We start from the raw sequence: 243321 nt of genomic DNA, 5'->3' as shown, positions 1-243321 counted from the left end.
AGGATGGAGGGGTTTCAGCTCCTCAGCTGCCTTCAGGGCACTGGGGATGGTGACACCTCCTCTGGGAAGGCAGCAGAGGGGCACGGAGGAGGCGGGAAGCACCATTTCCCAACCAGCATCAGGATCATGGGTGCTGCACCCCATCAGCCTGGCTTACACAGCAAGCAGAGGACAGTACCGCGCATATGGAGACACCGGTCGGGACCCACGGGGCACCGGGATGGAGGCAGAAGTCCGCGGGTCTGCCCCACATTATAAGGATGAAGCCTGAGGTTGTGAGATAGCGGTGAAGGGATTAGCGATGTGTGGTCCTCGCAGCAGGCTGAGCGGGGTGATCGGCTGGTGATGGGCTATCAGGGGGAGGCCTGATGGTCCTTTGTGCTGCCTTAGCTTATGCAAACGATTAAGGGCTCTGTTCCGCCCTTGCAGGAGAGCCCTAGAGCAGCCTGACAGAAGGTGATCGAAATTCATTACCCTGCATTTACATATAAAACACTCTGAAGTGGCCCCTGCGCTGGGACTCACTCAATGGGGTGGGTTTGGAAGGGGTTTCCAGCAGCAAAAGCTGAGCTGAGTCTGTGCTGCCACATATACCTAAGACTCAGGATAGGTTAATTCATGGATTTCCGTGCGGTTCCCAGTGTGGGGATGGCTGCAGGACTCTGTCACCTCTGGTCTGTTCCCCATCAGCTGTCCCTGATATCCGTGTGCCCGGGGCTCGTCCAGGCCAGCCTGCAGCTGCCTCCCACCCATACAGCCTGCACTGAGATGCTCTCAAAGTCTTTAAACCCTTTTGGTTCCTCCTCCCAGCTGGGTCAGAGGTGGGTTCACCTCTGCAGGGTCTTCACATGGCATATGAATGACTTGGTGTTGAACTGGGTTGGTTCATTCTCCCCCACTGGAAACCCTTCAAGGTGTTCTGCATGGCTCTGGTCCCACATGGGAGCTTGCTTTTTCCCCTCTAGGATGCTCTAAGGTTGTTTCTCCTTTTCCACTGGGATCCACTTGATGCTGATGAGGAGGAGGACCCCAAGAAGGATGAGGAGCCAACCTCTGCTGCTGCCAGCACCACTGAGCCACAGACCTGGGGTAGTCCCAAGAGTTTCTGCAGGAGCCCCGAGGACCAGGGTGGAAGGTCCAATGGTCCAGGGTGCAGCATCCAATGGGACTCATGGCTGCGGTGGTGGCCACCATGTCCCTGGAGCTCAAAGGCCTCTGCTGTGCTAGCAGGGAGGTCCCTCTCTTGCAGAGGTCACCTTGTTCCTCCCAGCTGGGTCTCTTGGCTTGGGTCCACTCTCCCCATGCCACAGAGCACCCAAAGCTGGCTGTGATACAGGTGATGAAAGCATCAGAAGCGCCTTCCTCCCAGTGGGACATCCTCAAGGAGCTCTGCACAGGAGGGGCTGTCCCAGGAGGTTGATTAGAGCCGCGTGGTTTTCTCTCCTGGGTGCTTTGGCTCCAGGTCCCACCAGAGCAGAGGGCAAGAGCATCCCCTTTACCTGCCAGAGCAGAGCGGGGCTCGTGTCCTCCAGCCTGCAGAAGGGCAGCTCAGCTGCAGGGTGGGATGGAGAAGAGGAGCCCTCTCTGTTTACTCACATAGCTTCAAGGTGAATAACGCGCTCACAGCCTTTGGCTCGACCGCCCTCCCCAGCCCTTGGGTTGCCAGGATGGGCAGAAGCAGCTCTTCAATGGGAACCCATGGGGTTTTCAGCCCCCTTCTGCCCCATGCCAGCTGGGGCTGGTGGCCACAGCCCCCTCCTCGCTGGCACACAGCTCTTTGTTCTCTTCTCCTCTGCCTCCCCCTTTGTTCTGGCACAAAGGAGCTGCGCTGATGCCCTCCCGAGACATATTTTCCACCGATAACTGATCCTTGTGGTTGCTCCTGTGACCGCCTCCTACTGAGTCATTCTTCCTGTGGGGAGAAATTCCAGCAGCTCCAGCTCCCTTTGGCCACCTTGGGAATGGGGATCTCTCCTTTCCTTCATCTCCACCAGCAGCAAATACCCCTCCCTTGCTCCTGACCCTGCTCAAGGCTGCGAGCCCTGACCCAGGGCTTAGCCCATCCTTGGCCAATGTGTCCCCACGTGCCACTCTGTGCCTTGGGTCAGGGTTTCACCAGGAGTGAGCAGAGGTGCCACCCACCAGTGGGTATTTCTCCTTTCCAACCATAGAATCATGGAATGGTTTGGGTTGGAAAGGACCTTAAAATCATCCGGTTCCAACCCGCTGCCATGGGCAGGAATGCCTCACCCAGGACCATGCCACCCAAGGCTCTGTTCAACCTGGCCTCGAGCAGACGACCAAGGGAAAACATGAGACCTCAGCACACACAGGTTACCTGTAAACCCCTTGTAGCACCCAGCAGAGCGAGCTGGTGATGGTCCTTGCGTCCTGAGTGGCTTGCCCTTCCAGGAGCTGCTGTTTTGAAACAACCCTCAGCCTTCTGCATCACACTGCCTTGCGACAAAGGGCTTAATCCTTTGGAGAAGCATCTCCTTTGGGCTGCTTGGAACCTGCCAGCTGCTGCCCTACAGCAAGGGGCAGGGATTTATCACCCCTTCACTGATCTTCTCTGGAGTCATGGCTATACCTCCATGACACACAGACCTTGGTCATGGTTGCTCCAGTGTCTCTGTGCCAGCCTGTTTCATCACCCTTTGCACTAGAGGAAGGCAGGGGACCAGGGCTCTCTGAGGCTGTTTGCCGCAGGAAGGATGCTCATGGGATTTGGGAATCCTCCCTTGTCTGCAGGGTGTGGGGAGGGTTGTCTGGGAACATCTTGTGCTCTGCAGCCTCTGCTGGCAGCGGGAGGTGGGAATGGCTCCTGGTGGTTGTTGCCATAGTGGTGAGGTAAACTGGATTAGCCCGTTGGGCAATGGTCCGGACCCTCTTGCCCAGGCTGGAACCATGTTGCAGCAGCACCAGAGCCCCGGGGCCACGGGCAGGCAATCACCACCCCGTCTGCTGGAACATCTCGTTGCCCTCATAAACCCTTGTTTCACTCATCAGGATAATGTGGGATTTAACCGGAGCAATTACAGTCTCATAAAGGGACCCACCACAACCTCCCCCAAGCCTTCTGCCCTCACCAGGGCCTTTGGTGGGGCTTGGCTGTGAGAAGAAAAGCCAGCTTTTCCCTTCCCCTCCCCAAGGCAGCTTTGAGACCATTCACTCTGCAGCAGGAGTGAAGAGCCCCCCTCCCACACCCCACAAAAAGGCCATTCCCCCCCCCCTTTTTGTCTTGCACCCAGCCCGCGGGCTCAGGGAGCTGTCGGAGCAGGAGCACTCCAGGTTTTGGCATGGAAGCTCCTGGTTCATCCCATTTATAGTGGGGGGGTGTGAGAGGATCCAGCCCCAAGGAGCCTGCCAAGCTGCCGGCGAGCTGGAGATGAACCTGAAGCATTCCTTGCCTTGGGAGCCGGCCAAGCTCTATTGGCCAAGTGTCTTCTTTATTCCCTTCCAGGCTTTTTCCGTGCCTGGGTGTATTTCCACAGTGTGGAAAATTACTGGTGACGCTGCGGTGCCAGGCCTCTGCCCCGGCAGAGCTGAGCTAAGGCTGTGCATTCATAGAATCATGGAACCATGGGATCGACTCCGTTGGAAAAGACCTTTAAGATCACCAAGTCCAAGCGTTCAGCTGGGGAACTCCTTGGCACAGGAGGCTGAAAACACCTTTGTCAATTAGGTCATTTAAGAAGAGAAAGAGAAAGCTGTTAAACCCAAATACCTCCAGTTTTGCTTAGAAATGCTCCTCTGCAGGGATCTCTACATGGCATCCCATGGAGAGGGGTTTTAGCAGCTTCTTGCTCCTCAGAAGTACCACGAGAAGCCACAACTACATCGCAGATGGCACAAAGAAGCAGATAAACTGAGATAAATGATGGGCACCAACATCAACAGCCCCAAAACCAACCAAGGAGCTTGTAAAGAAACACTCGGAAGCTGAGGAGCAAACAAGCTGTCAGGTTTCAACCTGCGACTGCAGGGTTTGCAAGAGGCTTTCCAAGAGAGCACGTGGTGGTGGTGCTGCAGGGAAGGAAGGGGGATATACACTGGGAAACAACCACAGACTCCCTTGGTACCCTTGGGGTGACAGGGAGCAAAAGGTTTAGTGCAACGGTGCAGGGATGGATGGGTGCGTGGATGGATGGATGGATGGATGGATGGATGGATGGATGGATGGATGGATGGATGGATGGGTGGATGGATGGATGGGTGGATGGATGGATGGATGGATGGATGGATGGGTGGATGGATGGATGGATGGATGGATGGATGGATGGATGGATGAGTGGATGGGTGGATGGATGGGTGGATGGATGGATGGATGGATGGATGGATGGATGGATGGATGGATGGGTGGATGGATGGATGGATGGATGGATGGATGGATGGATGGATGGATGGATGGATGGGTGGATGGATGGGTGGATGGATGGATGGATGGATGGATGGATGGATGGATGGATGGGTGGATGGATGGATGGGTGGATGGATGGATGGATGGATGGATGGATGGATGGATGGATGGATGGGTGGATGGATGAATGGGTGGGTGGATGGATGGATGGATGGATGGATGGATGGATGGATGGATGGATGGATGATGGATGGATGGGTGGATGGATGGATGAATGGTTGGGTGGGTGGGTGGGTGGATGGATAGATGGATGGATGGATGGATGGATGGATGGATGGATGGATGGATGGACAGATGGGTGCATGGGCGGATGGGTGGATGGATGGTGGATGGATGAGGAGCAGGGAGCGAGTCCTGAGGATCTCTGTTCTGCTAACTAAGGCATTATTCACAGACCACAAGGCCGGCCAGCCAAGACACTGCTCCTCCTAGGACACAGAGGGGAACATCGCAATCCTCCTGCTCTGGGAAACCCCTGATTTCAACACATAAACCAAGGGGCTAAGCCTTGGCACCATCCCCAACCAGATCCCTGTGGGACTTTTACCCCTGCTCTTTGATGTCTCCCAATGCCTCTCTGTGGGCATGCTCCTCATTAGAGGGTGCAGCAGGGAAGGTGTGAGACCCCTTGGGCTCTTTGCAAAGGCTGAGTGGATGCCTCCAGGCTCAGGGATGCTTTCCCGACCCAATTCCCTTGCTGCGGGGCTGAGCCCGGACCAGCAGGAGGGATGCAGCGTGCCCTGCTTATATCCAGGTCACTGGAAAATCCCCTTGGCTGGGACAGAAGCAGCACATGGACATCCAACACATCAGAGGACCGAGGCTGGTGTCTCTGCTCCCGCGGCTCTGCAGCTCCAGCCTGCCTAGTTTTCTTCTGAAGCTACCAATTTTCCTAGTGTTAGTGTTGGGAAGTTGGCTTTTCCAGCCAGGAAGGGCAAGCCCAGGTGTTGGGATGCCCATAGACAGAAACCATCTGCTTGGCGAGCTCGGCACAGCCATTCATCCCCTCCAAATCCTCCTCTTCCCACGCAGCAATTTTCAGTGCCTGGAAAGGGAAAAACATGTAAATAAAAACGAGTGGATCATTGCAGTGTGCCGGGATGCAGTGATCAAAGCTGGGTCCCACCAGCCAAAAGCTCTGATGCGCAGGCTCCCTCCTTTTCCATCCCTCTGTTATTGAGATGGGGACTTTAGGAGTTGGTCCTCAGGTTCCCCTCAGGGCAGATGGGTCCAAGGGAGATGGTGTGGGATGAGCCATGCTCCTGGGTGGCTTTAGCACTCTGTGTAGCAGAGAGGGATGGCTCAGGCTGCCCCACATCCCCCCTCCCGGTACCCACATCCCCATCCCCTCACAGCTCAAGGAAACCTGTTCCAAGCAGGCTGAGCCCTCCCCTGGGGATGCTGCTCTCCGGCAGCAGGATCAGCCCTTCCCACCCGGTGCCTGCAGGGAACCACAGATGGAACCGGCTCAGCATCACCGGGCTGGGGGATCCCCTGGTCCCAGCTGATGCCACCAAAGTCCCCAGGGACTTCCCCGGGTCTGGGCTGGGCAGGAGCAGCCTTTGAGGGCTCGCATTCCGTGGGCCAGCCCTGGAGAAGCTGCCCCAGGGACACCCAGGGGTCTCCTCCTCCTCCTCTTGCTTCCTTGGGAGCTTTTCCTGCTTTGCCCGCTCTCCTTTAGCCCTGTTGGGCAGCCAGGAACACAGAGACCATCCCAAAGCTTTGTCCTTGTCCTCCATGGTGCAGGCAAGCCAGGCCTGACCAGGGCAAGCGAAATGTAAGAGCTGGAACCTCTGCGATGCTAACACCATCCAGGTGAGATCCACACATTGAAGGCACTCAGGATCCCTCATCACCTCCCCTTATCTCTTCTCTCTTTGCCATTGCGCATCACCTCCTTTTACACACGTCCTTTGGTTTTCACTGCAGCACAACCCCACTTACCAAGCACTCTCTTGGCTGAGTACTTCACACCATCCCAACGGACACTGGTATTGAGAAGCTGCTGGAGAGAGGTGCAGGAGATGCAGCTCCATTTCCTGGCACACTTTTTCCCCAGCACCCTTTCCCCATCGCCTTTGGCCCTCCGATCCCATCCCAGGGCAGCACCACCTCGGAGACTTCCTGGATGTCCAATCTGGCCTCCTCACTGCTCCAAACACCTCCACACGTGCCAAGAGAACTGGGTCAGTGGTGGCCCAGGGCTGGATCACTGTGCGCTGCTGGCTTTGCCTCCGAGGGATTGGGGACAGGCTGGGAAGGCAGCACAGGGTGTCCCATAGTCAACCTCATGGACCAAAGCTGGGAGACACCATTGCGAACTCCATGCTGAGCACGGGATGCTCATAAGACGATGCCATCCCCAATATTCCCATCGTCTTCCCCTCTGCCAAAAAAGCGTGGGTAGCAACTGGGGTCATCCTCCTCTGTGTTATCTGGAACCACGTCTTGGTGCCACCAGTGAGAAGGAGCTCAGAAGTCCAGAAGGAAAGAGAAATCCCAGAGGATAAATCAATGAGCTGCACCCAAACAGGGGTTTAATTGTCATCGTTAAAGCAGACTTCGGTGGGAGGAAGGAGAGCAGAGGTGAGGCTGGAGGAGCCGAGGCAGCCCTGATTTACCCCATTGAACAACGCGTGCCCCTCTCCACTTTGCAGGGAGCAGCAATTGAGCAATGGCCCGCTTGCACAAACCAGCCATGGACACGTTTGTCACCCCAGAACCAGGAAAGAAAACCCCAACCAACCCCATTCCTGCAGTGACACCATCATCCATGACATGGAGCGGCCTGCTCTAGTGGAAGGTGTCCCTGCCCTTGGCACGGGGTTGGAACTGGGTGAGCTTTAAGGTCCCTCCAGCCCAAACCAGGCTGTGGTTCTATGCTCAGCTCCTCCCAGGCTGCCTGCCACAGTGCAATGAGCAGGGCAGGAGCTGGCAGAGGAGCCCCATCGGCTGCGGGAGGGGTTTTGGAGCCAACCTGCCCTCCTTGGGAACACCCGCCTTGGCTTCCTCCATTCAGGGGGGTCTTGCCAAGCCCAGCTCATGCTGGATGTGATCCCCCCTCTTTATCCACGGCTTCCCCATAACCCCCGAGGCTGCTCCTTCCAAGCTCCCCTCACTGATCCAGCCGGGTGCTGCTCCTTGCTGGGAGCATCGCTTCCCTCCTCCCCTCCAGGGAGACTTGCGGAGCCGAGATAAGGATCCACTGGCTCCAATACTGGGATGGGGAGGGAAAAGCGGCCCCCCTGAACCATGCAAGTGTCCCCCAAGGACGAGGTGGAGGAAACCATCTGCCATCAGATCCCGCTCTGCCAAAGAGCCCGAGGGCTCCTCGCACTGCAGCCTCCCTCCTACGCTGTCGGCTTCCCTTGGCCTGGGCATGCTTGGGAAGGCAAAAATGAGCACGAGATGAGATAAACCCAAGCAAAGAGGAGAAGGGGAAGTGCTGCGCTTCCCTGCCTGCTTCCAGAGCAATCCCCTTCCGAGCTGCAGTGAGGAACGCTGCTTTTCATCCATAGCGTTGGGATTGAGGCCGGCCAAGACCCGAGACCACACTGGGGGAAAGCAAAGGCAGCACCATACAGTTCATATCCCCCCTTCTGCTGGGCCTGGAAGGATGCTCGGGACCCTGGGCTGGAGGGACCCTGCTCCTGTTTCCCACTAGGGAAGGGGGGATGTTGGGATCCTCATCGGGACCATCCCACCCGCACACCTGCAGGCTCCGGGGGTTTGGTGATGCTGGGAAGGGAAGGACCAGGCTGAGGTGAGGAGCTGGAGCTGAAGGAGCCTCCCCGGCACCCTGGCTGGGGTGGGATGCTCAGGAGCAGGGTGAGCAGAGCAAACATCAGCAAAGGGCTCTGGAGCCGGGTGAGGACACGAGCAATTGAAGATGAAACATGTCCAGGTCCCGCTGCTGAGCTCCACAGTTGGGATTCAGGGAATGGCTTTAACTTATCTGCCATACCCCCTCCCAGTGACATTATTCCTTGTTTCTTGTGTTGGTTCAATCCAGAGGGAAAGCCTCCGGCCCTTTTCTTTTCCTCCTGCATTCCCCTGTCACTGCCTCCCTCTCTTGTCCCGCTTCCTCCGCCTCTGGAATAGGATTGACCTGATAATTATGGAATTTAAAGCTGGTGTATAGGAAGTGAAGGGGCCAAATGAGCTCAGCACTAACAGAGCATGGAGGAGTGGGAAAGTAGGGTTGGAAATGGAGAGCAGCTGTCCCCAGGGAAAGGCTTTGCAGGGACGAGGATGCTCCCTCCCCAGCAGGTCAGGTCCCGGGTGTTTTGAAGTCAGGAATGCTGAAGCAGGCTGAAACTGATGGGTACATGTGGGAGGATGCTGGTTATTGTTTTGTCCCGAGCCCTGTGTCTGGGGAATGCTTATCTTGGCCTTCAAGATTCCAGGGGGTTTGGCCTTCACTCCTTACAGCAGCAGGACAAAGCGAGCCAGGAGCTGTTGTGTAAACCAGGAGCCAGGGAAAACCCTGAGGGAAAGCAATGTGGGGCTTTTTTAACACATCAGTACCATGCCAGAACCTCTCCATCCTCAGGTCTTGGCCATCCCTCACCTCTTCGTACTGTGGGTGAAAGGAAACCACTTGCTCTACACCCTGGAAGCTCTTTCAACCCTTAGTGATGAGTGTTTCACACCAACAGCTTTTACTGAGGTTCTTGATGTGCCAAAGCCCTCCCACTCTGCCCACTACCAGGCCTCCAGTCCTGCATGGACCCATGGCAGGGACCCATGGGAGATGCACTCTGTTTAAAGATTCACATAGTTCCATATTCAGAGGCCAAGCACGCAGATGCAGCCCATGCACCAGGGACCAGCAGCAGGGCTGGCAGCCTCTGCAGAGGGGATGGAGAGGGGTGATGCAGCTTGGACATGTCTGCAGCCTCGGCAGGGAAGGGATACCCTCCAAACCCCACCGTGCAGGGATGCTCAGTGGTACCCCTAAATCCCACCATGGCAGGGATGCTCACTGGTACCCCCAAACCCCACTGTTCAGGGATGCTCAGTGGTACCACCAAATCCCACCATGGCAGGGATGCTCATTGGTACCCCCAAACTCCAGGAATTTATGATCAGAAACAGGGGAGGGGATAAAAAAGAGACAGAAGCCAGGAAAACCTGCCCTGACAGGGAAGTGAAAGCCCCAAAGATAGCGCTCCCACTCTCTCACATGGGGGCTTTCAGTAATCACAGCTGCTTTCACTTCTCCTTCACCGCCTGCCCTGCTCCTCACTGGTGGGTTTTGGTTCCTCTCTGCTCCTCCACCAGCTTCCCCCTCCTGAGGCCAAGCCTTCGAACCACTTCAGCTCCTACTGCCAGTCTGGAAGCCTGTTCCCATGTCCTGTGATGCGCTCTGCCCCACTCCTGAGCCACGGTGCCCTATGAGGAACTGGGGACACGGTGGGGATGGGGATGATGCTCCCACTGTGGTGGTCCAGCTTGGATGGATGCTCGGGGGGAGGATGATGCTGTGTGAGGGGTGGAAGAGAGAGGTAAGAAATAAGCAGCAGAGCAGGTTTTCCATGGCTTTTCCCACATCTTTGACTTCCAATAAAGCCCAAATCAATAAAACTATTTTACTATAATTGTTTTTTATAGAGAATCAGCAAATTAAGCTGGTGTTGGAGGGAAGCTCGAGGCTTTGTGCTGCCGTTGGTAACTTCAGTGCCCAAGGGTCGATAGTGACTTTCTGTCCAAGCAAGTGGCAGGGTTCAGTGACCGGAGGCATCCATGCGCTCTGCCTGTTCCCTGCCTTTAACCCGCCTGCGCCCTACCTGTATCCTGCCCGGACACAGCAGCTTTAGCCCTGCCTGTGCAATTCCCCCCAGCTAAAGAGCCATTTCCTACCAGTGCAAACCGGGGGCCGAGAGCAACGTCCCCGCCGCACATCCATCCATCCCAGCGCCAGCCCTGCCGGGGTGCGGATGCTGCAGGGCAGCACCTCCTGCCCTGGGGCATCGCTGCGGTCCTTGCCTTGCTCCCGGCTCCGCTGCCAGCCGCAGGCTGCGCCCGGCACCGCCCGCATTCCTCTGCGCTGACGCGGCTCTCGCTTCCCCCGTCCTTATCGCGCTCGGGTTCGTGGATCGCGCTTCTCCCCAGCTAAGAACCGCCCCCGCGGCCGTGCGAACCGAACGGGAAACGGGGCAGCGCCGGGCTCGGCTCTCCTGGGAAAGGCTCTTCCAGACACGCAAACAGAAACCCCGTTTATAAGGCTTGGTCCTGCCCCAAGGCCAGGAACCCTGCTTCCCCTTGGAGGGAAGGGATGCTGCCTGCCCCAGCGCTGCGGGGAGGATGGAGGGGATTTCCTGGCTACCTAAAGGGCTGGTGCCAGAGGGATGAGCGGGTCCTGGGGTGCTCCCGGGCTGGCACTGGCCGTGGATAACTTAACAGATGCTTCAGGGCATCGGTCCAGGGGCTATGAGCACTTTCAGGCTGAGGTGTCTGCCATCAGCATCGATGGAGCCTGATTACATCAGCCCCCAGGGCACAGCCCACCCCCGCGTATTGCCCAGGAGCCTGAGGTCAGAAACAGGTTGATTTTATCTTAAGTGCCCCGATTACAGCCTTAGGTTCTTTTAAATCCACCTTTATTCCTCATCTCCCTGGCCAGCACCGAGGCTTTCTGCTTGTGCTGTCCCCTTCATCCTCTGCTCTCTGCCCAGAGAGCTGGAAAAGTGAGGTGCAACAAAACCAGGACTGCCAGAGACACAAATCCCAGTCTCCATGTGAAGAACAACACGACATCCCACCAGGAAACCCCAAACAGGGTGAGCCCCCGCAGGGAGCTGCCCCCATCCCATTCTTTCTCTGCATCTCTGAGCATCTTCATTCCTCTGCATCCCAACAAGCACAGGAACTCTCAGCAGGCTTCCTGCTGGAATTCAAGCTCCTAATGAAGCTCAATTACTCCTGGAAACAAACTGCAGCGAGGCTGCTGGCCAGGGCCAGAGCAGTGCACCTGCAAGCTCTAACGGCAAGGCTGTCAGCACTGAAGCCAAGCTATCGCTGTAGTGGGTGCCAAGGAGTCTGTGCCGGGTCCTTTGGCACTGGCCTTATCGTGGTAACCTCTCCCAAGGGATGAAATGGATGCAAATGGCAGCAAAGCACATCCATTGGTTTTACAGTGACTTCTCCTCTGTCCCATGCTCAACCTTAGCCCCCTGGCCTGGCCACAGGGTGATGGGGTGGCTTTGGATGGAGCCTGAGATCGAGGGACCACTTCCTGCACCCACGGAAGCACCGCTGAGCCGCAGCACTTGCCAATAAACCCATCTGCTGGCTCTGGTACCTGAAGTACAGAAACACATGGGGCAGGGCTCACAGGTATCCACTGACTTGGGACTGGCTCTGGTAACCGCATCCCTGGCAGTGTTCAAGGCCAGGTTGGACACAGGGGCTTGGAGCAAGCTGCTCTAGTGAAAGGTGTCCCTGCCTGTGGCAGGGGGTGGAGCTGCATGGGATTTCAGGTCCCTTCAACCCAAAGCAGGCCGGGATTCTACACAAACCGGCTGGTTTTGGTCACAGCAATAACTGCCCATTGCTGGACCCACACCTTGGTTGAGAGCAAAGAGCCCTCAGGCTGTATTTGTGCCTCCAGATCAGATTTGGCTGGGGTACAAATGACAAGGGCTCTCCCCTTGGGTTGGGCCTCCTTGAGGTTGAGAGCTCGCCTGGTGAGTGAAACCCATTCAATTCCCTTTCAAACCCGGAGTCAGTCCCGTAGTGTTGGATTCCTCCTGGCCCCTACAACCTGCAGTAGATTCTTGTTGCCATTCAATGACTTTTGATGAGAATAAACTCCTTCGGGGGCTTGTCATCTACCAAAGGCGATTCTGTGGCCTCTGTGACAGTGACTAGTACGCTCAGCCCTGAAATCCTGCCCAATGTATGCCAAAGGATTGGTTGGCATGTGTATCTGCTCCTTCAGACACGAACCATTGAGCAAGTCCGGGATTAGGAGTGGATCCAGCTGCATCTAAACACCCCTTTGAGGAATTTCGGAAGCAAGGGGTCCTCCCTGAACCCTGTGACTGAATGGGTCTGTCCAACCCCATCCCCTACACAGCAATCAACCAAGTGAACCTTGCCATGGGATTGTGTTAGATCACTGTCCCATTTACCATGGAATTTCACCAATGGATTGATGCTTCCTACACCTGCTCCAGAGCCCTTTCCCGACCTGCCCATCGCTCCATGGGGGCTCAGGAGCACCCGGTGCTCTCATGTGCCACCACCGCCTCGTCACCCCCGGGCCCTGGCACTGCTAAGCACAAACCCGCTTCCTGCCACCCGGCACCTTGGCAGCGCAGCCCAGCGGGAGGTGTGAACCCAGCTGCTGCTGCTGCTGGGTGTCAGATCCAGAGCCCCTGCAGAGCTGCAGCACCAAGCAGGGCTGGGCACTGGGGATGGTGAAGCCCAGCGTGACCATGCCTCAGTGTGGGCTTGAGCCCAGAACCCCCCCGTGTGCTGGGCTGCACCCCCAGAGTGAGCAGCAGCTCAGGGAGGGGATCCTGCCCCTCTGCTGCGCTCTGGGGAGACCCCCCTGCAGCGCTGACCCATCTCTGGGGCAGCAGCACAAGAGGGACGTGGAGCTGTTGGAGAGAGGCCAGAGGAGGCCATGGAGATGCTCAAGGGCTGGAGCAGCTCTGCTCTGGAGCCAGGCTGAGAGAGCTGGGCTGGGGCAGCCTGGACAAGAGAAGGCTCCTGAAGGGGAGACCTGAGAGCAGCTCCAGTGCCTGAAGGGGCTGCAGGAAACCTGGAGAGGGGCTTGGGACAAGGGATGTAGGGACAGGCCAAGGGCAATGGCTTGAACCTGCCAGAGGGGAGACTGAGATGAGCTCTTAGGCAGAAGCTCTTTCCTGTGAGGGTGCTGAGGCGCTGGCACAGGGTGCCCAGAGAAGCTGTGGCTGCCCCATCCCTGGCAGTGTTCAAGGCCAGGTTGGACACAGGGGCTTGGAGCAAGCTGCTCTAGTGGAAGGGGTCCCTGCCTGTGGCAGGGATTGGAACTGGATGAGCTTTAACGTCCCTTCCAACCCAAACCAGTCTGGGATTCTATGGTCTGTTCATGGACCTTTGCTCTTGCTGCAGGACAAAGGCACAGGCTGATGCACCTCCTGTCACAACTGACAGCGGAGGGATTTGACACCTGGGGAGCCAACTCTTAAGCAAAGCACCACATTCAGAGCCATCCAGATGCAAACCAGCCCCACAGCATCCCATCAAGTTTGGTATGAGAAACGGATGCTCCAAGTCACGCCGGAGCCCGGATCTAAGCGCAGGGAGGAGGAAGGCTGCTGCCTGAGCTCAGCTTTGCTCCCAGCCCTTTATCACTCCTTAGCTAGTGCTGAAAGTAAGTTTTGAGCAGCATGAATGCAATTGCAAGGCAGCCTCATGGGGATGCTGCCTTGCTCTTTAGAGAGCTTCATGGGAAAGCAAAACGAAGGATCAGTGCGTGCGTGGCTTAGAAAGAGCTGAAGGAAAAGCAAAAGCACCAAGGCAGCATCTTCTGCCCCCCCCTCATGAACCTGAAACACACAAAGGTGAGAGGGATGGAGGTGTCAGCAGGTCTGCCTCAAGGAACTCGTCACCCAGCACCTCTTGGTGACCTGGCTGCCCTGGTTTGGTGGCACTGAGGCATTTCCCAAGCCCTGGTTTTGAATCGGGTCTTTCCCCCATTGCCCCAGCCTTCATCCTGAAAGGCCTCATCCCAAAGCCAAACAAGTGGGACAGGGCTTTCCTGGCTTCTCTTTCTGCTGCTTTCCTGCAGGCAGCAGTGTCCTGGGTGCAGGGATGTGCTCTGGTTGAAGCTGCCCTTGCTTTAGCCCTTCCAAAAAGGATCTAACAGCTGCTTCTATTTGCCCTGAAGGAAAGGTGCTTCAGGGATGGGTTTATCCCAGTGTTATCCCGACCTTCCTCCAATGCATATCACAGCAGTTATGCAAAGGATCACTCAGCAGCACAATTAGCATCTGCTTCTGCAGGACAAAGAATCAGCTTCCTCTATTCACAGACCTGAGAGTGCTTTGCAAGTCTTAATTTCAGCCTCTCAACAAGCTTGAGAGGCAACTTTATAGCCTTAGCAGTGGCTTTCTGCCTGACAGATCAGCCTGGTGTCAGCTCTGTGGGGGACCAGGCAACCCAGCCCTGGATCTAAACCCACAATGTTCCCCTTTCCTGCTGAGTTATCAGAGCTCAAACAGTGCAGGGCACGTCGGGCACCTTCTTGGCCACCCTCCAGCTGACACCTGCCAACGTCTGCTGGCTCCAGCCAGCGACCCAGACTTGCAGGAGATAAAGACTCTTACCAAGGACAGGGTGTTTTGGGTCGGTCTGAGGAACAGGACTGCTGGATCCTGGGCACAGACTAGGAGGAAGGATAAGCAACTCCAACCACGAGGCAGCCCCAGCAGAGCCTAGCCCCAAGGCCAAGTTAGGGCTGCAACTGCCAGAACATGCATATCTCCGAGTAGGAGAAACAAAGTTCACTACAAACCCCATGGAAACCAAGCAGCATGTCTCCCACTACCTTCAATAAGCCGAAAGTAAGCTGCTCTGACAGGGAGGAGAGCTCTCACAGTGCTAAGGACATCAGCACACGATGCAGGTCACACCACAAAGGCAACGTTCACAGCCGTGCTACCACCATGGCCCTTTGTGAGAGCCACAACCTCTGCTCTTTGGAGGCTGGAAGAACCAACAAAGATCCCTCTGTCTCAATCCCCAGAAGCTCTGGATCCCTGGATCTATCAGTAGAGGAGCCAGAGTGCTATTTGTGTGGTGTGGGATAGATAAGAAAAGCAAACATACCCCGAGAACCTCCTCCCTGGTGCGCAGCAGGCTGAAGGTTGCCCCCACAGGCAGGATGCACGTTCTGTACCAAAGGCCTTAAATTTGCCTGGGACTGGTTAAAAATAAACTCTCTGGGGCAGTGCTCTGCTACAGCAACGTGCTCCACAGCCCCAGTCTGCTCCCGTTCCTTCCCATTGCCAAGGGAAAGCTGGATGGGGCAGCCCTGGCTGCTCTGGCCCCAATCGCTTTTATGCCAGTCAGTTAATTTTCAAGCTGAAACAGACCATCATAGGCAACGTTTGACTTCATTCCCTTGGGATACACCCAGCCTGGCTTTCCACAAGGGCTCAGGCTGTTCATTTCCTGACTAGAGCACTCAGATGGGCATTTTGGTACACAGTTGATGTCTGCAGCCCCATCCAGACAACAGATACAATAGAGTAAAAGCTGATTTGAGGACTAAAAAGCTGCTTTCTGCCCGTTTTTCCCAAGTCTGACAGGAACCACATGCAGACACAACAGCTTAGCAATGACGTGAGGTGCAAACATCCCCCAGGGCAGCTACAAGAGGCAATTCTCCAGGGGCAGAATGAAAAGCTCTCATTTATTAAGTCCCAAAAAGGGGTTGGAGCGGGATGATTTTAAGGTCCTTTCCAAACCAAACCATTCTGTGATTCTACGAGCCTATGAAATGCCTTTTGGACAGTGACTCCTGCTGGAAAGGTGAAGCCAACACAACTACAACCCAAGCTTTGGAGAGCAGTGATATCCCCATGCAGGGGCCAGCACTATCCCCATGGCCAGGGCTTGCACTGCACTTTCTCTCCAGCAGCTCTTGGGGGAAACCACTGAAATACATCAGCAATTCCTTCTGCAGCCTCCTCAGGAAGGAAAAACGTGAGACACGAGGTGAGTGGCCGGGCAGAACGTTGCTCCATCTCTGTGAGATACCACAGGGCTTTCCCACACTAAAGCAGCATGTCCTTGGCTTTGGTTTCTGAGAGTCTGCAGCACTGAACCACATTTGAGGCTGGCACCAGCTGGAAGCAACTGTTTCAGTTCTTTGGTTGCAGAGCATTTGGTTTTATCTTCAAATCATTAGGGAGGCACCAAACACAATGAATGTGCCAAACATCAGCTCTGTGCTGGCAAGCCCCGCTCCTCCAGGATCCTCTTCACGCTCTCCACAATGGTCCACACCTCTGCCATGGCACCGCGACCTGCAGGGGAACAGCAAACCACACACAGTGAAATCCCAACACAAGAGGGATGTGGAGCTGCTGGGGTGAGACCAGAAGAGGCCACGGCGATGCTGCGAGGGCTGGAGCAGCTCTGCTCTGGAGCCAGGCTGAGAGAGCTGGGCTGGGGCAGCCTGGACAAGAGAAGGCTCCTGAAGGGGAGACCTGAGAGCAGCTCCAGTGCCTGAAGGGGCTGCAGGAAAGCTGGAGAGGGGCTTGGGACAAGGGATGTAGGGACAGGCCAAGGGGAATGGCTTTAACCTGCCAGAGGGGAGACTGAGATGAGCTCTTAGGCAGAAGCTGTTCCCTGTGAGGGTGCTGAGGCGCTGGCACAGGGTGCCCAGAGAAGCTGTGGCTGCCCCATCCCTGGCAGTGTTCAAGGCCAGGTTGGACACAGGGGCTTGGAGCAAGCTGCTCTAGGGGAAGGTGTCCCTGCCTGTGGCAGGGGGCTGGAACTGGATGAGCTTTAAGCTTCCTTCAACCCAAACCATTCTGGGATACTGTGAAATCCAGATCCCACAGAGACATGAGGCATGTGCTTCCCCTGTCCCACCCCCTCTCTGTTCCACACACTGCATGACTGCAGAAGATGAGCTGCACAGCAGTGGCACAGGTCAGCAGAGATCACCAGGCATCCCCACGTTGTTTCCTTATGACCCAAGAGAAGGAACCCCCGGTTCTGCAGGGGTTCTATGGCACAGGGGGACATCAGCAACGGAGGAGAGTGAGAAGAGTCTTACAAGTTTGGTTCGTAACTCAGAAGTCCAGGCAGAAGCACAAGCTCTGCAGTCAATGGAGAGAGGCAGGAAACCTCAACAGGCAACTCAGATGACCTTCTGAAGCACCTCATGTTCCCAATCATCCCCAGAGGAGCCTGCATCTAACCCTTGACTGCACACGGAGTTACAATCTCAGCTCACACCACCCCGGGGGCAAACGTGCAAAAGCACCCCAAAAATAGCAAATCCTCTGTTCCACCTCCTTTCTCCACAACAAACTGCGTGTGCATGCTCAGGAGCTTTCTGAAACGGCCTTTGCCTAGGAAGAGCAGACTTTCAGATGCTCATCTGGCACCAACCCAGTCCAGAAGGAAAAAAGCTTTTACATTTTGTTCTGTGCAGCACTCGGTCATCTCCAAGCATTACTCCCAGGATTCAAGCTGGTGCAGATCCAGGACAGCTTTCTCTAATGTGGGGGGAAATGGACTGGCTTGGTGCCAGATGAACATCTGAAAGTCTTTTTAAACTTAGGTTTAGAAGTTTAAGGCCAGAGAGCATTAAATCATGGTGTCCAAGCCTCTGTACTGAACTCCATGCTCAGGCCATTCACTCCTGCAGTTCCCCTGGGGCTGAGGAAGGATACTTCTCCCACTAGCATCTGTCTCCATTGGAAGATTGAAGAGATGGATCTCTATTGATCTTCTGTCCTGCTGGCTCTAAACACTGGAAATATGTGCTTTACTGGGCAGCAGCAATCAGTTTCTCACCCGAGACTTGTCTGGGACCAAAGGTGTAGCTGGACACAGAACCCAGACTGGTTTGGGTTGGAAGGGGCCTTAAAGCTCATCCAGCTCCAACCCCTGCCATGGGCAGGGACACCTTCCACTAGAGCAGCTTGCTCCAAGCCCCTGGGTCCATCCTGGCCTTGAGCACTGCCAGGGATGGGGCAGCCACAGCTTCTCTGGGCACCCTGTGCCAGCGCCTCAGCACCCTCACAGGGAAGAGCTTCTGCCTTAGATCTAACCTGAACTTCCCCTATTTCAGTTTGAACCCATCACCCCTTGTCCTGAGGATTTGTGGTGAAGAATGGTATTTTGGAAGGAGAAGAAAATTGGGTTTCCCTGCAGTGTAAGCCTGTGAATGCCTTTCAGACCTGCCCATCCCAGGAGGTCTGGAGCATCCTGTGGACAAGCTGCAGGCAGATGTGGGTCCTCCTGATCTCCTCACCTCAAGGAGAGGAGCTGCAGTTGCCAGGTCCTGCTAAACACCAGACATTCCCTGCCTGCCTCTGCAGAGCTGAGAACATCCCCAAGACCTGCCTTTGTCCTCTACCACCCACTTGCTCAACAATTGGGCAATTCCCAGCTGGATTCTTAGGTTGAGCAGAGCCTGTCTTGCAGCACAGCTCATGCCTACAGGTCAAAACCTTCCAGTGTGTCTGGCTCTAGAAATGCAGCCAAGAGTGAGGAAGATCCCGGCAGTCTGGCAATGCTTTTGCCAAGGGGAATCCCTGCAGGCCCATGGGTGGGATGGCACCTCCCAGAGCTCCCTTTCTATTGTGATATAAAGATAGCATTTAACTACCCAGCCAAGGAAACAGTTTAGTTGTCAACTCAATTTAACTGATGATTTGAACTCTTTTAGGATCTGGCCCACTTCAGGTGAGACCAGCCACATGAGTGAGGACCTAATCCTCTTCTGCAGCAAGCCAAACCACAGCGTCAACAGACAGAACTGGGGCAAACTGAATCTCTTTCCTTCTGCAGCAGCTGTGTGAACTTTGTTACCTGCTGCTCGGGTGAAGCTTTGTGGATGAAACCCACATTCAATTACTGGAGAGGAAGAGGCTTTGGGGTGAACGGCCTGAAACAGAGGGGATGAGAGGAAAAAGGCAGTGGTGGAGAGTGTCTTGGGTCTTAAAGAGACCTGGAGTCCATCACTGCTGTGCTGGATGGAGTTCATTTACTTCGGATTAGCTCCAATGGGGCTGTTGGTTGGATTTGGGCTGGAAATAGCGTTAGGAACACTGGGATGTTTTCCTTCTTGCTGAGCAGCACTTACACAGTCGCCTTTGCTGGTCCTCACCCCACCCCACCAGGGAGGGGGCACAAGGACTTGGGAGGGGACAGGGCCGGACAGCTGACCCAAGGGCTATTCTATATGCCATATGACATCACTTGTAAGTGATTTCATTTGCATCACTTGGCTTTCTGGGGTTTATTTCTCTCTTACTTTCCTTTTCATCACAGTTTATTCTTTTATTTCCATTATTAAACTGGTTTTCTCTCAAGTTTTCTCCCTTTTACCCTTCTGAATCTCTCTCTCCATCCCACTGAGGGGAAGGAAGTGAGTGGCTGCATGGGGCTGAGCTGCTGGCTGGGCTTAAAGCAGGACAACAACTGCTTCACCAGCATTTTCCTACAGGAAAATCCTGCCTACAGGAAAATCTTGTTGGGAATTGACTCACAAACACAAGTGGAGGCTCAGGGATGCAAAACTGCACCCATTTCATCTGTGGAGTAGGGATGTAACACCACAGCTCTGCCTCAGGTGCATGAACCTGCAAGCAGCAGCACAGTACCAATGAGGAGGCACTCAGCTGCTTGCTACGGGGATGGAGATCCTACATGTGTACTGAAAAGGATGAAGGGAAGAAAGAAAGGACAAAGAAGTGATGCCAGATGCTCTTCCTGCTTCTGCCAAAACATCTGCACAGGATAACCTCTTTTGGGCAGCTTCCCTTAACATCATTACAAGTGTGTCAGGAATTTGATGTCATCAGGGCTAAAACCCCAACAGAAGCATAAATGTCCAGGGTATTTCAATGGTTCCTGAGTTACTTGACTATACTCACCCCAGTGTAACTATTTCTTAGTGTCTTGCTCCAAAACCACCCCCTAGAAGCATTGCAACCACTTAAGAGTTCAGGAACTAAAGCCAGCCCTAGGGTTGAACTGTGAAGAGCATTTTAACACCCTGTCTCTGCTACAGCCTGTTTATTGAACAGAGCTGTTAAAATCCTGCATGAGTTGGGGTTGCTAACCAAAAGTATGAGTCCATTACTACACAGGTAAGTGCATATTTGCTGTTATGGGCTAGAACTGGGTGATATTTGCCAATCTGGCCAAATTGCTTGCATGAAAAACCCTCCTCAACCCCCCCCAAAGTCAAAATACCTCCAGTTAAAGCAGCTTCTAAAACACAGATGAGATCATTTCAGTGGTATTTCTTAGCACTGCAAGTGAAGCCTTTTGAAAGCGGGTGTGACAACACTCCCTCCCCACCCTCTTTCACTTCACAGACAAATCTGATGTCAAAACCCCAAATCAAAACTCATTTGGGAAGCTGAAGAGTAACCCAGGCAACAAACACCAACAGATGTGACATGCACATCCAGCTACACCCTCGGCCAGGACTGCAAAGTGCTTGTTGTAGTCACATTAGAGGTCAGGATACCCAAATCCCAGGCTGACAACACTCACCACAAAGCATTCCTTCTACTTCCATCTCCTCTCTACTTGAATGAGTGTTTCTTTGGAATCTCAGGCCTATCTCACAGCTCATTTGAAAGCCTGGCTTGGATGACCTCTTAAGACTACTTAAAAATTAATGGATGAGGATAACAGATACCAGCCAGCACAGGGGAAAGCTTCAGTTTGTTTGTGTCAACCCCAGCAGTGAGCATCTGCTCCTTGCAGCTCAACATGGGGAGCACCACATGACAAAAGAATGCACTTGTGCAGGGAAGAAAGAGCCAGAAGGCTGGCAAAGGGACTGACCTTCATCTCCACACACTAGTTTCTTCACCACACAGGGGATCTCCGTGTAGCCAAAGCCTTTCAGCTGCTCCACGTGCCGTGCTGTGATGGGATGCTCCCACATGGCTGTGTTCATTGCTGGGCAGAAGAGCAGAGGTTTGCTCAGATCCCAGGCACGGATCACACAGGTCTGCAAGAGAAGCCGAGAGGGTCAGCTCTGGATGGGTTGGCTTTCCCCATTCCCCCCCCATCACTCGGCAGCACAGAAGTGCTTTCCCAGCCTGGGTGTCATGACAGGGCCAAAAGCCTCAACCTGTCAGTGCAGAGGTAGTAACCCACAAGCAGATGCAGGGAGCTGATGCTCATTTGTACCACATTCCAGCAGAGCTCAGCTCTGACAGGCAGGAAAGATAAGGGAGACTTCAAAGAGGATAGATCCCATCCTGCAAACAGCCCAATGGCTGGAGCAAAGCAAGCTGGCACACAATGTGCCAGCCCATTTGGAGGACTGAGGGGAGCTGAAGGGTGGCCACAGGCCATACCAGCTACAGGAAGATCCCCAGGCAACACTTGAGCTGTGGAGCCAAACACAGCATGTTGGCAAAGCTATGCCAGCTGGATGTGTAACTCCTCCCAAGGGAAGCACTGCTGCTTCCAGGGTACAGAGGATACCAGAATACACATGGGCTGCGGCAGCAGCTGCTGGCAGCTCCTGGGTGCTACAGGGAGTCATAGCTGACTCCTCTGTAATACAGAGCTCCCAGATAACCAAGCATCACCTTGAAAAGATGAATGCTGGTTGCCATACTGCAATGTCCATCAGCTTCTCTAGGCCCAGAGGCATTTAAATCCTGCAAAAGGAGCTTCCCAGGTAGCAACAGCCCCGGTGCAGGGTCTCTGTTCAGATCACAGAGTACTTGGAGAACTCTGCCCATCCTTTCTTGTGTCCTGTGATATGAACCTTTCCCAGCACAGGGAATCCTGCCAGCATCTGTTCTAACTTGCCAACCAGCACCTGCAGGAGCTTCCTCTTCCCTCCACAAGGCTCTCTGAAAACACTGGCAGGAGTTTGGGAAGCCATGCATCCCTAATACCCTTCCTGAGCTCTTCCCTCTGCTACCACCATGGCATCTATAGTACCAAGGGGACCCAGAAGGACAAGATATTGCTTGTCCCTCCCACAGCTCCTCCTGGCTTCTCTCAGACCCTCTACTCATACAAATCAGGGCTGCTGCTCTGCATTTACATGCGCTTCCTCTTACCCGAAGAGCTAAGTTGGTCACACAGGGCTCTCTGGATGTGATGCACTGCCCTCCATTCCTAGTTCTAATGCATCTTCCTCCATGCATTACCGCTGGGTGATGTACCACAGCAACATCTGCAGCTTCTTGGCACATCTTAATGGTGGTTAATGCTTATGACCTCTCCTAACGAAGACCTAATGCCTGGACACAGAGCATTCAGCCCTGGTGAAGGTCCCTATCAGCCATGAGAGGCCCACAGTCTCTTTTAATGCACTTTCTGATCAGCCTTTAAGCACTTTTGATACCAAAAAAACAAGCCTGAACAAGCAAAATGCCCTCTAGCTGCGAGTGGAAGGTGAGTGAGTGTGTGTGTGTTTGACTTGGTGTGCTCTGCAGTTAGGTGAGGGAGGAGGCGAGGGAGGAGGAAGTCAATAGTTTTATCAGATCTCACAGGTGTCTTTTCAGATCACATCTAAGAAATGCAGAGAGGAACTCAAAAGTAAGCGCGAGTGCATGTGTGCACGAGTGTGCGTGCACAGGCATGGCAGAGAGAGGGTGGGGGTAGGAAGAGCAATAAATGAAAGCGAAAGCAGGAAAGGCACAAAGCAGGGACTGGGAACTGACGGAAGAGAGATTGAGGTGAGGATTGGAAAGGGATGCAGAGAAGGGAAGGGAGGAATGACTGTTTGAGAAGGAGCCACAGTGCAGGAAGAGCGAGACAAGCAGATGAAGTGGGAGCAGAACATGCAAATGTGGCTGATCTCGCTGCTGCAGAAGCACAAGTTTCCATGAAAAGAAAGGTCAGGCAGTCTAACACTGGGAGGTGAGAGAACTCGCTGTTACTCACCAGCAGGTTGTCACAGATGCCATTGGCAAGCTTTGCCAGCGTGTTTGCATCCAGAGGTGCCACGAGCATCAGGTCAGCCCAGCGCCTGAGCTCAATGTGCAGCACTGGGTCCGAGCGCCCCTTCCACAGCTGGGGAGCAGACAAGGTGCAGGTTACTGAGCCCTCACTTGAGCAATCCCATAGTAACCACCATGGAAACCTACTTTCACACTGAGACCTGAGAGTGTGCAGAACCAGGGACCCAGTGCCCACTTGTTTGAAGGCCATGTTGCCCATTCAGGGATCACAGCTAAGGGACAGCACTGCTGTGCTTGGAGCTCTACAAACAGATGTCCTTCCCCTACAGGGACAATTCACACGTCAGACAACCCCAGATTTCAACTCACAGGAAAGAGCTTTCCCCATTCACTTCCCACCCACATCATCCCTTGTTTGCAAAAGCCCCCTCAACTTGCAGCATATCTGAGTGGAAGGAAGAGCTCCATCCTGTCAGCAACTGAAGCCAGGCAAGCCCAAACTGGGGGCGCATTCCTTGAGGAAGCCTTGTGGTTTATAAGCTCCATGATTCTTTCAAGAGAAGCTGTCCACTGGCTTTTACGAGGTCTAGATCCCTAATTCCACAAGTCCCTTCCAGTTAGGATGCATACTCACAGCAGCATCCTCATAAGTACAGCAGCAAACAGTCCTGTTGGCTTTCTTCAGGACGGATGAGGTTTGGCCAACAGGGCACTTCCCTCCTCAACTGGCTCTAAACTCTAAAGCTGAGCTGCTCAAAAGAGTCCTGGTCTCTTTGTAAGAGCACAGTTAACTGGGAACTTATGTGGGAAAGCACCAACAGAAGCAGCAACAGGTGCTTAATCCCCAGAGGACACACACAACCACAGGCCAGAAGAGGTGCATCAGGGCCACAAGCTGTTCCTTCTCTAAGTCACTGGAAACCATAACAAAAAGCCAGCCTCCAGAAAGCTGGTGCTTCCTGACACCGTTTCCAGCTCCTCCTTGTACTTGGATCAGGACTGCCACATATATATATATAATACATATATAAACAAATGCTGATGTTTATACAATGAGCCTCCACACACACAGGAACTCTCAAAGCATGTCAGCAAAGCTGTAGTGAAGAGAAAAAGCCATTTTACAGGGTCTAGAGATGTCCACAGCCCTGGCAACTGAGCCATCCTTTGCTGGAATGGCTCTTCTATGTATGCACATGAGCACAGAGCATAGACTTCCAAGGCAAACAGTGCTTCCAGCAGGAAGGAGAACCTCTCTAACCTCCAGCCACTTATCCCATCAGAGCATGGCACCTCCAGGAGCTGGTCTGCTCCTCCCTGCCAGCAGGCAGCTTCCCAGCCCCACACCAGATGTTTCAAAGCAGTGTGGGCAGCTGGGGAACGCCACTGATGTGCTAAAAAGAATTAAGCTCTTGCTTTTGGGACAAGTGTGACTCATGACAAGCCCCAAACACCCTCACCACGACTCTGCAGTGGCTTTCTTGACACTTCCTGAGACTCCTCTTAGACCTGTGGCTGAGCCCAGGGTGGTGAGCGACCACTGCCACCCTCACCACCTGCTGCAGCCCTTCCTCATTTACAGTGTGGTTGGAACCATGTTCTTGGAAAGCCAGATTCCAAAGCATACATGACTAGAACCATAGAATGGTTTGGGTTGGAAGGGACCTTAATGTTCATCCAGTTCCAACCCCTGCCACGGGCAGGGACATCTTCCACTAGAGCAGCTTGCTCCAAGCCCCTGTGTCCAACCTGGCCTTGAACACTGCCAGGGATGGGGCAGCCACAGCTTTTCTGGGCGCCCTGTGCCAGCACCTCAGCACCCTCACAGGGAAGAACTTCTGCCTTATCTCCAATCTGAACTTCCCCTGTTTCAGTTTGAACCCATCACCCCTTGTCCTATCGCTACAGTCCCTGATGAAGAGTCCCTCTCCAGAATACTTGTAGCCCCCTTCAAGCACTGGAAGCTGCTCTGAGGTCTCCACACAGCTTCCCTTCTCCAGGCTGAACAGCCCCAGTATTCTCAGCCTGGCTCCATACAGGAGGTGCTCCAGCCCCTGAGCATCCTCGTGGCCTCCTCTGGACTTGCTCCAATGGCTCCATGTCCTTCTTATGCGGAGGACACCAGAACTGCACACAATGCTCCAAAGAAACAAGTCTTGGCCCAGGACTAAAGCACAAACAGATGTGGTCTCTTGCAATGAAGCACTTCTATTTGCTGTTCAGCACTTGAACAAGTGAATCTCCCAGGAGCCTGCTTTTTTCCTGAAGCATGACCCCACTGGCCCTCTGGAAGCAGAAGGCATGACAAAGCTACCTGAATTACAAAACCTGTGGCTGCTGGGGATGGGACGGAAGCCTTTGCAGTCTCCCATGGAAGCACAACTCACCTTCCATTCATCTTCATCGCTGTAGAGGGTGACAGGAATCTCCTGGACGTTGTAGAAATGCTTTGCTCTCTCAGTGGTGACCACCTTCACTTCGAGCTGATCAGAAAAGAGAGACAGACCAGTGGTTAGACTTCAGGACAACCCTGTCAAGCTGGGCTCGAGCCACAAAGCAGTTTCTCAGGGGAGCTTCCCCTGTTCACAGCTGAAAGGCCACTACAGGTATTTATGGGAGCCAAAGACTCATTTTAAAGCCCCCTAAAATGCTCAGGCCAGCTCATGTTGAGCCAGTTTATGTGTTCACATGGCCAGTTCCCAGCAGGGACAGCAGAGAGGCCAGAGCAGGTCTGAATGAGGTGCACTCTGCACAGAACTTCAAAGAGGCAGCAAGAAGGAGCAAACCAAAGCTCAGGGAAAAAATGCCCTTTAATCTCTCCAACATGCCTGCCAAAGGGAGTAGGAGAGCATCTCACCTCAGTGGGATCCATAACCACAGCGTACAGGACTGCCAAGGGGTGGCATTGCCTACAGGGCACTTGCATCTTTCCACACTTGGAGCCAAGAGCAAGCACAGTGCTGAGTGATCAAAAGAACTGCTGAGGGACAAGAAGGTGAGTGGGGCTCAGCACCAGCACCAAAAACAAACCCACTGGTGCCATGCAAGGCTTCGCAAGGAAGAGGGGCTTTGGGAGACAGAGGAGCACTTCTTGGTCGCATGGACCACACTGCGAACCTCTTTCTGTCCCTCTCATGATGATCTCCTGGTGCCAGACATGGAGATAACTACAGACCACTGGATCCTGCCTTTTAAAACCAAGTTAGTTAGACTTGCTCCAGCCAGGGATAAAAATACCACAAATAAGTCAGAGCGGTGTCTTCCAGCCTTCCTATCCCCCCTTATCAAGGTAAGATGCTGGAAAGAGGAGAAACTCTAGGTATGTTCACAGCACATGGTTTCTGTGCAGCCAAACCAGTAAAGCAGTGGTTTCCACCAAGAAAAGGGTGAAAATGTATGAAGGTTTTCTCTGAAACCCTGGATAAACCTGCCTGCCTCTGCTGAAAGCCAGTGGAACCTTCAGTTATACGGTATATCCTGGGGATGTTGGTCAATGAGAAGCCCAACATGAAGCTGCTGGAACGAGTCCAGATTAGACCAGAGAGATGCTGCGAGGGCTGGAGCAGCTCTGCTCTGGAGCCAGGCTGAGAGAGCTGGGCTGGGGCAGCCTGGACAAGAGAAGGCTCCTGAAGGGGAGACCTGAGAGCAGCTCCAGTGCCTAAAGGGGCTGCAGGAAACCTGGAGGGGGGCTTGGGACAAGGGCCTGTAGGGACAGGCCAAGGGGAATGGCTTGAACCTGCCAGAGGGGAGACTGAGATGAGCTCTTAGGCAGAAGCTCTTCCCTGGGAGGGTGCCAAGGCGCTGGCACAGGGTGCCCAGAGAAGCTGTGGCTGCCCCATCCCTGGCAGTGTTCAAGGCCAGGTTGGACACAGGGGCTTGGAGCAAGCTGCTCCAGTGGAAGGTGTCCCTGCCCGTGGCAGGGGTTGGGACTGGGTGAGCTTTAAGCTTCCTTCAACCCAAACCATTCTGGGAAACCCTATCACATCCCTTGGAGTTTATTTGACATACACTTAGGAGGTGCCAAGTTGCCCTATGACATGAGATCCTTTCATTTCCTCCTGTAGAAATCTCAACAAGAGGAAAAAGGAGGGTTTCCCCAATTTCTATGTGTCCCATGACCTGCTCAAAGCTGTCACCCTGGCAAATGTCACAGTCAAATGCCACAGCCAGCTGCCTGCCCCATGCAGCCCACTGGAGCTGCCCTGCACACAGCAGGTCAGTGTTAGGGTGGTTCTGCTTGTGCTGGTCATCCATGGTGCAGGACATGCAACTGTACACCCACCTGCAATTTCTCCAGGGTACCCCTTCAAAAAGAGACAGGCCAACACATGGAGGGAGAGCTCTGAAAAGACTGGTAATGTGGGAGATGCCACAGATAACAGTGAGAAAGAACACTTTTCCTTATTATTAGCCAGTTTTAACCACTGCCTGCTCCTTCAAGCCGTTCACAGTGCAACGTGGTTCTACTGGCCCAGCAGAGAGATGGGGAGAAACCAGCCTCACCAGAACTCCTTCCCACTAAAACCCTGTGGCCTGAGGAAAACAACTGATAAAGCACTGCCTGCTCACTTGTCCTAAAACCCAGTGCCAGACCCCTCCAACCAGCTATCTTCAGCAGCAATGGTTGAAGTAATGACACATGTTAACCTATCTCCCCGACACCATCTATTTGACTAGGAATGAAGCAGGGTTGGTTATCTGCACCCTATGTGACTAGAACAGCAGCTGGAAGCAGCTGGAAAATCCCAGCCTTAGCATATCACGGGCTTCAGTAATTTTCCCCACTTCCTGAAGAGAAAAGGATGGGAAAACACAGCTGCACACAGTGCTATATGTGGTTCTTTGCCTCTTTTAAATGTCTGCTCTTCTTCAAGTGAGCCTAACTTGGAACCACAGCTGCACTTCTAGTGCTTCTGAGCGTGAAGATCACATTCACAGCAAGCAAGTGTATGGTTTCCATGTTAACCTCAGCTCACAGGAAGCTCACTCTTTGGAGCCAAGCACTGACACCCACAGAGGTGCTAACGCTGCTCTCTGCTGCGCTGCAGGCCTAGCTAGGTGTTAACCTCACAGCCTGCGAGATGCTAGTTCTCTAGTGATTTTAAAGGGCAATGTGCAGCTTTAAGGGGCATGTCAGCTCTCTGAAATGGCAGCAGGAGGCCGGGTTTGGGCAACAGAACAATAGAAGTTGTCAGGAGGAATGTTTGGTAGTGGTAGTCTTGTTTTGCAGTGAGACAGAAGGAGTTTCAGGTGATACAACTCCACCTACCACATATTTTATCACTTCAGTTGTGTCATTAGACAAAATCTAGACCAGAAATGCCCCTCTCAGGGTAAAGGACAGAAAAATACCCCAAAGACACTTTGCTTTTCTTAAAAACATCATTTCAGAACCATCTCCAGTCTTCAAAGCATAAGTTCAGGAACAGGGAATTGGGCTATGGAGTTCAGCATCCAACCCACAAGCCAGAGCATACCAGAGTGATGCTCAAGGACCTCACGTGGTGGCAATTCCACCACTCTCCCAAGAAAGTTGCTCTCCAAGTTAAATATTCTCCCGAATGAAGGTTTTCTGCTGGGGTGGGCTCCTGGTTCCCTTGTTCTGAGAAAGAACTTCAAGTCCCTCCAGCTACGCTGGGAAGAGATCAGTGTTCTCAAGCTCACTTAAGCCTCCACAGCTTTTTCCTTCTATTTACCTGGCACACCCTCTGTTTGCCCGTGGATATATCTCTGCTTAAACAGTAAAGCCAGTCTAGCCATGCTCCAACTCCTTTACTGGAGAGAGTTCAGACTGGTCAGAGTTCATTTGCTTGGAGCACTTAAGCTGGTTCTCCAGAACAAACCCGATGGCAAAAGCATTCTCCTGTGCTCACCCAGTTTTGCTGGTGGCTGGTAGAGGATCCTCCTGTCACAGATGTTTCTGTGTGGGGTAAAGGGCTGTGCACGGTTTTTCCTCCATAGACTTCTCAGTTTTGACAACAAAATCTTTACAGGCTGAGCTTCAGGAACAACTGCTGAAGAGAATGAGGAGCTCCTCTGGTAAATGGCACTTACAAGCTGGTGTAGAGGTTACCTGGCAGGAGCACCACAAAATGGTTTAAACCTCAAGGTCCACATGAGAGCCTGTAGCTCCAATAGCAACACATTTCCCCCACCGTTGCCTTTCTTTACGACTAACCAACATCATTTTTGCAACTGTATTCCTGCTAGGCTGCTCAGAAATTCCAGGCACCAGCCTGAGATCATCAGCATGTGAGTGTAGGACAACCATGAGAGTTACCCACAGCATCCTGAGGAGACCCTTTGGGCTGTGTCCCCACAACACCAGGTGTAAGGGGAATAACCTGAAAGGTGGAAGCTGCTGCTGTCTGAATTTCCTCCATCTTCAGAGAGGTTAAACAGAAGGCAGTCAGATGGAGTCACCTCCACTATCACCCTCAAGGAGCTGTGAAAGTTTAATGAGTGCAGAACCATGCTGCCAAGTTGTTCACCAAGGATCACTCCAGCCAAAACAGCAACTTAAAGTAACCCCTCCAGTTTCAAGCCTTCGGCCACATCTCCTTCAGTATCAAAGCCTTCCCCTGCTTCCTTTCAGAGTTCTGTTCCATCAGTAAAGAAATTGACTTGTACAAGACAGACCAAACTGCATGGAAAAGTCACAGTGGTTCAGCAGGCCTTGGGTCAGGCCTGGAAATCACAGCACAAGTGAGTAAATATATCATTTAAATTAATAAATGAACTGCCAGGAGTTCCCTGGGAGCAGCTGTCTGTGGCACTCTTCCTTTAGGCTATAACCTTTGGCCTCACTAATCACTTCAGGTCAAGTAATAAATTAACTGAGGCCCCTCTCTCCAACCCACCATGCGAGCCCAAAAGCTCCCTGCATCCTCAGTACCCTTAAAGCTTGGACACCAACAGCTCTCCAAGCCAACACCAACCAGATGCATCAGTTACTCAAGGATCACAACTCTTCTGACTCTGATAGTGTATCTACAAGACAAAGCTGCCCATATCATTCTAAAGGAGATTCACTGAGCAATCTAACCAATATCTGCATATTTAAGTGCACCGTTGTGTTTCTGCCACTCTTCTACTGCTCCAAAATCATTTGCTCCTCTTCTTAAAAGCCAAAGGTTTTCCAAGTTTTTCTCTGACTTTAATCTACAGCGAAAAGTTCACACGTTTCCCTCCCTGATTGCAGTCACTACTGGCCTCTGCTGGACACCTCTGTTACTCCAGACAATAAACCTTTAGTAAAAACCAAGTGCATGGGCACATACAGCACATTGTTACTTCTGCCTTTACAAGATGCAGTTGCCCTTTGCTGCTCAGCACCTTTGCAAAGTCCACACCTCACCTACAGAGAATTGCAGTATCCTAACCAGAGATTTCCCATTCCAGAAACTATCACCTGTGGCTGTGGCCAGAGCTGATAATTTGGCTGACAAAGACATATTCCACCAAAAAACCCCACCAAAGCAAGGACCTATTCAATCACTTCAGAGAGTTAGGCTGAGCTGAACAATAACACTTTCACAGTCCAGAATCCAAATGTTTGCCTACGGAAATACCCTGGAATAGGCGCTTTAAGCCTAATGTGAAGCTAAGTGTAGAAGTATGAAATGAGAGGAAATTGATTGATTTTTAAACCCAGGAGGAATCCTCCCACAACACAATTTCAGAGGGCTCAAAGCCAGAAGGAGCCTTCCATTCCATCAGAAGCCACACAATCCCTCCCTCAAGAACAGCAACAGGACAACACCAACTTTAAAATGCTCTGCCAACAGCTTTACTCACCTCAGTGATCTTCAGCAACTCAGCAATGAGAAGGGGCAGCTTGAGGGCAGCCACACTCCCAGTCACACCCACCAGGACGCGGTAGTTTCTCTGTGGCACAGAGGAGCTCCTCCCTGCAGGAATCCCTGGGTCTGGTGGGGAAGAAGGCTCCATGTTCCCATCAAACTCTGCAAGCACAGGAGAACCAAGACACTGACTAACGAAGCACAACAGGGCTCCGTTGGCAAGCACTTGTGTGGACTAAGCAGGACCTGGAGTAACTCAGCCTGAAGATGAACACTCAGACCCTCATCCACAAAGCTTCCAAGCACCAGCAGAGCTTTAAGCATAGCTGAAGCCTCCTCCTCCTGTTTAAGTCTCTCAGATACTGGTAAACACAAGGCTAAACCCCACACAAGACAGACCTCAAAAGCATTCTGAAAACTCCCAGAACAAAAGATACACTTTCATGTGTTGAACGTGGTTCAGAATTCCCAATACATGCAGCTTTGCTGGGATGAAGACAGCTCCTATTAGAGGCAGCCTCCCTTCACAATCTCTGGTGAGCAACAACTGCAGGGAAGCTTTTTAATAATGCAGAATCTGGGGCTGCCACACTGACAAATCCCCAGTGAGTGCTCAGGTGAGGAGGAGTGCTCCTGAGCAGAACTGATGCAAAAGGTTCTGCCTCACTAGCCATTAGCAGAGAGGAAATTCAGTCCTTGAAGCAGCTGAAAGCGCTTTCCTGGCAAAGACTGGGATTCAGTAACCCTTGGTCCATTTGAGTGCTCTTCAAAGCATTTTGGGTTGGAATAAAGAGACATTGGTGCTGCCCTTGTTTTCATCACCGAACTGAGCGACACAAACCAACCCTCCCATCCCCTCCCGGGTTCAATTCAGGACCCAAACCTCTGCCCCTGACATCAAGGCAAGCACAAACACCCTTCCGGCACCCACCCGCCCAGCGCGGCAGCACTGACACGTGCTCCTTTTCCATGCTCCGCTTGGAATTAATGAGTTTAAACGTTCCTCAGCGTGGTTATAGAAGGAATTACCAGGGTAAGAGCAGGCCTTCAGCTGGAGCTCCCAGGCACTGATTAGCAACAGCAATTAGAGGCGAGGAACCGCAGCGAGTGCATCGGCAGGGCGACTCCAGAGCTGCTCCGTGTGGTCATCTACGGCTGATTAAAACCAAGTTAACACAGTCCCAGTAAGGAAAACACCCGCTTCCCGTGGGATTACTGACGGACAATTATGCACCCACACTTTAAAGCCTGGGGAATAAGATGTAATTTATTAATAGGCAGCTTTCAATAAGGGCTATTAGTGGTAAAACCAGAGCGGGCCGGGCCGGGCCGGGCCTGCCTCCCGCCTGAGCACAGCGCCGGGCTATCGGTAAGGAGCCATCAGAGGTACGCTATGTGCCGTTTAACGCCGCGGTGATGCTGCAAACGGCGGCTGAGGCACAGGGCAGACCCGAGGGACCCCGGTGGGTTCCAAACACCGGTTATATACCGGCAACGGTGCTCAGGCCCTGGAGCCCGCCGCGGCCTACCCCGCGCCTCCGCCGCACCGCCCGCCGTTGCCCGGCAACGCGGGCCGGCCCCGGAAGCCGAAGGGCACGCTGGGAAACCCTGATTGGTTGTGGAGGGAAGGGGGCGGGCCTGAGGCGGTGTCATGGCGGCGGCGGCGCCCGGTACCGTCCCGTCGCGGTAGGGGCCTTTGGGCCTTGCACCGCGGTGCTGGTGCCCCATAGCAGCCCGGTACCGCCCGCTCCGCAGCGCAGGGACAGGCTGCAAGGGCCGGCGGTTGGCAGCCCCTCAAAGGCTGTGTGAGGAGGAGCGTAGCCCGCGGAGGGGGTTAGAGGTGGCGGAGGACAGCAGGAAGGTCACTGCGTGTGAGAGGACGGAGCGAGGGGCACCGCGCCATGAGCGGCTCCCGGTCCCCGCAAGCAGCAGCGGGCAGCACCCGGCGATGGGAGCCCTTCCCTGCGGGAGGCACACACACGGGGGGGGAAGCACGTTAAAGGGCTGCCCATTCCTTGTCAAGCAGGGGCAGGCACATCTGCGGTGGTCCCCAACCCTTCCGCACACAGCTTAAAAGCCGCATTTGTCAGGTGCAAATAAGCACCAGGAAGAAGGCAAAGAGGCAGAGAGAGATCTGCAAAAAGCAATGGGGAGACCTCAGTGAAACCCTGCATCTGCCGAAGCACCCGCACATCAGCTCTCCCACCCGCGGTGCTGGGATCCCAACCCAGGTGAAGAATAAGGGTGCGGGGGTCTGGTGTCCAGCCCAGGCCCATGGCAGGGCAGGGGGCTGGAGCGCCGGTGGCCGCAGGTTGAGGAGACAGAGCGGAGAGGAGGGTTAGGTGCTGAAGCAATGTCTGTTAGTTACAGCTCGGTACAGTTATCATCAATGCAAAAGGTGAAGTCACTTTCATTGCATCACTTCTCAGACATGGATGACAGAGCACATGGTTTGGCATAGTCAGTTTTCGGCTAGCTAGAAATGAATTGCACAATATTTAAACCTGATTAAGTACATAATAGGCTCAGCAAAGGATTACTTTTCTCCTTAAGTTTTACACGTATATACACACGCACACACACGGACAGGCAATTTATTGTTAGCTGCAGTTTAGTCTTATCAGGAGACCACTGTCCACTGCAGAGTGACTGAAGTGACATCCTTAAGAGGGGAGCTCGGCTTGTGATTCAGTTTGGGCTGCTTTCCTAGGACTTGGAGAGAAATTTGGCATATTTAAAGTGCATTTAGAGTCTGAAAAGCATCTCTGAGAAGGAGCTTTCCCTGCTCCTGGTCCAGCAGCATCCGTTAGCTCCCCTTGACAGCCCAGGAGGTGTTGGTCTGAGCTCAGCTGCCTCTGCTGAGGTGCCACATCATTATTTAAAGCGCAAACTAACCCCTACCTGGGCATGGATTGGGGGCTGAGAGGAGCAGGGATTTCCACACCAGAAGCTCAAGTGAGCAGGAATCCTTCTCCAGCAGCTTGGAGGTTTCCGTACGCTCCTGCACACCTCAACAGCTAAGAGGGACAAATCCTGGCCTCGCTATTTACACAGTACACAGGTGGTATGTGCTTGATGTGACCCAGAGCAGTCCCCAAGAACAGCTCCTCTGAGAAACACTGCCTGTTCTATAGCTGCTTTTCAAGAAGCCTTTACAAACCAGCCTCAGGAGGCAGAATCTGGAATGGAAAGGTTGTATCCCACAAGGAAAAACCTGTCCTCACTCCCCAGTACATGCACACACACGCAGCACACCGGGGCTCCTGCCCACGGACACACACAAATACTGGATGGAAGCTACTCATTTACATCACCACACACGGAGAGAAGTTGTAGATCCTGAGCCAGGGTGTAGGGTAGGAATCTCTCGACTTCCAGCATATCAACAGCAGGATGGAGGGGTTCTTTTCTGCCTTATCCCCTCTTTTTCTTGGTTAATACTAACCCAGCCAGCCACCTCCTGGTTAAAAATCAAGGGAAAAAGGTGAATTCCCGGGATGGCTTGTCCTTGCTGAGACAGTGGTGAGTGGCTGGGTGCTACCAACTCAAAGAGAAAACTCACACACATCAGAAACCTGTGGCTCAGGGCTTATTCCAAGAGGGAAAATGGGTGCTGGTTGCTATTTGTATCTTTCCCTTTCAGGAGTGGGGGCTTTTGGCTGATGGAGTTCTAATGTACACCTATCACCACAGGAATTAAAAACCACCACCATACACTAGTTCACAGGGAAAAGGAAGACACGTGAACGTACATGTAACTACCACACACACACACACACACACCCCCCAAGAGCCCTGCGGGTCAGCTCACAGCCTCTTCAAAATGAAAGGGAAAGGAGAGGAGAAACAAAAGCTCCAGACAGTAACGGGGAGGAAAAAGAAGAAGAAAACAAATCCCAAATGATCTCGTTACAAAGAATAGGAAAAGAACCGTTATGGTACACTCCAGCTTTCTGGAATAGCTGCAGAAATCCAGCTCAGCCTTCCTCCTCCTCCTCCTCCCTTTCTCCCCAAGATCTGGTGCCTGAGGACAGAGTCCTGCTGCTCACATCTCGTTGGAGTAGGTGTAGTTGGGGGTGGCCGAGTACTGCGTCTCGTGCTGCATCATGGCCCCCTGCGCTGCGCCCATGGCCGCGTTCTGCGCTGCCTGCTGCACGTGGGGGTTCTTCCATGCCCCAGTGGTCCACTCCTCCTGGGCTTTGCTGAAGCTCCCGCCGCTCCCCCGGTAGAACTTATGCACCTGGGAAGAGAGAATCCACAGGGATTGAGGGACTGCAGCTCCCCCCAGCCTGCCAGGGGAGCAGCAAGGGAGCCCTGATGTGCTGCAGCGCCTCCGTACCATAGTGAGGGCGATGAAGGAGAAGACAGCCATCCCCGTGAACAGCACAGTGGGAATGAGCATCACCACAGCTGAGCCCACGTTGGTCCCAAAGAAGGAAATCGCTGCAATCCAGCCACTGCAAGGAGAGCAAAACAACTGGAATGCTCAGCAGTGTGGGCCTCCCCGGCTGCCAGCATCCCCCTGCTGCTCCTCACAGCACCCACCCGAGAAGCCACTTGGGCACCAAGGGTGCTAAAAACACACCAGGAGGACACAGCACCTGTGCAATGGTGATTTATAGAGTCCCAGATTGGTTTGGGTTAGAAGGGACCTTAAAGCTCATCCAGCTCCAACCCCTGCCACGGCAGGGACACCTTCCACTAGAGCAGCTTGCTCCAAGCCCCTGTGTCCAACCTGGCCTTGAACACTGCCAGCGATGGGGCAGCCACAGCTTCTCTGGGCACCCTGTGCCAGCGCCTCAGCACCCTCACAGGGAAGAGCTTCTGCCTAAGAGCTCATCTCAGTCCTCTCTGGCAGGTTAAAGCCATTCCCCTTGGCCTGTCCCTACAGGCCCTTGTCCAAAGCCCCTCTCCAGGTTTCTTGTAGCCCCCTTTAGGTACTGAAAGAGTGTTATAAGGTCTCCCCTCCTTGCATCCAATGCAAGAGCAGCACCTTCCTTACCAGACACCCCAGCCAGGAATTCCCACCGCCTGGATAATGCTGATCACCAGCTGGGCCATGAAAGTGAAGAAGAAGGCCATGAAGCTGAAGGAGCTGTCTGTCCTGCAAGAGAAGGCTCAGTCACTCCCTACACATCCATCCCTGCTGCACCACAAGGGGAGGGAGATGCTCCCACGTCTCAGACCCTTTAGGGGCAGAAGGTGCTGTGGTTTAGTGAGAGGGTGGTGAGAAGCAGAGCACCAGAGCACAACTAAAGACAAGGGAGAAACTGAGAGAGGCTGAAGGAACACTTGGGAAAGCCAGAGGGCATCCAACCCTCCCCATGGCTCAGCCAGCTCTGCACATCAGGCCGCTGGGCATCCGTGTTTGGACACAGCTCTCTACTCACATCAGCTTCACTCATCCCATATGGGGAATAAATACACCCCCAGCTCCTAGATCTGGGAATACTGCACTGAGGATCAATCTCAGTAGTGGGATAATGATTACAAGCACCTTGAGGACTTGTGGAAAGCTATAAAAGAAGCCTCAAGGATGGGAGGGGAGGGCAAGCTGGCATCCAACTGCCTCCTCACCACTCCCCTAGCACTTGGTGGAGGCACACAAAGGATGTCTTTATACTGTATGGCCTCAGGGCATCCCAAACACCCTCCCTTTGAAGGTTAGAAAGTAAAGCTAAAGGGCTGGACAGAAAGAGCAGAAATATCCCCAGATCTTCAGGCAGTGCCCCAAGCGAAGCACTAACCAGTTGGGAAGGGAAACAAACCCAAAAGCCCATGAGAAGCCAGGCTGAGGAGTGACCACTTACTTGAAAGCTTTGTAAATAGGTCTAAACCAGCAGACATAGGAGCAGGGCGTAAAGAGAATGAGCCAGAGAATTGCCAGTCCAAAATTAACAGCTCCACCGCCTCCAATGAGCCATGCGAGGCAGCCAACGAGATTCACTGCCAAGGTGATGCTGTTCACTGCAAACACACACACACACACACAGAGGGAGCAGAGGAGCACGGACACAAGGATGTCAGTGAGATACGAAAGACCCCAGGGATGTCCCTGTAGGGCTGACCTCCAATCCTGGATGGATTACCCTTAAATTAAGATGCCTGAGTGCAGGAGGGGTCCCCAGGCTGGCTCAGCTTCAGCTGAGGAGCAGGGGAAAACATATATTGCTTAGAACTGCAACGTGTTAAGCAGGCCCAGGGCTCATGGGGCTCTTTGGGAACAGCCACAGCCTCCTGCTGCCTGCAATCTGGGGCACATTTCCCCCACCAAGAGGAAGCAGGAGGAACCCAAGCGCAGCTCCTTCCCTGCCTCCAGCTACAGCTTTGCTTGTGGAGGAGCTGCCTGTGCCCGCCTCGGCAGGTCAGGGGGGCAGCCTTGCCCGGGGTGAAGGCGGCACAAGGGCAGGCACTGTGCAGCCCAGCCGGGGCGGACACAGCACAAAGCAGAGGAGCCTCAGCTGCATCCTGACGCCTCGGGCTCTTGAGAATGATTCATTATTTGGAGGAGCACGAAACCCCTCCCACTGCTGCCCACAAGAGAGCTGCAGCTGCAGGAGAGGCAGCGGGGCACTCGCTGCTCCCTGAGCACCCCCAGGGACCTTTCAGCCTCTGCTGGGTGCTTGTGGGCGCGTTACAGAGCAAGAACAGGCAGATCAGGCTGGGGAGGGAGCTGGACACCCCCAAGACAGCTTCCCCAGGGAGGCACAACTTCTTTTGCCTCCCTTTGCATGGAAAGGCTGCACAAAGTGATAGGGGCGTTATCCCAGGGACATGTTGCTGATGGGATGGGGCCCCCAAAAGCTGGAGCAAGGTATGGCCCTGGGGGTGCTGTACCAGAAGCAGAAAAGCCCAACCTCTCCAGTGCTAGCTCAGCTCCCCATAACCTGCCTCCAAAGCACGTGGCACTCCCTGGGCATCCCAGCTTCCAAAGTTCAGGGGAAACGCCTGCTTAAGGAACCAAGTTCTTCTAAAAAGGAATAGAGCGATGGTGCCAGCTTGCCCTGAGCAGCACACACACATTTCCACACATGGTGGGGTGTGATCTGTCCCTCCATGGCTCTTCTCCCCACTCAGGATTGATAAGGATGAGAGGCCCAGGGTAGTTTCAGGAGTTGGAAGACAGTGAGAGCTCTGTTAGCACAGCACGGCACACAGAGGCATGCAAGAGGAGCAGGCAAGAACTGGCGTGGGGGAAGCCGCAGGCTCCCATGGTTTGGATGTCAAGGTCACCCCAACGGCCCTTGGGCACTGAGCCAGCTCCACACCTCCACCCTGGAGGCTGGAAGGGCTGAGCACAGGGGATGCTGCAGCCCACACAGAATCAACCAGGCTGGAAAAGCCCTTTAAGCTCCTCCAGTCCAACCGTTCCCCAGCACTGCCAAGGCCACCACTAACCCATGGCACTGAGGCCTCGTCTCCACGCTGTGTGAACACTTGCGGGGACGGTGACTGCAGCCCTGCCCTGGGCAGCCTGTTCCAATGCCTGAGCACCCTCTGGGGAAGGAATTGTTCCTCAGCTCCACCTAAACCTGCCCTGGTGCAGCTTGAGGCCGTTTCCTCTTGTCCCATCCCTTGTTCCTTGGGAGCAGAGCCCAGCCCCTCCTGGCTCCATCCTCCTGTCAGGCAGTTGCAGGGAGCGATCAGGTCCCCCCTGAGCCTTCTGTTCTCCAGACTGAACCCCCCAGGTCCCTCAGCCGTTCCCCATCATGTTTGTGCTCTAGGCCCTGCACCAGCTCTGGTGCCCTTCTCTGGCCTCGCTCCAGCCCCTCAATGTCTCTTGTAGTGAGGGGCCCAGAACTGAACACAGGATTTGAGGTGCAGCCTCACCAGTGCCCAGGGCAGGGGCACAATCACTGCCACTGGTGGTGATATAAGCCAGGATGCTGGGGGCTTCTTGGCTGCCTGGGCACAAGCTTCTCATGTTCAGCTCCATCAATCAGCACCCCCTACTCCTTTCCCATGAGCAACTTCCCACCCCCCAACGGGTTTTAATGGGAGACCCCAAGGCCTGGAGGGGCAGAAGGGCTTCCCCCAACCTTGCTCTGCTCTTCCAGCCAGGAGCTGCCTTTGGAGAGGAATGGAAACCACAGACCCTCCCGAGCCCTTCTCGGCCACTCACGCATCCAGAGGTAGTAAAGCCGCTTGGCCATGGTGCGGTGCTGCGGCGGGATCTCCGCATCGAAGTCCTGGTAGAAACATGGCTTCAAGGGGATGAACTTTGGCAGGGGAGGGAAGTTGTTCACTTTCTCTGCAATAGAGTTTCACCGCCATTGGGCACTGCACAGAGCTGAACTAAATCAAGGTTTCCCACCAAGTCTCATTCAGCCCCAGGAATTGACGTGTTTCATGCAGGAATTAAGGATTTCCCCTCATAATCACCACCCCCAAGCATCGAACAGATTTAACCTTCACTGGCCACGTGGATCCTGCAAGCATGGACACCTACAACGCTACCAGGGACTAGTGAGGGGATGCGATGTCCAGCAACACCTCTCTTCAGAGGTGAGGGGCAGCCACACCAGAGCCCCCCCGTACCTGCCATGCTGGCACACGCTCAGCCTCTCCTTTCCACAGGAAAAGCAGGGGGGAAGAAAACCCAGGAGCTTTCCCAGAGCTGCAGGAAAACGAGAGAAAACGAATGATGTGAAGAGCTTCCACCTTCCCCCTGCTCCAGAACAGCTCAGGAAGGCGCTTCGCTTTGGCAACAGAGACGTGCTATTCCTGCATCCAGGCTGTCTGCTGGCACCTGGCTGGCAGCAGAATAAATCCTGGCTCTGGCCTGAGGCTTCACACCGGTTAAGGCAGGAGATTAAGAGAAGATCCAGTGACGTGGGGCAGGGCGCAGGCTTCGCCTCCCACTCCCGACTGACCTACATCCAGCCCCTGGGAGAGGAGCCAGGCTGGATGGCAGCAAAACGAAGAGCCCCACGAGGCAGCCTGAAACCCTCAATTTCATGACCTAGCCCCCAAACCAACTGATTTATTTATAAATTCCCATGTTTACAAAGCATTCCAGCACAAGGAACTACCTGGCTCCATGGCAGCACCCATCTCTGCAAGCCCAATTCCAGAAACCAGGCCAGAAGGGAGCAGGGAAAGCAGCTGAAAATACCAGCTGGAAAAACCCCACAAATGAGTGGTGATTGTCACTAATGAGTCACTTGAGCGCTGGTTTAAGGATTACTCACGGCATTCGGAACCTGGTGCTGTGTCTTGCAGGTGGAGCTCAGAAAATGGAGCCAAATTAAAGCAAGAATGAAGAGGTTTTCAATCCGAGCCGCTCTGCCCATCCCACCTTGCCCTCTCCCAGCCGGACAGACAGCAGCAGGGAACACATTTCTCAATGCACGGTGCTTGAGGATCGGATTTGGGGGGGGGGTCCACATCTAACTCCGAGCCCTCCAACCATCACAAGGCAAAGCACTCCCGCCACGTGCCATCGCCCGACACCCGACGGCAGCCCACGGATGGCTCCGGGAATACGAGTGACGTCTCCCGGGCACGTGTGCCGGGAGCAGGGACACGCGGCTGGGATGCCCCCGACCCGGCTCCGCTGCTCCACAGCCTGGCAAGGACAAGGGGCATCCGCACAATTTAGGGGGAAAAGTGCGATTTGGGGGAGCGGCTGTTGCAATATGGGGCTTGCAAAGCTAAAAGGGATGGATTCTGCAATGGAGCAAGCAGGAGAAGCCCCGACACCTGCTCCGGGTGCCAGCACTGCAAGGGCGGCCCGGGGCGCTACGGGTTTGGGCTCGGTGCCTGTGGGCTACCCACGGGGGTCGCACGGACCCCCCCACCCCAAAACCGGACGTGGCCCCCCCTCAGCGGCCTGGCTATGGGAGAACGGCGGCCGCGCTCCCGCTCGGTTCCCGGCCCGCGGGTGCCCCCACGCCACGCACATTCCCCCCCCCCAGCGGTGGGCTGCAGGCGGGGGATGGGAGCAGGGGGCGGTCGGTCCCGCAGGGGGTCACAGCCGAGCGCTGCCCCAGAGGCCGCTGCCCACGGCCCCGGCACTCACCCGGTGTGCTCTGACCGTGCCCGTCCCCTCCGGTCCGGTGCCGCGGCGGGTGGCGGCCGCCCGCCCGCCTGGCGCTGCTCCTGCCGCAGCGGCAGCGGTATCGCGAGAGTACAGCGCCGCCGCTGGCCGGGCTATGGGGGCAGCGCAGAGATCTCGCGAGAGCAGCCGCAGCTGCCGCTGTCCAGGGTCCTGCTGCCGCCGTCGGGAGGGGCGGGGCTGACAAAGGGGCGGGGCCATATGGGGTCGGGGTCTATGGGGTGCCTATGGGGCTGGGGTGTAGCAATCCCTACCTGGGGCACAGCAGAGCCACTATGGAGCACGGGTTCGGTGACCTCCACAAGGGCAGCGGTCCTGCTTGGGTGTGTGCTGGGCTGCACCTCCAGAGTGTGAGCAGCAGCTCAGGGAGGGGATCCTGCCCCTCTGCTGCGCTCTGGGGAGACCCCCCCTGCAGCCCTGATCCAGCTCTGGGGCAGCAGCACAAGAGGGACGTGGAGCTGTTGGAGTGAGGCCAGAGGAGGCCATGGAGATGCTGCGAGGGCTGGAGCAGCTCTGCTCTGGAGCCAGGCTGAGAGAGCTGGGCTGGGTCAGCCTGGACAAGAGAAGGCTCCTGAAAGGGAGACCTGAGAGCAGCTCCAGTGCCTGAAGGGGCTGCAGGAAACCTGGAGAGGGGCTTGGGACAAGGGATGTAGGGACAGGCCAAGGGGTGATGGGCTTAAACAGGGGAGATTCAGGCTGGATAGAAGGGAGACATTCTTTGCTGTGAGAGTGGTGATGCACTGGCACAGGTTGCCCAATCCTATAACCAAGCACAAGGGAACTGCAGCAGCAAGGCGAAGCACCCACATGTTGCTCAGGTATGTGCACAGGGAAGTAGGTATCCTAATGGGAAAACACTCTAAGAAAAGCTAGGCACTTTTCCCGAGAGCAGGGAAAAGGATTCCACTGTCCCAGGCAGGTCAGAAGCCACCATCCCCATCACCCTGTGTTCCCTCCTGGTCTGCCTCCCACCAGGAGCTGCTCCACATGGTCATTAATTAGAATCATAAAGTGGTCTGGGTTGGGAAGGACCTTAAAATCTAGTTCTAACTCCCTAATTAATGGCTTGCACGACAGGCAGGGGAGATGCTGATTTCTTTTGCCATCGATGCTAAGGTTGGGATGAAGAGGAAGGGACTGACTGACCCATACATGGGTTGGGGAGGGAGAAAACACCCCTAAAGGGGCCATAAATCCCAAATCAGCCTGAGAACTGTAAGCAACACGAGGAGGATTCCATGTCCCTTGTCCTCAGTGTCACTGCTAGAAACCCTGCAGGGACCCCTCAGACCTCCTGTGCTGATGCTTGGGACCGTGTCGGTGCGGTGTCATGAAACTGGTTTCATTTGACAACTAAATCCTCCTCCCTTCCCACGATCCAGTTTTGAGCAACAGCACAGAGGTCAGTGAGGATAGCATCCCACCATGTGAAGGTGGGAAGCGCAGGAAAGCAGCTCCATCTCCTCATACCAGCGAGTCCTGGTCACCAAACCCCTTTGGCAGAGGAGTGGCGTCGCTCCATAGGGATGTAATGAAGGAAACCTGGCAGAAACAGGGAAAACGCCTGTTTCACAGATGGCAGAATAGAGGGAAGCAGGGAAATCAGCATGCCACAATGGCCCCATACCTGAGGGCCCAGCTGCTCACTCCAAATACCTTCTGGGTCCTCGGCCCCATGCACCCAGCTCCGTGCACGGCAGCAGGAGGAACAGGAGCAGCAGCAGGAGGAGGTTGGTTGTGGCTCCCCACTGTCACCAAGCGCCACTGCTCAGCCATGTGTGAGACCTCACGGGGGTGCTCTGGGACTTGAAGAGCTGCGCTGGCCCTGCCTGCAGGCACCCAGCACCCTGGGCACCCAGTGCTGGCACCAACCCCAGTCTTGCTCCTTGCTCAGTGCCAGCTATGGGGTGCCTCCTTCACAGCCAGGACAACAGAACTGCTTTATGCTCCTTATTCCTTGACTCTCGAGCAACTGGATTTGCTCCCTACAAGCCTCAGGTCCACCTTCCCCACTCATTCGTTTGGGGATGGCCAGTGACAGAGCTCTTCTTGCCCACATCTCCATCTGCCCGCAGGCTTTACAGGAAGAGCTGTGTCCTCCCTTGGGTCCTGGGGGATATCTGGAGAACCAAGGGGACATCCCAGTGCCTACCTCACACTACCTGAGCAGCTGCTCAGGTTCAACTGAGAGTCCAGGTCAGCCAGAATCCAGGCAGGTTCAAAGCCAAGCCATGAGATCAATCTGCAGGTGAGGTCTACAGAGCCCAACCCAGACACAAAGATTACTGCATCTCACTTAGAGACCCTGTAACATAGCTCAGACCAGAACTAAAGGCCCTGGGCTGAGCTTAAATAGTGTTCCTGGGCCATGGGCAGGATGGGAAGGGTGTTCCAGGTGTGGCTGTTCAGGACCATTAGGGTTTATTAACACCCTCAGGGCCCTTATAGTGTTATCCTGCCTATTGGGCTATAGCTTTGCAAAGGGATTTATCCTGTGAAAGGTTGGTTTTCTCCTTTTTAAACTGTCTGCTTACTCAGAATGAGGATTATCTTGAGCTCTACTGCTTTTCCCTTTAGGAATAAGGGAGGATATCCCACTGCCTTAACTTGCAAGGAGCTAAAGCCACCTGAAGGTGCTCCTGGCACCCCAAGGCAGCCCCTGCCCCCTGGGGTCACATCCTCAGGGTTCTAGTGCTGGGGAGCAGTAGGTCCCAGCCCCTGGTTCAGATGGAGCACCCCAGGGCTGCACCAGCTCAGGCGCCAGCCTGCCGCTGGATGCAATGTGATGAGCAGCAGAGACCTGAGCCGGGCCGATGTGACGCAGAGATGGCCGGCGGCACCCAGACTTTCCTTGTATCGGATGCTCCCACTTTCCGACCCGCTCCCATGCAGGCAGCCTCGGGTGAAAGAAAATATAGAGAGGGCAGGTGAAGGACAAGGGCTTGGGTTACTGCTCCTCTCCAGCTGCCCTGCTCGCCATTAGGAACATGTTTCTGGGTGCTTTTCCCCCCTTGCACAGGCTTGGTTTGGGCTGGTGTCAGCTCTGGCTCCATGCAGCCCTCTCTATCCCATCCCTGTCAGCCTCCATCTCTGGCTCCTCTGCTAGATGGCCCTTCCAAGCTCACATCTCTTGTGGCAAGAGGGTCCTGCAGGGAAGGGGACTCTCAGCCCTATAGGATGCTCAGAGAGACACTCAATGGGAAAAGGGAGGAAGAAACCAGTCCCTGGCTCCCGCTGTGACCAGCGTGGATGCTCAGGGAGGACAGACAGGGTGTAATTGCTTTATTCCCATCTTTCCTTCATTCCTCTTTACCATTTGCCTCATCTCCATTTTAAATTACTCTGCACCCTGTTTCCCAGTGTTTCTTTCCTGGTTCTCCCCATGGCTGGAGCTGTCTGTGCCTTTATCCCCCCTGTCCCTGCTCTCCCCCCTTTCCCACCCCGCTGTTTGCTGCTGCTGAGCTCATTTCAGCTATTCCTTTGCTTGGAACAGCCCATCCACTCTGTTGTCCTCCACCAAACAAGCTGACAGGCTAATGAATGGCTTCAGATGGTAATTAGCAATGGAGTTGCTAATAATGAATTGCATTTACATGTTAGGCGCTGCAGAGGAAAAGCAAGACCCTGCCATCAGTGCCCCTTTGGGGGCTGCAGAAAGCCTTTGCTGTGATTTCACCTCCTCCGCCTCCATTTCCAAGGCTCCACTGAGCAGAGTTTGTGAAGCAGCAATTAGATGCAAGGGGGGAAGGTGCCCAACACCATGGAAAATGGGGCACGGGAGGCAGGAGCTGGGCCTGGGCCAGGAAAGAAGGGCTGGTTTCATCCAGCACTGGGATCTATCCAGGTCGCCTGGTGCTCTTGGTGGCCACAACCCCCTCCTGTGCAAATCCTGCAGGATTTCTCAGCTCCCTGACTTCACACACGCTCTGTGGATGTTGCTGAAATCTTCCTTGGTTGTTTTCCCTGCATCTTTTGAAGGCAGCAATTTTCCCAGTATGCTTAATCCATTCCTGCCTGCCCAAGGAAGGAGCCAAGTGCCTGCTGCAGCGATGCCATAAAGAGCCATGAAGCGGAAAAGGGGAGAAGTGATGTTGTTTTGTCTGCTAGGAGAAAGGGATTCGTGGTGGAAGCACAGCAACTAAGCATGCATCAGGGGGGACAACGACTTGGGGGATGCTCCAAGCTGGAATCTGGTGCTGGGGTGTCCTGCCTCAGTTTCCCCCTCTGTGTTAGCTGGGTCAGGAAGAGATGCTTGGGTTTTCCTCAAGCATCCCATCCCAGGTGGATGACACACCAGTGCTGTCCCCCATTGCCCACTGGACCCCCATGTAGGGCAGCAGTACCCCAGAAAGATGCTTTGGGGACTACAGGGATGGCTGCATCCTGCCCTGCCACAGCCCTCGCTGCACTGCCATGGATAGATTGATTTATTTATGTATTTTTCAAGCCCTGCTCAGAGTGAAAACAATCCAGAGGCTGGTAAGATTTGACTGCAAGGCAATACTCAGCGTGTCTTTCCACTGTGCAATGATCCCCCGGGCCATGGGGCATGCAGGGGACAGGCCGGTGACAGGGGCAGGCAGAGGGGAGCCGGGGCAGGGGCAGCCTCTCTGCCTGGGGAAGGGATTGGGAGCAGAAAGGGGAGATCTCCTGGCCTGTGATGGATACCTCTGGGACATAACCAGTCAATGTGATGCTGACTCCTAGCTGGGGACATGGAGGTGAGAAAGGACAGGGGAAGGAGGAGGGAGAGAAATGCCATCCACCAGGATTTCTCCCATGATGGCTAATAAGGGTTGAGCTCAGGCTCCAAAGTACTTCCCGAAGTACCTGCTGCATTTCCGTGCCATCCCTGGGCACAGTGTGGCCGGGACTTCCCATACCTCTCGGAATGCTGCCGGAGAGAGGGCAGGCAGACAGGCCGGCTGCCCGCAGCGTGCTGACACTTGCAGTTAGTTAGCAGCCAGCCCGTCCTTGAGAGGAAGCGTGGAGAGAAGGGACCAGGTTCTCTTTAAGGGGGCAGGACTCCGGGAGCATCATGAAAGCAAAGACTGAGCTTCTCCCTCTGCCCTTCCTCCTTCTCTGCCTGCTGTTTCCCTGCCTGCATGCTCCCGGGGAGGAACTGGGCTCCCCTTCGCCTTCCCGGGCTCTCGGTGCAGGACAGGGATGAAGGCAGGAGCTGGGTGCTGGGATGGGAGGCTGAGCGAGGGGAGGAGGAGGCAGAGGAGGGGAGGGCTAGGGGGAGGATCTGCTAATTACACAGAACAGCTCTGGGGGCTCTGCTGAAGTCCAGAATGAAGCAAAGAGCAGCAGAAGCAAGTGCTGCAGTGGGAGCGGAGCAGCGTCACCAAGAGCCGGGGCTGGCTGGGAGCAAACGGGGGCACCCAGGGAACCCTGCAGCCCCGTATCCCCAGGGAACAGCCTCCAGCACAGCCACCAGCTCCTCGGCAGCCAGCCCCGGGCCAGAAGAGGGGAAGGGGCTGGTGGTCCCGGGGGTGCAGGGTTAAACTCAGCCCTGCTGCAGGCTAGGCTGGAGGGCAGCGGAGCCCTGCCATGGTCCCGGGGCGCTAGGAACCTGAGCGGATCCACCGGGAAGGGGTAACGGATGGCTGCTGAAGGAGGGAGAGCCAAGCCCGGCACCCAGTCCAGGATGGAGAACTTCCGAAAGGTGAGGACGTCGGAGGAGGAGAGCCCATTGCCCTTCCCCGACCTGCCACCGGACGTGGTGGAGATGAAAGTGAAGGAGGGCAGCAAGATCAGGAACCTGATGAACTTCGCCATGGCCCAGATGGAGCTGAAGGGCAGGCGGCAGATTGTCTTCAGCGGCTGCGGCAGGGCCGTCACCAAGACCATCACCTGCGTGGAGATCATGAAGCGGAAGCTGGGAGGGCTGCACCAGGTCACCAAGGTGCGCTACAAAACCCTGCTGGAAGTCTGGGAGAACCAGGACCCGCTGCCCAGCGGCGGGGCACAGAACCTGACTGTCCACAAGAACGTCCCCTCCATCAGCATCCTGCTCTCCCGGGACCCCCTGGATCCCAACCAGACCGGCTACCAGCCTCCAGAGCCCCGGCACGGGCTGGAGCCACAGCTCGGCCAGGAGGGAGAAGACACGTCCAGCTCCTCCAGCAAGGGGGTGAAGCGGCCCCTGCCACCTCCCTGTGAGGAGCTGCTCACCAAGAAGCTGCAGGTACAGGTACCCGATGGCCCGAGGGGCTCGGGGAGCACCGACCACCCAGCAGACCATCACCACTGAGCGCCACCTCCTGCCCCGACCAGCCGCACGCTGGGCAGAGGTTGTGCTGGAGGAGTTTTAGCTGCTTTGTGGTGGACAAAGGCAGTGTGAAGCCTTGCTTTGGGGACATTAGTGTGCTGCAGGCTCCCTGCAAGGTGTCCCCACATCTGGGGTGAGGGTTAAAGGGTTAAATGCACTCGCTTTCTGTTATGGACTGAGGGTGTATTGGTGACCCCATAGGGATAATGCTACCCACCTCCAGCCACGTTCCTGCAGTGACTCCCATGGGTGCCCTGGCTGGGGAAGGCGGCTGCACATCTTCGCTCCCCGTTGCTACGTCTCAGCCATCAGGAAGATGCTTTGGTCCCAGGCTCGCTGGAGTAACACCTTCATCATCAAAACTGCTGCAATTACACCCGCTGAGGAGCTGTCAGGGTTATTGATGCTGGACTCAGCACCCTGCGGTGCCGCGATTTATCCTGAATGAAGCACACAGACGAAGAGTCGGGACAGCACAGGAAAACAAACCAGCCCTCCTCCTCCTGCCTCTTCTTCCCACATCGGATGTTCAGGTCTTTGCTTTCCCAGAGGTGTCCGTAGGGTCTGGAGCTGGCGTGAAGCACCCATCGGGAGCTGCAGGCAATGGGAGCGTTCAGTGGGTGCTTGTGGCTGGATGCAGTGGCCAGGACTGGGAGGTGTTGGGGCTGTGGGAAAGCCTTTTGGAGCAACGTTCCTGCTGCTTCCAGGGGTAAAGGGAGGCTTATGGAAAATAAAAGCTTTTTGGAAATAGCTGGAATATGTCTATGGGAAAACATAGGGGATCACCTTGTCTGCCGGCCACGGCACGGATCAGCACAAGCGAGGGCTGCTGCCGATCCAGGACAAGAGGATCCCAGCTGAGCCATGGTGGAATGGGATAGGGGCCTCCTGTGTGCTCCGGGAGCAGCCTGGCGCTGCGGGGAGGGCAGGGATGGGATGGGGTGAATTACATTGGCATTACGAGCACATCCTTCCGAAACGCCAGCCGGGAGCGATGCTGCTGAGCATCCCCTTTTGTCCAGGGCTTGCTTGGCTGGGAACGGGAATGAAAGGAGATGAGGGGAGTGAGGAGGAGAAGGAAGCAGGGGTCTGTTTTGTTTGGCAATGACCTTGTTATCTCCCTCCGCAGGCTCCCGCTTATCTCCCCTGCTGCAGAGCGATTCCCTTCACCTCTCTGCCGCTGGGCTGCTGAATGTTGATTTCTATTGTAATTCGTTATAATGGGTTTCGGTGGGGTCGGGGATGCTTCGGGCTCCGAGCTCCTCTCCTTGGCGCAGACACCGTTCAGGTTCAGCGCTCTGCCCCGCACGCGAGCTGCAGCACCCGGGCACAGGCTCCTACCCCGAATGTACTGAACAACCCGGATGATGAATAACACCACCGGGAAAGGGAGCCTAAACCCTGCGGGACCCCCTCACCTCCCCAGCCCTGCCCCGCTGCGGCTCGCACTGCCCCAGCCAGGGCAGGGAACAGCAGCGCTCACTCGCTCCTCTCCGTTGTTTCTTAACGCTTGGACTTGGCTCAGATGGATTTTACACGCAGGCAGTTCCAGCCTCGGAGGGGATCCTGTCCTCTCCGGACCGAGGCGTTTCCTGCATGAGCGGTTAACAGGGCTCGTAACCCGAAAGGAGCAGCATTCAAACAGCGCGGTGCCAGCTGGCGCCACGGCTCCCGAGGGGGCACGGCGAGGATCGGCGCCGCAGAGCCAGGCTCAGCCCCACGAGCCTCATGAACCGCCTCTGGGGCGATGCTGAGCGCAGCAGTGACGGGAACACGGGGCAATAGAGACTAAAGGCGGTCAGGGGCTAGGTTTGGGGACAACGAGGTGACAGGACAACCCCTGGGGAGCGGACGGGGCCACCCAGAGCCGCGCTGCGCCCCATCTTCCCCTCACAGCGAGCCGACCCCCGCTGTGAGGGCTGGCAGCACGGCGACCACGGCACCTCGCCCTGCCCTGTGCCCACCACCGTCACGGGCCGGGTGAACGGGGCCGGTGTTACCACACAAACAGCCCCGAGCACCGCCCGCTGCCGATGGGGCCACAAAGCCGCTGCTCTCCCCTCCCGGCCCGTCCCCACACGCCACAAAATGGCGGCAGGCACCGCCCTCAGCCCCGCCCCTGCGGCTTCCCGCCGTCACGCGTGCGGCGCGGCGTGTCCCCGCCGAGCCACCATAGCCGCCGCCTCCGTCCTGCCCGCCCGCCGTCCCTCCCTCCCCGCCCGCGGTCCGGTGCCCGGTGCAGGAGCGAGCGGCGCCCGGTGCTGCCTCCCCGCCGCCATGCAGGCTGCCGCCGCGCTCCTCCGCCGCTGCGCCGTCTCCGGCCTCCGCGCTGCCGTCCGCAGGCCCGTCGGCCCCGCAGGTGAGCGGCCGCCCGCTTGCTTCACACCTTCCCCCCTCAGCACCCCGCCCGCCCGGCGGCCCCGGCCCCGCACCCCGCCGCGGTTCCCTTCCCGGTCCCCGGGTGGCGCCGTGTCCTTGCGGTGACCCGCCGCTGTCACCCGAGGGCAGGCCGCGCCTGCGGCCTAGTGCTCGCCGCGCCGCCGGGCCCGGCGCTGCCCCGCTGCCGCCGGCCCCGGTAACCACCCGCCGTCGGTACCGGCCTCACCGCCAAGGGGCGGGCGCCGGGCCCCGGCCCGGGAGCTGTAGCGAGGGCGGCGGCGCTTTCCCGGGCCTCTCCTGAAGGTGACATTGACGGAGGTCGGCGGTGACCTCCGCATCCGGGGCCGGCACCGAGCTCCTCACGGCCCCCGGGACCGGCGCTGGGCCGGGCCTGCCGCGACTTCCTCCCGCTGCCCTCATCAACACCTCGATTAATCGGAAGGGGAGGAAGAGAAGCAGCGCGGCCTCGGTGCTGATGGGGAAAGCGGAGCTGAACACCCGGGCTGCGGGGAGACGGTGCCCGTGCCCCGCAATTAACAGCTGATTAACGGGCACGGATCGCGGTTTCAGCGCTCGGGGTGTGTGGGAGCTAAGCACTTGCCGCAGGGGCCGTATTGCTGGTGCAAAGGGTTAAGTGGCGGTTGTGGTGTTCGTGTGCTGGGGTTTCTTTGACACGTCTTTAAACCCCTGTTTTAATTCAAACCCCATTAAATCCCCGTGCCCGCCGCCCCTCTGTGCTCCTGCAGGACCCCGGCTGCTCGTGCCCTACCTTCTCTGCGCCTTTGCTAACACGGAGCAGGGTCCGAGCTCTTCTTTCCCAAGGTCTTGTATTACAAATGCCTCACTTGACACGGCTGCCTTTTCCCAGGGAATTAATGTAAACGAATGCTCCTCTGGATGAGTGCTTTAATTCCGTGCTCATTGCCAGGGAAAGCGGCCGAATTCTGGTGCTGGGGGAAGCTTTAAAGTGTGGTTTCAGGCGATTTTAGCACCAGAGTGCTCTCAAAACCAGTGGAGTTCTCTTGCAAGCACACCTCTGGAGACACAGCTTGCCCTTGGCTTCCTCCCCGAGCTGGGAATCTCCGTGTGGATGGGTTGGCACGGTGTGACTTCCACCTGTGTGTGACCGTGACCTTGAGGGACCCCAAGGAAGTGCCAGGCTCCAGCTGGCTCCTGCCTCAGCTTTGCCAGGGTGGATCGCAGGGTCCGGCCTCCCGGATGTAGATGTGAGTGTTAGCATGGGAGATAAACCAGGGAAAGGTTGGAAAACACATGCTGGCAATCCATAATCCATGTTCTTGTAGCCTGTTGCGTTTTCCTTCAGCGCCCTTTTAGCCTAACCGAGTTGTTCCTTGGTTTAAGACTAAAGGGAATGGTTTTGTTGAGCTCCATGGAAGGAGACTTTAGGGGTTTGACTTCAAGATGGCATTTGGGAATGTGGCTCTGGGCTCTTCTCAAACTAGATGTGCTATTTCCCTGCAGGCTTTGCTTTTGTGATTAGGAAAGAAAGTGTTTCCCCTCAAACAGCACTTGAGCATGTACATAGAATCATAGACTAGTTAGGGTTGGAAAGGACCTTAAGATCATCCAGTTCCAACCCCCTGCCATGGGCAGGGACACCTCACACTAAACCATCTCACCCAAGGCTTCATTGAACCTGGCCTTGAACACTGCCAGGGATGGAGCATTCACAACCTCCCTGGGCAACCCATTCCAGTGCCTCAGCACCCTAACAGGAAAGAACTTCCTCTTTATATCCAATCTAAACTTCCCCTGTTTAAGTTTGAACCCGTTACCCCTTGTCCTGTCACTACAGTCCCTAATGAAGAGTCCCTCCACAGTATCCCTATAGGCTCCCTTCAGATACTGGAAGGCTGCTATGAGGTCTCCACGCAGCCTTCTCTTCTCTCTTGCTCTGAGCTCTGCTGGGCATGTGCTTTATTGGAGAAAGCAGGGTCAAGGAGCTGCTTTGGAGCTGGGCAGAGATGGGGAATCTCCTCCTGGAACACAAAAAGTGTGTTACAATTCTGGCTTGGCCTGAATTTGCCTTTGCCTTACCTAGTGATGGAGAGAAACCAGATGCAGGGTGGTTTATCTTCCCATTTCCCTGGCTTAGGAAGCACTGCAGAAACCAGAACCACGGCTGACACATTGAACCTCATGGAAATCTGGGTTGTGTGCTGGCTGCGCCATCACTTCAGGAGACTAAAGATACTCCTTGAGGTTCCTTCCATTGTACTTTACCCAGAACCAGGCTGCTGGTTCGCAGTGTGGCTGTTCCCTGCACTCCTCAAAGCAGAACAGTGTATCTGGGAAGGCTGCAAACCAGCAGCTCGGTTTAGGGGCTTCTTGCTGTGAATACAGCTTTGTAGCTAGGCAGCATGAGGGGTTCGGGCAAGGATGAGAAAGGAGGAGTGCCCGCTCAGCTCTGCCTTCCTCTGAAGCAGAGCTCCACGCTGGCAAGGTCATATCTAGTGTGTGACCTCTCTGCAAACATTGGTGGGGTGGAATTACCAGGAGGGAAGGAAGCGTCTCCAGCCAGGAGCTTGCAGGGAATGGCTGTGCTGCAGGTGGAGCTGCCCGTGCCCCGTGTTTAGTTCCAACCTCTGTAGGTTAAAAAAAGGCAAAACTCCCCCCAAAAAGGGATATTTTGGTAAAGAGCAGTGTTGAGGGAGGAAATGAGTTCAGAATCGTGTCAATGGCATTTGTCCATTGCAGTATGATCCCCTTCTGTGCTTTGTGAATGATCAAATACAAATGCAGTTACAGCCGTGGGAGTTTTATCTTGCATAGGCGCAGACAGCAATGGCTTTTGTCCTCCTTCAACCCCTCAGTAGCCTGTTGGAAGGAATAGCTCTGGTCCCTTTGCTTGAGAGCTGTTACATTTGGGCCCATGTCATTTTGTGCTAAAACCTCTTTAAAACAAGCGCTCATCAGCTGGAATCAAAAGCTGCAGAGGTACATTGCTATTGAGTCATCCCTCAAAACCAGCCTGGTTGGGAAACCCATCAGTTGGTTGGGAAATCTGCTTTTCTTGGATTACTGCACAGACTCAGTTGTGGAGCAGTCTCAGGAGCAGGAGGAATAAGGCAGTGTGTTTGTCTGAAGTGAGCAGTGGTGTAACTAATGGAGTGTAAGGGTTTAGTTCTGGAGGAATGCCACTGACAAGCTGACTGTGGACATGTCCTGATGCTTTGAGAGGGGTCAGAGCAGGGAGCGGAACAATTTTGCTGATGGAGTAGCTGTGTGGGATGTTTCTTTGGCTTCCTTGGTTCTGGAAAGAGGGAAGATTCCTGTGTCCTGCAGAAACAGGGCTCCCAGGAAACTTCTCTGAAGCACTGGTTATACTGAAAGGGTTTTCTCTGATGTTTCCCCTCATTAAACAATCCTGCTCTAACCAAAGGGTTTGGGAGCACTTTGGGAGCCTGATGTAGATCAGAAAACACACACTTTGCTACCAGTCAAACCACCAGTATTAAATAAGCTGTATCCATCCAGTGCATATCCCAGCTGAGGACTGATCCAGACTGACTGTAGTGAGTGAAACACCTCTTTCTATGGCTTTTGATGTGCTGGTCAGGGCTAAAGTGCAGTTCCTTCCTGTTTGCTCCACATCTCTTCCTCTCTGCCTCCAGCTGTGCTGCACGCCCGCTGCTACTCCCATGGGTCACAAGAGTCAGATGAAGAGTTTGATGCTCGCTGGGTGACCTATTTCAACAAGCCAGATATTGATGCCTGGGAGCTCAGGAAAGGTGAGTTGAGTGGAAAGGGGAGAGTGACCACGGAGTAAATAGAACGGTTCAGTGGCCAGGAATAACAGATGGATTTGACTTTGCTGTTGGGGAGCAGGAAGAGGGAAAACTGGGGTTAGATGCAGGAGAGCAGTCCTGTATGTACCCTGCTGGGGCTGCTCTGTGCTTATGCTGTTTGCTCTGAGCCTATTGTATCGGGCAATGGCACCTTACCTGCTCACACAAGCAGGTTGCAAGGATGCAGAATGAGGGCTATGACACGGTGGGAGTCAGGCTTTGTAAGCTTTAGTGCCCCAGAACACACATTTCAGCACCTGGGTGGGAGGGAGAGAAACGTTTGCTCTGAGGAAAATGCATCTGAGCTCAGTTGTTGCCTAGAGCATAACCACACACGTTTGAATTTGGCCTTTGAGCTAATGGCTTGGCCATAACTCATGCAGACTGGTGTCTCCATTGTTGTTTGCCAGCTCCTATTAAACTGCCCCAGTTAGGGCTTGAAAATGTGTTTGCGTAACAGCCAGAGGGATCATTCCAGCATCACCTGCGTGAGGTATGGGCTGTAGTCCCCTGGAGGGGAAGAGCCAGCAGCTTGACTTCTAGTTTTCATTACACTTGTAGGAATGAAGTTATTTGGTATTCCTTAACAATTCCATAACTGCTGTGGTGCAGACACTGACTCCTGTGGGGAGCATGGATGGAACTGGCTCACCGGGATTTCATGAAGTCAACTTAAAATCTACAGTAGTAGAGTAGGGAGAAAAGCAAAAGAAAACCCTGGGCTGTTTGTGTGTCCCCTGAATAGCAGTGAAAAGTCTCATCAGCTCCTAATGGTGGTGAGACTTAATCCCTTCATAAAGCGGAGCACAGTAACGCTCAGTGGGTTCCTTCTGATAGCACGAGGAGCTGCTACCAAGGCCCTCTTGGTGTTTCACAGGCATCAACACACTTGTGGGGTATGACCTGGTTCCGGAACCAAAGATCATCGACGCAGCTCTGAGGGCATGCAGACGGTTAAATGACTTTGCCACCGCTGTCCGCATCTTAGAAGTGGTAAAGGTGAGTGGAACAGCAGCTCCGGGCTCACTGCTGAGCCCTCCGTGCCCAGAGCACAGCGTCTGCCTGGGCTTGCTCTCAGTGGTGCCAAGGAAAGGCACTGTTTCCCATTGGCAGAGTCCATAGCTTCCATGTGAGTGTGTGCTTGGTGCCTTGGATAAGTTTTGAGAGCACTCAGCAGCACAGCTTCAGGGGATGTTCTTAAGTTGGTATTTTCCTTTCCTGCCACTGCCTCTGGTGGGAAAGGTGAAGGATTTTTCTTCCTTTTAGTTTTAAAACAAGCATTAGCAGGAATCCCTCAGGCAGAGGCAGTTTACCAGCTTCCTAAAGGGCTGAACGCTGAGCTGCACAGCCTTGAAACCCAGCAGAAACCAGCACCTTGAAACCTGAGTCCAGCCTTCACTTAGCAGGGAGTTAAAGTGGGTGAGCATGGAGGCAGGAGTCCTGTTTCAGTCCTGGAAGCCAGCAGCTCTGCTCTTCCAGCTGCCTTTTTGTCCCAAGGACTTACATACACCTGCTGCAGACTGTGCTCCACAGTCATTTGCCTCTGTGGTTGCTATTGCTGCTCTGTGCATTCTGTAGAACTGAAACTCTCTTGGTGTTTTTAGAGGCTGATGGAAGAAACTTCCTGTGTTTCCCTTATCTCTTTTTTGTTTGCCCCCTTTGTCCCCACCATCTAAGGGATAACTCAATTGATCAGAACTTGGGGACAGTAACATGCTCTTACCCAAGGAGTGCTGGTTTTTCCCTGATTTCCAAGCAAGTTGTGTTGTTTTTCCTAGGCAGAGCGGGGCTGTGATCTGCCCTCATGAGTCCACACATCTGGATTGCAAACCTGACCGCTGTACAGCCCCTTGCTGTGGAAATAACACCATTCCTTTTCCTTTAGGACAAGGCAGGACCTCACAAGGAAATCTACCCTTACGTTATCCAGGAGCTTAGACCAACTTTGAGTGAATTGGGAATCTCCACTCCAGAGGAACTGGGCCTGGACAAAGCATAAATGTTATTGGTAAGGGATGCTGGTGCTTCTGCGAGTCATGGCATGGGAAACGGGTACCCCAAAACTCTCCTGGCAAGGACAGAGTGCCCTTCCTTGCCTTTACAGGGCTGTGTGTAGTGTGAGTCTCCAAATATCTGTACCTACATGCCTCCTGGAAAAGATGCTAACACTTGTAAAACTAAGTGTTACCCCATCCTTGGGAAGGGATGGTTGCCACCATCCCCAGCAGTGTCTAGGTAGTTGCTAAGACAATGGGTATTGCAACATGTTGACTGCTCAGCAGCTTGGCCCCAGAAGTGTGTTTTAGTAAATGGCAGGCTTGTTTCCATTGGGAATGCACAAACGTGCACATTGTTGTTGCAGTCTTGCCCATTTAGAAAACTGGGGGACCCTCCTTATAGCTTATGCTGGAAAATGAGCCTCACTGATGGTGGTCACCCAGTATGTGAAGGGGGCTACAAGCATGCTGTGGAGGGACTCTTCATCAGGGACTGTAGAAATAGGACAAGGGGTGATGGGTTCAAACTGAAACAGGGGAAGTTCAGGTTAGATCTAAGGCAGAAGCTCTTCCCTATGAGGGTGCTGAGGTGCTGGCACAGGGTGCCCAGAGAAGCTGTGGCTGCCCCATCCCTGGCAGTGTTCAAGGTCAGGTTGGACACAGGGGCTTGGAGCAAGCTGCTCTAGTGGAAGGTGTCCCTGCCCATGGCAGGGGTTTGAACTGGAGGAGCTTCTAAGGTCCCTTCCAACCCAAATCATTTCATGATTCTATCAGTTTCTTCACATTACACTTAAAATAGCATCTTTTCTGTAATTAAACACTACTTTGGAGCACTCCTTGCTTACTGAATAAGCAGATCAGCTGGAGCATGGCCAGAGCTTCACTGAATACCCTTTATTTCAGGAGTGGTGCTTGATGGAACAGCCTTGAGTCCTGGGAAACCACTTACTTTACTGTCTTTTTAGAGCTTCCGAGTACTTGCTAAACTTGAGAACAGCCATAGAAGACATTTAGCTCCCCAGCCTCTTAGATGAGCTCACATGAGCCCCCTGTGACACATGGTGGAGGTCCGGGCTGCTGCTTTGATGCCTTTTGTGTTCTTTTCCATTGCAGGTGCATTACCCCAGCATTTCACTGGTGCCACCTGATTGTACACAGCCGCCTGCAGGCACAAGTGTTAAAATCCTCTTAACTTCAGCTAACTTCCTTTATTGAGTCACAATGTACGTGAGGCGGAGTTGGACCTAATAAAGGAAAACCTGGTTTGACTGACGCGGTGGCAGTGGCTCCTGTGGTTGTTCTGGGGGCTGGGGTCATGGGGAAAAGGAGGAAATAAAGGGCAAAACACCCTCCCAGGGGTGAATAAACCCTTGTTTGCTTGCAGTGCCCACGGCCCTTCCTCCATGGGGAAGGGAAGGGCGCAGGGACCCTGCTGCACCCCCGGCTTTATGGAGGAGGAGCAGAACAAGGGCTCACAGAGCCCCCTGCCCCTGGGGAAGCCGTGTCCCTGCGGGAGGCTCTTGGCGCGGTGGGAGACTCCCGTTCGCAGCCCTGTGCCCTCTGCAGGGCTGGGGATCGCTCCACGGTGGATGTTGCTTTGCAGAGCCCGTTTCCCACCGCGGTTCCCGTGCAGGCGGGGGGGAAAAGGGAATTTTGTGGGTTTTTTCCACCAGAAAAAGGGACTTTTCCAGGAAAACGGGAGCTCCTGCAGGGAAGCGCATCGCGGTCTGCAGCCCCATGACGGCTCTCTGCGCATGCGCGGCAAGCCGAGGGGGCGCACCACCTCCTCTCCTCCCATTGGCTGGGTCTCCCCGCCACCGCCCTCTGCCATTGGCGGGCGGGGGGAAAGGGGCGGGGCGAAAGGGAGGCCATGGCGACAGACGGCGGAGGAGCCGGTGCCGGTGCGGGCAGAGCCGGCGGGCGGCGGGGCCCGGGGGTACGTGGGGGGCCGGGGGGCTGTGGGGTGTCGGGGGTGTGCATGGGGGTGTGGGGCTGGGGTACAGGGAGCAGTACCGGGTATGGGCATAGGTGGTACAGGGCTGGGGTGTACGCATAGGACAGTATGGCGTGTGTTCATCATGGGTGTAGGGCTAGGGTACACGTATGGGGCAGCGTAGGGCATGTGCATTGATACTGTAGGGCTGGGGCATGTGGGGGGGGCAGCATAGGGTATGTGCATAGATACTATAGGGCTATATGTGTGGGGGGCAGCATAGGGTATGTGCATAGATACTATAGGGCTATATGTGTGTGGGGCAGCATAGCATATGTGCATAGATACTGTAGGGCTGGGGTATGTGTGTGGGGCAGCATAGCATATGTGCATTGATACTGTAGGGCTGGGATGTGTGTGTGGGGCAGCATAGGGCATGTGCATTGATACTGTAGGGCTGGGGTATGTGTGTGGGGCAGCATAGCATATGTGCATTGATACTGTAGGGCTGGGGTATGTGTGTGGGGCAGCATAGAGCATGTGCATAGATGTTACAGGGCTGGTGTATGTGTGTGAGGCAACATAGGGTATGTGCATAGATACTATAGGGCTAGGATGTGTGTGCATAGATACTGTAGTGTTAGGATACGTGTGTGGGGCAGCATAGGGTATGTGCATGGGTAATATAGAGCTTGTATATGTGTGTGGGGCAGCATAGGGTATGTGCATAGATACTATAGGGCTAGGATATGTGTGTGGGGCAGTATAGGGCATATACAGGAGGGTACAAGGCACATACAAGAGGGTATAGGGCTGGGATATGTGTGTGAGGAAGTATAGGGTATGTGCATGGGTGATATGGGGCAGCACAGGGGAGCACAAGGTGCAGGCAGGGGTTTGCTGCCATCGCGGTTAATCCCGCAGCTCCCTGTGTGCGGGGTTATTCCTGCGGGTAAGGCTCTGCCCTGCTAGTTCCAGCTTCAGACCCCGCTAATCCCGGCTGTGCTCTCCCATCAGTGCCCCAAGCCCTCTGCCTTGTTGCTTCATTAACTGCTCCCTCTAATTCCTGCACAAGGGAAGCTTGGAAGGCTCAAAACCTGCGGAGGAATTAAACCCAATGATCCCTGTGTTTTAGTTGATGAACCTGCTCATTAAATCCCCTCCATCCCTGCTTCTCCGGGGTATTACTGGAGTGAGGCTTACAACGGAACTGCTGGCCCCTGCGTGTGCTTTTAATTTAGCATTGCTGCTCCCGAAGAATCCCTTCCTCCCCTAATAGATCGGCTTATTCCTTTTCCTCCCTCTCCTCCGGGCATGGTGCAGGGCTGGGGAGCTGGAGGTTCCCAGGGATGACCAGATGCTTTGGGATGCCTCCAGGTTACTTCATCCCCGTAGAGAGATGCTACTAAACCCGTGTCTGTCCCTGTGTTGTAGCTGATGTGGGCTGAAAACCAGAGGCTGAGCAAGGCGGCGGACGCGGTGGAGAAGAAGGGACCGTACATCGTGAGCAAGGCCCCCTCCCTCCACGCCAAGCTCAGTAAGTGCTGCCCCGGGGGCTGTGCCGGGATGCGGGCAGGGACCTGCACCTCCCAAAGCCCTGTCTGCCCCATGGCGGGCTCAGGCCGGCCCCCCCAGGGCTGTGTCAGCCCTGCCCTGTGTTGCAGAGCGGCAGCGGGAGCTGGCGAAGGCGGCGCTGCGGAGGCAGGGGCTGCTGGGGGCACCCGCGCCAAACCCGAAACCAGCACCAAAGAGGTTTGAGCCCGTTTCTGCTTTGCCATGTTCCTTTGGGACACCGGGAAGCTCCACAAGGAGCTTGAGGAGCTGCCCTGCGGGCTCCGTTGTGGCCAGCAGGCACCCGGTGTAATAACAGGGATTGCTCTAGCTCCTTCTTCTCCTTGCTCTGGAGGTGGTTTGGGGGTGAGGATCTCCCCATGAGGGTGGCCTAGGGCTCAGCCGGGGTTAGCTTAGGGTGGGAAGGGAGGTTCAGGACCGGGATCCCTGCCCTGGCTCCTCAGTCCGCGGGCTGGATTCCCATACCAAAATGCCTGTCACGGGCTGGTTCTTTGCTTCCCCACAGGTCGGTCAGGTTTAACAAGGGCTACACGGCGCTGAGCCAGACGGCTGATGAGAACCTGCTCTCCCTCGATTCGGACAGGTGGGAGTGGGGGAATATCCCGGGATTTGGGGATCTGGCTCAGAACTGCACCCCCGAGATTCCCTTCTCTGCATCCCGCACAAAGATGCTGCTTCCCTTCTGGCTCTGACTGTTTCCTTCTTCCCTTAGCGACGAGGAGCCAGGATCCAGATGTTCCTCAGGCTACTCCTCTGCTGAGGCAAGTGCAGGGCTCTGACTGATAGGGCTCCCTCACTCCCAGCCACCTCGAGGCTCCATGCAGGGATGTGTGTTGGGGTGCTGCACCCCATGCAGAGGCACTGGAGGAGGAGGCGATGCCCTTCTTGCTCACAGCCCTTCCCTTTGCAAGCCCTAAACTTGAACTAAAGCAGGACCAATCTGCATCTCCTCTGTGTCCCTCCCAGCAGGTGAACCAGGACCTGAGCCGGCAGCTGCTGCAGGATGGGTACCACCTCGACGAGGTCCCTGATGATGAGGATCTGGATCTCATCCCCCCAAAACCCATCACCTCCTCTTCTTGTCCCTGTTGTTTCGGAGACAGCCTCTCCTGTGTGATCCAGTAGACGCTGCTCATCCAGGGCCCTGCAAGAACAGGGCACAAACCAGCACTTTCCTTGTTCATGGGATGGCTGTTGCTGTCCGTGTCGACGCTGGGACAGTGACACAAAGACCAAATGATGCTGCGATGCCTCTCATGGTGAGCAGCAGCAACCAACCCACCCCAAAGGACTTTTCCTCATGCTCAGCAATAGCAGGGAGAGGTGGCACAGTGACGTTCAGGTGGTTTGGATGGGACCAGTCACCTGGTTGGGGCTCAGGCATCTCCAAGGGGGCGTGAAAGGGACTGGGAGGTGCAGCAGCAAATGCTCCCTGCTTTGCCTGACCTCCTGTTTTCCTCCTTTAATTGGCCTTGCTGAGGTGCAGGACCTGGCCCCACACATGGGTTGTGCTGCTCTAATGATGGTGGGGTCGATGATCGCTGCTGGGTTCCCTCCTAATGCCTGGGCTGAGCTGAACCAAAGCTGGCAGCTCCAACGGGGGGACCCCAATGGAGTGGATTGAGCTTTAGGTGTCCGCATTGCTACATCCACCTGCAGCCATTGTGCATGCTGGGACCTCCCTGTCTGCTTTCTGCCCCTCGAGGACCTGTTAAGTTCTGGGTTTGGAGCTGGTGGCATGTTCCAGTTGTCCCCAGAGCTGCTTTGATGGAGGCGAGGGGCAGCCTGGACCCCCCTTTTGGGTGCAGGTTTGGGGGGGCTGCAGGCTCTACTTGCTGTGAACCTTAAAAGCTGCCTTAAATCATGGTCCTGTTACTCCATAGAGGACAATCAGCTGCTTAGAAACCTTATTTAATAGTTCATATCTAGAGTCCTGAACTGTTGCTTTTGGTTTTTTTTTTGTATTCTATTCATTCAAGGGAGCACTCAATAAACTGCATCTTGTTACTCTGAGGATGTGTTGGTGCTGTGGTGGGGGCTGAGCCCCACAGCCCTGCTGGGGGGGGCTCCTCCCCATACCCCAGTGCAGTTCCAGACTGATGGCTTTTCCCTTGTCACCCTGGTGGCACATTCCCTGTGGAGCTGCTGATGCCAGGGGGGTACCAGGGCCACCCCAGCCTCCTGGTCCCCAAGCCCTGCAGTGCTCTCCCCATCCTCCTTCCCCACACCAGGCTGCCCTGCACCGAGGACAAAGTCACCTCTTTATTCACAGCACCAGAGGCTCTCCAGCTCTGTCACCCCACCAAGCCGCCCCTTTTACAGCTGGGGAAGGGGTGACACGGCTCAGAGGACTCCCTGCCATCGACCAGGCTTGGGAAGAGCCCACCAGGAGCAGCAGGAGGCCTCAGCATCACAGTGGCAGCAGCTCCTAGAAGCCAGGCAGGGATGCTCAAGAGCTGGGGTGCAGAGCTCCGGGCTCCCTGCTGCTGCTCAGCAAAGGATGAGGAGGGGAAACAGAACCACCAGAGTCACTGTGGCATTGGCAGCACCCTGCGGGATCGATGCTACGGGGACATGGCTCGTGAGGAGGGGAGATGCCCTTCCTCTGCCCTCTCTGCTCCACACCATGTCCAAGGAGCTCATTCATGGAACTGCTCTTTCTCTACATCAGCGGGGGCTGGTCTGGGGGTTTAACAGGTTAAACTTCCAAGCAAGATGCCTTTGCCCAGGTCAGTTTCTATCTACTCCAATGCGGCCGGGGGGAAGCGCTCCAGGCCGGCTCAGAGCAGGCAGCAGGCTCGGAAGAGCAGCATCCCATCGGGAGAGGAGAGCTGGAGCGAGACGCTCTCGTTGGCAGAGATGAAGAGGACGGAGCCCCGGCACAGGGGGATCTTGGAGGCCGCGGCTGTGGAGGTGCCCACAGCTGCCCCTTGGATCACCAGCAGGATGCTGGCCGAGTCCACGGCAGAGACGAGGTACAGCTTGATGGAGGATGGGATCTGCAAGGGAAAGGGTCACCGCGGCTTGAGCCTCCCCATTCCCGCCCAGGGATTGAACACGGGGACACCCAAACCCTCCTCCCGGTCCTCCCTCCGCCCAGAGCTGCTGCAGAAGGTGATGGAGCTCTAGGCAGGGGGAACCCAAGCACTTCCAAGCATCCCTCCTTCCTCACTGGTGCACCGGCTTCTAGAGCACAGCCGAGATGGGATAAAGCTGGGGTGTCCACCTCCGTGTCCCCAACACCGCTCACCTCTATCCTCATGATGGCAAAGTCTGGCACAGGCGGGTCATAGAGGTAGACGTTGGGATCGAGCTGGCTCTGTGCCGCTGGGAAGATCTTGGAGCTGCTGGGTGCTGGTGTGTAGTTGAGCATCTCGCACAGGGTGAGGACGTCGATGAACTTGGGGGTGAGCCCGGCGCGCACCGTGTTGTCCGAGCACGCCATGCACTCCACGCAGTCTGCGGGGATGGAGCAGCACCCTCAGCCCACCTCCATGGCCCAACAGGTGCAGGAGCCCATGGGCACCCTGGGGAGGGCACTGGGGAAGGCCACCGCGGTGCTCACCTCCGTGCAGGTAGGCATGGGGCTCGTTGGCTCCCAGGAACATGGCCTCTCCCGGCTCCAGCCTCACCAGGTTGAGGAAGTAAATGGTGAAGCAGCCGATGTCCCCGGGGTACTGCGAGTGCAGCCGCAGCAGCAGGTCCCCGTTGCTCCCCGACGTGTCCTTCCCTTCCGCCACTGCAATGCACCAGGCACCACAGTGGGGATGGAGCTTTGAAGTGCCCCATCCCTTCTCCTTGAACAGAGCCCCCCAAGCCCCATAGGAAGGGACCCACCTTCCTGCGAGATCCTCTTCACCAGCATGTTGAGCTGGTCCACGAAGAGCTTCTTCTCGCTCTTCATGAGGCGGGTGAAGCAGATGCGGAGCGCAGCCGACACGCCACGGGGGTCATCGCTCCCGCTGCGCTCCAGCTGCTCCGCTGCCACCTCCCCGATGAGTGCCCGCAGCTCGGGGACGCCTCACAGGGTGACAGCATGCGTCATTCCTGAAGCCTGGCAATCCTATCCCACCCCACCAGCATCCCCATCCCACCGGCATCCCCATCCAACCCCACCGACATTTCCATCCCACCAGTATCCCCATCCTGCCCCACCAGCATCCCTATCCCACCAGGATCCCTACCCACTGGCATCCCCATCCCACCGACATCTCCATCCCGCCCTACAGGCATCCCCGCCCCACCGGCATCCCCATCCCACTGGCATCCCCATCCCATCCCATGGGCATCCCCATCCCACGGGCATCCCCATCCAGCCCCACCAGCATCCCCATCCAGCCCCACCAGCATCCCCAATCCACCCCACCGGCATCCCCATCCCACACCACCAGCATCCCCATCCCACCAGCATCCCCATCCTTACTCTGGAGGAAGGAGACGATCTCAGCCACTGGCCGGAAGCCGCACAAGCCCTCAAAGGGGGTGAGAGCGATGGCCATCTCTGGCTTGTGGTTGGCATCAGGGTAGTGCTCCGGGAATTGGGCATGCAGCTTCGCTGCCAGCTCCTGGAGAGGGGACAAAGGGGCTGGGTGAGCTCCACAGGGACCAACAAGGGCTGCCAGCACAACCCAGGGTCTCCCTACCTTGTTGGGGTGCGCCTGGATGGAGAGGGCGGTGTTGACGGACAGCACCTTGAAGAGGAAGGGGAGGTGGCCCTGGAAGGTGTCCTTCACCTTCGCCCCCAGGCACGCAGGGTTGTCGGCGATCCACTGCCCCAGCGTCCGCTGCGGGATGCGGTTATCCCTGATGATGGCATCACCACGGGGGTGTGTACCCATCCAGAGCTGCGGGACACACACAGACGGATGGGCACATGGATGATGGGCCAGAGCCGGGCAGCCAGCAGGGATGACTTGGGCTTTTCTGGAGGCTGCTTGGCAATGGATGCAGCCAAAAACTCCCCTGGGGGCTGAGTCACGCCGGGCTTCTCCTCTTCTCCTTCCCAGGCTATAGGGGATCCACATCCCTCCTGGGTTATAGGGGATCCACATCCCTTCCAGGCTATAGGAGATCCACATCCCTCCTGGGTTATAGGGGATCCACATCCCTTCCAGGCTATAGGAGATCCACATCCCTCCTGGGTTATAGGGGATCCATATCCTTTCCAGGCTATAGGAGATCCACATCCCTCCTGGGTTATAGGGGATCCATATCCCTTCCAGGCTATAGGAGATCTACATCCCTCCCTGGCTATAGGGGGTCCACATCCCTCCCTGGCTATAGGGGATCCCTGTCCCTCCTGGGCTATAAGGGATCCCCATCCCTCCCAGGCTATGAGATCCTCATCCCTCCCTGGCTATAGGGGATCCACATCCCTCCCAGGCTATAGGAGGTCCACATCCCTCCCTGGCTATAGGGGATCCCCATCCCTCCTGGGCTATAAGGGATCCCCATCCCTCCCTGGCTATAGGGGATCCACATCCCTCCCCGAACCGGCCGGACCCGGGATGGTAAGGACCGCAGCTGGTTGCAATGCCCACACGGGTTGAAGGGACTCTTTCTTACCCAGGCCGGCCATGGGGCCGGGCACTCACCTCGGCATAGGGCCGGTCGGGCTGGATCTGGACCAGGGGGTCGCTGCTGGCCAGCAGCTTGGCCACCTCGCTGGCCAGCCCCAGCTTCCCCCAGGAGTAGTTCTGCACGGTGCAGGACAGCGGGAACACTGCGGGGGGACACCGGGCGTTGGGGGGGTGGCAGAAACGACCCTCTTGACCCCAGCACCCTCCCGGGGATCGAGGGGGACCGGGGGCTATTGATGGGGAGGGTACATCGGGGGTCCCCTGCCCGCCCCATGGTCCCGTCCCCACGTGTGCCCCCGGCCCGGCTCACCGCGGATCTCCGCCATGGCTGGGGCAGGCCGGGAGTCCCGGCGGCGGCTCCGGGGACGGCTCCGGCTCCGGCTCCGCCTCCCCCCCCGGCCGTGCTGGGAGGGGCTGGGCAGCGCCTTACGCGCACCCTATAGCGGCCATAGGAAGCGCGGCTGGCACTGCCTTGTGCGGGGCTCACTGGAGGACATGGGGGTGTTCCATAGGGGTTATCGTACAGGGGGCTATGGGCCCGCTAGTGACCTCCCTGCGGAGGTCGACCCCCTATAGGCGCCCCTATAGAGCGCGGCAGCACCTATAGGGTTAACCCCCCCCCCTTTTTCCCGCGCTATAGGTGGTGGCCGCCGCTGTGACGTCACGAAGCCTCGCTCCACGGAGCCGCTCGCCCGCCGGAGTAGGCGGGGCGGGCGGGTCACGTGACGGCGCGGCGCACGCGCCCCGGCTGACCCGGAAGTGGCTGTGTAGCAGCAGCAGAGGCGGCGGCGGCGGGAGCGGGGCAGCGGGACCGCGCTCATGTCGGGCTTCGACACGAACCCGTTCGCCGACCCGGTGGACATCAACCCCTTCCAGGTGCGTGCGGCGGCACCGGCACCGGCCCCGGCCCGGGCCTCCCTCCCCTCCCTGCGCGCCGCTCCCCTGTCCGGCGCCACCAACCACCACCGGGACGTGGCACTGAGTGAGGCGTCTCTGGCCAATAGCAGCGCCGCTTCTCCCCGCTACAGCCAATCAGGGCTCGGGGGCGGGACTAGGGGGGTGGGTGTGCAGAGGCCGGTACCGGGACCCTCTGGGGCCGCTGTGTTGCGCCGCGCCCCCCCCCCCGGCGCACCGGGAGCGGTGTCACCGGGCTCTGCCCGCCTCTGGCTCGGGGACAACGTTTCCTCCCGTTTTCCTCCCGTTTTCCTCCCGTTTTCCTCCCGTTTTCCTCCCGTTCTCCCCGCTGGAGGAGGCTGCCCCCGACCTCCCCGGGCTTTGGGGGTTCAGCCCTAACCCTTAGAACCGGGCCCGTGATGCAAAACGTGTCCTCCAGCCGCGAAAATAGGGGCGGGGGGCAAAGGGTGGGATTTCTGCTGGGAATCCTCGGGCTGCTTTCCCGGGATTGCCCTCCATGGGTTTAACCTGCTGGCTCTCCGGCAGGGAGCTGGGTGGGAATGGAGAAAAGGGACGATTTCCTGAGCAAAGGAAGTGTTTGGTGATGAGGCTGAGGGGTTTGAGGGATCCAAGTGGGAGCAGGAGGGAAAACAAAGTCCTTTCCCTCTCCTTCGCTTTAGCACAGCCTTCGGATGGCCCTGTTCCTGTAATATTCCTTCTGTGGGGTGGCTTTTGTGTAGGGATTTATGGCTTTGGCACTGAGGAAGTGAATGTGAAAGCTGTTGTGGTGTCTAAGCAGGCAGGGCCGGGCTCGAGCTTTACTCACTGTTCAAACAGAGGTTGGACGTAATCTCCAGCAGGGAACGTGATTGCAACAGGTAACTCCTGGTTTCTAATGAGGACAAGTGAAAGCAGCGCCGTGGACGTCCCTGTGGTTGTCTGATGGCTCTCTGTGGATGGGCTTTGTAGCAGGTTTCACATCCTCCTTTCGGGAATGGGAGGTTGTGTTCATCGTTGTCCCTTAATGAAAGACGTTCCCTGGTCACAGAATCCCAGCCTGGTTTGGGCTGAAGGGCCCTTAAAGCTCATCCAGCTCCAACCCCTGCCACAGGCAGGGACGCCTTCCACTAGAGCAGCTTGCTCCAAGCCCCTGTGTCCAACCTGGCCTTGAACACTGCCAGGGATGGGGCAGCCACAGCTTCTCTGGGCACCCTGTGCCAGTGCCTCAGCACCCTCACAGGGAAGAGCTTCTGCCTAAGAGCTCATCTCAGTCTCCCCTCTGGCAGGTTCAAGCCATTCCCCTTGGCCTGTCCCTACATCCCTTGTCCCAAGCCCCTCTCCAGGTTTCCTGCAGCCCCTTCAGGCACTGGAGCTGCTCTCAGGTCTCCCCTTCAGGAGCCTTCTCTTGTCCAGGCTGCCCCAGCCCAGCTCTCTCAGCCTGGCTCCAGAGCAGAGCTGCTCCAGCCCTCGCAGCATCTCCATGGCCTCCTCTGGCCTCGCTCCAACAGCTCCACGTCCCTCTTGTGCTGCTGCCCCAGAGCTGGATCAGGGCTGCAGGGGGGGTCTCCCCAGAGCGCAGCAGAGGGGCAGGATCCCCTCCCTGAGCTGCTGCTCACACTCTGGGGGTGCAGCCCAGCACACGGGGGGGGTTCTGGGCTCAAGTGCACACTGAAGTCAGGTCATGGGGAGCTGCTCCTTACGCAACACCCCCAAGTCCTTTACAGGCTGCTCCCTCCAGTCTCCCCCAGGCTCTGTGCTGGGATTGCTCTGCCCCAGTGGCATGACCTTCCCCTTGGCCTTGTTGAACTCCATGGTCCCACCTCTCCAGCCTGTCCAGATCTCTCTGGATCATGTCTCTTCCCTCCAGCTCATGAACTGGCAGGTGCTGCCATCCCCTTCCCCGTGCTCCAGAGCTTGCTGAAGGCCTGGGTGTGTCTTCATGCTCCCAGCCTTGTCACGCTGAGGACCATCCGTGAGGCAGAGCAGCAGAGTTCTCTTTTCTCCTTGTGGATCCCAAGCTAGTGTTTCATACAACATTATCCCAACAAATCCCCTACAGAGCCTGACACAACTGGGAATCTTTGCCTTCTAAGGGGCCTTTGTTGGTGATGGTCAATAAGCTTGGTGTCAAATAAGCTGGTTTGGTCCTGTGAGAAGTATCTCTGGATCTTCTCTCTGTTACTCTTAACCTCTAAGAGATGATAACTGCCTTTGTTCATTCAGTGTCAGTGCTGCTGCGAGTGGCGGCTACCTCCAGAACTTTGTTACAAGCTTCCAACAGGGCTGAAAGCTTCCATCCTCTTTAGAGAGCTCCATAATAAACCCCTTGAGGTGTCTCTTAATGCTTCTTCCGGGCAGTGGCAGCGCTCTGAGGCCCCATGCTGGTGGCTGGCTGCAGGACTAGTGATGTTTGGGGCTGTCACTGTGGGTTTAGACAACATGATGAGTTCCTAGTGATTGTCGTTTGAGTTCTCTTGCCCTGATCTCACCTAGAGGAGCATCTTTCTTCTGCTCGAGTTGAACTAGGGGTGCTAACAACTAAACCCTTCCAAAGGAAAGGTACCTACAGCACTCTCCTATGCTCCAATGCTTCCTCCAAGGAGTGACAGCCCCATGTAGCGTGGCTTCAGGTAGTTAATTCAGAGGTTGAATTAGATCCCTCTTTCCATGTTTCAAGCATAAAGGATCAGGTCAGCTTCCTTTTGCCCTGCAGCTGGCAGAAAGGAACTGCAGAATGTGGAGTTTGGGGCAACTTCTCGTTCATCTCCCCTGCGTTACCCAGCCCTCAGCTGTGCGGTCCTGGCGTGCGGAAGCGGGTGCCTTTATACCACCCCATCTCCCAGCTGCTGGTTTCCTTCCTGCCCGCTCCAGAGCACAGGGACATGGGGGCAAGCACACTTCAGCTTTGTTGCACGTTCCCTGCTCTTTGTATAGCCATTATAGGCACACTTGCACAATAGGAAGCTGAGCTGAGCTGCCTTGGCCACACTGCTGAAGTAAGTGATTTTTAAGCCATGCACCAAGACGAGAGATATTCTCCCTTTGCAGTCAAGCTGCTGTGCAGCTGGAAGCAGTGGGACAGTGGTGCTGCTCTCCCTGCCCTTTCCAACAGCAGTGCTGTGCTGGTGAGCCTCCAGTTACCTTAGGAGCTTTCTTTTGAATGGACATGAGCAAAGGGAAGAAAAGCACGTCTTGCATTGCCATTCCAAGTGTTCCTCCTTATTTCCAAGCTCTTTGGATGGTTGGTTTCCCACTCCCATTCCATTAATTGAGTTTCTCATCCTAGTGCAGTCATCTGCTGGACTCTAGTCAGGCTGGGACCTCATCCAGGCTGGATTAAAGGGTGTCTGTGCCACCATGCAGTAGCTATTGTGGATTAACTGACTTGTAACCTCGTGTTGCCAGCCCTTGTGTCTGCAGCCCGAGGTGAAAGCCTCCAGAGGAGCGAGCAGTGAACTAAACCCTGTGTCTTGAGTCCTTACATCCTCTGTGGTGCTTCTCACAGCCCTGCCTGGCTGGGGACTCGAACCTCACAGAGCAGCATCCGAAGGCTCCTGGTCTGGCATCCCTCAGCACAGGGTGATTCAGAAACTAGTGCGACCTGTTGCAGAGGGAGTGCTTGCTATGGAGGAGAGGGGAAGTTACTCATTAACTGCTCCTCAGGCATCTGAAGGCTCTGCTGGGACCTCAGGGGATGGCTCTGGCAGGGCTCACACAAGCCCAAAGGCTTCTCTGCAGCACATGGGCTCGGGCAGCACCCCCTTCCCTTGTCACAGCCTCAGCTGCTGCTCACCCCATTAAGTATAAAATCACTGATCTCAAGACATGGGGTGCTGAGGGAGGGAGAAAAAGCCACGTGTTGATGTTTTCCCCATACCAGCTATGGGGTAGCCAGGCTGTGCTTGCAGGAGCATTCCCCTTGTACCTCGTTTCTCTAATAACTGGGGAGAGAAGCACCGCAGAGGTCAAACCCTGGCTATCAAGGAGGGATCTCTGTATGGAAAGGAGTGTGTACAGAAGAGAAAGTGAAATCAGCTCAGTGCAGTGCAGGTGAGGGATGAATGGTGCTCTTCCAGCAGAGGAGCAGAGAACCTATTTTAAACCATCAGGTTGTTTGACAGAGGTGAGCGGGAGATGCCATGAACACAGCTCTTATGTAGCACCATTAAACACCACCCTCCTCCTCCCCCCCCCCCCCAAAGTAATGGGTGTCCCACCGCTGGGTCCATTTCCCTGGGTGTTTTAACCATTTTGGAGCAGCCATTGGCACCTTCGCTGCTCCAAGTGCTCTGGGTGGCAGCCAGGCCCACTGTACCTGGATACTCGTTTTGGGAGGCTCTGCTCTGCTTGGTGGCTCCTCACTCGCTCTGTGGTGCCAGGGAGGTTTAGGAGGTATCAGCAATGTTGTGACTGTGGGTGAATGAATCCAGTTCCCACTCCAAGGCCTTGGAAATGAGGGATAACTCACTGTGGGTAAGTGGTGGTCATCTGCAGCAAGGGCTTCTGTGCCACCAGCGTGTTGGAGCTCTTCACTAGTACCCCTTGGCTGGACAGGAGGTGGTTCCTGCCTGCACATCCTTGCTGACAGTCACCTCCTGGGTTAGTTCAGTCCCTTGCCAGCCCCCTCTGGTTCCCAGCTAACAAGGGGATGCCAGCCTGGCAGCATGGATAATGGGTAATGTCTAAGCTAATGATGAGCTTTGCTCAGCGCTGATTTCTCTTTGCTTTCTCTCCTGGCAGGACCCCTCAGTGACCCAGCTCACAAACACCAGCCAAAGTGGCTTGGATGAATTCAACCCCTTTTCTGAGAGCTCCCAGCTGGTACGTGCCATGTGTCTCTGCACTTGGGTGCCTTGGTGGTGGTTATGGTGGTATGTAAGGTTCCTTGATAGGCACAGCTTCAAAACAGTGAGGTATTCCCAGCAGATTTCCCCATGGACTGTGCAGCTCGTTGCGTGCATGGCGAGCTGTGAGCAGCTGCTCCTGCACTGGAGCACTAACAGGTTCCCAGCTGGAGCTCTCCACTCGCACGGAACAGCTTCTCCTACTGGCTGCTGGCTCACAGTGGAGCTACATGAAGTGTGAAGGGGAAGATGCTGTGTGGCAGGAGGCATCAATATTTATTGGGTCTTGGGGTTGGGAGCTGAGCTGCTGCAGTGATACCAGTGATGGGTCTCTGCAAGAACTTCATGCTTATCTCCTGGCTGCTGCTGTGTGTGAGGTGAGAGGAGAACAGAACAGCAGGGTGAAGTGAGATTTGAAGTTGAAACAGTTGAGCACATTCCCTTTTTGCTTTGTCTTTGCCTAATAGCTGTAACCCTCAGATGCTGCTCGCCCAGTGCATTAAGGAGCTAACAAGCTTTGGAAGAGCAGAGTTGCTCTGTGCTTTGGTAATGCCACAGCTAAAGTATACTTTGCCAAATGAAGCACTCTGTAATGGGTTCTCTTTGTTGCCTGTGATTTATCCCCAGACCAATGCAGCCCGGACAACACCGGCCACGCAGCCCTCGGGCCACTCGCAGCCTGCGGTTCTGCAGACGTCCGTGGAGCCCACTCCGCAGGTACAGCAGCATGGGCTGGGCAGGGGAGGGAGCAGACCTGGGGCTCTGGGGCACATGGGAATAGGAGCAGAACAGAATTCCCAGGGGTTGGGAAGCTACAGGTCATCTCTTCATCATTCTCTTCATCAGGGACTGCAGTGACAGGCCAAGGGGAATGGCTTGAACCTGCCAGAGGGGAGACTGAGATGAGCTCTTAGGCAGAAGCTCTTCCCTATGAGGGTGCTGAGGCGCTGGCACAGGGTGCCCAGAGAAGCTGTGGCTGCCCCATCCCTGGCAGTGTTCAAGGCCAGGTTGGACCCAGGGGCTTGGAGCAAGCTGCTCCAGTGGAAGGTGTCCCTGCCCGTGGCAGGGGTTGGAGCTGGGTGACCTCTAAGGTCCCTTCCAACCCAAACCAGTCTGAGTCTATGATCTCTTAAACTCACGTTTGTGCCCATCTGGTGAAGTGGATCTCTATAGGGAATACGCACGGTTCTTTTTATGCCTTTTCCCCTGTGCCTCTGATGTCGGAGCTTGCTTTGCCTTGTAGCCTGTTTGCTCTGGCTTCCCTCTGCTGACACAGGAATGTGTCCTGCTGATGCTTTTAGCTCTGGTTCCTTAGTTTTGGTCAGACGTGCTCAATTCCAGGCATGTAAATGCAGTCCAGCTCTTTGGAGCCACTGCTTAGACCGGCTGACGAGTACCTGACTGCCAGGACCACCTCATCCCAGATGCAGAGAAGGCTGCTGGGAGAAGGGGTCAGTTCTTAGAGTAACAGACAGGGAGAAGGGATGCTGAAAGGTGCTGTAGACAGCTCCTGCCTTTCCTTTAGACCTCCTCTCCTACCCGGGAAGAGATTGTTGTGGTAAACGCCAGAGTCCTGCTCGCTGCTCTGTTGCGAGGAGCAATGAGCTGGGAAGGAGGAGAAGCTGTGGGAAGTGAATAGCTTTGCTGAAAGTGAAGGGCTTAGAGGATGGGTGACAGACTGCATAGCTTCCTTAGGGCTCTTCCAGCCCTCTTTTCCCATGGGATAAGAGGAACATCTGGATGGAGCTCTGCATTGAGCTTGATTTCAGCCTCCAGCTAAGGCAGAAAGCCTCAGGACATTTCAGATCAGCAGTGGGTGTTCAGCTTCCAACTCGTCCTCAGTCCTTGCTATTGGATCGCCTTTGTTCCGTTCCAGCTTGGCATCTGGTGTGTTTGCTGGTGGTGTTCCTGCTGCCTCAGCTAGGGAATGGCTTAACCTTCCTCTCCCCCTGCTGTAGGCCGTGGCGGCAGCAGCACAGGCTGGGCTCCTCCAGCAGCAGGCAGAATTAGAGAGGAAGGCAGCTGAGCTGGAGAAGAAGGAAAGGGAATTGCAGAGTCACGCAGCCAGCATTGATCGTGAGTACAGCTTCCTGCAACACCCCATCCAGCGGGATGCCGGGGGAGCCCGGGCTGCTTGGCTTGCCAGGGTTTGATGATGGCTCAGCCTGTCTGCGTGGCTTTCCTTGAGTCCTTCACAGCTGGGACAATCCTCCTGGCATTGTACCTGTCGTCCCATAGCATCCCAGATGGGAACTGAGCTCAGAGATGAGGGGCTGGAGACCAGCTCTGGTGGGTCTCTGCCTTCCAGCATGGTCTCAGCACCTGCATTTGGCCACGTTAAGCTCTTCCAACACTTTTGAGGCTCTCGGAACCACAGCACAGCTGTATCTCCCCTAATCTTGGTTTTAAATGGCTGAAAGCAAGTGAAGAACTGCTCCTTTCTCCTTCCTGCAGCGAGGCAGAACAACTGGCCACCTCTTCCCAAGAAGTGTCCCATCAAGCCGTGCTTTTACCAGGATTTTTCTGCAGACATCCCTGCTGACTACCAGCGGATATGCAAGATGCTCTATTACTTGTGGATGTGTAAGTACTAGCTTGAGCTGCAAAAAAGCTTCTTCCTAAGGAGGTTCTGTGTCTAATGCTGAGCTTTGCCCTCCAGTCAGTTCTGCACGTGTTGTCTGCAGGGTAAGATAATGTCTCCCTTGTTTAGGAAGGACAGCACAGGTCAGAGATTGAGTCCACAATGGTCTTAACCTTATTTGTGACTTCTGGTGCCCTGATAAAGATTTAAGATGTGGTTGGAAGCAGCAGGATCAGATGAGGCTCAGTTTAAGCTGTTCCCTTTCAAGGGAGGCAGGGGACTCTTCATCAGGGACTGTAGCGATAGGACAAGGGGTGATGGGTTCAAACTGAAAAAGGGGAAGTTCAGGTTAGATATAAGGCAGAAGCTCTTCCCTGTGAGGGTGCTGAGGCGCTGGCACAGGGTGCCCAGAGAAGCTGTGGCTGCCCCATCCCTGGCAGTGTTCAAGGCCAGGCTGGACACAGGGGGTTGGAGCAAGCTGCTCTAGTGGAAGGTGTCCCTGCCCATGGCAAAGGGTTGGAGCTGGATGAGCTTTAAGGCCCCTTCCAACCCAAACCATTCCATGATTCTATAAATGAGAGGGCCCGAAGCTTTCTCATGTTTTGCAGAGCTCCATGTGTTCCATGAGGGATTTGGGATGCTTCAGAGTTTTCCAGGAACTTCCTGATAGGTTTTTTCTCTCTCTTTCCCATCCTGAACAGTGCATTCGATAACTCTGCTTCTCAACCTGCTCGCTTGCCTGGCGTGGTTCACAGTACAGACGGACAGAGGAGTAGACTTCGGTCTCTCCATCCTGTGGTTTATTATATTCACCCCTTGTGCCTTTCTCTGTTGGTACCGACCGATTTACAAGGCTTTCAGGCAAGTTCTCTTTTCTTCTGGAACAGGGAGATAGCTTTTAGTGGGAGGAACTTTGGGTTTATCTGCTCCCATCATGTGTTGCCTGCAGGATTCTTCCAGCTCTTTGCATCATTAAATAGATCAAACCCACTTGTTCCTAAACATGCCAGAAGGGTCTATAAAGGAGTTTGCTGAAGCTGTTTACCCCCCTCATGGCAAAGGGGGTCTGTGCAGGCCTCGTGTCGCTGGGTCTCACTCCTGCTCCGTCTCTCCCGCAGGTCTGACAGCTCCTTCAGCTTCTTCGTCTTCTTTTTCGTCTTCTTCTGCCAAATAGCAATCTACGTCATCCAGGCTGTCGGCATTCCAGGCTGGGGAGACAGGTAAGCTAGGCTATACACTCACTGCCTGACAGCCCTGCCTGGGTGCTGCTTCTCACCAGGGCTGTGACTGGCAGAGCTGTGCGGTCCGTTTCTGACAGCTGCCTGTTCCTTCTCCCATGGTTTTCCACTCTCGCCCCGGCAGATCCCAGCTGGGCTCTTCCCATCCTAGTCCCAGCAAAGGCACAAAGCTTGTCGGTTGCTGCTGCCTTCCCCCTCGCTTAACACATCTAATACTTATGGCTTCTTGATGCTGAGCCTCTAGTGCTGACCACGTCTGCCTTGTGTTAAAGTGGAGCCTTCATCAATATAGGCTGTAGTGTGGGGGTGAGGCATCCCTCGTCCAGGATCTGGGGACAGCTTCACTCCATATAGCCTGATCATAGAATCATGGAATCAACCAGGTTGGAAAAGACCTTTAAGCTCATCAAGTCCAACCTTTACCCCAGCACTGCCAAGGCCACCACTAACCTATGGCACTAAATGGTGACACTAAATCACTGATGATGGTCCTGGATTTCTCTTGTGTTGATGATGGGTTGTGCTTCAAGCAACACCCAGAGAGCGTTTTGCCCTCACCCTTTCTTGATGGCACTGTACAGAAGGCTGCAGCTGAGCTTGTGCAGTGCCCCTGCAGTTAGAGCACAGCCTCTCTTTTCGCCTTGCTGCTCAGCTTGCAGCCTCACTGAACACAGCAAAGGTCAGCAGGCAGGGGCCCCTCTCCCGAGGGGCAGCCTTCAGGACGTGATCACAGTGAATCTCTGCCTATTTTGGCCCGCTGCCTGCAGAAGAGCTCGTGGGCAAAGCTGTCCTCGTGCTCCCTCCCCTGCTCCTGGTGCTGCCGTAGCGGTGGGGACGGGGAGGGAGCTCTCCCCTTTCAGTGTGACTCGCAGAGCGTGCCTCGAGCCTGCTGCTGCCTCTTCCGCAGCCAGGCAGCGCATTTATTTTTGGCTGCAGTTCGTGGTGTGCCTCTCCCTGTGACGAGGCTGGAGTGGTGAGCACGGCTCATGGGACGCTTTGGCTCACTTGATTTCCCCCTCTCCTGGTGGCACACGGCTTGCTTGGTTTAGCAGTTGGAAAGATTCCTTTCTCCAGCACCCAGGAGGGTATTTTTGCCCACAGCCAGGCACTGATAACTCCAAGCATCCCCCCTGCCCCTTCCACAAGTGCCAGTTTCCTCCTATCTGTAGCTCTAACTTCATCCCTTCCTTCCTCTTCCTCTGCCTCCCCCTCCTAACACTTAAGTCCCTGGCCATGCAGAGCTGTCATGGGGATATGTAGGTCTGGGCTCCAGATCTTCCAATTTAGGTGTCCCACCTTATCTTCACAAGCCTTGGCTGAATTTTGACAAGGTGCTTATGGAGGTGATTTGATTTACAGCAGCACCAAGGGTCCTGATTTTGCAGGTTAAGGGGGTGCAGCAGGGGCCAGGGCTGGAACACAGGTGGAGTGAGAATGGTTCTCTTGTGTGGAGGTGGATTGCTTCCAAGAAGTGATAATGGAAACTGTCCCCAAAATCCTAGAATCCCAGACTGGTTTGGGTTGGAAGGGACCTTCAAGCTCATCCAGTTCCAACCCCTGCCACAGGCAGGGACGCCTTCCACTAGAGCAGCTTGCTCCAAGCCCCTGTGTCCAACCTGGCCTTGAACACTGCCAGGAATGGGGCAGCCACAGCTTCTCTGGGCACCCTGTGCCAGCGCCTCAGCACCCTCCCAGGGAAGAGCTTCTGCCTAAGAGCTCATCTCAGTCTCCCCTCGGGCAGGTTAAAGCCATTCCCCTTGTCCTGTCCCTACATCCCTTGTCCCAAGCCCCTCTCCAGGATTCCTGCAGCCCCTTCAGGCACTGGAGCTGCTCTCAGGTCTCCCCTTCAGGAGCCTTCTCTTGTCCAGGCTGCCCCAGCCCAGCTCTCTCAGCCTGGCTCCAGAGCAGAGCTGCTCCAGCCCTCGCAGCATCTCCATGTCCTCCTCTGGCCTCGCTCCAGCAGCTCCACATCCTCCATATAAAATGATGCTGGATGAACTCTGGGTCCATTTCCACAGCTGTTGTGTTTGGGTTTGCACCTTGCTGTAACAAAAGGCTTTTGTGTAGCTGTGGGTGCTGTGAGTGGTGCTCTCTGTGCTCACGCTGCTCTCCTGTCCCGCAGTGGGTGGATCGCGGCGCTGTCGGAGCTGCACGGGAACCTGGCCGTGGCCATCATCATGATGGTGGTGGCAGGATTCTTCACTCTCTGCGCGGCTCTCTCCCTCTTCCTCCTCAAGCAGGTGAGTGGCTCAGGGGCAGGGCGAGTTCTCATCTCAATTGCAGGTGCACAGCTCAGGCTGCCAGGGATGGGGCAGCCACAGCTTCTCTGGGCACCCTGTGCCAGCGCCTTAGCACCCTCACAGGGAAGAGCTTCTGCCTAAGAGCTCATCTCAGTCTCCCCTCTGGCAGGTTCAAGCCATTCCCCTTGGCCTGGCCCTACAGGCCCTTGTCCCAAGCCCCTCTCCGGGTTTCCTGCAGCCCCTTTAGGCACTGGAGCTGCTCAGAACCTTCTCCAGGCTGTAGGTGTAATCGGGGTGGTCAGGCCAAGAGCTTTAATCAATGTATTTGTGCTTGTGCTTCCTGCTTTGATGCCAAATGTCTTGAACACTTGCAGGCGGGACAGCAGCCTTTGGGGAAGGGATGAGAGCACAGATGCTTCAGCAAGGCACACCATTAACTGTGCAAGGTCTCAGATGTCATCCTCATCTCACATGGACCTTAGATTTCTTGTGCCTCCCTTTAGCTTGAGTGTGGCCAGAGCTGGCTGAGCAGAGGCCATTGCTTTGTTCACATATCCAGGGGTTACAGTCACTGCTGCCACAGTGTTCTGGGGCTTCCCAAAGCCTGGTGGCAACCACACAAGTGCCTTCCTGGGGGTTCCTAAGCACAAGCCCTCCTTGTGATCAACCACGTGAGGGTTGTGTTTCCCCAGTTAACAGCAGCAACGTGGCTCTGGGGGAGGCGAGGACAGGCTGAACTGGTCCTGTTGCCATTGCTTCCTGCTCCTTTTCTCCCTGTCTTGAAGGAAACACCTGATGCACCCTGCTCTGCAAGTGTCTGTAAGCGTGGGTTCAGTGTCCTTGCCAGCGGAGTGCAGGAAGTTTTGCTCTGACACCCACTATTTTGCTCAAAACTCCCTATTTTACAAGAAAACGAGGGTCTCCTGCAATGTGCAGCCTCCCCTCCCGGGTGGGATGCATGCAGTGGCTCCAGCCCATCCTCTCCAGCTGCATGAGCGCACGATGTGCACCGCAAACCCACGATTCATGCTCATCTGTGGTTGTTTTCCCCCTCTGCCCCTGTTCCCAGGTGCACTCCCTGTACCGACGCACGGGAGCCAGCTTCCAAAGGGCGCAGGAAGAGTTCTCCCAGGGCATCCTCACCAACAGGAGCTTCCAGACGGCCGCTGCTGGGGCAGCCTCCTCAGCAGCACACAGCGCGTTCCAAGGAAACTAGCCCTTCCCTTGGCTCCCGCTGCCCTCCTCACCCCAACCTCCACTTCTGTTTGGGAAACATGCACTTTTTGGGGGTACCACGTTGTGACGCCGACTCCAGGGGGGAGGAGGCCTGGGTTTTAGCTGCAACCAGCCTGCGTTTGAGGGTGATCGGTTTTCCCTGTCTTGTTTTAGGGTGCGGGGAGATAGGGGAGACATTCTCTGAAGCAAATATATTTCTCTACCCAGGACCTACCATGTGCTTGTGTCTCTTCCTCCCCTGGCCCTGTGTGTAGCAGGGAGGTGAGGGGAAGCAGGACTTTTGTGTTATTCTCTCTTCTCTTGGTCTTTGCTATGGAGAACTTGGTTATCTGCTGTTTAGGGGGTGGTGGTGTAACGTGCATGTAGTTTATGTCGTTAATTTGGAGAGCAGAAACTGTCCTTTTGGTTTACTACACTTAAACGATGCTGTATTTCGGCCTCTTCCCTACTCGGCTGCCTGACAGGCAGGGAACCACGGCACAAAGGAAAACCTGGGAGCAGGGAGGGGTTAGACAGGAGGGGAAGCATCCTCCTGCTTTCCCCGCTGTGGCAGATCCCCTCTGTACTTCCACCAGGATCCTGCAGGCGCTCCTGCACCCCGGGCAACGCAGGGGGAGAGAAGGGAGCAGCAGGGCTGGGGCTGCGTCTTCACTGCGGCCTTAAACGAGGGGAGGGAGGGCAACAGGGACTTCTTGCCGGGCCAGCTCTGTTGTCTGGGAGCTCGGACACCCCCGGTGCCTGCGCCGCCGGTCTCCCCCCAACCCTGAGAGCCTGCCAGGCGGAAGAGTGCATGGAATTTTCTCCCGGGACAGCCCCTCCCTGCTTCCTCCTCCCACGTGTGAGTTTTCAGCTGGGAACGAACGGCTTTGACGTGGTTTAGTATTATTTGGGGGTTATTTTCCAGCTGGGAACGAGCGGGTTTGATGTGCCCTGAGCTCCCAAGGCCGTGTCCCGAACGGGACATCCCTTTGGGTGGGGATAAGGCGCCCGTTGTGGCTCTCCATCCCCGGAGCGAGGGTTTTAACACAGGTTTGACTTTGTGCCGTGTCTGTCCCTTCCTGTTTAGGGGGGAAAGTTGCATTTTCTCCCCCCCCCCCCCCCTTCCCTAAGCGTGTGCCCGGTGCCCTCCTCACCCGGGCACCGGCACTTCCCTCCCTCCTCCCGTATCGTTATTGTCGGGTTTTGTTCCTCATCTTTTCATGTCCAGAATAAAGGTTAATAATAAAATGCCCATGTGCGCACCTGCAATCCCTGCTGCGGCCTGCGGGGGGGGGGGCGTGGCCACCACCAAAGGGGCGTGGTCACCACCAAAGGGGCGGGGCTACCACCAAAGGGGCGTGGCCAGCGCCAGCCCTGAGTGCGGGCAGCCTCGGGGGCGTGGCTATGGGCAAGGGGGCGTGGCCAGCACCGGAAGGCGGAAGCGGCACCGGGGGCCGGGCACCGGGTCCGGTTGGGGCATGGCGGGGTCCGGTTGGGCCCCGCCGCGCCTGGACGGGTTCATCCTCACCGAGCGGCTCGGCACCGGCACGTACGCCACCGTCTACAAGGCCTACAGGAAGGTAGGGCCGGGCCGGGCCCGCTGTGCCCTGCGAGCCCCGTTTCGCAGCCCTCCACGTGGGTGTCAGCCCCATAGCCCCTCTATGGGGGCCTGTCCCGTGTCCCCCCCCGTTACCACCCCCTTGGAGTGTAGACCCCGGCCCGCAAGGGTGGCCGTGAGCGGGGGGGTGCTCCCGTTGGCAGAGGGACACGCGTGAGGTGGTGGCCATCAAGTGCGTGAGCAAGAGGAGCCTCAACCGGGCCTCGGTGGAGAACCTGCTGACCGAGATCGAGATCCTCAAGACCATCCGGCACCCGCACATCGTGGAGCTCAAGGACTTCCAGGTGGGGCCGGGGGTACCCATGGCTCTGGGGTGCCGCAGGCAGGGCACGCCGGTGTGAGCCGGTTTTCCCCTTGCCTCGCAGTGGGACAGCGACCACATCTACCTGATCATGGAGTTCTGCGCGGGGGGGGACCTCTCCCGCTTCATCCGGATGCGCAGGATCCTCCCGGAGAAGGTGGCGCGCGTGTTCCTGCAGCAGCTGGGTAAGGGCTCCCTGCCCGGGGGCTGGGGTTGGGGAATGGGGGGGTCAGGGATGCGGTGGTGCCCCCCCCCCATCCCCACTGTCACACCCCCCCTCTGCCCCCCCCAGCCTGCGCCCTCAAGTTCCTGCACGACCACAACATCTCCCACCTGGACCTGAAGCCGCAGAACATCCTCCTGAGCGCCCCGGAGCACCCGCAGCTGAAGCTGGCAGGTCAGGGCAGCCCCATGGAGGGGTCCAGAGGTGGTGGTGGTGGGGGGATTCTTTCTCCCTGCTCCCCCCCCCTCCCCAAAGCTCTCCTGACCCTCTCCCGCTGCAGACTTTGGGTTTGCCCAGTACATGTCCCCATGGGATGAGAAGCACGTCCTGCGCGGCTCCCCGCTCTACATGGCCCCCGAGATGGTGTGCCGGCAGCAGTACGACGCCCGGGTAGACCTGTGGTCGGTGGGGGTCATCCTTTACGGTGGGTGTTTGCTCTTATTCCCCCCCCACCCTCCCAGGGCTCGGTGTGGGGCTGGTTTCCCCCTCTCCATCCCCACATCTCTCCCTTTTCCCCCCATAGAAGCACTCTTTGGGAGGCCGCCCTTCGCCTCCCGCTCCTTCGCTGAGCTGGAGGAGAAGATCCGCAGCGATCGGGCTGTGGAGGTAACATGGGGTGGGACGGAGCTGGGGCGTCTCACCCATCGCAGGGCCTGTGCTCTCAGCCCCATTCCCTCCCCAGCTGCCCAGCCGGCCCCTGCTCTCCCCGGAATGCCGGGATCTCTTGGGACAGCTCTTGGAAAGGGACCCTTTGAAGCGCATCTCCTTCGAGCGCTTCTTTGCGCACCCCTTTGTGGATATGGACCATGTCCCCGGCCCCGAGAGCCTCTGCAAGGCGGTGAGCGGGGTGCTGCGGGGGTGCTGGTCCCTGGGGATGTGGGGGACCAAGCCCTGAATCCCCCCTCATCTCCCCCAGACCGACCTGGTGGTGGAAGCAGTGAAGAAGGATCAGGAGGGAGATGCCTCTGCTGCCCTGTCCCTCTACTGTAAAGCCCTGGAGTACTTTGTGCCTGCTCTGCACTGTGAGTCCCCCCTGAGGGGGTCCTGGGTGTGTTTGGGGGGGGCACAGCACCCCAGGGGTTGCTGGTTTGCACCCCAACCACCCTGACGTTCAGTCGCTCTTCCCCACCAGATGAAAGTGATGCTCGCCGGAAGGAAGCCATCCGGGCCAAGGTGAGATAAGAATCCCTTGTGATGTGGGGACAGCATCCCACCCAGAGGCTGTCCCCATGCCGGGCTCCCCTCACATGCTGTGGGCAGGTGGGGCAGTACATCTCCCGAGCAGAGGAGCTGAAGGCATTGGTCACCTCCAGCAGCAAGACCCTCCTGCAGAGAGAGAACCCGGCCAGAGAGCTCCTTAGAGGTACCGGGGGTTTGAGGGTGTGGGAGCAGGAGGGGGGCACCCAGTGGGGTTTGGGGCTGAAGGGTGCTCCCCCTTGCAGAGATGGCCAAGGACAAGCCCCGGCTCTGCACTGCGCTGGAGATGGCTTCTGCTGCCATCGCTAAGGTGAGGGGTGGGCTTGGGGTGCCCTCGAGTGGAAGGGGCAGGAGCAGCCCTGTGTGGGGTGGAAGCTGCTGCATCCCCTGGTGCCTGGCAAGGGCTGTCTGGCAGGAGGAGGAGGGCAAGGACGATGCTGACACCCTGGAGCTGTACCAGCAGAGCCTGGGGGAGCTGCTGCTGCTGCTGGCTGGTGAGTTGTGGCCATGGTGGGTGCTGCAGGGGCCGGTCCTGTGCCGGGCACTGGGCTGATGCTGCATCCCTCTTCCTTCTGCAGCGGAGCCTGCGGGGAGGCGCCGGGAGCTGCTGCATGCAGAGGTGAGGAACAGCCTGGGCACGGCCCCGTGTCCCCTTGGGGTGGCTGTGAAGAGACTCGTGCAGACGCTTCCCTCTCTTCCTGTGCCAGATCCAGACCCTGATGTCTCGAGCCGAGTACCTGAAGGAGCAGATGAAGGTATTGCTGCTTGTGGGGGGCTCTGGAGCGTGCTGGAGGGGGTTCAGGCTGGAAGCCTCTCCTCTCCCCTGACAGATGCGGGAGGCACAATCCATGGGCAAGGAAGCGCTGGCAGAGCCCGTGCGGAGCAGTGAGTGTCCATCCCCATCCCATCGGAGCCTGCGGTCCTGTGGTGGGGAATGCCCCTACATGGGGATATTCCTGCCCACGGGTGATCCCGACCCCGCACACCTTTATGCATGCATGGGCGCTGGGAGACAATGGCTTGTGCAGCCCAATGAGTGTCCCCTGTCCCCCGCACAGCCTGTACCTTGCAGTGATGCCCGGAGCCGGCCGCCGGGATGCTGCTCACCCAGGGAGGATGGAGGGGGTGACGAGGCTTTCATCCTGCCTGCACTGGGGTGACCGCCTTGGGGAGCTCCCCTGCTCGGGTGGGTCCGCAGGGCCATGTGCCTGCTTCCCTTCCCGACAGGCGGGATCCCCTCCAGCCCTGGTGTGCCGTTATTCCACCCTAATTCCTTCTGCTGGCTGCCACGGGTGGGTGTTGTTATCCTGGCACCGCCTCCGGCAGGATAACCCCACATCCTGCCCATGCGGCTCCTGTCTCTTCTTCCACCTCCCGCATCCTCCTGGGGTGGCCCTGAGCACCGCACAGCCCCACTGGTGGGGCAGGCAGCAGGGCTCGGCACGCTGTGCCTTTCTCACCCAGCAACTACCTCTCTGCGCCCATCACCGCGCCTCCGGCCTCCATGGCCCGGCCGGCCCTCCCTCCTGCTGCTCCTCAACCTGTGCTGGGGGCTGGTGGGTACCGACTGCGCTTTCATCTGTGCCGTGAGGGGTCAGTGCTCAGTGGGCAGGGTGAGAGCTCTTGGGGCTCTCACAACCCCAGCAGCCCACTTATGTCCCCAGACCACCCCCAAGTCCTGCTGAATCACTTTGGGTGCTGAGGTCGCCTTGTCCTGCAGAGCAGGGGCCCTCCTCCCTGTCTGCTGCACTGCAAAGGGAACGTAATTTATTGTCTCAAATAAACACTTGGTTTGGGTTTCTCCATCTCCTCCTGTCTCAGGTTTGTGCTTTAACCCCAAAGGGAGCTCCAAGACCATGACCCAGCCCGGGGTGCCTGGAGCCAGACCCCTCGTCTCTGTGCCTCTGGCCAAGAGCGGAGCTGGGGCATCCCCTTCCCTCCTCTCCTCCCAGCTCCCGTCCTCCCTGGGGACATGAGGCAGCCAAAGCCAGCCTTGACCTTGTTTTCACTTCAGATCCTTTGGGTTCTGTCAAACACGGAGCAGAACAACACGAAAGGTTACGTAAAATCACGTTTTCTCCACTCGGTAGTTGTGGCGGGTGAGGGACAGGGGGGTGTGGGGACGGATCGGGGTCACTTTGGGGTGTCCCAGGGCTGGTCTGAGCCAGGATCCCAGCAAAGCTCCTCCTGAGGCTGCCTTCACCCCAGATGCTACCCCATAACGTGGCTTCTTCCTCCCTCCATCCCCAGCCTTTAGTCCTTATCCATCTGCTCCGTGCCGGGCAGCTGGGGGAAGGCATTTCCACGTCTTTATTATTGTTATTATTGTGAGCACAGATTATTCCCTGAGGCTTTAAAGCGCTTCCAAAGCCCCTGCCCTCCCCGGCCTGTGGCGAGCGCAGAGCCGCTGGGGACGGCGGCACCGCAGCCGGGGCGGATAATCGCATCTGCCTTTCCGCTCTGCCGAAGACACGGATGAATCCGGAGCTCTGGAAGCAGGAAGAGGCTCCGGGGGTGCCGGAGCTTGGGGGGGGGGGGGGGATGCCCCGGCTTTGTGTTGGGTGGATGGATCCCGATTAACCCTGGTACCTGGAGCAGCAGCGCCGTGACGCTGCAGCGGGATGGGAAAGGGTTCAGTGGAGATCCCGCATCATGCCGTGCTGGTTTGTTTGGTTCAGTGCTTAATGACTGCTCATTTGGGGAAAGCACTTGCTCACCAGTGGAAAAGAGGCCTGATCCTGCTCTGTAGGATGAGGGCCTGTTCCACAGCTGGTGCTGGAAAGCAGGAGCTCTGTCCACAGTGATCCTCTAGCATCCAGCTTGAGGAATCACACCAAACCTGGCCTCATAGGTGAGGGAATTCTAGAGAGGTTTATAGCGTAGCAAAGGAAAATCTGGATCTTTCCTGCTTTAATCCACACTCATTCTTTGCTTTGAGTTTTCCAGGCTGCGTGTTGATGCCCGGAGCAGTCGTATGGCGTGCAGGCAGCCGGGATGCTCGGCTGCAGGGAATGACAGCAGACAGGATGCGCGTCGCGCTGGGCAGGAGGCGCTGCTCCCCCCCCATCCCAAACTGTCCTCCCTGGCACAGCACCGGGCTCGGAGCATCCCCGGAGCTCCCGCCAGGAATGGGGAGGAGCGAGGGCTGCACTGCTGCTTTGCTTTCACATGCCTGGGGGTCATGGAGCCTCCTAAAATAAACCCGGGCAGCTTCACGCGGCCTTTGCGTGGCAGCACGTGGGCTGGGAGCGGGAAGGGGGGCACATGCACCAGCCGCGGGCTGCGCTGCTCACCTGGACCCAAGGGCTGCATCCCGCATCCCTCCCGCATCCCTCCCGCATCCCTCCCGCTGCTCCAGAGGGGTGTTTTATTGATCAGGGCCTCGCCGTCAGCCTGGGGTTTAAAAGCCAAGCCATGCCGGAGGGCTCGGCTTGGTCCTGCTATCGCTTTCCTGGGGGGGGATTAGATGAGCTTGGGCTCATCCTCATCAGGTATGATCCCTTTCTGGAGCTAAAGCTGCTGCTGCCCATATTCCCCCCTTCTTTTCTCTGTGTGGGGCTGGGTTGGAGCAGATGTCCTCAAGGCGGTGGTGGGCCCCTGTGGGGCTGTGATGATGTGAGTCCCCATGGGTAGAGCACCCTTCCTGGGCTGCCTCTGTCCATCCTGGCAGCCAAAGCAGTGCCTGATGTCCTCTGAGAGGTGACTGCCCCATCCCTGGCAGTGTTCGAGGCCAGGCTGGACACAGGGGCTTGGAGCAAGCGGCTCTACTGGAAGGTGTCCCTGCCCGTGGCAGGGGTTCGAACTGGATGAGCTTTAAGGTCCCTTCAACCCAAACCAGGCTGGGATTCTGTGGAAACCTCTGGTTTTGGAGGGTTTCAGGCCCCAGCATGGCAGTACCAGGGATCTGTGGGCAGGAAGCAATCTCCTGGCTGTACCAGGGAGCTTTGCTCAGCCCCACATGGCCTGATCCAGCATCCTTGACTGCAGTAAGAACAAGTAACCACCATCCCCAGCTTCCCGCAGCCTCCCTGTGTTCTCCTGCCTGACCCAACTCCCCTGCCAAAGCAAATCACGGTTAATCCATCCCCGCCTCTGGGATGTGGAGCAAGACATTCCCAGCCGGTGCCAAGTGTTTCCCAGGGAGGCTGCTGCAGGCGCCCACCTCCCCTGCCGGGATGCAGCCAGGCTGGAGCTGCTCCGGCTTGGACGTGTATTGGGCAAAGCTGTGTCCTTGCTCGGAGCAGTGCCATGGACACCCCTTGAGGCTGAGGCCGTGCATGAGCTGAAGGCTTTTTACTCAAATAGCCCCAAATCTGTGGGATTTGGGGGTATTGTTGGCTTTTAAACCCATCTGCTGACAAGAAACCTCTTGTAGCATCCCTTTGGTGCAAACCATTGCAAAGCACCCACCCAGAGCCCAGCGAGCTGCTCCCTGCTGGATGATGCTGCTGGAGGTCTCCCCTTTGAGCCGCCAGCCCCGCTCCCCCTGCTCTGCAAAGGGGATGCCCTTGATCTCTCTGCACCCGAGGCGAGCACTGCTCAAGGACGGGCAGAAGTGCATAGACATCTCCTGGTATTTATTCCACCGGTTACAACTGTACCATGGCACGGGGACAGCAGAGGAGGTGGAGAGACACTCGATGAGCACAGCGCACAAGTACAGCACGACAGGGGAGGAGGAGGAGGAGGAGAGATTCCCTTTCCACTTTGTTCTCCTGGAAGGAACAAGGACACGAGCGGCTCCCACCCCGGGGAAGGGCTGGTGTGGGCTCCCATGGGCACCGGGGAGCGGGGTTTATTCCTCTCTGGCATCAATTCAGGCTCCATCCCTCCGGTCCTCAACACCCCCTTCCCGCTGGGCTGACTGGGATCATATAGCAGGTCCTTCCCAGCTGACTCCTTGCGGAGGGGCCCTCAAGGGCAGTGCTTGGTGTCTCTTGCCCATATGGAAGGTTAACTCGCATCTCCCACCATGCAGAGCAAACCGGAGCCTCCCCATCATTCCAGGAGGCAGGAACCCGGCGCCTGGGCACCGCTCTGCGGGAAAGCCTTTGCCTTCCCATGCTGATGTGCTTCAATGACACCCCAAGGTCACTCCGGGCTTTCCTTCCCCACTCTCCCTAGGGACACCCGCTGCCGGGCACAGGGGTGGGATGGGGCACAGGGGAACATGCTGCCTCTCGGCTCTAACCTCGGATCGGAGAACAGGACAACAGCCACACACCAGGGACACCTGGGGCAGGGGTTGAGGCAGGAGGAGGACCCGGCTCTGCGGGACGAGGGGGGCAGCATCAGTGGGGTCCCCGCTGCAGGCGGCACCGCTCGGCTGCCCCCCTCCCTTCCCATCCTGCCGGCGGGGAGCGGGGCTGCTGCCACCTCACATCATGGAGCACTTCTCAGCCGACTGCTTCAGGTCCTCGAGCGTGGCCGAGGCTTTGTCCTTCAAGGAGTCGAGGTCCAGGTTCTGGATGTTGCTGAGCTGGCCGATAACCGAGTTCTTCTCCTCCTCCTCCTCGTTGTCCTGCTCGATCATCTTGGCCAGCTCCTTGGGCAGCTCCACGTCACCTCCCACCAGCTGGATCTGGTTGTCATCCGTTTCGTTCTGCAATGGGCAAGGCGGAGGTCAGGGGGTGGCACGGGGGGGCTCTGCAGGCGCTGAGGGCACGTGAAGGGCTCACAGTGCTCCAGAGCGTGGGCTTTGAGCTGTCTCCCTGCACTCAGGTCCATGTGGGATGGTCCCTGCGGGGTGCCAGCCGCGCTCGTGCTGTGGGTAGGATGCTGACCCCGAGGGGATGCGGGTGAGCAGAGCCTGGGCGCACACCAAGGGACCCCAGGGTGCAAGCATTGGTGTAAACTGGTGCTGGGGATGTTTAGCACCCGGTTAAGTTCCACGTACACTCAACGGCTGTGCCCACGGAGAGCAGGGCTACAGAGCCACAGGAAGGCACGGCAAGAGGCAGCCGGGCTGCCAAGCAGCATCAGTGATGAGCAAAAGAAACTTGTCAGAAGATGAGAAGGGACATCTCCAGCATGGAAAGGATAAGGATCGGGGGCCAGAGCTGAGCTAATCCCGCTTTCCCCCAGAGAGCAAAGGGAATCTCGGTCCCGTTCTGCCTTTTCTCGCTTTTGGCAGGGGAAAGATTCCTTTTCCAGCTGTTTATTCCATGGCAATACAAGGGGTGTTTGGAGCAGGGGGTGCTGAGCACTAACAAATAGTCTGAACAATGCCACTTGGCTGGGCAGACCTTTCCCAACTAATATTAGCCTGGCTCCAATTTAGAGTATTCACCACTGAGGCTCCTGCTGAATGAATGGGGGGTTTGGGGGGAGAAGAGCTTGTAGCAGGTCCAAGAATAGCTGAATTCTGCCTTGATTGGATTGTTCCTGGTGAATCGTTCATCACCAGAATGGAAACTCCAAAACAGGGCTTTAGGTAGGAAGTGTTTCCCAAATAATCCGGGCAGAGGAGAGGGCTAATCCAGCCGGGAAGGTGTAATTCCAGCTCCGCTCCCAGCTACAGGGCTGAGAGCCCGGGGTGACGGCTGCTTCCCCTCATCCAGCTGGGTTTAGGGAGCAAAAGAGAGGAAAATGGGGATGAAGCACGGCTGAGGGGGTGCTGGGGGTCCCTCTGTGCGGGTTGCGGTGCTCAGGGGTGACTGGAAGGGGCCAGGGTTCACATGGGAGGGTGCTTTGGGGGGAAACTGGTTTGCATTTGGGCTTTGTAGTTCGGAGCCCCCCCCAGCCAAGAGCTGTGGTGCCTCTTCCCCATGCACAGAGCCCCCCGGTGGCTGCTCTGGGGTGCCCCCCCCCCAATGCCCAGCAGGGCAGTACCTTGGGGAGCCTGTACTTGTCTCGGAAGTGGGACCTGACCGTGGCTCTCTCCGCCTTGCGCTGGGCAAACTGGGCATCTCTTTCCATCCTGTGAACCACAGGGGGCAGTTACCGGGGTCTGAACATCCCCCCCCCCACAGCCCGGGTACCCCCCATCCCCTCCGCAAAGCCCCATTTCCCCACCACTTCCTCCCCTCCCAGTGCATCCCGAAAGGAGGAAACAATCCCATCTCCCGGGCGAGGAAGCGGATTAAGGGATTAGGGGGTTCATTAGAGTCCCTCATAGCCCTGCTGTCCCCAGCGCTGTCCGTCCCCCCCCCCCCAGGCTCCAATGCGTGGGGCTGCAGAGGGGGCACCCCACACCCCGGTGCCCGCCGCAGGGCTCACTTACTTCTCCTCCACCAGCTGCCGCTGATATTCCTCATACTCCTCCCGGGTCATTCCCTGCGCCTCGGCCGGGGACTTCTCGCCCTCGCTCTTCTCCTCGCCGCCCAGGCCGCCCGTCAGGTTCTTCAGCTGCCCCCCCACCATGCTCTTCACCATGAACGCCATGGTCGCGGTCCCGGGGGGAGCAGGGGTGCCGGGGAGATGGGGTGCTGGGAGACCCGGGGTCAACGGGGAGATGGGGTGCAGGGGTCAGGGTGGGGATGCACAGTCAGGAGGAGCCGAGGTGTACTCGGTGCTGGGGTAGCGGGAGTTACCGGAAAGCCGGGGAGATGTGGTGCGGATTCCCGGGGATCAGGAGTACGGGGTTATTGAGGAGCCAGGCTCAGCGGAGCCGAGTCCCGGAGCGCCGGAGCACGGGGATACCCGGGAGCCGGGATGCTGTGGAAGTGAGTTCCCGGAGCACCGGATTAGCGGGGAGCCGGGGTGCAGCGGCGCCGAGCTCCTGGGATGCTGGAGTACGGGGTGATTGAGGAGGCGGGGCGCAGCGGAGCTGAGTTCAAGGGATGCCGGAGCACGGGGTTACCCGGGATGCTGCGGGGGTGAGCTCCCGGCGTTACTGCGGAGCCGGGATGGAGCAGAGCCGAGTTCCTGGGATGCGGGGCACGGGGTGATTGAGGAGCCGGGGTGCAGCGGCGCCGAGCTCCCTCTCTGCCGGGTCCCCGCTCCGGTGCTCAGCGTGTCCCCATGGCGGGGCCGGGGCCGGGGCCGGGGCCGGGCGGGCTCTGCAGCACCGTGCCGCGGACAGCTCCGGTGTGTGCGGGGCGGCAGCACCGCCCCGGCCCCGGCCCCGCCGCCCCCCGCCAGGCAGAGGCGGAGCCGCCGCCGCCGCCCCCCCGGCCCCAGCCCCGGGGGATGCCGTGAGCTCCGCCCGACCCCCGCGCCCCGAGCCCGGCGTCCCCCTGCGCCCGTGGCCGGCAGCGGGCACAAGGAGCGAGGCGCTTCTCCCGTCTGTCCCCATCGGCCTGGTGCGGCGGGGGAAAAGCCGGATTTAACACCCTGTGAAAGCCATATGTGCCGTGCACAGGGAGCAACTGTTGTTTGCTTGTAGAGCTAAGGGCTGCCGTGCCCAAATCCTTCTTCCTCTCGTTCCTACTAATGGTATTAATTGCCATTAAAGCTCACACCCGCTGATGTGCAACCCAGGGACCCACGCGTCCATCAGTCGCCTAAATCAATAGGCTGAGGTCAGAGCAGGCATTGATTTCGTTGTGTAATTCCCTCGGCCCCTCCAGCTTTCCTGGCTCCCATCCTGCCCCCACTCCCACTTCCCACTCCTGCGGTCTCCCTTGACTGCAGCCATACCAGGGGCCTTAGGGAGTGAGCAATTAATGGCATCAGAAACGCACCTCCCTTCCAGATGGCCAGCCTGGCTTTCACGGGCATTTCTCCCTTTTCCCCTTCTCTGCTCATGAGAAAACCAGCGCAGCTTCAAACCCCAATCCCGGCTCTGGGAAATCATCGCATTGCCCAAATTTAAGAGAACCTCTGCAGATTAAAAATGCTGGAACAGCTGTGAGGCGATGAAGTGAAGGAGGGAGGGGGAATGGGGCCATCTTTTCCCTTCCCCCCTCGCCCAAGGTGGCACCAGGCAGAAACGTGGCTTAAAGGGAAACTAAATCGGGAATAAATCCCATATTTGTCTTGGCTATTTTCCTTGGCGTCCCATTGGAAACAGCGTGTCCAAGTTCTGGCTGTCCATCAGCCAAGGACTGGGGGAAAGAGGGGCAGAGGGCAGGAAAAGCACCCCAGCTCGTGTCCCATGCCCAGGGCAGGCTTGAGCCCCGGGCTGGTTCAGAGCAGGCTCTGGATGCGGCTGGTCCTGGGAGCGTTGCTCAGGCCGGATTTCTGTCTAAGCACTCACTAACAGCAAGAGACTTGAAGTCAGGACCGATTTTTTCCAGCTGGGTTGGATAGGTCAGCTCCCCTGTAGCCTCCCTGTCTGAGAGACAGAGAGGAAGCAGCTCGTGATGAGCAGCAGTGCTCGGCCAAGGCAGCTAGGTGAAAATGAGCATGTGAATACCTGCACGGGGTATGGAGCTGCTTCTATAGGGATGCAGCAAAGGGCAAAAGGAGCTCTTGCAGCTGATGGAAGCTCTCCAATCCCTCTGGCTCCTTGGCCCAGGCTCTTTCCAGAGGGCCAGTGTCCCATCTGGAGGCAGATAGAGGAGAAAGGGCCTTCGGAGGGTTGGGAATGCTTCAAGGTAGTTGATTTCCCCATCTGCTCTTCTTCGGGCAGCTGAACTGTTCCTTATCCCCTCAATATATTCAAGTCAGAGTGAGTCATCCTCCCTGCCAGGACTCTAACCTGCAGTAATGAGATGTAAATCCTTGCATGACCTATTATATTAGCTTATGCTATATCACACATCTGCCTGGATTAGACGGGAGGGAGATGAAACGTCCCCCGGTAGCAGCCAGCCTCAGACAAGCCGGTGGAAGTTAAGAGGATCCTCTCTCAGCGTTGACACCTGATTTGAATAGGATGCAAGCAGTTTGGTTTCCTCTGCCACGGTGAGAGGGATCATTTCAGCTCTCCTTGCCAGGTAATAGGAGAACTGGCTCCAAAGCAGCAGCTGGATGCTCTCCCCTCATGCAGGGCTTTATGTGATGCTCCAGAGATCCCTGCAGGGGACCAGAACTGACCAGGATTCCTCCCATCACTGCCACATCAGGGCAGCCGCCTGCTCCGGGCACAGGGATAAGGCACAGTGACATCCATCCGTGATGGTGGCAGCTGGGGTGGAGCTGGGAGCTCAGCATCCACCAGGCAGGAGCTCTGGCCAGTGGTAGAGTGGCCTTGGGGACAGTGGGGAACACCTGACCCCTTTCTTGGAGGTCCCCAGCAGCAAAAGAGCAATAGAACAGGCTCTGATTACACTTTAATACTAATACTGATACTGATACTAATACTAATGCTAATGCTAATACTCTGAGCTGAAACAGAGAGAGGTGGTGTAGGTGTGTTGTGTGCCCTTATTGGTTCAATCAGCTCCTCTCTGTAAACTCCTTTAGCTGTAAGAAGGCAACTATCACTCCGTGACAGCTATGAAGAAGCTGTTAAGAAGATACTGAGGTGCTGAAGTGCTGAGGTCAAATGCAGTGGGATCTTGTGAGGGAGAGCTTGGCCAGAGGGTCCTGGAGCTGTCTGGAACCATCATGAGCTTCAGCTGCCAAGAGCTCAAGAGAAAATATCATAGAATATAGCTAGAACATAATAGAAGCATGGAATGGTTTGTATTGCAAGGACCTCAAAGCTCATCTAGCCCCAACCCCTGCCATGGCAGGGACCCCTTCCACTAGAGCAGCTTGCTCCAAGCCCCTGTGTCCAACCCGATCTGAGCTCTTGACGTAACATCCCTTCAAAGGGCAGCGGGTTCCCTTCTGCCCAGCACTCGCAGGGGTAAAAGTGCTGCTGTGTCACCAATACAGGGAATAGAGCAGGGTAGGGAGAGGGTGGTGTAAATGATCAAATGAATGACTTCCTTTCGTTGTACTCAGATGTAATTCAATGAAGTGAAATGCATCTGGAGTTTGCCTTGGCTGCGGAAGGTGCAATGCAACACAGCATGGTGTGGAAATGAAATCAGAGCTGCCTTGTCATGACCTAGGGAAGCCATTTCCATGTGAAACATTCCAACTCCTATAGAACCAAGCCTCTGAGGGCCAAAAATCTGTTGTCATCGCCTAAGACGAGGTCCCAAAGGGGGGAGGGTCATTTCTCTTCTTATTTGATGCTAAGCCTTCGTTTTATTCAAGGAGAGTGGTTTACCACGTAGGCTCTGTCACACATCATGAACACTTACTCCTTTTCAAACCCCCTCGTGTTTAATTGCATCCCGAGCTGTGGGGTGGCAGCAGAGCTGCCCTCAGCGTGGACATCACTGTCTGTGCTCAGGAGGGAGAAGTCACAAGGTCCTTCACAGGGTCATGCCCATCTCCTCTCTAGAAATACAAAATACTTTTACATTATTACAGTATTTTTACTTTATTACAGTCTTTTTACATTTCTAGCATTTTTTTGATAATGAATGATAGACATAGCTTGATAATGGCCCTGGGCTGGCCTAGCAGAGCATCCCCTCTGTGGGACCTGGGAAGGGAAGCTGGGATGCTGCTGAGATCTCCCCAAATTCCCTCTGATCCCCTTTATATCATCATGGGGCTGAGCATGGGCTGCCCAGACTCAGTGTTTGAGGGCAGGATTTCTTTGTGTAGGATGGGAACGGCCCTGACGGGGCTGTGCGAAGGGACAGGCAGCCTCTGCCCAAGGGATGCAGGCTTTGGGATGCTGTGGGCGCATCCCCAGAAGAGGAGGGTGATGAGGCACGGGAGGAGGTCACAGCACAGGCCAGGGGGGTTGTGACCCCTGCCCGAGGAGCCATGCTGTTTGGGGGGGTGAGGAGGAAGAAGAGGGAGGTGATTGGGGTGCGGGTTGGCAGAGCCTGCACCCAAGCAGTGACACAAATCCAGCCGGACAGACACACGGAGCATGTAAACAGGCACATGGGGACACCATGTGCTGCCTCGCTGCCGGTGGTGCGGAGCCAGCCCGGAGCAAAGGCACACGCCAGCCGGAACACACACACACACACACGCACAGCTTTCCCACGGGGGATCTTTCCAGCCTTGCCTTCATTTCCTGGAGCGCTCCGAAGGAAAAGGCAGAGCGGGATGAGGTGAACGGCGCGGAGCCGTGCTGGGAACGGCTTTGTGCTATAAATAGTGCTGGTGATAAAGGCAGGCGTGCGGGGGGGGGGACACGGACGTGCGGGCAGGGCACAGATGCCAGGGCTCTGGAAGCCCGTGCATCAGGGATGGAGCAGAAGGAGCCTTGTCCGGCCATCATGGGAGCGGGTAGCTTGCTCCCAGCAGCACTGGGTTAGGCATTAGGGCAGCTTGGGAGGGGGCACCGTGCACCCCCTTCTCTTGGGATGGATGCTTTGCAGCCCTGGGAAATGGGAAGCAGCGAGGAATTGCAGCTGGAATTGCGCTGGGAACAGATGGGCGCTTCGGTTCCCTTTGAAGTTTGTTGAGGGAGGGGAAGGCTCCCTGCACCCCTGGGGTAAGGGGGGAAGGCAGGGCTGGGATGTAGGGAAGGGTCAGAGCTAAAGGTCAGAGCATCTCTGCTGGGAGCAGGGATGGGACAGGCTGCTCCAAGAGGCAGCAGGAGGAAGCAGGTGAAGGAGCCGGGATAGGGAAGGAAAAGCAAAGCTCCTTCTGCCCCAGAGCCAGGGGCTGGTTCGCAGGAGCTGTTCCTCCTGGCAAGCCGTGCGGCAAAGGCAGAGGGAGAGGCAAAGCAAGTCCCTTTGTGCCGTGTCACGGGCACCCCGGCGCTCAGCAGCCATCACTCCCTGCCTGCTGCTATGATTCACACTGAGAACTTGAGGCAGGATGGGAGCTGACACAACTGGGCCCAGTGCCCATCTCCCTGTCGCTGATGGGAAGAGGAGGAGGAGGAGGAAGAGGGGACATGTTGTGAGCCAGCACCCGAGGGACACAGCAGCCCCCGGGCGTCACGCAGGAGCCGGCAGCCTGGATCCCCCCGAGGCTGCTGATGCGTTCAGAGATGAAGGGAACAGACCCCAGTCCCTAAGGAGAAAGCACCTTGTGGGATACAGGCTGTCCTTGGCTGGGCATCAATGGGCAGCAGCCCGGAGTGGGGGAGACCCAGCGACAGGAGTCAGGAGCAAACAGCCCTGCATGGGGGAACCGAGGTACAGGGGCTGGCATCAGGAGAGGCTTGGCAGGGCTCAGCCTCCTTCCTGCAGTGAGAAGGATTTCTTACAGCAGCCCCTGAGGATGCCATCATGGCACCAAACCCCTCCAAAGCTCCCCTCTGCCCATGGGGCTGATGAGCACAGACCTGGCAGTCGATGCCATTTAGAGGAAAACCCACGGTCTGGCTGAGTTTTGGGTTAGGGTTTCGCCACCATCACAAGAAGGTGCTGAGTATAGCTCACCATTTCAACAGCATCTTCCTTGCAGGCTTTGCCTGTAAATGACTTTAATCTTCATAAGCCCCAAAAGTAAAGCTGCTTATATGGCTGGGGCCTGCTGGAGCACTAGGAGGAATGGGGGATGCAGGGGTTAGTCCAGGGGAAATAAAACCTGTGGTGGATCAAGCCGCAGCACATCCCTGTCCTGTCTCAGGGGCAGGAGCACTGGACTGCCACAGGTACCACTGCTGTGTCACTCCATCCTCCTTCCCACCCCGACCTCAGCCATACCTGCTCTCCCAGTGCTTCCTATTTTTCCCTCGATCATTCCTGCCAAGAGGAATCTCAGTCTCCATCCTCACCCAAAGCAGACCCAGAGCTCCTGACTCCAGTTTGTGCAGCCGGTAAAGCTGATGCCCTGCGCATCGTTTAACACTGAATAATTCTCTGTGGATGAAGGGAACTGTTAGAATCCTGCCAGACACCACCTCCATCCTTCAAGGCAGCAGGGACTCCATAGGGACACCTCCTTCAGGGTGCAGGATCTGGGGAGTCCCATTGCACAGATGGCTTCAGCTCCTTGGCTGAGACAAGCAGGAGAGGGAACAAGCCCCAGAAGGTATCCCCAGATCTTCCACCACTTTGTCCAAGCAGAGAAACCAGCCTGGTTTGTGCCAAAGGGACCTTTAAGCTCCTCCAGCTCCAACCGCTGCCACGGGCAGGGACACCTTCCCCTAGAGCAGCTTGCTCCAAGCCCCTGTGTCCAACCTGGCCTTGAACACTGCCAGGGATGGGGCAGCCAAAGGTGGAAGATGAAGCCTGGCTTAAAGGGAAGCTTTAGCAGCACCATCCTCACCTGCTCTCATGGGCAGGATGGAGCCAAGCTGCTCACCCCAGCTCTGCAGTGCCTGCCGGGGAGCAGCGAGCAGGATGCGCCGCGTGCGTCGGGCAGGGGTTTGGTTGTCGTGTTCTGTTTTTTATTACAGGTTGAATCTCACAGTCGGTAGCATTACATGAGAATAAAGCACTGGACAGGACTGGAAAAAAAGGCCTCTGGAGACAGCATGCAAACATTGCGACGAGTTTAAAGCAAAACAACCCAAAAGGAAAGCGGCTCGCGGGGCCGCGGCTCGGCGGCGGCTCCCCTGTAACCATCACTTCTGTCGCTGGGGTTTCCTTGCCGTGTGTCCGGTTCATTGGCTGAGTTTATTATTATTCTTCTTCTATCCTCCTCCTCCTCCTCCTCCTTCTTCTTCTCTCTTTTTTTTTTTTTGTGTTTTCTTTTAATTACATTAAAAAATAAGATTCGTACTTTAGGAAAACGCCAGCGCGGGGCTGGGCCCTGCTGCAAATCATAAAAAACAGTGAAAAAAACCCCAACAACAACAACGAAAAAAACCCCCACATTTTGAAAACAAAAATCCCACCCCCCTCAAAAAACAAACAAACAAACAAAAAAAAGAACGTGGGAGACCCCCAAAAAACCCCAAAACCTGGGAAAAAAATAAAAAGTAATAATAAAAACAGATTGATTTGGAAGTTTGGAAGCAACCGGGAGAATTGGGGGGGGGGGGGGGGGGGGTTGAAGCACCCCCAGGGCTCCCTCCTGGCCGCTCCCGGTGCCCCCCCTCACAGGTAGAGCTCCTTCTCTTTGATATGCACTAGCTGTTCACGGAGCTGGTGGAAGGACGGCCGGTGGCCGGGGTCCAGCGTCCAGCACTTCTTCATCACCTCGTAGACGACAGCGGGGCAGCCGTCGGGAGCATCCATCTTATAGCCCTTCTCCACGCGGGGTACCACGTCCTTCAGGGGCTGGGGGGACAGGGGAGGGAGTCAGGATGGGGACGGGGTGGGGTGCCCCCTCCGCACACCCAGCCCTGAGCGGATGGGGATGGTCCTCACTCACAATTCTTGGATAAGGCACTCGCCCGAAGGAGTAGATTTCCCAGAGGAGGATCCCGAAGCTCCACACGTCTGACTTGGTGGAGAATTTCTGGAGGGAGAGAAGCCTCGTGAGAGGGGTCAGGTAGGGATGGGGGTGACAGATCTTCAGGGCCGCTGGTCTTAGGGGTCAGACGGCAGGGACTGGGGCTCAAGCACCATCTCTGAATGGAAAAGTTGGGGGGAGCGCAGGGTGCAGCCCTCTCCATGAGCCTCCATCACATCCTCATCCTGAGGGGATCATAGAGTTCCAGGATGGTTTGCATTGGAAACGACCTTAAAGCTCTTCCAGCTCCAACCCCTGCCACGGGCAGGGACCCCTTCCACTAGAGCAGCTTGCTCCAAGCCCCTCTGTCCAACCTGGCCTTGAACACTGCCAGGGATGGGGCAGCCACAGCTTCTCTGGGCACCCTGCGCCAGCGCCTCAGCACCCTCACAGGGAAGAGCTTCTGCCTTTTATCAATCCATTCCCCGCTCACCCACCTTTTCTCTAAGTGCTTCTGGTGCTGTCCACTTCACAGGCAGCTTCCCCGTGTCCTGCGTGGAGGAGGCTTCCTTGGTCAGCCCAAAATCGCTGACCTTCGCGATGTTGTCCTCCGAGACCAGCACGTTCCTCGCCGCCAGGTCCCGGTGGACAAAGTTGTTGGCTTCCAGGTACTCCATGGCTTCACAGACATCTCTGGTTGGGGTGGGGAGGGAAGGGGGTCAGCGAGGAGGCCCCAGAAGGCTGCTGGGTGCGGGTCAGGGTGGTGGGCACGGCCAACCCTTGGTGCTTGGGCCTGTACTTACAAGGAGAACTTGAGCAGGCAGTCTGCACCGAGGACCGACCGCCCGCGCGACCGCAGGTAGTCTACTAGGCTGCCCTGGAGGGATGGAGATCATAGAATCATGGAAGGGGTTGGGTTGGAAGGGACCTTAAAGCTCATCCAGTTCCAACCCCTGCCACAGGCAGGGACACCTTCCACTAGAGCAGCTTGCTCCAAGCCCCTGTGTCCAACCTGGCCTTGAACACTGCCAGGGATGGGGCAGCCACAGCTTCTCTGGGCACCCTGTGCCAGCGCCTCAGCACCCTCACAGGGAAGAGCTTCTGCCTTAGATCTAACCTGAACTTCCCCTGTTTCAGTTTGAACCCATCACCCCTTGTCCTATCACTACAGTCCCTGATGAAGAGTCCCTCTCCAGCATCCTTGTAGCCCCCTTCAGACACTGAAAGCTGCTCTGAGGTCTCCACGCAGCTTCTCTTCTCCAGGTTGAACAGCCCCAGTGTTCTGAGCCTGGCTCCATACGGGAGCTGCTCCAGCCCCTGATCATGACCCTCCTCTGGCCTTGCTCCAACAGCTCCATGCCCTTGTATTGAAGACACCAGAACCACACACAGTGCTGCAAGCGGGGTCTCACGATGCCATCAGGGTCAGCATCCCACCTACTGCCCCTCCTGCGTGGGACGACATCCCTCCCTCGGAGCCAGCAATGGGACACACAAACTCCAACCACCAGGGTGGCCCAAGGGCAATGCCACCCAAGTTGGGTCTGTGGGGTGAACCCTGGTGGGGACACAGAGGGGACAGGGCGTGGGGGTCTCACCTTGGCCATGTACTCAGTGACGATGTAAAGGCCGCTCTTCTCCTCCACGATCACCCCCAGGAGCTGCACCAGGTTGCTGTGTCGGAGCTGCCTGCGAGGCACGGGAGGGCTCAGGGTAAGGGGCTGGGGTGAAGAAGGGGTCCCACAGTCCCCATAGGACGCTGGGGACCACCCACCCCTACGTATACGGACAGAAGAGCCCGCTCCCCTGCGCTGTGCCCCCCGGTAACACTCACGTCATGACGGATGCCTCCGCCAGAAAGGCTTGAGCTGTGGCATCATTTTTAATGCACTTCACGGCGACTTTGTTCCCCCGGTAATCCCCCAGCATCACGTCTGCAGGCCGGGAGAGACGGGCACAGGAGACACTGGGAAGCATCCCGGCCTCCCAGGGCCCCACCATCACCCTGGGGGGGCTGCAGAGCCTCCTCCCCCCCACAAGTCAGGGCCACCACAGCGCTGGGGCTTACCTCCGAATTCCCCTTTGCCAATGATCTGCAGCAATTTGAGGTCCTTCATGTTGAGGGCCCAGCCGCCTGCGAGAGGGAGGAGGAGGGTGAGGGGGTGCTGGTGGGGGGTCCCCAGGAGCCGGGGAAGGGGCACGGCCACTCACTGCGGGAGAACTCGTCCTGCGCTGCCACCGTCCCCTCCATCACCTTGGGTTTGATGAGGCGGGTGCAGAGCCCATCTGCGTCCGTGGTGTAATGCTGGGGAGGGGACACGGGGACATCGCAGTGGGGTGGGGGGGATCCCCACCAAGGCGATGCCAGGCTCTGGGATCCCACCAGGTGGCAGCACAAGGCCATGGATGGAGCATAGAGGGAGCGTGGGGGGTCCCAATGCCTCCTCCTGCCCATCCAGCCACCGCCTTTATCCTGTCCCCGTCCTCCACTTTGCCCCATGGGGTGGGCAGAGAAGGCCCCACCATCTCTGGGTGGGAGCTCAGACCCATATGCCCCATCTCCCCCAGTCTCACGCCTATGGTCCCCATGCTGGCCGAGGGGGACAGGAGCAGTGGGCCCTCACCTCCACCAGTTGCATGAGGTTTTCGAAGTAGACCTCCTCGTCGATGCTCAGCTTGCTGGAGGAGTAGATGATGCGGTAGTGCTCCACCTTCCCCTCGCAGCTGACACACAGCGTGTAGTCCCCGGGGTAGTTGGTGCTCTCCCGCACCAGGAACAGCCCCGTCTCGGGGGGGTACAGCAGCCTCTCCGCCTGCTCCCGAGTGATCTTCCCATGAAACCACCTGCAAGGGGCACACAGGGCAGGGTGAGCATTGGGACGTGTTTGGGATGGGGACGTGGAGCAGCCTTCAGCCCTTGCCTGCATGGAGCCAGCTTGCTCATGCTCCTCCTTGCTACCCCCATGCACCCCATCACACAGCTCCTTCCATGGCGTCCTGCTCCCCTCCCCACAGCAGCCTTGGCTCCTCCCGACTGGGTCACTGGTGGCTCTGGGATGCAGCAGGGATATCAAACCCATCCATCCACCCATCTGCCTATCTCCCACCCCTCCCATACAGACCCCACTCCGACCCCTTTCTTCCTCCCAGAAGCCTTCACAACCATAACTGTGGGGAAAGGACCTATTTTGGCATCCAACCCAACCATCCACCACCTCCCCAGCTCTGCAGGCAGCTCCAAAGGTGCTCAGAGCTTTCCCCAGCAGCACTGGATCCCAAATCCACTTGGGAAAGCCCAGGCCCCTGCTCCTTCTGCCTTCCCACCTCGCTAAACCCTGTGAGGGATTCTGTTTGGACACGGGGTCAGCTGGATCTCTGGTCTGACGCAGTGGGGATGCTCCCCCCCAGTATTCCCCATGGCTGAATCCCCAGTGGATACTCACGGCATGAGGCTGAGCTTGATCCCAGCTTTCACCCCTTCCCGCTTCTGCACGTAGTTAGCAGGGATGATGCCCTCCCGGCCCACCTTGTTCTTTGCCTTGTACCAGTTGGGATCCTGCAGGGACAGCAGAGACGTCACGAGGAGCCCACGGCCTCTGGAGACAGCAGCATCGCGCCCGAGCTCTGCATGACCCCAAGCCGCAGGCAGGACGGGGTGTGCAGGGACAGCCACAGAGCTCAAGGTGGGTGCTGGGGCAGCAAACCCCATGGGGGCCACCACGACCCCCTTCCCAGGCTGTTGGGTACCCCAGAACCCCCTGACCCACGGCCGCTGTCCTTTCCCACCCCGGCACCAAGCATCGCTCCAATGTGAGCCTCTCCCCAATCTCCTCCACTTCCCAGGAGGCACTCCAGAGGCTTCCAATCTGGAGAAACCTTAACTAAGGAGGCCATGAGTTAATTAACCAAACGCGTGGCCCCATTCCGGCCCTGCGGGACGTCCATGGGGACCAGGAGATGGCACTGCCACAGCGTGTGGCGGGATGCAGGGATGCTCCCCGTGTGGCGCTGGCAGCAGGGCGCTGCCACAGGGAGGTGATGGCCTTACCTTGGTGACAGCCACAATGGTCAGGACGTCTCCTTTGCTGAAGGGCAGGTCCTGCTCGGCGGTACCGTGGAAGTTGTACTTGGCGATACATTCTGTACCGGACGGCCAAACGGCCTGGCCAGGGACAGCAGGATGGTGTCAGAGCCTGGCTGAGCACCCCCGCCCCCCAAGCACATCCTGGTGCAAACCCAATGGGATTCACTTAAACCTGCAGCACTCGGGGGGATCTGGGGCAGCCCAGAGGGGGTTTTCAGCTGGGATGGGGAGGGAAGGACACAGACACGCTCAAACACAGGTCCCCACAGTGCTGGGCTTCTGCAGTGCACAGGGGGATGGGGACAAGTCCCTCCTGAGCCCTGGGGCTACCGCTGCACGGGTGAAGAGCCCGCTCCATCCCTGCCCGGTGCTCACCTGCATCCCTGACATCTTCTCAGGAGGCTGGAGCACGACTCTCACAGGGGGGACACGTCACTGGGTACCATGAGACCTGCAGCAGGGGCGAAGGACAACTTAGAATCCGAGACTGGTGTGGGTTGAAGGGACCCTAAAGCTTATCCAGCTCCAACCCCTACCACGGGCAGGGAACCCTTCCACTAGAGCAGCTTGCTCCAAGCCCCTGTGTCCAACCTGGCCTTGAACACTGCCAGGGATGGGGCAGCCACAACCAGGCATGGTGGGCTGTGTAAGGACGATGCACAAGGAACCCTGCTGCAAAGGATGCTGCCAGAGCCACATCAGCAGCTCTTAACCACCAAGAAGGGAACAGATCAAGGTGCTGCTTCCAACACGTCCCCAGAGCAATGCGGAAGCGAGAGCTCTGGGTCCACTCAGCTGAGAGTGGGACCAGCGCAGAACTGCTCACCCGGATTATAAGGTATTTGCATGGATCCAGCTTCTTAAGAGCGGAGGTTTACGTGCTGCGTGACCACTGCAGCATCAGCAGCAAGGATGCAAGGGATGAAACGGGACGGTACAGAGGGATGGAGGTGCCTGGGGATGGGATGGGAGCAGAGACGACCTCCAAGAGCCACTGAAGCCCATTTCCCAGCCCAGGGCGGCTGCTGCATCGTGGTGGAACCAGCAGTGAGAAGCTCCAAACCCTCTGCCTTGGAAACCCCCCAGGCCAGCCTCATCCTGCAGAGCCTCCTCATCCCGAAGCAGTTCGGAGGGTTTTGGGCAGCCCTGGGAGCTCAGCCGGTGTTTTTCAGCTGGGATGGGGATGGAGGCGCACACACACACACACACACACACAGGGGCTGCCGGTGAGGTGGTTCATGGTCCCTGCAGCACCAACGGGGAAACTGAGGCGTGAGGGATGCAGCCAGCAAGACGCAGCTTCCCCAAGCCCCACGCTCATATCCAGACGTATCCTGATCCCTCCTTTGCAGCACTGGGGACGACGCAGCCAGAGCCCTGCTCTCCCGCAGCGCCTGGTGCCCCCCACGTGGAAACATCCAGCCCCGGGAGCTTCCCAGGCCCGGGATCCAAAGGAAATAAACCACATCCATTCCCTGCAGGACCACCCCCCCGGCAGCACCCCGAGGCCCTAGGCTGGGTCGCATCCTGCCCCGGCATGTGGGAGGGGAACAAACCCGCCTTTATGCTCGCTGCTTGGACCCCGGGGAAGGGATGAAGTCACCGTCCCCAGCATCAAACCAGGCTTTCTTGGGCTGGGGCACGGGGTCGTGCCAGGCGGGGGGCACCGAGCGGGATGTGCGGGATGCAGGAAGCGCATCCCTGCCCCAAAACCCACCCAGGTGCTAATGAATCCATCGCATGGGTCTGGGGCTGACAGCGGCTCAAAATAGCTTGGGAAAGAGGAACTGAAACAAGAGGCAAGGCTGGAGGAGGAAGAAGATAAGGGGTAGAACCACAGGGAGGAAGAGAGCGGGCACGGACACGGCCCCGGCTCCACCGCAGCCATGCCCAGAACTATCCGGAACAGGCATCACGCTCCCACCACCTCCTTCACCGTCCCCCAGGCCACAGGGCCCTTTAGCAGAGGGAAGTCAAGGCTCAGACACTCACCCCAAGGGCAGAGTTTGAGGACCGGAAGGTGAGCACTGGGGTTTCCAGTGAAGCCCATCACCACAGCGTCTGGGCCCCACGCACTGGGTTTTCTTCCCAGCCAGCCACGGGGCTGTTGATGAAGAACAGCATCTCGAGACGGCACCCAAACCCTACTTGATGGCACCCATGAGGTGGGAACAGAGCCATGGAGGTGGCCAGGAGCTGAGGGAGCACAGCGCTGGGTGATGCTGGGCTGGGGAGCAGCAGCTGGGAACGCAGCCCCCCAAAACTGCCCCATCTGCAACTCGTTTCCAAGCTGATTTTTGGTTAAATTCAGAATTTACACCTGGTGTGGAGCAAAGGGTCCGGACAGCACCAGCCTGAAACGCAGCCCAAGGAAAACTGGGAACAAACTACACCCCTCCATCAGTCCATGGAGGGACTCGGCTAGCGCCTGGAAGGAATTGGTTGAAGAAGAGGTGCCTCTGCATCCCTGCAGAGGGAACTGCCCATTGCCAGGGCTTTCGGCCCCTGTTCCCCACCGAGCACGCTGTGGGGCACCGAGCAGGAGCAAGCCCCGGGTGTTGCTCAAGGACCAGCTCATCCCCAAAGTGCTGAGTCAGTGCTTCCCACCGCCCGGGCGCTCCGACGTCGTGATTCTAACCCTAAACTACCCAAAGGAGAGCAAGCAGCAGGAGGAGGCTTCACCCTGGATCCGACCGCAGCTGGAAAACCCGCACGAGCTCGGTTGGGATGCCAGGGAACATCACCTGGAAGAGACGCCCAAAGACCCATCCCAGGACCACCAGGCTGGAAAAGCCACTTCCACCCTGCACCAGAGCAGGATCTTTCCACTCCCGAAGGATGGTTGTTTGGGCTTTCAGCTCACGAATGTCACCAGCACTCAGAGCTTACAAATGCAGAGGGGCTCCAAAATGTACAGCCCGCCTTTGGGCTCTCAGGCCTTCGTTAAGAGCACTTTCTTTCTCCTTTAAAGAGGAAACTGCCGCAGCAAACCCTGTCACAAGGAACCTGCTGCATGGCAGTTTGCACCTTCCTGGATCACGGACATCGCGCGGTGGCACTGGCATAAAGAGAGCACAAGGGGAGGTGGTTAACAGCACCAGGGCTGCCCTGATGTCCCCCTGTCTCTTGTCACCGACCTCCCGCAGGTGACTTTTAGGCAGCGGCCTGGTTATTCATCACCTCGCTTTAATCGCTACCTTATTTCTGCCTCGAAGGAGGAGGAACCCCTGTACCCCTGAGAGCAGCGAGGCCGCTGCCACCCGGCCCCCCAAGGCGCTGTGCCTGCGGTGGCCTCATGTGACAGCCAGCGGTTCCTGCTGAGCACGTCACCCGCTGTCACCCAGCACGGCCCCAGCCTCGTGCCCCCACTCGCTTCCGCCATCCCACCTTATCCCCATGGATGGGAGCCGGCGCAGGGACAAGGACGCGGCGATGGATCCCGAGGCTCAAGGGAGCATCGCTCCCTGCTTTTCCAGCACGGGAACACGGGCATGGCCTCTTCTCAAAGCAGAGGTGCTCCCCACAAGGAGGATGCGCAGGAGCAGAAGCCAGCTTGAAGCAAATAAATGATCATTAAGAAAATAGCCAGGGAGCCGCCCAGCAGATTCAGCAGAGCCGAGCGTCAGGTTTGGCTCTTCAGCTCTGCCAGGAGACGGCTTCACTCCCCCTGGAAACATCCCATCCCCATTGCCATCGGGAAGCAGCCAGAGTGCCCTTCCTCTGCCCGAGCACCTCTGCTCTGGCCAGGCAAGGGACCTCAGCCCCACGTTGTGCACCGGGAAGGGCCAAGATTCACTCCCGCTGCCTCCCCGCTCCCAGCTTTCCCTCTGGGAAGCCCGGTTCATAGGGAAGAGCTGGGGAAGGCGGGCAGGGCAGGAATGGTGAATACCACAGGTACCCTGATAATCCGAAGAACACCAGGGAAACCGTTCCTCTTGTCAATCACCAGCCAAAATCATGCTGCGCCAGACCCATGGGCAGGCTGGGACCGGCACCCAGCGGAATTTGGGACCCCTGGACCAAATCCCACTGGCACCAAGGGATGGGTTGAAGGAAAGATGCCACATTTCCACCTCAAACCCACTTAGCTGGAGGGAAACAGGGAGCAGCCCCTGCCCAGCCCCAGCTAAATCAAGCTGAGTTGTAGATGGTAGCAAAGCTTCACTCCCATGGAATTCAGGGTGCAGGCACCATCCACATGCACCTCACTGCAACATCTCCAATCCGCAACAACTCGAGTTTCTTTAAACTTCACCAAAAATAACCCAACCCAACCCCAACCCAGACAACATCCTCACACTCTCCAAAAGATCTTATCTCCTGTTATTACAAGTAACACCTACGATTACTCTGATCGAAAGACAAACGTTCTTCCTTTATCTCATCAGCAAGCTGGCTGCGCTCGCAGGGCTCCGCTGCTGCTCCCCCGGCCCAGCGTGGCTGGAAAGGCAGGGGGGGGCTTTCCTTTTCTTGCTTTCATTTCTTTATGCTTCTCTTCAAGGGAAGATATTGCCCTTCAGGCCTAAGAAGGTGCCGAGGGGAGGCAGGTGGAGGGCTGGAGAGATGCTGCGCCCGGCCTCCCCATGGCAAAGGGCTGTTCCTTGTCATCTTTCCTACACAAACCAACCCATCAGGGTGATTTTCCGCCCTCCTTATCCCACACATCACCCCAGCATCCCTTCCCAGGGAGACCTTACATGTCCTGGGGGGTGTCAGGGCATCCTTGGGGAGCAGCACATGGTGAAGCCGCTTGGGACACGGTTCAAAGGGTTTCCATTGCAAACACCCGCCCCAAACTGAAAAGATGAGGGGGGGAGAAAGCAGAGTGAGGAGCACCCCAAACCTCCCCGTGCTCCCAGGGGGATTGTTCCAGTGCTGCTCCCCTTGATGAGGCTTTGCTTCATCACCACCATCGCGCCGATGAAGGGTGAGGAACTGGTACCCAAGGGATGCTCCCTGCATCCCTCCGCTGTGCTCCCACGGTCCTCTCCGGCCACTCTCTGCCTTGGCAGGGATCGGGATGGGCTCTTCCAGAGGGAAGCCGGGTTGAGCTCCCCTCTGCTGGGAAGGGAAGCAGCCATACCCCTCCTCGCGCTGCCCAGCCCTTGCACCTCAGGTTGGAGTTATTGTGTGTGACTTTTCTCCCCGCGCATCGGCACAGCCCCTTTCACTCTCGATCAACCGACGGGCAACAGCCGCTGCTATAAATAACCCATCCCCGCCTCGGGGACCAGAAACATGAACATCAATACATAAAATTAGGGGAAAAAAAACTAAAAACCTGCTGCCAGCCCCTTCCGACGCCCGGCCCCAGCTCCCTCCTTCCGCCCCAAACGCTCTCAAAAACCCCGCCAGCAGCAACCCAAACGGGCCCGGCCTTTGTATGGGATGAGGATGGGGACGGGGCGGGAGGACGAGCGTGGGGATGGAGACGGGGATGGGGCGGGAGGAGGGAAGAGAAGCGGTGCCAGCCCCTGGCCGGGCGGCGGGTCCCCCCCCCGGGGGCAGGGGATGCTGCGGGGGTCCCTGGCTCCCTGCGTGGCCGGGGCCGGAGGTGCCGGTGTCCCTGGGGGCCGGGGTCACCCGTGCCGGGTCAGGCAGCACGGCCGTGCCCCCCCGCAGGCCCCATTGTCTGTGCTGGGCGGACGGGCCGGGCCCGGCCCCGCTGCCCCCGCCGTGGGGACGCGACCCCCGGCCCGGTGTGTGTGTGTGCGTGTGGGGGGGGTGTGCGGGCACCCCGGTACGTGCGTGCGCGTCCCCCCCCCCGCCCCCCGGCGCGGCACTCACCTCCCTCGGGCAGGGGGCTCAGCCCGCCGCCGGCTGCTCCATGCGGCGCTGCCGGGGGCCTCCGGGCTCGGCTGGGCCGGCGGGGGGGGCGCGGGGGGGGGCGGAAGGGGCGGAGGAAGCCGGAGCCGGAGCCGCCGCCGCCCGGCGGGGCCGAGCCCGTTGCGGCGGGAGGGGAGCGGGGAAGGGGTGGGGGGGGCGGGTGCTGGGAGCTGGGGAAGGGGGGGGGCGGGCAGCGGAGCGTCCGCAGCCCGGGTCGGGCCGGGCTGGGCCGGGAGGGGGGAGCGGGGTCCGCCCGGGGCGGCGGGGCCTGCTGGGAGGAAGCGGCGCCCGGAATGGGAGCGCGCCTGCGCCGGCACGGCTCGGAGCGGAGCGGCGCGGAACGGAGCGGAGCGGGGCGGAGCGGGGCCGCCACCTGCCGGGGGCCGGCGCACCCGCACCGGGACCGGCACCGGGACCCGCATCGAGCCCCTCCGCTGTGCTCCTGCCTCCCCCCCCCGCGGGTGCCTGCTCGGTGGGCGCGGAACTGCGCTGAGGCGGTACCGAAAGAGCGTTGAAATACACGTGAAGAGCGGCTGCTGCTGCGGAGCCAGCGAGAAATAGCAGGGAAATGTGCAAGTAGCGAAACGCCATCAAAATACTGTACTATTACTGTACTATATTGTGTGTAGTCTGTAGTATATCGTGTATACTATGTACTATATATAGCATATACACTATATATGCTATATATGTATGTAGTATATAGGCTACGTATACAACATACTACATACTATATCCTATAACAATAATAATATAATAACAATGCAATATAATACAATATACTAATGATATATGATATAATAAATTATGTGATATTGTATCATAGAATGGTTAGGGTTGGAAAGGACCTTAAGATCATCTGGTTCCAACCCCTCTGCCATGGGATATCCTTTCCTATCCTCTTATGTATAACCTGATATAATGTAGCATAATTTAATTAAGATATGGTATGACATAGTAATTTATATAACATATAAATAATATAATGTTACATGCAATTATACAATATAATTTACTCATAATGTATGATCCGTGCTATGCTATGATGTGATATAATGTGAAATGATCTTTAAGGTCCCTTCCAACCCAAACCAATCTACAGTTCTATGTTTCTATGGTATAACATCCACAGCAACAGTAACAGCAATCGTGATGATAATGACAGCGATGCTGCTGATGGGGTGAGGGTGTCAGGGCACAGCTGCAGTGGGGTGGGAAGCTGTGGGTACCTTGCACTGCAGGCACTGTGTGGCCAGGCCTGAGAACCTGCCTGAGGTGTCGGGGTTGTTCCAGCAAGGGAGCAGCGTGGAAGGAGGGATGGGAGAGAGGAAACAGTGCTTGGGCATCCTGCAGTGTTTCCTTATCCACCACCGCGTGGGTCCCTTGGGATGGTCGGGGTTTGCTCCATCCCTGGGGAAAGGCACAGGCCCATGGGTGCTGGGCAGGACTCGGAGCCCCCCCTTCTCACTGGGAGGCCTCGCTGGAACACCAAGGTACAAAGGTGCCTCAGCACCCACACCGAGGTGGCTGCTGGTTGTCACTTCCTCGCCCCCTTAGGGCAGAGCAGGAAGCCCAGGCACCGGCCTCCCTCCACTTTTTGGCTACCCCTCACTTCACCCCATGCTTTAGCATCCCGCTGCTGAACCATAGGTGCCCCAAACCCATCCAGTTGGGGAGGAGGACAATGCCAGCAGCTCCGCTGGCCAGGGAGGCTCTGGAGAGCATCATTGCATGGGAAGAGATCACACATTGAGTGTGGTACCTTCAAGGAGGTTGGGGAGGGAACGGGCAGGAACTCTTCCCACCGTCTCTGCTCCTCTCCTGCTGGATAAGGGATGAAAGCTCACAAAGACACTCCAGAGTACCAGCCCTGTGTGGCTATGAGGGGAGGATGCTCTCCCTGGGATGAGGGGACCACGAAGAGGTGATGGAGATGTCTGTGATGGGAACAAAGGGACTGCAGAGGCCAGTGGGGTGGGTTGCAAAGCCCAGCCTCTCTTTAGGGAACACATCCTTGTTCCTGTAGAAAAGAAAGAGCCAAGGACCTGCTGGTGGAGCTGGGCAGCCCAGAGCCTTTGCTGCCCCAAGCTGCCCCTGGGACCTGGTGGGTTCATGGGGCACCGGGGTGGGGGGGAAGGGGCTCATCCTCACACGGTCCCTGAGCAGAGCCGACCTGGGAGGAAATGAAACCAGCTCATGCATCTGTGTGCACCAGAAACGCAGCCACGGAAGAAAGCCCCAGCCTGCCCACACACCCCAGTGCACTCACCCGCACTTGCACGCTCACAGGGGGTTGAAGTGGGGTGCCACAGGAGGCCAGAGACAAGGAAGAGGGGCAGAGGCAGGTTTTTCCATCCAGGTGTTTCCATCAGAGGGTGGGGATTTCTGTGTGATAGGAACTGAAATCACAGGATCCCAGCCTGGTTTGGGTTGAAGGGACCTTAAAGCTCCTCCAGCTCCACCCCCTGCCACAGGCAGGGACACCTTCCACTAGAGCAGCTTGCTCCAAGCCCCTGTGTCCAACCTGCCCTTGAACACTGCCAGGGATGGGGCAGCCACAGCTTCTCTGGGCACCCTGTGCCAGCGCCTCAGCACCCTCCCAGGGAAGAGCTTCTGCCTAAGAGCTCATCTCAGTCTCCCCTCTGGCACGTTCAAGCCATTCCCCTTGGCCTGGCCCTACAGGCCCTTGGCCAAAGTCAAATATCCCCCCTCAGATCAACACTGGGTCTGCGATTCCACCTTCCCTGGGTCTGTGAAGCAGCACAGGGCTAGGAGGGTCCCAGCTCTCAGATGAAAACAGCAGGCATCAACCCAGCTTGCTGGGGAGTCCTGCCCCATCCCAGGTTTTCCCAGTCCATCAGACCTAGGAACAGGGAAACACCCCAACGAATGCACAGCTACGAGTGCTCAGAGCTGCTGTCAGGGCCTTTCTCCCCTCTGAAGGTCCATTCCTGCAGCCCCAAGACCATCAGCATCCCTGATAACCTGGGAAGGGTCTTTGCTTGAGAGTGGGTGATCTGACTGGAAGGGAAGGATGGATTTGGCAGCACCAGGAGACAAGGATAGCCATCTCCTTGCCGTGCACCAGGAGAGGGGGCCCTTCAGCTGCCGGCAATCACCAGGAATAGAGAAAACCATAGAAAGGGGGGGGGAAAGCAACAGAGGAGCTGGGAGTAAACTCCCGACTGGAGTTGAGGGAGGGAAAAGGGAAAGGGGAAAGGGAAGGGTTGCTGCATTGGATATACTAGGCAGCAGAGAATCCACAGGCGGTGCTGGGAACATAAGAGGGAGGCTGGCCTGGAAGCTCCCGGCTCATTCCACCCTGGAGAATCCCCTTTCCAGCTCCAAACGCCCCGAAGGGAGCCAGGTTCGGCTGGTTCCGCGGCTCCCAGAGCTACGGGGGTAGCGGGGACATGGGATGCTCTGAAGGGGCGATCAGTTCCCTCTAGACCCCCCTTCCCAAACGCGCATCCCCAAACCCGCCGTTCAGGGATGCCCCTCGCTCCTCTGGCTCCGCAGCACTGCGGAGCTGCTGTGACCGGTGCCACGGGAGGGCGTCCACGTCCCAGAGCCAGCGGGAAGGGAGAAACCGCGTCCGTGAATGCGGATCCAGCCTTGGCTCTCGGGGAGGCTTCTCCCATCCAAAGCCTTCTCGGATGGGGAGAGCTCATTCCAAGGCGCGGGATCCTCGTTTCCAGGCTGGTTTTAATGAAAGCAGAAGAGGAGCAGGCTTGGGGATGGTGCCTCTTGGGGGTGGCTTCCCCCCTCCTGCATGGGAGCTGGAGACCCCCTGCACTGCCTGCCCCCCCCCCGGCATCCCCTGCTTTACCCACCCTGATGGGGCACAGCGAGCTGATTTTAGGGTCATGAGAGCAGTGGAATGCTCAGCTGGGACCCCTTATTGTGGGGACAGTTAGTGGGGGGTCTATGGGGAGAGATGAGAACACATCCCCTTGTGTCATCCCCCTCAGAGCTTCTTTTCTGCCACCCGATGCCAGCTTCGGGGCCATGCAGGTGACTGCCAGCCCATAATACACCCTGGCTGTCCAGTCCCCATCCCGCTTCCAAGGCCGGGTTTGAGGAGCATCTGAAATCCCAAAGGCTTTTGGCTCACACTGCCAGTGCTTTGGGACCTGGTGGCCCTGGCTCCATGGGGACACGTCTTTGTGGCTGCTTGTTCTTGGCCCCACGTGAAATCATGCCCGTACCCATGCTGGGGTGGGCGACAGCCAAACCTGAGCCTATTCCAGGAGCCTGGAGCTTTGCGTGCGGGGAGTGGTTATCTCTGCATCTCCGTTGTTCCCTTCTCAACCCGGGGACAAACTCCGTCCTTATCCGCTTTCATGTCTCTGATTAACAGGTACCTTGTACCTCTAATGAACCCAGGGCAATCGATCTGCCCAGACACTGTCTGCTTTCCAGAGGGAAGAGGGAGGTGAGGGATGGGAGGAGGAAGAAGGGTTCATACTGATCTGGGAGCACTCACGGCACAGGGGCAGAGCCATGGTTTACATGTCCAGCACTCTTGGCTCAAGATTCCCTCCATCCACAGGTCCAGCAGAGGACCAGCATCTCCTCCAACCCACCGCAGAGGGAAACTTCACCAGGGGAAGGTCCCATCAGCTCCAGCACCCCAGAAGGTGAGGGCTGCGGAGAGATTTTCACCCCCAAAAGGCAGAAACCAGACGTTATCCCCACTGTGAAGCAGCTGGTCCTGGGGAGAGCCCCACGCTGTCCTGATGGAGTTGCAAAGAGAGAGATGGTGTTTGGGGGGTTCCTTCTCTGCGGGAAGGAGCTCCCAAAGCCTGCTGGTGCAGCAGGCAAGCAGGACACTGGCACAAAGCCCACCACACTTAGAGGATGTGTTGTCACCAGCTCAGAGGGAGGTGTCCCCAAAGCCAGTGGCAGAAGGAAAGCACCTACTGCTCAGAAATAGAGCTTAAGGTGTGATTCAGAGCTTTATTTTAAGCTCTAGGGCATCAAGGCATGCTATTTTTGGTGTCATGGGACTGCCACCAGTGTTGGGGACAAGCAGCAAGAAGGAGACACCCAAGAGTTAATCCCTGTGGGGAGATGGTTCCTGATAACACATCTCACAAACAGGCAAAGGAAAGAAGTTGGAAACACAGGATGTGCTTTTAATGAGGAGGGTCATTACGGGCTGGAGCAACTCCCCTCTGCCTTCCATTGGGGAGGAAGAGCTGCAAGGGAGCTTGTCTGGGGTCTCTCATGGCAAGGAGGTGCCACCACCCCCGATGCTGGCACCAGGAAGGAGTCGGCTTGAGGGACCTTGCCCAGTGGGAATGAGGGAGCTCTGGAAGAGGAGCTGGAGCCCAGTGGCCAGGGCTGCTCTGCTGACTCAGGTTGCACTGACAATCAATGTAATTGGCCATGGAGTGATAACAGCTCCTCTGGCTTATCACCACCCCGGTGCCAGTAAGGAAATCACCCAGCACTTGCAGACTAGGCAGGGAGTAATTAAAGGCCCTAATTGAGGAAGATCATTAGGGAAAAGCAAAGGGATGGGAGCTGGAGCCCCTTTCCCACTGTGAGCAACTGCGGCTTTCACAGCCGTCATCAATGGGTTTGTTTATCAGGAGGAAATGAGGAAGAGGAGGCGGTGAAGAGCAGAGTTCCTGCACCTCAAAGGGAGCGGGGGGTTCAAGTCTTGGCTTGGGGTTGGGGTGGCTGGGATCAAAGGGACACTTTGACTGCATCATCCCCAGCTGGGGCCTCACCTGGGATCACTGCTGGAGGGACCAGGATGTCCAAGGAGATGTGTGAGTGCAGGGACATCACACCAAGGTCTCAGGGCACCCTCCTGCCTGTGCAAGCTGCCCAGCAAGGTCTCCTGCAGCTGCATGGCATGTCTCCATTGGCATCAAGTGGAGGGAGAGGTGCCAAATGAAGATGGGGCTTTGTAAAGCAGGGTCTTTTGCTTCCAACACCATGAAGAGAAGGGCTGTATGGGGAAGAACAATCGCCTGCCCATTTGTTTCCCCTCCAGCCTCTTCCCTTCTCCATCCTCACACTGGGGTGGCTTCTCCTGGGTCTCTGGTCTTGGGGGACCAGCCTGGCAGCAGTGTCCCCAGTGGAGGCAATCAGCCCTTGATGAATGTGTCTTGGGGAGACCTTCCACCACCAAGGGGCTGTTTCACCTCAGTAATGTTAATATTAATTTGCTTATCTGCCCTGGGGCTATAAAACACTCATTTCCAAAGGGAAAAGAAATAATCCCCCTGCTCTTTCTTTGTATCTGTACTCACTTATTGCGGATCTTATCAGCAGGTAGAGCAGAAAGTCACACAATGGCCCCAGCTCTGGTCCTACAGCAGCACCAGCGCTGCATGTTCCCACTGTGGCTGATATGGATATGATATGGAGCCTCTCCACCCCATGGGGATGGTGACGCACACTGCTGTTGAGTCCCTGATGATCCCAGGGCTCTTCTGAATCACCAGGTTAGGGTCTGAGAGACCCAGATCCACGTCCAGGGTGATCCCAACCATTCCCCTGTGGTAGGTGAATGCCAGCTTTGGGGTGTCTCTTGTGGAAAGGTGTTCGTGACTCTCTTGCCTGGACCTGTGGCCCTTATCAGAGGCAGTGGAGATGTTATTTGCCTGATGGATGTCATAGGTTGTCCTAAACCATCCTTCTCCTTTTCCTCCAAGACCTGGGGCTCAAGCCACACTTTGGACCTCCTGGTCCCTCGCTTTTCCTGCAGTATTGGGGTTATGCCATTAAGTGATGAATCCAAAGCCAGTCTGACACAGAGTGAAGCTTCTCGGGCTGGTTCAATGCGTTCAGGTAGGTCTGAGGCTGTATCTGCTCAGGGTTGCATCACACGCTGGTGACCAGGCAGGGCCTGGACACACAAAGACAGAGTTACTCCTTTTCTCTCAGGCTTGTTTAGCGGGTCTGAACACCTCCCTGCTCGCACTGGAATCTCCCTCACCTCTTGGGCAATCGGCTTCCCCATTTTCGTCCCCAACACGCTCTTCCCTTTCTGTCTGTTCTTGGAAGGTTTTGTGCAATGTATGGTGAGTGACTGGCAGTTGGGGCTGGCAGGAACTCCTATTGGTCAGGGTTTGGGGCTCTGCAGAGCAGATACCACCCATGGGAATGGTGTCAAGAGCAGTGCGTGTTGCACTGGATGGTTTGACTTGTTCCTGCAGCGCTGCTTGCGTGCAAGTAGAAGCAAAGGAGGCATCTGGCTCTACTGGCATGGGCTGACTGGCAGCCAATGTAAACTCTTGGGTTGGAGTTGGAGGAAGTCCTGTTCTCCTCTGCCCCGCTGTGATAACATCCCTTGCTCTGCTCCAGAACACCGACAGCTTGACTTGCTCAATAGCAACGGTTAAAGGTGTCCTTCCTCCCGTCCTGCAGGGCCAGCAGTGACTGTGGTCAATGAAGCCTCAATGCACTGGTCCCTGCAGAGAGGCTTTGCCCCAGCCCAGTTTGTTTGGAGGATCCCTCTCATTCTGCTGAAGAAAGGAAACTGGAGAGCCCCGGGTGCAAGGCTGATTGCTCCTCAAAGAGTTCCTCTATGGCATAGATCAACCTTTCCTGGAATGGGGTCCTAGAGACATGGCAGGTCAGCTAGGCAATGAAAACCAGTGGAGAAGCAAGGGAACAGGCTGTGCTCGGAGGACCTGGAGACGTGCTTGTATTTTTCCAGGGGGTTTCATTTTCCCTGCAGACACATCTACAGTGAAGGTGAAAATGAGCCCAGAAATAGTGGTACTGGACCTCAATAATAGTTGATAGTCAATAATAGTTAATCCTAATAATAATGATAGTTGGCTGGACCTCAGTAACGACACCCTCCTCTCCACCCAAACTTTGGGCATCAGTTCATCCAAGATCTTAAACACTGATGGAGGCCATGGGATTATGGCATGGGTTGGGTGTCCTTCAGCTACCAAAGGATACAGCCCAGTGGTATTCAGATAGTTTGGTTTGGGGTACATTCCCTTTCCTTCTAGCAAAAGACCATTCTCACACCCCATAAATGTGCTTTTGCGGTACCAGGACTAGATGTGATGGTATATCCAACACTAGAAATGCTGGAAAAATGAAGAAGCAAGAAATGCTACAAAGTGAACAAGACAAGGCAAGGAGTTCCGACAGCTTCAGTTTATTTCATCATCCCATATAGCTGTACCAGACCCCGTTTTGCTCCAAGGACACGCAGGTCTTTGCCCTTCCGGTGATATCCAGGCAATGGATAGGCTCTGCTCAATTCATGCTCTTCATAGGGAAGCGCTGCTTCACCTGGAAGTGCTCACACCGGTGGTGCTTCACGGTCAACCCATAGAGTGGTGTCATGTCCACCTGCTTGCCCTCCCGCACACTGAACTCCAGCTGCTGCAGCAAGGTGGTCAGGAAGAGGAAGACCTCCCACCTAGCGATGGTCTCCCCGGTGCAATTCCTCTTCCCCAGGCCGAAAATCAGCACCTTCATCCCTTCCGCCTTATTCACTTCGGTGCCATCAGCACTGAGGAAACGCTCTGGCTTGAAGGTCCGTGGATCCTTCCAAAGCTTCCTGGAAGGGAATACATCAGGTGGTGAGATGCTGCATCCTGGCCATGAGTGTGGAAGGTGGGACCTGCCAGTAAGAATATCCCTATGTTTAGCAGATGCCTCTCCCTTTTAAAGCAGGTTGACCCCACCTCCACCCAGGAAGATAACAGTGCAGGAAGGGTCCTGTTTGTCACTGTTGGAGGCTTTCTGCCTCAGGAGGTACTTACTCATCATGGTTTACTTGCCACTGGTTGATGAACACGCAGCGGTCCTTTGGGATGTAGTAACCATTCAGCACCGTGTCCCTGGTCGTGCTGGAGAGAGAAAAGACTCCCAGAGTTTGGGAAGAGGAAAGGTCCTTCTGCATCCTCAGGAGACTATTAATGTGCTCCTGGTGCTGGTGAAGTAAGGATGAAGCCCAAAGGGATGGCTTCATGAGGGACATTCGCATTGTCAGTGAGCAGGATTGGACAACCCCTACCTAAGCTGGGTGGTGTATTTGCAGTGAAGTCAGCAGAATGGCTCTTTGGGAGCTCCTACATGGAGCTGTGAGCTCCCCATGGCCACGAGCATCCTACCGGTCAATAATGATCTCCCTGCCTCTCCCTGCACCACTGACGAGATGCTTTGAGCCCACCTTGTCCCTCCACCTCCTTTGCAGCCCCAGAAGCCCTTACCTGTGCGGGATGGTGAAGGGCATGAAGGAGGAGTGCCTGAACACCTCCAGGATAAAGGCTTCTGTGTAGGGCAGCGCGCCTCGGTCCGACAGCCTCGGTCTGCGCTCCTGGCCGATGGTCTGGTCTGTGGGAGGTTGAGAGAAGGGAGAGGTTGGGGTCAGCCTTGGACAGGGAGGTTTTGGCTCCAGGGGTAGCAGGTTCCTGGACTCACCCAGCTCTTCCTGAATCCTCTTCTGGATGTGGGGGTACACCACGAGGTACATGAGGCTCCAGGACAGGGCAGTGGTCACAGTGTCAAAGCCTGTTCAAAGAGGAAAGCGTGTGGATGAAGTCTGCACAACACGCAGGGCACCTGCCCTGCTCTCTAACCCTGCCATGGAGCGGTCTGGGGTGGCTAAGGAGGCATACAGTGAGACTCGGGTTCTATCCTGTCAGAGAAAGCCTTGCCTGCACAGTCTGCTCTCATTCATCCTGATTCACCCCTGCGTTATGTTGGGTTCGCAGGAATTCTCTGGAATCAGGGGAGTTTCCCCAAGTAGCTCAAAGATGAATCAATGAACAGACATCTCCCTCAACCAGGAGAAGCCACCCTGGCTTGTGAGACTTGGCTGAGCCCTTCTCTTTTCCCTAAAGCCTCTTCCCAGAGCTGATGCTCCATGCTGCTTCCCAGGGGTGTCCCTAAAAGGTCAAGGAAGACCAGTGAGCTGCAGAGTGAGTGCTTAGACCCAAACTGGCTGCCTGGTGTTGGACAAAGCTGGGTCAGACAGGGCTATAACACGAGGAGCCTGAGGAAACCTGCAGTAGTGAAGGAGCCAGTGGGGAAAGGTACCTGCTCCAAAGAGGTCATTCACAAGGTTGACAATCTTCTTCTCGGGGACCTGCGCCGCAAGGTTTGTCGCCGCTTTTTTCTCCAGGCACTCCTCAATGAGGGAGTCAGTGATGTCTCGGATGTAGTCCTGAGAGGGAGAGAAGACAAGCCATGGCAGCAGAACCAGCGAGGAATGGGTGTTACTGAGCAAGCACCCCGTGCTGGAGGAGCCGAAGGCTGTATGAGCTCTGGAAAACATCACCTTTCAGCCCCCACGCTCCCTACTGCTTTTGCAACCTATGAAACCAAAGAGATGGTTCTCCAGGGCACAGATCAGATGGTCAGCCTACAAACCAACTCTACCACACACGGCTGTGGAGGAGGAGGACTGCAGTGCTAGACTGCACGTGGAGAGACTGCAGGTGGACTTGACCATGCAGTGATAACTGCAAGAAGGTAGATGTCCACTGATGCTTGGCTGCAAGGAAGCCAACAACGCGCTACCAGAGAGGGGCAGAGAGCGTGGATGCACGTGGTGCAGGTGAGGGTCCTGCAAGCTCTTACCTTGTCGTAGGTCTGGTAGTGCTCTTTGACAAATTTCTGCATGAAACGGAGGAAGGATTTGTTGAAATCGATGAATAAGCGCATGGAGCGGCTGGGAAGATACCGGAGCAGGGGGATGAAGTCTGCAGGGTTGCCAGAAGCAGCCACAGCAGCAAACCGGTCACTGGTGTTCACTATATTGAGCAGCTCCTGGTCGTTGTGGTCGTGGCGCTTGCCAAAGCACATGGCGCAGATGACGTTGGCCACGGACACCACCAGGTACCGGTAGGGGTCGAAGCTCTTCTCCTCCTCCATGAGCTGCAGGAACTTGGTGACCAGGTACTCGGCCTCCTTGGACACGTGCTCCTCCAGGAGGCAGCAGGATGAGACTCTGGGGCTGGGGGTGGCAGAGAAGGTCTTGAGGGCGTTCTGGGCCAGCTTCCTGCGGGCTTTCCACACCTCCTCAGAGTCAGAGCTGAAGGTCATGCTCTGCCCATCCGCAACGTAGCGGAAGCTGTGGAGGTCGGGGCGGCCCAGGAAGTCTTCTGCTTGCTTCACCAGGGCTTGCTTGATGGTGTCCAGCCCGCTCAGCACCAGCACGGGCCGGGTGCCGATCCTCACCTCCATCACGTCCCCGTAGCGCCGGCTCAGGCGGGTCAGCGCCAAGTGCGGGTCCTTCCTGAGCTCCAGCACGTTGCCGAGGATGGGGAAGCCCCTGGGGCCGGGGGGGCTCTTCAGCCCCTTGGGCACGCGCTGCTGGAGGGACTGGATGAGCAGGAACACCAGGCAGAACACGGCACCAGCCAGGAGGAGCTCGGTGGCCGAGACAACGCCTTGGCTTCCCACCAGAGACATCGCTGCCTTCATTGCCGCTTGCCTGCAGGAACTCTAAAGGAGTGAAGTGTTGTAAAGAGCCACGATCAGCGAGAGGTTGAGTCCTGCAGATGCTGAGAAAGGGCATCAAGTGGCCCCAAACAGTTCAGGGTGATGGAGCTGGACTTAGGGGTTTTCAAGGGGTAAAAACTGGAGACCTCTAAAGACTCCAAACCCATTGCTTAAGGGGGACCCCAGCCCCCAAATCCTGTAATGGCACTCCTTTCCCTGCAGAAGATGGGCACTCAAAGCCACACACATGCACACATTGTCTCTCACCTTGTGATAGACAAGGCTGGTTTTGCTGCCTGTAGCTCCCAGCAAAGAGGCAGAGGGTATCTGCTTGTCCTGGGAAGCAGAGGAGATCCTCTCCTGCTGCCTGGACCTTCTCCTGCTATCTGGAATGCCATGGCTTTATATGCGCTCCTTTAACTTCTTATCTCTGTGGGGTTACCGGTGAATAGCTACCCATTAACGAACTGGAACAAGCCCATCTGGGGCCAGCCCAAGAACCAGGGAAGACCCTTCCTCAGCTCCACTGGGGTCTGGGGGATGAATGATGACTTTTCCTCCTGCCCAGGGCACGTGTCTGCCCTGGAGCTCAGAATGAGAGGCAGAAGTGGGGTTCCTGAGGACAGGGAGGCAGAAAGGGGGGGTCCCTAAGCCCTGCCGTGGGGATGATGAAGGATCCTCTCCCACCATCACTGCCTGGTGGGATGTGCGTGCCAAAGCCCTTTCCCAGGCTGACCAGGCTGGTCCCAGCACACAGAGAGCGCTGTCAGCTCCGTGGCCACTCTGGGGATGCTGGGAGCAGTGAGGGGATGTGTTTGCAGCAGGGCACCCGCAGCCACAGCCCTCTGCATCCCTGGGGTACCAGCAGGTGGTCGCGGCGCCCTGGCACCGGTGGTGGCAGGACCTGGTGGCCGGCGGCAGAGCCAGGCTCAGGTTAACCATTGCCCAGGTTCGCGTGAGAAGGCGGCTGGCTCGCTTCCCCCGGCTCCTCCGTGGCAAACAGCAGAGGAGTGGCGGGGCAGAGGGGAGGAGGTGAGCCCCACAGATAGGAGAGGTGGATGGGGCAGCGCGGGGCAAGGCTGGGGCAGCTCATCCTTCCCCAAACCCAGCCGGAGAGCTGGGAGCCGCTGGGGCTGCTGCTGGAGCTGGGGAGGAATGCAGGGCTTTGGGAAGCGCAGCCGGGATGAGCAGGAGGGAGCTGAGCTTTGGGGTTCAGCTCATCCAGTTTCATTCCATCTTTGGATGTGGGAATTTGGCGCAGGTAAAAGCTGAGCTAATATTTAATAAAGGCTTTCAACATCTGCTCTAATCAGGCTCATTAACAGCAGTGACGCCGTTCATTAGTGTTTGGCAAGAACAGTTACAAAACCCTGGCTGCTAAGATCCACTCTGCTCAGTGCCAGGCACCTCGCACCAGCGTGTGTGTGCGTGCAAGGACATACCCGGGAGCAAGAGGATCCTGGTGTACACCCTGTGTGCATGCGTGGCAGAGCAGGGGCTGTGTGTGAACACGGGCAAATCCACCCATGCAAGAGCATCAACAAGCTGTGTGCTTGTACGTGGGCTATGTGCGTGTGTATAGCGTCTGCGTGCATGTCTAGTGTGACCGTGTGCATGGATAGAGTGCTTGTGTGCATGGATAGCATGTCTGTGTGCATGTATAATGTGCCCGTGTGCATGTATAGCATGTCTAGTGTGTCCGTGTACATGGATAGGGTGTCCATGTGTATGCCTAGTGTGTCTGTGTGTATGAATAGAGTGCTTGTGTGCATGTATAATGTGTCTGTGTGCATGTATAGCATGTCTGCCTGTCTGCATGTCTACTGTCTGTGTGCATGTATAGGGTGTTTGCATGTCTAGTATGTCTGTGTGTGTGACTAGTGTGTCTGTGTGTATGTATAGAGTGCTTGTATGCATGTCTAGTGTGTCTGTGTGCATGTATAGGTTGTCCATGTGCATGTACAGTGTCTGTGTGCATGGATAGTGTATCTGTGTGCATGGATAGGGTGTCTGTGTGTCTAGTGTGTCTGTGTGCATGTACAGAGTGCTTGTGTGCATGTATATGTGTCAGTGTGCATGTATAGGGCATCTGTGTGCATGTATAGAGTGTCTGTGTGCATGTATAGAGTGCTTGTGTGCATGTATATGTGTCAGTGTGCATGTATAGGGCATCTGTGTGCATGTATAGAGTGTCTGTGTGCATGTATAGAGTGTCTGTGTGCATGTATAGAGTGCTTGTGTGCATGTATATGTGTCGGTGTGCATGTATAGGGCATCTGTGTGCATGTATAGGGTGTCTGTGTGCATGTATAGAGTGTTGGTGTATATGTATAATGTGTCTGTGTTCATGTATAGGGCATCTATGTGCACGCATAGGGTGTCTGTGTGCATGTATAGGTTGTCCGTATGCATGTATAGTCTGTGTGCATAAGGGAGTGTTAAAATGTGCATGAGTGCACTGGTGTAAATGCCCCATGCACATGGCATGTACACATGGTGCTGTATGTGTATGTGTAGTCTGCACATATAGATGCACCTATAGATGTGTAGGGTGAATGCACACACAGCCGGAGGTAGGTGGCTTCACTGGGAGCTGCAGGTGTGGGTGCCGCAGTGAGGGCACGGGGACATCTCTGCCTGGGGTTTATGGACACAGCCACGTGTCCTGCCCGGTCCATGTGTCCCAAGCAGCCCTTCTCCAGAGACATGGGTAAAGGCAGTGCAGTGTGTCCCCTGGGGAGGGACAGCTCTGCCTGGGACACATCAGAGCGGGCTGGGGCACCGCTCAGTGTCCCCTGGACCCCAAAGGGGACATTTGTGGTGGCACGACTGAGACCCTCAGCTTTGCATAGTGGGAAACTGCCTTCTCGAGGGATGTCCCTGCGCCATCAAGGGGGACAGAAGTGGCGCAGGGGGCTGCCGCCACCAGCATGGGGATGGCAGAGGGGATGCAGCCCAGTGTGCCCAGTGCCCCCAGTTCTGGGGACCCCCCACCCCAGCCAGCGGGGGGGGGGCTGATCTCGAGCTGCTCCGGCGCCGCTTTGACCCCGGGCCAGGCTCCTGGACGTGAGGCCACCGCCCTGGTCCTTTAAAAGCCATTTCCCCCCCCACCCGCCCATAGCGTGACTGCGAGTGACCCTCCCGGGTCAGTCCGGAGCCCCTTCGCACGCGATGTCCCCAGTGCCACCCCCCGGACCCCCCCCTTCCCTCCGGCGGGGCGGGACCCCACGGCCCCTCTCCCATCCCACTGTGGCTGGGCTGGGGATAGGGGGGATGAGGGTGGAAGGGGTGAGATTCGGGCTACGTCTGGTCCCGCTTGCCCTCCTTGAAGGACACGTCTTGACCTGTCGTCCAACAGGGACTGGGGATTGGGGCGGGACCCGCTGTGGTCCCCGAGCATCCCCCCGACGTGATCCCCCTGCCCCATCCCGGCTGCCCTGTGCCCCGGGCACAGGTGACAGAGGGCACGGCCGCTTCGCACGCGAACTTGGACAATCTTTAACTGGGCCAGGGCAGCGAGGGCCGTGACCCCCGGGGCTGCCCCACCGCCCCCCTTGCCCTACAGCACCAGGGCTGTGGGCCAACAGAGTGGCCCCGCACCGGCGAGGGGACCCGGTGATGCCCCGTACCCCGGGCTCTTCCCCCTCTGCTCCCACGGGGAGCACCGTCGGAGGCACCGGCAGCCCCCGCCGACGTGAAGGACAGCTAAAGCACTGCGGGGGGGGGGAGCGTGGTCCGCGCTCATCCCTGCGTGTTCCCGGGGCTCCTTTGGGATGGCACCGGGGGGGATCCCCTGCTCCTGCCCCGCACTGCGGACACCGGCGGTGCTTTCCCACGCTCCCGGCTCCGGATACCGGAGACATCCCGGGGCTGCGGGCACCGGCGGCGAGGAGGGGGAACGGAGCCGGGGCTGCGGGAAAGGGGAAAGCGGGGCTCGGTGGACCCGGGGCGCTGCCCGGGGTTGAGGGAGGGGGGAACCGGGGCTCGGAACCGGCGCCTTTAAGATCCTGCCGGTAGCGTGACTGGAGTGACCGGGGCGGCGCGGGTTGCCCAAACATCCCGCCCGCTTCGCACGCGATGCCCGCCCCGGTCTGGAACCCACGGGCGGCACCGGCACCCCCCCCCGTCCCGACGGGTCCCCCCCTTCCTCCTCCTGCAGCCCTGCAGCCTCCCCACGGTGACAGGCAGGGAACGGGGCTCCCGCACCCCAACCCGTGTGTGAGCGGGTGCGGGGCTTGCGGGATCTCCGCTGGGGGGGGGGGGGGTCCGGGTTAGGTGTTTGGAGTTGGGACGCACGTCAGCTTTGATTAGGCTTTGGCCACGTGACGGGAGGTGTCCGGGCCAATCAGGGCAAGCGGCGATGCATATAAAGCAGGAGCGAAGAGGAGTTAGGGGGTACCTGCCGGGCGGATCGGGCCCCAAAGCGCTCCACAGGTGAGTACCCCCGGGATGAACGGGTGCGGGGGGCGCTTCCAGGGCACCCCCGAGGGATGGGCAGCCGGGGGTGCTCTGCTTTGGGTGTCCCCACACTCTGGATCCCCTGATCTCCTGTGGCATCCTTCCTGCAGCTGCTGGAGGGTGATTCCTTGGGGATTCTGAGGGTAATCCTTGCCCCAAAGTCCCTCTCACCATGGGGCAGCCACGGTCTGCAGCCATGGGCTGGGGTCCCAGCAGCCCCCACGTTCCTCACACTGTGGGACCTTGGTGTCCCTTAGGGTCTGTACCAGCCTGCCCAACCCAAGGGGAGGGGGGATTTCAGTTCCAACCTCTTCCTACCCCTGGCTCGGCATTTCCTGAGGGATTTCTGATGGAGGAGGGAGCTGGGTGCTCACAGCCTCCAGCCCCACTCTGCAGCCATGGCTGGCTTTCATGGCCATCCACATTTGAGGGAGATTCATGGCAATGCTGTGTTTTGGTGGTGAGCAGAGGCTTGGAATGAGCAACCAGGAGGATTCAGCTTTCCCACACTCAAGTATGGGAAAGCACTCAAGTGTTCTGGAGCAGGCTCGGCAGTAGAAAGGAGGTGCTGTAGTTGAGAGAGCACCTTTCCTTCCCTTCACACACAGTAAAAGCTGTGGGACCCATTCCTTCCACTCCTGGCTAGCAAAATACGGCTTCTAAGTGCAAGCAGCTTCCTAAAGTGCACAAAACTGATGCAGCTCTGGATCAGAAGTTAAACCAGACTTAAGTGCTGCGTAGGTGCCTCAGACTGGAGGTTCTCCGTAGTCTTCCTAATGCCTCTTTGATTCATTACCAAGGTTCCTGCACACTGGCAGCGATGTCTCTGGTGGGAAGCCAAGGCGTTGTCTCGGCCACCGAGCTCCTCCTGGCTGGTGCCGTGTTCTGCCTGGTGTTCCTGCTCATCCAGTCCCTCCAGCAGCGCGTGCCCAAGGGGCTGAAGAGCCCCCCCGGCCCCAGGGGCTTCCCCATCCTCGGCAATGTGCTGGAGCTCAGGAAGGACCCACACTTGGCGCTGACCCGGCTGAGCCGGCGCTACGGGGACGTGATGGAGGTGAGGATCGGCACCCGGCCCGTGCTGGTGCTGAGCGGGCTGGACACCATCAAGCAAGCCCTGGTGAAGCAAGCAGAAGACTTCCTGGGCCGCCCCGACCTCCACAGCTTCCGCTACATTGCGGATGGGCAGAGCATGACCTTCAGCCCCGACGCCGGGGATGTGTGGAGAGCCCTCAGGAAGCTGGCCCAGAACGCCCTCAAGACCTTCTCTGCCACCCCCAGCCCCACGGCCTCGTCCATCTGCCTCCTGGAGGAGCACGTGTCCAAGGAGGCCGAGTACCTGGTCACCAAATTCCTGCAGCTCATGGAGGAGGAGAAGAGCTTCGACCCCTACCGGTACCTGGTGGTGTCCGTGGCCAACGTCATCTGCGCCATGTGCTTTGGCAAGCGCCACGAGCACAACGACCAGGAGCTGCTCAATATAGTGAACCTCAACAATGAGTTTGGAGATGTGGCTGCTTCTGGCAACCCTGCAGACTTCATCCCCCTGCTCCGGTATCTTCCCAGCCACAGCATGAAGCTCTTCAAGGACATCAACAGGCATTTCAACTCCTTTGTGCATAAGCTTGTCCAGGAGCATTACACCAGCTTTGATAAGGTAAGAGCTCGGATACTCTGGGATGCAGGTAGAGGTGCCTACAAACGTCAGAGCTCCTTGGGGCTCTCCTATCTGAGTTAATCCCCCAGGGCCTGGCCCTTGCCAGCCCTCGGTGTCCATGGTGTCCCTGACTCAGCTTCTCTCCCCCAGGAGCACATTCGGGACATCACGGACTCACTGATTGAGCACTGCCAGGAGAACAGTGTAGGGGAGGATGCCCACGTCCCGCTCTCCAATAAGAAGATCATTGGCATCATCTATGACCTCTTTGGGGCAGGTGAGAACATCTCGGAGGGTAAAGCCTTGCCCCTGGGATGCTGGGTGTGGGAGCTGGAGCTCTTGGAGTGAGACCTTGGCCATGCTTGGGTATTTGGAGCTGTTCCTGGGCTTTCATGTGCCCCTTGAACAGTGACCAGAGCAGATGCTGCTGGGGAACCTGCTCCAAGGCAAACATCTGGAGCACTGGGATCTGTAAATACCCACTGCCTGCCCTCTTTTGGTAGCTCAGTGACTTCTCCATGTCCATCCAGGCTTTGACACTGTGACAACTGCCTTATCCTGGAGCCTCATGTATGTCGCCTTGTACCCCCGCATCCAGAAGAGGATCCAGGAAGAGCTGGGTGAGTCCAGGAACCTGCTTCCCCTGGAGCCAAAACCTCCCTGTCCAAGGCTGACCCCAACCTGCTCCCTTCTCTCAACCTCCCGCAGACCAGACCATCGGCCGGGAGCGCAGACCGAGGCTGTCGGACCGGGGCGCGCTGCCCTACACAGAAGCCTTTATCCTGGAGGTGTTCAGGCACTCCTCCTTTGTGCCCTTCACCATCCCGCACAGGTAAGGGCTGCAGTGCCTGGCATCCTATTTGGGGTTTTCTGTGGAGCGGTTTTCTGGGAGGTGCTCTTGAGGCAGATGATTGCCTGGGAATCCATCCCTGCTATGAGGAAATATTCCAGTGCACAGATTGAATGACTCCTGTCAAAGCTCTCCATGGCTTTCACACCTGGTAGTGCCGGTGCCTGGGGCTGCATCCACCACAAAGCCCTTTGGAGGGATGTCAAACACCCCTGGGTTTGTATTTCCCCCAGCCTCCCCATTGGGAGAAACCCCATCAGAACTCATCCAGCTTCCCAAAACTGGCATCCTTCTGCTCAAGGAGAAGTGTTAACCTATTTAGTCTCCCAGATGCAACGTGGGGTATTTCCTCATCAGTTATAGGAGTACAAACAGGGTATAGAGACTGAAACCCTTGAACCTGCCAAGCTTTGTTTCACCTCGAAGCTGCAGGTCTCCTCTTAACTTCTCTTTCCCCTCTGCCCTGTATCTCTTTCAGTACAACAAGAGCAACAACGTTGAATGGCTACTACATCCCCAAGGATACCTGTGTGTTTGTCAACCAGTGGCAAGTGAACCACGATGAGTGAGTATTCCAAGGCAGGAAAAGGTAGATTGGGTCAAAAACTCCTGGGCATGGAGCTGCTGTGGGGTGACTTGGTCACTGGCTCAGCAACTCCCCATCACGTGGTGATGTCCTCAGTGCACCGGACATCCCGTGTACGTGCAAGGGCTGGCAGCTTGGGCTGCTGAATAATCAGGAATCAGTAGATCCTCCTGCCAAGCAGCCCCTGTGATCCGGGGCTATGGCTTTGGATGTGCTCAGTGGGAACGTCCCGGTTCCCTCTTCCAGAGAGAAACATGTCCTGACGTGACTCCCGTTAAACTCCATCAGCTCCTGTTGTTAGTGCTGGTAATCAGCTTGGGTGGATGGAAGGGGTCTGGACAGCAAAGCCCCATGCTACCCTTCCGCTGCTCTCCAGTAGAGACCCTCCTGGGCAGGGGAGCAAGCCTTGACACAAAAGGTAGTTCCCGGATCAGAAGCTTGTACCCAAGTATCCCAGCAGCAGAAACATCACAGTATTCCTCCTGAGCACCGCAATGGGAACGCTGTCTTTGGGGGCAGTGAGGATTCCCTGTGTCCAAGCAGAAAGTCTCAGCTAAGAACTGGAAAATCCCACCTAGCACCTCCCAGGAGCCAGGCTGGGATGGGTTGGGAAGGCTTCAAGGTCGGAAAACTCTCAGGTCTCCATCCTTGCTTTTTGTAAGAGCTGCTGACCGATTTCCATGCTCCCCTTTTGGCTGAGGCTGCAGGATGCCCAGCTATTGCACGCTGAATTAAATCCACCTCCGGGATCTGCACAGGCAAACACAGGCTGAGTTTGGAATAGAGATTTCAATAGCCTGAGCTGATGGGCTCTGTCATCTCGTTGGCATTTCAGACCAGGGACAGAGGTTGCCAAAGGGGTTTTGGGTGGCGAAGTGCGGAAGCACTGCGGTGCGTCTCTCCGGGTGAATCCAGCTCCTCAGCTGGGTCTCCTTTATGCCGCAGGAAGCTTTGGAAGGAGCCCTCAGCCTTCAAGCCTGAGCGGTTCCTCAACGCCGCAGGGACGGAGCTCAACAGGACGGAGGGTGACAAAGTGATGACTTTCGGCTTGGGCAAGCGGCGCTGCCTCGGCGAGTCCATCGGCCGCTGGGAAGTCTTCCTCTTCTTGGCCACGCTGCTGCAGCAGCTGGAGTTCAGCCTGCGGCCCGGCGTGGAGGTGGACATCACCCCTCAGTACGGGCTGACAATGAAGTACAAGAAGTGCAGCTGCTTCCAGATCAAGCAGCGCTTCCCCACGAAGAGCTCTGCATGAGCCGCGGGAGGAAGCATCGCGCCGCGCGAGAGCCGGCCCTGGGAGCTGCACACTCAGCCTGCTTTTGCTAATGCTCTCTAGAAGCCAGCACAGCTCCTCACTGTGTTGCTTCACTGGGGGCTTGTTCATCTCATGTAAATGATGGTGGGGAGGGATAAAGCCTGCTTTGTCAGGCTCCCCATGCCCCCCCCAAGCAGGTTCCATTGCTGTTGCCTGCATAAAAGCTCACCATGGGGAGATCTGTGGGGATCACAGCCCTGGGGTGGGGAGGGAGGGAGGGAGGAGGATGCTTTGGGCTGGGAGAGGCAGTGTGGGGTAGCGGTAGGGGTGTTCTCACCCTGCCTCCTGCAACACTCCCTTCATCCACCAAATAGGAATCAAGCTGTGGGATCCTCCCTGGGAAACCTGGCTTTTCCCACAGGGAGAAGCCTCTCAAGCTCTGGCAGAGCTCTTTGTGAAGCATTTAGCTCCTTCTGCCAATGGGAACGGGCTCTTCCTGCAGCTCCAGCTGCCTTCTGAAGGGGTCTTGGGGTGATGCAGGGGCCAGACCTGCACCAGCACCCACCTGCCCTCAGTGTAAATGCATTAAATGAACCCCCAAGTGTTTTACCCATCCTCGGAGACAGCCTGAGAGGTGAATGAATGTATATCCATCAGCAGTGCTGTTCACACACTGAGATGGCTAAATTCCTCCCAGGAAACCCCCTGGAAAATATCCAAGGTCTGACAGTAAGGGGCAAGAAGCAATAAGAGGCACATTCTGGCTTCCAGAGAATGTATTTGCTGCTTTTAATCAACTAATAGTTTGTGGGTCCTTTAGCAAGCAATAGAGTCCCATATTCAGCCTAGTAAAGGTTTGAGGGCTGCAGGAGATGGTGAATTCCCATGGCAAATTGAGCACTGGTTCCTGCTGCTTCCTACCTGTGTGGAACACATCCAGACACTGGGATATGAACTGCAGTGATTCTAACCCAATAAATACTTATACTGAAGTGCTGAAAGTTTCTTGTTTGGTTCTTTCTGGTCTTATTCCTCTGAGAAAAGATTTTTTTTGAGGAAAAACCCAAGATGATCTCTCTGTCATCCTTAAAAACTGACTTGGATGTGTTGGATCAGGGTTTTCCTGCAGGGACATGAGCTGGATGTTCCTTTACCATCGGGGCTGTGACACCAGTGCTATTAGGGGGAGCGTTTAGTCCTCACGGGAGCTGGCTCTGGTCCTCTCCCTGTGTGTATAGAGAAGCTAAAGCCTTAACAGAGAGGTGATGCTGAGTTTTGATGGGTTCAGGATTTCACCCAAAATCAAGCATGGCCCTTTTATTCCTCCAAATAAATGAATCAGGAGCTTGCAAACAGCATTTCAGGACCCTCAGGGAAGTGATCCACAGAGGGATGCTTCAGACCATCGCCTGCTCTGTGCTTCCCCAGCTCAGAGCATGGTTATTTCTGAAGGCTTTTCATAGCACCCCTTGAAAAAGGTGATAAACACTAAATTACCATGTAATTAATAGGGGAATATATGGAAAACTGGGGTCTGGGCACACCTGAAGGGCATCTCTCCAGGGTTTCCAGCTTGCTGGGGTAGGAAGCTCTTGCCCCACAGGTATGTTTCCTTGAGGCACAAATGCTTGGAGCTGGGGTCTAATATAAGGAATCGTGGCAAACTTGTGCTGAAAAGTGTGTCCCTCCCCAGATCCCTGCCCTGGGATGCTCTGTGGTGGGAGCTGCTCTTGCCTCATCCAGGCAGCTATCAAAGTAAGAGCAGAAAGGTGACTATTTGACTCCATCTCTCACCTGGATGGGATGGACAACCACAGGGGTAGTTTGGATGAGGTGGCTGTGCCCTGGAAAGGCTGCTCTGGAGAAGAGGAGCCTTCCTCCCACCCTAACCTGCCTCACCTTCACAGTGCTGTTACTGACTGTGTTCCCAATGACTGTGTGTTCCATTAGCCTCCGTGCATAACAGCTCAGGAAGGGATTCCACACCCAGCCTGCTCCTTCCTCCCAGTAATGAGCAAAACAGGCTCAGGATTCCGGGGGGGGAAGCTGGGGGTAGCAGAGCTGAGGAGAAAGCAGGAGGTGAATGTACCTGTGCCTTGGGTGGGGAGTCTGGGAGAGGGGATGGAGGGGTGATGGAGATGATGGAGGTGGTGGAGGCATGATGGAGGAGTGATGGAGGTATGTGACAGAGGTGGTGGAGGGGTGATGGAAGTGTGATGGAGTGGTGTGGAGGCGACAGGGGGTGATGGAGGTGATTGAGGTGATGGAGGTGATGGAGGTGAGGGGTGATGGAGGTGTGGCGGAGGTGATGGAAATATGATGGGGAGGTGATGGAGGTGACAGTGATGGGGGTGTGACAGAGGCGATGAAGGTGCGATGGAAGTATGATGAAGGGGTGATGGAGGTGATGGAGAGGTGGCAGATGTGTGGCAGAGGTGAAGGGGGTGATGGAGGGTTGAGGAAGGTGTGACAGGCAATGGAGGTGTGGTGGAAGTGTGGTATGATGGAGGTGACAGAGGGGTGATGAAGGTGATGGACGTATGATGGAGGTGGGGTGGGGGTGATGGAGAGGTGATGGAAGTGATGGAGAGGTGATGGATGATGAAGGGATAATGGAGGGGTGATGAAAGGATGATGAAGTGGTGATGGAGGGGCAACTGAGGTGTGGGAGGGGTGATGGTGATGGAGGAGTGATGGAGGTGAGGGAGAGGTGATGGATGATGGAAGAGGTGATGGAGGGGCGATGGAGGTGACAGGGGTGATGGAGGTGATGGGGTTGACGTGTGAATGAGGTGGTGGAGGTGTGAGGACACTGGCAGTGACACGGGGCAGATATGGCAGAGAGCGTGCGGCAGCAGTGAGAGAGATGTGATGGAGGTGAGGGTGGGATGGGTGTGATGGACGAAGTGTGCCAGTGGCGACAGGTGACGGAGGGGTCACAGCGGCGATGGGTGACGGAGGGGTCACAGCGGCGATGGGTGACAGAGGGGTCACATCGGCGATAGGTGACGCAGGGTCACATCGGCGATAGGTGATGCAGGGGTCACATCGGCGATAGGTGATGCAGGGGTCACATCGGCGATAGGTGATGCAGGGGTCACATCGGCGATAGGTGATGCAGGGGTCACATCGGCTGTGCCCGCAGCGACGGGGAGGAAGTGACGGAAGCCCGGAGCGGCGGTGAGAGAGGAGGCCGCGCTGAGGCGGGAGCGGGCGGCGGCGCCAGGTGAGGCGGGGCCGGGACCGGGACCCCCCGCTCCGCGCCCGGAGCCCGCCGGGGGCAGGCGGCACTCGCGGTGCGGCGCTGAGCACGCCCGGGCACCCCGGGAGGCGCGGCCGCGGCGCCAGGCCCTGCGCGGGGCCGTGCTGGGAGCGGGTGGGGAGGCCTGGCCCTGGCCCGGGGCCGCGCGGGTTGGGGGGGGCCCTCATGCTGCCCCCAAGGGTGAGGGGATCTCCTTGTGCTTCTCCCCCGGCGGAGGGGTGTCCCTTGTGCCCCCCCTCAGGGGCTCCCTGTGCTGTTCGCCCCGGGGACTGCGTTTCCCTGTGCTGGTGAGGCGGACTGGGCCGGGGGATGAGCCCTGCTGGGAGTGGGTGCGCTCTGCCTGCCCGTGTCCCGGCGGCAGAGCTGGGAGGTCTCTGTGGCTGCTTTCCTCGTAACTGAGCCAAGCCAGTTCGCTGTGAACTCATCTTTCAGCTGGGGGAGCATGTATTGTGGCTCCTTGTCAAGCAGCAGTGCTCGCTGTGCCGCTATTGAATGGTTTATGTTGGAAGGGACCTTAAAGCTCATCCAGTCCTAACCCTGCCATGGGCAGGGACCCCTTCCACTAGAGCAGCTTGCTCCAAGCCCCTGTGTCCAACCTGGCCTTGAACAGGGATGGGAGAAGGTGCTGAGTTATTGTTTACAAACTCTGTGTATTAAAGAGCTGTCTGCATGGCTGAGTAAGCCTTGACTTTCTTTTACAAGTGGCAGTGATGTCAGGCGTATCAGTAATACCCACCCAAAGGGATGTTGGGGAGAAGATCTCTGTGAGTTGTATGGCAAAACCTGTAATATGTGACAGACTATTAGACAGGAGGTTTGACTTTCCAGGTGTGTGTAACCACACAGATGTGCTGCTGTTCTCATGTGTGATGTTGTAAATAATTCACTGCATGTGTTGCTCAGTCCCTCTTCTAAGTGACTTCTGCACAAAGCAGTAGAAGTCTCCCTCGAGATGAGGAGGTTCCCTTGGTTTAGTTCGTGTTTGAATGCAAACATAGATCACCTTTTGCCTGGTAGAAGGAGTCTCTTGTTTTTGAATAGTATCCTTGGAAGGTGGTGATGTGTGCAGAGCCCTTCCCCTCATTTCCAGAAGGAGATAATAAAAGTGGGAAAGGGAGTGAAGTTTTAGGTGTACTGTAGGTGCTTGGTGATATGTTTTCTTTTGAAACTGCCTTTTATCAGTCTCACCTTGGCATCCAGGCATTGTTATCATGGCTTAATATGGATCCAGAGAAGCAGGAAAGAGAGGAGGCTGGTGCTGATGGATTTCCACCTTAGTGACCAAATTTAGCTTCCTTTTGAAGCATCCCCTGTTTTCAGTCCCCTGGAAGCAGGGGGAAGTGAGGAGTTTTCCTGTTAACATGCATCCTAGTTATTTCCAGGGTTATTTTTCACTTCTTTTTCCAAGAAGCTCAGGATAGGAAGGGCTTGAAGAGAATTAAAACAGCACTCAGAAACAGGGTTTATATATTGCTGTTAATCTCTTCTTGGATTATTTCCTGGGCTCTTTGTGCTCCTTACAGTAAATATCTGTTGATTACAGCATGAAAGGCAAATATATCCAGTGGTCATTTCCCTTTAGGAACTTGTCAGCTCTCTTTTGCTGCTGTGCCACTGGTGAGCCTGTCATCTTCTGGGGCCTGTGTCTGGAGGAAGAGATCTCAGCTCAAAAGATGTGCTTAGGCTGCTTCAAAGTGTGTTGACACAAGTTCAGTCAAGCATCAGGGCTGAGGGAATTGCGTGGGACTGAACAAAGTGGGTTTTCTCCCCCTTGTTCTGGTGGAACTCAGTGCTAGGAAGAAATGCAGCTTCCTGATTGCAGCAGGAATACTGATATTCCTGGCTCTGGAGAGCGGGAAGGCTTTTATCCTGGACTCCAGCACTGGGTTTTCCTCCCCTCCTTCTGTATCTGCTCCCTTAAAGGTGTTGGTTTTCATTTGTATGTTCAGAGCTGAATCTTCTCCTTGCTGATTATTCACAAAAGTTCTTCTGCCCCACTGTTCCTGTGCCAAAACTCTACAAACTCCCTGAAATTCCAGGGATAATGGCCACAGACAGAATTAAATACCAAATATTTCTGTTGGGAGCTTGAAAATGATTTGTTTCATGAAGCAAACAGTGATCTGTGTCACAATGGTATAGCAAAGCCCCATCCAGGGATTTACACACTCGCTGGGATGTTATTTCCACCCCACAAAGAAGGGAGAAGCTGACAAAGCCGGAGCCTGGGTGGGTGCCAGGCTTTGGGCCGGGGAATACAGTTGATGCTGATTCAGGTTGTCACTTTCTGCATCTTGTTACAGCCAGGCCTGTGTCTCTTTACAGTGGTTGTGTGCCAGAAAGATGGCTACAGACTGGCTTGGGAGCATTGTGTCTATTAACTGTGGAGAAAGCTTGGGAGTCTACCAAGGACGAGTGTCTGCTGTGGATCAGGTCAGCCAGACCATCTCCCTGACACGGCCCTTCCACAATGGGGTCAAGTGCCTCGTGCCAGAAGTCACCTTCAGGTTAGTGGCTGTCTTTTCCCCTCCTACCTTTTCCCACGTCGGTGGTGGTTGGCATGGTTTTGGGGTTGGTTTTCCTCAGAAACAAGCTCTTTGCTTTAATCTCCCTATTGCTGCTGAGCATTATTATTGCCCCTAGGCAGTGAACTGCAGTTATCAAATCCAACTCCATCTCTTCTGCTCTTGCAGTGTGCTTTGCGCTGCAGAGACAGGAGGGAGTTTCGAACCAAGAAGCTGAATTGATGCTGCAGTGGTGTTACTCTCAGGAGCTCTTTGCCACCAGCTCCTGGTAACACTGTGTGTAAAAAGAAGACTTAAGAGTCGCTCATCACTGCCATTTTCCTGTTACCTGGCATCTTATAACAACTAAGACGCCGAGTCATTGACTTGTAAATAAGATTGATTCCCTGATACTCTTAATCTTTCTTTCTCCCTGGATTTTAAAGAGACTGGGGTAAGATGATGATGACTATATTCTTCTAGGAGATACGTGGAAGTCAGTAACAAGCTCTTATTATATCCCAGTTGAACAAATACTTAAGTTTTGAGTAGAAGCCCCTAATTTCTAATGTATTTCTTGCCATCAGGGCAAATGGAATTCTTTGTAACTGCTGCTTTGTTTGGTTTTGGCTTGTACCCAGTGCTCCTTTGGTTTTCTTTATCCCTTTTCTGAGGAAACGGGAAGCACTGTCCTTGTCTGAGCATGAATTGCCCTCATCTGAGGGTAGATTACTGGAGAAAGGGATTAAATGTAATAGTAGCCTCAAGGCTGAGATGAATTAAGTGTCTGGAAACTGGTAAACCAGTGCAGATCTCTGCAAAGGTCAGTTGCTTCCATTTTCTGCTTGAGTGCTGACTGTTCCAGCTTGGAATAGAGCCTTTCACACAAAACCCAGGTGCAGTGTAGAATTACTCATTGGTGTTTTGAGGATTCAGGCCATTTCAGTTTGATGTGTGTGTGATATTTCAAAGAAATATCCAAAGACAAATGTGTGATTTTGTGCTTCACTTTCTAATTTCCATTTTCAGATCAGTTAATCTCCTTCCATTTCTATTGATCTGCCGAAACGAGCTCGACCAAGAAGAGAGTGCCCTTCCGGGTAACTCCCTGTTACCTCCTTAAAGTCCATTTTTCCTCATTTCTATTGATCAGACAAACCACACTCTACAATGTAACACATTTTTCTTTAGGGGTTTCTTGCAGAGGTACCTCAAATGCTAAATTCCTCATGTCTGCTTTTCTTTCCCTGTTTTTAGGGCAGGTGACATTACTGAGCTGAAAATCCTGGAGATCCCAGGGCCAGGGGACAACAGACAATGTGGGGATCTGCCCCAGACAGAGATGGGCATCCCTGGTGTTGGGTGCCAAGTGGGTCCCAGTCAGAATGGCACTGGGAAAGCGTTAAAGAAACCCATGTCCAGCAGTGCCCCACAGAACATCCCGAAGAGAACAGACACCAAGAACCAGGATATTATCATCTCTCCACAGCAGCAGTGCTCCAAGAGCTACATGGATCGGCATGTGGAAACGCTCACTCAGTCCAAAGGCTTCCGCCGTAGACACAATTCCTGTGAGTATCCATGTTATTCCACAACTTTCCTTTTCACCACTGAGTTATGGCTGCAGTATCTTCTCTTCTTCCTCAAGAATGTTTCAAATGGGTCTGGAAACTTTCGCCTTTATACTTGTCTTACCTCCTGAAGGTCTGGAGAAGAGGAAGTTAAATAGTGAGGAGAAAGACTTCATAGAATTCCAGACTGGCTTGTTGAAGGGACTTTAAAGCTCATCCAGTTCCAACCTCTGCCATGGGCAGGGACACCTTCCACTAGAGCAGGTTGCTGCAAGCCCCTGTGACCAACCTGGCCTTGAGCCCTGCCAGGGATGGGGCAGCCACAGCTTCTCTGGGCACCCTGTGCCAGCGCCTCAGCACCCTCCCAGGGAAGAGCTTCTTCCTAAGAGCTCATCTCAGTCTCCCCTCTGGCAGGTTAAAGCCATTCCCCTTGGCCTGTCCCTCCAGGCCCTTGTCCCAAGCCCCTCTCCAGGTTTCCTGCAGCCCCTTTAGGCACTGGAGCTGCTCTCAGGTCTCCCCTTCAGGAGCCTTCTCTTGTCCAGGCTGCCCCAGCCCAGCTCTCTCAGCCTGGCTCCAGAGCAGAGCTGCTCCAGCCCTCGCAGCATCTTAGTGGCCTCCTCTGCAGTCGCTCCAACAGCTCCACATCCCTCCTGTGCTGCTGCCTCAGAGCTGGGTCAGGACTGCAGGGGGGGAGTCTCCCCAGAGCACAGCAGAGGGGCAGGATTCCCTCCCTTCACAAGCTGTGCCTCCAAGTATTACAAGTATAGGTCTTCCAAACGTTTGGCACTTGCCTTTGCATCATCCTACCATCCTCACAGTTATAATCCCATCCCTGATCTGGAGTATGCAAAGTGTTTTCTCTGTCTCAGCATTTCTGAGAGAAGTGTGGTTGATGCCTATTTATGTAAAAAGCAAATAGTTCTTTAACACTTTAGAATATTAAAGGGAATATTCAAGTTTAATTAGTGGAGATATTCCCTATATGGATTATTCTACTCTGTTGGCATCCAGTGTTAGAAAATGGAGAGCTGAATAACGCTGGGTAGAATGATTTCCTCATTCTTGCTGCTTGAAGATTGCCCATTTGTCAGCCTCCAGTTTTCCTCTAAAAGGAACTGGAAGCATAGAGCAAGCTTTTCTATTTAAAGCCTACCTCTTGCAACATCACCCTACAAGTAACTACTGGTGTTACTTGCTGTGTTGTTAAAAACGCACATTAACAGCTCTAATGAGGCTGGTGTAAAGATACAATCAGCACATCTCCTAAGTCAAGCATCCCTCATCTTTATTCTGTTCATTAACTCTTCAAACTCTTCTTTTTGTGCCAAAATTGGCTATGTTCTCTTTTTCTTCCTCAAAGTCCCCTTAGGCTATGCGCCTTTCCAGAGCTTCCTCATGCAATTATTTAACCATCAGTGGATATCCAGCCTATTTCCATTACTTCATTGCTGAAGCATCCTTATGTATCCAGCATATTCCCATGACTTCATCTTTCCCCCCTGCCTTGCTTTTGTGTTTAGCAAAGAAACAAAACCCAGGTGGGAAAGGCCAGTTAAACAGGGAGCTCAAGGGCTATATTTTGTGGAGGAATCCCAAGGAACTTCTGGAAGTTTTCCTCTAACTTTATTGCTGTGATTGCCAAAGGGGGTTGATGGGAGGAGGAAGGACAGAGTGATGTGAGGAGGAGGCATGCACGCCCTGATGACCAACCATCATCAAGCCTCTTTGGTTTTGAGTGTTTTACTTCTGCCTAGGCCTGAACACTGCCTGGTGCTTGCTGTAGGAAGAGACCTGTGGTTCCCTTAAGGTTAATGGCTTGGGGTTTTTAAGTCCCTAACTCCTCTTAAGTTCCATTTAGTTGTTTGAGTACGTTCCTTTGGTTGGTTTTAGAAAAACTTGTTTCATCTTCAGCCTTCACTACCTAAATAGCACAAATAACTTCTGCTTTGCTTTATTCTGGCTGGCTGGAGCATGTAGGAGGAGGGTTAATAACCTCACTTCATGCTGTTTGTCAGTGTCTGGTGGATAGCTTGGATTCATTTAGGGTAAATGAGGTAGAGAAGTAAACTCTTACCCTCAAAGTGTGTGTATTTGGAGAGTGGGGCATATGATGTGTGAATCTCAGGAGGGGGATAGAAGAGATCCTGGCTCTGTGGTGATGTTGGGTGCAGGCATCTGGGGAAGAACAGGCTGAGGTGTCACCTAGAACTGAAGTCATGCAGGCTTTAGTACAGCTGGAAGTTGCCCTCTTGATGCCCTTTAGCGTGCTAAGTCAGGCCCAAAGTTCCCCCTTTGGAGTCCTTGTGTGACTGGAATCAATAAATATCAAGGCAGGATTCCCAGCAATGGCTTCTGTGCCGTGCTGGCACTGGGCTCACTCATGCCAGGGCTGGCAGCAAAAGCTCCCACAGGGATCTCTCAGGAAGGCAGCCAGCTTGCTAGAGACTTCATGTTTGCTTGTGTGCTGTACATGAAAGCTTGCTTTTCCCAAGGAACAAAAAAAGCCTGGGAAGTATTGTTTCCCTTTTGAGGGAGGTGCTTTGCTGCGCGGCATCGAGCTGCCAACTTGACGTGGAGCCATGTGCTGTTCCTTAACAAGCTTCACACAGCGTGTTGGAAGTTGCCATCCCAAATGAGCTGGGCTGGAAGGGCTGGCTTTGTGCAGCTGCTTGTATGAGGCTATGAAAGCAAGGCCTAGTTGAATGGGGCTTAGAGCAACCTGGTCTAGTGGGAGGTCTCCCTGCCCATGGCAGGAGTTTGGAACTGAATGAGCCTTAAGGCTCTTTACAACACAAATTTTTCTATGATAGAACTCATTCTGTGAGGGACCTGGGGGGTTCAGTCTGGAGAAGAAAGGCTCGGGGGAGACCTTATCGCTCTCTACAATTGCCTGGCAGGAGGATGGAGCCAGGAGGGGCTGGGCTCTGCTCCCAAGGAACAAGGGATGGGACAAGAGGAAACGGCCTCAAGCTGCACCAGGGCAGGTTTAGATGGAGCTGAGGAACAATTCCTTCCCCAGAGGGTGCTCAGGCATTGGAACAGGCTGCCCAGGGCAGGGCTGCAGTCACCGTCCCTGCAAGTGTTCACACAGCGTGGAGACGAGGCCCTCGGTGCCATGGGTTAGTGGTGGCCTTGGCAGTGATGGGAAATGGTGGGACTGGATGTGCTTAAAGGGCTTTTCCAAACATGGTTGATTCCATGATTCTGTGACTAGCAGCATTCAGGGAATGGCTTGGTCTGATTTGTCACACTGGTGCCCAGGAAGACAGTGAACACTTTTCCTGTTGGCCTTATCTCAGATTCTTCTCTCTGAGCTTTCTCTCCACCTCCCTTGGTCCTTCTTTCAGGCTTTTCTCCTCTGCCCTGAGCAGAATCAGCCAGCAGTCATCTTGCCTGTCTAGAGGGTGATGCTTTATGAGGAACACCACATAACTTTGCTGCTTGGCCTGTGCCATGTCCTGTGCACCCTGTGTGAGGAGGTGAAAAGAGAGGGCTGGTTGCATGGCTCAGCAGTACTGTGAGCTGGCATCCATGGCTCTGGATTAGGGAGCTGCCCACCACAGCAGCTTGTTTTGATAAGGTATGGCCTTGGCTCCCCTTTGTTGTGTCTGCAGGGGAGTCCAGGGAGCTTTCCAGCCATTGTTTTCCCAGCTTTTCTAACACAGCTTTGTGTTCCAGCAGTGTATACACACTGCTTACATCAGCTGCCTCTGTGCCCTGCATCCACTGCCCAGCGGGGCAGCTCACCCCATGTTTTGCTTTTCAGGTCAGCTGAGGAGCCGTTTGTGGAGGAGCCTGGCAATGGGTGTAAAAACTCTTGTTGGGTAACTGAAACAGAGTTGTTCTAACACTTGACATTGAACAAGGCTTGTTTTGCTTTTGTGTTCAGTGTAAGCTTTAGCTTGTTCATCTGAACTCATGCTGATTGCTTTGACTTGGAGTTTGTGAACGTTTGGGGAACCCAGCCTGTTGTGTTGTCCGGGTTTTCATCTCTGGGGCTGCTGACTGAGTCCAGAGGAGGCCATGGAGATGCTGCAAGGGCTGGAGCAGCTCTGCTCTGGAGCCAGGCTGAGAGAGCTGGGCTGGGGCAGCCTGGAGAAGAGAAGGCTCTGGGGAATTGGAATAATGGGAGCCTGAAGCTGCAGCAGCTTTTTGAGAGGGGGGTGTTTTGGGATGTTCAGGTCTATTTAATTTAGCTCCTGGACTTGAGACAGGTTCCACAGAAGGAGCTGCTGAGCAGTTCTAGGAGCCTCCTTGCTGCAGAGAAAGCTTTCAGGTTAGTCACCTAAACAGTTCTCTGGAAACCCAAGTGACACACCAAAATACAAGGAAAGATAAATGGGGGAAAATCCTTGCTGAGACAATGCATTCCTAACTGGGAATAAACCCAAGTATACATCCTTAGCAAGTCATCCTTCAGCATTGTCTGAGTTAGATGTGGTGGGAGGTGGACTCAGTATCATGCTGTAAACCAGGTTTGTCAGAGCTTACAAAGTGTTCGGTAAGTGTCAGGTATTACCTGGATTTTCTAGTGCTTTGTATGAAGTCTCCAGGAAACTGTGAAGGGAGTTCTGGAGTTGACAGCAGCAGTTTGTGTCATTAACCTACTGAATACCTTTGCTGTAGAGAGCAGAGTTCTGCTGTTAACTTGGCCAAAATGGGCATGTTGGTCTTAAATATTCCTGTCCTGATCCTGAAATGAGTGAGCACTCGTGTAGAATCAGTTGACAAGGAGGAAGGCCCTTTGCTTTCTAGGGGAAGTGCTGCTCCTGTCAATGGAGTGGAGGATTTCACACCTTGGAAGCATGGGAAATGAGAGCTCAAGTTTGTTAGGCTCCACCAGTCAACCCAAGGTTATAAATAAGCCTTTCCTTGGATTTCTCGAGACCAGACTAGTCTTGTCTGCACTTACAAAGCTGACAAATAACTTTGTGGGAAGCTGTGAAGGTTGTGCCCATTGCAGATCTTTTGGGATGTTTTCAGAGTATCCATCCAGATTCTGCCTGTCTTCTCCCACTGGTTGTGATAATGTGTAAAGGCAAAAATAGGTTGATCTTGCATTTGTGGGGAGGTAGAGAAAGAGCACACATCATTAGGGTAACTTGATGGCAGTTTGTTTCCAATGGATGCTGTCAGTAAACTCATTTGTATAAGTTACTCTCCATAGTGATCATCTTAAACTAGAGGAACTATTTTAGTAGAGGGAGCAGCTTTGGTGTGATAACTCTTAACTCCATCCGTTGGACCCTGTAGGTGATGCCTGAAATTGCTGGAATTGGCCTGAAATATTTCCTAGGTGTTGCAAATGTAACAAGGGATGTACAAACAGATTAATATTAGGGTTGAGTTTGAGTTAGGAGCTGAGTTTGTGGGTGAGCTGAATAAGGTAAGAAATAAGCAAGTAAAAGGATGTGTTGACCTCCTCATTGCACATGGTTTTGTATCAGTCCTTGATAAGGAGACCTTCATCAGTCTCACTCCAGAGAAATCAGGCTTTCAGGATGACTTGTGGCTGGAGAGAAGTGTATTTAAACATGCAGGGGGGTGAAGAAGGAGGAGAATGAAATAGGGATGAGGTCAGGAATGTGTACCTAGTGATAGTAAGTGTGAGCAGAAAGAAACACTTGATATTCAGGGGTTTGAATTCTCCCTTAAAGATCATTAATAGGTGGCCAAGAAAGGAAACACCTATGTTAGATTCTGAAATTTAGGGAAATTCCAAAGAAGGTTTTGGGTCACATGCCTGTGTGAGCATGAGCTCAGTATAGCAGGAAAGCTATAGCAGGAGCACGGCTAGCTTCTTATCATTGATGGGACACCCCACCTTGAATGAAATCCAGTGGGGAGAAATGCTCACTTTGCTCCTGTGGCCAAGCATGTTTTTCTAACCTTGCTGGTGGAGAGTCCCTGAAAATCTCTTTCCTGATGCTCTTGTTCTGTTTTCTGTCCATGGATCTTAGCATGAGGAATGCCAAAGATGGGCTCTACAGCAAGTACCCATTGAGTCTGGGGGCTGCAAGCCCAAGCACCAAGAGAGCTCCCCTCTCTTACCAGATGTGTTGGGGAAAACATGTATGAACAAAAGTGGCTTTTCCCATTTCTGCCATGTTTCCAACTTGCTTTTCTTTTCCTTTAGGGTCATCCAGCAGCCGTCACCCGAACCAAGTGACGCCGAAGAAGAGCGGCCTGAAAAACGGGCAGATGAAGAGCAAAGATGACGAGTGCTTTGGGGATGACATTGATGAGATCCCAGACACTGATTTTGATTTTGAAGGCAACCTGGCCCTTTTTGACAAGGCAGCTGTGTTTGAAGAGATTGAAACGTATGAGAGGAGGAGCGGCACCCGGTCCCGGGGGACCCCCAACGAGAAACCAGCTCGCTACCGGCACGATGAGAACATCTTGGAGTCAGAGCCCATAGTCTACAGAAGGATTGTTGTACCCCAGAATGCTAACAAAGAGTTCTGCACGGGTATGCCATGTCCCTTCCTGATCAGCATGGAAACTCTCCTGCTTTGCTGGGCTGGATTGTTTTCCCCAAGGGTTGTCTGTCAGCTTAATGTGATACAAGCAAGGGCGTCCCTTTACGTAAGGTTGGATCTGTGCCTTCTGTCTGCATACAACCTTTATTTGCAATATTGCCTAGGTAAAAAAATACTCAGATAGGGCACAAGGTAAGCAGTTTTCCAGGGAGGAATAAAGCTGATGGTTGGATAACAAGACGGAGGGTTTTGAATCCTTGCTTGGATTCCTAGTATGATGAACCTGAGTGGATGTGATCGCTGGCTCGTGAGAGGTTGGGATGGGCTCAGGGTTATGGTACATGATAGCACATGGTGATTTGTGCTTTCTTGCTAAAAGGCAGGAGGTTTCGTGTGCTTCTGATGCTCCTTGGGTGGTAGTTATGTATTTCCACATGGCTTTGTGGAAGTTTAAAATGTTGTTGGTGTAAAAAGCAATGGTTCTGGCTCTTCTCATCCCTAACTCCAAACATTCATTGTACAAAAGGTGTTTTAGGCGGGGTCTCCCCCCACTTACTGTCCACTGCTGCTGTGTGAAAGAGATTTTACTGTAAGCATTCTGTTTATATGAGTTCACATGCTGCACAGCACTTGTGCTTTATGCTACATTCAGGTACAAACTCCCTGTAACTTCAGTCTAGTTGTGCTCTTCTGCCTGCTTTTTAGCACTTGCAAAATGCAGGAGTGAAGGAACTTGGGCATTCCAGGGGCATTTCTTTTCTGTACAAGTCGGCTTTTGTAGAGAGACATAAGCAGTGCATATCCTGGTGGCCTGGCCACTGAGCTGAGGTGTGATCAGGTCCTTGATCTCTCATTCTTGCTCTGCCCAGAAGCTCCAGCTGGGGTGTGAAGCACTTCAGGGAAGGAAGCTGGTTCATTTGTAAGGATTTGTTGCTTTTCAGTGTGAAAAAACAAGTCTTTTAATGGCTCCCCTCTACAGTGATATCATAGTTTTCCCTTTGTCATCCATCTTCCTATTGATCTCCCAAATGAGATGATAACATACTGGGTCATAGCTGAACTTGTCCAGCTCAGTATTATGTTTCCAAGGATACTTAAGGAAGAGTGAAATAACAGAGCAACCACACAATGATACATCCCTGAGTGCTTTGTCTTTCACAGTTTGAAGCCTTCCTGAAGCAGAAGAGGTAGTTCAGTATTAATAGCTTTTGATGAGGCTTTTTTTTTTGTCTTCTGCTTGTTTTAACCTATTGCTTTATAAATCTCTGCAAGCTTTCAGTCTCTTGACAGTATCCTGTGGCAAGCAGCTCACCAGTTGCCTGTGTGTTGTATGAATAAGCTCCTCTTTGTTTTTGTGGATAAATACTCATTTAGCATTATTCTTTTTCATTTACTCCTTGTAAAGTCATCTTCCAGCTGGTTCATCTGGTAGGAGACAAGGCTTCTGTGTGCAGCTAGTCTGAAACTAAAGCTAACCTACTGTTAGCTGCCAGTTTGAGAAGTAAGGCTGATGCTGTATGCTAGCAGTACAGCTCCTGGCCATGCAGCAAGCATCAGTGAGTAAATTCAGAGCATGAAAATGAAAGCATGTTGCTAAACTCCATCTTTATGTTGGAAGCTCTCAGCTCCCTGTTTGCAGTGTGCTGGAGGGAGCAGCTCAGTGAAAGAGTTGCTGTTGGCTTGTTTTGGTCTTGGCAAGCCTGCCCTGGAGGGTGGTACATGATTCCCCTCCATAGCTGCAGGGTCTTGCAAGCCTCATTAGCTACTGTTGGGTGATTAGTGTCCCCTATGGAATTCTGGATTCCTTTGGAAGAAAAGCTGTCCTGTCACCCAATGGGCAGGGTATTGACAGCTCCAGCTCCCTGCCGCCTGTGCTGAGCAGGGCACGTTCACAGGCCTGGGAATGATGGTTACAGTGTCCCAGTGCTGTGTCCCTGCCAGTGGTTTTCTCCCAGAGGGTGATTTCCTTTGTGTCCACTGAGGAAGTTTACTTCTGCTTAGGAAATGCTAAGGGCAAGCTAGGAAAAGCTCATGTCAGCACTTGTAACCTGCCTGCTGCTGGCAGAAAGACATCCAGTGTGCTTGGAGGAATGATGGACTGTCCCTTGGAAAAATCAGTCCTGGTTTCTTTGTTTAGCAGCTGGAAGGAGGATGCTGAGCTACAGGCAGCTTGCCTCTGAGTGGCTCAAAGAACAGCAGCTGCTCAAATGAAAGCCCCAAAAGCCATCGTTCTGGATGTATCTATGGCAGGAATTCTCTCTCTGCTTCTGAATTCTCCCTGGAGAGTTTTCTGTGGACTCCTAAGGGGAGCTTTACTTGCAAAAAGCACTTTCTAGTTATAGGAGAAATAAGTACTTGGTAAATTCTTTACCCTAGGGCAGTCCTAAAGATGATTGTCTTGAGAGCTCTGGCTGATACAGTGATTATTTTGTCTGCTGTGATAGCACAAAGTGATGCTGGGGATTGACAGCAAGTTGATATCCAGCTCTTGTCACTGTGGCAGAGGAAGGAGTCTGACTCCTTGCATGCTCTTTTATGCCATGGAGCTAGGGAATAACCAGGATTATGCAGCAATAAATCCAGCAGTTTGCTGGTGCCAGTTCTTCAGAAGATTATCTGCAGGGCTTCCAGTCTGTGCTGCTACTGCTGCCTGAGAGGAGTCAAGTCGTGTTGGCTCTAGCAAAGCTTCGTAAACACTTCATTCCATTGGGATGCTTTTCTGGGAGTTGATTTTTCTGGAGCCAGGCTGTCAAATAGGCATTGGTGGCAAGCAGGGAGTGAGGAGGGGGATCTGTTCTAAACAAAAGTGAAAACCTGAAGCTAATAGAGCTTACCAGCTCTTTGATCATGGCTGAGTCCATCCCTATGGCTTTGCACATGAATTTCCCTCATATATATATAGTTTATCTTTAAATGTGTGTCTAGCTGTGTTCTTTCTGCTGGTCAGCAGCAGTGGAATGACCTGTGATTGAGCAGCACCATGGTTTGGGATCGGGTCTTTTGGTAAGAACTGCAAAGCCGAAGTCCTGCAGGTGTATTGGAGCTCAGGGTTTGCAGTCGGATGGAGTATCTCAGTTCATCATTGATGACTCTGGAGAATATCATCTCGAGCATACCAGGCTGTCCGCATGGTTCCTTTTGGCAGTTGAGCTCTTCTTTCCTCTTACCTGTGTTTAGTTGCTGCTAGCACGTTCCACACACATACCATGGGTTCCAGTTCATGACAGCAGCTCTGCTCTGGAGCCAGGCTGAGAGAGCTGGGCTGGGTCAGCCTGGAGAAGAGAAGGCTCCTGAAGGGGAGACCTTAGAGCAGCTCCAGTGCCTAAAGGGGCTGCAGGAAACCTGGAGAGGGGCTTGGGACAAGGGCCTATAGGACAGGCCAAGGGGAATGGCTTTAACCTGCCAGAGGGGAGACTGAGATGAGCTCTTAGGCAGAAGCTCTTCCCTGTGAGGGTGCTGAGGCACTGACACAGGGTGCCCAGAGAAGCTGTGGCTGCCCCATCCCTGGCAGTGTTCAAGGCCAGGTTGGACACAGGGGCTTGGAGCAAGCTGCTCTAGTGGAAGGTGTCCCTGCCCATGGCAGGGTTAGGACTGGATGAGCTTTAAGGTCCCTTCCAACCCAAACTGTTCTGTGATTACACTGGCTTAAAAATCTGCCTTGCCTGAACTATGGGCGTCAGATGCGTGCTTAGGAGTGGATCAATGTGGCAGCCAGAGCTTATGTGCCAGGGTCATGCTGCAAAACTAAAGCTGAGCCTGTTCTGTGAGGGTGATGCTGTCAGTATGGCTTGGGTTTGTGTGTGCCATGTCCTTGACTGTCTTTTCTACTCTGTGTAGCTTTTATCTCTTCAGTCCATGGATGACTGCCTCACAGCGATTGTGTGTATTGAATGTGTGAAGTGTTTCTGGGACCTTTGAGTAGAGTGCAAATGAAGTTCACTTGATCCAACCGCAAGAGAAAACAAAGTGGTCATGGAGCAGAGTCTCTTTGTCCCTCAGACAGCTTTTAGCTCAGCTGGAGTGAATTGTGCACTGGTTCAGGGAGAGGCTGACACTAGAAGGTCAGCCAGAGCTCCCGCAGGATTTGTCTTCATTAAAAATAATGATGATTAAACTGCATTAAAACCCCTAGCCCTTCAGTGGCGAAAATCACTCACGTCTGTGGGGCAAGGAGCTGTGGTTTGCTGAGGCTGCAGGCAGGTGGCTCCAGCTTTACCACCAGCAAAAGACAGCAAGTAATGTGCCCAAACTGGACTAGAGTTAAACCCAAGTCACGTAGCTGCAGCTTGTGAGCTGTGTGGCTTGGGAACCTGGAGTTGCTTATTGCTAAAGGAAAGAGTTTGTAGTGTTACACATGGCTTTTGGGAGATCCCAAGCCTGGTTCCATGTCATTCATACCTGCAGCTCGCCTGGTTTTATCTCTGGGCTGAAATAGTCCAGAGAAAACCTGGGGCTTATAAACCTGGGGCTTATGCTTGAGCTACTCTAGCAGCACCCCTTGCTTTTCACCCTGCAGCTTCAAGTACTGGAGGCATCTGGACTTGCTTTGGGCTTGTTTGGGGGGGAAAACCCCCTGAATTGCTTAACCTGTGGCAAGTTAGCTCAATCCTTCTGCTGGTACAGGGTGTTTTCATCCAAGCAGTGTGTGTGTGTGTGTGTGTGTGTGTAACATCACATAGAGAAGCTTGAGGAGACAACTCCTTCCCGGTGCCCAGGGCAGTGTGCCTCAAGCAGAGGCTCCTTGGTGTTTTCTCAGCCTTCAGCAGTGCTCTGCATGTCACAAAGCTCTTTAGTCTCTAGCTGCCCTTTTTCTTTTCCAGGCAGCTGTAAAATACATTTATTTAATATCCAAAGGCCTGAGCTAATTTCTTTGATTACCTTCATTACTGAACAATAAAGCTGCAGTGTCCAACCCAAACAGAATTAAGGTTGGCAGGCGTTCAGGTTTGCTGCAGCACTGTTATTGTTTGTGGCTTTACACGTCGCCTCCTTGCTTGCTTTCTGCCAGAGTTTATTTAACTCCCTCGGCCTGGTTTTGATAAGCCAGTTGGACTGGTTGGACCTTGCGTGAGTGCGAAGAAGGGAAGTTCTCTTGGCATCTAAGCCTGCTCCTGAGAGGGAGCAATTAGGACAAAGTAGCACTGGCATGCTAAATGCAAGTTCATCTCCTGGCTTCCAGTTAACCCCCTTTGTATTAACCCACTGGGCACTGAGCTGCATCTAGCTGGTGGTAAATGTGCGTTTCCTAAAGCTCATGGTCTGGAGAAGGTGTCTGAGATAAGGGTGAAGGTGGTCACAGAGAAGGTGTTGGCAGTGTTTGTACTAAACTGGGTAGAGGCAGAGTATAGATCAGCTGTTTCTCATCTGGTCCTGTGGTTCAGAAGGAGCAGAAGCACAGTTTGGGAGCCTCCCTGCTTCAGGTGAGCAGAGGATGCTTCCCCCCAAACTAGGTGGAGAGATCCTGACCTCAGGTCACTCATTCCAAGTCCTTCTTTGAGCTTGACAAACAAGACCCGATGGAGTAGCCAAAAGGTGGATGGGCAGAGGCAGAGCGGAGCCTTGCGTGACTGCGGAGCTGAGGAGGGGTGTGAGCACAGGGCAGGTACGTGACTCCTGGGCTGGCTTTAGGATTATTAGTGGCTGATGACTCTGAATGTTCAACGGCTGCTATCAAGAGGCTGAGATGACTTTGAGAATGTGCCCGCTTGCATGTGTGCTGCGGGTAACGAAAGACAATCGGAGGTAGCTTAATGGGAGGTTAGCATGCAAGGTCAAGTGTTTGAACATGTTTGGGCCCTCTGTATCTGCAAAGCACCAGCTGCTGAGTTCACAAGTGAAGGCCAGAAGGGTCCAGCAGGATCTGCTCCCCAGCATTTTACTGTTTCCTTGCGGGAGCGCTCCCAGTTGGCCCTGCACACCTCAAGATGTACCAAACCTGCTGTTTCCGCTGCAGCTCCACTTAGTGGTTTGTGACTGGGGCGCCCTGGGGAAATAGAGCAGTACAAATCATTCCTCACGATTCACATATGTGCTGCTGGTCTCATTTGAATGTGGTGCATGCTTGTCACAACTGGTTCTCATTACGGGTTTTTGCCTGCACAAGGGCCCACGAGCAACTGCTGAGTTTCCTCTGTGAGCGGATGTGTACTCTGCAGCTGCTCCTCTTTGAGCTCGTCTTGCTGCGGAGCCACATCTTCTTCCCACGGCCCTTTCCCATGGGTGCTGGAGGTCTGGGCCCTGTCATGATGAGCACCCAGGAGGCTGCCGTCACCCTGAGCTCAGGGGTGGGAGTGTGAGGGTGAAGAGGGCCTGGGCTGGAACAGGCGTCAGGCTGAGTCCTGGACCTTTGTGACCCATCGTGCCCAGCTCCATGCCCAGAGTAGGAGCTAAGAGGAAAGTTACAGAGCACTTGCTCTGCTTGTTTAGCTGGGAGCAGTGCTTAGGAATGATGGGAACAGAAGGAGCTGAGAGCTCTTCTGGCTGGCAGCTGTGCCCCAGCTATGTGGCTGTCCCATGTGGGGAGGGAATTAAGCTGTGCAGGTCCCTAGCTGGGAAACAGTTAAGGACATCCAGGAGGAAGTTTCAAGGGAATAATAGCTCCACGGAGACCTTAGAGCAGCTCCAGTGCCTAAAGGGGCTATAGGAAACCTGGAGAGGGGCTTTGCAAAAGGGGACAGGCCAAGGGGGATGGCTTTGACCTGCCAGAGGGGAGACTGAGATGAGCTCTGAGGCAGAAGCTCTTCCCTGTGAGGGTGCTGAGGTGCTGGGTTCACATGTGTGAAGTCAGGCTCTGCTTGGAGAAGGGAAGCACAAGGAGTCTTCCAGAACAGTTACTGAGGTCTGTGTGTCTCTTACCTGCTGAGGTAGACGACGCTATGATGGTGGGTTAGGAGCTGGAGGTTTAAGGCTGGTCACTCCTGATGGCAGGAAATGTAACACATCTGAGCTGTTTTTGCTGGAAACCCGGTTCACAGCTTCTCTTCTGACTTTGACAGGGATTAGGAATGCCGATTTGTGTTTGAGCATGGGTGTGGGTTAAAGCACAGGTGGCCTGGAGACCAGTAAGAAAACCTTTTACCTTCAATCTGGAGGTCTAAAAGGCCTTCCCAGCCCATGTGTTGCTAAAACTGCCTGCTGAATCTTTGTGGAAGTGTAGTACTTCAAGGCCAGCAGCTGTGTTGACCTGTCTCCACTCAGAGTAAGCTGGGTCTGCTGCACTAGTTTGGATTCATGGAATGGTCTTCAAGCCCCCTGGGTTCCTGGGTTAAGGAGATGCTTGGTAGCAGCTAATAGCCCTTTCCAAGTGCTGTTATAAAACCTTCCCAGTGAGCAGCGTTCTGGAGAGGTCTCTGATTATGCCTCTTCCTTTCTCCCTCCTCTCTCTCTGATCCCAGACTCCGGGTTGGTGGTTCCAAGCGTGTCCTACGAGCTCCACAAGAAGCTGCTCTCGGTGGCTGAGAAGCACGGGCTGACCCTGGAGCGGAGGCTGGAGATGACGGGGGTGTGCGCCAGCCAGATGGCCCTCAGCCTCCTCGGGGGACCCAACAGGTAAAAGCTGCTCCCTTTTGCTCTGCCCCCTCTAAGCAGAGCTCAGTTTATCTTGTTCTGCTCAATGGAGCTGAACCTTTGAGGTCAGTGGCGTGTGGGTGCCTGTGCTGCTCGTTGGATGCTCATCAGTGGTCCTGCAGCTGGAGGAAGCTGTCACCTCTGGAAGGAAAACCTCATCCCGCTGCCCTGCAGACTGTGTTGTGGCTCGTGTGTCAGCCTCTTCCCAAATAATCATGCAAACAAGCGTGGTGCTCAGGCTCCTGAAGTGGGAGGAAGATTACAGCAGGTTTCCATGGCACGCTGCTGCTTTTCCCCTCTGTAGAAAGGGCTTGTTTGAACAGACATCCACCCACCTTGGATGAATGACTTAATAAAGGCTTCTTTTTGGCTCCTGGGTCCCAGAAGGAGAGATGTCTCTTGAGTCAAAGAGCTGAGATTGTTTTCTCTCCACTTACTGGCCTTAAATCTCCATCTGTTTACTTGGCAGTACTTTACCAGGACCTGACCGTTTGATTCTGAGCAGTAAGTGATAGCATACCAGGCAGCACTGACCTTGTCAGCTGAAACTCCTCCTGTCAGCCACCCTCGATGGCTTGAGGCCATTTCAATAAATCAGCTGTACTTTGCAGTTGCTGAGGCTTAGGGGTAGAGCAGAGCAGCTCCAGGAGCAGCTCTGTGAAAGGATGTGGCTTCTTCCTTCAGAATCAGCGGAAGATGTGCAGAGCACCTCTCGGTTTGCTTCTCCTCTCCTGCAGGAAGAAGGGGAGTGCTGCTTGGGGTTGCTAACAGCCTCTTTTGTCTGTCGTAGGCTGAACCCGAAGAACGTGCACCAGCGGCCCACGGTAGCTCTGCTGTGCGGGCCCCACGTGAAGGGGGCACAAGGCATCAGCTGCGGCCGGCACCTCTCCAACCACGACGTCCACGTCATCCTTTTCCTCCCCAACTTCGTCAAGATGCTGGAATCCATCACCAACGAGTTGAACCTCTTCAGCAAGACACAAGGCCAGCAAGTGTCCAGCGTCAAAGGTAGGTGGCTGAGGAGCAGATCCGCTCCTGCCTCCCTGACACTTGCGCTGCTCAGTCCCCTGGCACCATCTAGTGGCACTGCCATGAGCTGGTGGCTGCTGGGAGGCTGGCAGGACAGCAGGGAGGTTCAACAGTGGAGCTGTTGTGCTGCTACAGATGTTTCCTGTATGAACAAGCTGCTGTGGGGATCAGAGCAGAGCAGCCCTTCTCTTATGATAAGGGCCTTCCTTGTTCAGCCTATCGAAACTGCAAGTCAATGAGCATCCAACTGCAGCTTCAAACCAAGCAGCAGCTTTGCTGAGCAAGTCCCAACAGCTGGCAATTCACATCTCTCAGTGTGCCAGAAAACAAGCTGCTGCTTCACCTTCTGTGAGACAACTGGCTTCTGTTTGATATTTCACCAGTGTTATTTCAAACCCGGTTCATTTAATCTTCTGGGGAGAAGCAAACTTGGGCATTAGGGCAGTGTTGGACTGTGCTGTGCTGGCTGAGCTACTTCCCTGGTAGCTTATAAAAGGACTTGGTCTCTCTAATGGAGACAGCAGTCCCTGCTTCCCTGGGCTGCCTGGCCCGAGCCCAGGTTCAGGGTTTCAGGTCAGTCCTCAGCACTCACCAGTCTTTGTGTTTCAGATCTCCCCGACAGCCCCGTTGACCTGGTGATCAACTGCCTGGATTGTCACGAAAATGCCTTTCTGAGAGATCAGCCTTGGTACAAGGCAGTGGTGGACTGGGCCAACCAGAACCGGGCCCCTGTCCTCAGCATAGACCCCCCCATCAGCGAAATGGAGCAGGGCATCGACGCCAAGTGGTCGCTGGCCCTGGGGCTGCCGCTGCCGCTGGGCGAGAGGGCCGGGCGCGTGTACCTCTGTGACATTGGCATTCCCCAGAAGGTCTTTCAGGAGGTGGGCATCAACTACCACTCCCCCTTCGGCTGCAAGTTTGTCATCCCCCTGCATTCCACTTAGAGGCAGCCGCGGGGCTCCGAAGGGAGAGAAGAGGAGGAGGTGTGTCAAGAAGCTGTGCAGCGGATCCTGACTGGTAAAACTCGTGTGACGCCTTAAGGATGAGAAGTTCTGGAGAGGTTCTTTTTTTTTTTCGGTCCTTCCAGAAGAAATATTGTGTATTTAACAAAAAAACAAACAAAAAACAAACCCAACCAAACAAAGAGAGCCATTGTACAATGCAACAAAACCGAAGGAGGCGAATGTTCCTGCGGAGCTGGTCTCAATTCTCTTGTGCCATTGTATGAAGGAGCCTGCAGGAGGATGGTGTCTGTCCCTGGCCAAGTGACCACTGCTGACCAGGCCTGGCTGGAGGGTGTTTGTTGAGGGGTTGCACATGGAGGTGCTACAAGTGATGGGTGGGTTGTTGGCTGGAGCTGTGGTTCTGTCCTTGTGGGCAGGTAGAGCCAGCAGGAGCATCCTGGTGGGAACAGCACCCCTGGTGGTGTAGGAAATACCTCCTGTTGCAGTCAGACAGGAGGGAGGGTTTGGTTTCATTCCGTTGTTCTTTTGGATCCTCCCTTACCCTGTTTTATGTTCCTGAAGGTGGTTGTAGGTCCCGCTCCCTCCTGGACCCTCTGGCCCTTCAAGGAGAACATTCCCTCTGTGGAAAGCTTGTGTCAAGAGCCAGAAGCTGTGGGGTCACACCTGCTCTGGGAACACCCAGGCCTCAGCTGGGCTTTAGTTGCTTCTGTATTCGGTTGGCTTTTTGTCTGTTCACTCTGGTTAAGCCCAGGCCGTGGGAGCGAGGTGGGCTGTGGAAAAGAACTTTTCCAGGATAGTTAGGGGGGGTGTGGGGTGTGTGTGTGTTCATTTTCCTTTTCCTTCCTGGCACAGGGAGTGAATCAGGGAAAGGGTAGTGAAGCAGGGCAGTGTCACTCGGGCTGTGGTGCATTGCTCTGTGGTGTAGGTGATAGTTGGGCCAGTTCCCCGTGATTCCAGCATCCCTCTTACACTCAGTGTGGTTTGGGAAGTGGGTCATGGATCAGTTCATTCCCTTTGGGCTCAGCCTGGGTATGGATGTGCCTGTGCCCTCTCCTCGCACAGAGGTGCTCAGCTCCCTCCTCACTGCAGTGCTTGAAGCTCTGCTGCTTACCTGTCCCCAGAGCTCCTGCAGGTGCCTGAGCCTTGCCCAGAGCCTGTTCTGGGATCTGGGAGAGCTCCAGGTGGTGCCAGCTCCCCTAGGGAACTGCTCTGGCGCTGTGCTCTGCTGAGCAGTGGAGTCTCTCTTAGCAAAGCTGTTGACCTGCTTCTGTAAATCCTCCCCCTTGGAACACACCAGGCACTTGTCTTTGCCTTTCATCTGCCTAGAACACAGGCCAAGCGCATCAAAGGAGGGAAGAGCCTTCAAGCACTTGAGTGATTAACACTGCCTCCAAGTGTGGCATGATGGGGAAGAGCCAGCTGGAAGCAGAGGAGCGCTGGGCTCACCCCACAGCTCCTGAGGCCTCTTACCCTGCCAAGCCCCATCTACCCCAGCAGGACGAAGGGCTCTGCCCCTCTCGCTGTCAGACCCCTGGTCCCCCTGGCTGGCTGACCCCTCGGTGCTCTGCCCTCCACCATGGAAAGGGCAAAGCAGCAGGCAGAACCGGAGCAGCATGCCACAGGCTTGTGGCTCTCACTTGGGTAGCAGAGCAGTTGGGTATTTAAGTACAAATGCGAGGCTTCCCTCTGCCTCTTGTGGTGCTTTGGCTGTTTGCTTCGTGGAAGCTGGAGGCAGAGGAGCAAAGCCAGTGGAGGAGCACCCCTTGCTCGTTGCTGTAGTACAGCATTAGCTTTAGTCCCCTTCTTTTCACTTGCCTTGCTCACAACCCTCAATAAGAGGTTGCAGTTTCAGTTCCTGCTTTCCTTGCCCCTTCTGGGCTGTTGAATTGTAGCTTGTCCACACTGAGCACTGACAGGGCAGGAAGGCTCAAGGCTTCGGGCTGTGTTGGGCACAGTCCCACTTCACAGTGCCTGGTGCTGACAGATTTGGGCATTTGCCTGTACTTCCCTTTGGATACTTGAGGAAGCACCGGCCTCACCTCCATGAAACACATCTTCTGTGCAGCTGTGAGCTCTTCCAGAGCACTCAGAGACCCAGCCAGGGTGCTGGGTCCCTTCTCCCCCCTTCCCTATGTTATCTGTTCAGAGACCAGCTCACGTTCTAGCTGTGTTTGCAATAGTTTCTATCCCCCCACCTTCAGCACTACCCTAGGAACTGCCACAAGCGCTGCTGTGGTCACTGTGAAGATCACTGCACTGTCACTGCTTGATGCTCCATTTGTGACCTGATGTCTGTAATGACCAATTCCTGCCACTACTGGGGCCTGCCCTGAAATAAAGTGCAACGATTCCTGTGTGCTGGGCGTGTGGAGCTGAGTTATTTGGCTGCTGTGGCTCTAAAGCCTTTCTGCTGCTGCAGGGCAGGAGCCACTCACCCTCCCTGCTGCTTGGCTTCCAGTTCAGTTTCCACCACCTCCGTGGTGCTTGGGAGCAAGCTCCCCTCCACCTGCCCACAAGGGAAGTAGCAAACAATAAGAAACACTTTATTTTAACTTTACAACATATAAATAGACAAATCTGTGCTTTCCAACGGAGCTTTTCCCCCCTTCCCGGCCCCAGGGTCCTTGGTGCAGTGTTCCAGCCCCTCTGAGGCTGAGCAGGGCTGGGGCTCCGATCCTGGAGGTACAAATCCAGCAGGAATCACCCCGGCCCCGGCCGTCATCTGCTCAGGTCCCGGCTGGCGCCGCGGCCGCACAGCATCCGTTCCTCTGCGGAGAGGCCGGTGAAGAAGGGATGCAGGAGGGCTTCCGAGAACGTGATCCTCTGGGAAGGCTCGAATTCCAGCATCCTCCGCATGAGGTCGAAGAGCTGCGCGTGCTCCAGTGAGTCGTGCAACATGTAGGTCTGCACGAGAAGGGGGGACAGGGAGGAGGGTGCAGCACGCTGGTAGGGCAGGGACCGAGCCCTAGGCCCTGGGTTAGTGATGCATGGCACCCAACGCAGCATCCCTCAGCTGCACCCACTCCAATCAACTTCTACTGCAGAGGAGAGCTCTGGGGCACTGCAAAAGCCAGTTCCTAAGGGAAAGTCCCATCCTGAAGCCCCCCCACCACTGATAAGGGGAAGGAGCAGTGCAGCCAGGCCTCCAGCAGCACCTACCCGCAGGGGCTTGCAGTTCTCTTGGACGTATCTCCCGTCGGACGTGTTCTCATCCCAAACCAGGTTTCCATTGTGGAAATACTTTTGCTTCCTGCCAAGGGAAGGTGGTGTTAGTAAAGCTGCTCCTGGGATGCGCAGCCACTGCGTCTCCTGTGGTTATACACCCAGTGCAAGGACAGAGAGGTTGCAGCCTCAGTAATCAGCCACAGACAGGTGCCTGGGCTGGCTGAGGGCAGGAGCAGGCGCTCACCGAGTTCTGTGGATCATGTGGGATGGAATTGGCCCGAGGATCTTTTCCATCATGACGAGATGCTCCCGGTTCTCATGGGTCTGCAAAGGCAAACGGCAACGGGGCGTTAGTTCAGAGCTCGGGAGAGCTGAGCACAAAAGGTCTGTCACCCACACAAGAGCAGGGCAAGGGACAAGCCTCTGGAACGATGCAGGTTCTGCCCCCTTCTGCCTCTTGGTTCTTCTGTTCTTCACTGGCACAGTGAAGAAACCAGAGGGGATCTGAGCCTTGCACAATCCCTCAAACCCTGAGCATTCCTGGGCTTCTTTTCAAACTCAGCTTCTGATTGTCAGTGCCTGGTCTGCGTTTCCCTTCCCCTAAGTCCGAGCCCTTTTAGACATTGAGGACTTTGAGGTTACAGTGCCCCTTGCAAGAACCATACCTGGAAGAGCGTGAAGCCGCGGTAATACTCGAAGAGGATGCAGCCGGTGCTCCAGACATCGCACGGCTGCGCCCAGCCCAGCTCTGCAAAGAGAATCACAGTCACTGGGCGCTCCCAACACCTTCCCACCGGATTTCTCCTAGTTCCTTGTCACAACTGCAGGCATTACACAGAGACAGACCTAGAAGTGACCTGTGTGCTCCCCGGTGCTGTGCAAACACTGCTGAGTCTCCCCCAGACACTTTGTTCCAGCTTATGCTGACTCCACATTCCCCTGGAGCCAGTCTGAGCACTTCCCAAGTCCCCCAGGCTTTCCTCTCTGCACTCCATGCCAAGAGCCCGCCCTATCCATGACTACACCATCAGGACCTTGGGATCACCACCGATGCATGGAACAGGCCTTCCCCAAGAACCAGGGTGCTCTGAAGCTGGTTTTCCAGCACTCCCTGGGACAAGGGTTCTCCCCCATCCTCCAAGCCTCCCGGAGTGCTCACCCAGGATGACTTCTGGTGGCCGGTAGTGCCGGGTGGCCACGATCGTGGTGTGGTGCTCGTGGTCGAAGGTGGCGCTGCCGAAGTCAGCCACGCGGATGCTCGTGTTCCGAATGGATTTCTCCTCGCAGCTCTGCAAGCAAAGAAACCCTCGCTACTTCTGGGAGCTGGTCCAGGGTGAAGCCAGGCTTTGAGAGTAGCCCTGGCCTCAGAGCTGCTGTGTCTGCACTGCTAAGGACAAGGATGGTAACTGCAAAGCTCTGAGCTCTTTACATCTTGGCGCTGAGGAAAGCCCCCAGTGCTCCTCCACGTCCTGGACTGGAGCCCCTAAAGCAGTCTTACAGAATCATAGAATGGTTTGGGTTGGAAAAGACCTTAGGGGCATCCAGTTCCAACCCCCCTGCCATGGGCAGGGACACCTCACACTAAACCGTGTCACCCAAAGCTCTGTCCAACCTGGCCTTGAACACTGCCAGGGATGGAGCATTCACAGCTTCCTTGGGCAACCCATTCCAGTGCCTCAGCACCCTCACAGTAAAGAACTTCTGCCTTAGATCTAACCTGAACTTCCCCTGTTTCAGTTTGAACCCATCACCCCTTGTCCTATCACTACAGTCCCTGATGAAGAGTCCCTCCCCAGCATCTTTGTAGTCCCCTTCAGACACTGGAAGCTGCTATGAGGTCTCCACACAGCTTCTCTTCTCCAGGCTGAACAGCCCCAATGTTCTCAGCCTATCTTCATACAGGAGGTGCTCCAGCCCCTGAGCATCCTCGTGGCCTCCTCTGGACTTGTTCCAACAGTTCCATGTCCTTTTTATGTTGAGGACACCAGAACCGCACACAATGCTCCAGGTGAGGTCTCACAGAGGGGCTTTCAGAAGACATGGGAGAGGGAAAGGCCAGTTTGTTCCCATTGACCAGACTTCCAAGGCCTGGTGTGGGGCAGGCAGGGAACAGGGAAGATGCAATGTCTGCAGGGAGGGAAGGGCAGGCTGCTCCCCATCCATCGGACACAACCCACCTTTTTCTCATTGTAGAGAGTGTCAAAATCCGAGTTGACAAACAAGATGTTTTCTGGCTTGAGGTCGGTGTGCGTCAGTTGGTTCTCATGCAAAACTGCACCAGGGTGGAGAGGAGAGGGAAAACACACTGTGAAGCACCCAAAGGACTGCCCAGCCAAGCACCAGCCAGCTCCTCCTCAGCTCCCTCCCATCCCACCCCTGGCCCCGGGGACGTACATCTCAAGGCATGGCAGAGCTGGTAGGCCATGTGCCGGATCTGAGGGAGAGGGTATGGCTGGAAGTTGTTCTCCTTCAGGAACTCAAAAGTGTTCTTGCCCAGCAGCTCGAAGGCGATGCACATGTGGCCGTGGAAGTTGAACCAGTCTGACATCAGGACACAGAGGCTGCGGGGAGGGTTAACATCAGGCAGGGCAGTCCTGCACGGTTCCACCTGCTTCAGAAGTGGTTGGTGAGCAACAGCTCTGGGCCAGCTGACTCAGCAGCTCTCCTCTTCCAAACCTCAGGAGGAGTTTGGCACAGGGTGCCCAGAGAAGCTGTGGCTGCCCCATCCCTGGCAGTGTTCAAGGCCAGGTTGGACACAGGGGCTTGGAGCAAGCTGCTCCAGTGGAAAGGGTCCCTGCCTGTGGCAGCAGCTGGAATTGGATGAGCTTTAAGGTCTCTTCCAACCCAAACCAGGCTGTGGTTTTATGGCCCAAGCACGCCACTTGTCTGAAGGGACGTGGTACCCAGGAGCCTTGTAGGCACTTACAATTTGTTCTCCTTATCCTTCTCTTTGATCTTTTTGAGGACGTTGATCTCCAGCCTGGCTGCCTCTCGGTACTTGCCAACATTCTTTATGATTTTCAGTGCCACCTGGGATTTGCCTCTGTAAGGGAAGAGACCGAAGGATGGAGTCAGAGACAAAGCCCACGTACACCCGTCCTCCTGCACACAGCGAGGGCACAGCTAGTGTGTTAAGAGGCTTAGTCATGCTCTCAGGGGCTGCCAGAGATTGATGCTGCTTGGCCAGCAGTTGACTTGCAGGGAAAGGCTGCTGCTGGGTAACGCTCCAAAGAGCTGCAGCCACCTCCCCTCTCCAGGTGTGCCAGAGGGGTTCCCAAGGAGATCCCAGCAGCCCCTCCACTGACCCCACAGCTCAGAGCCGGACAAGGGGTCAGGAAGAGGCATGGTCAAGTGTAACCACAGGAGAGGTTAAACCAGAGGAGTACCCTGGCACATTAAGAGGTCGCTTTCCCCCCTGCCTGGCCCATCCCTCTGCTGCAGTTGCTGCAGTGGAGCAGCCTGTGCCGAAGCACTTGGCTGCAGAGCACATCCCTGCCTCCCCGTGAGCCAGGCACGAAGCAGGCCCCTTTCCACTTGCTCTAACAACCGAATTCAACAAGCGGGAGGTGACAACTGCTCCCAGGCCCAAGCTGTGACGCTTGCGAGCATCCAAGGGACACGCTCTGTGGAGGGGAAGGCGCCCACCTGGCATGGTCCACGCACTCCACCACCTTGCCAAAGGTGCCCTCGCCGAGGCTGCCGACGATCTCATCTAGGAGAGAGAACAGGAGCGGGCGTGAACGCGGGAGCCCGGGCGGGAGCTGAGGTCCTGCCTCTTCCCAGCAACACCACGGCAAAGCAAAACCAAAGCATCTCAGCGCTACCCTCGTTAACACTCAAGTGTCTATCGGCTGCCTGAGGCATTTACTGCTCGCTCCAGTTACAAGCAATCAAACAGCAGAGCCCCCTCGAGGAGGGCACGAGAGATGTGCTCTAACACGGGGATAGAAAGAGGTAAAGTTTTACGCAAGGTGGCTGTACATCGCTCGTGAAGCCAATCGCCGATCCTGCACACCAGGTGGCCTTCCTTGTCATCTTCCACGCTCCTGCTGCGCTTACTGCTCTGTTGGCTTCTCTGTACGCACCGCCCCCCGCAACGGCACACCACCGGTTCCGAGCGGCATTCAAAGGTTGGAGATGACGGTGCGTCGCGTTTCCCAGATGCCAGCATTTCATAAGGCACACGGCATATATAACGATAGGGATATTGCAAGGGACACGTCAAGACACAAACCGACTTCAAAACAGAAAAGTCATCAACAGCTACAGGTATGTAAAGAAAACTCGCTCATACGCTCCGCGGAGGGGAAATGCCCCCCCCTCTTCTTGGTCTAGGGTGAGGTGCCCGTGGCAGGAGGTTGGAAGTGCATGAGCTTAAGGTGCTTTCCGACCCAACCCAGGCTGGGGTTCTGTGAGTCTCGGAAGGGAGGCGGCAGCTGGGATGCTCAGCTCCGAGGCACCACCGTTGCCCAGAGAGCAGCAGATCCCGAGGATGCTGCCGGAGGCAGGGGAGGAGAAGGGCTTTGCCAGGAGAACCTCACCTTCTCCGCTGGCAACCGTGATGAAGGGCACCTGGTGCTGTTGGTTTGGACAAGCTGCCCAGTAGAAGCCAGAGGAGCAGTTCTCCCTCGGAGTAGCCCTTTAGAGCCTCGGTTAACACAGCACCACCTACCCAGTGTCCTGCCCTTCCTGACGGAGCCAGCTACTCACTGTCCCGAAAGCCACACACCGGGCTCGGTGCAAACAGACCTGGGGCTGCAGGATGCAGCTTTAAGCCTGAGGGGACTTTAGCTGAATGAATCCCCAGGGACCATTTCATTCCAGGCATCCCCTAAAGGTACGAGGCCACATTCCCCACTGCTACCTCCAGCTTCTACTGGAAAACCAGCCGAACGTTCCTGCAGGGACCTGGGGTCCACAAAGCAAGACCCTGCCCTAACTCCTGCTCTGTTTCTAGTCAGCCTTCAAAGTAACTTACAATCTCCACAGCCAAGGAAATGAATCCAAAGCTCACCATTCCCAGGCTTCTCTTTGCGTGCCCCCCACAGCTAGTCTGGAATAATGAGCTACAATCCAACCTCTAAAGGTCAACTGAAGGAGGAGAAGGGGGAGAGGACAGACAAATTTGAGGCTTCAAAGGGTTGAGATCGCACCAGCCCCAAACCTGCACCTCGTTATCACCATCACACGCACACCCCGAGCACACCGGAGGGTTTCCATCCTGAGCCTGGCTCTTCCTAAAACAAGGCTTAAGAAGTCAACTGCACAGAACCAGGGGGAGGAAAGCAGAGTTCCCGGGCACACAGCATCCACTGGGACTGCAGGGATGAGGGCTCCCTCACTGAGCTGTCAAAACACTCAAAAGCAACAAACGGGTGGAAGATGGAAACATCCCTTACAGGAGAGAGGGGTGAGGCAGAGACCTCCCAATGCTTCCAGGGCACTCCCAGGAGCAGCCTTCCCACCCGCTTCCAAATATTCCCTATTGATCCTGGGAAGGAATGGACAAGAGGCAAGTTCCAAGCTGCTTGTATGGAACCAGGGAAAGAGGACGTGTGCACATCCTCGGAAGGCAGAAGCCTTTCCCTGTGCCCCGTGGGACAGGGGTTAACACCACCAGGGCTACGACTTGGGCTGGCTGATCCCATCTGCTACGGGATGCTGGCACGGAGGCAGCTGGACGTGCCCCCACCAGAGCTGGGTACCAGTGCTGCAAACCAACCCCCCCCCCCCGAGGGGCTGCAGGGAGCACAACAGAGCCCTGGCCACGTCCAAGCCCCACCAGTGCGGTCCCTGCAGCCAGGCTGGCCTGGGCCAGGGCTCCCCCTCGCTGGGCTGTCACGTGTGTGCCATTTGAAGCCTGCCCTGATCCCCTCCTGGCTGCACCGAGCACAGAGCTTGGCTTCCTCACGTATTCAGGCTACACAGGGGCTGGACTAGCACGAAACCAAGAGCTACGAACACTCCCTGCTCAACAAGACACAGGCTCTGGACTTGCACATTCCACATTGCAATGAAACACACAGAGGAATGGGATCAGAGGTACTCACCCAGCGCTCCGAGCTGGAAGGAGGCAAGAACAGTTAAAACCCTGAGCAATCCTCAGCTCGTTCTGGATGCTACTCACCGAGGAGGTACTGCTACAAGACCTGGTCCTGCGCTTCCGGCAGTGGTACTGGTACTTCCTGGCACGGTGCTGCTCCCGGCCTCTGGAACGCCGCCAGTTCCGCCCGCGGCCCGAGTAATAATCCTCTCCGAAGGACGGGCTTCGCTCTTCAAACCTGTAGGCATCGCTGTCCCGCCTGCACCGCCGCGGGTACGGCATCCTCTCAGCGCTGCGGCACAAGCAACAACGGCTCCGTGAGCCTGGAGAAGGCACGGTCCCCATGGAACCGAGCGGCCCTGGGGGACGGGGACAGGGGCACAACAGGAGGGTCCCAGCTCCAAACACCCCTCTGCTCAGCGACCACTTCTCAGGTGGTTGGAAGAGGCCACGGTGTGGTGTCAAGGGGATGGGATGCTCTGAGCTGCATCCGAGCTGCCTGCCTCACCTGAGCCCCCTCTGCCAGCACGCACAAGCGCTGTGTAACAGCCCCCAGGAGGATCCCTCATTAGTTCTTAAAGGAGGACCGAAGCCAGCAGCGATGCTGCAGTCACTGCCCCAAGGGGGACTGGAGGCCCTAAGCCACCAAGCACACACACACACACACCTGTGGGTCACAAGCAGCAGCCACAAGGAAGACTTGGTCTCCATGGTGTGAGCAGGCTCCTGCCCCATGCTCCATGAGCCAGCACCACAAACTAGAGCTGTGCTTCTACCCTAGGTCTGATAACCCAGCTTCCACTCCAAGCCCTGCGTCACAGCTCCAGTGAGAAGCTGTGATTTAGGTAGGAGATGTTCCCACATGGATACTCGACCCCAAACACCCCCTTGGGAGACTTCATCGAGAACTTTTAAGATCCAGAGGAATGGAAAGAACCTGAAGGACTCAGGTACAGAGGAGACCAATGAGCCTGCGAGTTTAGGCTGAGGACAAAGGGGCAGGAAGGTCGTCACTAAACCTGGGGCCATCCCAACCCCATTCAAGTGGGAGATGGAAAAGCCCATTGCGTGCACCAGGAGTGCTTCCTCATCCGCTTCCTTCAAGTAACCCCAAGCCAGAAATTCACCTGTAGAACACGCTGGGAAGCTAAGGATGAGCCCAGCTCCCTTCTGCCTGCACCGGCTCCGGCACCACAGAGCAGTGAGGACCCAGCAGCCCCTTTCAGTCCCCACCTATTCCAGAACCCTCGCTGCAGCTCCCAGCCCTTATCCAGCACCTGACTGTCCCTGTGGGAATGCTGAACAAAGAGAGGTAACATCCAGAGCAGGAAAGCTCCCTTGGCAGCGCTGGATCCTTCTGGAGAGCACAGGTGAGGGCACAGCCGCTCACTCTCCCATCTGTAATCCTTGCAGGAGCAAGCGGGCTGTGGGACAGGGAGGCTCCAATGCCCCCAGAGCATCGGAACCAGGAAGCACCATCCCAGGGCAGGCTCTTCTCCCTTAGCAATGTTAAAGGTGCTGCTCTGGGACCAGCTTCAGGTTGGTGCTGCGGGAGGGATGCTCACGGCATTAAACCCTTTACTTCCACCGCTGGGATTTACAGGCTTAAAGCCGAGCTGCAGCTAGGAAACGAAAGGGACCAGGGCAGGGACCGGGGTTATGGGATGGAACCGGCCTCAAGCTGCACCAGGGCAGGTTTAGATGGAGCTGAGGAACAATTCCTTCCCCAGAGGGTGCTCAGGCATTGGAACAGGCTGCCCAGGGCAGGGCTGCAGTCACCGTCCCTGCAAGTGTTCACACAGCGTGGAGATGAGGCCTCAGTGCCATGGGTTAGTGGTGGCCTTGGCGGTGCTGGGGAACGGTTGGACCGGAGGAGCTGAGCGCTCTTTCCCACCCCGGTTGATTCCCGGCTCCCGGTGCCCACCCCCGGCCCTCACCTCCTGGACCGTGACCTCCGGCCGAGCTCCCTGCGGGGGGGCTCCCGCAGCCTCCCCTCGCAGCCGTCCCTGCTGCGGGACCTCCTCCTCTTCCAGCGGTGGCCCAGGCAGCCCTGGGGCTGCGGGGACCGGTACCTCTTGCAGTGATGCATCTGCGGGGACAGGCGGGGTCCGGCTCAGCCCGGGCCCCCCCCGACACCGCGGCCCGGCGGTGCCCCCAGCCCCGTTACCGGTTCCCCGCCTCTCACCGCCGCCCCGGGCCCCTCCGCCCCTGCGGCCCGGACCCAGCGGCCCCCAGCGCCGCCGCTCAGCTCCGCTCCGCTTCCGCTTCCGGTGCCGCCCCGCGCGGCTCCGCCCGCCCCGGGGTCGCGGCTCAGCAGGGCCGGGGCCGGGCCGTTGGGAACGGGGTGCGGGGGGGGAACGGCTGGAACATCACTGTGACGTTGATCCAGGGAGACAGGGAGAGACAGAGAGCCATGGAGCCATAGAGCCATGGAGCCATGGAGCCATGGAGCCATGGAGCCATGGAGCTATAGAGCCATGGAGCTATGGAGCCATGGAGCTATGGAGCCATGGAGCTATAGAGCCATGGAGCTACGGAGCCATGGAGCTATGGAGCCATCGAGCCATAGAGCTATGGAGCCATGGAGCCATAGAGCCATGGAGCCATGGAGCCATAGAGCCATGGAGCCATAGAGCCATGGAGCCATAGAGCCATGGAGCTATGGAGCTATGGAGCCATGGAGCTATGGAGCCATGGAGCCATAGAGCCATAGAGCTATGGAGCCATAGAGCCATGGAGCCATAGAGCTATGGAGCCATAGAGCCATGGAGCTATGGAGCCATGGAGCCATAGGACCATGGAGCCATAGAGCCATGGAGCCATGGAGCCATAGAGCCATGGAGCCATGGAGCCATAGAGCCATGGAGCCATAGAGCCATGGAGCCATGGAGCCATAGAGCCATAGAGCCATGGAGCCATAGAGCTATGGAGCCATAGAGCCATAGAACCATGGAGCCATAGAGCTATGGAGCTATAGACCCCTAGAGCCATGGAGCCATAGAGCCACAGCTGGGGTTGGGTGGAAGGGACCTTAAAGCTCCTCCAGCTCCAACCCCTGCCACGGGCAGGGACACCTTCCACTAGAGCAGCTTGCTCCAAGCCCCTGTGTCCAACCTGGCCTCTGAGCCCATCTCCGGGGCTGGAGGTTGGTGCTGGTCCCTGTGACCTGATCGGCTCAGGAGGGGTGCGAGTCCTCCTGGGGTGGTGTCAGCCCTAGGGATGGAAGAGGAGCCTTCCTGTGCTTCCTTAGGGAACATGGGTTTCCAAGGGATCTCAGGGTTTGGAAGAGAAAAACAAGCAGCGTCCCACCAGGATGCTCCTATCCAAGCTGGGCTCCCTCCAGGCCCTTGCTAAGGAATCCAGGCTGTGCAGGGAGGGGAGGGACGGAGGGAAGGAGGCTGGGAATGGGAGCTTGCCTGGAGGGGTGGATTCCAGCCCAGACAGCGGCTGCCAGCACTGGGGGGTGAGCTGGGAGGGCTGCAGTGTGGCCACCACGGGTGCACAGAGCCTGTGGGGCTGGGGAGGAGGCAGGGGCAGTGATTTGGGTCCCTTTGGGTGCTGGGGCAGCGGGGCTGGAGGATGCAGCACAGCAGTGACAGGGCTGGGGGGTGTGTGGGCATGTCCCACACCTCGGGGTGAGGTTGGGGTGGCTGCTTTGGAGCCATGTCCCTGAGCACCCCAGAGCCAGGGGAGCCCCTTCTATCCCAGCACCATCCTGCCTCCAGTCGTGGTGCTGCTGGTGGCTAAATCCCATGCCCCAAGGGTGTCTGCTCCCCGCTGTTACCAGAACCCACCATAACTGCTTCAGGCACCCAGCCTTAAGAGCAGGTGAGTCCTTGGGCTGCTTCAGCAGAGCTTCAGTGGGGAAAAGCTGGAGCTGGGAAAAGCCAAACCCAGCAGTAGGGAGGAATCCTGGGGGAAAGGCTCTGCCATGGCCTGTGTGCTGCCCCGGCACGCTGGGGCCAGAGCCCAGGCAAAGCGAGCCCACAACAGGGATGCTGGGGACAGTGAGGAGGGAATCTCCCATGCAGTGAGCCCCAGCATCACCGCACTGGTACCCACTGCCCCGAACTGCACCACACCAGGCTGACACAGCCCAGCCCTCCAGGGGCACAGAGCCCTGCAAGGACCCAGGGCTCCCCCAGCCCACGGGAGCACCTTTGTGGCATGAAGAAAGGTGCTGGGAAACACTGAAATCCCCTTGGAGTGAGGAGCCCGGGACGGAGGAGACGGGCAGGGGCAGCGTGTGAAGAGGTAGAAGTTTATTGGAATATAAACATTCAGATAACCTGTAAGATAGAAAAAACCCAACAACAACATATACAGACACGTGTTGGAAGGAGACGTTGAGGTATTTATCCACCGCCTAGGCTATCACACCTTTATTTAGTTATCTTCTTTTTAAATAGCTAACAAAACTAGTAGCAAGGCTGCTGCAGCTGCTTGGAGAACCGGTGTTCCGATGTGAATCCCTCTGGAGCACGCACACAGGCATGGGGCGTTCACATTCACTTTGGGAGCAGAGCAGCCTCCCCCTCACCTCTTCCCCCCCTTTCCCAGCTCAACCGGACACTGGGAGCTGCCAGAGGAGGAGAAGCAGGTTTGGGTCTGTGGTCTGTGTTGGACATCGAACCCAGCTGGTGGCTCTCCCCCCGCCCCAGCTGCAGCAGCAGCATCGGAGGCTGCGTGGGGCCTCTCTAGTTTTGGTGTGTGAGTTTTGGCTGCTCGCTGCAAAACCTTGGCTGGTCTGGAGCTGGAGAGAGCCTTCAGCAAAGCAGAGCGCTTCACCCGAGGAGCAGGCCTACCCGCAGCATCGAAACCCTGAGAACTCGACAATCGAACAGGGGCGAGGGAAACGAAGGGCAGCCGGAGCGAGCAGGGATCCCCCGTCCTCACTCAGCATCCCCTGGCTCCTCTGCCCCATCCCTGCTGCTGGGTTCCGTAACCCTGGCCCCAAAGCCCGGCACCTCAGTAGATCTGGAGCTCAGCAAAAACAAGGGGTGAGCCAGTGTTAAAGCCGGGCTTAGGGGCAGGGTTACTCTTCACAGTCTGAGGGGTCCATCCTGCGCGCCGCGCGCTGAGGAAGGACCAGTTTATTGTCGCAGCTTATTTGTTACTGAGGTATCTGTTACGCATCCTGACTTGCTTCTTTCCCTGAATCGGATACAAAACAATCTGTTAGTCCCTGTCTAGTTCCAGTCTAGTTGTGTAAAGCTTATAAACATTAATACTCTAGTAGTGTCAGAGCTGTTGGAGCAGGTCAGTGATTCGAGTGCCTTTCTGTGCAAGAACACACAATGTTAGCATGTGATACATAAGCAAAACCACCCATTACTAAACCTCTGCTCCCCAGGACCAGAGAAGAAAGCATAAGGAAAAGCAAAAAAGTGCCCCAGTCCCACTCAGAGGAAACCCCACCCCCAAAGAAAAACCAAAACCAGATAAAAAAGGGAAAAAACCCAACAATCTGAAGGAGTCCCAGAGGCTGGAAAATCCTCTCCGAGGAGGAAACGCGGTGGGGGCCTCGCGGGATCTGCCAAGCAACCGCCCCACAGCCAGTGAGCGGCTCGGCTTCCCCATGCCCAGCTGAGCACTGGGATACCTGGCAGCAGCATCTCTCTCAGGACACACGCATCCTCCTCGAGCCCCCAGGATGGCAGCAGCAGGGTCAATCAACCCCTGGCATCTCAGCTCACCATTAGAGAGTGTGAGAGCCTCTTGCGACTCGGAGGTGCTGCCCGAGGCTTACACAAGTAATCAAGGCCGTACAGCCAAGGAGTGCTGGGGGATTACAAAGGAGAAGCTGACATGTGAGACTTTAAAGGATCATTCATTCATTTCTACGTGCATGTTTAAGCCCAATCCTCCTGCTCCTGGCTCCGTGCTTTTTAAAGCCACGGCTTTTCAGTAGTCTAAAGCAAAGAGCTCCTAGGAGCAGGACATCCTGGGAGCACAGGGCTTCTTCCCAAAGGCTGCCCAGTGTGGCTTAAGTCCTGTATTGCAGACACAAGCAGCTCTATGTGGGATAAAGTGGTGGCTGGGTGCAGCAGCACAAGACTGAGCCGTGCTGCCAGGGGCCAGAACCTGTATCTGTGTCACATAACGTCACCTAAAGCAGAGCTGGCACCTCCAAGCTGCCCTGAGCACCTCTGCCAAAGGCAAGCACAGATGCAGGAGCTTGGAAAAGCCACCAGGAGCTTGGAGACACCCTCGTGTCCAACAGGAAGGACAGCTCTTTTAAGGGGTTGCTCCTGCCTGCTTCTCCTACCTCTACCTGACCTGCTGGGCCATGCACGTGTCCTGGGGCGATGCTGCTCAGGGTGTCCCTTGCTGGCTGAAGGCTGGGGAAGCCACTGCTCCTTTGCTCAGCCTTTTCCTTTGCCTTTTGCCAAACCTTGTCTTTGGTGATCGAGTTAAAAAGGAACAATAAAACACAACGTCAGCACAACCACGTATAAAACCAAGCGATAAGATATGCCGAGGCTTCCTGAAGAGGTCCAAAACCAACCGACCCCAAACAAACAAAAACCCCCAACAACAAGTACATATCTGAGGTATTTCATCTGCTCAACAAAACCTGACTCGGGTCTGGAGGATGGGAAGGACGTCACCGGGGCAGGATGGTGCTTGCACCCCATCTCCAGGCTGGGGAAGGCCAAAGAAGAAGAGGGACAGGAGGAGACCACCTGAGCTCATGGAGTCACTACGGAGAGCCAGGGCCAGCCTTTGCTTGCTGGCAGCTGGAGGTCTGAGGGGAACAAGGGCAAGGAAGGGCTTGATTTCCTTTTGTCTGCTTCCACCCAGCAGAGCAAAAGGTCTCAGCTCCACTGAAAGCTGCTTGCTTTTTGCTCACGTGCAATTAGAAGGGGACTGGGCTTGTTCAGAGACCAGCAAGAAGATGTGTGTGATGTTAACCGTGATGCCTGCACGCACCCCGCAGACCTGCTGGATTACATCTACGCATCACCCTCTGCTGTCTTGGTGTCCAGATGTGGAGAGCTTCTTCCAGGGGCTACTGAAAGACCCCTCATGAGAAGGAAGTCACCCTGAGAAGCCTCCATCAAGCTAAGGTTGTGTCAAGGGGGCAGGGGATCAAAGCACCAAGCCACCGGCAGTCCAGGGTGAATGTCAGTGGGATGAGTTCCTCAATGGGAGAGACAGACAAGCTGAAGGGCATTTGAAACTCGGCTGAAAGCCTGAAGGCAACAGGAGTGATGTGGCCAGCACCAGCCAGGAGGGTGAAGTAGCTGATGTGATGGTTTTTAATGTGTCTATGGGTCAAACGTAGCAGTGAGAAGGTGCCTCTCTTCTTGCCAAGGCCTCAAAGAAGAAGTTGGCTCCTAAGCCAAGAGCACGTGTTCAACATATGAACACCAGAGAACAGCAGAGCCTGAAGAGGAAAAGTGAGGAGGCTTTTGGCCTTCTGCAGCACAAGCCACATGAGGATGGGGTCTCAGGATTGTCAATACATGGGGATGTTTTGTGGGAAGAGCCCAGTGGCTGCTGGTTCAAGGAGAACCAAGTTTCCCTGCCCCATCTCCAGCTCTTTCCACCTGCCTTGGTGACGTCTTGGCCATCTCTCACCCATCCCGCAGCTCCTAGAGATGATCCCTGATTGGAAAACGCCAGGCATGCCCCCCCCCTCCATGTCCCACCCCAACAGGAACACAGCAAAGCGTGGGAGGAGGAGGAGGAGGAAGAAAACAAACAGCAAAAGGGAGGAAAGAAAGGGGAGAACAAAGAATAAAGGCTGGGCAAACAGACGATGAGGAAAAACTTGCTGGCATGGAAAGGTTTCAGCAGCAGCAGCATCATCATCATCATCTTGCCGTTGGCCAAGCCCAAAACCAGGTTCCTTGAGATGAGGTAAATCTGTGCGACTCCTTCCTGGCTCGCTCCCTGCGGAGGGGCAGGGAGGAAGCTGGAGGCCAGTGTGAGACAGGAGGGCCGGGCCTTCCATCAGAGAGACCAGCTGGTGGAGGGCTCTGCGCCGGGGGTTCCCCGCGATGAGGTAGGGCTGGGAGAGCAGTGGGAGCTGCTGCTGCTGCTGCACGAGCTTTGGGTGCTGGAGCCTGCAATGAGGTGGACGACGGGCTTCTGGGCAAAGAGCACTCCTGCAAGGCAGGGGAAGGGAAGGGTGAGTGGGACTGGGGGGTGGCATGGCTCAGGGGACAGCGCAGAGGGCATCCATCCAACCCCAAACAGCCCAACAGAGAGGCTCAGTGTGAAACCACGCAGGCCTCTGGCATCAGGGGTCACCAGGATACAGGGAGGGATCCCCTGAGACTTGCTCCAGCAGGCTCGTGCTTACAGAGGGCAAAGATCTCAAATGCCTTCAACACCTTTAGAGGAGAAGCAGCTTTGGTCGTGCTGCAGCACCAGGCCTCCTACCTTGGCTCTGTCACCTCTGTGACCTGCAGACGTGAATGGCTTGAGCAGAGCATAAGGGGAACAATTCCCACTTCCCAGAGATGTGTTAAGGTAAACCTGAGTAAAGCCACTCCTCAGGAGAAGAGGGATAATACTCCTTCCTATGAACACGTCTACAGACATCCCTTCCTTCAGATGTTTAACACAACAACCACCCGAAGGAAAGGGCATTCATCCCTAGGACCAAAGGCAAGAGGAACCACCTCCAGCTGAGCTCCCCAAGCTGGGCAAGCTGTGCCTGCTTTACTCTGGCGAAGGCCAGCCCCGGGATCATGCCACCCTCTCCCTGTGCCACCAGCCTGGCTCTGACCAGGTTCTTTCTCACCAGCGTAAGTCGTGCCGTTGATCTCCACGGACATGTTGATGCTCCCAATGCCATTAGGTGACACGTTCAGCGCCGCTGCTGCCGCCGAGTCTGCTTTGCCTTCTTTCAAGAAGGAAGAGGTGAGGGTTAGAGAGAGGCTGCCCTGGTCCCTGCACCCCCAGGGATGATCAAAGGCGGACACAACCCTCCCGGGGTCTCCTCTCCCCACGCAATGTATGACAAGTCTACAAGGGTGGGTAAGTGTTTCAGTATGAACTAAACCCACCGGCATTCACAAACCTCTCCCTGACTCAGTCTGGAAGCCAAATTAACATCCCCCTTCAAAGCAGCAGCACAGGAGACAAGGCTGGAGGCCATCAGCTGCATGGTGGCTGTGGGGAGCCCCAGCGCAGGGCTCAGGCTGCAGCAGCCCCAGTGGCCGCTGGAGGGAGGGGACTATCCACAGGGCTAAGGACTGGAAGCCGGGAACACTGCTTCCCTGCCCTTACAGTGGCAATGTGGGTTTTCTGTACCCCTGGAGAGTCCTTTCTAAGCTGTGACAGGCTCCGAAGCACCTCTCCAAGCTCCGTGCTGTTTCTATGTTGTCATTGGGAAGGTCAGACTTGCCCACAGGCAGCTAAGAAAGGTGGGAAGAGGCTCATTGAATCCTGAGGGCTCAGCCTGTGGAGACTAAAATCATTCCCAGCATTTTGATGTAGGAAGTTCAGGGAGGAGAGAACAAAAACGGAGCGAGATGAGAGGGACTGAACATCACTTGATCAAATTTGAATTCCCTTGCTCTCACCGGTTTCATCCTTTGTTTGGACGTGAATGTGAAACTGAGGTGACCTTCAAACTGATGTGAACTCCCAATCCCACTGAACTCCACAGCAACCTGCTGCTGCTTCCGAGAGGAACCTGCCCTCACCCTCTGCTGTACATACTTCTGGCAAAGGGTCTCTAGACAGCATTTCCCAGCACTGCTAGCAAAGCCCTCGAGAAGAACCCTTCCCTTTCTTTAAGCCATGCCAAACTTGCCTGGCCTTGTGCCTACACCCAAATGTACAATTAATAGTGGGGCTGAGACCTTTAATTTCAATGGATCAAAAGGTTTGGAGGAAGCAGCTGCTGGCCCTGACAGTTGTGGAGGCTTTGCCTGTGCACTGAAGTGCAGCCCCGGGGACAGGTAAAGGAGCCAGGGCACTTAATCAGCTTTTGAAGCCCCCATCTAAGAGTATTGATCCTGACAACGTGACCTTTCCAGGGCGACTCCCCTTCTCCAAAGCATTTCAGGAGCGCATTTCCCAGGCCATGAATGCTGCTCGGAGGTGACCTTCTAACCCAGCCTTGCCAGGAGTTCTCTGCCTGGAGGCTGTGGAGGGCTGCAGCAGATGTTGGTAGCAATCACCTGACTTGCTAAAAGCCATTGGGCCCCCTGCACATACACAGGTCTTTGTGGCCTCCTCATCACACCTGACAAAGGATTCCTAAAAGCTGGATAGCCTGCTAGCCACACGGAGGGAGCTGGTACCTGCATGATTGATTCAAAGGGTTCCTGAGCAGGAAAGGAGAGAAAACCATCCTCTGCAGCACAGGGCTGGTTTGAGACTAAGAGCAGGGCAGGGGAGAGCTGAGCATCTGGCACATGATGGGCTTCCCCTCCAAAATGTCCCCAAAAGGGCTGCCTTCGGCTAGATTAAGCCATGCTCTTGGACTTGACATATATACCACGTATTAAACATGAGGGGGTCAGAAGTGTGGCCCAAAGCAATTTCAGCTGATCCATGTGCTTCCCATGAAGGAAGGAGCATCCTCACAGCGTAAAACAGCACTGCAAGGCCAACTGAGCTAGCATCAGCTGAAACCACTCATGGAATCATAGAAATCAGCTAGGTTGGGAAAGACCTTTAAGATCATCAGATCCAACCATTACGCCAGCGCTGCCCAGACCACCACTAACCCATGGCACACACCCAAGGTCTGTGGAGGCGTAACAGCTTGAGTCCTGCAGCAATCTCACTATGCCAAGCACAGGAGGTCAGAAGCTCAAGTGGGTTTTATCACCTTAGATGCAGAGCTTTCTGAAGCTAGGATGCTTCTGCATCCCGGCTGGATTCAGATGATGCTGGATTACGCATCAGTAAGTAAAACCTAAAGCTTTGCAGTTATGCTCCATTTAACAGCTCCCTGACAGCGACCCCTGCCTGGCACCCAGAGAGATAACCAAACCTGTGTGCAAAGAGGAGCAGTTCCCTCCTTGCTGCAGCCTGCAAAGGCTTTTTGTGCATGCGGAGGTGCTGCTTACCCTTGCCATTGATTTTGATCTTCATGGGGATCTGCCGCGCCATGCTGAAGAGGTTGCGCTGAAGAGCCTGCTGCACAAGCCGCTGCTCCTCCTCGCTCATCCGGGACACCTTCTTCTCCGGAGGCTCTCCCGACTCCAGCCTCTCCCTCAGCTGCTCCAGGGTGGCTGTTCTTGCTGCCACAGTTGCCTGCTGGCTAGCCAAGGTCACTGGCACAGCAATACGATTTGGCATAGACACAGTCAAGGGCACACTGTCACCTAGGAAAGGGAATCGTAGAACGGTTTGGGTTGGAAAGGACCTTAAGATCATCCAGTTCCAACCCCCTGCCATGGGCAGGGACATCTCACAATAGACCACGGCTCCCATGGGCCTGTCCAACCTGGCCTTGAACACTGCCAGGGATGGAGCATTCACCACTTCTCTCGCAACCTGTGCCACTGCTTCACCACCCTCACAGTAACAAACTTCTTCCTTATACCTAACCTGAACCTCCCCAGTTTAAGTTCAGACCCATCATCCCTTGTCCTGTCACTGCAGTCCCTGATGAAGAGTCCCTCTCCAGCATCCTTGTAGCCCCCTTCAGACACTGGAAGCTGCTCTGAGGTCTCCACGCAGCTTCCCTTCTCCAGGATGAACAGCCCCAGTGTTCTCAGCCTTAGTCCCTCCCACAGCCCTTCCTAAAGCAAGGTTTAAACCACAGGCAAACCCTGAGCCACCCAAATCCCACTCTTCTCAAGTCCAAAGTCATCTGGGTGGGTGAGGCAGGAAACAACCATGCTTCAGTGCCTGCACCTCTTAACTCAGCCCCCTCTTTGCTGTGGAAGTCACTGACCTTTCCTGACGGCTGCTGCCGGAGACACCCGAGGGTTGCTGGTCCCGCTGCCCGGCGCCACGCCGATGATGGGGAAGCGGATCTTAGGGGGAGACAGGAGGGAAGGAGGCCCCGTGGTGCTGGGGGAGTAGCTGAACAGAGAGGAGCTGTAGCTGGGCCGCCTGCCCTCCCGCCTGTTGCCATCGATTGCAGCCTGAAGCTCAGCAGGAGAGCTGAGGGATTTCTTCTCGCATTCGTAGGCATAGAGGTACTTCATGTACCTGGGGAGAGGGGAGCACAGGGCAACTCAGCAGGACATGGAATCATTCAGGAAGGCTTTCAGACCGAGGCCCTCCACAGCTCTGGAGTCTTTGTGTGCATATCACGACCGCTGCTGTGCTTGGTTTGATAAGGACTGAGCAGGGAGGGTGCGGAGCACAGCTCAAAGAAACCTTGAATTTACTCATTGTGTGTAGGAAAGCACCTGCTTACAAACTGCTACCCCCACAAGGGCAGAAAAGAATCCTCCAGAATTCCCTTACAGCTGTGATACCATCTGAACTGACATGAATTAAGACCAGAACTTTTAACACCCTAACCCTGTTTGTACCAAAGGCTGCAGGAATGGCAACAGAGGCTCTAATAACTTCCAAGAAAACAGAGTTTGCACAAGAGCTGGGGTGGGCTCCCAAAGCCCAACCTTCCATGCTCAGGTCACTAAAGCACAGCTTCACCCTGCTGCTTTCACAATGGGTTTACTTTCATTCTTCTTCCTCTTCTTATCCTACTTCTTTTTGCCTCCTCAATGTGAAGTACTACAGGTCAGAAAGCAATCCCCACAGTAAGCAGGTGCTACATCCAAGTTTCCACATGGCAGCAGTGATAACAGACATGAAATGATCAAGTTCATACTTGATGCCTACAGCTTGAGAGGCCTCTCCCTTCCCTCCTTGCTGGGTCAGTGCTCTCTTCAGAGACACAGCCCCAAGGAGATTAAGCTCAGATGAGGCAGGGAAGGCACAGGGTAGAATTTAACCTTTAACATCTCCACCCCAGTCCCTGCTCTGCCCTCCCCAGTCCCCACTGGGTGTTCACATCTGTGCTGCTGGCCCTGCAGGACTCACTGGGTTCGAAGCGTGAAGGCGGCGCTGGTGATGGAGGTGGGCAAATTAAGGCCTTTGGTGATCTCTCGCCAGATCTTCTTGTTGATGATTTCCACCAGCCCTCCTTTCTCAGTCACCAGCTTATAGAGCATGTAGAGATCCAGGATCTGCTTTGCCATGATGGGGATCCGATTGATGGGAGTTCCTGCAGGGAAACAGTGGGAAGGAAGCATGGAGTCAAGAGAGAAAAATGAGGCCAAGCAAAGCAGCAGGTTGGAGCTATCGATCCTCTTCCTAATAGGAAATGGAGGCAACTCTATTTGTAGCCTGACTTGAGGCCTCTTGATGGGCGAGTAAATGAGGCAGAGAAGTGTAGCTACATGGCACGTCCTTTCCATGACAAATCCTTTCCTGCAGGCAAAAGCAATTATCGGACAAATAATAACCTGCAGCTAAGAGCAACTTCTGAAATAGAAAGAGGGGAAGTGGGGACTATTCAATCCTGGGGGTTTGAATAGGGAGGGAGCAGCACAGAGGAATCGTGTTTTATGAGCTCCCAGGGCAATCTCAGATACAAATCTGCGTTGCTCATGCTCAGGAAGGGGCTGGGATTCAACTCCCTCACTTCCCAGAGTTTGCTATCCCGTCTCCAGATGTGTACCATGGCATAACCCCGGAGTTCTGCAACCCAACTGCCGCTGGAGCAGTGATGCCTTGTGAGAAAGCTAGAGCAATCATGGGGATGGTGGAGGTGAGCAAATGAGCAGGGTAAGGGAGCATCACACATGGGTGGATGCAGGGAGAAGCACCAGGCATCCAGGTGCTTTTTAGAGTCCAGAACAAGGTCCTACTCTATCCTTGTGAGGACAAAGAGGGAGATGACAAAACTGAACCACAAGGATAAAGTTATCTTGTGGGTTAAGAGAGGTAAGACAATGTGGTTTTTAAGCTGATAGGGCCCTTTCAGCAGCACCTTCCAGTGCTAAAGGTGCAGGGTTTGAAAAGGCCAAACTAATGAGATTGAGGCAAGGAGAGGAAGAGGGAGGAAAACTGCTGATGTAGCAAACCTTTTCTTCTGCATAGGAAACGCTGTCCTGGATCAAAGAGCCATCCATCTGAGGCCAGTATCCTGCCTACCACAATGCTCAGCACCAGCCTTCACAGGAAGGCCTGGGAAGTGCCGTAATGGACAATTATGGAATCCCCAACCCACAGGGGAGGCTTCTGCCACTGCTCAGCAGCCAGCGACTCGGTTAATGCCCCGAAGCAGAGCAGTTTATGGCCCTTATAAATGGGGTTTATTCTGTTGAGTGAAAAGGAGCTCAGCTCGGCCCTGCAGATGTCCTCATTATACATGGAAGTGTAATTTTTCCCCCCTTCTCCTTTCTTTTTGAAGCCTGTTATGCATTAGCTCATGGTACCAATTCCCACCAGTTAACGGGATGCTGGGTAGGAAAAGGAAACTTGTCCAGCTTTAAAAGGGCCGCCTTCAATTGTACCAAGTTAACTAACTCTTCAGCTGTAAGAACACATCAAGAACAACCTGATGGGGCTCAGTCTGCCAGCTGTTCAGTTTAGATCTTTCTTATCCTCTTCTCCTTGCCTGGTCTAAACAACCCTTTCCTCATCCAAAAGGAAAGCCCACAGAGCAGTAATTCCAGACCCTCTTCCCGCATTTCAGAGACAGCTCCCTCCAGGAACTCAGACGTTGGAACTGGATGAGCTTTAATGTCCTTTCCAACCCACACCATTCAAACTCCCTGCAGCTCCCGCATTCCAGGACCCAGTTCTTCCCAAAAGGAATAACCCCAGCCACCATTTTGTCTCGGTGTGTTACTGCAGGGCTCCGGAGCACACTCAGCATCATCCCAGCCACGCGGAGGGCTGGGAGTGCTCATGTTACCAGCCTGGAGTTATCATTCACCAGCTGAGCCCAGGAACCAGAGTCACACCTGCAAGTGAAGAGCAGGGACATGCTTCTCTCCCAGGTCTCCAGGAAGGAGCAGGGGTGGGGTTTCCAACCTGAAAATGCCCCTTCCTTGATGGCTCAGCATTCCCACCCCAGCAGCACGGAGAGCCAGGCTGTCCCAAGCAGCACCTTGCTTCACTGATGCAGGATCAAGACCCTCTCTCCCCGACCCCTCCAGCAACCCCGTGCTGCTCAAAGCCACCCGCTTCTCCCCAATCCAATTTAGGGAAGAGCATTAACTTGCCCAGAAGGGACTTTCATCCAGCTCTCCTTGGACGGTGACCAGATGGAGAGTGAAAGGGAAGGGTCACGGATAAGGCTCCTCAGGCAAAAAAGCTGCTAATGCAGGACTAGAAGGAAATAATCTGCTTTGTAATACCCTGCATTTCTCCTAAATGCAGCTGGACCCTTCTCTACATTCTCCCATCTCAGCAGCCGAAAAGGTACACGAGGATACTTCTCCAAACGCTCCTGTGAAAGGCACAAACGTCATCTACACCAGTGGGAAATAAAGGCTGAAATGGGTTTCTGCTCCTAGCTGGAATAGAACAGCAATCAGCTCTGCCCTCCCCACCTCACGTTACTACCCCTTTGACACCTTCCCTTCCTGAAGCTTGCTTTTAAACAAGCCCCACAGACCAAAGTGCCCTGAAATGTCATTAATAGCTTTATAAACTGAACTGAAACCTAGAGCTCCCCCCCTCCCCAGGGCCATAAAATTCCTTTATGCAGCCTGAGAAACTTTACAACAGGGAGCAAACTACTTCCATCCCTCTACCACCGGAGCAAGGAGCTGGGATCATTTTCCTCCTGTGTTTTCTTACAGTACCACACCAAGTAATATCCCCCCGAGCTGCGGTTTGGAGCTTGTACTTTTCGAAGCAAGGTGGAAATGGGCATGTTCCCTAGGATCCGAGTGCTAAAGAGTGGAGGAGCACAGGAAAGCTGCTCCCATTCCCTTCTCCACCCCCAATGCCTGGCTGAGGAAAGGCAAAGCGATAAAGTCTTTATTGGAAACCCCCAGTGCTCCAACAGGAAAGGCTGAAAAACGAGTATCATGGGAGGATTGGATGCTGAAGCCGAGCGGATCCTTTCACAGGCGGCTGCAAGGCTTGTCAGGGGCCATGATGGATTACTGTCATCTGGCAGCATCAGGATTAATGATGTGGAGGTCAGAGGGGAGAATTCCAGAGGGAAAGGTCAGCAGCCGGGGGCACAGCGTAAGACTTGTTGCCTTTTGATGGCAAACTCATTTTACTGTACTTCCAAGGCTCTCTATTCCGCCAGCTCTCAAATGCTGTACTTACTGTGCCTGCAAAGAGCTAAAGCCTAGCTCAGGAAGAGGGCGAGGAAGATGACTGCCTCCTCTCCTACTTTTCCTGCTCTCTTTCTTTACTACAACCCCAGCTACATAAGCACGAGCCATTCCTATAAGGAATCAGCCAAGGTGGGGGGTCACAAGGAATCTGTTTCCACTGGAAAAAGGGATGATTCATAGTTGAGGAGCACGGGAGACCTGAGGAAGACAAACTCTAGGGCAGGGAAACGCTGGAAGGAGAAGGAAGAAGCACCCCATTGCCCATGGTTTTCCAAAGGGAAAGACAGCTCTAACGACAACAGCAGATTCTGGAGTGAGTTTTCCTGGAGGAAGCCTGACTGTAGCTATAAACATCTCTATCCTTCCAGGGAATAAGCAGCCTTCTCTGCCAGGCTGTTTCACCCCATTCAAGAGCCTCTTGTTTCAGGCAGATGTTAACAGAAGGCTTCTAGGGATAGGCTTCAATGTCCCCTGTATCCCCAGTGCTGGAGAGGAGCAACTGTTGGATTTCCTTCCTTCAAGAGCTATTTAAGAAGGGCCTGAGGAAGCTGTAAGCCCAGCTAATCTCTAAGGACTGCTTCTACACCTCTTGGCAATGAACCAGGGGCACTGGCTGAGCCATCACCCAGGTTCTGCTCCCCAGCCAGTGGCTCAGGGCTGGGGCTCAACTTTCCATTGCTTGAAAGGGAACTAAGCTTTGGACCAAGGTCTTCCTCACTCACCCACGCATGCTGCCAAAGTTGGGTTTTCTTCCTCCTCTTCACCCTATCTAAGCCAGACTTCAGAGTGAGGTCTAAATCTGAAGGTGTAAACTGCTGTTACACAACAAAAAACTGCTCCTGTGAGACTGTTCTTAGCCAAATTATAGAGGTGATTGATGAAAATGCAAGTCCCCTGCAAGGGCCACTCTGTGCTCTGCTCCCCTTGTGCTGAGCCATGCCCACTGCAGGGAGTTCCCCACATCAAGCAGCCTAAGCCATGACTTGCCCTGCACTCAAGAGACAAAGAGCAGTTAATTATACCCAGCCTGGAGCAGTACTTTTCCAACCACCTCTCCCCCCCCAATTAACTTTCAGAAGTGGCCATTTTTTAGTAAGGAACAAAGGAATGTGAGAATTCCAGACATTTATTCTGCAGAGCCACATTCACATTGCAATAAAGCATGCAGCCGAGTGAAAAACAGGCAGAGAGGGGGCATTCTGAAGCCACAACCTGTCCAGGTAAGGAAAGAGCTGCTCTTCCCACCTTTCACTCTGAGGATGCTCAGAAGAGAAGCAGCATCAACCAGCCAAAAGGAACAACTTTTCCCCAGGAGCCTGGCGAAGGCCACAGTGATTGAAAATGTATTTTGAAGCAACTCTTGAAGAGATCTTCATGTTTCTTTGACAGGAGACGGTGTAATTACCTGGTAGGAATGCTCTCCCCACTCTCCCAGCCCTGACAGAGGTAAAATACAGTTCAAATGCAAGCAAATCAACTTGAACCCTGCACTATCTCAGCTCCTGGTGTGCCTGAATTCCTCTCCAAGGACAAACCCTGGCTGCCTTCATGCAGAGCCGCCTGCTCAGCCATCCCAGCGTTAGATGTTGGGTTGACTGGATGGCAAAGTAAAAAGCAAAGCCTCCAGAAGGGGAAAGCAGCTTTTCCCTATCCTCCTTGTGGTGCCACAGCTGATGGAATCTCTCCCTAGGCATGGCACTTCCCCAGCAGGCATCCTCACCTCCCAACAGGAATGTCACCACCTGATCCGCAAGCCTGCAGACCATTAGACACTCCTATCAAAGCAGGAGCCGGGCTAGAGGGTAATTAATCATGCTCTATTTGACAGGAGGCCCACTTCTTATCTGCACCCCTTGAAACGCCATCAGTTGCTGCTTCCCTCCTCGATAAATGAGGCTGACAGCAGCCCCTGATCAGATTTCAGCTGCTGAACCAGAGGCAGCCGAGCTGGCATCACCCCTCTTGTGTTAGCCAAGGCTCCAGCCACATTCACCTTCCCAAAGTGGGCTCTTCTCCATCCTCAAACCAGGCATCCCACAGAGATTCCCAGCTCAGCTATCATCCAGCTGTTTGGCTGCCCAGTGTATTTGCTATTACGGATTTCTTCTGCAGATGTTTAACGCCAGCAACTGAGGTGGGTTTCCATACCTATGGCCTCTGAACCAGATAAACTCTTCTCTAGGCAGACAGGGACAACTAGGACAGGACAGAAGCAAAGCAGGATGCACACAACCTCAACAATTGGAGCATCTTCATGTCAAATGGTTCCACCTTTTCCGTCCACCTGGATATCTCTCTCAGTGCTGAGCTAATTTCACTGCTTGAGGGCTGTTAAGATGTAGGGGAAGAACATTTGGACCACAAATACAGGTCCAAGAACACCCATAGCAAAGAGGAAGTGCTGCTATAAAGAAAGAGCTGGAGAAGACCAGGATTTGAGAGACAAACATCCAGTTAGAGATGCTGGAGAAACATGGGACAATTTAACATCTCCATCTTCAGGGGAAGTGAGGAAAAACCCCACTTTGACCCCATCATTCTGTATATGCAGGAAGGAGCACCTGGGATTCAGACCAGGCAATCCCAGGAGCAGGCAGCTATCAGATGAATACAGAAAGGTTCATGCAAAGCAACACCCCCCAGTCCTTTCCAATTCATGTGTGTGCCTTGTCCAGTGCCACCTCAGTTCATACCAACACATTTCAGCTGCTCAAACCTCCTCTCTGCTGGCTAAACCTAAATCTCCTGGAAGCCAGAACCAAGGCAACTTCTAACAGTATTTTCCCATTACAACTGCAGCTTCCAATATGATTTCTCTTGGAGCTAAAGCAATCTTCACTCTAAACCACGAGGTTTCAGTTGCTTAAAGCCAAGGGATATCCATTATTTGAATCAAGCTGTGTATTCTCCCTCCAAATATGGGGAATTTCCAGGCTTTTTTCAAATCAGAGAGAAAAAGCTCATGCCTCAAGTCTGCAATGAATGTTCTGATGGCTGAAAACAGAAGGGGGAGGAAGTTTGGGTTTCATGGGAAGGACCTGCTGATAACTACTTCTAAGTTACTGCAGTTTGCAAACCAGCCTAAGTAAACTCCCCCAGAATACCACCTTATGTAGCTGGTGGGGACTTTTAGTCACCGGGCACCTGTGGTTGATGAGCAAAACATTCCCTGCAAGAGCTTTCTGGAAGCTGCAGAGAGCCCTACCTCAGGGCCAGGCCCGGGCATCCCCAGAGGAGCTGGATTCAAGCTGTCCAGAGCTCCCAAGCACTTTGCTTTGCACGTGATTTTATCCCGCATCCCTCAGAAGTGTTTCAGTGCATGGAGTTCTCTGTTCCCTGCTCTGGAAGGCTCAAAGCACTTAAAGAATATTGAGGAATGTGAAGCAAAGTGCCAGTTGGCCCTGCAACTTCAGGGAAAGCCATTCTTTCTAACAATATAAAGGTAAAACCCTACAATAGTTCACTGATTCCCACTGCTCACCATCTGCACAAGACAACAGTCCTCACTCTTCCTGAGGCTAGGCACAGCTGACCAAAGAAGAGGCTCTTTAAAGGAGGTGCAGGAGGCAGAGACGTAGCTGTGTACAAACCCAAGGCTCTGCTGGGGAAGAGGACTCTGTCTGGTTGATGGGGACCATCCAGAAGACACCTCTGCAGTGCCTGAAGTGAGACCTTTCCCACTGCAGAACATCAGTTGCTATTCAGGGAAGCATTTGCTGCGGCTCAGCAGTAAGCAGGTAGCACGAGCAAAGGATGCTGAGAATTTATGTCTATTGATGTCTCATTTCAGGAGCTATGTTGCTTAAAGCAGATTCAAAAAGACCCCAAGAGGATCAAAAGAAGAACCCAGCAAAATGGAATCAGTAGAAAACTGAAGTGTATTCCCTGACCAACCATTTCATAAACACCTTGGCTCATAGACAGAGGAATCCACCAGTAAATGCTTTTGTCAATACCCTGGATTTGTTGTATTTCCCCATCCAAACGTGCAGACAGAGCATCCAACAGCAGGAAAACATTAAAACCACACGCTCTGACTCACAAAGCCCCTTCTATGTGTATACACATAAAGCCCCTGAATGGTCAAGCCATCTGGGAAAACCAAGGTCAGGCACAAACCTTGACCAGCACGAGTAGAGCTCTACAATCGGAGACATTTTATGAGGTCTTCACAAAGGCAGTACTTCAAACGAACCAAACAGCTTCCCCTGCAAGGCAGCCTTTCCTCACACACCAGAGCACGCGCTTGGATCTCTTCCCCATCAAACCCTTCTAGAGGCATGTCTTGCATGAACACTGCTGATCCTTCCAGGGGATCAAACAATCCCCACTACTCCAGTGCTCTCCCAATCAGTACTAGTGGGATACAATCAGCTCAGTTCCCTGAAAAGGGGTGGAAGGTCTCTCTGACACCAAGTCTGAGCCCAGTAAATGAACTTGCCCATCTGGTTGCATACATTGCTGTTATACAATTCTTTCTAGTAATACAAAAGATGGGGCAAACACAAGATTATCCTGAGTTATTGTAATGGATGCAGCTCTAGTCTGGGTAAACTGCTCTGCCTGCAGCATCCTCAGTGGCAGGCAGAACAAATCCAGCCTCCATGCCTGCAATGCAACCCCCTCCAGAGGGCACCAGCAGAGAAGCCCCAGCCAGTGGCCTTTACAACACCCTGAACCACAAACTAGCCCAGAGAGCAGCTCCTCATGCAGCAGGGGGTTAAGAATACAGCTTTGGAGAACTCAGACCTCAAGCCATCAAGGCTCAACCTGTCACAAGCCCCCAGATCAGCAATGAAGATGGAGGGAAGCCACGGCTGAAGGTTTTTATCCCCACTCAGTCCAAGGAAAGACAACTTTTGGGTTGAGACTGAGGAAAAGCTGGACAAAGAGAAGGTGGAAGTGGTAATATAGTGAACATCATCCCTGTCAAGTGGCATCAGGTCAGTCCTGTCACAGGCCTGGTTCAAAGCTAGTCCTGCACACTAACTGCTCTTCCCTCCTCACCCCATCTGCCCCTTCAATCACAGCCATGGTGGGACCCATATAACTAAACACATACAAGGAATAAAACATCCAACAAAAGAAGAGTTACAGCCTTCCTCTCATCTCCCTCTTCCATCATTATTGCCACTGAAGGGCCATTTTATCACTTGCAGCTGTGGTCATTCAGGGACAACCTGCTGTGCTCAGAGGCAGATGAGACCTGCACATTTGATCTGTATTAAGCTTGTTTCATGGCTCCACATTTCGAGGTACATTCCTAACAGCAGCACCAACCACCGAATCTTTTCATCCCTCCAACTACTCAGTAGCTCCTGTGAAATGGGGCATTTATCTTCCACATCAGGCTTTTTGGTGCAGCAGCAGTTAGCAATCTGTGCTTCAAATCCAGCAGCCCCAAACAAGGTGTGGGGGGGGGGCTTCTCCTGGACAACAGCAAAAGCCCCATCTTTACACCAGCAATGTTTATTAGCAGAGCTGCTTTCCAGTCCCTTCAGAAACGAGGTGCAAATGAAGCAGCTCTTCACACATAGGAGCTAAGAAACACAGGACTTTGCTCTCAGCTGCCGTACAGCTGCTGAAGAAACAGGCCAAGTTAAGAGAGCTCCTGTGCAGCAGGACACAGCAGCTCACATTCCTGACAGAAGAGAAGCTCCCTCCTTTAGCTCAACCTATGCTGGTCAGTTCTATCAACCTGAAGGTGTTTAGCTCCCCAGAGTCCTTCTCCCTATTGCTTTTGGGGGGACCCAGACGTACAGCAAGCCCGTAACTACCCATACTCTGCAACTCAGCCAGCTTCCCAGCATGGAGGAGGTTGGATTTGTTCTGCCTGCTGCTGAGGATGCTGCAGGCAGGAGCAGTTTGCCAAGTGCCCAGGCTAGAGCTGCATCCATCACTGGACAGTGAGGGCCAAACCTTTCCAGCCCCTCTGGCAGAGGACTGTCCAGTTCACATCTCTCCCCCATGGGTCCTGGGCCCTTTAGATTTCAGTTACAGTCCTTCCAGCAAGCACAAACCCAAGGGAATCCCCAGCAAACAAATGCACTGGGAATGCCCAGATGATTAAAAGCTCAACTCCGCCAGCAAGCAGCTGGTGACCAGCTCAGCCCCTGCATGGGCAATGTGTCAGTTATGAATAATTGAAAGGGAATAGGAAGGAGACACTGAAGTATGAAGCAGATTTCTCTCTGGGTAGCTGGAGGTTTCTATTGCTGCCAGTCAAACCCTGCAGATGATTGTCTTGTCTGTCAGGCATCCCAGCCCTTACATTAACAGTTGAGCTCAGGTTAACATGGGCAGGTAAACTAATCAAGCTTGGTTATGCCTCTGCACACAAAAGCCAAACCCAGCAGCAAAACCCAGCTCTCATTTTTACCTGCCTTGGGCAGCACAATCTCAAACTGCAGGAGAGGGAAAGCTCACCCAGGTCATGCCAGGGAAAACAGACATGGATATGAAGGGCAATTGGAATAGCTGCATTTAGGATCGCTTTCCCTCTTCCCTCATCCACACAGCAGGATGCATCTGAAGATGCAGGGCTCAAAAACCAACCGGAAGTAAGACTCTAGTTCCAACGCAGCAACCAGATCACCTTCAAATAGATAAGGCTGAGGTGGTGCAGCTTTATCCTTTATGAGACTCTCAGGGAACAATACTGGTGACACCAAGGCAGCCCCACTTCCAAGTAAGCATGACTGGGCTTGTTTGCCTCAGCACACTCTGAAAGCATCATGCCATGAGGATGGAAAGGGTCCTTTATACATCTGCTCTTCACACCTCCCTTCAGCAGACTCTTTGGGAACAAAGAAAAGGTCTATAGCACAGTTTTATGCTTTATGTCTTTGTTGAAGAGTGTCTGGCCTGGAGGGGTAAAGGAGGAGAGCACCACAAAGGATCTACCACACATGTTCAGATGTCTATTTTACACAATAGCACATCTATGTACATGTTTATGATGAACAGTTTGCAATGAGGGGACTGAGCTTTCATAACTAGGGGACAAAGACTTGTGGCATCCCAGCTGAGCTCCTTCACATGTGCATCACTGCTCCTGCAGCCAAGAGAGATGCAAGTTGGTGACACCACAGGGAGGAATGTGAGAAACTGGGCACCTCCTCACTCAGTTACACAAGATAACTGAACAGAAAGCTGACACATTGCCAATCTGCAGGGAAATGTGGCTTGGTGTCTGTTTTCCCAGTCCCCAGATTGTATGCTGCTACTCCATGCAGGCTGTGAAGGCATTCATACTCAGCTTCCAAATGCCAATGAAATCGAACACGAGAAGATGTGTGATCATACCACATGAAGGGGGAGACCAGAGAATTTCTAATGGTGCTGGGTTCCTTGGGGAACCATGCTTCTTCATCTCTTCAATGCATGGACAACATGAATATTAGGTAGGAGGACAAAGAAATAGCATCTGTGTAACTAAGCTACAAGGCAGGTCCTTTCCTACCATGCTCCTTCTCCCAGGGCGAAGATCTGAAGTCTTACCACTGCTCTTCCATCTGATCTGCAAGTTCAAGGGTTGGAGGTGCTCTTTCAAGCTCAGAAGGGAAGAAGTCACAGGCAGCAGCACCCCTTTGCCCCACTGTACCACATCCAAGTTCAAACAAATGCTTACTCACCCCTCTTCTGCATGAAGATGAAGAGGTCATCCAGGAACTCTTTCCGTTCAGGGTCACTATCCAGTTCATAGAGCTATAGGAGGGAAATAAGGATGAAGGCACAAGCCACAATGCAACAGAAAATCAAGTAATAATATCAGCTTCTTCCAGTGGGGATCTGGTGCTTGCACTGGATGCAAAACAAGGAAGGATTCCTGAGTGCTCTGGTGGCCAAGGCTGCTGTGCCAGTTAAAAGATCCTTCTTACTGGTTGCCTTGCTCAGCCCCTCAGTAACTCATCCTGGCACAGCAGAGACCAGTGCCCCAAAGGGAACAGGATTCGACCCAGTTAACAGCACTGCTACAGAGCAGGGTTTGAAACCACCTGAAAGCAAAGGGGAGAGGAAGTATTAAGGCAAGCGAGACAGAAAGATGAGACAACCCAAAGGAAGGTGACAGTGGTTCAGGGCAGCTTAGTGTCTGTACCCTTGAAGCATCAGATGGGTTAAGCTCTCTGCAGCTTCTCCCAGCCTCAGGATTCCCTCCTTTAGGGATTGTCACCTAAGTGACAAACTGATCCCTTGAAGGAGCAGAGGAAAGGAGTGAGCTTTCCTGTAACTACTAATGCCTGCAGGAAGGAGTCCTCTAAAATAAGCCCCAAAGCCTTCAAAACTAGCAGAAACCAGCCTGGAAATTAGCTGCAGAAATCACTTTACCAACAGGCTTAACCACCTAAGCACTTAAAGCTCCCTAGGCAGCTATTCCAAAGGAGAGGCACTGTGTGTTAGCATTAGCCACTGCTTTTCAGAAGGGAAAAGCATGAGTGTCATCTCACAACTGCCTCTTCCCCGAAAGATCTAATTCTCACCTAGCAAGAATCCTATGAGGCCACAAAGTGACAGGCTGAGAGGGCTCAAGTCCATCCCTCACCGAGATACAGGACAGATGACAAGAGAGAAGACAACACTCTACATGAAGAGTTCAATATCTTCTCTTGTCTGCACTGAGGAGGAATCCTGCATCACTCCAGGGAATTATGTGCTGCTTGTGGAGCAGCTCAATGGAAAAGCGAAGATTCCCTGGGAAATACATATTCCAGCCTCTCTGTGGGTGCTGCTAGCTACTTGGTATTCACCCAGTCCAGGAGAAGAGGGGCTTTTTGGGCTCATTTCCTGTGAAGCTCTGTGCTTTCTCACATCCCAGCTCGGGGAAGAGAACACAGCAGTGTATTTGCAGAGCAATTAGCTGCCCCCTTTCAGAAAGAGCCAGCTTGGTTTCAAATGAATTCCTCTGGCTGGTGTGACACACAGCTGCCACATTCAAATCCAGGTTCAAGAAACAAACCACCCTTCTCTCAGCTGCAAAAAGTATTGACTAATATTATAAATGCCTAGAGTCAGGTTAGTAAGTCTTAGTTCAAACCATATTCCAGTCAGCAAAAGCAACAAAATAGCCCCAAAACAGCAGGTCTGTAGGCAGAACAAAGCAGTTTAGTTACAAATTCACTACAGGGGAATAGTGAGGGCTCCACAGTGACCCTCTGGCACAGATCAGGGGAAAACCCCCCTCAAATCCCATGATCCCACTGACCTTGGCAAAGTCTCGGGAAATTTCTCTTCCTCTGCATCCATCACCTTCATCGCTCCAGGTCACGCTGCCATTCTAGGGAGAGGGAAACGACAGGATGTAAGGATCTGCATGGACAGGCTTTGCAGCCAGTTCCAAACGCTTCCAAATAGGCAATCTGGGGGCAAACACACATGCAAAAGCAGCTGCTGGCTTAGACCAAGATGACCAGAAAGACAGGGGACATTGGTGCATCTGTCCCATCTCACTTCCCTGGAAAGGGAAGTGGCATTTCACCTTCCAGGCTGCTACTGAAGGCAGGGGAAGTTTCCAGCCCTAAGTTTTAACCCATGGAATTGCATCACCAAGAAGTTGTCTTGGCACCAGGAAAAGCCATTCCAGAGGAAAGTCCTCAATCTGCTGAACCCTGTAGGAGGTGCTCTGCTGCAGTGAGGTTCAGCACCTAAAGAGATGCTCTGTGTCCATCCTTTTACCAAGTGCTCATCCTAGAGCCCCTAGGAAAGGTGCAGGTGTTACTCAAGCATCCCTCCCTCCTACCAGGCAACACTTGGAAATGCCCTCTGTCCTCCCCCAGCTTGCCTGCCAAACCAGAAGAGGGAGATAAACCCCTTGGAAAGCTTCTTGCCCACCCAGGACATTTCCTCCTGGAAGCTGCCGGACGTGGCTTGTCCTCATAGAAATGGAAAGCTCAGCTTTGCTGGATTAAGGTTCATTCTTCTCAGGCATTAAAGGGATTACTCTAGTTGGGCCTATTCCACTTGGTAAATCATCAGCTTGAAATGATCACCAGAAGGAGCAGCCTCTGGCAGTATGGCAGAGGCCAGGTGAATGATGATGAGATACATTCAAGCATCTTTAAACCATCAACTTCTTGAAGTGCTCCAGAGCCACTCAATGCAAAAGAAGAGCCAAATCCACTCAACCCAGTACCTCTGATTACCCTGTCCTGATAAACACACAGCATCCTAGCACAGAAGAGCACTGAGGAGAGAGAGCAAAAGGTTTCAGCACAAGAAAAGCCAGCATGTGAATTAGAGAGGTGGTCCAATACCTGAAATCTCGGAGTCATCTGGTTGTGACACATCCATTGAATTAGAAAGATGAATAGCTCCCGTCAAGGCCGGGCAAAGCTACACTTCCCCCTTTAAACAACACTGCAGTGAGCTGCCCTAATGCCTGCTGATTTAGTTTGAGCCAGTAATTCCTCCTGGAAAGTCAATTATCCAGTGAGTCCCATCAACTGAAAGATATTTAATGGGGGATTATTGCCACTTCTGTTATGTCAGCTGTTTATTGCAGCAGATCAATTCCCAGCCCTCTCTAGGAAGGGATCTGAAGCCTGGTTTTGTTCACAGGAGGATTCGTCTTGGTGTCCTTTGCTAGCAGAGATAAAAACCACAGGGCTTTGCTAATTATGGCAACATCCAGCTGCTCCTCAACCCCTCCTGCTTGTTAACCGGGATCAACAAACCTGTGTGACCAGTTAGAACAAGAGAGGGTCACTTCAGAAGGCAGCAGGTAGTTCCCATCCTCAACTTTACACACTCCAAAGCACAATGATTTAGAGGGAGCTGAGCCAGTTTCTTCCCAAGTGGGTATTTGCTTATAAATCCAGAGGGCAAAACTGCTTCTGGTGTTAAACTGGGTGCTCCAGGAAGCAAAACACTTGCTTTCATTGGGAACTCTGGTCATGCTGAGAGCTTATTCCGCTACATTTGAGGAAGGGACAGGAAGAAGAGGGCTTAAAGGAGACAATTCTTTACTGCCAATGGGTTTGAAATTGCTAAAATGTCAAGGAACAAAACTTTCCATGGGATTAAAGTCTCTTGAGAAGTTATTTTACTTTCCCTATGTGAAGACAAGGGGTAACTGGAAAAGAATGCCAAGATTAAGGTTTGATACCGAGAATAAGCAGAATACCTACAACCTACTTCCATTAATACACCCTAAGATGCTTGAGGGCACAGAAGTAATGCTCCCCCACATCCCACTAGTGAAAAGGAGCTTAAAGCTTGCTGAAGCCACCAGTGTTTCACCATATGTCCAGAAAAGTGGCAGAGATGGATCTAACCTGGCATGACACGGAGTGAGCCGAGGTGAGAGCCAGCAGCCAGCATTAGCATTTCCTCCTGCAGTAGCTGCAAAGGTTTAAAGCCAGTTACCACTCCCCATGTTAAGCTATCAGAGGCGATAAGGAGAGGGCTTCTCATGCACCTCAGTGTACACCAGCACAAGCTGGAGGCCTGAGGACAGAGCACAGGTTTCCTCTGGGTGGCAGAGTTCGCAGAGTCTCGGGCTAGTGTGAAATGTCAGCTCAGCAGCTGGGAATAAAGCCTTATTTATTCAGAGAGCAGAGTACACGCACTACAGGCGCTTTCCCAGGCTCAGCTTTGATCTTGAGGGACCACTGCTCTCCAAAACCTTTGGGTCCGTGCCAAGGTTACAAGAGAAGGTATCAAACACTGGCAGGGTTCAGAACAGCGACTCGAGCACGACTGGAAGGGGTAAATCAGGGAAGAGCCCCACAAAGCTCCTGAAGCAGCTCCTGATGCAAGAGATGCTTCACATGCAGAATAAACTACATTTTGCACAGCAAGAGAGCTCAGCAGGAGCTTTGGTATCAAGCTTCCTTTCCATTCCTCCTAGGAAAACAAAGTTACCCTATGCTGAGAAGCCCTCCTCTGTACGAACAGCAGGAACCTGAGAAATCAATATATCCTCACAAGTCATTAAAAGACCTTTGTATAAGTCAGGCAATAGTAGCAGGAAGGAAAAAACACTGTTGAGAGAAGCAGGGCATTCTCTGGGGAGAGTCCTCCTTCTCCCTCTGCCTGTTTGCATCAGGGGAATTTGCTGATGTTTGACAAACAGCCTTTGCATCACCACCGGCAGGAATTTATCGGCTTTCTTGCAGAAGGAGGTGGGAGAAGCCCTCAATGCAAAGCCCGAGCGAGAAGGCAGAGGTGTCGGGAAGGGCTGGCCACCTCCGCTGCCTTCCCCCTGCAGACACCTCCATCAGAGCCCCCCAGGGCTCCCCCTGCCCCAGAGGCTGCAGACCTGGCTTCAGAAGCAATTATATCTGGACCTATTTTAGGATTACTCCCTAACCACCTGGAATATCTTATTAGAGGGAAGCTCAGATGTCCAGAGCAATTTTGGTTTCCAATCCCACATTCAAAAGGCAGAGTTAACCCTGAGTTGCCAAGCAGACAAGAAAAGGGGAGGACGCTTTCCTCCTTTGCCCAGCCCATTCTTTTGAGGACAAAACCCTTATAAACAAGCAGCCTCAGCCCCTCTCAAATGTTCCCATCTCACATGTCTGTCCCTCATGGAGGCCAAGAAACTAATCAACCCCCTGTGCTCAACATGAAGTATTAAGGCAAACAGAACAGCTCAACATCTCCTCCAGTCCTGCCTGCGCAAGCTGCAGTTAGTGTGCAAACTGGGACCTTGATGAGAAACTGGAAATGCTCCTTTTCCAGGTCATTCCCTTCTCCCCCAGTTTGCTCCAGCTGTTTGAGAGAAGCTCAGCTAAAGCTCACTGAGGTTTTCTCAGACTACCAAGTTGCATTCAAATGGGAAACTGAACTGGAGAGAACCCACTAAAGCTTTAATATGTAAAAGCAAAGGGGAAACAAAACCTTCTGGTGTGAAACTCAGCATCATTCTGCACCTCCTTACTGCAGACCTGCAGTCTTGACAGCTTTCAGGCTAGAAACCTGCTGAAATACCCACTTAGGGCCAAGGCTAAAGGTTGCAAAGCAAAAGAAAGCCCCTCCCCTACCCCATGAGTTAACTGAAAGCACTGAGTCAATGAAAAGGTAGAGGGGCAGCAATTTCAGGATTATCAGAGAATCCCCCAAATTCCTTTTGTGGGTTGAGTTAAGCCTTAGGAAGTGAAACAGATGCTATTAGAAAGAAAACTGTTGTACTACAAACCGCTGATAAGATCAGGACTACAGCCCTGAGCTGCAAGTTCTCAAGCATGGAGAACCAAGTTATAATTACTGCGTGCACAAGCTCTGCTGGAACTGGAATAAACCCTTCCCAGTCTGACTAATAACAGCTCAATTCAATAGCTGCAAGCTTCAAAGCCTGCTTTGGAAAACCTTGGAGTGATGGCAGGAATTGCAGGGAGGATGGGGAAGAAAAAGAACAGATTGAAGTTAACAGATTAATTGCCTTTATTTATTAAGGCCTAGTGAGTGCAGCACTAATGTAGTTCTTTGCTTCCTTATCCTTAAGGAAAAGTTGGGCTCTTTGTGAATGACTCCTATTCACAAACACTCAGAGGAATTAACTAAAACCTAAGTGACAAGAAGATTTGTTCAGTGCTATAATGGCTGTGGGAAGAGAAATTCGCACTGCCACAGGAGAGTCTCAGATTCACCCTGAAGTGAGGAAACACAGTGTAAGAGGACAACACATTCGAGCACCTTCCCACCTCCTGCCTCCAGCATCAGCTGGAACGTCTCTAAATTGGCACCAAGAGAAGCTGAAACTATTCCTAAACTTAGCACCTGTAAAAAGATGCTAAAATAAGCCTTCTCTTCCCCAGGATATAAAAAATGAGCTTCTCACTCTGCTCCTTTGCATCCAGATTTAGCACAGTCACTGCAGTATTACATAGCCCTGCTGAAGCCTATGTGACTGCCTCCTGAGATGAAGAGCTGGGGGAATTCTCTGGTGTCTAATACAGGTTGTTTGTAGGCTGCTGCCTCCAGTCATCATCACAAGCTGTTTTCTTGGTTCTCCTCTCTCATACTTGATGTCCTAACAAAAAAGGTGACTGTTGCTCCCGTCACTGATGATGAAGTGAACACCAAGTGAGGTGCTAAGGCAGAAGCAGGCTGTCATGGGGATGAAGACTTCTTCAAGCCTAAGCCATGAACTGCAAGAGAAGTTCATGTCCTTACAGAAAACAGCTTTCAGTAAGAGAGAAACCAACTATCTGACACGAGCTCTTCATGAAGAATTCCCTGCCCACACCATCACAAAGATACTGAGTGACCCACATAAGGAATTAAAAATCCTTATGGACTGGGCCCTGGACACCTGAAATAACTTTGAGGCAAAAATACACTGTGTGAAATGCAACTTCTTTCTCCCTGGGACCTTCACCCCCACTGGATTAATGAGTATCTCCTGAGCAATACCTCAATACACACACCACTTGAGGCACATACTTAAAGGTTCTGGAATCTCAGCCGCTCATTCCTAGACCCTAGAGCAAAAGCAAAGTAATTATTTTAAGCTGACTTATCTTAATAAACCCCATGACCTTTGTTGAAGTTTAGGGCAGGATTTTCAGGAGTAACTGGTGATTTCTGAGAATCTACCATGAAACACCCCCAAAAAGCAGATCACAAACCACTCTCAGACAGCTGCTTCACAGGGACTTACCTTGCTGTGTTTAAGACAGCATTAATATCAGCTGATGCCTGAAAACCTTGGCTTCATTTTTACATTCCACCCAGGAACGCACATACTCATGTGTGTGCTGTAGTAAACAGCCTGGCAAAACCGCTCCTGGTAGTGCTGCACACCAGCCTGGAGTGGGAAAGGAGCAATGCAGAGGTCCTGCCTTCCCTGCACGGCTCTCCCTGGTAACCAGAGCCATCCCCAAGCAATGTGAGAAGCCATGGGCTGAGGACCCACACCTTCCAGCTGCTAAAAGCATCATTTTCACCCACAGAATTAAAGCCTCAGCTTCCTTCAAAGACAGGCAAAGCCACAACACCCTTTTCCCAGGATTTGGAATGGATTTTCAGGGGATTCAAGCGAGCTGAGCACAGCCCCCCCACCCCGCCCCAGCTCTTCTTTCGGGCCTGCAACTCCCTGACAAGCAACTGCACTCACTCCCGTGTTGTTTTGTGCTGACAAGATTCCCACCGCCCCTGTGCCGTAAGCTGAGCCAGCTCTTTTGTCTGCTGCCTTGTTCTACAATTATTTACTTGGCTGTCCAGGATGGAACAGAATGGGGCTTCATCTTGCTGGTAGATTCCACCTTTCTGCCATCCTCACGCCACGTACCTTCCAGGCAGCGTTAAATACACTTTCAACATACATTTTTCTCCAAGGGCATCACTTTCAGAAGCACAATCTACACTTGAAAGAAGAAATAGAAGTGACTTTCCCCCCCTCCTTCTGCAAGCAAGAGCCATTACGCATACCACAAATACTCCCAGAGCAGAGCTAGCTGGAAGCAGTGTATCCCAACCGGTTATTAGCCTCCATCTCAAGAAGAGCTAAAAGAGGCAAGATGAGGAAGCATTTAGAAAACCAACTGGAGAACACAGGCTCTTCTGCATTTCATCCTGGCTTTTTCAGCTTAGCACAACCATTTCAGACAAAGCCAGAAGAAAAACCCCAGTATCTTTAAAGTAAGCCTTTGAAATAAGAATGTCAAGCTGTCATGCCAGCTAACAGCTCTTGTCTGCCCACCACATTCATTCCCACATCTCCAGCAAGCCTTACCAGCTCAGAACTGGTACACTGCAGTTAAATTTTTACTCCCTGCTATGCAGGCTGCACTGGTGAATACAAACAAGTTCATCTGCAATATTTACCCTGCCCAAGGTGAATATTCTGCAACAGCATCACTAATACTGGCCACTTCAGTATGGCCTTTTGAGCACCTTAATGAGAGTTCACCGGTACCACTACGAATATAAGTTATGCCTTACTGGGGCTGTACTGGAAATCCAGTATTCCATCTCCAAACACCACGTTTCCTTTTAGTTTGGCTTCCTGGGGAAGCTCTGTGCACTCTGGCTTCCAGAAAAAGCTGGTCTGACATCAGACTAAGGTACAGTCTTCTACCAAAACACTGCTTTGGTTACTGCTGCAACGAGCCATAGCAACTGGATCGGTGTTAGTGCACAACACGCCAGCTGTAAACCAGTGCTTTTATCCTTATATTTTTTGCTATACCAAATCAGCTCAGACCAGATCTAGCTTGCTTAATGGTCATCTTCCAAGAATAGGCAAATGACCTAGGAATCAAGCCTACTGATTCAGTAAGATTCCCAGGACTCTCACAAGATAAGCAAATACTGGGAAGAAACACAAAGACATCCTGTTAGCACCAGCTGAGCTAGACATAAAACCAGCCAAAGATGCTAAGCTTATTTGGGGTTATTTTGAACGTGATCCCCCTAACTCCAGAGCCCTGCCTATAATTCTCCACCCAGAGACCTTGAAGAGGAAGTTACTCCAAGCCAGTAAATACAGAAGCAACTTCTCTAGCAAGCATCCCCTGTCATACCCACCTCATGTCCCTACAACAACTTCTTTCAACCTAACCCCTCTTGAGAAGCACACCCAGAGAAAACACAGCAGGAGCTAGATGCCTGCTGCATCCCATGCACCAGGGCTACTTCACCAGCACACTTTACAGGACCAAGAGTACAAATGCCATTCACCTCATCACTCAGAGGAGTTCCTGCCACGCAGCAGTGTAGAAACACCAGAGTGGTCCTGGTTCGCAGGGCAGGAGCCTTATGGAACAGGAGAAAAACTAAAGGCTGCTGAGCTTTAGCAGTTTGTCATCAAACTGCTGCCTGTGGCAGCATGAAATGAACGATCTCATGCATGCAACCAAGGGGAGAACCTGGCCAGAAAGCCCACAGCAAGCCTTCAAACACCCATGTTCATCAGCCAGCACAAAGCAGCTCCCACCTTCCTCCATAGGGTTTGCGGGAGGTAAGGAAAACCAGCTCTGGTTTTGTCCACAGTTTCTTAGCTCAAAGAACTCTACCTGAAGCAAACCCTTTTCACACTCAGGTTAACATCTGTAGAAAAGGACAATTCAGTCCTACTGTATCCTTATTTAAACCATGCAGTCCTTTAGCTCAATTTCAATACCTATAAATGCTGCATAAGTCTCTGACAGCCTGCTCAAGTTAGCTCTGGAACAAAACAGCACCCAAGTGCTACATTAACTGAAATACCCACTTAGAAAAGAATCCTTGATCCTCTGGCATCTACCTACAAGGAGTAGTAATTCTTCATTCAGAGGCAGAATTAACCTCCTGCCAAAACTAAGCAGTAGCAAATCAGCACTTCCCTTCCCACACATGAAATAGAGCGGCTCTGCTTCCCCAAAGGATCAGGACATATGCTCTTCCCACATCACAAACCAGAAATCCAGCCAACAACACAGCATCCCCCAGGTCTTACACAAAGGGGTTATAGATGTGAAGTAACTCAAGGCATTAGCAGGCAAGTGCCTGCACCCAAAATAAATATAGCACCAGCCTGCTCCCTCTGAGTGGCAGCACAGCAGGGAGATAGAAGATAATAAACGAGCCAAGGATCAAAACTCTACCTACTCACAAAGGTTCTGAGAGTATCTGTGAAGCAAATCAAGCTCTTGAGCTATCTCTTTATAATAGAACAAGCCAGGGCAGCATTACTCTGCACATGCCCTGCTCTCCCACTCTTTCCAAAGCTCCTGTAACAGCGTACCAGGCTAAAGAAACTCCCGGTCTGGCTGAATCTGGGTTTTCTTAGAAGGAAGTAACATTAAGACTGACCTGCTTGAGCTGCTCATCCAAGCGCCAGTTCTGGCGTCCAGACGGGGAACCGGCATACGGCTGCTTACTAGTGTCTTTACCCTGTTCTTCCTTGCCCTGCTGTCCCCGCTGGAGGCCTGATGCTGGCAGAGGATTCGAGGTAGAAGCCACTCTTTGGTTGTGATGGGCAACTTTGGAAGCATGGAAATATTTCAGAGCAGAGCAGGTTTCTTTCCCAGTCACATCAGCGCCATCCTCAAGATCGCCGCCTTCTAAACCCCCTTCTTCTTCCTCCTCCTCTTCCTCTTCTTCCTCCTCCTCCTCTTCATCCTCCTCCTCCTCTTCTGGCTCAGAATTCATGCTGCTCTGATCAAAAGCCCGTGTAGCTCCGGCTGCAGGTGGGCCTCTGGCCAAGGGACCAACAGTGGAGCCGCCTGAAGCCCTGCCAGATGTGGCTGCTAGGACAGCCTGCTGCACGGCCAGCTGCTGCGTGTAGAGCAGCTGGGCTTCCCTCATCTGCCTCTGCTGTCTCTCCCTGGAATCCATCTGCAGAGGCGTTTGCTGCTTCTGCTGCTGCTTCTGCAGCTGCTCGACCACAGCTTCCAGCTTCATCCCGCAGTTTGCATGGCTGGGAAAAGAGGGGGGTGGTTTTGACTTTATCTCGCAGGGTTCAAGCTCCGACCTTGGGAGACTGGCAGAATCTGAAAGATAGACAAATATTTGTCTGTATGAATATAAAATGCTTTCATCTTTTCCCCAGGAAGAGGATAAATAGAGTGCAAAGCCAATACTCTTTCCTGTGCAGGAGACCGTGAAACAATCAGCTTCATGTTTAACAGCCTCAGGCTCAAACTTGCATTCAATTTTCAGACTGTTTAATTGTATTTGCAAGCCAAACACATTTGCTATAACCTCAGTTTCGTGCACCCCAAAGACAGCATCTGAAATGCCTTTGTCCAAGGTCCCAGCACTTTTTCCTTCTATGCTTCCTAAATAATGACTTTTGAAAGGTTAAACATCGAGGGTTTGGTGCTTCTGAAAATGCTGCCTTAAAAGGAGATAGCTGGGTGATGAGCTTGACCCTGTTTCTACCGGAAAATGGGCAGGGATTTACTGCCCACCAATTAGATCTACATTATTTTATGCTTTCATTACATGAGCAAATTCTTTACACTTCAGCCATCTTTCTTGCTAAAAAAAAAAAAATCTCCAAACCACAACTATATGTAGCCATTATTTTCCCCAAGGAGAGCAAGATGAGAGTCCAGCAAACACCACTGTAGCCTGAATCAGACTGCTGAGCACCAAGCAGCTCCTGCCTCTGGTTCCCGGAGTTGCCAGCACATCCCAAGCTCCAGCCATAGCCTCCCCTGGCTTTTCCCAGCTGCAGGGTCGCTCTCAGCTCTGCATTTGGACCTGCAGCAAGCCCGTGCTGAGCCTCCTCTTGGGCAAAGAGCACCACCACAGCCTGCAGCCAGCCTAAATCCTAGAAGGAGGACTACGCCTTTAATCCCTGAGCATTAAAACCAGTGGGTGTATTTTGGACCCTGTGTCACAAACTGGACCTGCTATCAAAGACCGGCCTTCTCAGGGTTGTTTTGATGCAAAGAAAGATGCTTAAACGGATCCCACTTGCTACACTTCAAGGTTCACTGATATCAAAATACAGCCAGCTTAGAGAAACAAAGGAAAGGCCAACTCCAAACAAGCGCAGGCTCCCAGCCACCTCCCACCGCCCTGTTTACAACCAGCCCTCTTCAAGGCACATACTTCGAAAAGAGACTCCTTTGCTAGCACTCATTTCCAAACCAGCCCCAGTTCTGCCCTACAACAACAAATAACCTACCGGACACCGCTTTGAAAAGTGAAAGGCAACTTCCAGCACCCTCAGTGCAACTCGAAGTCATCTTCTAAGGTGGTCAGGTGGAGCTTCTCACACAAAAGTGCCCACCAGCTCCGATGCCCAGCTCATTTCTCCTCCACAAACTCTTCCCTGTGCTAAATACCAGCCCACCACTGAGCTGAAAAGCCTCACTGGTGCGTTTGCATCTTTATCTAGCAGCAGCACAGCTTTAGTGTGCAAATGAAACAATATAAAGTGGATTAGTGCAATAACGCATTACCTGGCAGCTGAAAAGACTCTTAGACTCCTTCTGAAGGCACAATACACCATCTGGCCTAGCTCCACACACACACTCCTCCAGTAAAGTAACAATGAACCGTTTCAGGTGTTGCAACACAACCATAAACCGAGGTAGAGAGCCTCCAGCCCACACCTCACTGCATATTGTTGCACCTGAGGCAGGGCGAGGCATCACCTGGGTGATACTGAGCAGTTACTACACGCCTCAGGTACATGCAACAATAATAAAGGAGCTGATAGTGGGTTTCCATGCGGAGCAAACACACCTCAGGTGCAGCACCACCCTGGTATGCAGCACCCGTGGCATTCCCAGAGCGCAGGTACAACTGACGACAGGATTGATGCATGGATGCACAGGGGCTTCTCCAGAGCCCAGCCTCCCAAAAAGGTGAACTCTGGCTCCAGCAAACACGCCCTCAGCAAGAATTGGTGGTATTGGGAAGAGGCAGCTTGAGGAGGAGTGGGAAGATGCAGGGCTCACACCAAGTGATTCAACCTTGATATCAGGCCCGAGTTGAGGATAATGACTGCAACTGGACCAGTCACGTTAACCCTCTCCAGGTTTTAACACCCATTTTGCCCCTCAGCAGGGCTATCCCTGACTTTCTGTGTTTCTCCCCGAGGCGAGGCAGGGCAAGGATCCAGTTTAACCTTCAGGTCCCCCCGCACCAGCCTTTGTGCGGGTTTTAAGCCCCGGGAGAGCGTTTTCACTAGAAAGCCCCCGGCTTGGAATGTTTATGACCAGGGTGCTGGGGAGAGCACTCGGGGAAACCGACCCTTCCCACCGGGAAACACCTGCAAGAGTTAAAGCGAGAGGGGAGCGGCGCGGCCAGCCTGCGCCCAGCCCTACGGAGCTCTCCGGAGATGGTAAACAACGACCCCCCCCCACCCCGGTAACACCGGAGGCCTCCCATGCCCCACAGCCTCCACTGAGCTCCCAATCCCTCTTCCGACGGGACCCACCCGGGGAAGGGCGGCTGCACCCAGCCCTCAAACCGCCCCTAAGCTCCGGTACCAGGCTCCAGTGCAGGCCTGCTCCCCCCAGCTTCAGTACCGGGCCCGGTGCAGGCCTATCCCGCCCCGCTTCCCTCTGCCGGTACAACCGCCCCCGCCCCCCCCCCCCGGTCCGTTACCTCCCGCAGGCCCGGGTCGCTGCCGCCCGTCCGCGGCCGGCTGGGCTCGGCTCCGCCCGCAGCACTGCCTCCTTCCGCCCCGCGCCGCACCGCCCCGCCTCAGAGCAGCCGGAAACGGGGCGGCGGAGGCGGGGCCCAGCAAACGGAAACGCCCGCCCCGCTTCCGGGTACGGCCCGCGAATACCGGAAGGCGAGCACACGCGGAAGCGGGTAAAGGGAAAAGAGAAAGAGGGCGGGGTTACGCCTTACCCGGGAGCCAATTACATTGAGGAACGTAAGGCAGCTTCCGGTTCCGGAAGGATAAAGGCGCGGGCGCGGGGCCGGGCGCGGCAGTCACTGCTGAGGCGCTGGTGCGGGTGCGAGGGGCGGCGCGCAGGTGAGCGCTGAGGTGGCCCCGGTTTCGGTCTCGCCGGTCCCTGGTATCGGGTTTGCGATCCCCGCCGCTAGATGCGGCCCGGGAAGGGGCCAGCGCTTTGTGTTGGGGCCGGGCTTTGTTCCCTGTGAAGGCGTTAGTGGGGGCTCTGTTGGGGGCTCTCCCCTGCGCGAGGCCTGCTGCTTCTCTAGGCCCCGGGGGAGGGAGGGGAAGGGTCCTCCATGTCCTCTGAGGAGCTGAGGGTAAATACATGTATGGTTGGGGAATGAATGGGTGTTCTGCTTCCTTGGTGGCTCCTCTCTAACTCAGGCCCTGTGGGGCAGGCTTTTAGATGCCTCAGTACCCTATCTTGCCTGCAAATCCTTACTACTGCTGCTGGGGCTCCATAGGGTGATAAATCCTTTTAGGCCTATAATGCATGGGGGCAAGTGTCAGGGCTCCCTGATGTTCCTGCTGTGTTCTCTCTGAGGAGGGATGCTGACACTTCCCTGTTCCTGCTCACCTCAGGCCCGGTCAGCATGGCAGATGAGGAGATCGCTGCCCTTGTGGTGGACAATGGCTCCGGCATGTGCAAGGCAGGCTTTGCAGGGGATGATGCTCCTCGAGCCGTGTTTCCCTCCATTGTGGGGCGTCCCCGGCATCAGGGTGTCATGGTGGGCATGGGGCAGAAGGACAGCTATGTAGGCGACGAGGCCCAGAGCAAGAGGGGTATCCTCACCCTGAAGTACCCCATTGAGCATGGCATCGTCACCAACTGGGATGACATGGAGAAGATCTGGCACCACACCTTCTACAATGAGCTGCGTGTTGCCCCAGAGGAACACCCTGTCCTGCTCACTGAGGCCCCCCTGAACCCCAAGGCCAACCGGGAGAAGATGACCCAGATCATGTTTGAGACCTTCAACACCCCAGCTATGTATGTAGCCATCCAGGCTGTGCTGTCCCTCTATGCCTCTGGCCGCACCACTGGCATTGTCATGGACTCTGGGGACGGTGTCACCCACACTGTGCCCATCTATGAAGGTTATGCACTGCCCCACGCCATTCTGCGTCTGGACTTGGCTGGCCGTGACCTCACTGACTACCTCATGAAGATCCTCACGGAGAGGGGCTACAGCTTCACCACCACAGCCGAGAGAGAGATCGTGCGGGACATCAAGGAGAAGCTCTGCTACGTTGCTCTGGACTTTGAGCAGGAGATGGCCACAGCTGCCTCTTCCTCCTCCCTGGAGAAGAGCTATGAGCTGCCTGATGGGCAGGTGATCACCATTGGGAATGAGCGCTTCCGATGCCCTGAGGCCATATTCCAGCCCTCCTTCCTGGGGATGGAGTCCTGCGGCATCCACGAGACTACCTTCAACTCCATCATGAAGTGTGACGTGGACATCCGCAAGGACCTGTATGCCAACACCGTGCTGTCCGGGGGTACCACCATGTACCCGGGCATTGCTGACAGGATGCAGAAGGAGATCATAGCCCTGGCTCCCAGCACCATGAAGATCAAGATCATCGCCCCACCGGAGCGCAAGTACTCGGTGTGGATCGGAGGCTCCATCCTGGCCTCACTCTCCACCTTCCAGCAGATGTGGATCAGCAAGCAGGAGTACGACGAGTCTGGTCCCTCCATTGTCCACCGCAAGTGCTTCTAGAGGGATGCCCTGGGCCAGAATTGTTCCTTATCCTTGGTTTAAGTAGTGATGGAACCCCCCCCATTAGGCTGTAGCTCTCCCATGGCTGCTCTTCCTCCTTGTGGCTCGGAAGCAGGCAGAGGGTGGTTCACTTTTCCAATGTAATGCTGGTAGGATGACACTACATTACACTTGTCACCTTTAGCTGGGTCACAACTGACTGCTGCGTAGGAAAACAAATAAACTTCTTAGGCTTTAAAACCTACAGGAGGCTGTGTTGGTTTCTTCCAGGGTGGGCTCCTCCTTGCTGTAAAGGGTTATGGGGACCGGGTTTCCAACTCGGGCACCTAAAATGGTACTTAAAACCTAAATGTTTGGGGCACAAATCCTGTTGTGGCACCTCTTACTTGTGCCACTTTAAGAACTGTTAGTGAGGAAGGCTTGCCTGGGATGTGGCTCTCGCTCTACTTTGTACTTTCATGGTAACTTGGCCTTTTTTTAGATCACAAACAGCTCTTGTCCAAAAGCTGCCTCCCTGGCCCGGGGTTTGGTGGCTGGAGCGGCACTGGAGTCTCCTTTTTTGGGAGAGGGTGACAAGACGGGGCTGAGGCTCAGGGGCGGCTCCTGCCTGCTCTAGGGACTACAGGAGCCCCTTGCCCTGCGGGAAGGCTCCATCAGCGCCGTTAACGTTAACGAGAGAGCAGCTCCGCGTCCCGCGTGTCCCGGCGGACTCGGTTTCCCAGCGTGCACCGCGCAGCACTTCCGCTGGGCTGCGGGCCCTGGGGCGCCGCGGGGAGCGCAGGTCGGGGTCCTGCCCGCGGAGGGGGTGAGCAGCGGGGAGCGCCGGGGCCCCTCGCTCCCGGTCTCCGCACCGGCAAACGGGGGGTTCGGGGGCTGGAGGGAGGAGGGGGGGGGGTGTCTGCCCGGAGAACCGGGCCTTGCGCTTGGCTTCCTCCTCCGCTGGCGGGGGCCTCCCCTCAGCTCTGGTTAAGGCAGGGGTAGGGACCTGACAGCGTGTCTGGGCTGTGCTGCCTCCCGTTAGCGTTTCCCGGCACGGGGAGGCTGACGCTGTGGTGGTTGGTTAACGCAGAGGCTCACTCGGGTTTGTTTCCCTCCCCGGCAGGGTCTAGGCCGGCGCGGCTGCGGGCGGTGCGGAGGCTGCGATGGCGCTGCCCGAGTGGCACATCGCGGTGAAGCTGGCGGATCAGCCCCTGGCTCCCAAATCCATCCTGCACTTGCCAGAGACAGAGCTGGGGGAGTGCCCGCTCGGGGGGTGCAGCATCTCCTACCTCAAGCAGCTCATCACCGGCAAGCTGCAGGAGTCCGTCCCGGACCCCGAGCTCATCGGTGGGTGCCTCCACGCGCTGTGGCCTCCTGCTGCTTGGGGACATCCCTTCCTCTCCTCACTGCGGCCAGGACACAAATGTCCTTATGCTTTGTGCTGTTGGGCCGGTGGGAAGACTTGGCGCCGTGTGAGGGATCAAGGCATGTTCCAGAGCCTCTGGTGCGCTGTGGTGGCCTTAGTGCCTTGTGATACAGATAGTGTTTGCTTGGGATCACAGTGCTCCTGCAGTGTTGATGCTCTTGTTAAGGCATCCTTTGACTTACTGACAGCAATGTGTCCTTGTGAGCTCTGTGGGAGAGGTGGGCTCTTCTCAAGGAGGTGGCAGAGTCACATTCTATAACTCAGCTCCACGATTTCCCTCTGTTATGGAGGCCCTGTGCTGCTGACCCCAGCACATGTGGAGCACTAACCCCTAGGCCCTTTCTGAGTGTGCTGGAGATGTTTAACTTTAGTTGCTCATCTTTAGACGTTTCTCTTCAGGTGTTTCTCTCTCCTAGATCTGATCTACTGTGGCCGTAAGCTGAGGGATGACCAGACACTTGATTTTTATGGCATCCAGTCGGGCTCCACTGTTCATGTCCTGCGCAAGTCCTGGCCTGAGCCTGACCAGAAACCAGGTGAGGAGGAGGAGACTGCGGGGTACTGCTTAGATCTCCTTGGCTCTATGTTCAGTGTGGGCTCCTTGTGACCATGGAACAGCTTCTCTTGTCAGTTGTTTCTGGGAGGCTGACGGGGGGTGTGCAGGAGGAATTGATCAATGTTTTGGGGGGGAACTCTCCACCTCTAACAGCAGCAAAAGGGTGTTATGTTTTCTTGCTGATGGGAGACTTAAGGATTGAGCTATGTAATGTGGGTAGTGAATATCCCTTAATAACTATGATCAGTTTTAGGGTGTTACCAGAGAACCAGTCGCAAAGCGACTGGTTACTCAGCTTGAGGGATGAGCAGGCGTGTGTGTGTGTGTGTTCCTGGTCTGTGTGTGTGGAATAAGATGGGTTAGGTTAGAGCTGTCGCTTGCATACAGCTCCTTTCGTGTGTGTAGAAGCTGAGAATGCAGTGACTTGTTCTGCTGTGGTAACTCTACTGAGACAGTCATTAGTCTGGGCCCTTCGTCTCTCGGTGAGCTGAATGCAGGGGCATTAAGGAATCATCACTGCTATTGAAGTCCCAGTGGCACGTAAAAAAGGCTGACAGAGGGAGAACTGTGTTTTATTCTGCTTTTCCTCCCTCAGAGCCTGTGGATAAGGTGGCAGCAGTCCGGGAGTTCCGGGTGCTTCACACTGCCCTGCACAGCAGTCCTGCCTACAGAGATGCAGTGAGTGGGGCCTCACGTTGGGCTGGCTGGTGCCTTTTGTCTGTCCTCTCTCTGTGAGGAGGGTGTCACAGTGGAGCCTCTGCTCATCTGTTCTAATTTCTTCTCAGGTCTTCAAGATGCTGGGGAACAAGGAGTCGCTGGATCAGATCATTGTAGCTACGCCTGGCCTCAGTAGTGACCCTGTTGCTTTGGGTGAGTCCAGATGTGATCCAGAGGATCTGAGGAAAGCCAGATAAAGTTAATCTGTATTTAGTTCCTGCCAGGGGAAAGGGAGAGTTCCCTTTCTCTGCAGAAAGTGCCGTTTTGGTCCCTTTGTTGAACATTAAGAGTCAGTGCCTACTCATGTATCCGTTGTAGATGTGCTCCATTGGTAGCGTTTGGGAACGGATAACGGCTTCAAAAGGAGCCCAAAGGAGAGCAGTGGGGATAGATGCTTCTTCCCTGCTGCAGCATGCTCATTAAATCCAGGTTCTTCTGGCCTGGATGTTACTTGGCTTTTTGGCACATTGCTGTGAGGGAAGTGGTCTATGGGGTGCAGTCACAGCCTGGCTGGAGTGAGCCGGGTTTAACCCTGCCCTTAGGGTGGAGCTGTCTGTGCTGGAGCACAGCCTGTGGGATCTGGGAAAGCCCCATCCCTTGGGTGTGTGCCTGTGCTCCAGAGTCTCTCCAGAAAGACGTAAATGCTTCAAGGGAGAACAATGACAGAGTATTTACACTGTCTGCCAGTGACTCAGTTCCTGAAAAACAATGGATTCTTTTGGTGTTTCCCATGGCTCCTGTTTGACTGGCTCCTGCTTCTTGTATCCTGTCTCTTTCTCGTCGTGTTTCCTGGTCCCTCCCAGGAGTCCTGCAGGACAAGGATCTCTTTTCAGTGTTTGCAGACCCCAACATGCTGGACACGTAAGTTCACATAAGCTGGTGCAGTGACTAAGCAGTGCCTTTGTTGTGCTGTTGTATAGGCTGCTGCTCTTTGGGTGGGCTGGAGAGTTCTGCTCCTGCCTGCCAGGCAGATACACCAGGCCAGAGATTCAGGATAGGACACTTTTTCCTCAGCAGCAGGAAAGAGGGAGCTGATACTTTGATATACATCTACCTCTGCTTTAATAACCAAAGGATATTTAGTGGGAAATGGGGCTGTCATCATCTTGGGTTCATAGAATCACAGAATGGTTTAGGTTGGAAAGGACCTCAAGATCATCCAGTCCCAACCTACCTGCCATGGGCAGGGACACCTCACACTACACCCAAGGCTCTGTCCAGTCTGGCCTTGAACACTGCCAGGGATGGAGCATTCACAGCTTCTCTGGGCAACCTGTGCCAGGGCCTCACCACCCTCATAGTAAAGAACTTCCTTATATCCAACCTGAACGTCCCCTGAACCCATCACCCCTTGTCCTACCTAGGTTCAAACCTGGATCTGGTTGCTCACAGCACAGAGTTGCTCCTATGAGAGCATAGGGAACATGCTTACAATGGGAGGGTCAGCGTGGGATCAAGGAGCCCCAGCTGCTTTAGCTGTGTGGCACAGTGTAGGGAGGTACCTTGCTATCCAGGCAGAGGCAGCAGTGGTGGGGCAGTGCTGGGCACTGCTGTGCTGGAGGGTCTTGGCTGGTGTGGAGCTGCTCACTTCCCTGTGTCCCCAGCTCATTCTCCTCTCTCTTTCCAGGCTAATCCCAGCTCACCCTGCCCTGGTGAATGCCATTGTCCTTGTCCTGCACTCGGTGGCTGGCAGCACCCCGCTCCCAGCCCCAGACACATCCTCCCGGGGCATGTCCTCTGGCTCCTACCGGGACATGCCAGGTACGTTCAGCCACACACCTCAGTGGGGACCCTGCAGAAAGGATGTGCTGCAGGGTTTGCAGGCGAAGCTGTACTGACACACGCTGGTCTCAGGGCCTCTCCCAGCTGAATGTGTGATGACTGTTGGTAGGAGAGTCCTGTGTGTGGCCTCTGTTTTGTGCAGGTGGTGGGCAATGACCTGCTGCACATGAAACTGCTGGTGCTGAGGCCTCTGTCCTAGCTGTGTGGCCAAGGGCTCCATGGGATTCTCATCTGGTGTCCGATTCCAGCCAGCACCCACTTTTCTCCATCTGATTTTCCTTTCTGTTGCAGGTGGCTTTCTGTTCGAAGGTCTCTCTGATGATGAAGATGACTTCCACCAGGTAAGCAGCCAAATGAGGTGGAATGGACTTGCCCTTAAAGCCTCCAAAGGTTTTCTTGTTGTTTCATGAGGTTTGTTGATGTTTCATGAGCATCACAAGCTGCTCTAGGGGTATCCTGGAGACAGACACAGACTGTGGTGTGTTTGGATGTTCTTCATGGTAGGATTTTCTTGTGTGCTGAGGTAGGGTCCCAATAGAACAATGCAGAAGTACAACTTGGGACAGCACTTGTCCTCAGCTTGATGGCCAGATTGATGCAGAGAGTTGTGCATGGATGATGGATGAGTGTGACTGAGAAGGGTGGGAGTGTTGGTCCCTGCCCTCCTTCTGCAATATAGGAAACTTTCCAAAGGGCAAAGTATTTTATAGGAGAAATTGCATATTTAGTCCCCAGAAGTACCAGTTAACAGCTAATTGTTTTGTTACAGGCTAAGAACACTTTGGTTTTAAGCTGATGGATGATACATTGAAAGGTTTGTGGGAAAAAGCACATCCCCTTCTGCCATGGTTAGCTCTTAAAAGCTTTGCACTTGTGACTTGCAAGTATTGTAGGAAAAGAAGCCCTGGGAAGGATCACACCAGCCAGATGTCCCTGGGACGTGGACACCAGCACCTGAGGTGGTTTTGTTTCCTTTTCCTCCATGCAGAGCACCAGATCCACACCATCCAGCAGCACCTCTGGTTCCCGCCCGGCTTCCCTTGGCTACACTGGGGCTGCTGGGCCCCGGCCCATCACCCAGAGCGAGCTGGCCACCGCGCTGGCACTGGCGAGCACCCCAGAGAGCAGCTCCCACACACCCACTCCTGGCACCCAGGTACAGCGGCAACCCTGGGAGGGCCTCCTGGGGCACAGAACCAGGGCAAACCCTGCTCAGGTCTGGGCAGAGTTCTCCCATGTGGGCTCCAGTAAACACGATGCAGGGGGTGCAGCAGGCATTGCGCTGTGGCCCTGGTTCCTGTGCCAAGTGTTCTGCTTCACGTACAGCTTCTTTCCTCCTAGGGTCATTCCTCTGGGACCTCCCCGATGTCATCCGGTGTCCAGTCAGGAACACCCATCACCAATGACCTCTTCAGCCAGGCCTTACAGCATGCCCTGCAAGCCTCGGGGCAGCCCAGCCTGCAGGTCAGTGTCACAGGTTCTTCCTTCCACAGCCCATGAAAGAAGGGCCTGTATTGCATTGAGTGTTGCAGGGTGGAGTGATTCTTCCAGCTGCCTCCTGAGGCAGAGCAGAAAGGGGCATCACTAAAGAAGTGCTTCTTGGAGGAGGCCTGATAGACCAATGCTCAAGTACTGGGTGGAAGTGGCGGATCTGGGGAGTTTTCAGCAAGTCTTTGAGCTTTCAAGATCTGTTTGCACGCTTAGCATTGCACACGTGAGCTCGAGAGTGGTGGGAGGGTGCAGTGTGGAAGAGTAGGCTGTGGGAAGACTGGTTTCTTTCCACTTGGATGCTTGTACCTACCCTTAGCTTCTTTTGTTTCCTGTCTGTAGAGTCAGTGGCAACCACAGCTTCAGCAGCTGCGAGACATGGGCATCCACGATGACGAGCTGAGCCTCCGAGCCCTGCAGGCCACTGGAGGGGACATTCAGGCTGCCTTGGAGCTCATCTTTGCTGGTGGAGCTCCCTAGCTTCTTGGGCAGGAGAAGCTGCACTGGTGAGTTGTGCTGAGGCAGCTCTGACATTCCTTCTCTGGGACTTGGCACTGAAACTCTTCTCTGCACTGGGTTCCTCTCTCCAGCATGGAGCAGGTGGGGTGGCTGCTCCTCTCCTTGCAGGTGGGCAGTGTGCTCCTGTTTGGGTGAGGGCAGCTCCTCCACATAGCCCTCTTCAGCCTCCTCCTCCTGGCGGGCAGAGACAAGACCTCAGGACTTGGTCCAGCATGGAGGAAGAGGTGGCTCTGTGTGTTGGAGAGATGTTCTACAGTCTTATTCTCCTGCCTGTTGTCTCGTTCCTGCCCACCTGATGTGCCTCAGTCCATCTTGTGTTGCTGTTGTGGCTCCTCTGTGTTGAACTGTATTAAATGGACTCTATTCACTTGCCTGTTGTTTGGGTTGTGATCTGTCCTGGGTTGTGTTACCATGGCGTGGAGGGAACTGGAGAGCAATTTTTCGCCTGTTGTGGGACTGTTCTATCAGCAGAGGGCACTCCTCTAACGGAGTATCTGTATCTGTTAGAGCAGTGTTTGGGGTGTAGCTGACCTGCACAGCCTCCTACCAGGAGTTAGGCCAGTACAAAAGAGCTGCTTGAGCTCCAAGAAGGCTCTGCAGAGAAGCATCACGTCTCTTGGAGCGTTGTGTTGGGTGAGGCTGGTGAGTCCTGCAAGCTCAGAACCAGGTGCAGGAGGTCATGGCCACCACACTGGTGACAGTAAAAGGAGTAAATGAGAAACACGAGGGTTGAGGCAGTTGCCAGAGTGTGAGATGCTGCTAAATGACCTGGGACAAGTGCTTTGTGACTGCCACAGGTTAGTCTGGCTACAGAGTGTCTTCTCATTCTGGGGGCTGTGTTGGGGGTCCCAAAGACAACCCCAGTCAATGGCAGCTGAGAGGAGCCAGAGCTGGGACAGGCTTCACTCTGATTGTATCATTGAGATTAATAAGGCATGGAAGAGGAGCTGGTTTCCCTGGAATGCCATTATGCATTAGCAGTGAAGCTAAGAGTGGAAAATGCTCTCCTACCTTCAGGCTGCCTGTGCTCCCCTCTAATTCCTCTCCATGTGCTTGCTGATAGGATCTCAGCTCTTACCCAGCAAATGCTGGGTTGTTCTCTCCAGGATGTAGCTCATTGACTGATAGACTTTAATCCTGTCTAGGGGATTAAGTCTCTCAGGAGGGGAGGGACTGCTTTAATTTTTCAATATGTAGGAGATAGGATGTGATGGACATAACCAGCTTTCCTGATTTGATACACCCGCCCAGGCCAGATGATGGCTCTGATTTTGCATGGGTGAAAACTGATTCATTAGCCCCCATCCCTGGTGCCTTCACTCCTTGCTTTGCTGGGGGAGTTCACAGCATCTGCCCATCATCCTCCCTCTCTTCTCCACAAGCCCTGCTATCAGCCCTCTATCCTCCTGGGATTAGCTGTATTGCAGATGCTGCTGCCCCAAGCCGGCTCTCCCAGCCCTGCTCAGGGCTGGCAGGGCTTGCTTTGGGAACAGAGGGACTGGTCTGCTTTGCTGTTCCATGTCAACCCTCAGCTTGGGATTATTGCTGTCCCAAAATGGTCTTTCTTTTCTGTCCTGAACTCGTTTTTAGGGTTTGATCACTTTGTTGAGTCACATTTAGTGTTCTTCCCTTATAAAGGCTATTTCTGCTTTTCCCTGTGTCCCAGATAATTGAGAATTGCCTGGCTCTTTTGAATAGAAAGAACTTTTTCCTGATTTCTTTTGCAAATTGTGATACTTGGCTTGGAGCACCACATGAGCCACCTTCTCTGTCTGAACTGGCTATAGCAGAGCAGAACTTGGCACTGATGCTGTTCACGATGCGGCTGCTGCGTGCGCTTCGCTTCCCTCATCTCGCCTGCCTTTGGCTGCTTAGAATAGACATGCTCAGCAACCAGGCAGATTTAGAGATGCAGGGATGGGAAGAGAGGCTCTGCCTGGCACTTGCAGGGCTGGTGCTGGAGGAAAAGGAGGAGGAGGAGGGGAAACTTTGCTGCAGGAGCTCCTGTAGGAGTGTGGAAGCTCAGGGATCCTCAGCTCTGGCTCTGCAGCAGCAAGTCGAGCACTGCCTTCCTGCAGGGAAGTTGTGATGTGCTGACTCCTGCCTGTTCCTTGTGCTCCATCCCTGGTGCTGCTGCCCTGACACCTTCCCCTCCTCCTCCTGCACCAGCTTAGGTTAGTCCTTCTGGGTTTGGGTTAGAGGTGCATCCATTCTCATTGGGACTTACGTGCATCCTGCATCCGCCACGCTCTGTTCACCGGCCGAGCATCACTGGCGCTGCTGCAGGAGCAGACTGGGGGGTGCTTGGCTGGCCTTTGAAGCTCAGAGCACAGTTCCCAAGTGTAAGCACTTGCAGTAGGGATTTTCTGGGTCTGACATAAAAGTTTTTGGTTCAGTTCCTTCTTTGCCTACAGTGAGGTGATGGGAAGCAGTGATTGAGTGTGTACAGGAGTAGTGCCAGCAGCTCTTTGTACTCCTGTAACCTTGTTGTTTGTAACCAGACGTGCTCTGCTTTCCTACTTTGGCCATCTCTGATGGCTCTTTCACTCTAAGACGCTCCTGAGCTCACTGTCTCCATGAGCAGCAAAGCAGTGTTGTGTGTGTGTGATGGGGTGGATTTCCAGCCAAAGGATGAAATGGAGACGGAGCACTATGTCCCAGGCTTTGCATCCTGATGGCTTTTGCAGTCCCACGGCCTGTGTGACTGCCCACCTCCATCTTCTGCTTTCACAACCATATGTGAAGTGAGCACAAAGGGCAAAACCTATCCCAGGAGCAGAAGTTGATGTCTGAGGTAGTGACTGTAGACACAGGCTCTCTGGTGTGGGTGTGCTTGGGTCAGATCACAAACTGCCAAGGTTTCTAGCTCTTCAGCCTCGCTTTCTGGCTCCAAATGACTGGTGTTGGAGCCATTTCCCCTCATCCTCCCATGTCTCCAGGATTCAGGAATAAATGTTTCTTCCTTGCTCCCCCAGCCAAACAGAGGCTCTTAGTGTCTCCTGCTTGAAGGACCCTGGCACAGGAGCCAATTCCCGAGCTGGGAAAGGCAGCAGAGCAACTTAAGCCCAGCTCAATGTGCAGGAGCCAGAGGCCTATCCATCCAAGTCCCATCGTGGCCACTGATTCACAAGCCTGCTGAAGGTGCCTTTCTCCAGTGCTCAGCATCTCCCTCAGGATTTCTAGGGTACATCCATGTGAGCAGCAGCAGGGAATTTGTCTGGCAGAGCCCTTGAACATCAGCTTGATTTCCTTGCAAAGGACTCAGTGGTTTCCTGGCTGCTTTCAGCTCTGTCCTTGTGGGAATGCCAAAGTGTCAGAAACACCTAATCCTGTTTGGTTTTCCTTCTGTTAGCTTTGGGCTGATCCTGGGAGCTAAATGGTCTCCCCAAGGGGAAGGCAAAGGGAAGAGGGGGCAGCAGGACCCCTCTTTTAATTGTTTCCTTTGCAGAAGTCTTGATCTTCCTTTCTCAGGCAAGCTTTGGAGGAAGGAGAAAGGTTTTACTGATGCTGGGACAACTGATGAGGAATAAGGTGAGAGCCCAAAGGACAGGGCAGCCTCCAGGGGGGATTTAGTCCCTTTCTTCACAAGAACCAACGTGTTTCTTTAGAAGAGGGAAGCTCTGGTTTTAGCCACAAAGTATCCTTTTAAGGAACTGTCCTTGTGATGCTCACTGAGCTCATCACAATAAAGCAGCGTGATTTTAAGGCAACTGACTATGGGTGAAAGCAGAAGTGTGCTAAAAATGTCACACTATGAAAATATGTCTATTTCCTGCTATTTTCTTCTATATTTATAATATTCTGATATTTGTAAATCAGTGTTTCTAAATCAGTGCATGTAGTTCCAGTTCTGCCTTACAAGGATGCTTGTGTTCAAGAGTATGGTAAGCAAAAGGAAAGGTCAGACGGAAGATGATAAACATCCCCTGCCCTGCCCTTTGAAGCCAAGACAATGGCTGAGCCACTGGCTTTGAATGTGAAGCTTCCTGACTCCAGTCCTCTTGAACTGAGCCTGGAAACTTCAAACAGCCTGAAACAAACTCCCTCTCCAATGCTTTTAAGGTGAGAACAGGGAGTTCGGGGAGCATTTCTGACCACACAGTCCCTTGAGGTGATTTCCAGGGTGCCAGCATACAGAATGCTTGTCTCAAAACCACTTTGAGACTTCTTATTTCAGTGGTGGGGGGAAAAGATACCTTAAGAATGTGGCCCACTTGGTCAGCAGGGTGCATTAGCTTAGCTGTTGAGTTTGAGGGGAAGCTGCAGAGCTGTGGGGTTCCGCTCGAGGAGTGATAAAAGCATCACTTTTATGAGGCTCTGATCCTTGTAGGATCAGAGCCTGTCTTCCTGCAGTGGCCAATAGCAGATGCTGCAGAAGAAACATAAGAACAGGATGAATAGAGAAAGATCCATCTGGAAGAGATTTTCCAGCATCCAATTGGCTGAAGTTTAGGGGCTTTTAGAGCTAGCTATGGGGTGTTTATAGTTCACAGACCCAAACAACCTGCTTCTTTAAACCCAGAGAGACTTGTAGTGTCCCCGTACCCTGCAGCAAGGAGTCCTTGGCTTGGCCACAGCTTCAGAGTCCATGACCCACAAGTGTGTTCCGCAGCTGGAAGGAGATGTGCAGCCATGGGGCTGCGGCACAGGTAACCTGTGGGATGCCACGCTCCAAAGGGGGTGCTGGTCCTGGAAAGCTCTGAGGTTTCAGTTTTGGGTGCCTGGGACTGAAGCAGCACCAGGTGACAAGGACAGTAGGAAGGAACCTCTCGCTCTTGCTAAAGCAGAAAGTGTTGCTGGTGGCAGCGTTGCTCTGTAATCCCCCTGGAATCCTGCAGGACAGACTCACACTGTTTACCCTGTGTGTGAGTCCTTTGAGTACAGCCCCATTCCAGGGAAGGGCTGAAATGTTTACAGTCCTGTCTCCACAGGATGCCTTTCTCAGCTCTAACTCCCTGGCATTAAATGCTTTCATCCCAGAGGATCTTCAGTTACACATAACTCAATCATCCCATGGATCCTGCCAGCTGGTGTCTGGTCAAGCAAGTTCATGTCCATTTATTCTTTTTCCACCTCATGTTTTCATCCTTCTCTTCATCCCCTCCCAACAGTCTGTGACCTACTTGCTTGTGGCTTTCCCAGTTGAGTTGCATGGAAGTGATTTGGATGCTGAAAAACCAGGAAGCAGGTAACAGGCATGAAGCCTGCACAAGGAAGGGCAGCTCTTTCCTACCTAGGCCAGTGTCTTCTACAAGAGTTTTGAGACTTTCAAGGTAAAACCAAGCTCCTGAGCTGTTCCCACTGTCCTGCTGAGGGAGATGGAGAGCTTCCTCCCTCTGATGGGAAGAGAAACCAGCGCATCTGTGGTGCTGAGCCTTCGTGTCACCGAACAGGCTCTCGATTGAGAGCCAAGAACAGTGCTGATCTGCAGGCCCTTGCCTTCTGCATCACTTGGCTGAGAGCTGGCCAGCAAGGGCTGAACTGGGAAGGAGGAGCAGGAAATGGACTACTTCTGAGCTGCCTCTCCCTGGCGAGACAGATAACGCTGCTGGAAGCACTCAAACACTACGAGGTCAATGTAATCTCTTGCAAGTAGTTTACTTCCCTGAGCTTCATCTTAACGTGCCTGGTGAGCTTGTAAGAGGCTCCACTGGCGTGTTTCCCAGCAGCAGTTTGAAGTGGCTTCCTGAGGACCAGGTAACTTGTTTAGTTCCTTAGAGGAAAATGCAGACTTCAGTTCCAGCCCCTGTTACGGCAGGGGATGGGAGAGCAGATTGTGGAGTGAACCTGAACTTGTGTCTTACCACGAGGACTGTGTGGGTTTAATGGAGATGAGAAAGGGGGCTTATAAGCTTGCTTATGGGATGGCAGGGCTGGGCCTTTCTTAGGGCCATTCAGTGGGAGTCAGTGTTGCTGAGGAGGCTGCTTTGCCCACTGCTGAAACACAGTGTTCTACAGGGGAGCGCGGTGGCTGCTCTGCAGCATGGGGTGATGCTGCCCTGGAATCCAGGCCCTGGCAGGAAGCAGAGGAGCACAGCAGTTGGGAAAAGAGCCACCGAGAGGTCCAGGTAAGCAGAACACAGCCTGGCCTGCTGAGCCTTAATAGAAAGCCAGAGCTGACACATTGTGCAGCATTAATATATCAACCTGCAGCTCTTGTGGTGGGTCAGTCTCAACAAAGCAACTTATTGCTGTTTTTTTTAGTTTTAACATCCTTTTAGCTATGTTGGGCTCTGCATTGGATTTTATTACGCTGCCTAAAGCCTTTGGCATCTGTGTCTGAGGGGTGTGCCCACGTTTGGCTGTCGGTGTCATGGATGTGCATCTGCTTTATCTGCTTTCCTGCCCTGTCAGGAAGCTCTCACTCAACAGCTATTGCGAGTGCTGCTGTTAGTGTGACAAGCACTCAGGTGAATGTGTTTGTCAGGCAGATGGGTGCTTAATGAAGAGGGTCATTTAGATGGGCTGCGTTTGTGGCTATTCCACAGGCAGCACCTCTGCGAGCTCCTGCGATGGGTGTTGTGAAGCTCTGGGCTGGGAGGTGCTGGTGGGGTGACCCTGAGGGTCCCCTCAGCAGCAGAGGGGAAAGCACTGGAGAAAGGGAGTCCCAGTGAGGGGTTTTGTGCTGCTCTCCAAGGGGAGTGTGAGATGGCTCTGGTTGCCTTGGGCATGGAATCACAGAATGGTTTGGGCTGGAAAGGACCTTAAAGATCATCCAGTTCCAACCCTCAGCCATGGGCAGGGAGGCCTCACACTGGACCATGTCACCTAGAAAAAGATGTCCTGGGGCACATGATTCCTTCACCCCTTCTCTGCCTCACTTTTGGAGCCCTGGGGATGGCATTTAGCACATGGGGGCTTCTGACACATTTAATGATGCTTCTTGGGGCAATAGGTTTGCTGTGCTGTCCTGCAAAGGATGTGAGCTAGGGAGGAGGACTTGGGTGTTGAAAGCAGAATGCAGCAGCTTGCAGATAAGTAATCTGCTTTGCTTCCTTCCCACCTCACTTTGTCACCTGGAAGACCTGTTGGTCAGTGCCAAAAGAAATAGGGAGTGGAATTTTGCTCTTTTCCTCTCAATTCCATGCTAGTAAATCAACTTGTTCCCAAAGGCATAATGCAAGGGGTAAGAAACAGAAGCTCTGATCTTCCAAAGCCTTGTACTCCTGTCCCAGCCTCATGGGACATCAGCCCATCCTGCAGCAGTGTCCCAGAGGATTTCTCATGCTCTGTGTCACAATGTGCAGTCTCACAGTCTTATCTCAGGAGGGACTATGGAAGCACATGCACACGTGTGGCACGATGGGCCTGGTGAGCATCCTCAGCCCCTTGTGCCGTGTTCACAAAGGTCTCCTTGCATCACCTGAAGCTGCCATTGCTGATAACAGCCAAAGATTGAGATGTGCATGTCTGGTTCTGGAGAAGACACAACAGAGGAAAGATATTGCCTGGCTATTGCAGGATTGGAATGCTTGTGGTGTTGATGTTTGTCTTTCCATGGAAGATTGGTGTGTGTTCAAACCCGTCACACCTACCGCTTGTTTGCCAGGGTCACGTTCCTGGCCTGGGGTTAGCACAAGGTAATTGCTGTGTTCTTGTGAATAATCTTGGAAAGGTTTGTGTTGGAAGAGCTTAAAGCTGCTCCAGCTCCAACCCCTGCCACGGGCAGGGACACCTTCCCCTAGAGCAGCTTGCTCCAAGCCCCTGTGTCCAACCTGGCCTTGAACACTGCCAAGGATGGGGCAGCCACAGCTTCTCTGGGCACCCTGTGCCAGCGCCTCAGCACCCTCACAGGGAAGAGCTTCTGCCTAAGAGCTCATCTCAGTCTCCCCTCTGGCAGGTTCAAGCCATTCCCCTTGGCCTGTCCCTACATCCCTTGTCCCAAGCCCCTCTCCAGGTTTCCTGCAGCCCCTTCAGGCACTGGAGCTGCTCTCAGGTCTCCCCTTCAGGAGCCTTCTCTTGTCCAAGCTGCCCCAGCCCAGCTCTCTCAGCCTGGCTCCAGAGCAGAGCTGCTCCAGCCCTCGCAGCATCTCCATGGCCTCCTCTGGCCTCTCTCCAACAGCTCCACGTCCCTCTTGTGCTGCTGCCCCAGAGCTGGGTCAGGGCTTCAGGGGGGGTCTCCCCAGAGCACAGCAGAGGGGCAGGATCCCCTCCCTGAGCTGCTGCTCACGCTCTGGGGGTGCAGCCCAGCACACGGGGGGGTTCTGGGCTCAAGCCCACACTGAAGCCAGGTCACGGGGAGCTGCTCCTCACCCAACACCCCCAAGTCGTTCTCCTCATGGCTGCTCCCTCCAGACTCTCCCAGGCTCTGTTTGTGCTGGGATTGCCCTGCCCCAGGGTCAGGACCTTGCCCTTGGCCTTGTTGAACTCCATGAGGTTCACATGGTCCCATCTGTCCAGGTCCCTCTGGATCCCATCCCTTCCAGCGTGTCACTGCACCACACAGCTCGGTGTCATCAGCACGCTTGCTGAGGGTGCTCAGTCCCGCTGCTCCTGTCACTGACAAGGTGTTCAGCTCCTCTCTAATGAGAAGATGTCAAGTAAAAAGGGAGGTTTCATCACAGTTACACTGCCTGGGCCACAGACATCCAGCAGCCTGTCTGCAGTGATGAACAGAACTGTTCCTCCCGAGGAAAATCTGTGCTTGATGCTTTTTACAGGTTCCTCGGGGGAAGCTGCTCCTGATCCGTCTTGGAACCGAGCAGCATGATCTGGAAAAAGCTGCACATAAGTTGCACTGTGGAAGTTCTGATACTTGAGGGGAGCAGATGGAAACCTCTGCAGGAGGGGCTGTGCCCGGAATCACATCGCTTGTGTCAACACTTCTTGTTGGCTAGTGGAGGACATGGGATGTGGCTGAGCAAACAGACTCTCTCACAAGAGCACTTGCCTGCTTTGGGTGGGTGTGTAGTCAATGCACAGCAGGTTTCAGGGTGTATTCAGGGCCCTGTTCTGTGCTCAGCACCTCCTGCAAACTGGGACAGGGTTGGAGCAACCCTGACATCAGCTCTAGGCTCTTCCCCAGCGCACAGGGTGGGCTTGGGAGCACCATGTGAGCATTGCACTGTGCTGTGTGTGCTGCGGGACAGCCCTGCCCTTGGGAAGGACTCATGGTGGGCTCTTCTCCCACTCTGCCACTTGGCCCTGCAGATGTTGCCCAGCGGCTGGAGTTGCTTTCCCAATGCTCTCCTGATGTTTCTGCAGCCGCAGTCAGGCTCAGGCTGCTGCTGCCCTGAAGGAGCTTGTGGGGAGGAGAAAGGATGCTAAGGGGAGCTGTAGCTTCTGGGGGCAGCAGTGGGTGAAAGCTCAGCTTTGGTGCACCCCGTTCATTTGAAGAGCTGTAACCGCTGCTTTGGGTGGGATGTTCCTGTGTATTTTCATGTTCCACCGCTCACTTTTTCCTCCCCTGCTGCAGGCTCCTCTGCTGAGCTGCAGGCAGTGCTCTCGTGGAGCTTTGTCTTTCATTTTTAGGCACCAGGCTGCCTCCTGAGTCTCAGGAGATGATGCTACAGCATCGTTCTGAATCCAGGACCATGATACAGTTATATTCATGGCGTGGCTCAGCTCCTGGTCTAGGAGATGGAGTGGTCTCGTGTTGAAGTCGAAAGAGCCCAGAGCTGAATGCGTCCAAAGTCTTGGGGCAGTTTGAAGCTGAATTTTACACACAGGAGCACTGTGTTTATCTGTAGGTAGGAAGAAAAGCACCCCTAAAAGCAAACCATGCGGAGTGCCCAGCTGGTTTCGATGGGGGCAGAGGAAGAGGGAAAAGCAAAGGATTTACTGTTCTAATGAGGCAGAAACTCCTCGTTCAGCTCTGATCAGAACCCTTCTGTGTTTCCAGTTGGCAACTCAGTCAAGAGTGGGAGTTGAAAGCCCATTTCCCAGCCCACCAGCTGCGTCGTGTCATAAAAGGCAAAGCAGATCATAACGTATGCAGCTCTCATAGTGGAGCCCAAATTTGGGGTGGTGCAGAATGCTAAGTCCCGTGTTTCTAACGGAGCCAGCATGGGCTGCGTGGCTCAGGCTGTTGATGTACAAATGATGTTTCTTTGTCACCCCTGAGTGTGGGAGAGTCTGAATGAATGAGATGGGGTTTTGGAAGGCTTTTCTGCAAGAAAACGAGTGATAACAGGGTTTAGCACCTCTGGAAGCAATGGGGCCGCCTCTGATGGGGGGAAAGGGGCTGTTGTTTCGAGGTGAGCAAGAACACAAAGTGATTCAAGGCTGGGACTTACCATGGCTGAAAGTGAGAAAGCAGAATGTTCCCTGTGTTATCATCCTGTCATTACCCAAGCAGATGCTTGCTTAAAGGGAAAGATGAAACCCTGTGTTTCAAGTTGATTGGGGGAATTCCTGTGGGTCCTTAAAATTCACCATTAGCTGCCTCATTAGTTTCTTGCTTCCTCCAAACTGCCCCCCCTTGCCCTGCCACTGTTCATCTGCAGGAGCACAGCAGTCCTGGCTCTAGCTTCAATGCTTCAATACCAACTTTAAAGAGTGCAGCTGCGTCTCTCTCAGCCTTCCCAGTTCCCCATGGGGTTCTCCTATTCTGCTCACGTCCAACCTGGCTTTCCTTGCACGTAATTCCCTGCTCTTCTCATTAGCAAACCTCACAGTGCTTCACATCGGCTCTTCCCGGCCTCCTGATGGGCACTCAGGAGGATGGGGAGGTTTGGCAGAGCAAAGTGACTTTCCAAAGGCTGGTGCCTCAGCACCCTGTCCTGTGGGAGGACAGCAGCATCACAAGGGAAGAGGCAGGATCTTGGGAAAGGGGGTGATTTCTTCACCCCAGCTCACTCCCACACTCCCAAGCATGAGTTTGGCTGGTCTGGCAAAGGGGGGTGTGACCCCGGATGCAGGACACAGTCATCACCACATCCCTGCTGCTTGTCTCGTAGGGTTCCTGACTTCCAATGATGAATAGATTTGAGCAGTATGTGGCTTTGCTAGAAGTGGCCCTTTGCTATTCTGGTAGCAGGAACAGGAAGAGAGCTGGCACACAAGATGTGCTGCAGCCTTGCTGCATCCTCCTGGTGGCAGAGGGGGGGGTCTTATTCTAGCAAGTGGTTCCTGCAGCCTTGTTAATATCGGGGCAGGACTTTCTGGCCTCCACGTTCTCCTGTTTAATGACTGGGAGCGGTAGTTCTTTGTTACCTGTCTCTGTACCCTTGCCTGCTGTTGACTTCTTCAGTGCACGTTATCTGCATTCTTCTTTGCCTCGTATCAACCTTAATATTCCTCTTGCATATGTGGGGTTAAGTTGTTTGCAAGCCTTGGGCCAGCTGCACCTTTGCTGAAGAGCCCCAGTGCGAGCAAAGCCATCAGACTCCCACCTTCCCCTTACAGAAGAAGGGGGGTGGGATAAGAAGGAAGGACCAAAACCCCCATGAAAGCCCTGCACAAACCCAGGTGCTGAGGCGCTCGGGAGGAGTCCCGCCCCTCTGCTCCCATCTATTGGTTGTCTCGCAGAGCCAGCGCTGCAGTTGTCAGGCTCGGCAAAGCCGGGGCTCGCTGCTCGCTCCGCAGCTCGCCATGGGCAGGAGGCGGCCGGTGGGGCTGGCGCTGGCCCTGTGGGGCTGCCTGCTGTGCGGCTGGGCAGCGGGGCGCTCCAAGGTGAACCCCAGGATCATCGCAGCTCCCCAAGGTGAGTGCCGCGGAGCGGGGCTGCGGCAGCGCTGGGTGCAGCTGCTCCCTGCGCCGGGGTGGGGGGGGTTCTACCTGTGCCTTTGGAGGGGAGTTGGGCTGTTCCTTCCCTTTGTCCCTTCGGGGAGACTTTTGGCCTCCGTTAGCACAGGCGCTGCTCTCCGGAAGGGGCTTCTGCCTCCCTTGGGTGCTTTGAACTGGATTTTTAGAGCCTTGTTCCTTCTGAGTCCTTGTCTTTTTCCGTTGCCAATGCGTTTTCCCGCAAGCCGGGTCTAGGGAAGGCTGTGAAAGCCCTGAAGCAGCCACAGTAACCATTCCCTCGAACTTGCAGAGAGAAATGAAGTGTGCTTGCAGCCTGCAGTTAATTTCCTATTCATCTGTTGTACTTAGCACTGAGTTCAGCGAGTAAATATTTGCCCGAGATCTCTATTCTCTGACAAAATATATACATGTGAAACGGCACGCAAGGACTTAGAACCGGCTCTGCTCTAAGCACGAGCTGAACAAAGACCTGTTTTCAAGCAGCAAGCTTAGAGGACAGCCCAGGCTTCGGCTGTTGAAAAGAGCAGGCGACCGCTGCCTGCTTTTATCGCGTCTCTTCCAAGCTTTTGGATCCATCCCCTCTGGGGAAGCTTTAACAAAAGCCCCCGTCTTGTCCCCGGGGTGCTGGCGGTTGTTAAGCCGCGAGGAGCTGAGCTGCGGCTCTCACGCTGCTCTGCAGTACAACAGCTCCTCTGTCTCCCCCATTCGCTGACAACTTCAGAGGACCCCAATTTCCCATGGTTTATTCTGGGCCATCTGTTACGCTGCTGTTCTTGAGGATGCCCTTTCCCTGCAGGCCCAGCGCTGCGGGCGGGTGGAGGGCGGTGGGTGCCTGGCTCAGGGGTGTCCCCTCTGCGCACAAAGGGGACAGGCAGAGCGGGGAAGGGTTGCTCCTGGTATTGTGCCGCTTGTTTTGTCGGCTGGCAAATGAAGTGGCTCAGGAAAGGGGATGCGAGGTGGGGGAAGGCACAGAGCCTGCGACCGGGCAGAGGATGGGGGTCATGCGGTTCTCCATAGACTGGTTCCCTTGCCCTGCTTACAGGAAAGAAGGGCGGAAGTTGATTTGCTGGGTGCTGGTGTGGTTGGAAACGACTGTCCTGGAGTGAAACTGCTGAGGAGTGAGAAAGGGTTCGAGGGGTTGGTTTGAACCTTGCCTCCATGGGCTGTGCTTGCCATGCATGCGGAGTAGGGGCATAGAATCCCAGGAGGGTTTGGGTTGAAAGGATTTTAAAGCTCATCCAGTCCCAACCCCTGCCACGGGCAGGGACACCTTCCACTAGAGCAGCTTGCTCCAAGCCCCTGTGTCCAACCTGGCCTTGAACACTGCCAGGGATGGGGCAGCCACAGCTTCTCTGGGCACCCTGTGCCAGCGCCTCAGCACCCTCCCAGGGAAGAGCTTCTGCCTAAGAGCTCATCTCAGTCTCCCCTCTGGCAGGTTCAAGCCATTCCCCTTGGCCTGTCCCTACAGGCCCTTGTCCAAAGCCCCTCTCCAGGTTTCCTGTAGCCCCTTTAGGCACTGTCAGTCTGGCCTTTCCCAGAATCAGAGGGTGGCTTTCCCGACACTGAACACAAGGAGAATCTGTCGCTGAGACACACTGAAGCCAATTAGTGTTAGGACGCTTCACTGCAAGGGGATCAGCTTGTGCTCATCTCTGCTTCTGTCTTTTAAGAGCTTAGCTGGGACACGGGCCAAGAGGGATTTCAATTAGGGAGGTATCAGGCGTAGCTGTGTGGCACACTCATTACTGGCAGTCCTGTGTCCTATTTAACAGATCACATTCTGCTTGCTGTAACCTCCACCCTTCAGGAGTAGGGTCTGTGGGAGAGGAGTAGGGCAGAGAGGAGGCTCTTGTGGACGGTGAAGCAATGGCTGAGGGGCAAAGGGGATGCTGTGGGTGCCAGAGTGCCTTATAACTTCTCTAATCCTGCAGACAGTTCAAAGCAAAACCTGCAGGTCAGCACATTGCTGCTGTGTGCATCCAAGTAGGCAGGCTAATCTCTTGCCCTGGGGTGACAAGGCTGCAGAGCTTGCTTTGCTGCTCCAGCCCTGCTCCTGGGTGCTGGGAGCTGATGGGGAAGAGCAGCGATCCGGGCTGTCTGCATGGGTGCTTGTTGCCTTTGCAGTGGTGCAGCACTGGCCTTGGCCCTGGGCTCTGCAGGAGCTGGCAGCTCTTTGTGTCATTCAGTTTCTTACATGCCACAGCCCATCAGTAGCACCAGGTATGGCACAGCCTCAGCAGTGACACCTTGAGATGCTACAGCCCTGCGGGTGAAGTGCGAAGCTCCTCCAGGAGCGAACAGTGCGTGTGAGGGATCCTGCCCTTGCACTGCAGTGCTATTGGGGAGGGGGACATTGGTGCTGGGCAAAGCTGCAGCGGCCCTTCCATCCCTCAGCCTTGCTCTCCTCACCAGCACCCTGGGCTGGCTGCAAGCACCCTGAACCGCTCCGATGCTTTGCCCCATGATCCCTCATTGTCCGGTTTCACAGCAAGAAATGGGTGATGGGACGTGGCGAGCTGGGAAGAAAATGCAGCTGGGTTTAGGTGGCACAACCTGAGCTCAGGTCTGAAGGCACAGTCAGCCTGACTTGGTGCACGGAGCTTCTGGATTGAAGTAACATCACAGTTCTGGGCACTTGGATGTGGTGTGGGGCCAGGGCAGTGGGTAACTGGAGCACGGCGTTCTGCAGATGTGCCTTTCTAGGTATAAAGTAGCGTGTATAGAGTGTGCACAAAGCCAGCCCCGAGGCCGGGGCTGCTGTCCTGCCTTTCCTTTGCCTCCCTGACACCGCAGGCCATGAGGAGGTGAGGAAGGGGTGTGCTGTCCCCCACGATCAGCCCGGTTTCAACACGTGCTTGGGAGCGTTTGCCACCAAAGGGAGGGCTGGAGCCCCCAGCCCGGGTAGGCAGCCCTCGGGGCTGGGTAATCAGTTACTTGAAAGCACATCTGACTGTGCAGGATTTCTTCCTCTCAGGAGAAGGACACAGGGAGCAAAGGGCTGAGGGCAGCTCCGGACCTCTGGTCACAGCTGAAGTGCTCAAGGTCGTTTTTACTGACAAGGGCTTTGTCCCCATTCCCCGCTGCAGCTGGCCCAGCACGCAGCTGGGGCCGGGTCTCTCCTGGCCATTCCCCCCTCCCCAGTGTCCTAATGAAGGCAGATTGGAGATGGCAAGTTCCCTGTGTTGAGATCTGCAGAGTGGGAGGGAGTTCAGCCTTAGCAGCCTGGTGCAGAAGTGAGTGCTTCAACCTTGCACACCATGTTCTGGCTTCTCTTCCCTTTTATTCCCATCCTCCCCCTGCCTCTGTGTATTCTCCTGACTCAACGCTGACCAGCTGGGCTTTGCTTTGAAGAAGGTGCATTCACATCCCACACGGAGCTTTTGCTTGTCAGCAGGGATGGTGTTTGCTCTGCAGAGCTGGAGACAGCTGTGTCCCCGGGCTGGGAGGATACAGCCCCTCTGTATGGAGCGGGATGCCGCATCCCAGCCTGACTGTCTCCTGACCGGAAAGTCACCGAGCATGAGGGGAGCAGAGGAGCACAGGGAGCAGCCTCAGGGCTGGGTCAGGCCGCTGTAGCCTGGGGCCTTTGGTGCTGCACAGAAGGGATTTTTAGCTAGTACCATGCTTGAGGTTGTTTTGTCTCTCTTTACTCGTGCAAAGAGCGAGATAAACTCACAGCCCTTCTCTCATTGCCTGCTGCATTTACACCTTGGGGTAGGATGGGGTCAGTTTAATTCTTCTCCTATCGCTCCCGGACAGATGAAGCTGGAAGGGAGGACAGGTTCTGAGCTGGTGTGGAGCTTGCAGCTCCCATGAGGGGAAAAGAAGCACTTGGCCTTGGGTTTCCTGGGCTGGGTCCACTGCCTGCAGCCTGCCCTGGGTGACGGGGGTGTTGACACGGCAGTTCCTGGAAGCTGCCTGCAATAGCTCCTTGGCTCTGCCAAGCTCACCTTGCCCTGGGAAAGCTGTGCCAGCACCTCCGAGTGCTGCGGGAGCTCCTCGTGCCCGCTGGAGCATCAACACCGCATCCAGAGAGAGCTGGGGAGAGGTGGGTCCGGCCTCGTACTGATGGGGAATGGTGGCAAGCTGCAGGACTGCGATGCCAGCACCAGCTTCACTCCTCGCTGACAGCTGCACTGTCTTCTCCCGTGGTCCCACGGGTGTGAAGCATCTTTGTTAGGACAGTTTCACATGCAGCTCTCGGAGCGTTGACATTTCCAGGAGGAAGCTTCTCACTTTCCCAGCAATGCTGTTTCCTGCAGATGGCTGCTTTTCGCAGGGTGGGGGATGCTGCTCTCCTAAAATGTTGGTGGCAAATATTTTTTCCTCTGTGCAGATTGAACAGGGAAAAACAAAGCAAACAAACCCAGCGAGTGAATCACAACCACCTCCTGTTCGAGAGCACGACACAACAACGGGGATGGGCAGAGTCATCCGAGTTGTGGCTGCTGCATTGAAAAAGGGCTGGGAAAGAGCCAGAGGCTCATTCAGGGTCAGAAGTGCAGAGGACTGGCCTGGGAAGGTGATCTGGAGTTGGTGTAGTCTTAAAGCAAGGCCAAACTAAATCAGAGCCGGAGTGTTTGAAGCCAAACTAAATCAGAGCCGGAGCGCTTGAAGCCAAACTAAATCAGAGCCGGAGCACTTGAAGCCAAACTAAATCAAAGTCCTGAGTACAAGATGCTTTTTAAAGAAGCCTGTATGCAGGAAAAGGGCTGGAAGGTGGGTTAGAAGGATGAAATTGCTTCTTTTGCAGCCACCTACATCCTATGGTGTGCAGCTATTCTTGGTTGCTCCAAGAATAGGACTTGTTCCTCCTGTTGGGCACTCTTTTGAGTCCCAGCTCCACCCGGTGTAGTAGGCTGTGTCTAACTGCGTCTGGTGCGACAGGGGAGTGCTGTACGAGTGCCACAGGAGCTGAATGCGGAAGCATCTCTGCCCCTTGCTTATAATTGCAGAGCAGTTTAAGTCTGGAGCAGCAGGTTTTGTGTAATAAACCTGATGCTGCCCTTGATGACAGCTTTGCTTCTCTAGTGCTGTAACTAGAGTTTGAACCCTCGTGGCTGGTGTCAGCAGCCTTCTGCAGCGATGACTCCACACCTAATGACCCACTTGGGTTAAACTCTTTTGTAGTTGATAGTTTTAACTCTTTAATAGTTAAATAGCTTAACCCCACTTGGGTTAAACTGTTTGCCTTTATCAGGCATGCCTGGACTGCATGGGAGAGGCCATCGCAAGTCGAAGGAGCTGTGGGAAGTTCCTTGAGGAATGCATGGGCATTCCCAGCCCAGACACTGGCCCTCGGGCTGCTCCCAACACCCCCGGGCCATTGGGTTTGCTCGTGTCTTGGATCAAGGCCAGTTTTGGAAAGGCTGATGCGAGTGTCTGGTTTCAGATGACTATAACACAGTGGTTTGGCTTTCCCAGGCTGAGTAATTATCGAATCATAGGATGCAGCCAGGGAGGGGTGTGAGAAGTCTGGGTCTTGTGTGTTACTTGGGGGTGGGGGTCAAGCAGGCAGAATGGGGGTGCTGGAAGGTCTGCATGGCCCTCCCTGACAGGAAGACTGAGGGGCTGAGACCTATCTCATGCTCCTCACAGGGATGGGAAGCCTTACAGCAGCAGGTAGGAGCACGACAGAGAGCACAACAGGGCCCTTCCCAATCTAATGAGGAAGTCCCTTTGCTCCGTGCATAGCCTCATCTGATTTCTATAGGGAACTGAAACGTCAGGCGCGCTCCAGAGCTGCAGATCTTGCTTCTCACCTTTAAACCTCTGCAGAGGCTCCACAGGGGACTGCAGAAGTCCCCTTGCCCTGTGCCCACCTCCTGGTTATCCTCACCTGTGCTGGGAGAAGGGGTTTCCAGCTGCCCTGCCTTAAGCAGCAGCAGGGAGGTGGGAGATGGCTCCAATGGAGCTAAAAGGGAGAGCGGCTGCTTTGCTGGTGGATGCTCATAAAGGTGCTCAGGGCAGTTTTTATCCTGTCAGGCTTTTTGTGGTAAATCAGTCTCTGGAAACCGACCTTCATAGTGGGAGAGGCAGCTGCTAAACCCATCCCTTTGTTGTTCTGCTGTTTTCCAGTGACCATATGATGAAATAGCATAATCACAGGCCGAAGTTCCCCCGCTTCCGGCAGGAACACGGCGCAGCTCAGGACTGTCATTAGGATCTCCAGAAGAATGGCTTTTGGGAAGGAACAAAACCTGGCTCTAAATATAGCCCCCGCAATCGGTAGGGTGCAACCAGCAGCTCAGTTTCAGGCTGCTAGGGAGAAGCGTACCTGCTGGATGACAAGCTGCACCATGAAATCAAAGCCTCTGGACTCATCTTGCAATGGCACAGGCTTCAGTGCTGCATAATTTGGGGGGGGGGTGAGCACGGAGGAGGAGGGCAGGGGCTATTGGTAACGTGTTAGCATGCGTACAAACCACTGCCATGCCTGGCATGGGGTCTTTTTGTGTTTCAGAAGCAGAAATCCATCGTGCCTGGAGTGGGAATCGCTCCGGTTTGAGCCTTGGGAGCGTGAGCGGAGCCTTGCAGCGCTGCCCGTGTGCATGAAGCCCTGCCTGGTGGTGGCACAAGCTTTGAATTCAAGGCTCGTTCCCTCCCTGCTGCAGGTTAGGGGGCTCTTTTGTTGCTGGGGACTGATGCTGGCTCTGGCTCTGAGGCCCCTCACGGAGGGGATATAGACTGCATAGCTCTCAGAAGAGCTTTCGAGCCAGCACCCCCATGCCCAGCAGCTGGGTTTCCAAACCAAGAGAGGCTTTTTATCCCCTCGTTCTTCCTGCCCTAGCTCACCCCAGCCCTGAATGCTGCTGCCTGCTGCCAAAGGCACTCCGGAGCTTACCAGAAATAGAGCGAAAATCAGGATCGTGCCAGGATATTTGCCTTCTGCAGTAACTCTAAAACAGTATATTTGTCTAGTTAGAGCCTGCTCTGGGAGCTGAGCCTTTCCACTGTGCCAGCGCCGCGCTCCCGGGCATTTGGATTGCACACAAGCTGCGAGCTTTTGTAGGATAGATCCCCAATAATGCAGGCTCAATTGTTTCCTCTGCTCCGGAGCGTTTTGCTATTGGTGGCAGGGATCTCTTGAGGGCAGCAGCAAGCAGTCACATGAGTACCTCATGATGGCAGGGTCTTCAGGGGAAGAAGGCAGGGAAAAGGCAAGCAGCATCCTATGGAGGCAGCTGGGAATGTAGGCTGGCCAAGGGTGGAGAAGTCCTGTATGTAGGTGTTACTGGTATGTGATACCCATGGCCTTCTCTCTCCTTCAGAGGGGTGCTTGGAGGGAGTAGGAAGCAGCTGGGGAGGGGTGTGAGGAGGGATAGCGTGAGGTTTGTTGGCAGATGATTAAATGCTGCTCGTCTCCAAACTGTCTTGGGGGAGAGACAGGATGCGAAATATCAAGCAGATTAAACCCGTTGTTCTGACTTGCTGTGAGCTGCAGATAAGAGGAACGAGATGTGCAAGGCATCAGGGCTGGGTATGGGTAATGTGGGCTCCCCAGCTGCGTGTCCCCTCTCTGTGCTCTCGCACCTCTCTGCTCTGGGGTTCCCACAAGTGCATGCGCCCCTTAGCACGCACACGGCCCCCACATCCTCTCCAGCCTCCTGCAGGTTGCTTGTGCTGCCCAGTGCTGGGTTCTCTGCTCTGCTGTGTGAAGGCCACAGATAAGGATAACAGAAAGGAGGGTAGCACGCAGCCCTTGCTCTGAGCTGTGCTGCTTTCGGGAACTGAACAGCATTTCCTACAGGATGGAGGGCATGGAAAAATTCCAGTCAGTGCTTTTACCCTCCCTGAACTGATGAGAAAGCGCTTTGCCTTCCCTGGGAAACCGTTTGCCTTACTCCATCCTTTCTGGGCACACACGTGCTCTTGGGAGGCATTTGTGGCACCATTTGGCTAAAGCAAAGGCAGCTGCTTCTTGTTGCCCTGCCTGGCCATTGCCCTTCCCTGCCCTGGTGGGAGGGGTTGTGAAGGACACAAGAGGTGACTGATGCCCACACCAGGGGTGGTTTGACCCATTTACCCTTTGGCTCTCACGGTCATGGGTCTCCCCACGGCAGGGAGCTGCGTGGTCCCCAGGAGAGGGCTTTAAGGAGCAGGAACCACTCGTGTCTATGATCCCACTACAGCAAGAGAGGCTTTTAACACTCTCTGGCTGCCTGGTTTCCACTGCTGCTCCCCAGTGCCTTTTGACTTGTGGGGGACCGCAGAGGAGTCCTAGGGGGGAGATCCCTGCAAGCATTCTGAAAGGAAGGTGAGAGGGGAGACCAAGGGGGGAAAGCAGGCAGCACAAACCCCTCCTGGGATGCACCAGGCTGGTGGGCACCAGCTTGTGCCCATGCTCCCAGTCTCCTACGTTGTGCCATGCTGCATAGGTAGGCAAAAGGGATGGAGGGAGACGAGGATGATACTTGGCTTTGGGAGGGCTCTAGAGGGGTAGGATTCTGCAGGGCAATGGGTGGTGTTTGTCCTGCTGTGTTGATGTTGTTGTCTGTGGGATATGACTGGTGTTGGAGCACTGAACCCGAGCGGTGCGGGGCTGCCCTGGGCACCGAGTGATGCTCCCTGCGGGGTGATCTTTTGGCCTTCCTGTGCCTCTGCTTCCCAGCACTGAGGGGTAGCAGCAAGGACACCGGCTCTGGGGCTGCAGCTAAAGCGAGGGGGCAGCAGCAGGGCGGGTTGGGGTGAGGAGGGTGGTTTCACACTTTTAAGTTGCATTTTCACCCCTTTCCCAGAAACCCCTCCCACAAAAGTGTTTTGTTTCCCGTGGGGCACATTGCAACTCGTGTTGAGACCATGCAATTACCGCATGGCAGGTCAGAGCAAACCCCCCCCCGGACATCCTCTCCGGTTCACCTCACCTAGAGACAAGTTGTTCCTATAGAAACCCCTTGGTTTATTGCTGTTACAGAGTTCCAGAAGCCCATGAGACTGCTTGTCCATGCTTTGGGAAGGGGGGTGAGCACTTCCCCACTTACCTCGTGTCACATCTCTCCCTTTGGGCAAAGTCAGAGGGAAGGAGAGCCCAGCAGCTTGGTGAGCACAGCAGCTCCTGGAGGCACGCTTGTTCCCGCTGAAATGTCTCAACTTGGGAATTTATAGATGATCTAAAAAAAGACCCATGGATCATCTCTGAATTCCTGCCGGCATTCATCGTGGAGCTGGGGAGACAGACGGCACATGGCTCTGGGATGGGAGCAGTGCGGTGCGCTCCAGTCCTCCTCCCAGGGATGGAGGGGACCCGTGGCAGCCCTCCTGGGGTGCCTGCATCCCTCTGGGGTGGGTGTCGTGACTTCCCATGCTCCTGTCATCTGCTCCTGGAGCTGGTACTGGTCACGCAAGTCGGAAATCCAGGGATTGTCCTCCCAGTTTCAATAGTGAAACTGGGACTGCCCTGCGGGGTGTTGTCAGAGCTGGGAGCAGGAGCCCTGACCCCCCCAGTGGGTGACTAGGGCAGTGGATGTGGATCACATTCCCAAGGATAGCGGTTGGTTTCTGCGTGCTGAGCTGTTTGTCATGCATCCTGCGTGCGCGGGGAAGCGGGAGCGGAAGAGGGATGGGTGTCATCGAGGCAAAACGGCTCCTGTGTTCCCAAAAGCAGGTGTGAGCACAGAGTCAGGCCTGACTCACGGCCGGGCCACGTTGGTGGCAGCTGAGCGCTCCTGGTACAGGTGCAGAGGATGAGACCCAGGGGACTCCCGGCATTGCCAGCCCTTGAGTCAGCATTGAGCAGGCGGCTTTTCCTTCTGCCGTCAGAGCCAGTCGCAGTCAGATTGCAGCAGAGCCATGCTGCTAGCGGGGTCATAATCTGCTCTGTCTGTGCCAAAAGGAAGGAAGAAACAAATCGGAAGATGAGGAATTGTTTGGAGAAGGAGGGGACCAGGAAAGGATGCGACGGGTGCCGTGGTTCAGGCAGGAGCGTGCCGTCAGCCCCACCGCCAGCAGAGCAGGTGGCAGTGTCAACAGCATCACACGGGGAGGGTGGGATGCAGGATGGTGATGACTGAGTGCTGCCGGGTGCCTTGCCCGCCGTCGGGAAGCGCGGCAGCACCGGAGATGGGGCTGCGGTGGCGAGCTCCCGCGCTGCGCCACTTTACATCCCGGTTTGGCGGCTGGCCCGGCCCCGTGTCCCCATGGAATGGCAGCAGGAGCTGGGAGAGCACAGGCAGTGGTGTGGGTGATGCCAAGGAGAACGTAAACCCCACACTCGGGTTTCTCCTCTTCGTATACCAATGGGGTCCCACGTCAGGGGTTGATGGGCAGCAAGTAAAGGATCTGCCTCTTGCCTGCAGCAGGTTCTTCCCTTGTTCTCCTTCCCCTGTTCTCTTCCCCAAGCTTCTCATTTCTCATTTGGCAGTGCTGGCACCAGTGCAGAATGGACCCATCACCTCCACCTTAAGGAGATGTGGTCCTCCCCCAGCACCAGTGAACAGCAGTTCACCAGGGACTAAGCAAGTGTCTGGGATGCTGGAGCTGCTGCTAGACCAAGGAATGGTGGAATGCAAAGTGAAGCAGGAGCTCTGCAGCTGAGTTAGCCCTCCAGCAGGGATGGGAGCCGGGTTTGCCTGCAGCCAGGCTGCTTCTCTGGTTGTTCTGGAGGTGAGGGCACGCTTCCCCTGCACAGAGCTGTGGAAACCCAGCATTATCATGGTGCTGGGGAGGCTCTTGGTGCCTTTCTGAAGGAGTTAGAGAGACTTTGGTGTGGCATTAAAGCTGGGTTTGCCCAAGCCAGGTCGAGGGAGGCAGGCATGTTTCATCCTACCAGATGGGAAGGGTTGCTCTGTCTGTTATCCGCATTGCTCTGTGTGTTAAGGACAGGCCTCCCTGCCCTCATCTCATCCAGAGCATCTCCCTCTTCATTGCCCTCCTTCCCTGTGACCTCACCCTGCAGGCATCCTTCCGAGATGCACCGGGCTCCCTCCTTCGCTCTCATTTAAGATCATTCTTCAGGCTGCTGTGGTACCCTCCATCTCGCTGCGAGCACAAAGCTGCTCTTTCTCCCATTCAGGCCTCGCCGGGGTTAGCATTTCAATTGACAATCGGGCCATTGATGTGCGCGCTGCCGGTGGGGTTTGCAGTAAATGCCAGGCAGAGGGACCAGCGGGGTTAGGCAGGCCCTGGAATGAGCCCTGTGTCCTCTGCAGGGTTGATTTTGGAGGCAGGGTGGTGGCAGGGCCATGCCTTCCCCCTCCCAAGGGGGTGAGCTTTTCTTTGCAGTGCCAAAAGCATCCTGGGACTTGCTAAGAGAGGCACGTTCCCTTCTCTGGGACACAGTGTGGGTGTTTGGATGCTCTCTGCCTCATCATCTGGAGAGGGGCTTTGGACAAGGGCCGGTAGGGACAGGCCAAGGGGAATGGCTTTAACCTGCCAGAGAGGAGACTGAGATGAGCTCTTAGGCAGAAGCTCTTCCCTGTGAGGGTGCTGAGGCGCTGGCACAGGGTGCCCAGAGAAGCTGTGGCTGCCCCATCCCTGGCAGTGTTCAAGGCCAGGTTGGACACAGGGGCTTGGAGCAAGCTGCTCTAGTGGAAGGGGTCCCTGCCCGTGGCAGGGGTTGGGACTGGAAGAGCTTTAAAGCCCCTTCCAACACAAACCAGTCTGGATTCTGTGGTCCCTGGCCCTTGATGTTATTTATACCACAGGTCCTCCGTTTCAGGTTTGCAGCAGGATTGCTGCCCACATCCTGCCAGATGGAAAGCAGAGACAAAGGTGACCAAGCCCTTTGCCTAAGCCAGGCTGTTTAAGGCAGAGCAGGGTCTGAATGCCAGCTTTGCAGGTCAGCAGCAGGCCTGCATGCAGGGGCAAAGGAACACCAGCACCAGCTCATGGAAACACCTTTAACAGTCTCCCTTGTAGATCAAGTTAAATCAGTGCTGGAGCCGCAAGCACGCTTCTGGGTCCTGGCTGTTTACTCGCAGTAATTCAGTCCCTGGGGAGCTGCAGGGTAAATAATACATTGACGCCATCCAAGTGATTGGTTTAGGCTTGTTTGTTGCTGGCTGTTTGGAGATGAATGTGCTCTTGGTGGTTGGTGTGAGCCCTGGTTCACACGGAGGCAGCGCGGTGGAAAAGCCTCCAAATTGAGACCAAAGGTAAAAGGAGCATGTGGGGCTGAGGTTTACAAAGGGGTGAGGTGCAGGAGGAGCAGCTCCAGGTGCAAATTATCCTGGATTAGCAGCAAATGTAGGGGCCGGGGTTGAGGTCTGGCAGCAGGAGCAAAGTCTGCTGAGGTCGGACAGACCTGTTTGCGATGCTGGGTTGTATTGGTGGTAGCCGGATGGCTGAAGGGCTTTAGGGGCTCCTGTGTGTGTGCCTGTTGGTTGGGTCAGGAGGGGGGGGTTGAGGGCTGGACAAGGAGGTGAATCCTCCCTGCAAGCATAGCCTGAGTCTGTGGCTGCTGAGTTGCTGGGCTACCTGCATGCCCGGCTGGCTTCCCGCTTGGAGGCAAAGGAATTGCATAGTCAAAGAGTGGGTGCCAGCTTCTCCAGCAGGCAAAGCATATGCTCAGGAGTCCTTGGACAGAGGAGAGGCTGGGGCAGGGCTGGGGAGGTGAGCAGGAGCAGTCAGGGACTCTCATCCCTTGCTGCTGGCTCCCAACTGCTGTATCCCCCGTCCTGGTGGGCAGGGTAAGGGCAGCCGGAGCTGGAGGGCAGAGATGGTTTCTGTACCCTGGGACATCTTCACCCCTCTCTTTGCAGCCAAGGTGACTTGTGAAAGAGCAGCCCGTGGGGCTGGCAGGGTTTCCCATCCCAAGGTGGGGGCTGGCTGCATGCCCCCACGGCCAAGCCTTGCTGGAGTTTAAGCCCACAGGGATTGGAGGCCCACCAGCTTAGTGAAGTGGGAAGGGGGGGAAAGGCACAGCTGGAGCAGGCATTCAGCACCCCAGTGACCTCTAACAAGTCCTTCTCGCTTTTGGCTCCATGGCCTTGGCAGGACCCTGCGCAGCATCCTCCGAGCAGAGGGGGGCTGCTGGGCTCGGCAAAGACTGTCCTTTGCCATGAGCAGAGGGACACGTGCCACTGATTAATTGCCTGTCTGTGCAGGCAGCCAGCTCCCGAGGCACACACAGCCTTTTGTCTGTCGCTGGGAGCAGCGGCATTGCCAGCAGAGAGGCCCCTTCTTCTATGGGAGAGGGAGAAATGAAAGCAGAGTGCCCTGTCGCAGCAAGCAGGGGTCATCCCGAGCACAGGCTTCTGCCCCTTGGAGGAGAAATCCCTCTCGTGTCGTTGCTGCAAACTATAGCAGTGGACAGGGCAGCCTTTGGGCCCTGGAATGGGGACTCAAAGCTTCCAGGGGTGGCTGCAGCATCCCGGAGAGCGCTGTGGGGTCAGTGGATCCCATGGACAAACAGCCAAAGCCTCGGGGAGGAGGTTCACAACTGCACCACGGGGCCGGCCTCCCACACCTGAGCTGGCAACGCAGAGGGAAAAGGAGGATGTTTGTAGGGAAGAGGAGCTGGAAAAGCTGGAAGGTGAAAGCGGAAGGAAGGAGGGGAAGGACAAGCAGTTCTTCCTCCCAGCTGGGCCTGCAGAGCTTCCCATCTGCAGCAACCGGCTGTGACGTGGGTCCTGGGTCTTGCACCTCACTTCTTGTTCACATCTGGGGGTGGAGATGGAGTTGCAGCTTCTTGTGCACCCTCCCCCTGTCACTCGTGGTTCCAAACCCTGTCCATCCTTCCTGGCCCATGGAGGGAGGATGCTGACAGTGCAGCTGGAGGCTGGCGAGGAGAGGTGCCATGCTCCGGGGCTGGTAGGAGATGATGGGCATGGGGAGGTTGATCCCCATCTGCAAGGCATGGCAAATGCAAGAGGGTGCAGGAGCCGTGTTGAGGAGATAGTTACTTGGAGGGGTTGCCAGAGGATGTGCAGAGAGGGGAGGGAGCCCTTTGTCTCCATACTGAGAGGCAGGAGGCACTGGGCCATTAGGGCAGGTGGGAAGGAGCCGCTTCTAAGTCACTTTGAGCTTCTGCTCTCTATAGAGCTCCAACAGCAAAGTTTCCCTTTCTCTTCCTCCTCCATCACCAGCCCTTCAGGGATGAGGCAGGGCTGCTCCATTGTGTCCTGCTCCAGCTCTCCTGTCCCCTGGGGACAAGGGGACAATAGCTGAGCTCGGAGCCTGGGAGCTGCCTTTCCCTGGCTGCCTGGGGCCAGGGCAGGCATCCCTGCGGGGCCCCAGCCCTGAGTCCTTGTTTTCCTCATCACTCCCACCGAGGACGTGGGGAGGGAGTGGATCAGCCTGAGCTGCCTGTGGGTGCTGCCATTGCCCTGACCAGTGTGTCCTCTGTGCTGTTGTAGGTGCAAAGGAGTATGTGTTCCCCAGGAGTGAGAAGTACCCAGTCTTCTATCATAAAGAAAACACCTCGGCCATCTACATTGGGGGAGAAGGAAAGCTTTACTACTATGACTTTGCAACCTATGAGAGCTATGTGGTAAGGATGCTCTGCTTGCAAGTTTGGCCCCAGCGCTCTATAACAAAGTGTCCAGCATCCATCTCACAGCCCAAACACTAGATACCTTGCTCAGGGTGTTTGCCAGCAGTGAGGTCAGGCCTGGCCTGCCCCATCCATCCGGGAAGCCCCAGCATGGGTAGGATGAATGGCTGCAGCAAGAGGAAGTCTCCTCCACTAGCCATGGGTGGGCTCTTCCCAGGCCGTGATCCTCCTGAGGTCTTCAGTGCCCAAGAGGGAAGATTCTTCCCATAAGGGACCCTTTCTTTAGCGTGAGCAGGGATGCTCAGGCTCATATTGCTGCCGGGAAGCTATATTCCCAACCCTTCCCATTCTTGGAAGTCAGGCTGGATTTCCTCGAAAGCAGGAAGTTCTGGATCAGCTGGCAAGTTACTACAGCAGGGAACTGCCCCAGTTGGTTTCTCATGACCCCTTCTTGCCCTTCTCAGACAAGCCGGTTGCTGAACTTTGGGCCCAGATACTTCCCTTGTTTCCAGGAACAGCGTGGTTCACGCGTCCCATCCCTTGGATGCCACCACCTCCTGCTGAGCACCCATTCCCTGCAGTGACAGATCCTCTCCCCAGATCCTTTGGCAAGCAGCCCAGCCTGGCTGCCAGTCAGGCTGCTGCTTCTCCCCATCACCTCGAGGGCCTGAGAGATCCAGCTCAGCATCCCCAAGGGGTTTCAGGTACCGAGGTGTGGAGAAGGACTGCGTTGCAGTGCCTGATGACCCCACCGCCATGCTTGCCTTGGCTCTTGTGAAGAGGGTGACCAGTGTGTGGTGCCTGGGGCTGATCCCACTGCAGCTGGCTTTTAAAGGGAAGGAATTCAAGCAGATCTCTTTCTCTCTTATCCCAGGAAGACTTCCCAGTGAAAAACGAAGGACAGTGCATGATGCCTGGGAGCTCGGTAGGTCCTGCCTGTGGTGGAACAGCAGATGGGTGAGGGCTGGAGGACTTGGGTTGAAGGACTGCTTGGGAATGAGCTGTGTATGCTCCTCGTGCACTCTCTTTGGGTGAAGGCCTCCGGTGCCTGTGGAGCAGATCAGATGAGGTGATACTGGTCTCCTCCTCTGGTTTTAAGACCCATGAAAGCACTAGGAGTGCAGTAGCAGTGCTGCTCATGCCTCTCCTCTTTCTCTTGCAGGAGGACAATAAGAATTACCTTACCTTAGTGGAGAAGTATGGAGATGGGATGTTAGTGTGTGGCACCGGTGCCTGCTCTCCCACCTGCTGGAACCTGGTATGCTGTGACCACCTCTGATGGCAGCAGAGCAAAGCCCTTGCTCTTATGTTCTGTGCTGTCTCCATCTGCAAGATGATGCCCTGATCCCCCTTCCAACAGCTGCAATGCCCAAACACCCTCTCCCTCGAGGAGCTCATCGCAGCAGAGATCTGCCCGTGCCACCTCCATGCTCACCTTGTCACAGCCCCCTTGTCCTCACCTCCTGCCTGCAGCAGGGGCTCTGCATGGCCTATTTGACGATGGGTTCTCCCCTCCTTTGGGCTGTGCCAGCCAAGGAGAGCTGCTCCCTTCCTGCCCCAGGGGTGGATGTGGGCCCCTGGCTCCCCTGCCTTCCCTGAACTGATGACACTCAGGGACCATTTCTGTCCTTACCCAGACACAGAGGAAGGAGAGCACTCCATGGGATGGGAGAGGCATTGCTCCTTTCACCCCCGACTCGAATACCCTCGTCGTTGTTGATGGTAAGTGTGTCTGCTCTTGTGTTATCAGTGCTGTGCAAGGGAGGCTGGGTGCTCTGTACCAAACAGGGGCACCTCGGGGCTGCTCCAAGGGCTTCGTCCTTCTGCTTTAGCTGGAGATGAGCCTTAGCCCTTCTTGCTTTGTCACATCGAAATGCACATCCTTCTAGGACAGCATAGAATCATAGAATGGTTTGGGTTGGAAAGGGCCTTAAGATCTTCCAGTTCCAACCCCTGCATGGCACAAGGTTGTTCATTCCTCTCCAGGCCATGGGGGTTGAGTCTCTGCAGGAGGGTAGAGTGCACTGGAGATGGCAGGGAAGGAGGGTCCTGCAGTAGCTCCACTGCTCTGGGCCTGGCAGAGGGATGGGTGCGGATCATTCCCAAGGTAGAACAAACATCTGTCCCTCTGCTCTTTAAGGAAAAGGGCTGTGGGAGTCCTGCCAGGACTCAGTGCTAGGCAGTGGGGACTGGGGTTCTCCACCTGTAGCCACCAGCTCTGTGGGTCCACGTGCCCAGAGAGTTCCCAGTTCTTTTCCTTCTCGCAAACCCCTCTGTCCCCTCTGGAAACAGCCCGCTGCAGTGAGCCTTCCTGCCCCACAGGTCACGACATCTACTCCACCATCAAGAAGAGCCAGCAGAACGGCAAGATACCCCGGTTCCGTCGGGTGAGAGGAGGAGGAGAGCTCTACACAAGCGACACGGTGATGCAGAGTGAGTCCAGGGGCCACGCTGGAGGCGTGGGACCTGCCACTTGCCCCTCCGTGCAGATGGGTTGGGCTCTGTCAACCTACATCTGGGGGCCCGAAGTACACAGCACAGTGTGGAGGGGAACGTCCTCTCTTGCTGCCAGGTCACCTCTTTGCTTCTAGGGCCAAATAACTGACAAGTGAGTGCCTCTTGCTCGGGGTGAGGAGATGGGGAAATGGAGAGAAACGTGTGGCCAGTCCCCTGGCAGATGCTGGAAGGAAACGTGGTTGTGTAAAGCTGCCCATCAGCTGCTGTAATAGAAACAGGAAGAACAGCTTCCACCCCGGGCAGTGACTCTTTCCAAACCCCCAGCCAGGGCGAAACCTTGGAGCAGGAACATGTTGGGTGGGGAATAGGGAAAAAAGGACCCTCCTCCATTTCCATGAGCTCAGTGGGACCCTGGGAAATGGGAGATTCCTGAACCCTCGGCCAAAGGGAAGAATCAAACCAGGGCAAAACAGAACTTGCAGGAGGAGGCAAGCAAAGCACCAGCAAACAAACTGATAGAGCTGGAGCCATGAGGCTGGTCCCATGCTTACACAGAACTCCCTGCCATGGGGATGCCAGCTAATGATGCTCAGAGGGACCTGCTGCTGCTGGGGATGCCCTTTGTGGCAGTGGTGTATTAATAGGAAGAGCATCACTGGGTTTTCCACAGTGGAACACAAACCAGAGTGCAGCCTGGTCCCACCAAGGGAGCTCCATGATGAGAGTTCTGCTGTGCAAGAAGGGAGAATGGGCTGAAACAAGAAAAGAGAACAGATGAAAGGTGTTCAGGCCAAGGTTTTCTGATGGCTCCCTTCCCTTTACAGACCCTCAGTTTGTCAAAGCCACCACATTAAGGCACGAAGAGCCTCACCAGGACAAGATTTACTACTTCTTCCGTGAAGACAACCCGGATAAGAGTCCTGAGGCCCCTAGAAACATCTCTCGAGTGGCCCAGCTGTGTAAGGTACCACAGGAACAGAGTGTGGTGGGGAGGCAGGGATGCTGCAGGGGTGGCAAATGGACATGCCAGCTCACTTGGTGTTATGGGCATGTGATTTGGCCTCTTTGGCTCAGTTCTGTCCCGTGCCACAGAGTTCATGTGGGGTATGGCTGTACCCTTTTGGCCTTCCCATCCTCTGGCTCACATCAAGTGTAACTGGAGCATCCCTCAGTTACTCGTCCAAGATGCTGGACAGGGGGGCTCTTTGTGTTCTTCTCTGCTAAACCCTGACTCCCTGCTTTTCCTCTCCCTCCAGGAAGATAAAGGGGGAACCGGTTCTCTCTCTGCTTCCAAGTGGACCACCTTCCTGAAGGCCAGCTTGATTTGTGTCGACCCAGTCACCAAGGGCAACTTCAACTGGTTGCAGGATGTCTTCTTTGTCCCTGCGAGTAACTGGAGGCACTCCAAGGTCTATGGGCTCTTCACAAACACCTGGTGAGGGTCTCTGTAAAGCAGAGAGATGTCCTGTCCCACAGCCCTTTAGTCTCCCTGGCAAGCATGTGGGTGCAAAACAACCAGAGAGGACGTAGTCAGCAGCAGCGCGATGCACACAGCCATGCCCCAGCTGCATTGGGATGGCCAGTGTCTCCTGACCCTCTCTCTTTGTCTCGTTGTCTTGCAGGGGAAGCTCTGCTGTTTGTGTCTATTCCTTTGGGGACATTGACAACGTGTTTCGGACCTCCAAACTCAAAGGCTACAATGGTCCCAACCCAGAGGTCAAGCCTGGGCAGGTGAGTGAGGGATAGGAGTTGCCCAGGTGAAGTGGGGAGGCCTCCCAAGGGCTGGTCCCTGCTCTGGCACTGCAGGTGGGGGCACAGTCCCAGCACTGAGCAGGCCAGGGAGGGCTGGGGCAGTGAGAAAGGTTGCAGGCACTGTGGGGAAGACCTCAGCTTTGTTCCCAGAGACAAAAGGAGGCTGGGTAAGGTCCAACACCTTCATAGAGAGCACAGGGAGATGGGCTCAGACCTGCCTCAGCAAATGGGTCTGTGAGCTCTGGTGGGTGAAGCTGGAGGATAGAATCACAGAATGGTTTGGGTTGGAAAGGACCTTAAAATCATCCAGCTTGCTCCAAGCCCTTGTGTCCAACCTGGCCTTGAGCCCTGCCAGAGATGGAGCATTTACCATTTCTCTGGGCACCCTGTGCCAGCACCTCAGCACCCTCACAGGGAACAACTTCTTCCTTATCTCCAACCTGAACGTCCCCTGTTTCAGTTTGAACCCATCACCCCTTGTCCTATCACTACAGTCCCTAATGAAGAGTCCCTCCCCAGCATCCTTGTAGCCCCTTTCAGACACTGGAAGCTGCTCTGAGGTCTCCACACAGCTCCTCTCCTCCAGGCTGAACAGCCCCAATGTTCTCAGCCTGTCTCCATACAGGAGGTGCTCCAGCCCCTGAGCATCCTCATGGCTTCCTCTGGACTTGCTCCAACACCTCCATGTCCTTCTTATGTTGAAGGCACCAGAACTGCACACAGTGGGGTCTCAGCAGAGCAGAGGGGCACGTTCTGCAGGGGGACCGCAGGTAGGACCCCACCAGCCCTGCCCCTGACGGTGCCTCTTGTCCCCTCCTGCCGCAGTGCGTTTCCTCTGGCCAGCACACCCCGAGTGAGACCTTCAAGATCGCTGACAGCCACCCGGAGGTGCAGGACCGCGTGGAGCCCCTCTCCCCCACCAAGAGCCCCCTGTTCCACAACAAGCACCGCTACCAGAAGATCGGGGTGCACGAGGTCTCGGCGGGCGACGGGCGCCGCTACAACGTGCTTTATCTGGCAACAGGTATTGGGAAGCTTTCCCTATGGAGTTCCCTGGAGCTTGCTTTCCCCTCGAGGGCAAAGAATCCGAGGGAATCAGACAAGACCCCCAGTGCAGGGCGAAGCGAGGGGCTGTGTTCCCAGCTTGGCACATGTTTGTCAAGCAGGAGAGAGCTGCCAAGTCCCAGCACAGCTCGGTGACGCACAGATTGGGCTGCATAGGCAAAGGCTGAAAGCAGCATCCCAGCATGTGGGATTTACCCACTTGGGCTGCTTCAAGGCTGTGGTAGATCTCAGGCCAAGTGTTTTTAGGGCAAGGGAGGGGTAGCATAGCCCTCCCCATGTGTCAAGCAGAAATCCTTTGCAAAAGGATCACCTCTTGCTCCTGCTTGCTCTAGTGCAGCAGCGCAGGCTTCAGGTGAGGCCAGCACCTCTGGTTGGAGACACAGCCAGTGCATCCCAGCTGCTGGTGGCCCCGGGGCAGCTGGGGATGCTGCAGAGCTGGGACAAGCCAATTCAGCTGCAGGAGAGTGGGATGGAGAGTAAAAGGTTGGTGAGCTGCCTGGGTTCGCATGCAGTGCAGCTACCTGCTGCATGGAAGGCACAGAGTTCCCTCTCGTGCCTCCCCGCCTGCATGGGCTTGCTCCCTGCAGCTCTGTCACCCCTTTTCCTGCCCTGTGCTGGGCTTTGTTCCCTGCCGCTTGTGGAGGGGTTTTCTGGGGCTTTTGTTTCCTAATCTGTGATTAAAACAAATGCAGACAGCTCGCAGTAGGTGGCCTGGCTTGGATTAGGGCCCACACATGCTCCGGTTGGCTTGATCCTGCTGAAAGCTGTAGTTTCAATGCAGCTCATGCCTCGCAGAGCAGTCAGGAAGCCTGCTCCAAGGTGCAGGGCTTGGCTGCCCACCCTTGCTGCAGGCACAGAGGCACCTGGGGGGCCCTAATCCCTGCCTGACCCAGGGTCACATCTTCCACCTCCCCCTGGCTGGTGGTGGAGAAGGGAGTGGTACCTTGGGCAGGGGAAGCCGGGCTAAAAGAGGGTAAACAGTGAGGTTCCTGAGCCGTGTTCCCTCGGGATCTGCCTTCCCACCCCTCCACCGAACTGACTTGTTTTCCTGGCCCACCAGTGCGCTGGGACCGGAGTCAGTTTAACCAGAAGAACAGAAAGGCAGAGCTCCCAAGTTTCAGCCTCGGGCAAGCGATGAGATGATGCTTGGGCAGGAACAGCCCAGGGATCAAAGCAGAGGAGCTCGAGAGCTGCTGGGTTTTCGTGCTGAGGCTGGTCAAAGCAAGCAGAGCCAGGTCCAAAGGGTGAGGAGAAATGGGCTCCTCGCGGCTGGGAGGATGACAGTGGTGACAAGGCTGTGCTGTGGGAAACGGGCAGAGCAAGCAGGCTCCTTCTCTGTCTTCTCTGGGTGGTTGGGTAGAGGAATGCAGTCAAGCCCTGCTCTGTGGAATGGGAATTGTTTGCCGCAGCGAGGGCTGGAGGCGGTGCTGGTTCTCTGCCTGCCTTCCCCACAGCCCCTCTGCCTTGCCTCTCTGCTCTCAGCATGCTCCATCAGGGCTCTCCTCTCTTTCGTTCCAGACAAAGGATCCATCCACAAGGTCGTGGAGCTGCCAGACGGGGTGCAGAACATCATGGAGCTCCAGGTCTTCCCCAAGAAGGACCCAATCCAGTCCATGATCCTGGACCACAAGAGGGTGGGTCTCTCTGTAGGAAGGTCAGGCTGTAGCTTTAAAAGCAGGCAGCAGGAGAGGCAGAGACAGAGGTTTAAGGACAGCCCATGGATGTGAAGGAGCCTTGGAGTGGGTTGTGGGAGGTCTTGCTTTGCTAAGGCTGGGCTGATGGCCCCAGTTCTGGGTGGTCAGTGGGCAGCAGAGCTTTCTGGACACCTCCTCTCCTCCAGAGGCATGGGAAGAATGAGGGTGTTTGCTCCCGGGCCAAATCCTGCAGTTTCCCTCTCATTGTCCAGCCCTGCTGGTGGATGAGCTGTGGGGCAGTGCTGGTGCTCCATCCCAGAGGTGACAACACTGCTATCACCTCATGGAGCAAACTTAGTTATCCACAGGGCTGGCGGGGGAAGGATGCTGCTGCCCCTCCCAGGATAGGGACTGCATTGCTTGGAGACCTACCGGCCCCACTGATGATGAAATCATAGAATCCCAGCCTGATTTGGATTGGAAGGGACCTTAAAGCTCACCCAGCTCCAACCCCTGCCATGGGCAGGGACCCCTTCCACTAGAGCAGCTTGCTCCAAGCCCCTGTGTCCAACCTGGCCTTGAACACTGCCAGGGATGGGGCAGCCACAGCTTCTCCGGGCACCCTGTGCCAGCGCCTCAGCACCCCTCTCACAGCCAAGCTGCAGGGGAAGTGCTGGACACTCAGGTGGCACCGGGATGAACCCCTCTGCTTTCCTCCCGCAGGCGATGCTGTACGTGGGCTCAGCAGACAGAGTGCTGGAGGTGCCCATGGCCATGTGTGGGGCGTATCGCAACAACTGTGACAGCTGCCTGCTGGCCAGGGACCCGTACTGCGGCTGGCTCAATGGCTCCTGCCAGTCCGTGTACCTGAACCGGTGCGTGATGCCATCAGCTGCCTCCTGCTTGCTTCCGTGTGAGAAATACCCACGCTCAGTGTTCCCCTGCCTGGCACATGGTTTTGAGGTCATCTTCCTACCGCAGGGAGAGATGAGCCCATGGTGTCCGTGCAGTAATCGCACACGCATGTCTGTGCTGTCCCGAAAGCCAGCCCTCCCGCAGCACCCTGCCCTGGAGGGGGAGAGGTCAGTGGGGTTTGAGCACCCAGCCCCTCTTTTGCTGTTAGAAACATGCACAGGTCTGCTGGTTGTGATGCTCTTCATTGTGGTGACTTGCTGGGTCTCGCATTTGTCATTCGTCACCCTCCTGAGTCGTGTGCTTGTCCCTACCCAGCTAACATCAGGCGTTTAAACACTTCTTCCTTACCTAATCCACTACATCTTGTATGAGCGATTCCTTTCTTAGCCCTGAAATGCTGCTTCCCTGATGTTAATGCTTATTCCCATCTCCTAGGGAGGTGCATCAGAACCTGAACCTGGACCCGTGGCAAGGGAAGTGCCAGAAGGGGGACATTAAAGAAGGTATGTGAAGGTTTTGAGCTGTAGGCTGTGAATCCAGGGGGTGTTTTGGGGCAGGGGGGCTGATTCTGGAGCCTTTGTTTGTTGTGCAAGGGCTCACAACTCATTGCAGGGGAGCTGGGAATGTCCATGCTGAAGCCAGGACACCTCCAAGCCCCTGCTTGGGGTTAACTGCTCCTTAATGGGTTTCTGAGCTGGGCGATGGGGCTGGTGCTTGCTGCTGTCCTAGGAGAAGAGACTTCAGGTGTGGGTCAGTCCCTGCTGTTGTCATTCAGTGGCTGTATGACTTGTCCCCATTGACCCAACTGTTCTTCCCTCCAGGCCTGTGGGAGAATCCGTGGTTCCACGTCTCATCCCCTTGTTCTCAATCTCTTCCAGCAGATGACTATCAGAACATCACAGTGGTCCCTTTCTCCCGCTACTACCTCAACTGCCCCATCGAGTCCCACTATGCCACCTACAACTGGTACCACAACAACAGCCTCATCAAGACCTGCAACACCACCCACCCCCAGCAGGACTGCTTCCACTTCATCCAGAACGTGAGCCACATCCACTACGGCCACTACGTCTGCATCTCGGAGGAGGACGGCTTCAAGCAGGCTCTGGTGAAGGAGCGCCTGGTCAACCAGCTCAGGTTCATGTCCCAGAAGGGCCAGGCCACCATGACCTTCGCCTCTTGGCTGCAGCTGCTCCTGATGATGGTGTTGGTGGAGCTCTTCCACTGACCACCATGGGGCTGCCTTCCCACCGTCCTGGCTGCTGCTGCTGCTGCTCCTGCACTTGCTGTCTGCTCCTGGGGCGACTTCTTTTAGTCACTCCTTGGACTGCCTGTCCCCAAAGGGGTCTTGGGCAGCAGCCTCTCCATCGTTGGCTGTGGTGGAGGAGGCATGGTGAGGAAGATGGGACTGCAGGGCCAGCTGGAGCAGGGTTTGGGGACAGGGAGGGAAGGGAACAGGTGGGGGACGTTCGCTGTGCCCAGCAGCATGGTGTCAGCTTCCCCGCTGTGGACTGTTCAGGGGACTCCTGCCAATGTGCATGCACTGATCCTCAGGGCACGATGACTCCTCTCTTTAGGAACGTGCATGTGATGAAGAAGAGGAGCCAGCCCTTGGCCTTTGGAACTGGTTGATCTATGCTTCACTCCAAGTGGGGACTGATGCCTCCTATTTTTTGTGGCTAATGTTAGGGTTGGAGGCAGCTGGAATACTCCCAGTGTCGCATGTGAATCCCCTTCTGGTCTGGAGACTTGGGCTCTGGAAAGGGTTGAGGGTATGGTTTCATTTGATTTCTGTTTTGCAGCTGGCTTTGATGTGGAAGGGAGACTGGGAGCTCGCGCTGGAAGCCTGCAGCGGCAGGCCCGCAGTGAGCGTTTTGCATGGAAAAGCCTGGGAAGATGACTAGATTTGGGGTGTGGGGAAGGACAGACCGAAGGGGACAGGAAGGGAAGGTGGAAGCAGAGCCCAAACCAAACCCAGGAGGCCCTGGGAAGGAGTTTGAAACGCACAAATCCTCTGCAGGCAGCTTAAGGGCATTTCCGTGTGGGCAGCGGGCAGCGCCTGCTCCCTGCGCCTCTCCTAAGGGAGAGGGACCGGGCTTCCTCAGGGATGGAGGCAGCAGGCGGCTGATCTCAGGGCGATGCCGATGGGCTCGGGGTGCTGCCGCGGCTCCCCCACCGCCCCGAGCAGCTCTGCTTCTCTCCCTCACCATGAAGGGACCAGGGGCTTTGCTTCCCTTGGGCTTTGAGGTCTCCAAGCAAGACTAAACTGTGAAAACCGGGATGTTCTCCCTTGCGCCTGTGGGCAATGGGGCGATCCCACACCTTGTCCAAACCTTCCCCAGCCTCGGGCTGTGCAGCGGGGGGGGGACACATCCTATCTAATGCTTCCAATAACCTCTCCCAGCAGCACAGCTCCTGCTTCGTGCCTGCTCAGGGACACTCAGGAGTGCCCGAGGGGTCTTTATGGCAAGGGGGAGAGATGCCCCGTGTCTCTCGTGACTGCAGACTGTGGACAACGGGCCAGAGCTTCCTACTGCACTACATTTCCAAGATACCCCCCCCCCCCCGAATCTAGGATAGAGCTTCCTTACATCCCTTCTCAAAGCACTTTAACTTTGTGAACTAACAAATACCTATTTATTATCAACTGGTGATTACTGCACTTGTATAATTTTATAATACTCTAGAAGGTGGGTCCAAATTAGAGAAGAGGGGAAAAAAAAAACAAACAAACCACAAACAGCTACCAAAAAACAAACCAACAACCTTTCAGGGCTGTGACCAAAGTGAGAACGTGACCGCTCAAATAAAGAATGGAAAAGAGCAGGAAGCAATGGGAAAGAGTGCTGTGTGTCTCACCGGGAGCAAGGGATGCTGCTCGGCCGGGGTCTCTCTTGTCCCTCTTCCATGCCCCAACCCCGGTGTAGGGGCTGCGCCGGTCCCTGATGTGCAGTGGGGTTGGAGCTGACAGCAGAAGCCCCCCGTGCCTGGTCCCTTCCTTTGCATGAGGTTTGGCAGAGCAGCCTGCTGCTGGCACCGGCAGCTTGAGGAGGAGGAGCAGCAAAGCTGCTAAAGCAGCTCAAGTGTGAGCTCCCTGCAGCCACCACGGTGGGACGAGGTGGGGAGCTCACCCTGGTGCCCAGGGGTTATCATAGAGCCACAGCCTGGTTTGGGTTGGAAGGGACCTTAAAGCTCTTCCAGATGCAATCCCTTGCCACAGGCAGGGACACCTTCCACTAGAGCAGCTTGCTCCAAGCCCCTGTGTCCAACCTGGCCTTGAACACTGCCAGGGATGGGGCAGCCACAGCTTCTCTGGGCACCCTGTGCCAGCGCCTCAGCACCCTCCCAGGGAAGAGCTTCTGCCTAAGAGCTCATCTCAGTCTCCCCTCGGCAGGTTAAAGCCATTCCCCTTGGCCTGTCCCTACATCCCTTGTCCCAAGCCCCTCTCCAGGTTTCCTGCAGCCCCTTCAGGCACTGGAGCTGCTCTCAGGTCTCCCCTTCAGGAGCCTTCTCTTGTCCAAGCTGCCCCAGCCCAGCTCTCTCAGCCTGGCTCCAGAGCAGAGCTGCTCCAGCCCTCGCAGCATCTCCATGGCCTCCTCTGGCCTCGCTCCAACAGCTCCACGTCCCTCTTGTGCTGCTGCCCCAGAGCTGGATCAGGGCTGCAGGGGCGGTCTCCCCAGAGCGCAGCAGAGGGGCAGGAAGGGTGGGAGCAGAGCACTGGGGCGATGCTGTGTTCCCCCCACAGCTGCACTAACACAGTTTTGGCTGCCCAGGTTCTGTTTTCTTGCCCCCAAAAGCAGGTTGTGAGGATGCGATCGAGCACCGCTGGGGCAGCTCCCGGTAACAGAGAGACCCCACAGATCCACAGAGGGGTGGCAGCATCATCCCCATTTCCCAGCCTTTGCCCGTGCATCCTCATCCCCGCTCCCTGGGAGCAGCCAGGACAAAAGCCGGAGCCTGGTGCCCTATTTCCTGACAAAACCAGCAGCAGGAACGCTGGAGCCCGGGTTTATTCTGGGCTGCTTTTCCCCTGACCTCCAGCTGTTTCCTTGAAGTACAATGAGCCGCGGGCTGGGGTTTGCTGTGTGCTTCGGAGGCATCGCCACCCTCACCCCACTGCCCACACTGCTCAGTGAGCTGTTTGGGGCCGGCACAGGAAGGTCAGCTCCAGCAGCCCTTCTGCAGGCTTCCTCTGGAAACAAAGCCTCCAGAGGGTCGGATTTCTTTCCCAGCGCTGGTTTTGGGGGGTTATTTCTGCCTCCAGCCTTGCAGGCAGAACAACAGACCCAGGATATCCTGTGCCTGCCTAAAAGGGATGCAAACGCTGCTGAGGAACCCCCCCCTGCAGCGGCCTGCTTGCTGCAGGGCATGTGCTGATCGCGGGCTCATCCGAGCTGCTGTTCCAGCCATAGCATCCCCCTGGGCAGCTTTTCCTGGTGGGATGGGAGCACAGAGCATCCCCCAAAGGAGCCAGCTGGAGCCTGGAATCGGGGTGCCCCCAGGGCCAGGAGGTGGGGAGGGGATGCAGAGGTGCTGCCGCATCGCGGGAGCGTTTTCCATCCTCCCCATTGCCTGGAGCAGATGAGCCCCAGCCCTCTCCTGGCGTTTTCCTTCTATTACATCTCACTGTGGGCCCGGCCCGTCCAGCCCTTCCCGGGCACACCTGAGCGAGCGGGAGCTGGTCCGGCAGCATTCCCATGGGTGTCCTGCCCATCCCGCCCGTCCCACCTGGCGCTGCCTGGCAAAAAGGAGCCGTGAACTGACCTCACCTCTCTGGATCGGGTACCCGAAACCCTGCCACCCACCCGGCTCCTTCATCCCTGCTCCTCCTCCCTCCGCAGCCTGTTTGCCTGGTCTCCGATGTGTCTGTGCTCTATCCACAGGGCTGTTTGCTGCCCTGCCGCTATTCCCTCCTTTTCCCTGTGGATATAACCAGCCTGAGGCTGCTGTGTCTGTCCGAGCACGGCTCTGGGCTCCTCCTGCCCATG

General features: G+C 55.1%; 18 protein-coding genes across 32 annotated transcripts; 10 read left to right on the top strand and 8 right to left on the bottom strand.

Annotated features, from left to right (window-relative positions):
• Positions 1-15808: 15808 nt before the first annotated feature.
• Positions 15809-32051, bottom strand: PPCDC (phosphopantothenoylcysteine decarboxylase). Of its 2 annotated transcripts, XM_062612209.1 has the most exons (6): positions 31878-32044; positions 30844-31010; positions 25434-25529; positions 23030-23158; positions 20960-21128; positions 15809-16443 (listed from the first exon to the last, which is right to left on the bottom strand). In XM_062612209.1, the coding sequence occupies exons 2-6, from the start codon at positions 30994-30996 to the stop codon at positions 16358-16360; spliced, it is 633 nt and encodes a 210-aa protein (XP_062468193.1). In that variant the 5' UTR covers positions 30997-31010; positions 31878-32044; the 3' UTR covers positions 15809-16357. The 2 variants fall into 2 exon arrangements, with proteins under 2 accessions (XP_062468193.1, XP_062468194.1); XM_062612210.1 differs by lacking the exon at positions 23030-23158 and having other exon boundaries at positions 31878-32051.
• Positions 32052-33186: 1135 nt separating this feature from the next.
• SCAMP5 (secretory carrier membrane protein 5) lies at positions 33187-39536 on the bottom strand. Its single transcript, XM_062612207.1, has 6 exons — positions 39387-39536; positions 38971-39099; positions 36659-36815; positions 35851-35952; positions 35188-35305; positions 33187-35088 (listed from the first exon to the last, which is right to left on the bottom strand). The coding sequence occupies exons 1-6, from the start codon at positions 39391-39393 to the stop codon at positions 34894-34896; spliced, it is 708 nt and encodes a 235-aa protein (XP_062468191.1). The 5' UTR covers positions 39394-39536; the 3' UTR covers positions 33187-34893.
• A 6388-nt stretch (positions 39537-45924) lies between these two features.
• On the top strand, positions 45925-47929 carry RPP25 (ribonuclease P and MRP subunit p25). The gene has a single exon (XM_062612208.1). The coding sequence runs from the start codon at positions 46511-46513 to the stop codon at positions 47159-47161; it is 651 nt and encodes a 216-aa protein (XP_062468192.1). The 5' UTR covers positions 45925-46510; the 3' UTR covers positions 47162-47929.
• A 1318-nt stretch (positions 47930-49247) lies between these two features.
• On the top strand, positions 49248-56636 carry LOC134160307 (cytochrome c oxidase subunit 5A, mitochondrial). The gene is made up of 5 exons (XM_062612211.1): positions 49248-49538; positions 53194-53310; positions 54245-54366; positions 55253-55375; positions 56478-56636. The coding sequence occupies exons 1-4, from the start codon at positions 49268-49270 to the stop codon at positions 55364-55366; spliced, it is 624 nt and encodes a 207-aa protein (XP_062468195.1). The 5' UTR covers positions 49248-49267; the 3' UTR covers positions 55367-55375; positions 56478-56636.
• A 596-nt stretch (positions 56637-57232) lies between these two features.
• On the top strand, positions 57233-60879 carry FAM219B (family with sequence similarity 219 member B). Of its 3 annotated transcripts, none has more exons than XM_062612214.1 (6): positions 57233-57300; positions 58732-58834; positions 58962-59049; positions 59375-59452; positions 59582-59630; positions 59839-60879. In XM_062612214.1, exons 1-6 carry the CDS (start codon positions 57235-57237, stop codon positions 59992-59994), a joined length of 540 nt encoding a protein of 179 aa, XP_062468198.1. In that variant the 5' UTR covers positions 57233-57234; the 3' UTR covers positions 59995-60879. The 3 variants fall into 3 exon arrangements, with proteins under 3 accessions (XP_062468198.1, XP_062468196.1, XP_062468199.1); XM_062612212.1 differs by having other exon boundaries at positions 59836-60879; XM_062612215.1 differs by lacking the exon at positions 57233-57300 and adding an exon at positions 58231-58249 and having other exon boundaries at positions 59836-60879.
• Positions 60880-61117: 238 nt separating this feature from the next.
• MPI (mannose phosphate isomerase) lies at positions 61118-64904 on the bottom strand. Its single transcript, XM_062612192.1, has 8 exons — positions 64759-64904; positions 64464-64591; positions 63513-63713; positions 63293-63434; positions 62707-62889; positions 62435-62608; positions 62120-62328; positions 61118-61868 (listed from the first exon to the last, which is right to left on the bottom strand). The coding sequence occupies exons 1-8, from the start codon at positions 64772-64774 to the stop codon at positions 61650-61652; spliced, it is 1272 nt and encodes a 423-aa protein (XP_062468176.1). The 5' UTR covers positions 64775-64904; the 3' UTR covers positions 61118-61649.
• A 276-nt stretch (positions 64905-65180) lies between these two features.
• On the top strand, positions 65181-77690 carry SCAMP2 (secretory carrier membrane protein 2). The gene is made up of 9 exons (XM_062612204.1): positions 65181-65324; positions 70083-70163; positions 70814-70903; positions 72145-72262; positions 72641-72769; positions 73469-73628; positions 73886-73987; positions 76128-76245; positions 77315-77690. The coding sequence occupies exons 1-9, from the start codon at positions 65268-65270 to the stop codon at positions 77459-77461; spliced, it is 1002 nt and encodes a 333-aa protein (XP_062468188.1). The 5' UTR covers positions 65181-65267; the 3' UTR covers positions 77462-77690.
• A 1190-nt stretch (positions 77691-78880) lies between these two features.
• ULK3 (unc-51 like kinase 3) lies at positions 78881-82604 on the top strand. Its single transcript, XM_062612190.1, has 16 exons — positions 78881-79040; positions 79222-79362; positions 79444-79564; positions 79672-79776; positions 79883-80026; positions 80126-80208; positions 80285-80440; positions 80519-80624; positions 80735-80775; positions 80863-80965; positions 81045-81109; positions 81215-81293; positions 81378-81418; positions 81507-81554; positions 81630-81684; positions 81858-82604. The coding sequence occupies exons 1-16, from the start codon at positions 78939-78941 to the stop codon at positions 81872-81874; spliced, it is 1407 nt and encodes a 468-aa protein (XP_062468174.1). The 5' UTR covers positions 78881-78938; the 3' UTR covers positions 81875-82604.
• Positions 82605-85793: 3189 nt separating this feature from the next.
• Positions 85794-88290, bottom strand: CPLX3 (complexin 3). The gene is made up of 3 exons (XM_062612216.1): positions 88022-88290; positions 87631-87718; positions 85794-86401 (listed from the first exon to the last, which is right to left on the bottom strand). The coding sequence occupies exons 1-3, from the start codon at positions 88180-88182 to the stop codon at positions 86177-86179; spliced, it is 474 nt and encodes a 157-aa protein (XP_062468200.1). The 5' UTR covers positions 88183-88290; the 3' UTR covers positions 85794-86176.
• A 6678-nt stretch (positions 88291-94968) lies between these two features.
• On the bottom strand, positions 94969-105968 carry CSK (C-terminal Src kinase). The gene is made up of 13 exons (XM_062612191.1): positions 105812-105968; positions 100400-100475; positions 99989-100102; positions 99384-99496; positions 98565-98784; positions 98152-98245; positions 98009-98074; positions 97775-97874; positions 97539-97629; positions 96744-96817; positions 96438-96633; positions 95920-96006; positions 94969-95825 (listed from the first exon to the last, which is right to left on the bottom strand). The coding sequence occupies exons 2-13, from the start codon at positions 100412-100414 to the stop codon at positions 95643-95645; spliced, it is 1353 nt and encodes a 450-aa protein (XP_062468175.1). The 5' UTR covers positions 100415-100475; positions 105812-105968; the 3' UTR covers positions 94969-95642.
• SEMA7A (semaphorin 7A (JohnMiltonHagen blood group)) lies at positions 101454-241163 on the top strand. Of its 3 annotated transcripts, none has more exons than XM_062612170.1 (14): positions 215873-216038; positions 230374-230507; positions 231385-231435; positions 231673-231768; positions 232148-232232; positions 232833-232943; positions 233792-233931; positions 234224-234402; positions 234590-234698; positions 235545-235743; positions 237303-237418; positions 238142-238293; positions 238769-238836; positions 239215-241163. In XM_062612170.1, exons 1-14 carry the CDS (start codon positions 215927-215929, stop codon positions 239559-239561), a joined length of 1899 nt encoding a protein of 632 aa, XP_062468154.1. In that variant the 5' UTR covers positions 215873-215926; the 3' UTR covers positions 239562-241163. The 3 variants fall into 3 exon arrangements, with proteins under 3 accessions (XP_062468155.1, XP_062468154.1, XP_062468152.1); XM_062612168.1 differs by having other exon boundaries at positions 239212-241163; XM_062612171.1 differs by lacking the exons at positions 215873-216038; positions 230374-230507; positions 231385-231435 and adding an exon at positions 101454-101458 and having other exon boundaries at positions 231672-231768; positions 239212-241163.
• On the bottom strand, positions 113972-117315 carry LOC134160290 (cytochrome P450 1A5-like). The gene is made up of 6 exons (XM_062612181.1): positions 116423-117315; positions 115880-116006; positions 115262-115351; positions 115051-115174; positions 114601-114687; positions 113972-114395 (listed from the first exon to the last, which is right to left on the bottom strand). The coding sequence occupies exons 1-6, from the start codon at positions 117266-117268 to the stop codon at positions 114089-114091; spliced, it is 1581 nt and encodes a 526-aa protein (XP_062468165.1). The 5' UTR covers positions 117269-117315; the 3' UTR covers positions 113972-114088.
• Positions 121562-127080, top strand: LOC134160291 (cytochrome P450 1A4-like). Its single transcript, XM_062612182.1, has 7 exons — positions 121562-121720; positions 122545-123398; positions 123549-123675; positions 123929-124018; positions 124107-124230; positions 124727-124813; positions 125780-127080. The coding sequence occupies exons 2-7, from the start codon at positions 122565-122567 to the stop codon at positions 126084-126086; spliced, it is 1569 nt and encodes a 522-aa protein (XP_062468166.1). The 5' UTR covers positions 121562-121720; positions 122545-122564; the 3' UTR covers positions 126087-127080.
• EDC3 (enhancer of mRNA decapping 3) lies at positions 129236-149627 on the top strand. The gene is made up of 7 exons (XM_062612185.1): positions 129236-129312; positions 131674-131855; positions 133110-133423; positions 139560-139895; positions 147300-147453; positions 148262-148479; positions 149110-149627. Exons 2-7 carry the CDS (start codon positions 131692-131694, stop codon positions 149442-149444), a joined length of 1521 nt encoding a protein of 506 aa, XP_062468169.1. The 5' UTR covers positions 129236-129312; positions 131674-131691; the 3' UTR covers positions 149445-149627.
• Positions 151988-160799, bottom strand: CLK3 (CDC like kinase 3). Of its 3 annotated transcripts, none has more exons than XM_062612186.1 (12): positions 160611-160799; positions 158758-158965; positions 156612-156705; positions 156276-156342; positions 155557-155673; positions 155025-155191; positions 154808-154902; positions 153790-153919; positions 153296-153378; positions 152875-152954; positions 152625-152715; positions 151988-152369 (listed from the first exon to the last, which is right to left on the bottom strand). In XM_062612186.1, the coding sequence occupies exons 1-12, from the start codon at positions 160760-160762 to the stop codon at positions 152184-152186; spliced, it is 1470 nt and encodes a 489-aa protein (XP_062468170.1). In that variant the 5' UTR covers positions 160763-160799; the 3' UTR covers positions 151988-152183. The 3 variants fall into 3 exon arrangements, with proteins under 3 accessions (XP_062468170.1, XP_062468172.1, XP_062468173.1); XM_062612188.1 differs by having other exon boundaries at positions 158758-158996; positions 160611-160725; XM_062612189.1 differs by lacking the exons at positions 156612-156705; positions 160611-160799 and having other exon boundaries at positions 158758-158895.
• ARID3B (AT-rich interaction domain 3B) lies at positions 165216-196095 on the bottom strand. Of its 5 annotated transcripts, none has more exons than XM_062612172.1 (8): positions 192651-193330; positions 184117-184188; positions 182549-182621; positions 171649-171832; positions 170546-170805; positions 169713-169970; positions 167429-167530; positions 165216-166787 (listed from the first exon to the last, which is right to left on the bottom strand). In XM_062612172.1, exons 1-8 carry the CDS (start codon positions 193239-193241, stop codon positions 166633-166635), a joined length of 1695 nt encoding a protein of 564 aa, XP_062468156.1. In that variant the 5' UTR covers positions 193242-193330; the 3' UTR covers positions 165216-166632. The 5 variants fall into 5 exon arrangements, with proteins under 5 accessions (XP_062468156.1, XP_062468157.1, XP_062468158.1 ...); XM_062612173.1 differs by having other exon boundaries at positions 167429-167527; XM_062612174.1 differs by lacking the exon at positions 165216-166787 and adding an exon at positions 195906-196095 and having other exon boundaries at positions 166807-167530.
• LOC134160300 (actin, cytoplasmic type 5) lies at positions 196608-198169 on the top strand. Its single transcript, XM_062612202.1, has one exon. It carries the CDS (start codon positions 196797-196799, stop codon positions 197925-197927), a length of 1131 nt encoding a protein of 376 aa, XP_062468186.1. The 5' UTR covers positions 196608-196796; the 3' UTR covers positions 197928-198169.
• UBL7 (ubiquitin like 7) lies at positions 198647-208106 on the top strand. 4 transcript variants are annotated; one of them, XM_062612201.1, is made up of 12 exons: positions 198647-198732; positions 199030-199253; positions 199749-199868; positions 200484-200566; positions 200674-200758; positions 201409-201466; positions 202233-202366; positions 202679-202728; positions 203376-203543; positions 203729-203851; positions 204218-204381; positions 207866-208106. In XM_062612201.1, the coding sequence occupies exons 2-11, from the start codon at positions 199070-199072 to the stop codon at positions 204353-204355; spliced, it is 1143 nt and encodes a 380-aa protein (XP_062468185.1). In that variant the 5' UTR covers positions 198647-198732; positions 199030-199069; the 3' UTR covers positions 204356-204381; positions 207866-208106. The 4 variants fall into 4 exon arrangements, with proteins under 4 accessions (XP_062468185.1, XP_062468184.1, XP_062468183.1 ...); XM_062612200.1 differs by lacking the exon at positions 207866-208106 and adding an exon at positions 204503-204764; XM_062612199.1 differs by lacking the exon at positions 207866-208106 and adding an exon at positions 204466-204764.
• Positions 241164-243321: the final 2158 nt, after the last annotated feature.

Source organism: Pezoporus occidentalis, unplaced genomic scaffold (genome assembly GCF_034315485.1).
Source record: "Pezoporus occidentalis ecotype Australia unplaced genomic scaffold, CSIRO_AGI_Poc_V1 ctg159, whole genome shotgun sequence".
Lineage (NCBI taxonomy): Eukaryota > Metazoa > Chordata > Aves > Psittaciformes > Psittacidae > Pezoporus > Pezoporus occidentalis.
The sequence above is the reverse complement of the archived record's forward strand: the minus strand, read 5'-3'. Positions and strand labels throughout refer to the sequence as shown.

What these genes read in the sequence shown, in the direction of transcription:
- SCAMP5 (XM_062612207.1), bottom strand. An exon ending in GCTTTACTACCTCTGGATGC is followed by an intron (nt 36,816 to 38,970) that starts GTGAGTGGCCGA and finishes GTGTGTTTGCAG; the next exon opens with TGAACAGCATCACCTTGGCA. An exon ending in CCTATTTACAAAGCTTTCAA is followed by an intron (nt 35,953 to 36,658) that starts GTAAGTGGTCAC and finishes CTTCTCTTGCAG; the next exon opens with GACAGACAGCTCCTTCAGCT.
- ULK3 (XM_062612190.1), top strand. Translation starts at nt 78,939, where the DNA reads ATGGCGGGGTCCGGTTGGGCCCCGCCGCGCCTGGACGGGTTCATCCTC. An exon ending in GGTGGGGGTCATCCTTTACG is followed by an intron (nt 80,027 to 80,125) that starts GTGGGTGTTTGC and finishes TTCCCCCCATAG; the next exon opens with AAGCACTCTTTGGGAGGCCG. An exon ending in CTTCTGCTGCCATCGCTAAG is followed by an intron (nt 81,110 to 81,214) that starts GTGAGGGGTGGG and finishes GCTGTCTGGCAG; the next exon opens with GAGGAGGAGGGCAAGGACGA.
- ARID3B (XM_062612174.1), bottom strand. Translation starts at nt 193,241, where the DNA reads ATGAAGCTGGAAGCTGTGGTCGAGCAGCTGCAGAAGCAGCAGCAGAAG. An exon ending in GCCTTCACGCTTCGAACCCA is followed by an intron (nt 170,806 to 171,648) that starts GTGAGTCCTGCA and finishes CCCTCTCCCCAG; the next exon opens with GTACATGAAGTACCTCTATG. An exon ending in GGCAGCAGCCGTCAGGAAAG is followed by an intron (nt 169,971 to 170,545) that starts GTCAGTGACTTC and finishes TCCCTTTCCTAG; the next exon opens with GTGACAGTGTGCCCTTGACT.
- LOC134160307 (XM_062612211.1), top strand. Translation starts at nt 49,268, where the DNA reads ATGGCGGCAGGCACCGCCCTCAGCCCCGCCCCTGCGGCTTCCCGCCGT. An exon ending in CAGGCCCGTCGGCCCCGCAG is followed by an intron (nt 49,539 to 53,193) that starts GTGAGCGGCCGC and finishes CTCTGCCTCCAG; the next exon opens with CTGTGCTGCACGCCCGCTGC. An exon ending in GCATCTTAGAAGTGGTAAAG is followed by an intron (nt 54,367 to 55,252) that starts GTGAGTGGAACA and finishes CTTTTCCTTTAG; the next exon opens with GACAAGGCAGGACCTCACAA.
- FAM219B (XM_062612212.1), top strand. Translation starts at nt 57,235, where the DNA reads ATGGCGACAGACGGCGGAGGAGCCGGTGCCGGTGCGGGCAGAGCCGGC. An exon ending in CCGAAACCAGCACCAAAGAG is followed by an intron (nt 59,050 to 59,374) that starts GTTTGAGCCCGT and finishes GCTTCCCCACAG; the next exon opens with GTCGGTCAGGTTTAACAAGG. An exon ending in CAGGCTACTCCTCTGCTGAG is followed by an intron (nt 59,631 to 59,835) that starts GCAAGTGCAGGG and finishes TGTCCCTCCCAG; the next exon opens with CAGGTGAACCAGGACCTGAG.
- LOC134160290 (XM_062612181.1), bottom strand. Translation starts at nt 117,268, where the DNA reads ATGAAGGCAGCGATGTCTCTGGTGGGAAGCCAAGGCGTTGTCTCGGCC. An exon ending in GAATGACCTCTTTGGAGCAG is followed by an intron (nt 115,352 to 115,879) that starts GTACCTTTCCCC and finishes CTCTTTGAACAG; the next exon opens with GCTTTGACACTGTGACCACT. An exon ending in TGGCAAGTAAACCATGATGA is followed by an intron (nt 114,396 to 114,600) that starts GTAAGTACCTCC and finishes ATTCCCTTCCAG; the next exon opens with GAAGCTTTGGAAGGATCCAC.
- RPP25 (XM_062612208.1), top strand. Translation starts at nt 46,511, where the DNA reads ATGGCTGCTGAAGGAGGGAGAGCCAAGCCCGGCACCCAGTCCAGGATG.
- UBL7 (XM_062612201.1), top strand. Translation starts at nt 199,070, where the DNA reads ATGGCGCTGCCCGAGTGGCACATCGCGGTGAAGCTGGCGGATCAGCCC. An exon ending in GTCCTGCCTACAGAGATGCA is followed by an intron (nt 200,567 to 200,673) that starts GTGAGTGGGGCC and finishes ATTTCTTCTCAG; the next exon opens with GTCTTCAAGATGCTGGGGAA. An exon ending in CACCCACTCCTGGCACCCAG is followed by an intron (nt 203,544 to 203,728) that starts GTACAGCGGCAA and finishes CTTTCCTCCTAG; the next exon opens with GGTCATTCCTCTGGGACCTC.
- CPLX3 (XM_062612216.1), bottom strand. Translation starts at nt 88,182, where the DNA reads ATGGCGTTCATGGTGAAGAGCATGGTGGGGGGGCAGCTGAAGAACCTG. An exon ending in CGGCAGCTGGTGGAGGAGAA is followed by an intron (nt 87,719 to 88,021) that starts GTAAGTGAGCCC and finishes TGTGGTTCACAG; the next exon opens with GATGGAAAGAGATGCCCAGT. An exon ending in ACAAGTACAGGCTCCCCAAG is followed by an intron (nt 86,402 to 87,630) that starts GTACTGCCCTGC and finishes TGCCCATTGCAG; the next exon opens with AACGAAACGGATGACAACCA.
- MPI (XM_062612192.1), bottom strand. An exon ending in CCGACCGGCCCTATGCCGAG is followed by an intron (nt 63,714 to 64,463) that starts GTGAGTGCCCGG and finishes TGTGTCCCGCAG; the next exon opens with CTCTGGATGGGTACACACCC. An exon ending in TTGCCATCATGAGGATAGAG is followed by an intron (nt 61,869 to 62,119) that starts GTGAGCGGTGTT and finishes TTTCCCTTGCAG; the next exon opens with ATCCCATCCTCCATCAAGCT.
- CLK3 (XM_062612186.1), bottom strand. Translation starts at nt 160,762, where the DNA reads ATGCATCACTGCAAGAGGTACCGGTCCCCGCAGCCCCAGGGCTGCCTG. An exon ending in CGATTGGCTTCACGAGCGAT is followed by an intron (nt 156,343 to 156,611) that starts GTACAGCCACCT and finishes TCTCTCTCCTAG; the next exon opens with ATGAGATCGTCGGCAGCCTC. An exon ending in GCGGCTTCACGCTCTTCCAG is followed by an intron (nt 152,955 to 153,295) that starts GTATGGTTCTTG and finishes TTGCCTTTGCAG; the next exon opens with ACCCATGAGAACCGGGAGCA.
- SEMA7A (XM_062612168.1), top strand. Translation starts at nt 215,927, where the DNA reads ATGGGCAGGAGGCGGCCGGTGGGGCTGGCGCTGGCCCTGTGGGGCTGC. An exon ending in TACCCTCGTCGTTGTTGATG is followed by an intron (nt 232,233 to 232,832) that starts GTAAGTGTGTCT and finishes CCTGCCCCACAG; the next exon opens with GTCACGACATCTACTCCACC. An exon ending in GAGTGGCCCAGCTGTGTAAG is followed by an intron (nt 233,932 to 234,223) that starts GTACCACAGGAA and finishes CTCTCCCTCCAG; the next exon opens with GAAGATAAAGGGGGAACCGG.
- CSK (XM_062612191.1), bottom strand. An exon ending in CCATTGTGGCTGTCACCAAG is followed by an intron (nt 99,497 to 99,988) that starts GTAAGGCCATCA and finishes CTGTCCCTGCAG; the next exon opens with GATCCCAACTGGTACAAGGC. An exon ending in TGCCTGCTCAAGTTCTCCTT is followed by an intron (nt 96,634 to 96,743) that starts GTAAGTACAGGC and finishes CACCCCAACCAG; the next exon opens with AGATGTCTGTGAAGCCATGG.
- LOC134160300 (XM_062612202.1), top strand. Translation starts at nt 196,797, where the DNA reads ATGGCAGATGAGGAGATCGCTGCCCTTGTGGTGGACAATGGCTCCGGC.
- SCAMP2 (XM_062612204.1), top strand. Translation starts at nt 65,268, where the DNA reads ATGTCGGGCTTCGACACGAACCCGTTCGCCGACCCGGTGGACATCAAC. An exon ending in CCGTGGAGCCCACTCCGCAG is followed by an intron (nt 70,904 to 72,144) that starts GTACAGCAGCAT and finishes CCCCTGCTGTAG; the next exon opens with GCCGTGGCGGCAGCAGCACA. An exon ending in TCACGCAGCCAGCATTGATC is followed by an intron (nt 72,263 to 72,640) that starts GTGAGTACAGCT and finishes TCCTTCCTGCAG; the next exon opens with CGAGGCAGAACAACTGGCCA.
- PPCDC (XM_062612209.1), bottom strand. Translation starts at nt 30,996, where the DNA reads ATGGAGCCTTCTTCCCCACCAGACCCAGGGATTCCTGCAGGGAGGAGC. An exon ending in GCGATGAAGATGAATGGAAG is followed by an intron (nt 23,159 to 25,433) that starts GTGAGTTGTGCT and finishes TCTGCTCCCCAG; the next exon opens with CTGTGGAAGGGGCGCTCGGA. An exon ending in ACTAGTGTGTGGAGATGAAG is followed by an intron (nt 16,444 to 20,959) that starts GTCAGTCCCTTT and finishes GTTCCCCTGCAG; the next exon opens with GTCGCGGTGCCATGGCAGAG.
- LOC134160291 (XM_062612182.1), top strand. Translation starts at nt 122,565, where the DNA reads ATGTCTCTGGTGGGAAGCCAAGGCGTTGTCTCGGCCACCGAGCTCCTC. An exon ending in ATTACACCAGCTTTGATAAG is followed by an intron (nt 123,399 to 123,548) that starts GTAAGAGCTCGG and finishes TCTCTCCCCCAG; the next exon opens with GAGCACATTCGGGACATCAC. An exon ending in TGGCAAGTGAACCACGATGA is followed by an intron (nt 124,814 to 125,779) that starts GTGAGTATTCCA and finishes TTTATGCCGCAG; the next exon opens with GAAGCTTTGGAAGGAGCCCT.
- EDC3 (XM_062612185.1), top strand. Translation starts at nt 131,692, where the DNA reads ATGGCTACAGACTGGCTTGGGAGCATTGTGTCTATTAACTGTGGAGAA. An exon ending in TAACAAAGAGTTCTGCACGG is followed by an intron (nt 139,896 to 147,299) that starts GTATGCCATGTC and finishes CTCTGATCCCAG; the next exon opens with ACTCCGGGTTGGTGGTTCCA. An exon ending in CTCCTCGGGGGACCCAACAG is followed by an intron (nt 147,454 to 148,261) that starts GTAAAAGCTGCT and finishes TGTCTGTCGTAG; the next exon opens with GCTGAACCCGAAGAACGTGC.